The sequence below is a fragment of the Mustela erminea genome, chromosome 5, assembly GCF_009829155.1.
Source record: "Mustela erminea isolate mMusErm1 chromosome 5, mMusErm1.Pri, whole genome shotgun sequence".
Lineage (NCBI taxonomy): Eukaryota > Metazoa > Chordata > Mammalia > Carnivora > Mustelidae > Mustela > Mustela erminea.
Window position 1 is genome coordinate 107,293,487 of NC_045618.1, and position 261,673 is coordinate 107,555,159.

The 261,673-nt window shown below is 39.8% G+C and overlaps 1 protein-coding gene across 3 annotated transcripts; it reads right to left on the bottom strand.

Annotated features, from left to right (window-relative positions):
• Positions 1-6,788: 6,788 nt before the first annotated feature.
• On the bottom strand, positions 6,789-224,503 carry RTN1 (reticulon 1). Of its 3 annotated transcripts, none has more exons than XM_032344372.1 (9): positions 224,050-224,503; positions 102,575-103,348; positions 94,322-95,074; positions 16,075-16,282; positions 13,443-13,581; positions 11,997-12,066; positions 11,449-11,495; positions 11,305-11,363; positions 6,789-7,596 (listed from the first exon to the last, which is right to left on the bottom strand). In XM_032344372.1, the coding sequence occupies exons 1-9, from the start codon at positions 224,294-224,296 to the stop codon at positions 7,554-7,556; spliced, it is 2,340 nt and encodes a 779-aa protein (XP_032200263.1). In that variant the 5' UTR covers positions 224,297-224,503; the 3' UTR covers positions 6,789-7,553. The 3 variants fall into 3 exon arrangements, with proteins under 3 accessions (XP_032200263.1, XP_032200264.1, XP_032200265.1); XM_032344373.1 differs by lacking the exon at positions 224,050-224,503 and adding an exon at positions 223,884-224,041; XM_032344374.1 differs by lacking the exons at positions 94,322-95,074; positions 102,575-103,348; positions 224,050-224,503 and adding an exon at positions 32,392-32,626 and having other exon boundaries at positions 7,060-7,596.
• Between the last annotated feature and the right edge of the window lie 37,170 nt (positions 224,504-261,673).

Sequence of the window (261,673 nt, forward strand, 5' to 3'; positions counted from 1 at the left end):
GTTTTTATGCCAGTACTATCCTATTTGGATTACCATAGCTTTGTAATATGATTTGAAATCAGGAAGTATAATTCCTTCAACTCTGTTCTTTCTCAAGATTGCTTTTGCTAATCAGGGTCTTTCACAGTTCCATATGAATTTTAGAATTGCTTTTTCTATTTCTGTGAAAAATGCCATTGGAACTTTCAGGATTGCAATGAATTTGTATATAATTTTAGACACTTAAAAATATTAATTCTTCCAATCCATGAACATAGAATATCTTTCTATTTGTGTCTTCTTCAGTTTCTTTCATCAATATCTTATACTTTTCAGTGTATAGATCTATTACCTCCTTGCTTAAATTTATTCCTAAGTATTTTATTCCCATTATGCTATCTTAAGTGGGATTTTTTTCTTGATTTCTTTTTTGGATAGATGAATATTGGTGCAAAGAAATGTAACTGATTTTTGTACATTAGTTTTGTATTCTGCAACTTCACTGTTTTAACAGTTTTTTATATGTGTATATAATCTTTAGAATTTTCTACATGTAGGATCATGTCATCTGCAAATAGAGATTATTTTACTTCTTCCTTTGGATTTGGATGTCTTTCATATATTTTTCTTGTCTGATTGCTTTTGCTAGTACTTCCAGTACTGTGTGGAGTAGAAGTGATTAGAAAGAGCTTTCTTTCCTTGTATCATATCTTAGAGGAAAATCTTTCAGTTTTCCCCATTGATCATGTTAGCTGTAAGCTTTTCATAAGTGATCTTTATTAGTTAAGAAAATTCCTATTATACCTGTTTTTTTAACATATTTATCATGAATAGATGTTGATCTTTACCAAATGCTTTTTCTGACTCTGAGAGGATTATGATTTTTTTTTTTTTTTTACATTTCATTTTGTTAATGTGGTACATCACAGTGATTGATTTGTGTATGTTAAATCAAACTTGTTTCCTAGGAATAAATCCCACTTGGCCATGCAATATCTTTTTTTTTTTTTTAAAGATTTATTTATTTATTTATTTGAGATGGAGGAAGGGGCAGAGAGAGAGAGAGAGAGAGAGAATCTTTTTTTTTATTTTTAATTTATTTTTAAATTTTTTAATTTATTTGACAGAGAGATCACAAGTAGGCAGAGAGGCAGGCAGAGAGAGAGAGAGAGGAGGAAGCAGGCTCCCTGCTGAGCAGAGAGCCCGATGCGGGACTCGATCCCAGGACCCTGAGATCATGACTTGAGCCGAAGGCAGCGGCTTAACCCACTGAGCCACCCAGGCGCCCGAGAGAGAGAATCTTAAGCAGATTCTGTGCTCAGCGTGGAGCCCAATGCTGGACTTGATCTCACAACACTGAGACCATGATCTGAGTGAAACCAAGAGTCAGCTTAAAAATCTGAGAAACTCAGGCAGGCCAAAATACAATCTTTTTGATGCTATTTTCGAATTCAGTTTGGTAGTATTTAAAATTGAGAATTTTTGTATCTATGTTCATCAGAGACATTGCCCTATAGTTTCCTTGTAGTGTCTGTCTGGCTGTGGTATCAGCATAATGCTGGCCTCATAAAATGAATATGGAAGTAGTCTCCTTTCTTGGAATAATTTAAGAACTGGTATTTATTCTTTGAATGTTTGATAGAATTCACTGTGAGCCATATGGTCCTGGGCTTTTCTCTGTGTGGAGGTTTTGACTACTACTTCATTCTGGTCTGTCCAGGCCTTTTATTTCCCCTTGATTCAGCATTGGTAGGTTGTATATTTCTAGAAATTTATCCATTTCTTCCAGGTTATCCAATTTGTTTGCATATAATCTTTAATAACAGTCCTTCATGGTCCTGGGGCACCTGGGTGGCTCAGTCGGTTAAGCAACTCCTGATTTTGGCTCAGGTCATGATCTCAGGGACTGGGATTGAGCCCCAGGTTAGACTCCACGCTCAGTGGGGAATCTGCTTGAGGACTGTCTCTCCCTCTTCCTTTGCCCCTCCCCCTGCTCATGCTCTCTTTCTCTCAAATAAATAAATCTTAAAAAATAGTCCTTTATGATCCTTTTTATTTCTGGAGCATCTGTTATAATGTATGTTCTTTCATTTCTGGTTTTTCTTTTTCTTTTTTTCTTAGTCTAGATAAAAGTTTGTCAATTTTGTGTATTTTTTCAAATAAAAAACGCTTAGTTTTGTTGTTTTTTTCCTATTGCTTTTCTGCTTTCTATTTTATTTCTGCCTTGATCTTTATTGTTTCCTTTTCTCTGCTAAGTTTGGGTTTAGTTTAATTCTTCTTTTTTGTTCTTAAAGGTATAAAGTTAGGTTGTTTATTTGCGATCTTTCTTCTTTTTTAACATAGGCATCTATCTCTATAAACTTCCCTTAATACTGCTTTTATTGCATCTCATAAATTTTGATAATTTGTGTTTTTGCTTTCATTTGTCTCAAATATCTTTTAAATTTCCTTTTGGTTTCCTCTCTGACTTAGTGATTGTTCAATAGTTTATTATTTAGTTTCTACATATTTGTGAATTTTCCCATTTTCTTGTTTTTAGTGATTTCTAGTTTCATTCCACTGTGGTGGGAATTGATACATGGCATGACACTTATCTTTTTAAATTTGTTAAGACTCATTTTGTCAGTAACATGTAATCTCTCATGGAGAGTGTCTTGTGTGCACTTGAGAAGACTGTGTATTTTTCTGCTGTTGGGTGAAAAGTTCTGAGTATGTCTCTTAGGTCTATTTGGTCTATACTGTTGTCAAAATACCTTGTTTCAAAATTTTGATCTTTCTGTCTGGATGTTCTGTCCAGAACATTGCTGAACGTGGGATGTTGAAGTCTCCTACTATTATAGTTTGCTGTCTATTTCTACTTTCAGATCTGTCAATATTTGTCTTATATACTCGGGTATTTTGATGTTGGATGCATATATTTTATAATTGTTATATGTCCCTGATGAATTGACCCTTTCATCATTGTATCATGACCTTCTGTGTCTCTAAATACAAATTTTTTTTTCTAAATACAAATTTTGACTTAAAATCTACTTATCAACGAGTTTCATACTTTAGCTTATGTTGCTGTGTAGTGTCCTTTAACTTCTACTTGAAAAACCCTGGTTAACATCCTAGAAGGGCTCATTCCAGCAAAAAATTCCTTGAGAAGAAATCTTGTGGCCCAGGATACAAAAGAATTCATTTCAATGTATTCGTCAAAACAAAAGTGGTCAGCTAAACTAATACTGTAATATTCAATGTACTGAATTAAAGAAAAATCAAAAAGAAAAAAATCATTTTTAGGAGCTTGAAAATGGTACCAATATAAAACAGTAGAGAGGCAGGTTGGAGTCTGAAGCCTGGATCAGCTGAGTGCTAAACCAACTACTACACTGACTAACAACAAGATACCAATGGTGGCTCTTTTGTGTCCCCTGCCTGCTTCTCTATACTCTGACAAGAATGCTAAAGTTTGAGTGTCGGGAGCTGCTCTATTCAATGACAGGGCAGTGACTGCTGGAACCCTGTAGTAGTGAAGAAGGGCCCAGTCCTCAGCCAAACTCAAGTACCTTTGAGTAAGGGAGGAGCCATTCCACTTCTTCTCAGCAATAATTCCCTAGTGGGGAACAACTGGACAAACAGGCCCCGGCTCTGCATAGGAGGAAAAGTCTACACAATGGCATAAAGGCGGGTGGATGTGAGGGCTGGGGTGGTGTTATGGGTTGAATTGTGTCCTGCCAAAAAGATAAGCTGAAGTCCCAAACCCTGGTATATCAGAATATGGCCTTATTTGGAAATAGGGTCTTTTATAGAGACCATCAAATTAAAGTGAGGTCATGAGGGTGGGCCCTGATCCAATATGGCTGCTATCCTTATAAAAAGAGGAAATTTGGATACAGAGGGAAGGCCATGTGAAGACACACAGGGAGGAGCTGGCCATGGGCCTGGAGTGAGCCATCTACTAGCCAAGGAGCATCACGCATTGCTGGAAAACCCCAGAGGCTAGAAGAGGTAAGAAGGTGTTTTCCTCCTACAGCCATCAGAGAGAACATGGTCCTAACAAACCTTCATTTCGGACTTCTGGGCTCTAGAACTGGGAGAGAGTAAATTTCTGTTGTGTTAATCCATCCAGTTTCTGGCATTTTGCTAGGGCAACTCCAGGAAACTAACATACGTGGGCAAAGAGCTGAGGATGCATCAACAGTTCTACTTCTTTTATTCCTGAATGAACCATAAAGTGTACCACAGTTTCTGTGTCTACCTAGCCCTCTGGTGGGCTGGCTCATCCACAGGATATACAAATTTTGTACTGTTCACAGCTTTCAGGATAACCTTACTCACTCTGGGTCCCTAGGAGACTCTGTTCTTGGTCCTCTCCTTACCTGTTCATCGGGTCCTCACATTGTATCCATCACCTTGAATATCATCTTGACCAATATTCTGTGCCTCACATTCCATCAGGTAAAATTCTATGCCCACACCTGTCATTTTGTAAAGGCAGGAGTCTCCTCAGGAAATGTTCTCCACCGCTGCCAGTGAATGGAATCCCTCCGGAGATCCTCCTAAAGAGGAATTCTGGGTCAAAAGGAGGGGAAAAAATGGTGCAAATGCAGATATGGAGGAAGGTTAATTCTACACAATGAAGCCACCTACAGGAAGCATGATTGTGAAGGTTGGAGACTAGAGAGCACACATGGAAAAAGGGTCCTTTTCTGTATCTAGTAGCCATAAAAAATGACAGGGACCATGTCCAGCTAATTATCTTCCTTTCCCACACCAGGTCCTCTGGGCTTTCTCTCCTGAAAAATGGTTCTTCATTCTCCTGAACAGCTAGTCTTAGGCAGAACTGGGGCTAGGGCAAGGGGACCAAGCTGTCTGGGTGTGAAAATTGAGCCACCAACACAGGGTCAGCTTTGGTCTTGAAAGCCTATACCTGGTCAGTCACCAACTCCGAGCCCATCTCCCTCCACATTATCTCCTAGCAGTTCCTCTGGGCATAGTGGGTCTTGGCATTTTGGGCTAGGAGAAAGGATGAAGGACAGGAGAATATTTACCTTATATTCTCCCAACAGCTTCTCTGCCAGAGGCCTACTCCTATGTCACCTATTTGGTGTTAGTTATGCTACAATCTTCTTCTACTCTCCAGTATCCTGCATTTTCAATGTGTTTGTGTGACTCTGAGATCTAAAAAACAAGCTCAAACCCCTTAGCATTCAAGTTTCTTCTTAGTTGTCTCAACCCAGCTTTTCAGCCTCACCTGGCAGTACAGCCTCACCCCAAGCACTTCACACCCCAGTCCAGCTTGTCACGCACCGTTCCCTGTATACGCCATGCACTTCTGAGCCTCAGCATCTCAGGTCATGTTCTGTGTCCATACTGGGATGAATCACCTTCTACCTCTGGAAAAAGCCATACGAGGACCCAGCTGCAAATTTTACCTCCTCTGAGAATCCTTCTCTGCTGCTCTAATCTTGGAAGACAGTTCTTATTTTATGCTGCCTTTTCTTTAGTTCGCATTTCTACATAGCTGCCCTCACCTCCCCCCATCTTGGCTGTTGGCACAGTGTCCAGTTGCTCTTGTGGTCGTCACACCACTTTTCAAGGAAGGGGACCTCCATGGGGGTTTATTGAGCCCAAGGTGAAACTTGGGTCAAAGGGTCAAAGGCAGCCTTCTGTAAGTTACAGTTCCTTTTTTCTCCTGCTACTTTTATTTCTCCCACTGCTACTATTTTCACCCACTTCAATTTCATCCTCTTTGACTTTTGACCCTAGCAGTGAAATGAAATATGCAATTTTGTTTTTATGAAAAGCAGCAAGCAGTCCTTATAAGATTTGTCTTGGTGATGGCAGGAAGTGTCATCTCTTTTATTCCCAGCCCTGTTCTCAGTGCTTGGCACACAGAAGGTGTTCAAGAAATAATTACCAAAAGAATGATTTCATAGCAAATAAATTGTTGCATATTATTATAAGAAGTTTATAGCTGCAATGGCCACAATAGCCAAACTATGGAAAGAGCGCAGATATCCATCAACAGCTGAATGGATAAAGAAGATGTGATATATGTATATCACGTCACACACACACACACACACACACACACAGGAATATTATGCAGCCATCAAAAAAGCAAAATCTTGCCATTTGCAATGACATGGATAGAACTAGAGGGTATTATACTAAACGAAATAAGTCAATCAGAGAAAGACAATTATCATATGATCTCACTGACATGCGGAATTTAGAAACAAGGCAGAGGATCACAGAGGAAACAAGGCAGAGAAGATAAAATGAAAGAAGGTGAGACCAGAGAGGGTGACAAACCAAGAGACTCTTAATCTTAGGAAACAAATTGAGGGTTGCTAGAGGGGTGAGGGATGGGGAGATGGGGTGGCTGGGTGATGAACACGGGGAGGGTATGTCTTGTGGTGAGTGCTGGGTGTGGCATAAGACTGATGAATCACAGACCTGTGCTCCTGAAATAAGAGTACATTATGTTAATTAAAAACATAAAAAATAAATAAAATATTAAAAATCATAAAAGAAATTTATGAAGGATTTATATCACTTTCCAGTTTTTAAAATATGACTCAAAATATCTGCATCAATCCCGCAGAGTACAACATGAAGCATGCTCCAGTTTTATTACTTTTTGGTGGCTTCGTCAACTCCCCAAAGGAACATATGCCAGGTTGGGATTGGGCCCTATGGTTCTGGAGCAAGGAACAAAGTGAGCTCTTGCTCTCAGGTTTCCCAAGCTGTCCTTGGAAGACTCTGTTTCTTAGAAATTTTGCATTTTCTGGTCATACCACAAGAAGAGAGGGAGAAGGTTTTACATTTAGTAACATTTATTTATGCATTCAGTATCAAGTACATAAGTGCAAATATCCAGAGTCCATAATTAGGTCCATTAGGAACTACAGAGAAAGTAATACAAATTGTAATAAAGTTAACATGCTGGTACTTTTTACCATACATGTAAATCAGCCTGTCAGTCCCACACAACAAAAGTACTGCATGTTTTTTGGGGGAGGTGCTGTTATTCCTTTATTTAATTATTTTAAGTTATACAAAACTGATTACCAGAAGTACGGCCGACTGTTTTTATTTTTATGTTGTGTGTTGGAAAAACACTAAAACATCAGTCTACAATTCTATATATTGTTATTAAAGATGAATCCAACCAGCAACCCAAGGACATGTAAGCGGTTTCCACTACTGCATCGGTGCACTCGGCGGGAAAGGCCTAGCCACAGGGGACATTAGAAGCTACAGAAGCATTGCAGAGAGGAGGAGGAGAACACCGAAGAAGAAAAAATAAATTGGGCTCTCACCATCATGCACTTTTTTTTTTTTTTTTTAGCAACACAAAATTAAAACCACATCTAATACACTTTCTCTATATTTTAGTGCTTGACACAAGTGACTCAAATATCCTAAGAGTACAGGAACAGCCTGAAAACAGCTGTTGAGAGTTTGTCTCTAAGATGATGGTATTGGGGGGAGAAACAATCAATTTGCAGTAACATGTAAGAACAGAGCTGTTACCACTCCACACATTCTGGTTTGTGTCCAGTCCCCGGTGGGATATTGATTTACTCAGCATGCCTTTTAGCGCCTGGGATTTTAGCCTGAATCCTGAAAAAAGACAATATAAAAAAAAAATGGTAACTCACAAGTGTCATTAATGAAATCATTCTGTGACTTCATTGGTGCTGCTGTTTTAACTAGTTGACTAAATAGCTTAATATTCCAAAAGATATGATAGCAAAGTAGGAGTGTTTAAGAATGCATTTCTATGCAGCAATAGAGACACATTTCTGTGTGTTGAACTGAGACCCAGGCTCCATCCATCTACTCTTCATAGAGAAGGTGGTGGCACTAAGGTCTTCCTGACCCGGTCTAGGACTGTCCTCCACACTCCTCTTCAACCGATCTCTAGGCAGTAATAGGCTGATGATGAGAATGATGATGATGATGATGTCTACTGTTCATTGAGTGTGTCTTATGCCCAAGTCAGAATACTTTACAGACAGTATCTCATTTAATCACCAACAACCTTAACAGTTAAGTATTAACATTCCCAGTGTGCAGATAAGGAAGCAGATTCACAGAGTCAAATAACATCTATAACAAACTCAGAAAGCTGAAAATGCCAGAAATGGACTCAAGCTAGCCTGACTCCAAAGATCACATTCTTAAGTGTTTCACTAAAATGGTGTGAGTTCCTGTGCTGGGAATTAGTCTAACATGGAGTCAGAATCTCAAAGCCAAAGAAGCCTTAGAGGTAAGACACCAAGAAATTTCCTTCAAAATATAGTGTCAGACAAAACTGGTTCTCTCTCTCTTTCTCTCTCTCACTTTTTTTTTTTTTTTTAACAATTTTATTTATTTACTTGACACAGAGAGAGAGAGGTGACAAGTAGGCAGAGAGAGAGGGAGAAACAGGCTCCCTGTTGAGCAGAGAGCCCCACGCAGGGCTCAATTCCAGGACCCTGAGATCATGACCATAGCCAAAGGCAAAGGATTAACCCACTAAGCCACCCAGGCACCCTAAAACAGGTTCCCTTGAAGAACTTCTGTTCCTTCCTTTCCGATAACAAGACTTATCTACGTAACTCACTTAGATTCTCTTTTTGCTCTAGCTACCAAGCTCAGAGCCAAATCTGAATAAAACCAATTACAGAAACCATGGTAGTCCTCATGGGTAATGCTTTCTTTCTTTTCCTTTCCACAGCCCCGATTGCCAATTTTAATCTAGCAACTGATTGTACATGTATGTTCATACACTGTATGTTGTCTTCTCTCCTTTCACTCCATCTTAACAGGCCTAGACCCTTATCACTTTCTGTGAATTATGATCGCCTCCCAGCTAATCTGATTGCCCTGTCTCCACTCTCTGGTTCAACTCCCCTCCCATTAGATTGTCATTGTGATCTGTGCAAAACACAGCTCTGATTACATCACGCTGGCATTAAAAACAGCAGGGGCTGGCCATTTCCCATTGGGGCAGAGTCACTCCTTAGAGCATTCCACACTTGACCTCAGCCTCTTTTCTAGACTCTTTCCAGTTGATCTTTCTACTCACGTAAGCTTTAGACACAATGCTTGACTGACTGTTTCCTATGTGACCTACATTTTCATGCTTCTGCCTCTGCTTTTATGTTGTTTCTTCTTCCTGCAATGTCTTTCCCCTCATCACCCACCTGACGAATGTTTACTCATCCCTCAGAATTGTAACAGACAGAATGTTTGTGTCCTCCTGTCCCAAATTCATATGTTGAAACTTAACCTCTAACATGTTAATATGAGGAGGTGAGGCCTTTCAGAGGTGTCAGGTCATGAGGGTGGAGCCTTCATGAATAGGATTAATGTCCAGTAAAAGAGACCCGAGAGAGCTTCCTTCCACTTCTACCATGTGAGGACACAGCGAGAAGTCTGTAAGTTGGAAGAAGGTCCTGGCGAGAACCTGAGTGTGTGGGCACTCTGATCTTGGACCACCAGCCTCCAGAACTGTGAAAAATAAACTGGTGTTGTTTATAAGACACCCCGTCTATGGTACTGTGTTATAGCGGCCAGAGTTAAGACAAAGGCCTTCATTTTAGTGAGGATTTAGTGTCATTTCCATTATCCCTCCAGGTAGGAACAGTTATTTCCTTATCTCCCTGACCTTCACATTTTATACAACCCCAGTGCAGTTCTTACATTGTCTTACCCTTATTTTTTAATAGTTTTGTCTACATCGAGAGGCTGAGAGCTGTACTAGGGTAGGGATCATCTTATTCATCTTTATACCCTCTGTGCCTGTTAACATGCATTACCTGGGAGGGACATCACAGGTATGGCTCTTTTGGGGACCAACCAGCCAATCAATAAAATAAAAATTAATAGATGTGATTTTCTCAAGATCCCCAAACTAAGAATTGGACAACTTAGGACTAGAATTTCTGTCTTCTAGTTTCTAGGCTATTCTGGTGTTAGGCTGTGCTCCTGTAATGGTGTTGCTATAGTTCCCCTAAACACAGCTCTAATTGCCAAAAAGTCACCTGGGGAGTTCATTAAAGTATAGATTCCAGGCCCCCAATCCTAGAAATTCTAATTCAATAGGTCTGTTTTAAGATTCTGCGAACTGGGGTCTTAACCAGTTTCTCCAGGTTCCAGCCCCACCAACTTTCGTGCTATAACATGCTGCCATTTCTTAAAACAAAAATAATGAATACTTTAGCTTCAAATTGTTGATTTTCATCAGGTCTTAGTTGAATTTCGGTCCAAGATGATAATTTCAGGCACTTTGAAATGTGCTGTAGATCTGATCTAGATCCAAGTTCACCATGAATTTAAGAGGAGGAATATGAACTTTATGTACTTTAGGAGAGAACCATAACTGATGATATGCAAATCGAATAGCTGAAGAACTTTAAAGTGGTTTATTTTTGTTTTGTTTCATATATCTTTGGCTGTCTAAAATACTTCCCTCTAATTCTGATCACCTAGGTCCAGCGTGATTCTAAGATTGTGAGAGGAAGTATGTGTCAACAAAATCTAGCCCTTTTATGTCATCTATTTCCAGTGGGAGCCTAGGTCAACTTTTGATGAAAACGAAATTGCTAGTAAAATGACAACATAAAAACTATCAATTTAGAAGGACATATATATATATATACAAACACTAATTTAAAAGTTATGGAAAACTAAGATTAATGCCTACGTTAGCTGTGGCTACTTACAACTGGAATTTTTATCTCCTGATATATAAAGTGACCATAAAGTGGAGTCTACACAAGACTCAGGTTTAAAAAGTGATGGTGTTAATTAAGTAAGCCAATAAACATATGCATTTGTAGAGTCTAAACGATGTAATGGCAAATATAACAGCTGTTACAGATTTTTTAAATTTCTCACGTTTTCTAAACCATTGAAATGGTTTATAAAATCAATAGCATTTATTGTTGAAAATATTTGTTAACTTGATTGTTTTTATTTCAATTAAACTGTTAGAAATTAATTTTAGTTTTTGAATCAGGCTTCCTTTTTTCCTCCAAAGGAAAGTTGTTCTTAGACATGAGCCAGTCTCCAGATAGAGTTGAACCTCATTCACTCATTAAAACTCATTCATCATGATACCTGGACTAAATCACTGAAAGCTTTATTTAATTGAGAATTTTAAAACGTATATTTATTTTCTAAAGTAATGTGACTGGAAAAGATATGAATGCATGACTCAAATAAATGAATGATGATAAATCAACTTAGTATTTTATTATCCTTTTATGACCCCTCTCTAATCCCCACAAACTCCAGCCTAAGGCAGTCTCTCCTTTTTAGGAATTGTACTATGTAACTTACTTTGCCACAACAGCATTTATGTGAGTCCTCACAAGTCCCAGATATTGGTCAATCTGTGCCTGCAAAGAGGAAGAAATCATGAGCACACTCAAAGGTCACAAGGTCAAAATTTAAGGTGAATATTTGACATCACGTAGGACTTACCTGGTGCTTAACATACACTACAGGTAGAGTGAACATTGAAACCACAGCTGGGATGAAAAACAAATACAGTATTAAAATTCTGACAGCAGTGAGGATAAGCTTTCAGATACATTTTTATATAATTATGTCATCTTACAACATTATTTTATAGTAGCTAGCATTTTAGCTAAAAGATGACAGGGCAGTCCATAAGGAAAATAAGAGGATGCTGAGCATTTGATAGATATTAAGCCGTTACTCCTGGAATGAGGATGGACTGTACACTCTGACGATTCAGTCTATAACTGACTATTGCAAACAGATAGTGATTGGAAACCAAATAAAACTGCTGGGCTTGAAGAGAAAAAAAAACACTTCAGACTAAGGAATTCTTTATTAATGTGTAATATATATTATATTCTCTAAAGGAACTATGACAGGGAAAATGCCATGTACTATGTGGCGCTGGTTCCTGGGAATCTATGACAACAAGATCCCAGCTAAGAGCCTAGGAAGCTCTATGCTCATGGAGCGTGTGAAGGAGACGTAACAGGCTTGTCTGTCCTTACCCATGAGCAGCAGGGTCAGCCCGTTGAAGAGAGCGCCAACGTAAGTCAGGAGCCACATCAGGACTGCAAACTAAAGAACGGTATGATTATCAGAGCTTCTAAAACCATTTGTGACAGATGGAGTCTTATCTCATTGACTTCTTTGAGATTAAAATTGGGGGAAAATACACCATAATTTCAATGGGAAATGTAAGTGTTTAGAGCCTTTGGATCTCTTTGTTAGAAGATTTGTAGGACTCATGAAATAATAAGGCAGGGGTCAGCAAACTGCAGCCCTTGGCCTGTTTTGGATGTGCCCGAGAGTTAAGAATGAATTTTACATTTTTAAATGGTTGAATAAAATCGAAGCAAGAACAACATTGTATGATATGTAAAAATGAAATGAAATGCAATTTTCAGAGTTCATAAAGTTTTATTGGCATACAGCCACAGTCGTTCATTTATGCATTGTGTTTGGCTGCTTTCCTGCTCTGATGGCAAAGCTGAGTAGCTGGGAACAGAGATTTAGGCATGCAAAGCCTGAAGTATTTACCATACAGCCCTTTACAAATAAGGATTGCTGACCCCTGCCCTAGCCCATTATTTTTACATGACACATACAGAAAGATCACTTGAAAAGCCCTAGGGTAGATAATTACGGCATCTCTCTCTAGTCCTTACTTGGAAAGATGTTATTCCAGGAAAGCGTCTTGAGGGCCCAGGCCATGTTATTCATTTTTCCTTCTTCCCTTCCTCCAACAGTTGCTGGACAGTCCCCTGCCACAAGACCCTTTGCCCAGCATGTACAAAGCATTCTGGGAGCATGGGGAACCCATAACAACCTTGCTCAGGCCCAGCTATATCACGACTCACTGACTTCAGGTTTCACCATACACTGCAGGGTGGGAAAAGCACTGTGTTCAAAGAATCCTAGTAAGTTCATGAGAGTGCCAGGACTAACACCCGGGTGGCTGAGGTCCACTGATTCTGAGGCTCCGTCTCATAGCCCATGCTATGTAAGGACACTTGCCCCTCTCACCATTAGCAGAGTCCAGAGTTTCGTTCATGAAAAAAGAATACACATTTTTCACATTCCCCAAAGTAGATTTTTTTTTAAATTTAATTTTAGGACATTGGCCGAGGAATTAAAAATGATAAGGACAATCTAGTGTGTTGTAAAAAGTACAAAATTAGAAGCTGTGTGGCCCTCAGTTTGATCCCAGCTCTGCCAGTGACTCACTGGGCAACCTCGGGCAAGTGTTTTAGCCTCTCTGAGCCACAGTTTTGGTGTCTGTAAGATGAGGGGATTGGACTGGATGAGCTTCACGGGACATACAGCTGGAGGTTTTCTCACTCTAGAATGCCATTAGCACTTTCTTCTTATTCTCTAGTTTGTGGTGGTTTACAGTATACCTTTGGGGAAAATGAAACTCAAGAGTATCAAGTGAACGGCATAAGCAACCGTACTTTCAGGGAATCCACCAGGTCCTGGACAAGGAAGAGCCTTCTCAGTTCTTTAAGCGTGTTGTTCACATAGAACTGCAGGCAGTCTGTGTACTTCTGGATCTGCTCCTGAGAAAGGGTGATCTCGAGCTCCAGGTAGGTCCTGTCAAGAAACCACCCCAAAGACAGCTCCATCAGAGGTAATCTCAGAACAGCTGAGTTTTCCTTCTCCCGCTCTGAGGACAGCGGGTCACCTCTGGGGGCATAGGGCAGCTACTGGGCTATAGGGCACCCCATACACCTACTGTCAGTGCCTGGGGGAACCTGGGAATCTTGGCCGTGAGTGGTGGGCTGTCACTATTTCTGTGTCCCAGAGACTGCATGAAAGTGGGAGCTGATAATTCAGAACGATGGCTAGAGGCAGAGAAAAGCCAGCCCTAAATCAGCCTTTTTGCTGAATTCTCCAGAATCCCTGGCCCACTAGGTAGTTGGGAAAGTCCTCATTTCTCTTGGCTGCATGGAGAGGGATTATTTCTTTTAATAACTGAGATACCTGAAATCCTAGTCACCAATTATTGTTCATTATTAAAATTTTAATATTTCATTTTTAAATTTTGGAAAATACTTCCAAGTTTTATGTAGAGAGCTCTGAAAACTAAAGTGACCCGGGCCATATTCAAAAGCTCACTGTCTCTACTAAGAGCAATATTTTCAGTGACTACATTTTTCAGTTTTTTCAAATGATGACATATGATTATGGGTAGATAAACCAGGCTTCTCAAATAGCCCATCTTCCTGTTTGGCCATGCTCCCCACAGAGGGTCTATCTTCCCTTCCTCCTTCCCGGTCTCTATTCTAAGACAGTACCACATCATCTACCTAGAGGATATTTCTAGAGTTCTTACAGTGCTTACCTAACTCTGTGAATTGAGATGAAAAAAAAAAAAAAAAAGGAGCATTTGGCTTGAATTTTAGAGAGTTTACACTGAAAACTTATGGCTTTCCTACTCCTTGGAGAAAAAACAGAAAAATGCTTGTTTGTCTAGATAGTAAATTCTGATCCAAAATGTGCTGAGTCAGATGTTTCTTTTACTGATAAAAACAACTCAACCAAAGGAAAGTTTTTTATTTTAAATTTATCTCCTAAAGGAAGATAAAGTAGTTGAACTAATTGAATGTGTCAGTCTTGGGGGGCCAAGATTGTGAAAGAAACTAGCCTCCTTGGCTGGCTGAGGGTAGAGGCTGGGACAGAGCAGGACTCTGAAGACGGGAACCCTGGTCACAGGCTGGAGCCACTAAATGAGGCACGACGTAATCCTGGTATGAAGACACTTACCTTCACTTCTCGTACCTTTGGGCTGGGAACTGGAACTTGGATAGCCAAGTTACAGCCCAGAAGACCCATTCTTTCTGCATTAGAAGAAGGTCTAATACATCCCAAGGGCAAGGATGCTTGGACTGTAACTGTTTAACACCGAGGTCAGGAACCAGAGGCTGGGAAGGGAGGTTGGACAGGCAGCTTTTCCCCTTTTGTCAGTAAGTCCCCGCAACAAGTCATCTTTTCCCCTTTTAAGAGCCTGATGCCCTAAGGCCTTCATTCAGCTGATTGGTGAGGGTGAGTCAGGAGGACTCAGAGGCATCTGGTGAAGGACTGGCTCTGGCCAGAAGCCACTAGCAGCAGCTTCTACAGGGCTCATCTAGGACTCAGAGCTATCCCTCTGTTACAGGAGCCGAGGCCACCTGTAGGGCCAGCGCCGAGGGAGAGGGTGGCTCTGACAGTCAGTGCTGAAAAACCCTGCCCTCACAAGCCAGAGATGGGGTGGAGTTGGGTGCCACTGGCGGCTCTGTCCTGTTTCATTTGTCCTCTTAGTAGACTGCCTTTAAAAAAACTCTTCCTCACAACTGATGAATCACTAAACTCTACCTCTGAAACCAATAATACACTATATGTTAATTAACTGAATTTAAATAAAATTAAGAAAAGAGACCAAAACAAAACAAAAAATTCCTCCTCTTCAATGTTCATTCCAGTCAGATTTCCCCAGGCTAAAAATGCAGAGAAGGGTATACTATAAGACTATTCATGAACCTGCACCCCCCAGAAAGTTGGCCCTTTGGTATTTAGATTCCAGAGACCACAGAAATAAAAATCCAAACACCCTAGTCCTGACTGTATGTGAGTTACTGGCTGTGTAACTTTGGGCAAGTCACTTTTCTTCTTAGATTCTGTTTCCCCACCTGTAAATAGAGATTACACAGCCCTGCCTTCTTCATAGTGTTGGGAGGATTCATTGTTGACCACCACTTAAATTATAAAATGCTGTACACATATAATGGATTATGACTACTATTAATAATAATTAAATATAAAATATTAATATTATATGTAAATTTATGTTACATACATCTATTAATTCATTCGTGGTGATGAAAATTTAAAAAATCAATACAGCAATGTGTCACCATAGCAATAACTGAGTGTGTTTTAGAAATTGACTAGAAATATCAGGTATTAAAAGCCAGGGCATTCAAGAGACTCTGAGAGGTCTGTCAGTTCCCAGTGACGCATCCCCCAAATGCCCAGGAGCTGACACCAAGTCCGGGGGCAGGAGTCCCATGAGAGGCTGGCCAGGGCTGGTCCAGCTGGGACACTCACTTGAAAGGGTGGCCCTCGTCAGTTTTCTGCACAGCTTGTAAAACAGACTTGTAGATGCGGAAACTGATGGTGGCTGAGAGCGCGGCAAGGGCCAGGTAGGCCACGACGCTCACAACGCTGAACTGGGTCAGGGAGAAGAGCAGCAGCAGGAAGCTCCCAAACACGATCCCGGTCTGCTTGATGTCCCGCCAGTAGAGTAGGTCAATAGCTGTGGGGAGAGGAGACAAAAGCCACACACACACACACACACACACACACACACACACACACACACTTAATGTGGGCCGTGCAGCTGGGTGGCTGCCTCGGGACTCACTTGGCAAAGCCGAGGACGCTGCATCTGCCCACCTGACCTTCGGGTGCCTGAACACAAGTGAGCAGATACAGGGCTTTGGCTGGGGCGCTCACTGTCATCGTATTGTGTTTTGGAGGCCTCTCTTCCATCCCTGAGGATGGTTCATAAATTCACAGAAAAGAAAAAAGCTGCTGAATCTCCAGCGACCATACCTCTAGGGGTGTGTCTCGCTGGGCTACACCACCTGTGACTTTGAAACAAGACGGAAAGTACAGAGGTTTGGAATACCTGTTCTGTCCCTTTGGATGGCATCGATTACATGCATCCTACTGACAAATTTCATGCCTTGGTGGTGGCCTAGAGGTGTGTAGCTCAGTCATACCCACATCCCTGCTGCTAAGAAGGGGCAGTAATGATGAAAACAAAGGTTCTGGAGAAGTGGTCCCTCCATAAGCATGGCAGTGAGTCTGGAGAGGCAGCCACAGCCAAAGGTTTCTGAATAAAGATACGGCCTGCCTCAAATGCAAGCTGGTGTGGCCACTCTGGAAAACAGTATGGAGGTTCTTCAAAAAGTTGAAAATAGAGCTACCCTATGACCCAGAAATTGCACTATTGGGTATTTACCCCAAAGATACAAATGTAGTGATCTGAAGGGGCACCTGCACCCCAATGCTTATGGCAGCAATATCCACAATAGCCAAACTGTGGAAAAAGCCTAGATGTCCATCAACAGATGAATGGATAAAGGTGTGGTGTGTATGTGTATATTCACAGACACACAAACACAATGAAATATTACACAGCCAACAAAAATTGATATGCAATGATGTGGATGGAAATAGAGGGTATTATGCTAAATGAAAAAAGTCCATCAGAGAAATACAATATTCATATGATCTCACTGATGTGAGGAATTTGAGAAACAAGACAGAAGATCATAGGGGAAGAGAGGGAAAAATGAATCACAAGAGAGGGAGACAAATCACAAGAGACTTCTAATCTCAGGAAACAAACTGAGGGTTGCTGGAGGGGAGGGGGTGGGAGAGATGGGGTGTCTGGGTGATGGACATTGGGGAGGGTATGTGCTATGGTGAGTGCTGTGAATTATGTAGGACTGATGAATCACAGACCTGTACCCCCTGAAACAAATAATATATGTTAATAAAAAAATATATATATATGTAAAATAAAAACATATTAAAAAAAAAAGATACGGCCCCTCCAAAGCAAGCAACACTAAAAAGTTAGTAGCTGTCTCACGAATCCTTGGAGCTGACATTTGGACTAAACCATTTTATACAGCATACTCTATTTGCTCACTTATTGTGACTTAAAAATCTGAAACACGGCTTTAAATTCTGCAGCACATATCTCATTTAGTTATTTCCCTCTTTCATTTAGACACAGAAAAATTAAGTTCAAAAGAACAAAGCCATGATGCTTCAAATACGATACATAATTTAAGTATTTTCAATATCCTAGTCACCAAATTATGAAAAAGGCATAGAAGCCTTGCTGAAGAATGGTATACCAATTTATTTCCCAAGTAATCAAGTCACAATTTTTTTTTACATTAAGATATAATTGACAAATAACATGGTACAGGTTTAAAGTGTACGACACGTTGATTGGATATATTTATATATTGTAATATGATTGCCACCAGATCATTAAACTAATGCCTCCACCGTAGCACATAATAACCATTTCTTTTGTGGTAAGAACACTGAGGATCAAGTCTCTTAGCAACTTCAAAGTTTATAATACAGTATTGTTAGCCATAAGCACTGTGCTGCATATGAGGGCTCCAGAATTGATTTACCTTCTAGTTGGAAGTCCGTACCCTTTGAGCAACATCTCCCCAGTTCCCACACCCTCTAAGCCTGGTAACCACCATTCTCTTGTTTCTATGAGTTTGGCTATTTTAGATTCCACCTATAAACGAGATCATAAGCATATTTGTCTTTGTCTGTATTATTTCTATTAGTATAATGGCTTCAAGGTCCATCCATGTTGTTGTAACAAACAGTCTTTATAGAATGTTACATCAAAAAATTTTCAGAAAGAGAAGACACAAAATTCCCATCTTACAACCAAAAGAAAATGGCAGTTGCTTACACTGCCAGCTTCATGGGCAGGGCACTGGGACGCACCTGGTTTACAGAATTGGATACCAGGTGACCAGGTTGAGGAGAGCAGGGGACTTCTCCCATCATACACAGGTATGTAACTAACTGACTGAAGGAACAGTATCGAAAAGGTCACATAGCCTGTGACGACCCTTTGATACTATAGGGAAATATAAGGGGAAACAAGAAGTGTGGTAGAGCAAAATATTACTCTCCAGTCTGACTGGAGAGTAAATCAGGGACTGAAGGGGTGGGGTGGGGGCTCTTTTAAAACTGGCTAAGGATCCCTCAGCAATGTGAGGCTGGGGAGAGAATTTACTGTTGAGCTGATCTGCCATCCATCCTCACCTACTTCTCATCTACCTGGTCCACCAATGACATGAATGCACAAGATTGCCGTGGTCTGCCATTTTGTTGGGCAAAAATTTGTTCTTATTCTCTTACAACACTTTTGCGTAGGAAGTAGAGGAGAGAATCATAGGCATGTTTTGATGTGAAGCAAAGACTTTTTTCTCTTTTGAGTGGGGCTGGTTCTACTAGTAGTTTTCCAGGGGCAAAGGAAAAGCAAAGTTGCTCTAAAGCCTCTCTCTTCTCCCTGCCCCAATCACCAATTACACTGACCGACATTCTACTATTAGAAATTCAGTCCTTTAGGTTACCCTTTTTATCTTTATATTTATCCTTTTTATGTTTTTGTTTGTTTGTTTGTTTGTTTTTAGTTGCAAAGATCCCAGAAAGGGAAAATGCAATAAAGTTTAGCTTGTCATTAAGAACAAAATACAAATGAATTCTCCAAATGATTTTTGTTTTAGAAGAGTTTGAGAGCAGAGTACTAAGGTAATAATCCTTTTCAGGTGGAGAAGAGGGATTTTTTAAAAGACATAACACAAGAAACCCCTGGGCCTCTGAGAGTAGGTGATAGAAGGGTGAGGAGAAGGGGTCTCCACAGAAGACTAGCGCTCCCTGTGGTTGAGTGGATTTGGAGCAACAAATTGAAGTAAGCCTAGGCCTATGTCCAGACCAGCAGGGCTAAAGGCCCCTGGGGAACTGGAGCCTCCTAGCATTTATTCTGTTTCAAGTAGGGGAGGGTGGTGTGGAGAATAAAAAGACGAAAACACCACCGTTATCTGCAATGTTGCCTCTTCCCCATTTTGTTCAATTTATTCAGTATTTATTGGGCAAGAACTTTTTTTAAGGGCCAGGCTTTGTGCTAGGTGCCAGTAATATCAAACCAATGAATTGTTTAAAAAAAGAAACCCACTGCGCAAATAAGTTGTAATCTGTTTTATGACACCCACAGATTCACATCGCAGACATGTTTAGAAACAAACACATTACAAGACAGCATGATTTGTGCTAAAGGGGGCACTCCTTAGTGGTAGAGAAAGCAGGCTTACCCACCTCTGAGATGAGGTGAAGGGGCACGGGAGACCCTACAGAAGTTTTCAGGCAAAGAAAACATAAAATTTGCTACTATGAAGTGAACCTCCACTTAAGTTGCTTAACACTTGTTAAAAATGGTGTACCCTTCTAGAAAAGACTTCTGAATCTCTGGATACCTGGTCAAACAGCTTGAGAATGGCAGGCATCAAGTAGGGGCTTGCTTTATGAGAACAAACTACGGACAGAGAGTGGACTGTCAGCTAAACAGTATTAGCTCAGCATAGTCATTACACAACAGGTGTTTCGATCAACGTGTTAAGTTTGCTGGAGGCTTCTAATGAGGAGGTTAACAAAGCGTCATCTTATGACATAAATGGGATGTTTATTCTGGGTACCTTGTGGCACAGTAATCTACGTACATAGATTTTGAAATGTTCAAAGCACTTTTAGAGTTACTGCATTTAAACTTCACAATCAACTCTACTGGATAGGTATATAATAGGTATAACAGATGAAGAAGATAAAAGTTAAGAAATCTGTCTTATGGGAGTTAATGGGAGAAGATCAAACCCTAAGTTTGCTGCTTCCTCCAAAACACAAATTGCCTCTCTCACATTATGTGGTTATAGGCTGAATGTTCCCGAAGCATGCAAAATTAATTTGGCTAAACTGATTTATTTAAGTCTCCTTCCAGAGCTCTATATTTAAAGTGCAAGTTTGTAAGATACAATTATTGGTCATCTATTCATCTAGTAAAACCAATCATAAAATTTTGTGCCTGCCTTTTTTTTTTTTTTTAAAGATTTTATTTATTTATTTGACGGAGAGAGAGAGAAATCACAAGTAGGGGGGGGGGGAAGCAGGCTCCCTGCTAAGCAGAGAGCCCGACTTGGGGCTTGATCCCAGGACCCTGAGATCATGACCTGAGCTGAGGCAGAGGCTTAACCCACTGAGCCACCCAGGTGTCCCTCTGTGCCCGCTTTTAAGGAACTGAAGAACTAGCTGGGAGGACTGACATTCATTTTACAAGTGGTGAATGAGTGCCAATATTTTGTGTTGTTGGAGGTGGCAAAAGTTGAGTTCAAGGAAGGGATCGTGCTGGAATTGATGAAAGAGGATGTGGGATGGTTTGTGAATGTAGCGAACGATTTGCTAAGGAGACGGAGTGGATAAAGGGAAATATTATGAAGGATTAATCAACAAGAATGGTGACTAATTAGCCGTGGGAGAAAAGGCGAATAGCTAATTAAGAGTGAAGGCAACAATTCAAAGCTGGGTGACTGAGTGATTAGTGTCACTGACAAAAACAGGAAATCAGAGGGTGAGCTGGTTGGGGGTAAAGCGGACACTAGCTTTTAAACCTCCAGGTTCTAATGTGATGACATCAAAGCAGGGCATTCAGACAGTCTAGGGAGAGATGAGATAAAGATTACAGGTGAGATGAAGCTGACAATTACAATGCCTCCGAAACTTTTTAAAGGTTAGAAATGATTTATTTTTTTTTAGGGTTTGTCATAGTAGCCCTGAGTTAAATGGCCTGTAATATCATAGTCTAATGATATTGAGATGAATATGTACAGTAGGAAATTGGAAGTACAAGACTGTAATTTAGGAAAGAGGGTTGAATAATTTACATTTGGGTATATTCTGAGTAGAAAGGGTGATTGAGGCCATGAGAGTGAAGGAAACTTTCAAGACGGGAGAGATTAAGAAATGCAACTGAGGATGAAACCATAGTTTAAGACTCAAAGAAGTGCAGCTTATCAAAAGAGTCCTGTCTGAGTGTCAGAATGGGGACCCCAACAGTGTAGTTGACAGCAGTCAAGAACAAGGAAGCTCTTCAGGACAAAGAGGCAGACTACAGTGATGGATGCTGAAAACATAAAAAGGTAAATGATAACTGAGAAAGGACTCTGGATTTGGAGATGGAAGGTCATTCATAACTCAGCAGAGTGTACTACCAGTAGTGAGGATGGAAGCCATCTTGTAAAGGGTTGGGTAAATGGTGGGAAGTTCAAAGTAATAAGAAAGATGATGAATACAATGGTAGTTTGGGTGAGTACCAACAAAAGCAAAACTTTAGGTTAAGCAAAGCCTGGGAATATTAACAGAAAGGAAGGAGTGAGCATTCTGGAAAGAGAGATTTGATAGAGCAAAGTCTCAAAGAAGGGGAGAGAGGATGGGATTAATCACAGCTCTTTGTTTTCAAAGGGAGAAGGATGAAAAGAATGGGTAAAGAGGAAGAGACATTTTGGGAACATATGGGTGTGGCTATAGATATGCGTTGAGGTGGAAAAGTAACAACATAATGTGGCTGAAAGTGGCTTGAGGTAGATTTACTCAAATCCTGGAAAATGAGTTAGGAGTCTTTCCTGAAACTGAGGATGAGAAGGGTACGGCTTGAAGAGATTATTAAAGTGCAAACCTGCCTCATTCAGTACAGTAGTGATGAGCCGCATGTGGCTACTGAGTCTATAAGCTACCTATGGGATTTGTAGTAATTTATTTTGGTTGTTGAAAGGCTAATACTCTGGATATGTTGGAGTAATATATTATCACATTCATTTTACCTGTTTATTATTTATTTATTTTACTTTTTAATGAGAAAACTACTAGAAAACTTAACATTTCTAGTTAGTGGCTCACATTGTATTTCCATTGGATAGTGCTGACCTAGGAAAATACAGTATGTCAAAAAAAGGAATCAATAATAAAACTGCCTGAACATAAAGAGGTTTTGGTTAAAGTTAGGGATCTCTCATGGATCCAGGCAACAGGGTTGGAGGCTGGGTGTTCCAGCAGTAGATGGTTGAGCTGAGTGAGCCAGGGCTGTGAACTTGCACAAGCAGCATGGTTGGAGGAGTTGAAGATTCAAGAGGACAGAATCGAAATGAACAACTCAGGCTCAGGCTGAGAATGAAAGGCTGTCAAAACTGTTGGGAACTCTCGGGCTGGAAGAGTGGCAATGGCTGCGTGTGGTCAGAGTGACAGCAAATGGCCCGTGATGATTCAGTGGGAAGGGTAGGAAGTGGTGAAGTGTGATCAGAGAAGAGACTTTGTGTTCCAGTCTGCTGTGCAAATGATGACTTTTCACATTTTAATTTTGCTTAGAGTGATGTAAACTTGTGTAGGAAGCTTTATAGTAGCTGATCCAGAAGAAATGGATATTTGAATAAAATTTCCTTAAAACCTAAGCAAAAAAATAAAAGTCATTCTGTAACTGTGACAAATTACCCCCAGCAGTCTTTGGGTACAACAAAGTATAGACAGCTTTCTCTTCCTCTAATAATCCTCCTAACGCAGAAGGGCCATATAAGAGGTTAAACACTCGAGTCACATTCACTAAGCACACTCACAAAGGCAGGTAAATTACTGTATCGCTTTGCCAAGTATAAAAACTAAAGTTATGTTGCTGAAAACCAAGGAGCAATGCATTGGCTTTGAAATGAGAGATGGGTGCATCCTCTCTATTGAGAAATGGACTGGGCTTGGTGATCTCATCATAGTCCCCAAAACACAAGTGGGAGCCCTTGCTACAGCCTGCCTGGGGCTCACCTGGAACTCATTCCGTCAAGGCTGAACTGGCAGATCTGGCAGATTTGAAGAATCCTGATTTCAAATGCAGAAATCAGTGCTACCCTCATTTCCATAATCCAATCAAGGACAGTAAAAAGAAACAGAAGTGACCCAGGGTTTGAATAGAAATAAAATGCTCTGTCAAATTTCTAGAAAGAAAGCCCTTTGCTTTCTTTCATAATTTTTTGGTTTAGGAAACCATTCTAAATGTATCCAATTATATGATCCAGTAGTGGCACAGTATTCAGAAAGTTTGTACAAACTTAAACACAGTGGTGCAGCTACTCATATTTTATTTATAAGGCAAAATGTGGTATAAGTAGAGAACATGAATGGCAATAAACTATGCGGGATGATCTTCATTATTGCACCATATTCCTAAGTGTATTTATTTATATTCCATTTTGATCCAGTAAAATGCTATGTGACAAGTGAATGCTACTTCATAAAAGGCCAAGTGAGAAAATTCTGTTTATATATAATATCAACATTTCATCAAAGGATTGTTGAAAAATGATATGCTGTTGACTCTAATTGACTTTTCAGCAAGCTTCCAATAATTGACTACAATACTTGACTACCTTCTGAAAAGAATTAGAGGCTTGAAAAACCTCAGTTCTTTACCACCCTGTGTCCAAAGCCGTGGTAGTCAGTTTCTCTGATTTTCATGAGGCCAACAAAATATCAACACCAAAAGTTAACAAGAGGAAACAGTAGTAACTTTCCCTACTTTAACTTTCCCTCATTTTGCCATCGAACTGGAGAAACATAATGGGAATCAACTTAATAAAAAAACCTTAAACAGGCACAGAGACCTTCAAAGATGACATCTCCAAGTCATGGATTCTATGAGTTTCCTTTGCCATGAAACCATCTCACACATAAGTTTAAACTTTAAATGGTAACCCAGGGGCCCTGAGCCTGGGGGAAGCTGCTGGCAGCGACTTCTGCTGATAAAGGCATCTGCAGTGATTCCATTTTCCAGGCCCTTCCTTCTCACTGCTTAAACACAGCCAGTATGACTGTCAAGAGAAAAATGCCAACACTCTTATTTCTAGATGTTTAAATAATTCTGGGGATATTTTGAAAGAGGAGATACATTACACCCAGCATTCTGTGTGGACAGTAAAAGAGCACAGCATTTAATCCACATGGTAGTTCTAACCACCACCCTCTCCTTATGCTATGAAATTAACGCAATGATGCTTAGACCCATGGTCACCTTGATGGGATGTACCTGGCCAGGAAATGAAACAGCAGGGCCCAGTGTTTAAGACAGTGTGGCCAGCTCCTCCTGCTAAATCTTTTAGTGATTGGGCTCATTTGGAGGGGTCTCCACAGGGCAACTGGCATCAGAGGGAGAGATGGCCATATGGAGAGAGAGATAGGCTTTGGGCACATGGTAGCTGAGGGAAGCACATGGAAAGATCTGCAAAGTATTAAATAATGGATGTCCTTGTGTGATTTTTCTTTTTTAAGCTCTCTGACTTGATCAAAATACAAAACTGTTCATTTGGTTGGTGGTACTCAATCATAATTAGCCACAAAATCTTGTCTGGGCCACACCAAAAAATCCATCATGGTACTGAAATAGAAAAGAACCATGGAGATAGATAGCTATTGCTTCCTTTATAAAAACTGAATATATTTAACATTTCTTACTAAGACCATAAGGGCAAAATGCTTCTTGAACTAAAATGATAAGGAAAAGGAATGATCTCTCATTGTATCTCTGTTCCTGTCAATAAACTATGTCCTTCTTTTTTTTTTTTTAAGTTTTTTTCTTAAAGATTTTATTTATTTGACAGAGATCACAAGTTGGCAGAGAGGCAGGTAGAGAGAGAGGAAGGGAAGCAGGATCCCCACTGAGCAGAGAGCCTGATGTGGGGCTCGATCCCAGGACCCTGAGATCATGACCTGAGCGGAAGGCAGAGGCTTTAACCCACTGAGCCACCCAGGTGCCCTGATTATGTCCTTCTTGATCCCTATTACCAGTATATTGGACCTGCAGTTCGGTATAGTGTTACCAAAAGCAAGACATGATCATTGTTTAATGGGTAGAACTGTAATAAATTCTAAAAATTGAAACCTGTTACATTTGTACTTTTCATCTCTTCAAAATCAACATCAGTTTGGGCAAAGAGCTTGTAAGTAATGCTTGAATTACAAGACAACTTTACTCAGATTTAACTTAAAAATATAGTTTAAACATATTTGGAGGACACAGGACTCTATACTTTAAACTTCTAACAAATCTTTTTATTTTATAAAGGTTTTATTTATTTATTTTAGAGAGAGAAGGGGCCTGCCTGAGCAGGGGAGGGGCAAAGGGAGCGGGAGAGAGACAATCTCAAGCAGACTCTGCACCAAGTGTGGAGCCGTACATGAAATTTTATCTTATGGCCCTGAGGTCATGACCTGAGCTGAAATCAAGAGTCACATGCTCAACCCACTGAGCTATGCAGGTGTCCCACAAATTTCTTATCTTATTTGAAATATATGCTACAAATCTGGAATATATTTAAAATGACCCAGATTTTAATGCAATTATTATTGTTGTCATCTAGGCCAAAGATGGTTTTTAAAGAATTATTAATGTCAAATTCTTAGCTTTCAAACTGTGAGCTTAATTATAAGGCAGTCATGTTTCTTTGAATAGTTGTGTGTACTTTCATAAGAACTGGAAAGATGACCATATATAAATATTAATACTTAGTCAAATGTATACACAACTTGGGAGACCAGGTTGAGATGGATGGGAAATTTTGTGGTCACATACATTTAATAAATTCCAAAAAGACAAGTGCTATTCTGGAAGTCATCTACCCACATTAGCTTTTGTTTGCTGGATTCGGTGAATATTAACTTTTTTTTTTTCTCCCAAGATTTTATCCATTTATTTTACAGAGATCACAAGTAGTCAGAGAGGCAGGCAGAGAGAAAGAGGGAAGCATGCTCCCTGCTGAGCAGAGAGCCCGATGCGGGGTTTGATCCCAGGACGCTGAGATCATGACCTGAGCCGAAGGCAGAGGCTTAACCACTGAGCCACCAGGTGCCCCTTTTTAATTCTACTTTAAGTATAGTAACTTAGAATATATCAATTACTTCACAGATTCTGTTCCCAAATGTATTAACTAGTCTGAAGATGAAAGAGAATTGAATAAAGAATATAATTTCAAATATAAGAAGGAATGGGAAAGAAGGAGGCAGGGAGAGGGAGAGAAAGAAAGAGATAGAGGGGAGGGGGTAAGGGAGAGAGGGGGAGGGAGAAAGAGGGAGAGACAGAAACCGTTTCAAAATAATGAAGAAGGAGTGACCTGCTCATTAAGATGGAATAGAGGTCTGCAATCAACAATCCTCATGCTTCAGTCATATAGTATCAGGAATATTATTGGGTTTTTTAATGAAATAAATATTAATTCATGGAAATCTGAGAAAAATCATAGATTTGAGGATGTAGATTTAGATCAACATTTTTGTCAACCTTTCTCACCCATGACAGATCTTCCTTAAAAAAAAAAAAAAAGACCCTGCAGAGGGTCCACTTGTACAGTCTAAAACCAAACATGAAAGTAAAAAATTACTCTGATCTATTGATGTTTATCACAGACTTTTTCTTAATTTTAGAAGGTAATAGCTCATACAGTAAAGAAACATGTCAGAAGCTCAGCAATTCTCTCAGTTTCACATCAGTTTCTTCCATTAAATTACTTCAAATACTTTTTGAGAATATACAATCTTGTTTTATAAAGGCTGTTTTTATTGCCAAGTCCTCTAGCTTCTTGTTAAATGGTATGGAGATATTTGACAATATTCAGCAAATATTAACGCTGATTTAATGCTGGCGGTAGGACTTTGGGCGAGTTGTGACTTTCATTTGAACCCCTCTTTGAATAAATGGAAATTTTCATAATGTGTATGTATTGCTTTTAGAAAAAGATTAAAGCCATTATTCTCTCCCCAATCTTTGGAATATTCCCTTAGAAAAATTTCCTTGAAAATAATCATACAAAGTGAAAAAGTAGAGTTTTATTTTTCAATGGAGTAATAGCTACTCATATTTCATATATTATTTGTATAATGAGAGTTTTCTTTCATTAAAAAAAAAAGTCCCCAGGGGCACCTGGGCAGCTCAGTTGGTGAAGTGCCTGACTCTGGAGTGTGGCTCAGGTTGTGATCTCAGGGTCCTGGGATGGAGCCCCACATCGGGTTCCATGCTCAGCATAGAGTCTGCTTCAGATTTCCTCTCCCTCTCTCTCTGCCCCTCCTATCCCCCACCACAACCACACACACTCATACTCCTGCACTCATGCACTCTCTCGCTCTCTCTAAAAAAAGAAAAAAACATCTCCAGATTCCCAGCTAAGCCCGTTGCCCCATTGGATCTCATTAGAATCTGCAGGGAGGGAGCCTGCAAGTGTAATACTTCTGTTGTAACATTTACACGGTATTATAATGAGATTCTGTCCAAATAAAAGGTGTTTGATAAAAGGTTGTATTGGTCTGCCTTTATGTGAGTATTATCTTGACCAAATGTCATCTTCAAAACACAAGCATTTTTTTCAATTTTTGTCACTACAGCAGACATGTTTTTCCTGTGTATTCTGGGATGCTTGGCTCTTTTCAACTAGCACCTTTCAGAATAGACCACCATGAACAGTTTTTCCACAGAGCACTGTAGACCAGTGTAAAATATTTTATTTTGTAAAAAACCAGAAATACTTTTGAGTTATATTCTCTGGAAAGTGTTTCGCCCTTCATTAATATTTTATACACTGGGCAAGCTGTAACTACGGAATGCTGCAACACAGGGTCAAGTGAGAATTCAAAGCCCCAAACAGGTGACAAGAATCAACCCAGTGTATTCCCAAGCATACTGCCAGGTAAATTTGTCAAGCACAGTGATATCTGGAAAAAACTGTCTTTTTTTTTTTTTTTTTCAAATATTTTATTTATTTATTTGACAGCAATCACAAGTAGGAAGAGAGGCAGGCAGAGAGAGAGAGGGAAGCAGGCTCCCTGCCAAGCAGAGAGCCTGATGGGGGGCTAGATCCCAGGACTCTGGGATTGTGACCTGAGCAGAAGGCAGAGGCATAACCTACTGAGTCACCCAGGCACCCCTAGAAAAAACTATGAGCATAAAAAGAATGATAGGGATGAGTGATTATGCTCAAACTTTATTCCCCTGCCCCAGTACTATTTGGATTTAGGCAGTATGATAAAGTCATTAACAGCAAAGCTTTCAGAATCAGCCTGCCTTATGTTTGGGACCCAGTTAAGTGGGAGGGCAAATTCCTGGCCCTCTCTGCCTCAAACCCCTCAGTTTCCTTCCCTGTAAAATGGGAGTAAGATAATCATCTCATGAAGCCTTAATTAAAGACATGTAGCAAGAGTTTAGGATAGCTACAGGGACATAGCTAATATTTATAGAGAATCTGGGATGATTAATCGATGACTGTGGTGAGAATGACAACAATGGCATAAACTGATCAAGACCACTGACTTGCTGATAAATTCTGAGCTCTTAAGGGAAGAAACTATATGAGAAATACCGTGGCAGAAGTCAGTGGAAGTTCACTCCATAACTCAGCACGAGTAAAGGACATGGAGTGCTGTCATGGGAAGAGTTCTGGATTTGAAGCAGGCACCTTCTCACTACTCACTTCAACACTTAGCAAAAAACCGTGGGTAAGTCACTTAACCTCTTTGAGTCTCATGATGACCAAGAGTAAACTGAGAAGCTCCTAGGAGAAGACACTTGGCAAAATGAAAACGATGTAAATGTGAGGGATTACTAAGCCCACACAATCACCATTACCTGCATAATTCATATTCTTAGAAACATCATTGAGGAAAAAGTTATCTACCATAGAGGCCGATGGCAAAGCAGTGAGAAGTGAGGGGTTCTGTGGTCAGACAGCTGAGGCTTGAATCTAGCCTCTTCTGGCAATACTAGCCATGTGCCTTGGTGGAGGCCTCAGCTTTACTTACAAAATAATAATAAAATTTACACACTACAGGATTTGTGAGCATTAAATGCAATGATGCAAGTAAAGCATTTAGTAAACGTGCCCCCAACATATTAGTATTATTGTGATCTGTAATGTTACTATCTCTATAGGTGTCTTATTAGGTTATGGTTTTATTTTGCTTCCATTTCCCTGAGTTGGGTGGGCTTTGATTTATAACCAATATTGGTAGTGGTATCTTTTTTTTTTTTTTATATTGGAAGCAGGATCTTTGTAATGTATACATGAATGCATTAATATAATGTAATGTAATGTATTACAAAATCTTCGTACTAGTGCACTGTGGACTTTAGACTCTCTTTAAGTGCTCCTGTTTCTAGCTGAAATCTTACATGTTAATAAAGTAAATATAAGTTCCTTTTGCATAGGTACTACAGTTCTTATGACAATTGTATCAGTGCCAGTTGAGTCTTCATGAAATAGTCAACGGGCTGCAATTTCTCCATGGAATGTTTAATAATATGGAGAAAACCTGAAGCTCACTTTCTTTATTCCCTTTCACAAGCAAAACTCTCACCTGTAATACTTCTGGAGGACATTCTCAACAATGGTACCCTGCGTCCTGCAACCATATTCACAGTTGCTCCTACATCACACCCATTTCATTTCCACACCCAACTCTGCTCTGCTGGGCTATGGACTGGGCTCACTAAGAATCATTACACACCAACCGTGGCTTCAACCCCAATTGAGTATTAAACTCACTTGAGGATCCTCAAAAAAAATATTGATACTTGACCCAATTGAATCAGAACCTCTAGGGGTGGGGCCCAGGCATCCTTTGTGTTCCTAAAAGCTCCCCAGATGATACTAATGTGTAGCCAGGGTTAAGAACAGCTGTTTTTGATAATGAGGAACTAACATGAAGAAGATACATGGAAAACGTTAAACAAAAATCTTAATATAGATTTATTTTAAATGAAATTTCTCCTAGTGAAAGAAAAAGTAATAATTTATTTCTTACTATTTCTCTTTGGTGCCTATAAACCCACCCACCCAGTTATTAGTCAATTTTCAAGATAATGGCTTTGTTCTATCTAACAAAAGGAAATCAATGGTACTGAAGATGACCAAAGGTCACGGAGTGTAAAAGACCTACAATGATCTTGCATTAATCTTCACAAGTAGCTGTATATTGAAAATGAAAATGATTGTTTTCAATAGACAAATGATGACATTTGTGTTATTTTCTGATTATAAACAGCCATGCGCTTTTTTAACCCCTGCAGTGAGAAGGTTGACTGAGGCGAAACACATAGGAATATAATGAAAATAGTGTTTTATATCTTGTACCAACAAAAAAGAAGATCTGCTATGTTTTGGCATCTACTTTTTGTAAGAATAGAAGAAACCCATAATCATAGTCTAAAAACCAACTTTTTTTAATGTCTTTGCAACCAACCTAAACTTGATATTATATCACGCCATAGTTGTCTGTGAAGTGTTATCAGAATAAACTGGATGAGTCTAATACCTAAGAATGAAACGTCACCAAGCATTTTCACAACTGCCTTCTGTATAAAATATGCGACTTCATATCACTGCCATCATTCTCTAAAATTATGCCCCTGAATTGCCATCCATTTCTTATTTCCTAGCTTTTAAATATATTAGGACCATTTATTTACTTTTGACAGTTGTATTTCTAATAGACCCACATAATTTGAACTCGACTGTTCCATTTTATGTCACCACCACCCAAACCAACGAATAAGAGATAGCTAATGTGCTCTTAATTCTGACGTTCACGTTTACTTTATCTTTGCTTAAAAAATTTACTTAAGAAAAACCTTACAGGGGCGCTAAAGATGAAAAGCCATTCTATTCTTTCTGTGGTATAAAATGACAAGGGGAAGATGCCAGATTAAAAAAAAAAAAAAAATCAGCTTCTGCTCCAGAGTATTTTTGGTCCCCTGAGGAACACTGCAACCCTTCAGGTTAAGCCAAATGCGCCTTCTTCAGAACCTTATTTGTTAAAGATTAAAAGACACTTCATCTTATGAATGCCCGAGTTCAGCACGCATAATTCATTCTTCCAAATTCTCTTTCTCCTCATAATCTCAAACTGAGCAAGGTGAAGGAGGGAATCTTAATGTAACAAAGGAGAGATGGATGTGTGAAGTATGAAGCTGAATAAAAATGGCTGAAAAGCAATCCCAGCGAGGCTGGAGGGTGGCCACACCCAGTGCTAATATGGACTGTTTCAAAATAAATCTGTTCTATCAGAGGGCACTTTGCACTGCTTTGTATTTCCCCTCTATTTGTATCGCAGATACCCATTCTTAATAAATAGTAGTTACAGGTTACCCAAATGACAGACAAAAACCCTGAAATATTTCAAAGTGAACCATCCTAATATGTGGCTACGCCATCATATTTTCAGGATTTCCAGATCTAGTCTGCATTTCCAGTCTCCTTTGTGTGACCACAAATAACAACCCTGAAATGGGTGTGTCCCTCTCAAAAGGATGCACTAGAGCCCTCTCACTTAATGGTTGTATCAGGAGATTTCAACCTTTCAGGCAGAAATTAAATGGTCTGGGATGCATGGAACAATAAGAAAGCATTTTAACTCCGGGGCTGAGAAGAGATTAAACAAGTACTGAACAATCAACGGATGCCAAAAGAACTCCCGGAGGAGGCAACTGATGCATTATTTAAATTTCTAGCATTACAACAAGAAAACAAAGGGGTGGGGGTGGGGGGTTTAAAAAAAAAAAGGAGGAAAAGAATCCAAACACCATCCTTGTTGATTTTTGACATGACAAGTTTACTCCCCCCAACAGAAAGCTCTCGGGTATGAAGCATGCATAGGTCCCACAGGTGAAATGCTGCACAATGGCCGAGTCCGGGTCCCGGGGTTCCCGTGCACCGCAGGCATGCACTACTGAAATAAATAGAATACCCTGACTTTTCCAGTTGCTCCATACACAGTCCATCTTGGTGGAGTCGGCAGTGGCCTGCATCTTGCGGGCTTGGGGGGCTCGCCGTTGCTGTCCTCGGGGGCGCGGAACTGGCACTCAGGGTCGGCGCCCCGGCTGCAGCGGCAGGGCTCGCGGTGGCCGCGCGGCTGCAGACTGACTGAGGCTGCACCAGCCCGCGCGCGGCGAGGGGCGGGCGCGTCGCGGGCGCCGCAGTCTCCGCTGCAGCGAATCAGCGCGGCGCGGCCCCGGGGCTGCCTGCGCGCGCGGGGCTGGGGCCGCCGCTCGACGCGAGAGCGCGGGCTCCGCTGGCGGTCCTGGGGGGCGGCCCCGGATGTGGCTGAGCCAGTTCTAACGCGGAAGGCACAAAAGCGGACAAGGTGTGGGGACATGGGAGAAGAGGAGGGCAAAGGGCCAAGGGTTGTGATCAGAGTGCGGCACTTGGACCGTTCCAGGGAGTTCTTGACACAGGGCGCATATTCTAGAAATTTCTGAGACACCTAAGAAACCTGTTGGGTAAGACGCAGGTGATGGCAGTACGAATGTATGGCGTTCAGGAGAATGCCCCCTCCACCCAACCCTCCCCGTTGTCCCCATTGCTCACTCACCTCTCTTCTCCATTTCTTTACATTCTGGCCCTGATTTATTTTAAATGCCTGGCATCTTCCAAGCAATTGCCAGATCTCTTCCTCTTTCTGGAATGTTCTATGGCTATCCAAAACCTTTGTTGGCAAGCCACAATCACTGTAAAGAATCCTGCTGCTCAGGAGGTCTTGAGTGTTTTTCCTGCTGCCCCTCTTCTCCAGCTCAGTTTGTGGTTGGAATGAATAAATACCTATCAGAATATGGTGCCTGTAGGCTCCAGTGCAAAGCCCTGGACTCTGGCATGTGGAGTTATTGATCACTGCATGGACACTCCAGGAGGTCAGTTGTGGAGACATCCAAAAAGAACTCAGGAAAGCAAAGGGTATTTGCTCAAAGATGATGCCACAAAAGATGATGCCTCAACAGCATCATCTTTGGGATTAAGTGTTTGGGGGCAGATGGAGGTGGGCTGTGTGTATCATTTGGGAGATAGAAAGTAGGTTTCCAAACCCAGTGAGTCAAGAGACTCAAGTCCCCAGTTACAATGCAGATGTCAAGGGAGGAAGAGAACAGTGGGCGGTGACCTACTATTTAAATCTCACCATGATATACTTTATCAGATTATACACCAAGAACTTGAGAGAATGGACGGGGGGATAGGTACATTTTGATGAGCAACATGTAGAGACAGAGAGAAAGGACTCGAATTTGGGCATTGTCTGGGGAAGGCAGTCCTAGTGGCAGGACCCTTAGGGAGACAAAATATAACATGGGGCCAGAGGATACCTTCAGAACTACAGGGGCATAGAGAAGGAAGAGTCCCCATTTTACTCGTCGTGGCATGACATAATCTTTTATAAAGTATTTCTCTCTCTCCCTCGAGGATAAATGGAGTCTTCACGATTCTTCCACAGTTCCCAAAGAGGTTCCTTGCCAGACCCAAACCAACATTTGCACATCCTGCATCAGCAAGGACTTAAAGAGAGTAGTCTCAAGGTTATGCTTGTAGCTATGATTTATCTTTCATTTTATGAAGAGTATACACTTTAAAATGTGATCTTTGGGATATTATGTATATATGTGTATATATATATATGTGTGTGTGTGTATATATATAATTAAAAGGCAAACTTCCAGAGAAACCAAGCTTCTCTCTATTGGCCTGTAACATAACTGAAATTACTAAGGAAGCTTAATAAGAATGAGACCAGGAGAATGATTTGGCACTTCTGGGCAGCTGAAATCTCCTACAAGAAGAAGGGGTGTCAGAGCTCCCATGGGGCTGACAGGAAGGGAAAACAGTTATTACAAAGCACTTTTCAAACTGACCTGCTCCAGTGAGTGTAGTGATGTTTTTAGATTTATATTTCCAACCCTACCCCAAATTTTTTTCATCATCATGGTCATGTTTGGGAATTCAGTCAGAAAATACTGAAAAGACATGTTTGTGATGGTCTGACCAGCAGTGAATTCTCGCTGTATGAAGTAGGGCTGGACAAAATAAAAACAGGTGGGAACAAGACTCAGAAGGAAGCAGGCTGCCATGTGGGCTGCCTATCCTTGCCCCTTTTCAGTTGAAAACCTTTGGAACCTTGGCCACTAGGAGGCACTGCCAGTCAATGATAGTCCCAGTCATCAGTCCTAAGTCCAGCTGGTGCCCCCCTCTTCCCCCCCAGTTACCTTTACTGGCGAGTACTAAGTGTCCACCATATTAGCAGAGCCCTGTTCACGGCTAATCTGATGGGCGGTACTGTGCAGTGAGCTGAGGGCAGCACATCCCTGGCTGGGGAGGGCAGGAAGAGGCTAACTCTCCCTCAAGTGGAGGTAAGCTGTGTCAGCCTTCTTGGGCCATGTATTTTCCTGGGCCACCAAGTTGACCTTAGAATGTCAGCTGTGCTGAAAGACCACATTCTTTTCAGTCATGCTGAATCTGAAGACAGAAGCTTGATGATGCCCAGAAATTCAAGACAGCAGTCTGACAGTTGAAGGTTAAGGTAAGGCATCTGATGCCACAGAGACACACAGCAGTGAGATACGTATTGAGGGGCTTTAGGTTAAGGCGTAGGTGGTAGGAGAAAACATAAATGAATGTATTAAAGAAAAATCAGGCATAAAAGTGTGAAGAACTTGATTGAGAATTGGGGGATGTGGGTGTTGAGACCCACTTCCGTGGCAGAAATTAGTTATGTGGCCTTCAGCAAGTAGTTATCCCCTTTGGACCTTTCTCTCACAATGAAAAATGAATTATACAAATGAATTACAGCTTTAGATGCTTGTGTCTGTGAAATAATAAGAATTTCTTTTTTGCAGACATTGTAAGCAGGTACTTTCTATGCACAAGTACCCACACAGTATTAATTAAAAGCTCTTGCCAAGATCAAAATGATAAAATGGGTAGAAAAGATATGTAAATTGTCCCTGAGTGGTGAAAGAAAACAGAAAGCAAAATAAAGCTTGCTAAAAGCAGGCAGGAACTGCCACTGTCTTTAAACCAGGAGAGAACAGACGGGCTTTGTACACAGCCAGCTCAGAACTTGGTTTAGGTGCCTGCCAGGAGGGGAAGTGATGTCTTTAGTTTTCAGGATGAAATCATGCTGTAGGCATTCAGTTCAAGGAAAAACAAGATTGTCAAATTCTGAAATCTCATTCCAGATCAAGAGAAATGTTGAAGACCTCCATGCCCAGAGTGGCTGTATGGCATCTGGGTTTTGTTGCCCCAGGACTTTACTGATGAGAATCAGTACACCTATATCGACACATTTAGTCAATAAATAATTACTGAACACCTACTGTATTTTAGACACTGTTCTAGGCATAAAGCAAAATTTCTACTTTTTTAAAAAAAGGTTTTATTTATTTATTTGACAGAGACAGAGAGAGATCACAAGTTGGCAGAGAGGCAAGCAAAGAGAGAGCAGGAAGCAGTCTCTCTACTGAGCAGAGAGCCCGATGTGGGCCTCAGTCCCAGGACCCTGAGATCATGACCCAAGCCGAAGGCAGAGGCTTAACCCACTGAGCCCCCCAGGAGCCCCGCAAAATTGCTACTTTCAAGAAGTTTTATGTTAGTAGGATAGGCAGATAATAATAAAAGAGGTAAATGTATATTTTACTTGTGGACAGGTGTATAGGGTTCCAGAAATAAAGCAGGTAAAGGGGATAGAGAATGGGAGTGGGGCTGAAGTTTTCTATTTTATGAGGAGGATCAGGCAAAGGCCTATCTCGTAAGATAAAATTAAAGCAGACGCCAAACTAAAGAGGAGAAGGCTATTTAGCTATATGAGAGAAGAGCATTTACAGATGCACTGAGTTTCAGGACAGAATGTAATAGCTGGTAAACTATAGGCAGCTCATAGAACCCCATGTTTGGGGTGTGTGTGTGTGTGTGTGTAATGTTCTGAGAAATATAGCAATTGGAAGAAAAGGCACAAACCAAAAAAAGTACTTCATTATGATCAAAGAACACTCAGAACTCTGCTTTATGCCATATGGAATAAGGAAATTTAAAGTAACAACCAATTTGGCACATAACCCACTGCACCAAAATAATGCATAAATTGCCTTTAAATCGAACAAGAGCTTAGCACTTGTTATTTGCTGGGTGCTTTCTCATATGGTATATACTTAGTTGTTATAGACGCTTATGAGGTAGATAGTGTTTACCTTCATTTTCTTGATTCATTCATCCATTCAATCTGCAAACATTTATGGTGCCCAAACTGCCTGATTCTGTAAATACAAAAGGAACTGCCACTGGAAGCTGGAGTTTAGTGGGGGAGATTTACACATAAATACATAAATGCAATCAACAGATAGGTGTATGAGCAGGAAAGAGTAGATACACAGTGATTAAGGGGAAGAAAAGGTTTTAGGAGAGGCTTCAGGAAATAGATGATAATAAAGCTGAGTTATAAACAAAAAAATAGGATCACCAGTCTGAGTGATGGGGCTTTCCTGCCATATAGATATGGAAACTTAAAACACAGACAGTTGCAGGGGACAGTGAGACAGGGCCAAGTAATAATACTGTCAGTAAATGAAGGAAACACTGTAGAGTTTCAAGGGGAGGAATAACATCTTGAGAAGTTGAATAATTTATCCAGATTTGGCTTGGGACTTTCCAGAATTGTTAAAAGACATATATTTTGGCTCTGAGCAAGAAAAGAGGAAATCAATACCCTGACCCACATCAAAGTGAAACTGCAGGGCATCAAAGACAAGAGGAAATCTTAAAAGTAGGCAAAAGTGAACAACACATTGCCCTGAGAAACTGTTGGGCCAGCAGCAGTCTTTTTATTAACTGAAGCCAGAAGGCAATGGAATAACGTTTTCAAAGTAGTGAGGGAAAATAACTATCATCTAGATTTCTGTACCCAGCAAGACTAATAGAGGTATTTTCAAATGTAAGAAATGAGAGAATTTCTTAACTATGAACCCTGCAGAAAAAGCAACCAAGGTTGGTGCTTCCGGAAAAAGAAAACTAAACTTAGAAGGAACAAGGGAAATGCATGAAAGAACACTAATTGTAAAAATTGGCAATGGTTTATTTGGGGGGGGGGTTGTAAAAGAAAGGTGAAATTAAAGTAGTAGATGAAAATAGAATGTAAGGTAGGACAGAGTGATAAGAGTAAAAGCATCCTAACGTCTTAGTACTATTCAGGAGAACAGTAGAGATCTTAATTTAATATAAATTTTTTTTTAGATCTTAATTTTAGGCTATGAAAATTCAAATTTGTAAGTTAAACATTTAAGGGTCATCACCAGAAATAACTAGAACATATAACTTCTAAATGAATAAAATGTATAAACAAAGTAATTAATAAATTGAGGTCAGGAAAGGAAAAATATGAGAAGCAAAGTAGAGAACCAGTAAATAGAAAGAATAAAACAAAGTAGCAGAAAACATCTAAATATATCCAAATAATGCTAACCAAGAAGATGGAAACTCGGATTGGATGAAAAAAATCTAGGTAAAGGATGTTTATAAAAGAAAATCCTAAAACATACTACCACAGTAAAGTTAAAAGTAGATACAGAAAAACCTATACCAGGTTAATAGATTTTTGAATAGTGATCTTGCTAATAAACTCACTTACTAACTCTAATTATGGATTCATTTGCATTTTATATGTACATTATCATATCTTTTCTGAATAAATGTGGTATTATTTCTTCCTTTCTGATCTTTATGATTTTACTTCTTTACTTTGACTTAACTGCACTGGCTAGTACTTCCACATATAATGCTGAGTAGAAGTGGTAAAGGGTATATCATTTTTGTCTTACTCTTGGATTCAGGGAAAAAGTGTGCTCAAAATTTTACCATTAAATATGATGTTGGCCATGAATATTTTAGCTTTTATCAGATTAGGTCAAGTTCATTCTATCCCTATTTTTTTGAGAGTTTCTGTCATAAATAGGTACTGAATTCTATCAAGTGCTTCTACTTAGGCTATTGAAATGATCACAGGGATTTCATCCTTAATTCAGCTAATACATAAATTACCTGGATTGAGTTTTGAATGTTAAACCAACCTTGCATTCCTTGGATATATCTCATATGGTTATAATATGACATTTTGATTTTTAATCTGTTTATATCAATTTTAGCAAGTTTCATTTAAAATATGTTGTCAAATTTATTGCTGTAAATTTTCATAACATCAAAATTTTACATTTTTAATAATGTGAAGGAGCTATAGCCATGTCTACTTTTTCAGTTGTGATACTGGTCAGTTTTATTTTTTTCTTTTCATTTCTTAATCATCTTATTGGAGATTGATCAATATTATGAATTAATTTCAAATAATAAAATTTTTCTTTTGCTTTTTTTTCTCCTTTGTATATATATATATATATATATATTTAAGATTCTATTTATTATTTATTTGACAGACAGAGATCACAAGTAGGCAGAGAGGTAGGCAGAGAGAGAGGGGAAAGCAGGCTCCCCGCTGAGCAGAGAGCCTGATGTGGGGCTCGATCCCAGGACTCTGGGATCATGACCTGAGCCGAAGGCAGAGTCTTTAACCCACTGAGCCACCCAGGTGCCCCTCTCCTTTGTATATCTTTGTATATGCTATTTCATTCTATTATTATTATTTCCTTCTTTTACTTTCATTTTTCTTTCATTAGCTCCACAAAACAGAAGCTCAGATTATTTTCAGCCTTTCTTCTTTTCTAATATATTCATATTCATTTAAAAGTATAATATTCCCTCTCAGCACTGTTTTAGTGGCAACCTACAAGTTTTGATACATTATGTTCATGTTATTGTTCAGTTCAAAATATTTTCTAACAGTCATTGTGGTTTTTTTCCTTTGGTCCATTGATTATAAGGATTATAAACTTCTGAGGCTTGTTCTAACTATCCTATTGTTTATTTTCAGTTTAATTCACCTGTAGTTAGACAACAAACTCTATACAATTTTAATCCATTGAAACTTGTCAAGACTTGCTTTAGAATCTGGATATGATCTATTTCTTTTTAAAAGATTTATTTGTTTATTTGAGAGCGAGCGAGCAGGGGGAGGGCCAGAGATAGAGAGGGGGAAGAGAAGCAGACTCAGCACTGAGTGTGGAGCCCAACATGAGGCTTGATATTATGACCCTGAGAGATCCTGACCTGAGCTTAAGTCAAGAGCTGGAGGCTTACCTGATAGAGCCACCCAGGCATTCCCAAATATGATTGATTTTGATACATATGTTAATTGGACATGAATGCATATTCTTAAGTTTTAAGGGTGTTCTATAAATGTCAATTTAGTCACACTGGTTAACAGCATTCTTCAAATAATCTATCTCCCTACTAATTTTTTGGCTGTATGTCTGCCAGATATTGAAGTAAGTATATCACAACATCTAACTTTCACGTTGATTGACCTATTTTCCTTCCAATTCTGTCCATTTATATAGCTTTATAGATATTGAGCTCTTATAAACTTAGAATTACCATGTCTTACTTTTTTTTTTTTTAAAGATTTTTATTTATTTGACAGACAGATCACAAGTAGGCAGAGAGAGAGAGAGAGAGAGAGGAGGAGGCAGGCTCCCTGCTGAGCAGAGAGCCCGATGTGGGGCTTGATCCCAGGACCCTGGGATCATGACCTGAGCTGAAGGCAGAGGCTTTAACCACTGAGCCACCCAGGCGCCCCACCATGTCTTACTGTTGAGTTAACCCTTCTATCTTTATGAAATGTTCCTCCTTATCTCTAGTAACACTCCTTGACTCAGTTTTGTTTGGCTGATATGGATATATACACAACAGCTTTCTTTTGGTTGGTGTTTGCATGATATGTCTTTTCCTATCCTTTACTTTCAAACTATCTGTATCTTTTGATGTTCTTAAAAACAGTATATTCTTGGGTCTTGTTTTTAATTCCAGCTAATAATCTTTGTTTTTTGAAGGTGAGTATTAAGTCAACTTACATTTAATGTAATCATTAATATAATTGGATTTAAGTCCATCATTTTACTATTTCTTTCTTTTTTTTTTAAGATTTTATTTATTTATTTGACAGACAGAGATCACAAGTAGGCAGAGAGGCAGGCAGAGAGAGAGGAGGAAGCAGGCTCCCTGCCGAGCAGAGAGCCAGATGCGGGACTCGATCCCAGGACACTGAGATCAAGACCTGAGCCGAAGGCAGAGGCTTAAACCACTGAGCCACCCAGGCGCCCCTATTTCTTATTTATCATATCTCCTTGCTGATTTGTTCTGCCTTTCTTGCCTTCTTTCAAAATAACCAAGTATGTTCTTTATTAATCCGTTTATTTCCCACAATAATTTTCTAGTTACACCTTTTTAAATACATTGGTGATTCCCTTACAATGATAATGTTCAACCTTAACTTACTGGAGTCTATTGTATATAGTACTTTCACAATTTCCTATGCAATAAAAGAATCTTATGACTGTAAACTCCACTTACTCTGTACTGATGTGACATTCTTTTTATATATTGCTACTTAAATGTGAGTCAATTTGCTAATGATTTGTGTAGACATTTTCTATCTATATTCATGAGATCTGTCCTCTTCCTTTCTTTTCTTGTAATATCCTTCTTGAGTTTTATATCAGGGTTTTTAAGCTAGGTTTGTTATAGGATTTTTATCCTTTGCTTTGGTTTTATGCAGTATGATTATAATAAGGTTATATTTCCTTTGGTGTCTACTGAGCTTCTCAAATCTGTATATTGATTGATGCCTTTTACTAATTTTGAAAAAAAAAAAGAATTCTCAGCCATATTTCTTCAAATATTTCATCTGCCCCATTTTTTCTCTCCTTTCCCATAAATCCAATTATTCATAGGTCTGGCCTTCTGACAAGTTTTTTATACTTTGTTCTTTTCATATTTTTATTCAGTTTTTTCACTACTTTGGATATTTCCTATTGAGCTATTTTTGAATTCACTAATTTTTATCTTCTTCTGTGTCCAAAGAGCTAAGTAAGTTTTAATTTCAGAAATTTTAGTTCTAGAACATGCACTTGATTTTATTTTCATAAATACCCTTTCTCTGATGAAATTTTCCATTTTTTAATCCATTTTCTTTCACATATTTATAATAGTTATTTAAAAAACTTTATTTAACTTCAATATCCAGCTTATCTATCAGTCAGCTTCTATTGTCTCTGTCTTTCTAAATTCCAGCATAGGTATCATGCAGTGTTATACTAGTTTCAGCTATACAATTAGTGATTCAACAATTCTATATGTTACTCAGTGCTCATCATGATTAACTGTATTCTTAATCCTCTTTACCTACATCATCCATCTGCCTTCCCACCTCCACTCTGGTCACCATCAGTTTGTTCTCTCTAGGCAAGAGTCTGTTTTTTTGGTTTGTCTTTTCTTTTCTTTCTTTCTTTTTTTTTTTTTGTTTGTTTGTTTTGTTTTTTATATTCCACATATGAATGAAATCACATGGTATTTGTCTTTCCTCTGACAGACTTATTTCACATAGCATTATACCCTCTAGATCCATCCCTATTGTCTTTGTTGTTGTTTATCAGTCACATGTTCTTGCCTCTCTCACATGTCTAGTAATGTTTACAGTATGATAGATGTTGTGTATTCAAGAACCATACAGATAGGCAGTTGATGCTATTTTCCCCACAAAAAAGGGTTCACCTCTTCTTCTGTTAACAGATATGGTGAGGGGTTAATCATATTACTTCGATTATATGATAGACATTAAACAATACATTTTAATAGGATGGAAATTGTACAAAATGTATTCTCTAACCACTTGGAATAAAATTAGAAATTGATAACAAGGAAATTTATAAATTTGCAAATAAGTGAAACTTAATCAATATACTTCTAAATAAGCAATAGGTCAAAGAGGAAATCACAAGGGAAATTCAAAAATATTTCAAAATGTCCATAACCCCACCCCCCTTCTCTCAACCCCCCTCCCCCCAGCAACCCTCAGTTTGTTTTGTGAGATTAAGAGTCACTTATGGTTTGTCCCCCTCCCAATCCCATCTTGTTTCATTTATTCTTCTCCTACCCCCTTAACCCCCCATGGTGCATCTCCACCTCCTCGTATCAGGGAGATCATATGATAGTTGTCTTTCTCCGATTGACTTATTTCGCTAAGCATGATACCCTCTAGTTCCATCCACGTCGTCACAAATTGGAGAGGGTATGTGCTATGGTGAGTGCTGTGAAGTGTGTAAACCTGGCGATTCACAGACCTGTATGCCTGGGGATAAAAATATATGTTTATAAAAACTAAAAAATTAAAAAAAAAAAAGATTGGATATGACGTGACTCCAGAATTACCACATATGATAAGGGCATTGTGGTTATTAATTCCAATAAGGAAGATCATATAGTATTCAAAGGTACAGTAAAAAATTCTGGAATATCACTAAGTATGCTACCTACTGAGCAGGTTTATAAAGCCATTTTACAACTTTATAGGCATAAATATATATTACTAAAAATTTGTACAAGACCACACGGCTGCTTCCTGGGACAGAAGAGTGAACTGGGAGAGCCTATGAGAATCACTTACAGAGACTGGTGTCCTGTCCGAGGGGGACTCATGTCTCACTTCTGCTGAGCCCCTGAGATGTGGAGGATTTTGTTACTGCAGCATTGCCTATGTGATACCTCCTAATACATAGTGCAAATGGAGTTTTTAAAAAGTTAAAAAAAAAATTCAAAATGAACGAAAATGAAACAAATATCCAGAGGTACAGCCAAAGTAATACTTAGAGGGAAATGTATAGCTGTAAACACCTATGATAGAAAAAAAGAAATCAACAACCTAAACTTCTGCCTTAAGAGACTAGAAAAGGAGCACAACCTAAACCCAAAGCAAGCAGATGGATGGAGTGATAGATATTAGAATGGAAATTAATGAAATAGGAAAAACAATACAGAAAACTAATAAAACCAAAAGTTGGTTTTTTAAAAAATATCAACAAAGTTGACAAACCTTTAACTAGAATGACTGAAAAGAAACAGATAAAGACTCAAATTACTAAAATCAGTGATGGAACATTGCTACCAACCTTTCAGAATTAGAAGGATTATAGAGAAATACTATGAACAACTACAGACAAACAAATTCGATAACCTAGATGAAAATGAACAAAACTTTAGAAAGACATAAACTACCAAAACCAACTCAAGGGGAGAAAATAAGAATAGATTGAGATGAACAGACATTGAATTAGTAATTTTAAAACTTCCCAGTAAGAAAAGCCTAGGTCTCGGGGCGCCTGGGTGGCTCAGTGGGTTAAGCCGCTGCCTTCGGCTCGGGTCATGATCTCAGGGTCCTGGGATCGAGTCCCACATCGGGCTCTCTGCTCAGCAGGGGGCCTGCTTCCCTTCCTCTCTCTCTGCCTGCCTCTCTGCCTACTTGTGATCTCTCTCTGTCAAATAAATAAATAAATAAATAAAAAGAAAAGAAAAGCCCAGGTCTCCCTGGTTTCACTGGTGAATTCTACCAAACATTTAAAGAATACATAACACCAATCCTTCATGACTCTTCCAAAAAGAAGTGGAAGTGGGAAAACTTTCCATCACACTCTATGAGGTCACTATTACTCTGATAAAAAGCAGACAATGGCATTATGAAAAAGGAGAATTACATATCAATATTCCTTAAGAATATAGATGCAAAATTTCTCAACAAAATACTGCCAAGCTGAATCCAGCAACATATAAAAAGGATATACCATGACTAAATGGGATTTATGCCAGTGATAAAACAGCCAATGTAATATACCAACTTAACAGAATAAAGTACAAGACCCATGTAATCATCTCAATGCAGAAAAGGCCACTTGAGAAATCGATTACCCTTTCAGAATAAAAAATGTTCAACAAACTAGGAATAGAAGGAAACTTTCTTAACCTGATAAAAAGGAATCTCAAAAAACAAAAAACAAAAAAACCTCACAGCTAACAGGAAACTAAATGGCAAAAGATTGAAATCATTTCCCTATAAGATCTGGAGCAAGACAAGGATGTTTGCTCTGGCAATTTCTATTCAGTATCGCACTGGAGATTCTAGCCAGGGCAATGTAACAAGAAAAAGAAATAAAACCGATCCAGATTGGAAATGAAGAAGTAAAACTATCAGACAAAATGAGCTTGTAGATAGAAAATTATGAGGAATAAAAAAAATATTTACAGGCAATAAACAAGTCTAGCAGTTTGCAGGATGTAAGATCAGTGTACAAAAACCAACTGTATTTCTACACACTAGCAGTGAACAATCCAAAAATGAAGCTAATAAAAAAATTACATCTATAATAGCATAGAAAAGAATAAAATAAGTGTTCCTGGGTGATTCAGTCAGTTAAGCATCTGCCTTCAGCTCAGGTCATGATCCTGGAGTCCTGGGATTGAGTCCCATGTCAGGCTCCCTGCTCAGTGGGGAGCCTGTTTCTCCTTTTCCCTCTGCCCTGCTCTTGCTCTCACTCTTTCTCTTTCTCAAATAAATAAATAAATAAAATCTTTTTTATTTTTTAAAAAGATTTTATTTATTTATTTGACAGAGATCACAAGTAGGCAGAGAGGCAGGCAGAGAGAGAGGAGGGGAAGCAGGCTCCCTGCTGAGCAGAGATTCCCAAGGTGGGGCTTGATCCCAGCACCCTGGGATCATGACTTGAGCTGAAGGCAGAGCTTTAACCCACTGAGCCACCCAGGTGCCCCAATAAAATCTTTTTAAAAAAAGAATAAAATACTTAGGAATAAATATAACAGAGAAAGTGTAAAGCTTATATTTTGAAAACTATAAAAATTGTTGAATGAAATTAAAGAGGACGTAATTAAATGGAAGACATTTTTGTTCATAGATCAAAAAGCTTAATATTGCTAAGATGGCAGTATTCACCAAATTAATCTATAGGTTCAACACAATTCTGTCAAAATCCAAGCTAAGTTTTTTTTTTTCTTTCAGAAATCAACAGCTAATCCTAAATTTCATATGGAAATGCAAGGGACCCATAACAAAGACAATCTTGAAATCGAAACAAAGTTGTAGGTCTCACACTTACTGATTTCAAAACCTACTACAAAGCTACATTAACCAAGACAGTGTGGTACTGACATAAGACTAAACACATAGGTCAATGGAATAAAATTGAAAGTCCCAAAATAAGCCCTAATATATACAGTAAACTGATTAGCAACAAGGGGTGCCAAGACGATTCAATGGGCATAAGAGCAATATTTTCAACAATGGTTCTGGGACAACTTGCTATACAAAACTCATAATAGATCAAAGACTTAACGTGAGAGATAAAACTAAATCTCTCTTAGAAGGAAATAGGCATAAATCATCATGATCTTGGACAAGCCAGAGGTTTCTTAGATATGACATCAAAGCACACCGAACAAAAGAAAACAGGTAAGTTGATGTCAATTTTGATCCTTTTTTTGACTTCCAAAAGAAACCAAACCACTTTTGTACATCAAAGGATACTATGAAGAAAGTGAAAAAACTAAGACATCACTTCACACCTGTCAGAATGGTTAATATCAGAAACAAAAGAAACCAGGGCACCTGGCTAGCTTACTCAGAATAGCATGTAACTCTTGATCTCAGGGTTGTGAGTCTGAGCCCCACAGGGAGTGTAGAGTTTACTTAAAAATAAATAAATAAAACAAAACCACGCAAGAAACAAGTGTTGGCAAGGGTGTGGAGAAGAAGACATGCAGTGCTGGGGTGGGGGGGGGGATGCACACTGTTGCAGTCACTGTGGAAAATAGTATGGAGGTTCCTCAAAAAGTTAAAAATAGAATTTCCATATGATCTAGTAATTCCAGTACTGGGCATTTACCCAAAGAATATGAACAGTAATTAAAAAAAGATACATGCACTCCTACGTTTACTGCCACATTATTTATAATAGCCAAGATATGGGAGCAGCCCAAGTGTCCCCTGATAGATGAATGAATAGAGAAGATGTGGTGTATATATACACAGTGGAATATGACACAGCCATGAAAAAGAATGAAAGCTTGCCATTTGCAATGACATGGATGGATCGAGAGAGTATATAAAACTAAGTGAAATAAAAGTCAATCAGAGATGGACAAATACCATATGATTTCATGCATTTGTGGAATTTAAGAAACAAATGAACAAAGAAAAAAGAGACAAACCAAAAAATAGACTCTTAACTATAGAGAACAAACTGGTAGTGACCAGCGGGGAGGTAAGTGGGGGAATGGGTAAAATAGATGATGGGGATTAAGAGTACAGTTAACATGAGCACTGAGTAATGTATAGAACTGCTGAATCACTATATATGAATATATATATGAATCACTAATATAACACTGTATATTAACCATACTGGAATTAATAAAAAAGATTATATGCAGTTAAAAAAAAGATTCCTCCTCCAGATGGCTGCAACGCTGCATCTCGGCATGAGGCTTGGTGAACAGAGTGTGAGCGGGAATTAAGCCTCATTTGCCATGTTGGCTGGGCACTCTGACAAAGGGCACAACCTGGCAACTTTGCATGGCAGCTTGGATTACTACTCAGCCCACCCTCTGCCAGCCTTGTTCTCTGTCTCAGCCTCTACTGACAGCACAACTCTGGCCCCAGCCAAAATTGCTCTCCGGAGCTCCTTGACAACCTGAGTTTATTGTTGTCCTTTTCCTGGTTCTCCCTTCCCACCATATTTCTCAGAATTTCTATTGCTGGACATAACTTGAATTGGTTTTTGCAGTCTGCACACTTCCACTAGCCAGGGGCACGACTCTATTTGCAGACTTTTTTCCTTACTAAGGATTCAATTCTTCAGACTTGCCTTTCATACATCCCTGCCTTCTAACTGTGGGTGACTCCAGACTTTGTTTCTTTTGTTGCTACCTGTTGGTCAGTAGCTAACCATATATGTAACAATGTTTCCTCCGTCTCTCTCTCTCTCTCTCTCTCTCATTCTCTCTCTCTCTCACACACACACACACAAACACACACAGACTAGCTTTTCCAGAATATCTTGCATAAAGCAGTGACAATAAAGCCAGGTTTTAGCCAGTAAGACAGAAAGGAAAGTCTGCTGTTGGGCTTCTGGGGAAGATTGTTTTCCTGATTCAGAAGCAAGGAGAATCTGTTTCTCACCCTCACTGCCCCCAGCTTTCTTTGAGGACATGTCACTTGGAACTGCTGTAACCATCCTGTGATCATGAGGAGAAGACCATGATAACTGTAAAGAGTTTAATGCCCGAATATTGTGGCTGTATTGAACCATCAGTGTCTCTGGTATCTTCTACTTCTAAACTTCTTTTTCCTAAGATTTTATTTATTTGAGAGAGTGAGAGAGAGCGAGTGAGAGAGAGCATGAATGGGGGGAGGGGCAGAGAGAGAGGGAGAAGCAGGCTCCCTGCTGAGCAGGACCCTGGGATCATGATGGGAGCCGAAGGGAAACACTATAATGACTGACCACCCACGTGCCCCTCTCCTACTTCTAAACTTCTTATTAAGTGCACACTCAATGTCCTTTTGGTTCACACTGATATTAGTTTGGATTTTTCTGTCACTTGCAGCCAGAAGCATTCCTACTGACAGATCACTGACTGAACTTCTATATGTAGCAGGGTTAATGCTGGTGTGTTTTTTTTTTCCTGATCCCTCGATTATTATATAGACTCTTTGTTCCAGTGATGAGCAACAATGCCTTCTCTTTCCATTTCCTGCAATTGTATCCTTTGTGAATAAGTTAGACATTTTCTTTTCTTTCTATATTTTTTAAAAAGATTTTATTTATTTATCTGACACACAGAGAGAGAGAGCATAAACAGGGGGAGTGGCAGGGAGAGGGAGACAAGCAGACTTCCCACTGAGAAGGGAGCCCAATGCCGGGCTCAATCCCAGCACCCTGGGATCACAACGGGAGCCAAAGGCAGACGCTTAACTGACTGAGTTACCCAGGCACCCCGAGTTCAATATTTTCAACCACTTTCTTTTAAGGTCATCATTGACCACGTTGATAGAAAGCTACAGCAAATAGAATAACTAATGAAATGGGTTGCTGTGGCAAAAATGTGCCTTGTGTATCAGTGTAAAAGAAGCATTTTCAACAAATCATACATCATACATCATACAACGAAGATACTGATGATTTCACAATAGTGCTTATTAGTACAAAGTCACCCTCTCCCCTCTAAAAAAAAGTTTCCTCTGCTGAACATGCACTAATGAACAAGGACCAGGAACTGGATTAAAAATAATGATCTCATTAAACATTTACAGCACAACAGTAAATTTTGCAAACAGTTACAATTTTTCAAACCACCCCTAACAGATCTATAAGGAAATTTTTAGAAAAAATGTGAATCTGAGAGCCCATGAAACTGCTGAGGCAGCACTGAAATGTTTTCTCAGCAAGAGACAACCTGAATCCACAAGACCAGAGTCTCACTATATAAGGTTTGGAATTTCAGAGAGGGCTTTGTGTTAGGAAAAAAATAAACGGGCAAGGGACAAAAAGAGTCAATTATTGTGGGTAATAGGAAAGAACCCTGCAAATTTTGGTAGCACACAGCCATACTGGAATAAAGGAATAAAAGGAATACAAACATAAAGTAATAAAAACAAGGAATAAAACATGAAGATTGAATCAATATGCTTCCTAAACTATGAACATCTCTGAGTTGAAACCAAGAGTCAGATGCTTAACTGACTGAGCCACCCAGGCACTCCAACCGAGTCTTCTTAAGTAATTCCCATTAAAATAGAAGTCAACTGGGCAAGTTATGTTTGCACAATATTCTTTGAGGACTTTGCCACCTAAACTACCACACGGAGCTGACCGCAGTGCTGTCACACTGAGCCCCCACCCCTCCATCCTAGTACGCTCTGAGTTAGGGACTCGGCAGCAGTACAAATAGGCTCAGCCGGTGTTTGGTATGTATGGAAGTGTTCATGGGGAGGAGAAAAGGCTGTTATTTAAGTTTTCAAACAGATGTTTGTCCTGCAAAGATACATGTCAAAGAGTGGAATCTGTGAAAGGGGAAAACATCCAGTGTTGAAGTTGTTCCTCTTTGAACATCCTTCTTTATACAGTCTTACCAGATGTGTGGAGGAGTCTTACTTCCAATTTTTAACCTCTGTTAAAGGCAAACCATCAGCAGTTTGTGGGAAAAAAGCCCTTCTTATTCCTCCTTTTCCAGCTGTCAGATAACACAGAATGAATATTATATGTAATTCATACATAAATCAAAGAGCAGAGAAAAACACTCCACTCTCAAAAGAATAAGAGTGACACCAATAATAGCACACAGTCATTAATATATACCAAGTGACACACTGGACTAAGTATTTCACGTGGATTCTCTCCTTGACTACAACAAACTTATAAAGAAGGGCTGTTAATACTCCCATTTTACGGGGGTGGGGAGGCTGCAGAGGGGAGGGGAAGTTGGGGCTCCAATTACGTACCTTGACCTGACCCCCAAAGCCCTTCAGTGGTAGAGTCAGGTTCACACCCAAATTTCCCAAGCTTCAGAACACCGGCTGTGATCCAAAATACTTTTCTGCCTCCTGACATTTCCTAACAACCACCCTCTGTTTGTACCAGAGAAGCCAACGGCTGTGCAAACAAAGGGTCTAAAACTTCTGAACCTGAAAAGGCCCATCCCGAGGTAAGGGACTGTTCCATCCTCTATGGAGCTGGACTGGGGCTCAGAATTCAATGAAGGGAGAGGATATGGTGTGCTCAGTGTTTTGTTTTGTTTAGTCATTGGTTAATGCGCACAAAATGAAAACAAGACAGCTCAGATACTACAGTTCTGACTCCTAGTTCCTGCCTTTCTGTTTCTTGAAATGGACACCATAGGACTTGATGCCACAGCGATTAGGAAGTGATCCGTCGGACACACAAATGCTGGGAGTCTCTGAAGTTGGTCTTGCTTTCTCTCTGGACTTGGGGATGTGAATCTAGTCTACTTAAGATGCAGCAATGGCAGAAGAAAGAGTTCTGGCTCAGCCCTGTCCTGGTCTCACTCCTTCATACAGTTTGACTTCCCTGCGTTCAGGTTCATCAGCAGGAGAGAGAAGATAATGCTTACCACACACAGGTAAAGAGGCCAGGTGTTCAGTATACAGCAGCTGCCGCCAGTTCAGAAGAGGGCAAAATGAGACTGTCCACTTCAACATAAAAAACCATTCCACAGTAGGGAGTAAAGCACTTTTAAGTTACCTCAGGACCTTGAAGGATGTTACTTTAAAACACTGTTATGTTCCAAGGAGAATCACTATTTTTTCTACCACGGTGTTTTGACTTGTACATAATCCACACAAAGGATCCACCATGTGGCCAATTAATTATTTTCCAAATTAGTATCAAGGGAGGTATTACCTTATAAAATAAATTATGTTTTAGTAGATAATGACAGTTATTTAACAAATAACTTGGTGCTGAATGAATGAATGAATGAATACAAAGCATTCTTTTTTTTACCTTGACTTTTTTTGTTCAACCAGGGAGCTCAAAGTCAAATGTAATATAAAATCAGAGGAGCTATACTAAAATTTATCTTAGTACATTTACTTCATTTGTTTTTCTTTATGGGCTTGATTCCCAATTTCTTTTTTTAACTTTCATTTTAAAGCTTTTTAAATTTTTATTTATTTATTTATAACAAAATTTATTTATTTGACAGAGCTCACAAGTAGGCAGAGAGGCAAGCAGAGAAATGGGGAGAGGCAGGCTCCTGTTGAGAGAGAGCCCCATACGGGGCTCAATCCCAGGACCCTGGGATCATAACCTGAGCCGAAGGCAGAGGCTTTAACCCACTGAGCCACCAAGGTGCCCCTGTTTATTTATTTTTAAGTAAGCTCTACATCCAGTGTAGGACTTGAACTCACAACCCGAGATCAAGAATTATATGTTCGTTCTACTGATTGATCCCAGCCAGAAGCCCCAATTTTCTTTTTTTTAATTGAAATTTTTATTAGTACACTTGTAAATTCACTTGCAGTTTTAAGAAATAATACACATAAATACTTGTACACTTTGCATAGTTTCTGCCAATGGTAACATTTTGCAAAACTGTAACACTGTAGCATAATCTGTGTGTGGACATCCATTCAATTCCCCAACCTTCTTCACACTTCTCCTACTTGTTCTGGGGTGTGTGTGTGTGTGTGTGTGTGTGTGTGTGTGTGTGTGTGTTAAGCTTGCTACAGTGTTATCACTTGTTAAGTTTGTATATCAATCATCACAGTAAAGACACTGAACAGTTGCAACACCATAAAACTCTCTCCTGTTGCCCTTTAACCACACTCCCCTTGCACAATCTTCTTACATTTAATTCTATTTTTATCAGGCCTATTTCCTGTATGTCTTGGAAGTACATAGGAGATAAGTACAAATGAATAAATATTTTAGAAACAAGGTTAAGCCTCATCACAGCCTTGTTGGAGATGTCAGCTAACCTGGCCAGAAAGCAAGGTGATGGTGTCTCTATGTGTTACCAAGTATGGCATCTTTCCTGGAAGTGAGGAGACATACTTGTTGCAGGCACTTTGCCACATTTTAATTCAATAAGTAGTTGTTGAGTTGAGTTGAGTACCCCGTGTTTCAGGCATGTGCTAGGTGCTGGGGAAATACAGATGAATGAAGTACAAGTGTTCATCAGTAACTGGGAGGCAGAAAAGTAAAGCTGTAATTACAATGCAGGTGATATCACAATTTCTTTCAAATATTTGGTTCCCAATACAGAATAAGGAGCAAAGAGTTGGAGACAGAGAACTATTTTAATGATAGCTAAAAATCACCAATTACTAAAAATGTTATGAACAATGACTTACTTAAAGCTAGGGGGGTTGGGGATGCCTGGGTGGCTCAATCGGTTGAGCGTCTGCCTTCAGTGCAGGGCTTGATCCCAGGTCCCCGGGGTCATGACCTTCAGCTCAGGTCATGATCCTGGGGTCCTGGGATCAAGCCCTGCACTGGGCTCCCTGATCAGCAAAGAGTCTGCTTTTCCCTCTCTCTCTGCCTGCTGCTCCCCCTGCCTGTGCTCAATCTGTCTCTCCTCTATGACAAATAAATAAATAAAATCTTTAAAAAAATTACTACCAAAAAGGATTATTTCACAAATTCCATTCCAAAAAAACCCAGACATAAAGAGGTGTGTGTATGTGTGGGCATGTGTGTACATGTGTGTATACAGCATTCCACATACTGAAAGATCTTCATCTTTTCTACTGAAAGTTCTTTTCATACTGAGAGAAGTTCATAGCTTCATACATGAAAAGGAAGCAACTGAACAGGAACAGTTCTAAATTGAAGGATGCAAAGAACAGAGCACACTTGGGCAAGAATGGAGGAAGCAGCAGAAGAGGTAGATAAGTACTTCAAAAACTGCAAATGGCAAACAGTGAAAAGACAAGTGATTTGTAAAAAATTACAATGAGAAGCCTAATAAGGCTACCAAATATGAACCATATACCTCTTCAGCTGAAATTAGTGGGAAAATGATACATTTATTTATTCGTTCATTAAAAAATACTCAGTGTAAACCCATCAAAGGCCAGGCATCCTTCCAGGTGCTGGACATAAAAAGGAGAGCAAGTCACACACAATTAGGCCCCCCACAGGAGGCGGGGTATGCAGATGAGCACACGCAATTATCAGACAGCCTGAGAGGCCCTCTCAAGGGGAAGGACGGTGAGTTACAGTACTCATGAGAGGGGTGGCAAATCAAGATGTGGTGAAGAGGGTCAGGGAGGAGGTGGTGTCTACGCAGGGTCTTGAAGGAGAAGTAAACTAAGTCACACAGAAAATGTGTGCATATGGGGCCAGAGGTAGGGGAGAGAGGAAAGAGAAAATGCGAGGGAACGCACAAAGTCCTCAAGGCCAGGGAATCTGGAGGCAAAAGAGTGCTCAGCAAGAAGACAGCATGTTAATTTGGGGGTCAAGAGACTAATTAAAGTACAAAATGTAATTACTGGAGAATGACAGCCTTTGGGGAGAGAAGAATATTAAAATTTATTGAGTACTTACTATGTTCCAGACACTGCACTGGATGCTTTCTGTGTGTCACCTCATATTAATTCTCAAAATAACCCTGTGATTTAGGGGTGATTAACTTTGCTTCACAAATGAGGAACCCAAGATTTAGAGAGATTAAGTAACTTGTCCAAAGTCATGCCGTGTATAAGGGATAGAGCTTGGATTTAAACTCAGAGGGGTCCAATTCCAACACCTATGGTCCTCAGTTACCTGGGTTATTTTCTGTTATCTATCACAATTCCATAATTAATATAAAAATCATAAGAAAATAAATTCTAGAATTTTGTTTTAAATGAAACCAGGCATCTAAGACATGATCTAGGCTCAACATATTCAGCCCCCATTCAGACCTTTAGTCCTACTTAACTTTCACTCTTTGGAGATACCTCATCACAGTCCTGCCCCCTCTCCTACTGGGCTAGGTGCCACCATGTATGTGCTCATAATACCCCTTGGCTTTTTGTCTGCTCTCCAAAAGCTTCTCCTAGAAGCTTTTATGAGGGCAGGTTCATCACTGTGTCACTAGAACCTAGTACAGAGCCTCTCATATGGCAGTTAATTTTAAAATACCCAGTAGATGAATTTTCTAAATCAAGATTAATAAGAAAAGTTAACACTGGAATATACGCTTATGACCAACTGTCTTCAGTTGATAAGTGGATAAAGTGATGTGTGCTAGTTTTTGCCAAGACGGTACAGGTTAATGAGTCAATGTCTTCTGTACACAGATTCTTCTATCTGAAAGTTTGCTTTACGCCACTTTGCTTTTATGAAAGACCTACACTAGTATCTCTTTTTGTTAACCGAAAGAAATTCAAAGAGAGTTTTCACTTTTAGGAAATGCTAATTGCTTCTCCACTTTGTTCCACAACAGCTCACGAAAAATTTCATAAGAATGCTTTATTTTTGGGTAGTGGGGGACACCTGTATACCAGGTTCTCAAAGGGTTCTGTGTATATAACAAATGCTGTTTATTTTCTGTAGCATATAAATGACTTTGAGAATATCATCATCATTTGTAACTGCAGTGGCAGCAATTAGGAAACAGGGAGGTTTATGGCTTGAGAGAAGTCAGAGTTAGATGCAAAGAAAAATTAATGAGATTCTGTGAAAGGCCCAAGAGATAGGCTAAAGCTTAAGTGGGTGCCTAGCTGACTAATGACTGGAAAATACTTCTGAGGGCAAAGGGCGCATACACAAACACAGTGTGTGTTGGAAGAATGCCAAAAAGGAGGCAGGACAGTATTAAAGATGCAGGAAAAAGGAAGTAGAGTAGGGCAGTGTTTTGTTAACTATCAGCTTGGTATAATCATTAAAAATGAAAATTTCTGTATCCATACTTGATTAACCAAATCAGAACCACAGGGGATGAAGCCTAGGACTTGTATTTTAACTGGTCTTTGGGGGTTATTATTGAGAACTGAAAAAATAGTGACCCACTAGTTCTTAAATCTATGAAATGTGATAAATAACAAGAGCACAGACAGAGAAGAGGTTCAGATACGCTTATTCTCTAAGAGATAAGATGCAGAGCCCAGAGAGATTTTTTGGAAAGGCTTTATGAATTCAGATGATGAGGACAGATTCATCATATTCTCCATACCCTACCTAAGAAGCAGATGTCACCACAAATCTACTTGCGCACCTGCTCTATGGCCCTCTGTACATGTCTCCCCAAATGACGGGCACTGAATTCCTCCTCAGAGTTGTCTGCTCCTTCTTCCTTCTGATATGCCTTCCAAACCCCTTCCTCTAGAACCACATTCTTTGAGTCCTTCTATAAGAAGCATACCCGTAGGTGTTGGTTTTAAGTTGGTTGATTTGATACATTCATACATTCTGAATTTAAAAAGCAACACCAGTTTGTTTTTTTTCTCAGCTTTTGAGCTTCTAACAGGCAAAGGCTCTCTCCATTTGATTTTCATCGTAGGCTATTCAGGACATCTTTTTCCAGGGATGATGGGACCTCATGGCTCTGGTCAATGAGGAAACAGTGATTTATATATGAAGATAAAAGCAATACACAAAGACACAAGAAAAGTCCTTATTTTTTTTTTTTTTTTGGAGGCATGAGGAGAAATTTAGAATTTGATATGTAGTTCAAGAAGCCAAATACTGCATTAAATGGGTAGAATATGATATAGAAGAAATGAAACAAGAGATTGATATGAATACTGGAGATATTTATTTATTTATTACCTATTTGAGAGGTCAGAGGGGGAGGGTCAGTAGGAGAGGGAGAGAATCTCAAGTAGGCTCTGTGCCCATTGCAGAGCCAGATGTGGGGCTTGATCTCACAACCCTGAGATCATGATGTGAGCTGAAATCAAGAGTCAGAGACTTAGCCAAAGGAACCACCCAAATGCCCTAATACTGGAGAATTTTAATCACCAAAACAAAAGTATAGAACAAAACTAAATCTGGCCCTGGGGAGGGAGATGATACAGGTGGTCATAATTGCTCTGCCAAAGGAAGATAAGGGCGTGGCTTCCACAGGTAGATGGAAATCAATGAAGCCTATGCTGGCTTTCTCTTAAGTCAATTCACTTGACTAGACTTATATATTCTTCTAACTTTGAGAGGTGGCTGTAACTCAGGAATCATGACCTTGTTTAAGAGCAAGTGGGAAAGTAACTAGCCACCCCACTCATATAAGGAAGTAACATGGATTTTAGTTTTGCAAGTAAATTTCTTTCTTACTTTTTTTTTGCAAGTAAATTTCTTAACAAACCATTTGGCCCATTTCTGCCTTTCAATGTTAGAACAATCCCCTAAAATAGTATTTCTCACAAAAATAACCGTCTTTTCCCACTCCAAGTATCTTGGCATCTAAATGCTATTCTAAGCATTTCAGAAAGATAAATTAGTCAAAGCTATTTACAACAATGACTACCACTGCTGTGGCCAGAGAGAGAGAGAGAGAGCGCTGCATTCGGATTGCCAAGAAGGGAACAAGGGCGTCACATAAGCCCTGGAAAAACAAGCCAAGGGGACAAGTGCTGCTTGGGGCTCTGAGAGGGTTTGGAAGGCTGACAAAAGCTTAGGCGGTAAGGGCAGGGGGCCATGTGGGGAGTGAGAAAAGGGCCTTTCTCCAAAGTTTTATCTAAGGATTGCATGGTAACGCTAAAGTGACCCAGCTCAATTATTGTAGCTACACTGGCCAGCCCTTCCTACAGCAAGTCTGAAGCCACCAATGAGTCACAAAACCTTCCATTTCTCAAAAAGCCTGGGGCCTAGTCTTTGTTTCAAGTATGGTCTGCCTTCCACTATCTGGGAGGAAAAAATTGACTTAAACACTTCAGTAATTACAGATGACTCTCACTGACTTGGATTGTGGATTGCTGCATTCCTGTTTCCATTTTTACCTTGTGCCTCTTTCTCTGTAAATACTGAAGACTTGTTGCTTTTCACACCTGGTCCGGTCTGGATCACAGCACGTGCTGGGACCTCAGGCCAGAAGGCTCCTTGCCGGGCTCTCAGGCACAGAGACACAGGTCTCCCTTCTCTCTAGTGCCACCTCCCCAAATTCCCCACTTCCATCTGGGATTATTTATGGATTTCAATTATTTACATTCTGCCTATCACCTACTATAAGAGACACTACAAAATTCACAGTTCTTTGGAATACCATATGATTTCCTGCAGCTTCCACACAGATCTGCTTATTCTCTTAAACGATGGCTGAAAATTGCTTTAATTTCATTTTAGGTCTCATAGGTTAAATTTGCTTTTGTTATTTTTTTTAAAGGAATCTTTCTTTTTAATCTAGATCAGACCTATCAAGGGAATCTTTATAAGCTTTAGTATGTTGTATAACCTCTGCAATACAGCAATAATAAAATGTTTGCAGCAACTGCTGCCCTCACCCCGAAAAGCATTTACAATACATCTGACAAAGTGTGTCTATTTCCATGGTACCTATCACCATGGTAGCTGAGCAGAACTCCTGCAAACTATCAGTTAGGAATAGAGCCCTTAGCTGCTGCCTTCTAAAAGCTTTGCTCTTGAATAAATAAGTGGGCCACTGTCTGTTTTTAAAAAGACACAAAACCCTCCAAAATTGTTGCTAAATACTGTTTAATTTTACTAAGAACAAAAAAACAAGCCCTCTTCCCCTGGATACTAGTTAGAAAAACATTTCTTCATTTATTCATTCAGAGAAACATTTCCAAGCTTCTTGACCATACAAAATGTATAGAATGTACTGTGATTTGAACTACAGTTTTAAGACTGTTTTGGATGAAGGTTGGCAAAGTAAAGAGATAGTAGTGATTGTTTAAAATAAGACAACCTTTACATTAATTTGAACTTATCAGGGTGTTCGTTAAATCCAATAGAGCAAGGATAGTGCCAATTCCCAATTTCCCAATGATCCCAAATACAGGCTTTGTAGTATGCTTCGTGGCACTGTGGTATAAAACTGACAGAAGTGTACTGATACTATCTTTTTTAAAAAGCACTTTGGCACTAAGAACATAAAAGCATTCATATCTTGCAGCTTTGTCCTTTTGGGTTACTGTTACAAAATATCACAGGCTGGGTAGCCTATAAACAACAGACATTGGGACAGCTGGGTGACTCAGTGGGTTAAGCCTCTGCCTTCCGCTCAGGGTCCTGGGATCAAGCCCCTCATCGGGCTCTCTGCTTAGCAGGGAGCCTGCTTCCCCTCTTGCTCTCTGCCTGCCTCTCTGCCTACTTGTGAGTTCTCTCTCTCTGTCAAACACATAAAAAAAATCTTAAAACAAACAAACAAACAGACATTTATTTCTCATAGTCTGGAGGCTGGAAATCCAAGGTCAAGGCACCAGCACAGACATGTTCTGGTGAGGGCCCTCTTCCTCGTTCATAGCCTGTGCATTCTCGCTGTGTCTTCACATGGTGAAAGTGGTGAAGATCTCTATGGCCTCTCTTTTATGAGAACATTAATCCTGTTCACAAGGCCTCTACGCTCATGACTAAGCACCTCCCAAGGTCCCCCTTCATAATATCACATTCAGCAACATAATTTTAATATGTGATGGGGTGGGGGGCTCGCAGGACACAAAAATTTGGGCCATTAACACCTTTTAATATGGTAATGCCCTTTTAAGGAACCTATGCAAAGAAAATTATTTTAAATAGACACAATGCTTTATAACAAAGATGTTCACTAGAGAATTTAAAATAGAAAAAATAAAAACTTAAATGTAGAACAATAAAGAACAAATAATAGCAAACAAATAGTTAGAAAGTGATGGGCATTTAATGCTGTCACTAAAAATCCTGTTTAAGAAAAGTTCTTAATACTTTAGGAAAATGATTATCATATAAGTTAAAAAAAAAGCACACAAAATTATATATACAGCATGATATATAAAGTAGGTAAAATATGTAAAAAAAATTGGAAAATGTTGAAATTGGTGATAATTGCCCTATGTGGTTGTTGCATTGTGGATGAGAACTATTTCTGTCCTCTATATATTTCTGAGCTAATATATTGGTGTATCCTCATTCTTCTTTTCTTTGCCTCTTTCCTTTCATTCTAAGTGTCTATAAAATATAATGAAAATTAATTTATTATCTGCTTATTTACTGTATAAAATTTAGAATTCTACATGCACCCATCCATTAAATATGTACTAAGCATTAGAGAAACAATTATTAGTTTGGACATATGAACAGATATTTTCTCTAACAAAAATTCAGTCACTTTGCTTTTAAATAACTTGGTTCTCAATTGATTTTTCCCCCCTACAATTTACTCTTTCAATAGGAAAAAAAAAAAAAACCCCTCTAAATCTAAAAAAATGGTAATTTGATAATACCCAAATTTTCACCATCTTACTTGCTTCCAACCCTTTTTTCTAGCTCCAGTGATGACTATAGACAATGAAAGTCATATCAATTCCATCTCTAAATGATGAACCTACACAGCAGGAGGTACTGGGAAGTAAGGAATCTGGATTATACATTCTATATATTCCCCCTGGACTATCTCAGTCATGCTCATGGTTACACCAGACACAGATACCACCATGTCTGTATCTCTAGCCTGGATCCTGTTTGAGTTCCAGACTCAGGTCACTAACTGCTCACTAAACAGATCACCCTAAGTGTCTCATTGGCCTCTACAAACTCATCCCACCTGCACTGCCTTCTCCTTAGACTGTGTTCTGGTAACTAGCACTCCTGTTCACAGTCAATCAAATAGAACACAAGTCATCAAATATTTTGTGTATTAGACTTTTAAAATATTAATCAAGAACCAAAATGTCACAACCTACTGAATGTGAGAAGATTTTTGCAAGAGATATTATCTTATGAAGGGTTAGTATCCAAGATAAATAAAGAACTCATACAACTCAACACCAAAACCCCCAAATAATCCAATTTAAAATAGGAAGAAGGGGCACCTGGGTGGCTCAGTTGGTTAAGTGTCTGCCTTTGGCTCAGGTCATGATCCCAGGAGTCCCCAGATCAAATCTCACTTCGGGCTCCCTGCTCATTGGGGAGTTTGCTTCTCTCTCTGCCTCTCACACCACTCTTGTGCTTTCTCTCCCACTCGCTCTCAAATAAATAAATAAATAAATAAAATCTTTTTAAAAAATTAAGATAAGCAGAAGATGTGAACAGATATTTCTCCAAAGACATACAGGTGGCCAAGAGACACTTGAAAGGTGCTCAATATCACTCATGGTCAGGGAAATGCAAATCAAACCCACAGTGAGATAGATAGGTGAAATAGGTGATGGGGATTAAAGAGTATAGTAAAAACTGCACATTTACAAAATGGTTGAGATGGAAAATATATTTTGCATATTTAAAACAATATGCATTAATCTTTATCAACTTATTAAGCACTTGGAATTTTTTTTTTTTAATGTTCTTTTAGAAAATTAAAAGAATCTTGGTTAGAGTACATCTTTGATTGGTACCAGAACACTTTACGGTACTTTCCTAAGATCCATTCATTGTAGAATTGAATGTCACAAATGATGGGTTTTGCCACAACTTCTGAAAACTTTCTTTGTTCCTCAAACCAGGTGAGCCAAGTTACAAATCTGTTTATTCATTCTATTTCCTGAAAGATTAGATACTCTAGCTCAATAGCAGGTCCCTTGAAGGGCTTCTTTCTTTTGCTTTAGAATTACTCTTTATTTCCTCTTTGGTTTCAGGTAGTTGACCTTATTAGTTAGAAAAGTGTTTTTGGCTTTTGTCTGCCATGAAAGAAAACTGATGATCCATCTAATTTGCTCTTCTTCGGTTTTATATTCTTGTCAAAGCCAACTCCTTTCACTATGAATAGTACCCTGGTGTTTTGATAGTCTTTGTGTCATTCTTCTTATCAAGCATTGTGCTTTGAGTCAGTTTCTTAAAAGTAGTTTTAGTGATTGACTTTCATAGGCTCAGAAAGCTTCTGCATTCAGAGTTTTGTAATAAATCAAGCAAAATATATGGAGTGTATATTTAGTTTGCAATGGTGTAATAATATAACTATGAATTTTAATTAGTATAGGCTTTTCCTTTGAAGTTTTCCTCACTCCACCCATTCTTGCTTAGTTTCTATATTTTATGTATGATAGTTACTGTGATCTATTTAAATGAATCTATCTTGCAATCATTTCTTGATTTACTAATTTTAGGCAGTATTTGTTTTATTAAAATTTAAAAAAATTAATACACTTTCACTATCATTCATTTCCTTTCCTATTACTGATTTTTCACTTTATTTTTAGTGCCAAGATTTATAAAACTTACATTCTTGGGGCGCCTGGGTGGCTCAGTGGGTTAAAGCCTCTGCCTTCGGCTCGGGTCATGATCTCAGGGTCCTGGGATCGAGCCAGGGTCAGGCTCTCTGCTTGGCGGGGAGCCTGCTTCCTCCTCCCTCTTTCTCTGCCTACTTGTGATCTCTGTCTGTCAAATACATAAATAAAATCTTAAAAAAAATGTACATACTTTTTTTAAAAAAAAAGATTTATTTATTTGAAAGAGAGAGAGAGCATTAAGGGAGGGGAGGGGCAAAGGGAGAAGGAGGCGTCCCACTGAGCAGAGAGCCCAGCAAGGGACTCAAGCCCAGGACCCTGAGATCAGGACCTGAACCAAAGTCAGGTGCTTAACCAACAGCCACCCAGCTCCTCTAAAATTTACATTCTTTTAAGGAGCTGTAATTAGGATATCTTTGCTTTGTCCATGGAAGTGATTCTAAAATTTATGGTATTTATACTTATAGCACTACAACTACTTAAATATTATTTACTACAAGAATAAGTAGTGAGTTTAGACTCAAAAAAAGGGGAAATAATAATCTACCACTAAAGCTGCCTCTGCTCAACAGAAAAAAGCCTTAAATGTTAAGATCCAATACGGGGGGTACCTGGGTGGCTCAGTCCATTAAGCAACCGACACTTGGTTTGGGTTCAAGTCGTGATCTCAGGGTCATAAGGTGGGGCTCCATGATCAGTGGGGAGTCTGCTTGAGATTCTCCCCTTCCCAGTCCCGCGTGCACAAGCCCGAGCTCCCTCTCAAATAAATAAATAAAAGTTAAAAATAATAATAATAAAAATAAAAGTAATTTTAAAAATCCAATATGTTTTCTACTAATTTCAACTGTCTTTGCTCTTATAGGTTATATATTCAGCTATTATTCTTTCTTATATTTTACTCTAACCTTTCCTTGGATTTACTTCTGTTTTGTTAAGCTTATCTCCTTGAGAAATTTTTTTTTTTTCATATGGGGTACTTGAGTGGAGAACCTTTCAGGTTCTGCAAGTCAGAAAATGCCTTAATTTTGCTCTTTTATTTGCTCTTTTACAAGAGTTTGAGTGAATATAGAAGTCTAGGTTCAAAATCATTTCTCCACATAAATCTGAAATTATGTGTCTCTGCCTTCTCATGTGCCATTCAGAAATATGACACTGACTGATTTTATTCAAAGAGCACTGGGAAGACAATCATTTTTAACTAGTAGTTGACATCCTCTGATTCAAGCTTCTGGCGTTGCCATGTAGGGGGCCCAGGGTGGAAGCAGAGGACCAATAAGAAATAATGAGCTATCTTGAAGATCAATTTTTGCACAGTTCATCATTTGTAGCATTTACTAGAATATTAATGAACATCTATATGTTTGTGTCATTGAACATGGCTCCTGGTTTTGGCTGTTTTGTACAGTTTGGTTGACTCTAATAATAGTCCGAATCAATATGGATACTGCTGTTCAAAGTTGTTTTTCTCTTTGTGCCTTAATTTTGTCTATAATGCACTCAGACAATGGGCGTCCTATAAATGAGACCTGGAGAATCCACACTAAGGCTAGTCTATACCAAACGGGTTCGTGAGTGGAGCCAAAAAAGAAAGAGGGTTTGCTCCATGGCAACACATCTAAAGATGATTTCTGCCAGACTCAACATGCTCAGAACCAGACTGACTTTTTCAGTGCCTTCACTTCTGTCCACCCCTCAGTTTGGTTTAATGGAGACACATCTCAACGCACATGGCCTATCTGGGGTCTGAAACGCTACTTTAATTCTAAATGGCACCTTTCAGCATAGGGTCTTCATTGTGTTCACCTTCTTTGGTCAGGTGTTTTGTTACCCAGCTCCTATTTCTCAGATATGGTCACAATTTTGTTTTTTAAATCCAGATTTTTTAACTTCAGTAAACTACTGATCATAGTCAATACTCAATAAAAGTAATGCCAGCATGACAGCTAATTGTAGCAGATTATCTATCTAGAAACAAGGAGTGCCACAGTTCAGGACAGGGGGAAGGGAGGGAGGGAAAGTCACTCCCAATGGGCAGAAATGATTGACAAATGCTGCAAGAATGGAAGGAAGAAATAGCATATGTGAATGTGTGTGCACTCTTCTTTCGAGAGTCAGAATCTCATCAAAATATATTTCATATGACAAGGATAATTAAATATCTTTTTAAAGAAACATTAATTACAAATTTCTGAAAATAATTCTGAAAATTTGCACAGTGCAAAAACACTGAATTACATCAATTACAAAACTAAGAAAATGCCATATGGTATCTTAGAACCTCAAAGATTCAGGTTGAAAAGAGAATTTCTGTTGTATTCTTTTACTTAATCTGATATTCAAAATTGATTGCCAACCTCCCAACATTATGGATCAATTTATAGTTAGGATATGCAAATTACTAGTTACACAACACAAAGTAGCCTGATAAGATTGTGAAGGTACATTGGTTGCTTCTTCCTTCCTTCAGCCTAACACTGGAGATGCCACAGAAAGGAAAAGGAGGCTGACCGATCTTAGAAACTTATATAGAAACAGGGAATCTCTCAGGCAAGAGTAGTGGTTGGGTTTCAGTGTGGACAGCAGATAGCAGTCCAGAGTGGGGGAAGGCGGGTATTCACAGAGTTAAGATTGGAGCTTTTAGGTTTTTTCCCCTTTTATTACTCTGGCATAGGTCACTGGGGGCAGAAAAACAGCAATACCAGCTTGTCATAGTAACATTATTCCCTCCTCCTCTCGGGGGAAGATACAGAGAGATTCCAGAAAGACAAGGTCTCTTGTCTTTGTAGTTTTACAGTTGAGTGATGAGGTGGGAACAGTAGGTAGTGATAAGGTAGAGAAGGAGGGAAAGTCAAACCCAGACCATAAGAGGAGAGGCTTTCTACTCTGAAGAACATTCCCTTTGACACTCCCTAGGCTTATTGTGAGACGCTCAGCTAGAGTCTCAAAATACATGAGGCATAACTAATCAAACTATGGGATGAAATACATTCATCACAAGTTGATATTGGAAAGTTTAACAAACCCTGGATAGAAATTCCCAGTTTTGGAACACAGAAATTAGCAAAGATACATAAGATTGAAATATCATAATTAATAAATTCAAATTAATAAAGAACTTTACATCCAACAGAAAATACACGTTTCGCTTTCTTTGTGTATACAAGAAATATTCACAAAAATCAACTACTTGCTACAGAATGATCAAAACCTTAGTAAATCCTAGAAAATCAATACTATAGATATTCAAAACAAACCAAAATGTAATAAAATTAAAAATCAGGGGAGGGGTGCCTGGGTGGCTCAGTGGGTTAAAGCCTCTGCCTTCAGCTCCGGTCATGATCTCAGGGTCCTGGTATTAAGGCCTGCATCGGGCTCTCTGCTTGGCGGGGAGCCTGCTTCTCCCTCTCTCTCTCTCTCTGCCTACTTGTGATCTCTTTCTCTGTCAAATAAATAAATAAAATCTTAAAAAAATAAAAAAGAAAAGGAGAAAGAAGCAGCAAATAGAACACAATATGACCAAGAACTGAAATAGCTATAGACACACAAGAATCACAAAATAATACTGTGGGTGACCATACAACAATAATTTGAAAAATAGATATATTTTTCAATATATTAAATATATTCAATAATTTGAATAAAATAGATATATTTTGGGAAAATTTTGTACAAATTGGTACAAAGAAGCATAGAAATCTTACATTAAACAACAATACTCAAAGAAACTGGAATGGTAATCAAAGACTTCCTCCCTAAGAGAAACCCTTGGATTCCAGGTGATTCTACAGTTTCAATTCTACCACACTTTCAAAGACTCGATGATGCCTATGTTATACAAGTTGCTCTAGAAGAGACAAAGAGGGAAAACCATCCACATAATTTTATGTTGCAAATATAATCTTGATTCCAAAATGGGATGAGGGCAATAGAAACAACAACGATTACAGGCTCCATTCATTGAAAAGAGGCAGTAAAGCACAGCCCGTAGGAACACAGATGCCAGAGCCAGACTCTTTGAGTTGAAATAGCAGCTCCATCACTGACTAGCTGTGTGACCTTGGGAATATTACTTCTTTGTGCCTCATCTTCCTCATTAGTAAAATAAGAATGGCAAATATTAGTACATATGTCACAGATTGTTGGGAGGATTGAGTTAATATACATAGAGTCCTGGGCCAGTGTCTGGGATGTAGTAAATATTATGTTAGTGTTAGTAATAATTAATATTGATATGACTATCAAAGTTCTAAATAAATATTAGCTAACCAACAGATGCAAAAATGCTACATAAAATAGCAGCTAATCAAACCAGAGTTTATTTTACAAATGTAAGATGATTTAGCTTCAGAAAATCTATCAGTTTAATTCGCTACATTAATTGACCAAAAGAGAACAATCACATGATTATCATAATAGATACAGATAAAGTGTTTAAAGTTAAATTCCTATTCTGTGACTGAAAATATTAGAGAATTAGGAATATAAGGAAACTTCATTCATAAAGGTTAAATGTCAAATCAAATTACAAACATCATACTTAGTGCATTCCTTCATGATCAAGCATAAGAAATTATGATCAGTTATATAGAAAGCCTAAAGGGGTCAGCAGATATGATATGGAACTAATACACAAGTTTGTCAAACTTGTCAGATATAGAATATATATGTATATATGCATACACCCACACAGAGTATTCCTCTATACCAGTAATAACCAACAAAAGTATGTTGCCTTTACAATAGCAACAGAAAATACTGGAATTAACCTAAAAAGGTAGAAGAACATTATGTAGAAAAAGTTCAAATTCTACTGAATCATCACACAAATAAGCAACTAACTGACTACAGCAAGTGGAGATACATACTGCCTGCATGAATGAAAAGGTTAACATTATAAAAATGCTGATTTTCTCCCAGCTAAATATACAAAGGCAGTGCAATTCTAACAAAAATTTCGTATGATAAGTCAATTTTGGAAAAGAGAGAGAGAGTAGACTTGTTGTAGCAAATACAAAGCAAACTTAAGTATATAGCAATAAAAAGAAACGTGGCTCTGACCCAAGAACACAGATTGCCCCAATGTAAACTGAACAACAAGGTTTTTGTTTTCAGTTAGGTCCTTCTCAAACAGAACAGCACTTTTTATAGCCAAGTAGCCAGAAGCTAGAAAGTCCAAAAAGTCGGACTACAGTTCTGATGCTGATACACGATGCTGTGTAATTGTTTGTTTACATGACTGTCTCCTTCCTTTCTTTTACCTTGCTTATCCATCCATTGATGTTGGGCTTGGCTTTGTGGCATGTTCTGGCTAATGGGGTGTGAGGGAACACAACACTCCCTACTTCTGAGCAGAAACTTATGTGACGATGTGGCTAGGTTGTTGCCATCTTGCCTCATTGTTGCACCAGAAGAACACATCCTAGATAGGGGCTGCTCCTTCAGCCTGGCTTCCAAAATGGGGTGGGGGGGGGGGGACCCAAAACAACAAACAAACAAAAAACACCTATGGAGCAGAGACCAAAAAAGTTTAGCAGAGTCAAACTCTGATGCAAGGTATGGAAGAAAAACTATTTCTTGTAAACCACGGAGGTCTGGGGCTTCTTTGTTTTAAACTAGAAAAATCTGAAGACCTCACTGACTTAGAGGGTGGCAGAAGGATTTACCATCTGTTTTATCCATACAAGTTAAAGATAGTTTTCATTTTTTCCTCAGAGGAATATTATCTGACTTTAACTATTGATCCCTAAAAATACCTTTGATTATTTCAGCACTATTTTGCTATATTTTGATGTTATCTATCTCAGAAAAATGCTAGCATCTTACTGAGCTTATAGAAAAATATTCACATGTTATGTTTATTTGTCCCCAAATCTTACAGTATATATATTGACCATGCATTATAATGATGGGGGAGGGAAATGGTAATCTTAAGCAGCCTTTTTGCAGAAGAGCCAAAGGTGGCAGACTAATGGGAGACCACATCTGACAAGTACCCATAGGTATATGTTATCACATATACTTTTTTCAAGAAAATCCTTCTTGTCACCCTGGTCAACATTCTACTTTGACCTTTCACAGATACATTATCCTCCCAGCCTTGTAGGGAACTACCAGAGAGACATGCTGGTATGATTTTCATATTTTTATTTATTCTTAATTTCCAAGTGGTGTCTAATATAGGGCTTGTAAATAATAGGCAATTAGGAATATTAATTGAGTGACGGAATAAATGTATACACAATGGACTTCCCCACCGATGGTTTAAATGACAGGCAAAAAGGAGGCTGAGAGAAGATACACATGAGTTACTTTCATTACTTCTCATATCCCAGACATATGTCTCTAAGTGCTGCTTCTGCTTTTGTCTCCCAGAAGCAATAAGATGGCCAAGGAAGATTCTTCTCTGTTTGCCTTAAGAACACTTACCAGTGGAACCATCCTCTAGAAACGTTCAGCTCAAGGCCGATATGTACAAAGCCATGAAGGAAGTCAGGCTGTGGGCTTGAGAGACAGAGGTAGGTGCAACTAGTAATTGTCATTTTTCTTCCACTGAACCTTGAGTGGCTTCACATCAAAAAAGGTAGTCAGTAGTAGGCCAGGTAGTCAGCATTTAAACAATGACAAATAAAACTATCCATGCCCTCCTAGAGCTTACACTCTACTGGGAACACAATCATTAATGAAGGAATACAGGGATAGATCTGCAACTAAAACTCACAATAAAAGCTATAAAGAAAAGCAAACTATCAGAAGCTTAATACAGTTTAAAGATTTTTACTTTTTAGGGCCCTCATATTATTCTTGGCTTCCCTGAAGATTTAAACAGATTTAGCAGGTGACTTTGTTGAAGTCAGAGCAACTATTCAGCTAAGTTTCCAACAATCCAGCTAAATTTTAAACTTCTCCACTTACCTGCTATCAACAGCAATTTAATACCTGCATTTACCTGCCTGGCAGTAGACAAGGTCATGAGCCTTTATGCTGAGGCAGCAGCTAGAATGACTTTGCTTTTAAAAGCTGCAGGATTGTTGCTGAATGGCGTGGCAACTTCTGACTAAATGAATGACTTGGCCTGCAGGAGAATTACTTTGGTCTTGAGATGGCTTTCTGCCCAAGTCACTCATCATTCCCAGGGCCAAAACATCACTTAAAAGATCAGCAGCATAACTTAATAAAATGACAAGTACTTTTATATTACAGGTCTTGTTGTGAAAGAAGAGAGGCAGCTTTAATTTTGTTTTGGTTTTTAAAGGAGAAAATCTCTTGTTAAATTGATTGTCCTTGTAGAGATACTAAATGGAAAATGCTATTCACTACAGCTACACAAACTGGTCCTGGCTTTAGGGCTGGTGGGGCTGGTGACAAACCCATTTATTGTCGGCAACAAATTTCTGAATTTCTGTGAAGGTGTGGAGTCCATTGTGAGTCTCAGGTGTCCAAGTACTGATCGAAGAGGCTGGAAGATCCTGTAACCTAGTTGCTGGAGGATCTAATCTGGGTAAGAGTTGTTCCTCCAAGACAGAGAAGTCTCACAAAAGAGAGATCTGGGTCAATAAAGATAAGCCATCAAGAAATAATTTTTCAGGATTTCCTATTCTTGGCTCCTAGAACCTAAATCTAAGGAACATTTTAGTAAGAGTTTTCTAATCACCCGCAAGAGGCAACAAACAAACAAACAAACAAACAAAAAACCCCACAAAACAACAACAAACAAACAAACCAAAAAAAAAAAAAACAAACAAACAAACCCAGGAAAACGCGTGATCTAGAAAATTTTTAAATGGAAATTTCCATTAAGTGTGATTGCTATTATCATTGTGAAGTAACCACTGGATTGATACTCCAGAGTTTAGGTTAGGTTGGTTAATATTATCTATAGTGGTAGAGTCTCAACTTTTGATCTACTTGCTCCTCATCAGAAGAACTCTCAGGAAAATAATATTTTGTTTTCCTATGAATAAATGCTGATTAATGAATGACAATCAGACTTTCCTTTCCTCTCACAAATACCTCCTCCTCTTTCAAGAGTTGGCTCAACTGTCATCTTGTCTTGGCACACATCATTAACCTCGCAGGGTAACTACTGACCTCTCCTCTGTGATTTTTGTTATCGTACTCCTCATTGTATACTCTATTTGTTTGGATGTCTTCCACTCTAGTGATTTCACTTCAAACTACCATCTTATCTTGCTTGTCACTGAACTCTGACTCTGACTATAATTCATTACCAAATACATGTTGAATACATATTTATGGAATTAAATACAATTGTGGAGAGAAGTTTCTAATAGCCAATCACAGGATCTAGGCTCTCAAACCTTTCATCAATGATAGGTAAAAATCAAGTGATCGTGTCTGTAAATAATACAAAAGTTGGCAAGGATAGCAAATATATTGAGTGACAGTCTCCTCTTAAACCTTGGCAAACTAAGAAAATAGGGTTAACCTAACAAGATTAATTTTAGCAGAGATAAAATGCAAGGTCTAGTTTTTCCTTCCAAAATGTCAACCATAATAATGTAAGATATAAGAAATAGAGCTTATTGCTAAGCACACATAAATAAAATCTTAAGGATATTAGATGATGTAAACTCAGCACAAGTCAACGAAGTGATGCAGCTGACAAACAGGTAATGTACCTTGTTGAACGGGTGAAAACTGGTTGAATGGGTAAAAATTGGGTGTCCACAGCGGGGGAAGCCAAGGTCTTGCTGTGGAATGCACTAACCGGCTCACACACTACTCAGAAAGATGTTCTTCTTGGGGAATAACACTCAGAGAAGGGATTTAGAGGGACTAGAGGGCATATAGAAGAGAACAAATGGCACATGGTATTGAAACCAATCTGTGTTGGTGGATAGCAATGAAAATTTAGACTTTGGAAAACCAAAAATGCAAAGTTAGTATGACACTTATGTTTTTATTTTATGGCCCTACATGATACATTAGGATTACTGGATAAGTAACATCAATTTATGAGACAAATTTTAGAAGTGGCCAAGAATGGAAAGTTAGTTTGGAAGGCAGTGAGTTACCTGTCACTCAGAATGTTCCTAAGGTCTTTTGTAATGGTTCCTTCAAACCCAGAAATTCTCTGATTCTCAGCTCTTTGATCAGTCAGGTTAAAAAAAAAAAAATTATCTCAACACATGATCATTTCTAATATTATGTCCTGTTGGAAAGAATGAGTAGTCATAATCACCTGCAGTTTTATGAATAGATTAAACAGCCAATTTTTCATAAGGCATTGAGAATCAAGCTAAAAAATACATTGCGACTGAGAAAGGCCTCTGTATGTCTCTGGGAAGGTTTGCTCCCCAGAGAACCACAAGGTTACATTTTTAAAGTCTTTTTAAACTTTTAGTTGTGACTAGAAGTCTGCATTTTATGTATACAACTGGAGTTGTTGAGTAATATTTTAATCCATTTTGGTACAGTCAACATTCTTCTGGAGCAGATTCAAAAAAAGGAATAAATGGAAACCCATTTGAACCTGTTCCAGCTGGAAGTCTGCTGTCATCTATACCAACAAAACAGATACTGCAAAAGACGTGCTTTTGGTGGCTGAAACCACTACATTTTCCATTTCATTACATCTAACGTAAATGTGTTCTACTGTTGATGAGCCAAACGAGAATACCATTACTAAAAAATGGAGGTAACATCTTTTCCTTAAGGGAACAACAACACAAAACAAAATTTGCTCCCATTCCACCTAATACTGAGTGACCGACATATTTTCCTGCACTAAAATTTTTATGAAAAAGAAGCAAATGATTTAAATAATTAATAAAGGCACAAATAGAGAGCCAATACTAAGAATTTAGCGTAGAAAGGAGCAACTTTTAAATTACATCTCCCATGCAGAGATTTAACTTCTAAGTCATCGAAATGAAAATGGATAAAAAGGTAGATCCGGGCCCAGTTCTTGACATTGGCTCTTACATATGACATTAACAAGTTACTTTCTTCCCTCATAAGAAAAGGATACTAAAATTTCAAGGAAGAAAAACAGAGTATCAGAGAGATCAAATAGAAGACGTGAGGCCCAGGATCTGAATCCAGATCTCACTAACTCCAAAACTCATCCTGTGCAATATTATTTGTATTTCTCACTATCAAATAAAATGATTCTGATTCCTCTTCCATCTTACCATACAGAATCTCTGAGGGAGGAAAAGAAAAGAACCAACTTTTTTTTTTTTTTTTAAGATTTTATTTATTTATTTGACAGAGAGAGACACAGCAAGAGAGGGAACATACGCAGGCGGAGTGGGAGAGGGAGAAGCAGGCTTCCCGCTAAGAAGGGAGCCAATGCAGACTTCGATCCCAGGACCCTGAGATCACAACCCTAGCCAAAGGCAGATGCCTAATGACTGCGCCATCCCGGTGCCCCCAAGAATAAGCACTTCTGAGAACAAATTATGGTAATAACAAACGTTTTCTGTAAAGGGCAACATAGTCAATATTTTAGGCATTGTGGGCCATAGAGTCTCAGCCATACCTACTCAACTTTGTCCTTACAGCACAAAAGCGAAAGACAATGTATAAGCAAATGAGTGTGGCTGTGTTCCAATAAAATTGTATTTTTAAAAACAGGTGGTGAGGGACGCCTGGGTGGCTCAGTTGGTTGGACGACTGCCTTCGGCTCAGGTCATGATCCTGGAGTCCCGGGATCGAGTCCCGCATCGGACTCCCAGCTCCATGGGGAGTCTGCTTCTCCCTCCGACCTTCTCCTCGTTCATGCTCTCTCTCACTGTCTCTCTCTCAAGTAAATAAATAAAATCTTTAAAAAATAAATAAATAAATAAATAAATAAAAACAGGTGGTGATATGATAGCATCAAAAAGAAAGAAGTAATTCAAAAAAAGTTCAATCAAGGAAGTGCAAGACTTGTACAATGATAAATATGACCTAAATAAATGGAAAGATATGCCATATTCATGGATTGGAAAACAATATTGTTAAGATGGCAATACTCCACAAATTATAGATTTACTGAAATCCCTAACAATGGATCTCTACTGAAGTCTAAGCAATCCCTACCAATTTCTGTTTTTCAGAAATTGACAAGTTGATTCTAAAATTCATATGAAAGTGCAAGGGACCCAGAAGACCTAAAACAAAAGAACAACTTTGGAGGACTTACACTTCCAGATTTCACTTACTCCAGAGCTGCATTAATCAAAACAATGTGGTATTAGCATAAGGCTAGACATACAGATTAGTGGAATAGAACTGAGAATCTAGAAATAAATCCTTACATTTAGTCAATTATTTTCTGAGCAGGATGATAAGATGATTTGATGGGAAATAAACAATCTTTTTAAAAAACTGTTCCAGGGAGCGCTTGTCTCAGTCAGTTAAGTGTCCCACTCTTGGTTTTGGTTCAGGTCATGATCTCAGGGTCATGAGATCAAGCCCCATTGGGTTCCACACTGTTAGTGGAGACTGCTTAAGATTTTCTCTCTCTCCTTCTACCCACCCCCAGTCTGCACTCTCTTTCTCAAAAACAGAAAGAAAAAAAAAAGATTCCAAGACATCTAGATACCCACATACATATTATAGAATGAAGCTGAACTCCTTTATATTTCAAACTAAATATAACTATAAACACATATAAATATAACTATAAACGAAATATAACTAAAAACTATAAACTAAATATAAATTTATATATAATTTATATGTACAAATATATAAATTATATATAAATATAACTGTATCTCAAACTAAATATAAATTAACTCAAAATGGACCAAAAACCTAGTATAAGAGCTAAAACTATAAAACTCTTAGGGAAAAAAACATAGAAGCAAATCACTGTGACCTTGGATTAGGCAATGTTTTCTTAAGCACATTCCAAAGGCCCCACCTTTTAATACCAGTGTCTTTGGGGAATAAGATTTCAACATCTGAATTTGGGGGACACAAATATTCAGACCATAGCAGGGGTCCAGCAAAAGAATCCCTGAATTCTAATTCCTCAAGGAAGGCTCTCAAAATAGTCAAATCCCTGTCAGCTTCAAAGATCTACTTCGAAGATTATTTAGCATTGCCCAGAAAGCCCATCCAATATTTAACAACGTTCCCTCTCAGCAAACCATTCCTTCTGTCTCTGTGACAGAATGAAAGAGCAGTGAGTACAATATGGTCTGCCACCGGGAAACGGAGAGGCAGAAAGAGTCAGAGCTTTGAAAATCTGGGGCACTTAAAGAGTCAGCTTTCAGAGTTCCAAAGGCAGGGAGGGAGTCACTGGAGTTTACACACTTGACCTCTTTTGTATGGACGGGGTGTCCTTACCATAGAATGAAGTGACTGCTAGGTTTGTCTTTTTTCAGTTCAGCATTGTCCTGTGCAGAGAATACAGAAGTGAAGAAATTTGGAGAAATAAACAAACTGCCTGCTACTGAGAGGGAGGAGAAAAGATAGAGAAATGTCACTAAAGGCGGGAGGGAGCCTTTGCTGATCCTGGAGTTTGACTCGCTGCCGCCACCACTTATCTTCCCCACACAGGAGGGAAATCCATTTCTCACAAAGCCTGTGCCAGAGAGCAGGGAAATAGCATCTCGATGCCAACCAAGCATATTGGATTGGGGGAAAAGAGGAGAAGTGGGTAATCAGAGGGCTGGATCATCGATATAAACACTCAGCACAAAGCCGTATTTACGGCTTCAGTTAGACCAACAGATATTTTCCTGGCTTTGAGAAGTGGTACTCAACTGGATAGGAATTTCATATACAGTAACGGTAATATGGTGGACTTAAGTCTCTCTTTTACGCCCAGAAAAGCAACATTAAAAGCTCTCCAGAGTATAGGAAATAAATAAGACACTTAACAGTCTCATCATGTTCCCAAACTCAATTTTGTCCTTGCTTTGGCGCAGCTCTCCCAGGCTCCTAGGCACAGGGCAGGGGAAGACTGCATGCTCAGGAGGGAGGACAGAACCCCCCTCCACCTCATTCTGCAGTTACCTTGCAATCAGCCTCTACTGGGGTGAGGATTGACATTGAATGGTACAGAGGACTAATGAGTCTCTAAAGTTATCCAGTAACTCCATGTATATTGTATAAACAGGAAAACGGGGAGATAATACCTTCTTACCGTTTGCTTCTCCCAGTGGTGTGCTATCACTACAGCATCTGGTAATGCTGGTAATGTTACTCCAGCTACTAAAACAGTGATTCTCTTTATGTGGCTTATTTCCCAGTAAGCTAAAACTAATATCTTCACCACTTTGAGACAATTCAACTCCAAGAAAGGGCCAGGAATCATTATTCGGCTAATATTTCTCGCTGCCCCAGATATTTTAAGAAATGGGAAAAGAGGCACAGAAAGGTTAGAACACTCATGCAGTATCTCAGTCACTGCAGCATAAATCAATAACACAGACAAGGCTAGGACAAATATAGCTTCATTGCTCCTGTAACACTTTATTGCACTAGTTTGTCTATATTCTTCTCCCTACAGAAACCTGTGGCCATTATTTATCCTAGTTTCCTTGGCCACAGCCCAGTCACTCATACATGATAAGGTGCCTGAGACTTGATTCTTAAATGAATGAATGAATGAATGAACGAGCATGTTGCATCAGCGAGTGCAAGCATATACAGAGAAATTAAAATGTGTTACTCATGGTTCTATTTCCTCCAAATCTCCTTTGTTTCTAATTACAGAGATATTAGTAGTTTCTATGGGGCTTAATGTTCAGCTCAAACTGACATTTAAAGAGGGGAGGTAGGGAGAAATGCAATGGACATTTTAACACTTCTCCCTTCTCTGAAATCCAACATGATTGCACTTAAGTTTGGTAGCATTCTTATGAGAGTTAATTGCAACAGTACCTGGCATTTTTATTTAAATGTCCCATATATATTTATTCTATCCTCTGGATGGGTTGAGGGTTGGTGAAGTAGTCAGTGAAAAACAACTTGTGGAGAGCACATTCTGACTTGAAATCCCCTGTGCTCCCCAATGGAACCCAACAAAGAACTGGACACACAGAGAAGCTATAACCATGTGCTGAATTAAAGAATTGTCAAAATGAGTCAAGTCCAAGGTCCATCCAGTTCCACAGCAATACCAGAGACTGACAGCTTTAAAGGACAGACTTGTTTTTCATTTGTGTAATGCTCCTGGTTAATGTTGAAAGATAACTAACAAGGAGTCTCTGCCTTGAACAAGAGCCTCAGGGTTGGAGGACACATCTGTTGTCCTTGATGGCACTCTTAATACATGAGAGGTGTCCATTGCAATATTTTAATCCCATGAACCATCTTTAACCATCCTATTTAAAATAGCATTGCCTGCTTTAGTTTTAATGCACAACGCTTACCGCCCCATGTGTGTTTACTTGTGTACTGTTAGTCTCCCCCATAATGGAACTCCATGGAAGGAGGGTGTCTGCTTTCTTCTCCAACTTTCCCCACCACTCACCATGCCTGGGAAAGAACCTGGCATGTAATAGGTTTTCCGCAGTTATTTATTTAGTAATGCTGCTGAATTTACAATTGTTCACTCACGAAGAGTCAGGCTTTCATTCCAGATGAAGCAGAGAGGTCTAGGAACGTGTTAACTGCTTGACAAGTATCACATGCACGCATGCGCACACCCACTAAGCTGAAGCACGAGTCTTTGGGAAATGGACACCTAGAGCCAAGGGAATATGTTTTTCTGACAAAAGCCTCATCCAGTGACCAGTAGGAAGAAAGGGTCAATTGGTATAGAAGATTTGGAAAGAGACTTGCTGCGTTCTAAAAAAAGAAAGTGGCAGTGGGGGTGGGGGTGGGGGATTGCTGCAAATAAGCCAGATGGGGTAGAATGCCATGAAACTTACAGCAGATGGCACTAAAATATTAAACTAACATTTCCTTATGCTCCAAGCTGAGCTCTATGTTCATGCTGATTAGGAGAGTCAGTCTATTTTAAAACATTCAAATGAAAAACGAATCCTGTACTGTTAAATCGCTCTGCTAAAAACAACTCCAAGCATTAGCATCAAATGTGCTTTCACACAAGCGATATGTTAATATTATTCAGGCAAGGTTACGTCTAACAAAACCACCCAGAATAGGAGGAGAGAAAGAGAGAGAGAAAAGCCCACGGTCTCATGAATCTGTTCAAAAACAAGCTCAGTGTGGTAAAGCCATGAAAATCTGCTTCTCTGATCTCCATAGCAACAGCAGCAACCCTCAGACATACACGTTAGAAGCCAGATTTGTTTTTCTCTTTTCCAAGTACCTTTGCATGATATTTTTGGATAATGTTGAAATACAACTGACATTGCATAAGGTGTAAACACACTGCTGGTTCCAATTGCTTCAGTATTAGGGTGGCTTGTCACTTTCTCATTAACCCACAATGTGATGCCAGTGTCACAGTGCACAGCACCTGGCTCTCCAGGGATACCCCAGAAAAATACTGTCAGCTGAAAGTCAGGCTCAATAATATTTACAGGCTGGCATGAGCTATCCAGTTGGAGAAGATGATACTCTCAAGATTTATAAACTATGCAAAGTAATAAGAACACTAGCTATCTGCTTTGCAAATATTATTTAAGGTTTCCACCTAAAAAGAAGCCATAGAACATTTGTTTTCTCACTGGATCTCTGAGGTATGAAGACCATCCAATACCAGTCAGCTCCGCAAACCAGAGAAAGAATTAAAAATAGAACTATGTAAACAAGGGTTCCCTGAAGAACTCTTTCAACTATTCTGTATGGTTGAAAATTTTTATAACAAAATATTGGGAAAAAAGGAAATACATCTGATCATCATATAATATATAAATCAAAGGGACTGTCCATTGTTGCTTGTTCTTATTACAGTCAATGTAGCAGAAAAACAAAAGCTGAGAGATATATGCTCATTGGCTGATTAAAAGTGAACCACTGGGGCGCCTGGGTGGCTCAGTGGGTTAACCCTCAGTCTTTGGCTCAGGTCATGATCTCAGGGTCCTGGGATCAAGCCCCGCATCAGGCTCTCTCCTCAGCAGGGGGCCTGCTTCCCCCCCCTCTCTCTGGGGCCTCTCTACCTACTTGTGATCTTTCTCTCTGTCAAATAAATAAATAAGAAATCTTTAAAAAAATAATAAATAAATAAATAAATAAAAGTGAACCACTGAAGGGGTGCCTGGCTGACTTAGTTGGTAGAGCGTGGGACTCTTGATCTCGGGGTTGTGGGTGTGAGCCCCACACTGGGTGTAGAAATTACTTTAAAAATATAAAATCTTTTAAAAAAGTCACCAGCTGAAAAAAACTGGAGGATTGAGAGAATTTGAATATGAACAAGGCATTAGATGATAGGAGGTATTTGTTTTATTAGATGTAATAATGGCCCCATAGTCATATAAGTAAATATACCTATTTTTAGAGATATACACTAAAGCATTTAGGGATAACATTTCTTGATGGCTGTGACTTAATTTTAAAATGCTTCAATGAAATGAATCTGAAAAAAAATGGTACTGACTGATAAATTTTGTTGATCTATATGTGGGAGTTCATAATAGTGTTTTCTTCAATCTGTATACAATTTTCTATAATTACATATTCTAAATATCTTTTTTTAAAAAAGGATTTTATTTATTTATTTGACAGACACAGTGAGAGAGAGGGAATACAAGTAGGGGGAGTGGGAGAGGGAGAAGGAGGCTCCTTGCTGAGCAGGGAGTCCCATGTGAGGTTTGATCCCAGGACCCTGGGATTATGACCTGAGCCAAAGCCCCCCGGCGCCGTAAACTTGTCTTCTTTAAAGGATAATTAAAATACATACTAGTTGGGGTTCCTGGGTGGCTCAGTGGGTTAAGCATCTGCCTTCAGCTCAGGTCATGATCCCAGGGTCCTAGATCCCTGCGTCAGGCTCTCTGCTCAGTGGGGAGCCTGATCCCCACCCCCCGCCTACCTCTCTGTCTACTTGGTTGTTTGTCAAATAAATAAATAAAATCTTTAAAAAACATACATACTAGTTTATGGATGACAAGTTTTTGTCAGTGCTTATGAAATATCTTGTATGGATTTTTGGAGTTAAATGATGCATAATTATTTTTGAAAGTTGAAAATGGTGGAGGGGCACGTGGGCGTCTCAGTCTGTTGACCGCTGGACTCTTGGTTTTAGCTCATGATTTCAGGATTGTGGGATCAAGCCCTGTATCAGGCTCTGTGCTCAGTGCAGAGCCTGCCCCCCTCTCCACCCTCCACTCACATAAGCATACCCCCTCTCTCTGTAAAATAAATAAATCTTTTAAAAAATGATGGAAAAGGAAGATGAAGCAAAATGCAATATATAAGCAAGATATTACAATAAACCTCCATAGATGGAGATATAATTCTGTGTAAATTCTTCTCCCAGGCCAGTGCCAGTCCGCCTGCCTGTATGGGACTGCACGATGAGACTGCCCTGAATTGCAAGCACATCAAAACTGACTTCCCACTTGGGATTATTGAAAGCATATAATAAAAATGGAAGAGCTTTTTGAGAGAAATGGCAGTCATCTGCAGCATTTGATGTAAGAAACAAATCCTCAAGGATATGTTCACCCATTTTAAAGAGGCTATTCCACATTTATCATTGTGAGAACATAGCTAAACTTTTCCTCCAAACATCATTTCAAATATTCCTAAAGGATCTGATTGTTCTTTCCATAAAAATAAATCATAGGGCAGAACTTTCTTTGTGGGTAGAGTTATGCTTTGGGAAATGGGAAAGAAGAATGTGCAATTCTCAGCTTGCGGTGAATTCAGTCCCTTTTAGAGGAAAGTAGCCTTAATAGTTCTGCTAAAGCTGTTGGTCATTCTTCTGTATTGGGAGAAAGCCATCCTGCTTGCCTGAGACTACCAGCATTGGGGGCTGAACTAAATGCTGATGAGGGACAATAACATCCCTGAGATGGGCTGTGACAGGTGAGTGTCGAAGGTAATGAAGCAGCCCACTGGGATCCTCCCCATCCCAGGGAGTGATAGTGCTCAGTCCACAGAAGGAGGATGGGCTGCTGGGGGAGCTCAGGTGCGTGGCCAGCTGCCGCTGCGGTGCCATTGAAACCTGCTGTATTGCCAGCCTCTAAGACCAGGGGGCTGATCCACTGAGGAGAGCCCACCCCTGCTGCCTCACATTCTCTCATAGCCTTGGCAACCGCCATGATGACTGAATATAACCTGTGTGTACAGCCTTTTCGAGTACAGAAAACACGATCCAACCATACGTGATAATAATTGCTGCCATCTACACTGTGCCAGGTCTTCTACTAACCTAAGCCCTTAAAACATTATTTAATGAATTCAATTTAAATCTCATTACTCTTCTAAGGAGTAGGAATTATTATTTTACAGATGAGGCGTGGGAAATTTTAGGCCAGCAACGGTACACTGGGGTTCAAACCCGTGTCTGTCTATTCTAGAGCTCATGCCTTAGTCACTACGTAATACTGCCTGTCCCCATATCAACCTTAATAACAAGCTTTGTTTTAAATTGGGTTTGCTGTGTTCAAAATAATAAGAAGTGTTCACTGCAGGAAGTTTTTCCATTTTATAGGGGTTATAAAGTTTCAATAGACTGGACTTGTACAAATTCCATAGGCTCAGCAAAGAAAGGCTGAACACAGGCCTACAGTGATGTCACCTTCTGCTTTGTCAACTCAAATCTATTATTGGCTATGTCAGCTGAACCTCAGAAAAGCATCTTTCTCTGCTGACTCCATTGGCTTTTTCCTGGGATGATCACTCCAGGAGTGCCCAGCAGAGAGGTAAATGTTCTTCATGAGAAACGGTAGGGGATCCACACACAATATTCTCTTCTTAATTGGCCCATTATTCTTTAAACTTTCACTGGACTCAGTCACATTTAAATGAGCTCTTGGGAAAGAGCACAGTTATAAAGCACCCTGACATATAACAAAATCCCCTAATACACTTCAGACTCTTCATCTACATGTCTGGAGTCAATATTCATTTATTCATCAAATGTTTATTTGTGTCCCTCCTACTTACCAGGCACCACTGTAGGCCCTGGAGACAAAGCAGCAAATCAAGGTATGTGATGTTAAAGAATTTCAAATCTACATGGTATAGACAAGCAATAAACAAATAAACAAATGCACATATAATATAGTGGGTAATGATAAGTGCTATGAAGTTCTGAAACAAGAAATAATTGTGCAAGAGTTCTGTGATAAGGACTTAGTGCTCACCAAATTTCTAGTGTGACCCATTCTTCAGGAGAGTATGTTACTGATTCTGGTCAATGGGCCATAAGCAAAAGTGGCATGTGTCATTTCTAGGAAGAGGCTTTGTAGAACTAATGTGCCCCTCCAAATTTCTCTTCTCCTGGCATGACAACCTGAGAAAACATATGTTGATATTCAGTGGCATAGGCAAGGAAGAGCTTGGATGCCTTTGTAACTGGACAAAAAATAGCCCCTGCCAATTAGCATCAGATTTTATATAAGCCAGAAATAAATACTTGTTGTGCTAAGCCATTGAGATTTGGGGGTTTGTTACTCCAGCATGGGCTAACAGAGTCAAAAAACTACAAAATGCCAGAGCCTGGGGAGAAACAACAAATGGGACTAAAGATTCAGGGAACTGTATGCTACAGCTGGGGTTAATTCAATAGCGGCAAACCTTGCACAGACATTTTAAGTCACCCTAGGGGATTCTAAAAAATTCTGATGTAGGGACATTACACACAAAGATTATACCTGGGATATTTAGGGTGGGGCCTAAGCATATATTTTGGGTAAAAAACCGATACTCAACAGAAGAAGATAAATTGGGCCAGTAGGCCTTAGGAAGCCTTCCGAGAAACAACCTGTCCCACAATATGTTTGGGAAGGAGCTTACTAGTGAGATCAAGTCAACTTCCTATAAATCACTGGAAAGCAGTCAATCAATTTCTTCTTATGACATAAGAAGAAAACCTATAAACTTATCAATTGAAATTTTATGAAATAAGGTGTTGCGGAAAGAATTCCTGCATTAGGGGCGCCTGGGTGGTTCAGTGGGTTAAGCCGCTACCTTCGGCTCAGGTCATGATCTCAGGGTCCTGGGATCGAGTCCCGCATCGGGCTCTCTGCTCAGCAGGGAGCCTGTTTCCCTCTCTCTCTCTGCCTGCCTCTCCGTCTACTTGTGATTTCTCTCTGTCAAATAAATAAATAAAATCTTTAAAAAAAAAAAAAAAGAATTCCTGCATTAAATCAGTAACTGGGCTAGACTATTCCAAAGTCCTTCTCATTGTATAATTATTATTAACATAAATATTTAAATAGTAATAAAATGAGAACATAATTACATAACCTAAATGATCTCAATTAATCCTCACAAGAATCTTATATGTAGGTACTATTCTCCCCTTTGAACAGGTGAAGAAATTGAAGTGCAGACAGGTTAACTTGTCCAAAATTACACAGCTAGTACTAAGTAGTGGAACTAGGATCCAAACCCAGCTAGCCCGTGCGTCCTTGCCCCAGTGAAGAGAAGGATATACAATCAACATCATACAGAATCCAGAGAAGGGGAATCTAGAGAAGGGGCCACTGGAGAGGAAAGGACCTTGGGCATGGCTCAGGGATTCTTCCCTGATTCTAGTTGAGGAACTCAGTCCTTAAAGAACAGTTCACAGGTCGTGAAAGTGAGATGGAAATTTCCAATGAAGACTTCCACTTTCTTGCTCTAATTTACAGTGAACTGATGATCCCCACTCTAGGATGGTGTTCCCCTGGTACATGTCCAGTGTAAGTTTAGAAAGGGCATTCTGACTTAAACCAGATTCTAATATGTTTGTGTCTCAGAACACATACCGTTGAGAATGGAGCTTTAGATTGAGGAAATTACTCCCTAAAACCATGGATTAGTCTTACCCTAAGGTGGCTTATTCTGGAGATCTGTTGCATAGGAGGGATCACACACTAACTTACTAACACATGAAAAAGAATTGGTTTATCAAATTATAGCTGTATGGTATACCCTAAGAAATGGGGAGCATGAAGGACTCCAAGGATCCAGAATACAGGGGATGCACGTTCTTTCATTTTTTTTTTTAAGATTTTATTTATTTGTTTGAGAGAGAGACACAGTGAGAGACAACATGAGCGAGGAGAAGGTCAGAGGGAGACGCAGACTTACCATGGAGCATGGAGCCTGATACGGGACTCGATCCTAGGACTCCAGGATCATGACCTGAGCTGAAGGCAGTCGCTTAACCAACTGAGCCACCCAGGCACCCGGGAATGCGTGTTCTTAAAGGGAAGCCAGGAGAGCTCAGGAACACTGGGAGCCTCAAGTAACTGAGGGACAGTGCTGAGGTGAGAGATACAAGGGTGGTGGGAGGCAGGGGACCCCAAGATACTGTGCCTAGTTCCCAATTTTTTTTTCCTAGTCACCAATTTTGCCTAGGGCTAACCCTAGACAGAGGAAATTCTCTAGTTTTCTTAGAAGTTTACCTCACAAAAACTTCATATGCTTCTGCTCCAGTGAACCTAATGGTCACAAGGGCTACTTCTTAATTTGCACAACTACAGATTAAAGATCTGTTTGGCTTTTATGACAACATTTTGCTAGGTAGCAATACAATGTCTTGAGGACAGGATTATCTTTTTCTGATAGGTTCAGAATTATGCAGCAGTAATTTCAGCAGGGGGACTGATTAGCATCAGGAAAGGAAAGTACAAAGTAAAAAGATATAGAAGAGAAACAAGACAAATGTTCTAACATACATTCTAACTATAGGTCTTTCCCAACTTCATGGTACATCATGGGTGACCATATTAGTCAGGATGAGGCTAGCTACAGGAATAACCCCAAAATTTCAGAGGCTTCACACAGGAGAAATTTCTTTTGAATTTAATAGATCAATGTGGTGTTGGTTAGGAACGAGCTTTTGCTAAGAATTGGGATCCTGTGTGGAGAAAGGGGAACCCTCCTACACTGTTGGTGGGAATGCAAGCTGTTGCAACCACTCTGGAAAACAGCATGGAGGTTCCTCAAAAAGTTGAAAATAGAGCTATCCTACGACCCAGCAATTGCACTACTGGGTATTTACCCTAAAGATATAAATGTAGTGATCCGAAGGGGCACGTGCACCTCAATGTTTATAGCAGCAATGTCCACAATAGCCAAACTATCAACAGATGAATGAATAAAGAAGATGTGGTGTGTGTGTGTGTGTGTGTATATATACACATATATATATATATATATGTGTGTGTGTGTATATATATATACACAGTGGAATACTATACAGCCATCAAAAGAAATGTAATCTTGCCATTTGTGACAATGTGGATGGAACTAGAGGGTATTACGCTTAGCAAAATAAGTCAATCAGAGAAAGACAATTATCATATGATCTCCCTGATATGAGGAAGTTGAGAAGCAACGTGGGGGGCTTGGGGGGTAGGAAAGGAATAAATGAAACAAGATGGGATCAAGAGGGAGACAAACCATAAGAGACTCTTAATCTCAAAAAACAAACTGAGGGTTGCTGGGGTGAGGGGGCTAGGGACAGGGTGGTTGGGTTATGGATATTGGGGAAGGTATGTGCTATGGTGAGTGCTGTGAAGTGTGTAAACCTGGCGATTCACAGACCTCTACCCCTGGGGCTAATAATACATTATATGTTAATTTAAAAAATAAAAAATTAAGATTAAAAAAAAAAAAGAATTGGCATCCTAGCTTCATCTAGAGGGAAGGTCTGTGAAATGTGGTGCTGAACTGAGCAGCCACTTCAGAAATGACTCTATACTATGGAAGAGAAAGTTTCAACTTGGTGTAAAGTTACCTAGCTTTATCTGTTACAAAATGGGACTCATATACATTATAAGGGCAAACATTATATATAGTTGGAGAGATGAAACTTACAATTCAAGTAAATGGTCTGCCTCTCATCTTAGAGGAGTACCAATCCAGATGTGTCAGAAAGAACAGTAAGGCTGAATTCTGAAAAGTATCTCTTCACTACAACTTAGCCCTCAGCCTCTAGGGTTTGGCTCAGGGACTTCTCAAGCAAGTCCTCTTCTGTTTTTAGCCACACTCATAGGATCTGAGGGAAAAGTGTGGTGTCCACAGGAACAAGAATGGAAACCATGAGAGGCTTAGAAATCAAAGCCAAAGCCAAGATTTTCTGCTTTGGAATTAGAGCACATCTTTGCAGAATATATAAAATCTACCCCAAATTTCAAGATTCTGTTCAGAGAAATAAAAGAGGGCCTAAAAATGTGGACCCCAACAAAGAGAAGAGAAAGAAAATAAAAGGGACAAATTGACAATGAGGCCATTTTACCTGTATCAAAATTATCTAGAATCAAATTACCTGTGACTTTTTATTTTTTTTTATTTTTTATTTTTTTTTAAAGATTTTATTTATTTATTTGACAGAGAGAGAGCACAAGTAGGCAGAGAGGCAGGCAGAGAGAGAGAGAGGAGGAAGCAGGCTCCCCGCTGAGCAGAGAGCCCGATGCGGGACTCGATCCCAGGACCCTGAGATCATGACCTGAGCCGAAGGCAGCGGCTCAACCCACTGAGCCACCCAGGCGCCCCACATGTGACTTTTTAAAAAAATTTCCAACATTGAAGAAAACTATGACTTAATGTGAAATTGATTCACCATCAGTTGACTAAACTAAAATTGAAGAAAAATTAAATCCTTTCCAGGTAACTGGAAAATTTCCAGTTGACTGACAGTGCTAACACTTGACCAAGCTGTACACAGTGTATACTATTGTGAGAGTCCTTTATGTCAATATACACAAATGATAGTATATCTTCAAATACTAAATTAAGTTGACATAGAAAGCTTTTAGATTTTCTTATGAACAATTCAACTACTTGGAAATCAATTTAGTTGGAAAAGGGCTCTGGGTGAGAGTCAGATCTTATTTCAGATCCTGTTTCTTCTGACCCTGAAACACCTGGAACAACTGTCTATATATATATATATATAAATCTTGGACTTCCATTTAAAACAAGGGCATTGATCCAAAAACTCCAATTAGTAGGAAACTATGGTTCACAAATTCTACATGGTATTATATTTTATGGTTTGGTACAGGCCAAATGGTATAGCTTAAAATTAATTCTGGTAAAAACTAAGCTACCCATTGGGGAATTTTTTTTTGGAAACTCTGTCCTCATTCTTGTTCCAAGGAAAATATGGCTAACGATTTAACCGAACAATCACCACATAAATGGTCTAGTCATTTAGCCAGCCATTCAGTGGACACTGTAAAATCATTCAAAGACATGTTTTCTTACAGCATAACCCAAGAGAGCTGTCAATGTCAAATCTGGTGGTTTGAGATGAGGTTAAAAAGTAAAGGTTGGATATTTTCATCACAACCACTGGATGGCAACAGACATTAACAATGAGTTGAGATAATCAATACAAAAACCACTCTTCTGCTTTACTTGATTTCCTCTGCACTTTTAGATGTAGAATCAAATCTCCTTGAGGTATTAGGGGGAGATTAAAAAAAAAAGTGAGTTTGGAAGTAAAAGAATTAGTTTGGGGACACACCATCTGCTTTTGCAAATGATTTGTGTGTAGAAAAGTCCCCTATGATTTCAATGCTCAGCCAAGGGTTGTAAGAAAATGAGCCAGAAGGGAAGACGTAAGCCAGCATGCTGTACTTACCATAATCTGCAGCTTTCAACTGGATTATTTATTAGTGACAGCGAGATATTTTATCGTGTGTAAAATCAAGCCTGTAATCCTCACTTATGCCTGGTACAACCTGTGCCTGGGGCTTAACTCCACCCTCAGGCCATTTCTCTCTCCTGTGATTTTTCCAAGCTATAAACAGAGGCCACCTGGAGGACCCTTCTGACTCAGGAGGCCCTAAACTACTGGGAATGTGAATGCTTAGCTATCTGTGTCCCCAACAATATCCTTCTGGGGTCTTTGTTCTGGAGGCTTTGTGAGGTGGGGAGATGTTAGGAGCATCCTTCTGAGTGGGCTGGCTGCCAAGACTCACATTATCTCCCCTCTACTTCTCCCATGAGGAGGTGGAAGTCTCAGAGCTAACAATATAAATTTCATTCTAAACCCATCACATGAGCCATTTTAACTAATATCTGAGCCTAAACAGAAAAGCCAACTTTCAGGATTCTGTTTCAGGCCCTGGAAGAAGATGGGGAACTACAGGAAAAAACTGCCAAAGATTACTGAGTATTCTGGAAATTCAGCCTCAACACAGTCCCTCAAACAGTAATTCTCAAATTCTGGTGTGCCTAGGATTCAATGGGACCTACTTAATAAAGCAGATTCCTCAGTCCCTCCCTAAGAGACTGTGGGGTGAGCCTAGGAATTCGTATTCTAAAAAAGAGCTTCTGATATATTTAAATCGTCCAGCAACAACACTTTGAGGAACACTGTTGAGAAAAACCAAACAGTTCCACTGAGCATCTCATCCTTTCTCTCTACCAATTGACCCAAATCTCCACAAGGAGGGAGAAAATTCCTGGATCAATACCTCTCTGGACAGAACAGCACTACTGCCTCAGGCCTAGGTCATTTCAAACCCAAAAGGAGCATTACAGAAATAGTGTTGACTCAGAAAGCCCTGAGCAATCACAGATAAAGACCATGGTCAGCTATAACCTTGAGACGAAGTAACCAGACCCAGTGGTGTGCTTGTCTCTACTTCAGACCCCAGTTTGAGTGTTTGTCTTAAAGCCACCTTTTTCTCTGACTTTAACCTCTGCTCTCTGGCAGGCTGCTATCTTTTCTTTGCCTGCTAGTATAATTTTTATCCATATTTGGGACTTGTACTTTAGGCTTTCTGAAGTTTTTATAAATTCCTGGCCCTAGCCAAAGTGGTGCCTAATTCTATCTAGATAACCAACTTGCTTGTCTACAATCCCTGTCCACCTTACTACAGGCCTTATTTAACCTCCACAGGTACCATATCTGACCCTCATTCCAGCTCCAGTCTCAGCCACCCAAACATCACGGTCATCTAAACATACTGATGACCGTTAGATCCGCAGTGGCTTGGCCCTGGAGATACACTAGGTACAGAAGCCAGACTGTGAGAGAGTTATTTCAGTGCCATCATCACACAAATGGATGGTTTTCTAACAGCAGACACAAAAAATGGGTTCAATCACTCATGAAATAGAACTAAGCTTAGGGTTATTTTTTTCCCATTGTAGTGTTTTTTTTTTTTTCATCTACTTCTAATCATTATGGTGACTAAAAACTGTGAGGTGTTGGGAATCAAGTCACCCCAACCACCCATCTAATGCCTCCATAAGTCCTGTGAAGTCAGTCTGCAGAATCTACCTCAAATCCATCCATTCCTCTCCATGTGCATGGCTACCACCCTGTCCCGGTCACCATTATCCCATGCTTCCTCGTCAGTCCTCCTGCTTCCACACTCATCTTCCTCCCACCCCATCCCTCAATGGCAGACAATGTGACCATTAAAAAAGGGAGAGCAGGTCATGTTACTTCCTAGTTTAAAACTCTTGGTATCTTCTTGCAATGGTTGGTATAAAGGCCAAACTCTGCACCCTGGGCTGGGTAGGAAAGGACACTGCCACCCTTCCAATCCCATTTCTTGCCACTGGCACCTTTGCCTACCACATACCAGCTATGCAGACCCCCCCACCCCAGTTTCTAGAATGACCCAGGACTTTCCTTCTTCTGGCCTTTGTATTTTCTATAGTTTGGAATTTTCTTTATCTCTTGCCACAGTTGGTCACAGAGTTTCCCCCTCCTCTGACCTTCCTACTTAAGTATGACTACCACCATGTACTCTCTCACTCTCTCACACATCATTCTATGGATTTCCTTTTTAATGGAAACCTCCACATCTCCACCAATGCAAACCCCATGAGGGGTGGATTCACGTCTGCCTTGGTCACCATTATACTGATAACATCAGGAATGTAGTATAACTTATTGGTTGAATCAAAAGAAGGATGAATGAATTGGTAAGGTCTTGCATTTGCAAGGCTGGCATAACATTAGATAAAATTTATTTCATTCTGTATTAGAGTGTTTTGTGGGATTGCAAAGATAGAATCCAGAAGTACAGAGACTAATATCTGTGAGTATCCCACCCAGACTTTAGTGGAAGGTGAGGTTAGCATTTAAATGGGATGGAGAATCCTCTGGAGTTAGTCCTGGCTCTGAGAATGAGAAGTATGTGAATTATATCCTCCAAGCTGCATGATTACATCAGCAAGAAAGGATGATTTATGTGAGGGGTAAAGGGGCTAGATCGTGAATCAGGATCACCATCTATTAGGGTCATTATTTCTTAGAGGCACTGTAATATTTGCCATCTGTGAATTCTATCTCTATAGGCAAGTTCAAGGTTGACTTGAATCCATCTTAGGAGCTTGTCTATGCCTTCTGTGCCCAGGCAAAATTTATTAGGGAGCTGTGGTTTACCACGTCCCAAAAAATTACTGAAATACTAGAGGTATAATAACCATTTCAGATCAATACACACATCCTGTTGAAATATCAAGAACATTTGTCCCTAGAAATAATAAGCTCTGGGGCCACCAAGATTTGGAGCAGTTTCTATCCAAGTCTGAGAAGAAAATTTCCCCAGTTTTAAAGCCACCATTTTAAAAACATAGATCAGTATGCAGTCTGGGACAATGCTAACCTTGCGACTACTTCATTTGGAAAAGCCAATGAGGTGAGCTGCTTACCAGCAGCCTTATTTGGGATGTCTCACAAAAGCAGTTTAATTGGTTTGAATAGTCGAAGATGGAAAGCTCAACGTCTCCCTCTAAGTAGTATATTGCATATGTCCTCACAGAAGCCAAGCTTTATCTAGCAGTTACTCGTCCATCTTACTGAAAGCTGGTTTAGGGGCAACAGCTACAATGGCTTAGGGGCAATCAGCCTAAGTCTTCAGGCTGATTCTGAAATCTACACTGTGAAAGAAAGAGACTTTCCAAGAATCTTTACAGCCTGATTTATGAATTCCATCTCATGAAAGCAAAAAAACATGGGACTAGAAGTTGATGACTTGTTTTTCAAATTACATGAAAAGTAAATGGGTCACACTTATTTTGGTTCCTTTGAATATTTTAGGGCAGAAGCAATATTTGGCATAATGATGAGAAGCAATAATAAACTTCATAAATGTTAGGTCTATTTAGAAGACCTCCATCTGGTAGCCTTCCAGCAAATCACGCCCCCACAGGGGAGACCAGCTTCTCCATGCCACAAGGGGCTGAGTCCTGCAAGCTCAGGCCGCTGCAGCTGGTATCCACAAACGGAAGGTACAGGGGTTTGCCTCCCAGGGCACAGGAAGGGATGGAAACAGCTGAGCGCCCCCTTGGTCTCTGTAATTAAAAAACAGCATATGCCTCGGGCATGCTCACCAAGGTGGTTTTTTACTACAGATCTGGGCGGCTCAGCTCATCTGCTTACCCTTCACCACGCTTATTGAAAGCACAGGTTGCTTTCAACGCATTCGGATTCCGCAGTCCTGGTGCAGGAGCAGAGTGAGACCTCCATTTTTTTCATCAGTACTCCAGGAGTTCTGAGGAAGCTGGTGCTTGGGCAATACTTTGGGTAATGGTGGCTTGAACCAACATTTCTCAAACTGGTGTCACTGGATGCGTTCTTGGGAGTGTCGCAAAGAGAATTTTCACATTTTGTATTTTTATTTTAATAATCTTTCATGTTTTAAGAACATTTTGGGGAATCCTGGGTGGTTCAGTTAGTTAAGCACCTGCCTGCAGCTCAGGTCATGATTCTGGGGTTTTGGAATAGAGCCCTGCCTGGGGCTCCTTGCTCAATGGGGTGTCTGCTTCTCCTTCTCCCTCTCCCCCTGACCCTGCCTGCATTCTCTTTCTCAAATAAATAAAATCTTAAAAAAAAAAAGAAATAAATTCTGGGTCATTTGGATGATAATTTTATAACCAAACACTGCCATGAGACTTCCTCTAAGTGTTTATATTCATGTTGTACTTTTACAACATGAAATAGTGAGTTTTATTTAGATCCAGACCTGATTTGAATGTTCAAGCCCAAGTGAAGCCCAAATGATATCCTGTCATTAGCTCAGGAAGGGCAAAGAGGAAGGAAAGGAGAGGATTCTGATAAATAACATCAATGAATTGTATGTGGAGGGTCTATAGGATGTCTGAACAACAGTGGGGAAATGGGCTTGAAGCTCAGGAGAATTCTCCAGAGCCAGAGATCTGGGATGTGCTACCCATAAGGCAGTGGCTGAAAACCCGTGTGGATGACAGGAAAGAAATGAGGGACAAAGAAAAACAGGGACAGAAATCAGAGGCAAGACAGAGGAACTGGAAGGAAGGTAACAAAAAGATGGGAAAAGAGGTCAGAGAGTAAGGGGTGGAGTAGGAAGGGGAGACACCAGAGTGATAAGGGAGGAAATAGTTCTAAGAAGGAGAGAACAGTATTCATGTGAGTGGGTACTGTTCTTGATTTTTACTGTCACAGGAAGCAAGTGAGAAAGCAGTCTGTCCAATGTGATATCACTTGTGCAGTCACAACTTGTATATGCTTGAATACTTACAGAAAATTTCTGAAAGGTACCAGAACAACAAAACCTGTGCGTATCTCCAAGAATTAGATCAGGAGGGCGGAGCAGGGGAACTATAACTTTTATTTGGAACGATTTTGTTCCACTTATATTTATTACTATGAATATATACTACTTTCTCACTAACATTTTAAGGACTGGCCAGCACTATGATCTCAAATTAGCAGAGAGGATAAGAAAGATGAACTCAAAAGAGGCCATTTTGGGGGCAAGAAGGGGTCACTGGTGACCTTTATCAGGATGGTTACAGGTAGGAATGTGAAAGCTGGCTGCCCTGGTCTAAAACACTGCTTCTCAGGCTTTGACAGATATAGGAATCACTTTGGGATCTTGTAAAAATGCAGACTCTGATTCCATAGGTCTAGGATGGAGGGAAGTTTCTTTCTTTCTTCTTCTTCTTCTTCTTCTTCTTCTTTAAAGATTTATTATTTATTTACTTGACAGACAGAGGTCACAAGTAGGCAGAGAGAGAGGGGGATGGGGAAGAGAAGCAGGCTCCCCACTGAGCAGAGAACCTGATGCAGGGCTTGATCCCAGGACCCTGGGGTCATGACCTGAGCTGAAGGCAGAGGCTTTAACCCACTGAGCCACCCAGGCGCCCCATGGAGTGAGGTTTCTAACAGGTTCCCACATATGACTCAGGGGGATGGTCCAAGCACTGTACATTTGAGTTGCCATGTAAAGAAATCAGAATGTCGGGAGTGGATGTGAGTATGAAGAGACCACTATTTCCCAAAAGTGCTCCCTGGAGGAGGAACCCCGAGGAGCATGCCAATAAGAAAAATTCTGTAGTTAAACAGGATTGGTGAATCCCAATCCTGATGAGTCACACTGGGTGTCAGTGTTCTCTTGAGAATCTCCTGCTTGGCTTCTCACTCAGATGTCCCTGACAGTCAGGGCTAACCTTGCAGCAGTGAGAACTTCCCTAGGCTCTCAAAGGCCTTCCTGGAAGGTGTGGGGGAGCAGAATGACAGGGGAGCAAGAGCTCAGGAACGCACAGAGGAGGGAAGCTGGAACATGACAAACTGCCTTTTGTCTCTGCGCAACAGTACCAGAGGCCTTTGAGAGGCGCAAAAGATCCAAAAATAGACTTTATGAAGCCATAGGCACCAGGATACCCTGGCACTCCTTGGCAGTCCATATTACAATGCCATCAGATATTTGCCAGACCTTATTCTAAATATTTCTGGACCTTTCTGCCACTTAGCTCAGCACCAGCCCCACAGCTCCAAAGCCATGGGCTTCGGTGAGCAAGAGCAGGCAACCATAAGGGCTGACCTGACTTCACTGTTGACGGAGTCCTGCTAGACCTGAGCACAGTCCTATGGTCCACAGACAGTGACTAAGAACTGCCTGGGGGAGGCTGGGCAGCACTGATCCTCTCACCTGCTGAGAGGGAGAAGGTGAGAACGGGAGAAACCTCAGAGCTCAAATAACTGTGCTGGCAGCACTGAGTCATCCTCCCAAGACCTCTGGTGCTTGGCTGCCCCAGAACAGCCTTTTAGACTTTACAGAGAATGCAGCTAAGCAGTCGTCCTGGCAGGAGACTGGAATTCAAAGAACCCCTCAGTGCAGAGAGCAGAGGTTATTCACGTTGGCATGCCTGACTTGTTTAAAAAGACTGCCACTCTCTCCTCTCTCATGTCTAAACTTGGCAGCAGAGGGTCCAAGCCATATGGGACAACTTGCACAGAGATGAGAATGGCACCAGAATTGGCCAGAAAAGATGCTTGAAGCCTTTGCGTTCACAGCTGTGGTTTTCCTCCGCCTTAACCCTTCATCAGACATCGGGTCACTCTGTCAGTCCCAGCTGTCGCACTGGTCTCTCAGATTTATTAGAGAGAGAAACGGGCCTGCACAATTTTCTCATTAGCCTTCTGATGTATTTGCTTCTGAGAATAAACATATTTGAATAGCACGGCACACATGGTGTCTCTTTCAGAGACATTATTTGGAGGATAAAATGGAAACACAGGTCCGTTCAAGTACAGTGATATGAACCTGTACTCCGCAAAACACAAGCTCCACTGCTTCAGGATGAAAGGGATGGAAGATTGCTCATGCTTACGCCATTTCCCGGGGCTCCCTGCAACTTGCAGGGTCCTTCCCCATCACAGTTAGAGTGGAAGCAAAAGAATCCAAAACTGGTTTTGATCTTCACCTAACGAACATGCATTCCCACTGTTAAGTCTGTCATCAAATATCCTCACTACTGCATGCACTAAAGATACTTCAAACTCTCAGGGAAGAGTTATTTGGGAAATCAAAGGCCAATTCTATGGGACCCTACATGATGCCATGTGTCTAAGCCACCAAGCAACCACACAGCAAGTGTTATCTCTTTATCACATCCCTCTCAGTTCCCCTGTTCCAATGTGCTGAAGAATTTAGAAGCCGCTTCTAATCTACAAAGGGAAAGATTTGCACTCTGTATTTATATGAAACACTTTAATTGCTACCAGTATCACTGAAGTTATTAGCATATACACAGGAAGGAGGGTATACCCTTGAAATCATTTATCCCCCAAGGGCAAAATACTTTGAAAGAAGCAGAAAGCAGAGGAGATAGGCAGGAGGGGACTTTGAATAAAGCTGTGATTTGGGGGTTGGTTTTAAAGTTCTACCTGGGTGTTCTCCACCCAGGAGCTAGAGAGATGTTCCCTCCTTCACACAATGTAGCCCACATGCTAGACTGCACAGGACCTAATTTATTCACTCACTCTTCGCTTCCTTTCCTGAATTCTGTAAAACAGTTGCAGTCAGGTGGGGTAGATTTGGAAAGAAGAATGTTACACATTCTTCACATACAATGTCTGAAAGATAAAATAACACCTTCCATTTCTCCTGCATTTGAAGACTTCAAGACTTCTTGCAGGAAAAGTAGAATGGCCAAATTAAAATCATTCTTCAGTTATAAGTGACTTTAAAATTTAACTTAGGCCTTGCTGAAGAAGAAAAAAATTCTGGAATTAACTTTGGTCCCTGTCTTTCCTGACTAGCCAGGACACACACAGACACACAAATCTGGACCTTATCAAGGTCCAAATCCCTTGTTCCTTGTGTAAGAGAAAGGAAGGTGCTGAGATCCAGGTGGCCCAGGTATGAACCAGTTTGGCCAGTGAAATGGAGGTGCTCACTACAGTAGGTTCCAGGGCCTACAGGGCTGGAGCCACTCCCCATCACAGAGGGGTAGGAGGATAGAAATGAGCAACCATCCCTTCCCAGGCGAGGAAATCCAACTAGGGATGAAAGACAGGAGGCATTCACTTCATCCAGGAGATCTCGGCATAGACACAGAAGCGCTCATGACTGGGGATGCAAGGATTCAGCCAGCCCAGTGGGGCTGCTTGCAGCATGAGGCTCTGATACCCAAGTCCCAACTGTGATGCTGACTCTCCCCATTATCTCCTTCCCATCCTCTCCTGGGTGCTCTCTGGTCAGCTATTGGACCAGCCAGGACAGGGCAGTAGGGCTGGGCCTGAATCCCCACTCTGCGGATGTCAGAGCACCCAGGGAGCGAACAGCTAGCAACCAAGTTGCTGTAGTGAGAAGAGCTGTCACTTTACCTTGTTGCTTACTGAGGAAGAGCAGAGGGGCGTCGACGCCAGGACCTCGCAGCTCAGGGCTCCCCGCAGCCACTGGGCTTGGACTGGGACAAACGGCTTCCTCAGGTTTCCCCTGGGCGGTGGGCTCCTCCGGTGGCGCCGGGGCTCCGTCCTCAGAGGGCAGCTCGGGGCCGGCATGGGGGGCGGCCGCGGGGAACTTGAGGAAGGGGCCCGGGTCGGCCAGGCCCCGGCGGCTGGCTGCGCCCTCCTCGGCGTGGGCGCCCGGCTCCTCCCTGATGGCGTCCAGGGCGCCTGGCTTCATGGGGGGCGAGTCCTGCTCCCGCTTGGGGCTCTCCTCTGAGGCAGAGGACGCGTCGCATGACTCGATGATGAGCTCGCTGTCCAGCTCGGCCTCGCGTTCCTCCCTCAGGATGCTGTACTGGATGGACGGCGAGGCCGGCGATGGTGGCGGGCCGCCCACGTGGCCAAAGGTCACGTAGCCGGAGGGCAGCGCGTCCTCGGCGGCCAGCGGGTCCTCGGACACAAGCTCGATCTCAGAGTCCCCCGACTCCGCGCTGCTGGCCTCATGGTCCAGGGGGCTGGGGATGGTTGGCAGCCCGGACCTGGCTTTGGCCTCAGGCCTGTTGGTCCCCTGGCCCACGGGCCGTGGGCTCTCCGTTGTTTCATAGGATAACCCCTTTGCTTCTTTAATGGCAGTGATCAGCTCATCCTCGGAGATGCTGCATTTCCCCTGGGATTCTGCAGCAGATGGTTCTGTCGTCCCACAAAGCGAGAAAGAGCCAGAGAGGCACACACACAGACAGACAGATGGACACAGACAGAAGAAATAAAACAAAATTCCATTAGGGGAGATGTTTTCTTGTTGCTTGAGAAACACGTATCTCATTAGGACAGAAATAGTCTGTTTCCAGGGCTCTGCTGAAAAGGCAGGCCACCTGAAGGAAAAGGCTAATTACTATTATGGCCCAATTAATCAGAATTTTACGTACCTATCTATCTTCATCTAGCTACTTTAAAAAAAGGACAAAGCAATTTCTTAGCAACAGTCCCTCAGTTGGTTTTTCTAATTCAATATGGTGAAGATTCTAGAAGTCATGGTTTTAATTTCTGATTCATTCTCTCTGGGAAGTTTTCCAGGTTCACAGATTTCATCAGGTAATGGGATGTACCAAACTGCCTATTTTGGCCCACCAATATCAACAAATCTGAAAAGACACCCATTACTCCTTATTCATTGTTTTCTTTTCATGTTTCCCCTTTCAGTATGACAAAGAAAGCTTAGTCTGGATCCTTATATGCAATTTGACTTCTGAGCTTTACATTTCCTGTAAGAACCAATACCTTTACTTTTTTTTTTTTTTTTAGTGAAAAGTATAACAAAGTAGAGCAATATAAGAGAAAATTTTTGCCAGTTCTACTGAGCAGGCTATGAAGATGACCATAAGGCCCAATACCCCGGGCTTCTAATGACGGAGCCCATGGAGCCCACGATCATTCATTTTCTTTTCTTCCCCTCCTCTTGAAAAGAACAAAACCCAAGAGTCACCCGCAGTCCCCTGGGTGAATGCCTGCCTTCTGCCTGATGTTTATCCAGATGGCCAGAAAACTTCACCAGCAATCTTGCTGATATTTCTTTCCCTTGGATGAGACTACCTGGGATTACCATGACAACTGTTTTGGGGAGCTTGGTTTTTCCCTTGTCACACAGCAGGACCTTATTTCAGAATATCCCAGACAGTGGTCTCTGGCCCTTTTATAAGCAAGAAATATTCATCATTTCTCCAAAGCTTTGAGGTCACATATTTGGGGGTTGAGGAGAGCAGACTATGGCTAGGTAATCTGTTGCTTTAGGATTGTGGGGGAACCCTCATGGACAAACCATTTCAGATTTGTCTAATTCTTTATAAAGCAGAGTTGATTTTATCCTTTATCCATACAGCATTCATTCATCTTATTAGAGAACCTACTATGTGTTAGACTCTCCTCTAGGCATTTGGGACGTATTAGTGAATGAAATAGGTAACAAAATCTCTGCTTATATTCTAGTGGAAGGAGAATACAATACATAATTATATATAGTAAATGACTAAAGTATATAGTAGGTAAGATATTAAGTGCTGTGAAAAAATTAGAGCAGGGTGAAAGGATCAGGAGGGCTGGGAGAAGGTAGGGATTTAACTACAATTTTATTTTTTTTTAAATATTTTATTTATTTATTTATTTGACAGAGAGAGAGCACAAGTAGAGGGGAGCAGTAGACAGAGGAAGAGGGAGAAGCAGGTTCCTAGCTGAGCAAGAAGGACACAGGCCTTGATCCCAGGACTCTGGGATCCAGACCCAAACAGAAGACAGATGCTTAACCAACTGAGCCACGCAGGCACCCGTGAATCTGCAATTTTAAATACAGTAGCCAAGATAGACCTCACTGAGAAGGTAATCTACATTCAACACTTGAGGAGTCAAGAGCGTGACTCATGACAATAAGCAGAGGAAGAAGCATGCCAAACAGCGGGAACCCATAGTAGAAAGGCCTGAAGGTAGGAGCGGTGATGATTTCTAGGTATCACAGATGCCCAAAGGGTCTCACCAAGTCCTGCTTGTACAACATTCCTAGGAGACCAGGAAGTGTGCGGGCAGGGGCTGGGGCTCAGAGACCTACAAGCAGCCCTGCAAGGCAGCCTGCCTTGTGAGCAAGCTGGCCTAGAGCTCGGTGGACCAGGAGACTGGCTAGTGTCCACTCATGTTCTACAACCAGGAGCCCTGAGAGGCTTTATATTTGTTTATGTGATGATATGATTAACATCTGTCTCTTCAGCCTTCCCCACTTTCTCTGACCCCAGACCAAAGCCCCAGGAGGGCAAAGGGCAGCCATCTTTTATGACCATGAACATCTTTTTGTTCATGGTCATATCTCCAGCACCTAGTGTAGGGTCTGGCTAATGTGAGGACTAGCTCAAATCTTCAAAACAGTGGTTCTTACTCATGTGACTCATGTGTATGACTCAAAATTCCCCTCAGAAATTTTGCCTTAGTTGAAGTAAGTCTGAAGGGGCCTAGCCATCTCAATTTTGTAACTCCAAGGGTAGTTCTTCTTCTTCTTCTTCTTTTTTTAAAAAATTTATTTGAGAGAGAGAAAGACTGAGTACAAGCAGGAAGAACAAAAGGCAGAGGGAGAGGGGAGAAGCAAGCTCTCCATGGAGCAGGGAGCTAGTCGAGAGGCTCAATTCCAGGACCCTGAGATCATGACCTGAACCAAAGGCAGATGCTTAACCCACTGATCCACCCAGGTGCCTCTCCAAGGGAAATTCTAATAGTCACCTCTAGTTAGGGTTGGCAGACTTGACAAATAAAAATAGAGGACATCCAGTTACATTTAAATCTCTGCTAAACTCCTTATTTTTTTAAGTGTATGTCCCATGAACTATTAGTATTTTATTAGCAACCCTACCTCCAGTTGAAAACCACTGAGGTAGAGCACTCAGAAAAAGCTCAGGGATCCTGCTTCATTTACTCAAGACTAATGATAGTATAAGACAGCTGTTGGATATGGGACAGAAGGGCCTGATGTATTTCATCTTGGGCAGGTGAAGGTACTACCCTGAAGAGAATCCAACCTTATTATGAGTTAAAAGCTTCTCAGTAGAAATTAATAGATATTTGCCCTTTGTTCTTCATGGGAACCAAAAGTTCAACCAAGTGCTAAGAGGAATCAGGGGAAAAAATGAGAATAAAATAGAAGTTTTTGTACACTCAGTATTAAAATTCATGGGCCTCTGGTTAAGATATTGGTTATTATGTGTCACAACTGATACAACAAAGCTAGCAACAGTCAGCAAAAATACAAGAACAGATTATAAAAACTGAGGTTAGAACTGCGCTGCCTGGGGAGATGTGTTTGCTGCTGCTGCTAATAATTATGATGATAGAATTTAGAATGATAAAAAGCAAGGGGAACATGGGTCAGGTTGCCAAGTCGCAGATGCCATCATCCAGCTGTAAATGATGCTGACATTCGGGTCTAGCCTTTGCTCTGGGCTCATTCTTCACTCAACATACAGAGGAATCATTTGAAAACATACATCCGATCCTGCCACTCTTCTCTTCCTCCTCCCCACTCAGGCCGTACTGACCTTGCAGCTGCTCCTTAAACACAAGAGACAGTCCCTGGCTCGGGGCCTCTGCACTGGCTGTCCCCTCAGCCTGGGCCCTCTTCCTCAGGTATCTACATGGCTTTCTGCTTTCCCCTTTCCCCAGTTCAGGTCTCTGTTCAGAGCCCTCAGCAGGGAGAAAACTTTCCTCACCACTCTTTTACACTGCATGTCGCTTTATTTGTCTTCATTACCATTATAAATATCTGATATTATATATTTATTTATTTGTGTGTAAGCCCTCCCAATAAGAATGCAGACAGAAATCTTGTTAGGTTTCAGCACTGCATTCCCAGTGGTGATGGGACAATGCTTGGCATGGATAAAATGGCCAACACATACTTGTTAAGTGAAGGGATGAATGAATGAAGGAAGGAATGTCAATTCCCAGAGTAAACCCTCCAATGGTTTCCTGTTGCGTATGGTACAAAATCCTAACTCTCCGTCCTAGCATATGAATCCCTGAAAGATCTGGGTCCTGTCCACCTCTGCAACTCTGTTCTATGTCATACTTATCCTTCACTCTTATAAAAATTAATAAAGGGAAACCTCATTAATGTAGAGCTGGGAAGCTAGAAGGGGCCACTATACCACTCAAAGGCAATTACAGACCTGTCAATTATAGACCTCAACAGAAGAATCTTCAACAGGAAGGGATGATCACTTACATGCCCCAACAAAAAAAAAGAGGTACATGAATCTTCTAGGAGAAGCTGATTATCTCTGCAACTCAGTCAAGAAGGAACCATCATTGAACCTGAACTCTTGCTTTTCTCCAATGGACTCTCATTCAAAACAACCACTCCCAATTTCATCTGTCTTATCAATAAAACAGTGTTCCTCTCCTCTGTTGGACTTGCTTATGGTTTTACCATAGATAGCATGTCCTGAATTGTAATGATCTGCTATTCCTGAATAAACCAATGTTTGCTGGCAAAATAACTATTTTTAAAGTCAACATTTCTTTATACCATCTTTCAATTCCTAAATAACACAGACTTGGGGCCTGTGTGCTTGCTTTCCTCTGTACCCGGAGTCTCCTTTTTACCTCTTCCTTTGAATTGTGGGCTCCTTCTCCTCATTCAGATCTCAGATCACATGTCACGTCCTCAGAGAGGCCATCCTTGACCGCTTCACAACCAACATTCTATCAATCCTTATAGGAGTCAGACTGTGAAATTTCAGAGACTATGAAACTGATTTACTTCTTACTGCTTATTTCTTACTAAGGGGAGATGGAGTGGTTTAATAATGACCTCTCAATTACTGTCCTTTCTGAGGCTAACACCTCAAAGAACATCCATGACCGCCATAATGTAGTGCTAGGCATTGTGTCAGAAACAATATGGTGCCTGTGGGTCAATGGTCTGGCATGTGTCAGGACACTGAGCATGTTTTCTTAAAGTGCTTCACTTGTATTTCATGACTGATTTGGGCTGAGAAGAAACTTTCAATATGTAAGCTGTAAGAATTTTCACCTCTGAACCTCAGAGTGTATTATTTAACATGATGAAAATAGTTCAACACTTTGGAGAAAATTACAAAATGGAATAATTTATTGGAATTGAACGAAATACTTTAGACTCTTTGTTTAAGCTTCAGGGTCTGTGGCTAAAATTGTTATAAATGAGAACTTCTTCTGATTCATAATTCACATAATTAGAATTACTAGAATTAGATAGATAATTAGAATTATTATTATTATTATCAGAGTGTCACATGGCCAGAGTGCCTGGGGATCACAAGATGGGGAGGGAGCTGGGTAACCTCTTAGGATAGAAAGAACAAGGAGAAAGGCCTTAGTGACAAGGTAATTTCTCCTAACTTTCCTGTTAATTATATTCTTATATGTTGTCATTTGACTCAGGTATTATGATGTGAAGCATGTGTGCAGAGAGGAGCTGAACATGGGAGAGAACTATGTACTGGATCTGGGGACTTTTTCTTTCTTGAACAAACTTTGCTTAGAATGTTTATTTGGAGCAACTGCAGAAAAAAGCCATTGCCCTAACCCAATGCTGTCAAGTGTACAACCCAAGGTCATAAAACTCCAAGATCATGTCAGCCAGATCTGTCTTTGTCTTATCTTGAAGCTGCTCCAAAACCTCAATGGGCTATGGCTACTGAGAAAAAAAAAAAAGGAAATTTCTTAATAATCCCTAAACTCTGAATCACAGCAAGTCTTTTTCATCAGGTCTGCAAACTTAATGTTTACATGAGGCATGTGCCATGTAAACTGACCTGTATGTGCTAGGACATTTTCCCTCTTCCTGAAGTTCTAAAAACAACCACCAGACAACCCCATAGCTTGAGAAAACACAGCTGATAATACAGCTTACCTCTTCAGAGTATCAATATCTTTATATCATTGAATAACAGAACGTATGATGTATTATCACAAAGACCATAAGGAGGCTTCAGGACTCAGATATGTTGCTACTTCATGTCATAATCTGAGATAAGTCACATCTAATCCATTTGGGGCCTCAGTTTCCTTATTTGTTGTCACTACTGACAACACTGCTTGTTGTCACTACTGACAACAATTTACATTGCATGGAAATTCATTGTGGACTCATCCCTCCATCTCCTTGAACCTCCTTGGACTGGAAGGCCCTCCTGCCCCTCCTCTTCACCTGTATATTTCCTCCTGCTTCATTCACCTGGGAGCTGCTGGACTCCCAATGCTCCTCAGCACTCTATGTTTCCCTTTCTCGGAATACAAATCACACTGGGGTGTGATGGTCATCTGTTCCACTGGAAGGCAGAAACTGTTTTTGTTTGTTTGTTTTTTCAGTCCTGGCCTCACCAGTACCTAGGAGAGTGTCTGACCAAAAGAATGTATGTAGAACATGTTTGTTGAGAGAATGAATGAATTTGAAAATCAGGGTCATGGTACAGTGGATCTTTAAGACCCTTGGAGCTTTTATAGTTGAATGAGTCTGAGGTCAGGCTGGGGAAAAGGGGATTGATGCTAAAATCTTTAGCGAAACAAGACTGGAGGCACTTCCTCTAAGTCGTCTCTGACACCTGGACCTACTGCATTATGAGGATTTAGAGCCCTCACTCCTAATAGGCTTTGGCTCTGTTTTAAGACTTCAGTAAAAGCTCTTGCACCTGACTACTGAAAATTATTTTTTGTAAATCAGAAAGGTTTGCAAATCACTTTTGAGTAGGGTAAGAATGCCAGCCACTAGAGGCAGGGGAAGATCCAAGGACCTCTCATCCTCTCCATTCTGACACCTCGTGAACACTGAAAGGCTTCCCTTTTACCACCACGGATGGGGTGGTACACGGTGGGCTGGGGACACTCCTGCTACCACTCTGGCCCATCACCTGGCTACAGGAGACCCCTTTAAGTTTGAGAGGATATACTGAGTATGGTTTAACACCCTGCCTTGGGTCACAGTAGGACAATTTTCAAGTTGACAAAGATCAGAGCTTAGTGAATTCTGAAATTTTCTATTCTAATCAAATAAATCCTTTAAGTTTAAAAAAATAAAACTATATGGAGAACTTAAACAAAGTTAAAAGACAAAAATGACCCCGCTGAGGTTGAAGGAAAATATTCTTTTTTTTTGGTTTCCTCTCACTGCCCATGTCCACCTAAAGTCCCTGAAGTGTATTCCCACCCCCATTCACTGTACAAACTTGGAGCTGGGACAAGGAATGTGCCATGCCCTGTCCCTGGTGACCCAGCTGGTCTGGGGAGGACAGGCATGGTGCTCTCTGTGTGATGCCTCCGGGGTCCCGGAAATCCAGTGGGAAGCTAACTAGAAGCAGAGTAGCACCTGCCTCTCTGCTCTGAATGATGGAGCCCCATGAGGCTTTTCCTGTTCCAGTGTGTCATCCTTATCTCTCCCCTCAAATGAAGAAAGAAACACTTTATGAGACAAATCTGATAGGACTTCCAGCGAAATCCCAGTTCTCAACCTTTGTACCATGGGCACAGGACTGAAAAAAAAAGTATGTTAATTCAATCCAGTTAAACTGAGCCTTAAAGGGACCCTAGAGTAAAATATTTTGAATACAGATTCACATTCCTTTAATATTCATATCTCCATATCCTGCATTTTCCCAAAGCAGGGAACACTAGTTCCCTTACCTGTCCCAGAAGATGGGGGCGTGACGGATCCCGGGCTGTCATCTTCAGGCTCTGAGACGGTGACTGTGGGGACTGTGTCAGGACTTGGTTTCAGACAGACATCTTGCTTCTCAGGGGTCTTCTCTTGGGCCGCGGTTTCAACAGAAGGCTCGATTTCAGTCAGTGTGATTTTGACAGGGGCAGTGATCAGAGGAGCACTGTGCTGTTCTTCAGAGAGATCATCTATATATGGTGCAAATGTTGACTCTTCAAATAAATGGTCCTTGAGAATTTTTCCCTCCACAGGAACTGGTTTCTCAGGTTCACGGGCCTCTTCAGATTTTGTTGAGATACCAAAGTCCTTATTCTTAAAGTCCGAGCCTTTCTCTTCCAACGCGGGATGACATTGCTCCCGATGTTTCACCTCCTCTGGCCTGGTTATGTCAATGTATTTATAGGCTTCTGCTTTCATCTGGTCCAGGGGGTCTGCTAAGATCTTGTTCACTTCGGTGCACTCTGCAGGAGTCATCTCAATTCCAGAATCAGAACTAAATAAGCCACGAGGCTCTGTCCCAGGCACGTCTGGTAAGGAGGGCCCGGGGGTACTCAACTCCTCAGAGCTCTCAGAAGTGTTGACTTGGTCATTTTCCTTCTGAAGAATTCCTGTGAAATATGTAGAATCCTCCTGAGGTGGGTAACAGATGTTGGAAATCAGAGATGTGTAACATGATCCTTCCCCATCTTTTGATGCTGCTGTAAAGGTGTGCTCCATGGCACTGGAGACATCTGCCGCACCTAGGAATCAAGACAGCAGCAGACAGTGAGTGGGCGTCTGTCTTCGGTTCGCTCTCCTGTCTAACCACCCCCTCCCCCCACCCCACCCCGTGTCCTGTGGAGACATTGTGTCCTTCCCCCCGAAGCCCTTGGAGTTCCCTTGGCGCACACTCAAGTTCATTTTCCTTGTCTCCCTCCCAGCCCATGGAACTGGTGTTTTCCTGGGGGCAGAGCACACAGGTCCACATGAGCTGCCACACCCAGAATAGTTGGGGACATGTCTCAGCGGAGGGGAAAGCTGATGTTTCAAAATCTACTATCTCAGTATACAGTGACATGGTCCTTCTTGGTATTACTCAGTAGAAGCCTTCTTTGTATCTCAAGTATTAATGACTCTTTAAATACAGCTGGAAATGTAGGCTAATTCAGGTTTGTAGATGCAACAATGGGATGGCTGAGTAGGGAGAGGGGTTCGTCTTGGAGACTCAGAGAGCAGGGAAAGGCCTCAAGAGACCCTCTGGCCTGGCCCTTTCAGTCAGGGATACCTGGTTCACCCAGACAGGTGCTGTCTCTTCTCTCTCTCTCTCTTTTTTTTTTTTCATAAAGATAGGGTTTTTTTGTTTTTAAAGATTTTATTTATTTATCAGAGAGAGAGAGTGAGCACAGGCAGACAGAGGCAGAGGGAGAAGCAGGCTCCCCGCCGAGCAAGGAGCCCGATGCGGGACTCAATCCCAGGATGCTGGGATCATGACCCGAGCCGAAGGCAGCTGCTCAACCAACTGAGCCACCCAGGCGTCCCATGTCTCTTCTCTTTTTAAAGGTTCTCAGAAAAAGGGACTCCTAGTTTTCCCATGGCCTCATCCCTAAGTGGTATCACCTTAATAAGCACTTCCTTATTTCTTCAGTTTTCTCCTCATTTTGTTTCCCTCCTCATTCACCCACCTACTACCCATTTTCTACCATCCAGTAATATCCAAAATGACCCACTGGGAATTTCTTGTTCCACTGGTAGTGCTAAGGGCAAAACAAGTTTCTGAAGTTTGAGTCTATGCAATGTTTTCACCTGGCCTTTATTCTACTCATGAAACAGCCAAAAAATTCACTAATAACAAGCAGAAGAGGGAAGCCCTCTATAATTTTTTTTTTAACAAAATGCTGCCAAAGAAGAAGAAATCTAACTTTTATTGAGGCCTAATCTTGTGTTAAGCAGTGGAATTTTACCTAATTCTCACAACTCTTTTATAAAGTAAGCCCCGCACTCTCAAAACATTGCACACACACACAAACACACACAAAGCCCTTAGGACACACGCAAAGAGTATTCCAAGGCATCAATCCAGAAATGTAAAAAAAAGTAGTAGCAGTAATATAATAATATTAATAGCTAATATCGCATGTTTGCCATGCATTAGAGAGCATTCCAAGCTTTTAATTAATATTTATCCATTTTATCATCAAAGCAATCCGAGAAGATGGGTATTATTATTAGCCACATTTTACAGACAAGGAAATCCCAGCCAGGATTCAAACCCAAGAAGTCTCAAAGTCAGGAAACATTCTCTAACACCCTCTGCACCTCCTTAAATCAGTTTGGGAAGGTTTTTTTTAAGTAATTTAAAATCAGTTTTATTACAAATAAACTCAAATTTTGTGTTCTCTCTTCTTGGTGGCTCAAGTCACTGGTCTTCTATGGGGAATGGAAAAGCATATCACGTCTAGTCCCTCCCACCCTGGCATCTGCTGTTTTCCTTCCCTGGAGTTCACTTCTCCCAGACACCCACCTACCTCCCCCCTTCACCACCAAGTCTGCTCAACTGTCACCTTCTTAAGGAAGGTGACCCCAACCATTCTCTCTCCAATTGCAACCAGCCCTCCCCTTCCTACTCCCTGGCAATCCTGTGTGCTCCTATTCTTCTCTCTACCTTTTCTTTTTCCCACAACACTTGTCTCCTTCTAAAATACCACTTAATTAACCTATTTATTATCTATTTCTTGATTGTTGAGGTTTGTTCTATGAGGGCAGGAATATAAACATTTTGTTCACTGAGGCAGTCCAAAACCTAGAACGGGGCCTGGCACACAGTAAGTGTTCAAATACTTGCCAAATAAAAGGTATTTTGAAGTTTAGAACAAAACACAGATAACAGGATTGTGACAAGATATGTTGGAATTACTTTAAAGCTTCTTTCCCACAGGGGCTCTGTCCACATGTAGATCTCACTGGAGGCAGGGGAATCAATCCTGAGGTATTTCTCTACACACATCTGGACGTGGGGATTCTCTAGCACAATTCTCTGGACACACTTCCATGTGTTAGTAAGCAAGTATTCACCAGAAAGTAAGGAGGGTCTTGCCCAAGGATATAAAGAGCCTGCAGGGGAAGGGGATGGGGAAGAGGCTCTCTCTGGGAGAATACAGAGTAGGTGGTTTCCAGGCCTGTGGCACAGTTATTATCACTCAGCCCCCACTTGGTGCTTCCACTGCAGGGACCACCTCAGGGCTCTGGGCCCATACGGCCTCTTCCTGGCTCATCATCCAGTCTCCTGCCTTCAGTTCTCAGACTGCATACACTGTCCACTACTCAGCCACTGGCCCCAGGGCTCTGCCCTGCCTCCCCAGAAAATCCTTCAGTTCTGCAGCCAGGCATCTGAGATAATGAGAGGGCCACATGGCCTCACTCACAGCCCTGTCTCTGCTACTCCTCTCACTGACCTTCCACTCCGGGCACACCAAGCCCTTCCCAATCTCACACGCACTCCGCAGGCTTTTCTAGACCTGCCTTCCCCTCGCCAATTTAAACTCTAAGCTCTGGGTAGGTTTAAAAAATCCATCACATCACCATCGCTTTATCCTTCCAATCTTCACAACCAAATCTCTGCCTTTTAACTTCAAACCTTTACAGATAAGTAGCTTTTTTTTTTTTTAATAAAGATTTTATTTATTTATTTAACATACAGAGAGAGATCACAAGTAGGTAGAGAGGCAGGCAGGCTCCCTGCTGAGCAGAAAGCCCAACTCGGGGCTCGATCCCAGGACCCTGGGATCATGACCTGAGCCGAAGGCAGAGGCTTTAATCCACTGAGCCACCCAGGCGCCCCAACAGATAAGTAGCTTTAAATGCTTCCTCCTCCATGATGAATTTGCTGACCATACCTGTCTGGACCTGACTCCTTCCTTTTTGTCCTCCCTGCTCTTTCCTGTCGCAGCTAATTTATTCTGTTCAGGTGATGTGGCCATGTTATCTCCTACTAACCTATCACATTTTGGAGTTTGGGCTCATGTCTAACACACTATTGCTCACAGTAGGCACCTGATACAAAATGAATAGACGAATGAATGGACCCATCCATCAAGGAGCAGACTTACTCTATGCAGCTACTGAAAACAAATGAGCACTAACTGATGCGAGTTACAAAGCGGGTGTTTCTAATCTATGATTATGAAAGGACATAATCTATGATTATGAAAGGACAGTCTAGATTTAGAGTTATTCAACAAGGGGGTGGGACCGCATCTCAGGAAGGAGAGTGTTTTGATCCCTTGGGCGCTCAGAGAGGGGCCCAGCATCTGTCTAGGCAGGAATAAGCATTTGCTGGGAGATTGGCTGAGATAACTGCAGAAGTCCCTTTCAAATTGCTGGGATTTTGACATTGATTGGCTGCTCCCACAGTCAGACAAAACCCCCTTTACTTCTCCCTTACCAGTAAAAGAGAATCAATATAATTTTCCCTGAGGTGATGCCGCAAAGAATAGAGGCTTCTATTGTGTAGAGATAACTAAAGGAATAAAATCGAGAGCCCATTTACATTATTTGTGAGTCAACAGTTAGGAAGAACTCTCACTTCTGAAATTTTTATCCTATCAGTGCTGATCTTGTTCAAAGAGCCCAGCACAAAATTGGAAGGGCCATTTTGCCATACTCTGCAAATATCACCAATTTACAGGAAGAAGAACAAAGTCATGGGATGCCTGGGTGGCTCAGATGGTTATGTGTCTGACTTCTGATTTTGGCTCAGGTCATGTCTCAGGGTCATGAGATCAAGCCCCATGACCAGATCCGTGCACCCAGTGTGGAGTCTGTTTCAGTTTCTCTCACCCCTCATGCCTGCTCTCTAAATAAATAAATAAAATCTGAAAATGAAGAAGGAGAAAAAGAAAGAGAAGAAGAAGGAAAAGAAGAAGAAAGTCATTGCATAAACCACACATTTTGGATGGGACCATGTCAGGGCTCTTGTAAAAGCAACAAATAATGTCCCATTTTCTTAAACTGAGCTAAATACCCTCAAAGTTTCTCTAGGTTATAACTGACTGAAATGTGTATACATTATTTAGTGCCTATCAGATAGAATTCATAAAAACAGAAAGTCCTACTATACAGTAAATTATGTGAGAGCAGAGTCCTGTGGGACTGTTAGAACAGAGAAGCTGAGCTGAGCCTCAGGGCTCAGGAAAGCCAATTAATTCTTGTCAGGGCTTCCTGCAGAGTTGGCAGATGTAAGAACTGAGGCAGGGAGCAAAAGCCATTTGCCCCAGGTTGGAACCAATATTGTTATATTGTTAAATACAAATCCACCAAATAAAAGTGCTTTCCTTGCCTGGGCTAGAAATGACTACTTTCTTTATATAACCAAAGATTCCTTTGAAACGTCTGACTTCCTCATTCTCTCTAGCTGTTTCCTTGGTCATCTAGAAGTCTGATTTGATTTACAACGAGAGTCAGTGTGTGGACCCATGGATGCTGCCTAGGGAGGCAGAGGGACTGCAGGGGACAGCAAATTCAGTTACCTGGATGCATTTAAAATGGGATTGAACTTTAAATTTTCAACTTGCAAGTAACTTTTCAGGAATGTACTTACAATAAAAAACTGAAGGATTCCTGCACCTGTAATTCTAGCCGAAAGCTAAGTGGTAGAATGGAAACAAGCTAAAACTGCTGTTCTTTGGAGCACATGTGTGGATAAAATCAGGCTCTTGCATCCACCCATGTTCAAGGTCAGAAGTACTAATCATGAGCTAGGCAAATACAATAATTCCACAAAGGGTGGGTGTTTTATTTTATATCTTTAATTCTCTGGCCATATTGAGGAATGAGATGGTAAAGATGACTTGCAGAAGATGCTCTTACATTTCCCAAGGAAAGTTTCAAGCCTCAAATCCTTTAGTTCTTAAATTCTGACCCACCCTCACAGAATTGAGCTCCTTGGATTGGTGACCTAGAGCCTGGTTTTATATTCTGCTCTACCATTGTCAGTTGGGAGACTGTGGAAGCCTGTCTGTGCATAAGTTTACTCATTCTGAAAATGGGGGCAGGAGTGGTTCTTCTATTGGTCGGCTACAAGGATTAAATGATGTAATGCTTATTCAGCTCTTCACCTGGCACATAGTATGCCCTCAATAAGGAGAGCTATAGATTTTATTATTACTTCCATTTTTCAAAGAGGATACCAACCATTTGTAACACATTCTTACCTATCTATTAGTTTAGGACTTTATCCATAAGGAGGTGTGATTGGGGCATTTTGGGCCACAAGTTACACCTAGCCAGACCACACACCAGTTACTCTCTTGGGTCTGCCTTGGATGCTAGAATCCCCAGAGAGCAAGGCCATGGCTGTCTGTGCAGCCTCATGAGCAGGTGGTTGTTCCTGGAGTATTATCTAGTGATGCAACAAACATAGATTCCCAGATGGACATGGTGATGACTGACCTGAACCTGAAAAGTTGAAATTTACCAAGACAACAGATAGAAAAGGAACAGACACATTCAGCATCCATGGATGAGCTTTTCCTTGCAGATAGAGCCCATTCTGACTCCTAAGGGAGATGAGAAGGGGTCTAGGGTATAAGATGATACTTTATATCTCAATAAAGCCCTTCATACTGCTTTGAAATGGAAACAGAAAATGCCAGAAAGAAAGACTAATTATACCAAAAGGTTACTCTGCACAGAGGTACATATGCTCCATTAGAGAAATCTGGCTTACCCTTCCCCCAGGATTAAAAACAAAACAAAACAGAAAACATCAATTATTGTTTGAATAGAGTCAATAATTACAGATATAGGGAACATTAGTCCAATTAAATTGAGAAATATATTTTTAAAAGGGGGGGTGACAAAAAAAAAAAAAGCTGGAACATCAGTGGCGGTGGGGAGAGAAATACGCATTAAAATTCAAGAATTAGAGGCCAGAAGCAGTGACCCAGAATGAATCTGCATTCATTTTCCCCACAATCGTTTACCCGTAGGCTGCCCATGTGATGGATGGCTGTAGCCTACACAGAGTTTAGGCTGTGAGGCTTTTTCCCTGAAACTCCTACTCATCTTTCTGAGTGCTGAGATATCAGCAGGTGCACAGTATGGCGGCTGTGACACACTTGACAACAGAGCCATTTATGAGGGATGAATATACCAGGGCCTCTCTGTCACCCAGAAAACATTCTCCTTCTGAAATTAAGTGGTCTGTGATTTAACATGAAAAATTGGTGTTGAAAAATCCAGGTATACCCATTCTTTAAAATGTTATCTATGTGATTAGTTAATAACATTGAAAGGCAGAAAAAAAAGAAAGAGAAAGAAAGAAAAATGAGCCTGCGTTCTCTAGCAAAAGACTAGAAGCCAAAGCTGATGGCAAGTTTGGGGGATTAAGAAGATAAGTAACTACTCTTTCTTTCCCCAATTTCCTGCCTTATTTAAAGCTTGCCTGTCAGGATAATAGATTTAGCTGTTGAGATTGCAAAATTAATGTTTAATAAAAAATGATTCAGCAAGCTTTTGGGTCTTTTGTGGGTGAAAAGCCAGGACTTGCACTGCCTTTACTTTAGCAGAAAATTCTGTTAGAGGAAAGAATTCTTACTTTAACAGAAAATTCTATTAGAGGAAAAAACCTGGCCTGGCAGACAAACCACTGTCTAAGTTTCTCTGACAGTTCTCAGCATTGCCTTGGAAAGCACAAAGCTGCAGAGCACTGAGATGGAATGCGAGTGGGAATTCTGATGAGCTTGGAAGTATGGGATATAGTTTGCCTGCTGTCCAAAGGTGAAAATGTGATTCTATGACCTTCTTTGGGGGATAATCATTTATGGGAGGAAAGGGGAGGTAAATATTTGGAATTTACTTAGATCTTAAGAAAAAGTCCTTCGAATCCTATATAGACTTCCCATTGCCTTTTTAAACAGCTTTACTGATTATGTGAATTATATTCACAAACAATAAAATTCCCTCGTAAAGTGTAGAGTCCAGTAGTTTTTGTATATTCAGAGTTATACAACCATCATCGCTATCTAATGTACCCCCCTAATTCAGATACATTCTACTCTGAGGCTTTCAATACAGAGAAACCTCTCAGTTACCCCAGTTACCCCGGCCATCCAAAGAATTACCTTTGGGACATAAACAAGAGCCATCCCATCCTATTTATCATTTGTTGATAGAACACGGCTCTCTGATTTCCAAAGAGGAAAATAACTGGTTTTGGTCACATGACTTCAATGCTACATATACATGAATAGTAGGGAAAAAAAGATATACTATAAATTTGTTTGTATGTTATTGGTCCGTTTGCTCCCTCCCCACATAGAATTATCTAGTTAATCCCCATAGCTCCCTTTACATGATCTTTCTCCCTTACTTCCCATTCCATGGCTACCTTCTCAGCTGGACTCTAACCACCTTCCCCTTGAATGACTGATAGGTTCCAAGCATCTGGCTTCCAGCTTCACTGCTTCTGTGTACCACTCTGCACACGGCTACCTTATTCCTCTCCCTAAAACACTACTTTCACATGTCACTTCTCTACTCGAAAGTCTCTGATGGCTGTCTCTACCCATGCTTTTGCTTAGAACTCAGGATCCTCTTCAATGAGGTCCCAGTCTGCCTTTATGGTTTTATATCTGAGCCTGTTCAGGAAACACATTTAATCAAGCCCACAAACATGAGGTTTTCAACTTCTATAACCCTTACACAAGCCCTTCCCTTCAACTTAAGGGGTTGTTTACTCCTCTCCAAATCCAAATAAAGTGACAGAAGATGTCTCATCTACTCTAGGAAGTCTCCCCTTACCTCTCCACTTCTCAGTGCTTTCTCCCTCATCCCCGCTCCAAGGGCCATGACCATTTCTTTAGGGCTCATTGGCTTTTCTGCCTTGTTGTCAGCTCTTTTTCTGTATACTTGTGGAAACCTGTGTCTTACACTTCTTCATATCCCTGAGTTGCTAGCACTGTGCTTTACACATAGTACATACTCAGTACTTACTGACTGGATGACTACCTCCATATTACCATCTGACTGAGTCACATACAAGAGCATTTAGAATGAGCTTTTAATGTATTTAATCCAATTTAAAAAATTTACTGAACACTTAACCATTGCAAAGCACTGGAATGAAGAACATTCCTATGCTCAGGTAGGCTTAGTAACCTGCTGTATCACAAACATTCACCATGAAGCCATTGTTTGTAAATAGGAATTCAGGTCCCCCTGGCTGCTTATGGCAATGAGACTTGAGGGGATCATAACTAGAGCAGGGAGGTCTCATATGGAGCCCGGTCATTTAATATATTCTGATTCATCTTTCTGGTCAGTCACGGTGTTATCAGAAAAAAAATAAAGAAGGAACAAAATAGTTTTTTGAGGGGCGACTGGGTGGCTCAGTCAGTTAAGTGACTCTTGATTTCAGCTCAGATCATGATCTCAGGGTCATGAGATCAAGCAACTCCCCACCCCCAATCTTTGGGTTCCATGCTTAGCAGGGAGTCTGCTTAAGATTCTCTCTCTCCCTCTCCCTCTGACCCCCCCAACCTTGCGAGTACTCTCTCTCTAAAAAATAAAAAGCGGCGGGGGGACGAGGGTCGGCGGTGGTGGTAGTTCCTTTGAGGTCATCTAATCCCAGAATCTCATTCACGAGATTAAGATCGACTATTTCCCAACTTTAGTTTGAATATTTGCATTGATGGTATCTCACTGCTTGCTTTGCAAACCTAGTTATTAGTAAGTGTTATAGTCAAGATCCTATGCCCTGGGGTGAAATTCAGGACTTTGAATACTAACTCCAACATTTGCTGGCTGTGTGAACGGGGGCAGGTTTCCTAATGCCTTTTGAATGCGGGCAGATTTCCTAATGCCTTTGTGCTTCAGTTTCATCTATTAACAATAATTACCACCTCCTAGGATTTTTACAAAGACTAAATGAGATATTGGAATCAAAGCACTAAGCATCATGCTGATATGTAAGAAGGACTCATTATTGTTTTTAAAATTTAACTTAAATATACCTCCTTATTGCTTTCAGCCTTTAGTCCCAGGTTTGTCTTCATATTCTATTAGTGGAAACAGATACCTCAAATAATTAGTAAACAATATGGCATATAAAGAGCTAATCCCCCTAAAATATAGTGAGTTCCTAGAAACCAAGAAGAAAAAGCCACCAATCCATTTACTTAATAATAGACAAAGGACAAGAATAAATACTTTGCATGGAAAAGTCAATATAAATAGCCTCAGAATATAAAAATACAAGTTAAAACAACCCTTAAAATAACATTTCTCTGTTTTCAGACTGGGTAAAACTCAAAAAATGTTTGGCTATACACTCTTTGGTGAGACGGGGGGAAAAAGGCATTCTCGTACCAAAACACAGGCTTGTAGGATGGTATATTATGTACCCCTAGGGAGGGTAATTTGGCAGTGTCTCTCCACATTATAAACTCATTTTCTTTTTGAACAAGCACTCTTACAGAAATTATTCTATAGACATACTTGCACATGTTTTAAAAGTGAATGTGAACAAAGCCATTCATCACAGCATAGTTTGAAATAACAAAAACTGGAGTCAACTCAAATATCCAGGATCAGGGCCTGGTCAAACAAATTATGTACTTCTTCACACAGAATACTGTGTGGCGGTACAAAGGCATGAAGATAACATACATGTACTGATATAGAAAGATGTCCAGGTAAATATTGTTAAGTGAAAAGATGCACAAAATAGGTTATAGATATAAACACAGATATACAGAATGCCAACTTTCTTGTAAGCAAAGGGGAAAATAAGAATATATGTTTGTCATTTGTTTGTATCTGCATAAAGAAACTGGAAAAAAACTTGAGAAATTATTTATTAACCATGGGGTTGCAACAGGATAGAGAGTAATACAAATAGAAGGGAGACTTTTCATTGTGTCCTTCTCTTTAAAAACAATTTTCCTTTTCCCAAAAGAATGTATACTATTTAAGATATTAATTTCATTTTTTAAAATTTTTGTTTATATTTTTATTGTGGATATATATTATATATCTAATATATATATTATTGTGGATATACATACGTGTCCACAATAATATATATGACAAAATTTACCATCTTATGCATTTTTTTTTAATTTTTTATTTTTTATAAACATATATTTTTATCCCCAGGGGTACAGGTCTGTGAATCACCAGGTTTACACACTTCACAGCACTCACCAAAGCACATACCCTCCCCAATGTCCATAATCCCACCCCTTTCTCCCAACCCCCCTCCCCCCAGCAACCCTCAGTTTGCTGAGGGGTTTTTTTTTGAAAAAAAGAAAAAGAAAACAATGCAGGATAAGACACTAATGTAATTATGTGGCTGATGGGAAGCCCCAACCCAGCTTCCTTGTTGCACATGACAGACAAAGATGTGAAGACAGGGAGGTCCTCTCTTCTGTTCTGATGGCTCAGGCTAAAACCTCATTTTCTTCTTTACATGTTGTGTTCTCTTCCCACTGAGTTCTGAGGAGACACAGACTACAACTTGTGCTCACTGCTTCCCTGGTGCTAGGCACACTTGCCAGCAGATAGATTTTATTTTGTAAATACTTATGGAATGAACAAATGTGTTTCTAAGCTCATCATACTGGTTTCCACTGGGGGATGGATACACTGTAGTTTGTCCTCTTCCCTCTAAAATCTGAGCTGGACCTGACTACAAGTTGATGAGAAGAGTGAGACAGTGAGAGAATTTCCCCTACCAATTTTGATCCCTTTGACTTAAATTTCTTATTTTTGTTCACTTTTTAATTTCACTTAATTTAATTTCAATTCCAGTATAGTTAACATACAGTGTTATATTAGTTGCCGGCTTATAACATAGTGATTCAACACTTCTATACATCAGCCGGTGCTCATCAGGACAAGTGTGCTCCGTAATCCCCATCCCTGTACCCACCGCCCCTCTGGTCACCATCAGTTTGCTCTCGAGAGTTAAGACTTTGTTTCTTGGTTCACAAATTTTTACACCTGCCACCCTGCACTCTTAGGTCACGTTGCTTTTGCAGCTAACCAAAACATGTGGACAATATAAGGGTTATTTTTCCCCTCTAAATGACTGCATCATTTCAAAGTGTAGTTTTAACCATAGTACTGGGTGTACTTCATAACCTTGAAAGACATAGAAGACAGAGGCAATGAATATTCATGATAATGAATGGCCTATGATAATGATGCCTATGACCTGCATCTATCACTTCGAACACACTGAAGAAGACCCTGGGAAGGGGATTTACCTCAGTCTGGAATAATCTCCCAAATCAAGCTAATGCTGATGTTGGACTTAGGATCTTCTCATTAGAATGTGTCTTATAAAGGGAAATGTATGGCCACAAAGCCTGGGCCCATCCTTGTAGGGCTATCCGCAGTCCACACTGTCTTGACAAAAAAAAAAAAGATATTCTTCTTCAGGTGGACACAGATCTACACCACAGGCTTGCAACCTCTGCAAAAGGTCTTGGGTTTTGTGCCAATGTTGGGCATTGAACATAGGTCACAAAGATCCCTGGGATCTAAAACAATGTCATGGAAAGCTGTGAGGGGTACATAAGGAAGGAGAAACGAGGATGTCAACTGAGGGAAACCAGTGTTAGAAAGATGACATGGTGTGTCACGTGTCTTGGCGTGGTATGAAGTATGCTACAGCATGCCGTGGCATGGTGTGGTGTGTGATGTGGGGCCACGTGCCGTGCCATGGTGGCATGATACAACATGGCATATGCTGTGCTGGGCTTCTGGGTATGGCATTTGGGGACAGAAAAATCACAGGCATCAAGAGGACTTGGAGTTCCATCTCTATCAACTTACTGACCTTTACCGGCATTAAACTCTCAGGAAAAGAGGAAGTTAACCACAATAATTAACATTTAAGTTACATGCTTACTATGCTCCAAACAAGTTAATTGAGCAGATTGTCTCATTTTAAGCTTTAACAGTTTATGAGACTTTTTCTTTTTTTTAAACCACACTCAGGCTATTGATAGAGATACTGAAGCTTTGAGAGGTCAAGGAATTTGCTCTGAGGAACACAGCCAGAAACGACAGGACCAGAACCTGGATTTAGGGCTAATCGGACTGCAAAGCAGATGCCATTAGCACTATTCTCAGAATTGCCTGGAGGATTAAAGGAGACTAAACAGTTTGTGGCTGCCTTCTTAAGCAAAGCTAGATGGATCTAATTTGGAGTCACGTCACAGCTAATAATGCAGCCAAGTAGAAAGAAATGGTCTCTGCACAGTCTTAGCACAAGGCAGACTCAATGGCCGATCAATGTTCATTCCTTACATAAATCGTTAAGTGACTGTGGCAAGAAAGTGTGTATTCTAGTACTTAGGATTTAACTGAGAGAATATCAAAGTGGATATTAAAAATTCTTAGGCTGACTGACTTTTTGAGGTATGTGGGTAGAAGAGAAGGCTTTTATTTTGAAATGTGATTATCATTAGCTACCATTTTGCCTTTATACAGCATTTCTTCTTCCTCAGGTATTCAAAATCTAACTCCTATGTTTTGCGACTCATGCAGTATTTGAAATTTAATTTGGGGTTTTGAGCATTCCTAATTTCAAACATTATCTCATATTGGAACATATCTTATAAAACAGAAATATGTGAATGATATGTTGGGACAAATTAGCTTAAAATTGGAATTTGGGGGGTGCCTGGGTGGCTCAGTGGGTTAAAGCCTCTGCCTTCAGCTCAGGTCATGATCCCAGGGTCCTGGGATCAAGCCCTGCATCGGGCTCTCTGCTCAGCGGAGAGCCTGCTTCCTCCTCTCTCTCTGCCTGACTCTCTACCTACTTGCGATTTCTGTCTGTCAAATAAATAAAATCTTTAAAAAAAAAAAATTAAATAAATAAAAAAATATAAAATTGGAATTTGGGACACATCAGTTGGTAGATCCTTTGACTTTCACACACACACACATACATGGAGTCAAGATCAAAATATATGTAGAGAATTTATTCTACTAGGTGTATAGAAAATAGCCCCAGACGTAGCCATACTAACCAACGAAAGTGACAAAAAGATTAATGTCCTTTATCAACAGAATATCCATTTTGCTCCTCTGAGCTCTCTGATCTGTGGACTGAGGTAAACTGTGTCCTTCAAACAAGACCATAATGCAGCCATTGATGTGCCTCAGTTTGGGAGCATTGATCCAAGTGGCTCTCAGTGCTAAGTCAGGAAACTACAGCAAGATTTCTTTTCTTCCCACTTTCTTTCCCCAGGAAGAAAAAGGACAGTAAACAACAAGCAATAAATTCAAACATACATAATTTCTGAAATTCATATAAAATTTCAATCATCTGTACATTCCAAGGGGGTAACTAAAATATTGGGTTTTTCTAGTGTGATCTACCTAAGTGATAAATATAAATACACTGTGGGGTGTTTCTTTAATTTTTTTTTTTTTAAGTATGCTCCATGCTGGGCTTGAACCCATGACCCTGAGACCAAGACCTGAGCTGAGATTAAGAGTCAGTGCTTAACTGACTGAGCCACCCCAGGTACCATTATGTTGTGTTTTCAGGAATTTGGTTTTGGTTTTTTTTTGTTTTTTTAAATACTTTATTTATTTATTTGACAGACAGAAATCACAAGTGGGCAGAGAAGCAGGCAGAGAGAAGCAGGGAGCTGAGCAGAGAGCCCGATGCAGGGCTCAGTCCCAGGACCCTGGGGTCATGACCTGAGCCAAAGGCAGAGGCTTTAACCCAATGAGCCACCCAGACATCTCGTTTTTAGGAATTTGGAGAAAGGTTGCTATTGAGAGAATAGAGACTTGCTTCAGGGATTTGAAAATAGGTATCATTTTAGAAAGGCAAAGAGAAGCAACTGGAAGTTATTTTAGGGGAAGAAATAATAGCAAAGTTAAGGGCAAAATAATGAGTAGGAAAGAATCTCAATTCCAGGAGAGTCTGGCAACCAGAGCAAACTCCAGGCAGAAGGAGTGGCTGGGATTATGGAGCCAGCATGAGGGCTTTATAAAAGTGGGGGGATCCAGTGATTGTTTTAGAGCAATTAGTCCAAAAATAGTTTCCACAATGATAACATACAGGCTTGGGGGGCATGTCAAATAAATTTGTGATTTTTTTAAGTTATAAAAGTAATAATACATGACCAGTATACATTTTTTTAAAAATATAGATATATACAAGTTAAAAAGTTACAGTTCTTATCCCTTCTTCTGGGTCTCTCTGAGAGAGAGGAAGAGACCTACTTTATATTTGAAAAATCAGTATTCCATAGAATGAATGTTCTAAAATTCATTTAAGCATTCCCCTTCTGTTGGACATTTATGATGTCACCATTCTTTTGCTGTTCTAATTATGGCAATGAACATCTTTTGAATATATGACCTTTTGATTAGGACCACTGAGGCTCAAGAATGTATAGTTTTAACTGTCTTTCTACTTTACTACACACCTATTTGAAAATGGCCTAGTAAAACATTCTTCTATATATCAAAATGGAAGAATTAGAAGAAAACAAAGCAAAGAAAAAGCAGGAGTCAACAGTCCAGAGGCTAAGAAAAAGAGTGGTTCCACCAGATGCTATGAAAAACAGGAACCATACACCAGGACTTGCATAGAAGTACAGCCTGGAATTCCAGACCTCAAACCCAATAGCTCTGAGAGACTAGAGTAGGTGGGTTCAAAAGAAAGATTTTAACACAGAAGTTCCTGATAGAGAAGCATCACAGAGTTGAAGAGATTGAAGCTCTGTCTTGAAGGATGTGGAGAATTCATACAGGCTAAAAAATAGGAAAAGTATTTCTTTTTTTTTTTTTTAAGATTTTATTTATGTATTTGAGAGAGAGAGAAAGCACGAGAAAGGGAGGGTCAGAAGGGGAAGCAGACACCCCGTTGAGCAAAGAGCTTGATGTGGGATGATCCCAGGACTGCAGGATCATGACCTGAGCCAAAGGCAGTCACCCAACCAACTGAGCCACCCAGGCACCCCTGGTAAAGTTTTTCTAAGAATGGAAGTGTTGGCTCTTTGATGTTCAGTCAAACACATTCACAGAGTTATGTGAATTTCTAGATATTCCATCTGAAGTTTGGATACCATCTCACAGTCATCTTTTTTGAATAGTCTGAAACAAATCTGTTGTGTTTGAGGTGAAAAAGATGATTCCTTAAACAAGCTAGTATGTGAACAGTTAAAACTGTCTGAGTAAAACCACAAATAAATAAGAGCTTACAGGAGCTACTGCATTTCTTTGTTCTGTAAGATCCATAAAACGAGAGCAGAAGCCTCCTTCAAATGTGTCCTGGAAGAGGAACCAGCAACCAATTACTCTGTCAATAATTCAATATAAGCATTAAATTTTCATAGTTTTTAAAAACTCTTTAAGACAATCTACAGGACATCATCTCTGGCATCTGGTGTTTGGAACCCTCTAAGCATGACTCCCACGAACTGTACTTTGTTCCAGTTAAGGACTGAATTAACAGATTGGGCCACAAACAAAAGTCAATTCTATTTAAGTGTGTGTTTTTAAAAAATTGGTTAACAATTAGCTGGAACTTAAATCTGTCCCTCAACACAAAGTAGTTTTTCAAAATAAATGCTTCTTGAAGAGAGCAGTTGGAAAGAAAAGAGAGAATCAAGTTTCCTCTTTCTTAAAGTGTGTAGAAACAGGCCAGAGTTGTTGTATTGTCTCTGTTTTGTTATCTTTGTTCCAAACTCATGTATATTATTCAAACCTATTACAGTTGATGCTTGAACAAAGTGGGGATTGGGGCACCAACTCCCTGCACAAAAATCCACATATAACTTTTGAGTCCTCCAAAACTTAATTACTAGTAGCCCACTGTTGACTAGAAGCCTCACCAGTAACATAAACAATTAACACATATTTTGTATGTTCTATGGGCTATATTCTGCAATCTTATGACTAAGTAAGTAAAGAAAAGAAAATAGTAAGTTATTTTAAAAAATTATAACAGAAAATACATCTATAGTACTGTACTATATTTATCCAAAAATTCTCATATCAGTGGAACCTTCCGGTTCAAAGCTAGGTTGTTCAAGGGTCAACTGTATTTTTTATTTACCTGGATGTCTGTAAGGCAGGTGCTCTTATATTTTTGAAAAGAAACCACAGGTTAAAACAGCTATACAATTGCCTGTTAGCTGTTGCTAATTTGTCAGAAGATCTCAGAGAGACCCTTGAAAATGATCCTCATTAAGGGAATTCTGGTTTTCCAAAAATTCTCATATCAGTGGAACCTTCCGGTTCAAAGCTAGATTGTTCAAGGGTCGGCTGTATTTTTCATTTACCTGGATGTCTGTAAGGCAGGTGCTCTTATATTTTGAAAAGAAACCACAGGTTAAAACAGCTATACAATTGCCTGTTAGCTGTTGCTAATTTGTCAGAAGATCTCAGAGAGACCCTTGAAAATGATCCTCATTAAGGGAATTCTGGTTTTTTCCTAAGTTTTTTTGTTGTTGTTGTTGTTTTGTTTTTGTTTTAATTTATTTGAGAGAGGGAGTGGGTGTGCTCAAGCACAACCTGGGGGGCGGGGCAGGGAGAGGAACAAGCAGACTCTGTGTTGAGCTCAGAGCCCAGGGAAGCTGATTCTATGGACCCTGAGATTATGACCTGAACTGAAATCAAGAGTCTGTCCCTTAACTGAGCCCCCCAGGCATCCCTAAAAGAAGGTTTTAATACTTCAGATTTCTTCCGTGAATAGCAAAATTAACAGTTTCAGTATTATTTCTTAAAATATGTTTATATCCTATACATGAATCTTTTCTTCTTGACTGAAAAAAAATGAAGGAAAATTTACCATTTGTTGACTACTTGCTATGTGCCTGCCAGTCACTCCGCTAATGCTTAGTTTCCAACATGTCAACCAATAAGTATTCTAAAGCCAAACATAATAATGATATAACAAACCTAATTTTTCCTTAAAAACCATAAACAAAAACACAACTATGTAGGCATGGCAGGGACTGCTAATTGTCCCCCCCTCATGTCTATTCTGTCCCTCTCTCCTTTAGCAATAGAAAACCTCCACCCCCCATGAATTTACCATATGGTCACCCACTTAAATACTACACTCCCCAACCTCCCTCTAGGTATGGATATGTGACAAGGATGTAAATGAAAGCCATGTGTGTTGCTTCTGGGTCCCATCTTTAAAGAAGAAGCTGGTTATCCTCCATCCTCTCTTTGCCCTTTCCATGGGCTAGCCCACCAACAGTGTCCCACTGAGCCAGCTTTAGCAATGCAGATGGAAGCGACAGATGAGGGGGTAATGGACAACAAAAGAGCAGGAAACAAGTCCTGGATCACCTCCTGGGACAGACCCTCACCCACTTCTGGACTGTTACATAAGAGAGAAATAAAATTCTATCTAGCTCGTCTGAGCCACTCTATTTTTGTATCTCTTTGTTATAGCAGCTTAGGTTGTTCTCTAATTAATACAGCAAATAAATCAAGCAGCTTATAGTTATAAGTGCTTTGAAGGAAACAAACAAAAAAATAAAAGGCTGAGCAGTCATCTTAGTTTGGTTAGGACCAAGGAGTTTTTCCAGGACATAGGACTTTCAGTGCTAAAAGTGGGAGTGTCTTGGACAAATGGAAACAAGTGGATGATACTGTAAATAGGTGAAGAATCTGACCCTGGGTAGTTGCATTCTAAAGCAATTTTTTTAAAGATTTTATTTATTTATTTGAGAGGGAGAGAGAGCAAGCATGCATATATTCAAGCATGAGCAGGGGAAGGGGAGAGGGCAAGGGAGAAGCAGTCTCCCCCACTGGGAAGGGAGCCCCATGCAGGTCCATCCCAGGACCCTGGGATCCTGACCTGAGCCAAAGACAGATGCTTAACCAACTGAGCCACCCAGGTGCCCTAAAGCAAATGCTTTTTTTTTTTTTTTTTCTTAAAGCAATCACTTTTAATCACAATGTCATACTGCTTAATTTTTTTAATGTGTTCATTATTGTTACAGACTGAATGTAACTCTCCCAAATTTGCATGTTGAAACCCTCCCCTCCAAGGTGATGGGAACTTTGGGGTGGTAGTTAGACTTAGACGAGATCTTGAGGACAGAGCTCTCATGACTGAGATTAGTGCCCATCAGTTGTGAGAGTGCTTGCTGCTGTCTGCTCTCCACCCTGGGAGGACAGAGCAAGAGGTATGCAAACCAGGAGAGGACCCTCACCACAACTGGACCACGTTGCACCCTACCTCAGACTTCCAGCCTCCATAAACTGTGAGAAATAAATTTTTGTTGCTTATAAGCTTCCCATTGCAGGGTATTTTGTTATAGCAGCCTGAGCTGATGAAGGCAATTACTAAAGAGAATGAAAATTCTCTCTAGGGTATTTGGTAAATGGTAAGTGAAAACAGTGATAGCCAGAAAGTCCTTTACATGAAGTCATCACATTATGCACTGCAATCTCGCCATTAAGGGTTTTTCAAAACACTATTAACATATGTACTTTAAGAGAGATGTTTGCTTTGTTTTGAGAGAGAGAGAAAGCTGGGGGTGGGGGGATAGGGACAAAGGGAGAGGGAGAGAGAGACTCCACGGCCAGTGTGTAGCCCAAGTGAGGCTCAATCTCACTACCCTGAGATCATTCATTACCTGAGCTGAAATCAAGAGTCAGATGCTTAATAGACTGAACCACCGGTGCCTCTAAGTAAGACATTTTTTTTTAATTTGGCACCTGAATAAAGTCAGTATTAATACATAACAAGCATTTATTAGGCTCTATATTATAAACACGAATATGAAGATTCACTATTAAACTTCATTAGAAATGAAATACATTTTTTGTGAACACTTTGCCCAGCAATGAGTTGTTTTGCCTCTAGAATCCTAGAACAGCTGACAAAAACTGTATTCGGAAGACTGAAGGAGCAGGCCTGCTCCTTGCAGAACCCGTCCCATGGGGCAAGAACCTGAGAAAGCAGAACACACAAATGCAGATCTTGCTTTGTAAACTTAAGGCAGAAGTAAGAGAAAAAGAGTTATTTCTCTTTGCTTTTATCACGTAATAGCCTTACATCATCTCTGTAAACACCATACACCTAGACACCTCTTGGCTTGTTCAGGGGAAAAAACATCCACTTTGATTTATCATGTGGTTACTGGAAGCCCATCTGCAAAAGACATTGCATCCACAAGCACTTCTTTTTTAAAGAGTTTATTTATTTATTTGACAGAGAGAGAGAGATCACAAGCAGGCAGAGAGCAGGCAGAGAGAGAGGGGGAAGCACGCTCCCCGCTGAGCAGAGAGCCTGATGCAGGGCTAGATCCCAGGACCCTGAGATCATGACCTGAGCTGAAGGCAGAGGCTTTAACCCACTGAGCCACCCAGGTGCCCCCACAAGCACTTCTCACAATACCAAGGGCTGAAGTGGTCTGCTGCTGCCCTCCAGGAGTTTACGGTACATCAGCTGCCGCAGGGATGAACGGTGATGGATAGAAGATACAGAAAGGGGGCGTCTGGGTAGCTCAGCTGTTAAGCATTTCCCTTTGGCTTAGGTTATGATCCCAGGGTCCTGGGAGGAACCCAGGATGGGCTTCCCCGCTGGGCAGGAAGCCTGCTTCTCCCTCTCCCACTCCTCCTGTCCCTGTTCCCTCTCTTGCTGTGTCTCTGTCAAATAAATAAATAAAATCTTAAAAAAAAAAATTGTGCAATGACATAAGCTCTTCTTCTATCAAAGTCACTGATCATCAGCAGGCTCTGTATTTTGAGTTATTTCTCTAAAAGCTGTGATGGACTTATGATGACCCTTTTACATTTTCATTCCCCAACTGACATTTTGGTCAAATATTTGCAGAATGGCAGAGTAGGAGCAGAGAGCCATCTGTATGGAACCCATCAAAGTCAGAGGTCTCTGTAAGGATCTTCAGTGGGCTTCTCACTAAACGGGCTAAGAATAACCAAGAGTTGCTGGTAGATCCATTGGTATGAACTATGTACACACAAGGGGTGCATGCTTTGCTTTCTAAGGTGCCAAGTTGGCTCCTTAACTTTAACAAATAAAATCCAAATGCATCTGTGAGTACCAGGGAGGTGTGTGAATCATAAGCATGAATAAAATGTCATGCCTAAATTAAGTCTTATCATTAAATAGTATTTATTAAACACCCACATACTGCATAGGCACGGCAGTGTTCGAGGTGCATTAGCAAAAGAATGCTGTATCTTCAGCCATGAAAATACTTCATAATACAATGCCCAACTGCTGCTGGAGGCCATAAAGATTTTTTCACTGTCACTATTCTCACCATAAATTTCAAATAAACAGAGAAATGGGGTAACTTCTCCCATATGGTAGAATCGTCACTGGAGTGCTTCATGTTCAATTATCCTTATCAGTAAACAAAAGGCTTATATGCAAGTTCAATTATGCTTCCTGTGGATATGACAAGACACTCTCAGAAGAATTACTCATGTATGGATTCACGTCATTTTGCACTGTGCTTTTTTAAAATTATGAGACCACAAAAAAGCGCAGTGAGGAGGAACAACTACATTAAAATTGCCGAAGAACCATTTTATTTTAGACTCGAGTATACTATTCATTATTTATTATTATTGCCTTTTATAATCACATCTGAGAATACATAGACTAAAATATTTCATAAAAGCTCAACAAATAGAACAACTGAAGACAAGAGTACTGAAATGACTTTTTCTATCTGGAGGCCTAGGACACACAAAATTACTGGGAAAATAAAATTTTTAGTCAGTCAACTGACAGTCATCTACAGAACATAAAAAAAATCTGCTTTTATATCTTGTAATTGGTTTTTAAAAAACTAAACTGTATTAATCAACCTGTTGTTTCCACATTTTGAGAATGATCCTGAGATAGTCTTACTTTTGAATGAGTTATGCTATCCCTCAGGGATTTTTTTTTTTTTATAACTCCTTAGTTACTTTCATTTACAAAGGTACTCACTATAATTCAATTCCACTGTTCAACTTATCAACAATTACGTTTAACTGTCTTCAAGATGCTCAGCACTCTACTTGGAAATTAAGATGCCAAAGAAGCAAAAGAAGGTCAAAATAACAGCTTTTCCAAATTAAGTTCCATGACAGCCTAATTCCTTCCTCTCTTTCCATGCGATCAAAGAAAAAAAAAAAAGGGTGCAATAAGAGGAAATCTTCGCTTCTAGCTGATTCTTCTGCTAACATGATGCTAAATCGGGCAACTATGACTAGGCATCTTTTAGGTTCTTGCTAAGCTCAAGGAAGCTCCTAGGCTGTGAAAAACACTCACCCCCTAAGATGAATGAGACTAAGACACAGCTCTTGTCCTTCATTATTTAATATCTCAGGTTCTCAAAAATGTAGGCAACCCAGTAATAAAAATCCTTATTGGTCAATAAGGAGCTCTTTTTGTCATTTTAGTTATGACAAAATTTAAAGCTTAGAAAAAAAATTAAAAGATTTGTTATTTAATGAAATCCTATGGTCATGTCTGTGGGTCCCTGTGATTGAACTTCAGGTAAATGGTCCAGCTCTTTGGTACAGCAGTCACTGTGCTCCTTTGGATGAGGATCAAGTCATGCCCAATTCATACTGCATTCTGTCTCTAATGAATACTGACTGTTACAGAAAAATTCCAGAGCAATGAATTTCACATGGCTTGCTATAAATTAGCATAATAGTAAAATTGTTAGTTAAAAGATCTAATTCCTTACCTTAAGGTAGATCATAAATTAGGCCTTAACCACATTATCCTTCCTGAAGTACCTGAAGTGGTTCCTCAGGTAAGAAGAGACCGAAAGACAGTTAAGTTCAAATCTGTAAGCTATATTTCAAAGGTTATTCTATCTCATTAGCTATAGAACTATTAGAACTATTATCATGACTAGTCATATTAGAAAAAATATCCTCACCATTTATTTCTTGTTGCAGTAAAAAGAATACCATATTAAGCCCGATTAAAAAAAACTAAAGAGGGGGGTGCCTGGGTGGCTCAGTGGGTTAAAGTCTCTGCCTTCAGCTCAGGTCATGATCTCAGGATCCTGGGATCGAGCCCCGAATCGGGCTCTCTGCTCGGTAGGGAGCCTGCTTCCCTTCCTCTCTCTCTGCCTGCCTCTCTGCCTACTTGTGATCTCTGTCTATCAAATAAATAAATAAAATCTTTAAAAAAAAAAAGAATTAGTAAGATTAAAAATAAATAAATAAATAAAGGTAGATTAAATCATGTAATTTACTGCTGTGGTTCCAAGAAAAAAATGAGGTAGTATTCTATCTCTGTTATGCACATTCTGATGCCAAAAGCTGATTTCTGAAAAATAAACCAGCATGGCAAAGGCAACTCACTTTAAACAAATAACAATATTTATTTACAGGGGATAAATATTCTCATTTTGGATTAAACCTTTAAATACCTCACAAAAGCTAAAATTTCCATAATCAAGTAACAAAAATAGTTGTTCTATCACATGAAGAGTCTCCTGAAAACACAGCTGTGTCCTCACCTGAGCTACCAATTCATCCCTCTCTGTCTAAGATTCAGTGGGGACCAGGGTACGACACAGGCTCCCAGAAGTAGGTGGGAGTGTTGTCATTCCTCAGGTGTGCAGGGGATGATATAGTTTGGCTTTTAATTTACTGTCTTTCTTCTCCTTTCTACCCCGCTTTCTGACAATCTCATTAATTATCATACACAAGAGAAGATGAAAGAAAAGGACAAGACAGGAAAAGAAAGGAATATTCAGTTCATTCTCTGGCACTTCAGTTTTGGCATATTCAGGAAGGGATAGCATAATAGGCTGATGGGATATAGTGACTGAAAGAAGGATTTTAGATTATCTGAAGCATTTTTTTTTAAGTTTTTAAAAAGATTTTACTTATTTGGGCACCTGGGTGGCTCAGTTGGTTAAGCAACTGCCTTCAGCTCAGGTCATGATCCTGGAGTCCTGGGATCGAGTCCCACATCAGGCTCCCAGGTCCAAGAGGAGTCTGCTTCTCACTCTGACCTTCTCCCCTCTCATGCTCTCTCTCACTGTCTCTCTCTCAAGTAAATAAATAAAATCTTAAAAAAAAAAAAAAAAGATTTTACTTATTTGTCAGAGAGAAAGACAGCACAAGCAGGGGGAATGGCAGGCCAAGGGAGACAACACTGAGCCACCCAGGCACCCCAGACTATCTGAAGATTTTATCCACCTACACCTTTCTTTCTTTTGTATTAGTAACAGGATTACTGTTATTTTTACATTATTGAAAGATTGGGATAAACATGCATACATGTTTGCTGACTAGAATGTTAGGTTTACAAACCTTGGGCTAGTATCACCACTACAGTAAAAGAATATCTATACTGAACTGCTAGTACCACTTAAAGGAAAACTTTCAATGTCTTAAGTGGCAGAATTAAAACATAATGCAACTGCTGAGTTAATGATAGCATATATTCTTACTAGTCTATGGCCAAAAAAAAAAATGCGAATTGCTTCCTAAATGGACTTTAAAATTTGCTCAATTTCCCCCCAAAGCATTCTGTCTCCCACCAGGAAGAACATGGAATCAACTCAGTGTACAAAAATGACGTATAACCTATACAGCACTATAGAGAATATTGTAATTTGGCTCCGAGGGGCTTGTTTCATTCTACCTCTGCAATTTGAGCTGTGTCACCTGCTGGGTTAGCTGTGTCGACATGGGCAAAATTGAGAGCTGAAGTAATTAGGCAAATAATTCATGCCAAAATATGACAGAAATAAACTATTCAGTGCTCTCTCTATATACCGATAAATTCAGTTCATAGTAGTCCAATTCTTTATTTTTCCCCCCAAAAAGCCTCAAATAAAAATATGTGAAGTCAATGAAATTCAAGTAATTTCCACTCAGAATCTAATATTTATACATGTATTCTTTTTTTAAAAAGATATATATATATATTTTCAAGATTTTATTTATTTATTTGACAGAGAGAACACACAAGCAGGGGGAGAGAGGTAGGCAGCGGGAGAGGGAGAAACAGAGTCCACACTAAACAGGGAGTCCAATGTGGGGCTCAATCCCAGGACACTGGGATCATGACTAGAGCCAAAGGCAGACACTTAACCGACTGAGCAATCCAGGCATCCTATTTGTTTATTTTGAGAGAGAGTGCATCAGTGGCGATGGGAGGGGGACAGAAGAGGAGGAAGAGAGAATCTCAAGCAGACTCCGTCCTGAGCATGGAGTTGGACTAGAGACTCCATCTCATGACCCTGAGATCACGACCTCTGTGGAAACTAAGAGTCAGACATCTAACTGACTGCACCACCCAGGTACCCTTACATATGTGTTCTTAATGTTCCCTTCTGAACAAACCATGAGCTATGTGGATAAATCTGGTCACAATATTTTTCTACCACCAAAGTTGAGCTCTGAGGAGTGGTATGGTAAAAATCAGTCAACAGCCAACTCACAAAATTTCCAAAAATGTCTCCAAAGGGAGATGGCATGAGTGGAATTCACTCTTCTAAAATTTTTTCCTAATAATTAAAATATCATCTTTTTCTCATTAATCAAAGAGGCAACGATGGCCAAGTAACCACTTCAATATTGCTTTACTGAATTAACATTTCGGGGGGAAATTGTTGCAATAATAAATAGAGGCTATAAACTTTTGACAGGTCTTAGCAACACTTTTCTAATCTGTCTCCTCAGGCAATGGAAGCAAAAGTGAAAATACACTATAAGAACTGAAATAAAAAGCTTTTGCACAGCAAAGGAAACCATCAACAAATCAAAAAGGCAATGAACTGAATGGGAGAAGATACCTGCAAATGATATATCCAATAAGGGGTTAGATATCCGAAATACGTCAAGAACTTACACAACCCAACAACAAAAATCCAAATAATTCTATTTAAAAAAGGCAGAGGACTTGAATAGACATTTTTCCAAAGAAGACATACTGATGGCCAGCAGAAACATGAAAAGATGTTGAACGTCAATAATCATCAGGGAAATGCAAATCAAAACCACTGTGAGTTAATCACAGTACATCTGTCAGAAATGGCTAAAACCAAAAACACAAGAAATAACAAATTTTGGCAAGGATGTGGAGAAACAGGGACCCTGGTGCACTGCTAGTGGGAATGTAAATTGGTGCAGCCACTGTAGAAAACAGTATGGAGATTCCTCAAAAAATTAAAAATAGAAATAACATATAATTTAGTATTTCCACTACTGGGTATTTACCCCCGCACACAATGAAAACACAAATTTGGAAAGATACATGCACCCCTATGTTTATTTATAAAATTACTTTTTTACAAAAATACAACATTATTTACAATAGTCAAGACATGGAAGCAACCTAAGTGTCCATCAGTAGATACATAGATAGATAAAGAAGATGTGGAATATTATTCAGCCATAAAAAAGAATGAGATCTTGTTATTTGTGACAACATGGAGGGACCCAGAGGGTATTATGCTACTTGAAATAAGACAAAGAGAGAAACATAAATACTGTATGATTTCACTTATATGTGGAATCTAACAAACAATAAAAAGGAATAAACAAAAAATGCAGAGAACAAACTGATGGTTGCCAGAGGGGAGAGGTACGGATAAAATGAGTGAAGTGGAGTGGGAGGTTATTCCAATTATGGAATGAATAAGTCACAGGGATGAAAAGTATAGCATGGGGAATATAGTCAATGGTATCATAGTGACATATGGTAGCTACATTTGTGGTGAGAAAAGCATAAACTAAAGAGCTGCCAATTCACTACACTATACACCTGAAACTAATGTAACATTATATGTCAATGTTATTTTGATAAAAAATAATAATAATAAACAGAAACCTCCTTCAACAGTATGGCAAAGATGGCTAATGAGGTGGAACCATGGACTACTTCCTGTCAATAGGACATAAGCAGAAGTTATGAGTGTCACCCCTGGACTGAGGTGGTTAAAAAGGGAGTATCTCAGCTCCTCTCTTCTATCTACTGGCTGAATGTCTCTGTCCCACATAACACTGAAAACCTTATTTTAAAGATAGTGGAAGTAAAATATGGAAGAAGCCCGGGTCCTTGAATCACCATTTGAGGGCCATGGGCCAGCTGCTTAGAAACACACATTTTAGACTTTATGTGAATGACAAATAAACTTCTACTGTGTTTGAGAAATTAAACATCTTTTTTTTAATAGCAACTACCATCACCGTAACTTCGAGAAAGCCTATCAGAACATTTTGAACATGATGCCTCTTGATAATGATGATGATATCTAACACTTATGAATCGTTAACTGTGAGTCACACATGTTCTAAATCCTCTACAGGTATCAACTTGATCCTTATAACAGCTTCACAGGGTAGGTACTATTCATTATTCCTATTTTACAGATGAAAAAATTGAGGCACAGTGAGGTTAAGAATACACAGTAACAGAAATTGAACTAAAATACCAGATGATGCATCTCTAGAACAAAAGTAAGGCATTTTGTACTCTATATTTTATATGAAGAATACCAAAGTCCTCTGTTTTATTATAAATTTTAATACACTTTTTAAATAGGCAATACAAATTGTGGACTGGTGGCCTGGTTTAGTAAAAAGACCACTCAGAGGTGCCCAGGTAGCTCAGTTGGTTAAGTTTCAGACTCTTGGTTTCAGCTCAGGTCATGAGGTCAGGGTTGTGAGACAGAGACTGGTGTCAGGCTCCATGCTCAGCCCGGAGTCTGCTTGAGATTCTCTCTCTAAATAAATTAATTAATTAAATCTTTAAAAATTAAAAAAAAAATAAAAGACCATTCATTCATTCATGGAACAATAAATTGCCTCTAATAATTAAAATAAAGAGGAAAAGCCATTTGCTTTCGCAATCAGGAATAAACATTTTTAAATTAAGGGTAGCAGAGATCAATTCATATACATAATATCCAATATTAAAAATGACATAAAATGTGATTCATTTTATGAATGAATGCCAAATTGTAATTTAGCTGCCTTTGTCACTTTCCTTTTTATTCTGTAGTCAAAAGCCTATGGTGGCTTGGAGAATAAATACTTTGTGCAAACACTTGTGAGAAAAACATCAGTTGCCCAGCCATTGTTCTTCTTTCTCCTGGTTTCTGACAAGGTCCATAAAGTAGGAACGTCCTTTGTCTTGGAAGTGTTTGGGGGAAAAAAACTATTTAGTCTTGCTCTTTGCCTCATTTGCTCCTGCCCAAAAGAAGAGGCTGAGATTTCTTCTGTTGGATGAAGCTAAGGAGCTTGAGCCTGCCTCCCAGAGCCTGCCTCTCATCCTCTCTGACTCTCCTTCAGAGCCGCACACCCCTCCTTTCTGTCATCAGGAGGAATCTCTGCTGGGGACTGGATGGGAAATTCATTTCGGGGGAGTAAGAAGTCCATTTTACCACTACAGCTCCAGGCTGTGCCCTCCAGCCCAGGTTTACTGGAAAGAAAGCAATTGTATAAGGCTTGAATCTGACTAGAATGGTTCAGAACTCAGAAGGGAAGTCATGAGATTAATCAACACCACAACTCCCACTGATATCTAAATTATTTATTGAGTTACAGCTCCCAAACTAAAAATAATTCACCTGCCATCACTGACAGGCAAAAACGAGCGAGTGTTCATCATGGGGCCCAAGCCCCTCACCTAAGACTAAATGTGTCAGCATGAGCAAATGTGGTCCCTGGGCATGGGAACCTTAATACAAGGATTCTGCCCACATTGCAGAAGACCACACAGGACCTCCACCTTGCGTTCTCCTTCTCTGATGCCACATTATTGGAAGAGAGCAAATGCTACCCATCATTGTCATGGGCAAGATGGACCATCTGTCATCTCTTGGTTTAGAAGCATACCCTAAAATCCTGGGGAATCTGCTTTTCCTACTTGTCTTTCTTCATGGCCTGCAGACTTTTCACCTCTCAACACCTTCTTTTTCCCCAGTAATAGTTTTGGTCAGTTGGAATTAGAGAACATTATACTTGCTGAAGCTGCAGGAATGAGACCACATTCCATCTTAGCAATATCTCCTTTTAAACTTATGTCAACCCAGTGACTCTGTTGTCTAAATGCCCTTCTGTTATGACTGGTCCCTACTGCTGGCTCTTTCTTCGTTTTGGTCATTAACTTGGGGAGTATTTCTTCCAAAAAATCTCTTTGTGGAGTAAAATGGAAGTCAGTGATGGCTTCTTTGGCTCAGCTAAGGATGTTTTAATGCTCAACTCTGAATCCCAACAGTTTTGCCCCTTTTCAGGACCACTATTAAGAACAAAGGAATGTCCTACCTTTCTTGGGAAACAAATGGGTGTCTGTTAAGATTGATGCTACAATTTCAGCAAAACAGAATATTCTTTTTTCCTCCTTTTTTTTTTTTCTTCTAAGTCTTTAGAAGTTAAGGATGAGGAAAAATCAAGGCAGGGAAAACTACATGTCTTTCCTGTGCCAAGTCAAGGGCTGCACAGTGTAACCTCCACCTGCTTCTGTTTCTCATTGCATGTTCACCCTTTGCCCTCTGCAACTCAGGGACATAAATTTTCTCTCAGTTCCTTGGATGTCCTGTGCTCTGATTGTCTCCTGCCTGGAAAATGCTCCTCCCTCTTTATTTAACAGCTCTTCCTCATCACTCAGATCACTTGATTTCTCCAGAAAGGTTTCCCTGACTTCTCTGATTAGGTCAGTACTTCTGACCTAGACTCTCCAGGCCCCATGGGGTTCTGTTTTGGAATACTGGTTACACTTGTAATTTTGCATTTATTTTTGTGATTATTTTATTTCTCTCACTAGATTGTGTGCTCCATGTCAGCAGGCCCAGGTATGCTTTTGTTCATCATAGCATTTTAAGCCATGTTTTGAATTAATGAATAAGTGGCTTTAATTTATTCCCAGAAATAAATTCCTAGCCTGGGTGACTCAGTCAGTTAAGCGACTGCCTTCAGCTCAGGTAGTGATCCCATGGTCCTGGGATCCCAAGGCCCCTCATTGGGCTCCTTGCTCAGCAGGGAGCCTGCTTCTCCCTCTGCTTCTGCCTGCCACTCTGCCTGCTTGTGCGCGCTCTCTCTCTCTCTCTCTCTGACAAGTAAATAAATAAATCTTGAAAAAAAAAAAAAAGTCCTAGAAAATCTTGTGCTATAGATATTTTAAATTCAATTTTTTAAGATAAAGGAATATTGTTTTCTGGACTAAATGATTTGTCCAAGTCACTGTAAGTGATGGAACCCAAGACCATACTTCTTCATGCATTCATCCAATATTTATTGAGTGCTCACTGCTTGCTTTGCTCTGTGCCAGAGAGTGGAATAAAATAATAAATAAGCTGCAATTCTTAAGGAGCACCCAAGTCTTTTTAGTGAAAGGGGTTTGCAAAAAAATAAGTCAAAAAATATTATACAGGTTAAGATGCTTGTCGAACTAGCATATAGCAGGCATACATAGGAGAGGGTGGACTGGTCTACCAGAAGAGTAGTGAATCCTGAAATATAAGCAAGTCACTTACCAAACAGACTAGTAATAAGGGCTTTAGGATGGGGGGAGCCCTGAAAGCAAAGGCATGGAAGACTATGACACCAAGTCAGAACACAGGTTTTAAGGCTAGAATGAATGGGTATGAGCAGGTCAGAGAGGGCTTCATATGCCATATAAAAACCTTGGGCATTACACTAGAGCTATGGGAAGTCACTGAAGGGCCTTAAGCAAGGAGATCCAACTAGATTTCAGAAAAGTCACTCTGAAAGTGGGGAGGGTGGACAGATTAGGGATAGGCAAGTCTGGAAACTATAAGATCAGAATAGAAGATCAAGCCGTGGTCCAGGACAGCAGTAATGACAATCAGAACTAGGACAGTAACAGTAAAGATGGATACAAGAGATACTAAAGGAAGAGAAATCAACAGGATATCATACCCCATTGAGTATGAAAGCAAAGAGTGAGGGACAGGTCTGGGGTGATCCTTGAGTTTGAGGCATGGCTAGTTAGGTGGAAGTTAATTTAACTTTCCCATACATTAAGGGCAGAGAGGTTTGGGAAGACAGAAAACAAATTCTATTTGGGGGTCCATGGAATTTAAAAAGCCTAGGAAACTTGTGAGCTGCCTCTGGGCTAGAGACATGAAGATAGGAAACCTCAGCTCAGCATTAGTAGATAAAGCCACAGATGTGAATGATGTCATGCAGAAGACTGGAGGGAGGGAAGCCAAATGCCAAGGAATGAAACCTACATTGCTGGTGTGGACTGATGAGCTAGAGTCAGTAAAGAAGGCAGTGATCCCCTACATTTTTATTTTAAACAATAAAGAATGCAAAATCTCCTATTGATACATTATATTTCCTTTGGGACATTTTTATGCTGTTTTGACACATTCTTACCAGGTTACTTAGAGATTCTGAGAATCTGCCTGATTTCTTTTGGAGAACCTAGTCCAGCTCTGTGCTTACACATTTTAAATGTCCATGTATTGCTAGGTCCTTTCATTATTGCTTATAACCTCATTGCTTTTCTATTTTTCCCTACCTCCATGCTGCAGTCTCAGAGGAGAACATTAACACAAAGATGTTAAATGATTTAGCAAGGACTCCATCGCTAGTCAATAGTATGGCAAGAATTTAAACCCAAAATCATCCATTTCTCTTCCTACAAATAAGTTCTACCAGGACTAAAAAGAAAAAAAATCCGTAAATAACCCCCTACTTGGCATTTTCTGCACCTTCTGGCCTCAGTCTTTCATTCACCACCCTTATGTCAGGCATCGTGATCTTTGTCCTCAAGGAGCTCTGAGGCGGCTGGGAGGCTGGACAGGTTGACAGAAAACACTGTGATTCATGCTGTGAAAGAGGTCTTTGCAGATGTCACTGAAGGTGGAGAGAGGGTGCTGAATTCTACCTAAAGGTACTTAGACCTGACTTTCTTAGCATGTCAACATCACCACAAAAGCAAAGAAATTAAAATAAATTAAAGAGAATCTATGTCCAATATTAACAACACTTAACATTACCTTGGATTTAGATCCAAATGTCATGAAATCGAGAGGAAGTTTGGAAGAAGAAAAGCCAAACAAGCAAGTGTTAGTCCACAGTTCTAACCCATCCAAGAGGTAATCAAAGCTGATGGTTATCAAACTGGAGAGAGAATATGGAACAGACTCATTTTAGTTGAATGAAGAAGCTATTGAAAGTAGAGAGCCAATGTCTAGTGCAGATCTCAGATCTCATACAATTCACTAGTTTTTCTTTTCTCTTTCTCTGTCTTCCTTTCTCTTTCTCTCAACTATTTAAGGGAAATTCCATTTCCATTTTGTTTCTTCTCATTGTTTTCTTACAAATAAATGAGTGAAAAGACTGTGAATTACCATAACATACGCTCATTTTGGCAGCAATGAACCCAATATATAATTGAGAGAGCAAGGTAAATACATAAAGGTGCTGCAATGCCATTAGTTCCACAAATATTTATGAAAGCCTCTACTTCCAGGCACCTGCATGGGAGGCAAATCTATTAGTATACAATAATATATACCAATTACATCATCATAATGAGCAGACCATGAAAAGCACCTTTTACTTCTATCACTTCATTTAGTCTCCCAACAATTCTGTGGAACTGGTGTCTTGTCACCATGATGCAGATAAGGAAGTGGAAGTGTTTGGACCAAGGTCATGGACAGGATGGGGCTGGGATCTGAATCCAGGCCCAGGCTCTCCATCACTCATCTCCTTTCTACTTGTTCAGAGCAGACCAGAACAAAGATCATAACAGACCTCATGGATGATTTTCTTTCTTTTTTAATGACTTCACTTTAAACTTTACCATCTTTATAAGAACAAAAATCTCCAGAATTTCAGTTATCAATTGTTTATGTACTTGGTCCTATTCTATTCCAGTTGTTGTTGTTATAATGCTAATGTTTTACTCAATGGTAATCAGAATATAATTTTGAGTCTCTGCTTTTTCTTCTCTGTATTATTTTAAAATCTAGCCCCAACTTCTGACATGGTTCATACCACTAGTCATTTTTAAGGCTATAAAATATTTTATTCCAGCCATTATTTGGTTTCCTTCTGAATAACCATAGACAGATTTCATGTACCCTTTCCTCCATTCCTATTTATTATTGACATTGAGGTGTTTATAAATTATAAGAATTTCTAAAGTGCCTGGCATTTAAACCTCACTTTTCTTATACACTGAGTTCCAGGGACACATGACTTGATTAAAACTATAGAAGTGTTGGAGTAGGTTGGATAAGAAATAGATTTCAAAAATAACAGATAGCTTTTAAAATACCTCTGAGATGAAAGACAGACATTTCTTGAAGATATGATGAAAGAGTATATAGACTCTACACAGGAAGGTGGGTCATGTGGGTACTGTTACTGGAAGACAGCTACCCAGCATATCTATCCCTCAAAATTTATTCACAGGAAGGAGAACATATATTCTCATTTTAATCTCCTGGCTTTGGGCTCTTCTTTTACAATGAAAGTAGCTGGGAATAAGAATGTAAGTTGAAAGGGCTAAAAACTCTATCAATTTAGCTACTGCAGTTTTCCCCTGGATTGATAGAACTAGAACCATCTTAAAGAACCAATAAAACTTCACTGCACACAATTGCAGAAATGCAAAGAAGTCAAGTCAGCCTTTTATCCCAAGTCTTTTACCTAAATTATTAAGAGCCTAGAAAGAGACAAAATGTTACCAAATGGTTAAGATAGGATAATATGTGATCATTACCTTCTATAATTTTTTTTTTTTTAGGTCAGGGCCCTAATTTATAGCTGCCCTGATAACTACAAGAAAAGGCATGCACTTCACCAACACCTTTTTCAAGCAACTGCTATATAATATTGCTGACTTGTAGCACTTAATTCTTTGGTGCAATCTTTTTCTTGTCTCAGTCACAAGTTTCCCTTTAATCTTAAGAAAATGATTGTTTGATCATCACCCACAGAAGGGTAGTAGAAATAGTGGAATCCAGGTTTACCCAGTGGCTATACTGAGTGACGGTTTGGTGATGGCTGCAATGGCCCTGTTTACCATGACCCTTTGTTCTGTGCTAAACACTTGGTACATTTTGCATACATCATCTCATTTACACCCTAAAACTGCATAAGGAAAACTCTGTTGCTCTGACTGTACAGATGAAGAAAACAAGACAAAAATGTTAAGGAAGTTGTCCAAGGACGCATAGTCCAGAACTATTCCTTGAACCCTATGCTGTGTAACCTCCCTACATGCCCACGTTTATGTTTTTGGTCAATCATAAAGATCTCCAAATATCTATTGTATGTGCCATAAGATGGAGGAAAACAGAACCACCAAAATTCTGCATGAGGTGGGGTGCAAAGAAGCAGCTAGGTATGAAAATTACCCTGGTAGGGTCACAACGCATAGGAGAAACAGTTGGAATGCACCCTGGATTATATTCCCAGGGTGCAGTAAGGAATACTTTCACTTGAATTTTGTAAGGGGTGGAGGGTGAGAGGAACAGGAGGTGGGGTAGTCACAGCTGTGTGATCTGGGATAGGATTCCTCCCTCACAGTCTTCTGATTTTTAGCAGAGACTAAACTTACAAAAGCTCTACGTGTTGGGATTCCTTCCTGAGAGCAGTGAAAAACAGCCTCCAGACTCAAAATCACACATGTAAGGAAAACAGTGAAAGCAAATCTTCCACTTTCCTTATACCAAATAGGGGAAAGGGAGTGGGGCCAGTGACATATGAATAACATGGGGATATCACTGAAGGTCATCAGCAAGACATCAAGGATAATGTCCCTTCCTTTGGGGAATACACAAAGAAAAAAAAAATGAAGGGGCATTTTCCTCACCAGCGAGCAAAATGCACTATATACCTTGAGTAATTAAAACAGTGTGCAGATGTCTAGCCTGAAGGAGAGGGCAGTCAAAACACAACAGCAGAACACACAACACACACCAGAAATACTCCCTGAAGCACCAGGCCCCAGACACTACCTGACCTCTACTGCATGAAGCCATTACTTTCAGGAGCAGGAGATATAACTGGCTTTTCTAACATAAAAAAAAAAAGAAGGCAGAGACTTAGACAAAATGCCAAGATGGAGGAATTTATCCCAAAGGAAATGACAAGATAAGGCCACAGTCAGAGATTTAAGTGAAATAGATATAAATAACATGCCTGGTGGAGAATTTAAAGCAATAATTGTAAGCATACTCACTGGACTTGAGAAAATAATGGAAGACTTTTTCTTTTTCTTTTTTCTTTTTAAGATTTTATTTATTTGACAGAGAGAGACAGGGAGAGAGGGAACACAAGCAGGGGGATTGGGAAAGGGAGAAGCAGGCTTCCCACAGAGCAGGGAAGCTGATGCAGGGCTCAATCTCAGGACTGTGGGATTATGACTTGAGCTGAAGGAAGAAAGTTAATGGCTGAGTCACCCAGAGGCCCCAAGAATAGAAGACCTTAGTGAGAGACCCTTACCACAGACATAAAAGAGTTAAAAAAGAATCAATTAGAAATGAAGAATGCAATATATAAGATTTGGAAACAGGCTGGATGCCATGAACAGCAGGTTGGAAGAAGCAGAGGAACAATTAATGACCTAGAAGACAAAATAATGGACTATACTGAAGCTGAACAAAAGAGAGCAAAAAGAATTATGCAACATGAGGATAGATTTTGGGAACTCAATGACTCCATCAAATATACTAACATTTGTATTAGAGGAGTTGCAGAAAAGAGAAGAGGGAACAGAAGAAAATTTATTTGATGGAATCATAGCAAAAATCTTCCCTAATCTGGGGAAGGAAATAGACATCCAGATCTGGAGTCACAGAGAACTCCCACAAAAATCAACAAAAGCAGGCCAAAACCAAGACATACTATAATTAAATTGCCAAAATATAGTGATAAAAGAAAACTCTTAAAAGCAGTAAGACAAAAGAAGTCCTTAACTTACAAGGGAAAACTCACAAGGCTAGCTGGAGATTTCTCAACAGAAACCTGACAAGTTAGAAAGGAATGGCATGGTATATTCAAAATGCTGAATGGGAAAAATCTGCAGCCAAGAATACCCTATCCAGCAAGGGCTTCATTCAGATTAGAAGGAGGGGTAAAGAGTTTCCCAGACAAACAAAAACTAAAGGAATTCATGATCACGAAACCAGCCCTGCAAGAAATATTAAAGGGGATTCTGTGAGTGCAAAGGAAAGACCAAAAGTGATCAAGACAAGAAAGGACAGAGAAAATCTCCAAAAACAACAAAACAAATAATAAAATGACAATAAATACATACCTATCAGTAATTATTTTGAAGGTAAATGGACTAAGTGCTCCAATCAAAAGATACAGGGTGTCAGAATGGAATGAAAACAACATCCATATGCTGCCTATGAGAGACTTACTTTAGACTGAAAGTGAGGCGATGGAGAAACACTGATCACTCAAATGGATGTCACAAGGAAGTCCAAATAGCAATATCTAAATCAAACAAACTAGACTTTTTTGTTTTTGTGTTGTTTTTATCCTGCTTTGGTGACAAGGTAGTACTGGCTTCATAGAATGATTTTGAGTATGTTCCCTCTATTCCATTATTTGTAATATTTTGATTAAGATTAACCATTATATAATTATATAATCATTAATTATATTAATGATTAATTATATTTTTAAATGTTTGGTAGAATTCATGGTGAAACCAGTTGTGGGCTTTTGTGTGCTGGGAGAAAATTCAACTTTCATTCTTGTTATTGGTCTAGGAAGATTTCCTAGTTCTTGGATTTGAGATTCATGATTTCATCAAGGTAACTTGTGCATTTTTAGGAATCATCTGTTTTGTTTTGTTTTTTCCTAAGTTATCTGATTTGTTAGCATTTAATTGTTTATAGTAACTTGTTATCACCCTATGTGTGCCTATGGTTTTCTCTTCCATTTCTCATTTTGGTTTTTGAGTCTTCTTTTTTTCCCCCTTAGTTAATGTAGTTAAAGCATTGCCAATTTTGTTGTGTGTGTGTGTGTGTGTGTTTAAACTGATCATTACTTTCAATGTTATGTTATTGTTTATTCTGGTCTCTATTTTATTTATTTCCTTTTTTTTTTAAAAAAAGATTTATTTATTTGACAGATCACAAGTAGGCAGAGAGGCAGGCAGAGAGAGGAGGAAGCAGGCTCCCTGCTGAGCAGAGAGCCCGATGCGGGGCTCGATCCCAGCATCCTGAGCCGAAGGCAGAGGCTTTAACCCACTGAGCCACCCAGGCTCCCCTATTTCTTTTTTTTAAATGTAAATTAATTTATTTATTTTCAGAAAAACAGTATTCATTATTTTTTCACCACACCCAGTGCTCCATGCAATCCGTGGCCTCTATAATACCCACCACCTGGTACCCCAACCTCCCACCCCCCCCCCCGCCACCTCAAACCCCTCAGATTGTTTTTCAGAGTCCATAGTCTCTCATGATTCACCTCCCCTTCCAATTTACCCCAACTCCCTTCTCCTCTCTAACACCCCTTGTCCTCCATGATATTTGTTATGCTCCACAAATAAGTGAAACCATATGATAATTGACTCTCTCTGCTTGACTTATTTCACTCAGCATAATCTCTTCCAGTCCCGTCCATGTTGCTACAAAAGTTGGGTATTCATCCTATTTCTGATTTTTCTTTGTTATTTCCTTCCTCTACTAAAGGTTGGCTAAGTTTCTTTTTCTTGTTCCTTGTGGTATAATATTGTTTATTTGAACTTTTTTTCTTTTATACAAGTATTTATGGCATAAATTTCACTCTATCATCTGCTTTTACTGCATCCCATAGGTTTTAGAATATTATACTTTCTTTTGTTTTGAGATATATTTTGGTTTGCCATTTGACTTATTTGGCCCATTGCTTGTGTAGTAGGGTATTGTTTAATTTTTACATATTAAATATTGAATATTTACATTGTAGATTTTCTGGCTTTATTTTATTGTTGATCTTTAGTTTTGTGCCACTGTGGTTAGAAAATAAATTTGATATGAATTCAGTCTTAAAAAAAAAAACCACACATACACATACACACAAAACAGTGTAGTATAAACAAATAGATGATAAAAAGTAGGTAATATAGTCTTATCTTATAATTTTCTAATCTGGTCATCAAAAAATATTGTGTTTCATGATTTAAATTTCTATTTTCCTGGTTTCCAGAAACGGTATGAATCTTTACAAATGCTTATTGGTTATTTATCATTTATTTCTCTGTGCACTAACTCTTCATACCCTTTGCATATTTTCTATTAGGTCATTTGTCTTTGTTATGTTACATTGTTGGAACTCTTTATATTTTATGATTATTGATCTTGTCTTTATATATTTAAAAATCTCTATCACATTATTTTCAACTTTGTGGTATCTTTGGTTGTACAGAAGTTTTGGTTTCCTTATGGTCAAATTTGTGTATCTTTGTTGAAATGCCTTTTGGGTATTACGTATCATGCAGAAAATATTACTGGAGCACACTTGGGAGTATGCTTTGGTATAGCCTTTTGGTAAGGTGATTCAGAAGTTTCTTTTTCATCATGACAATTCACCTTTGTGAAACATGTTATTCTGTTTTTCTTAATTTAAATATTTTGGTAGAAAGAAACTGTATGCCATATGCAAATTCATATTGCTGGGATAGCTAAGTGACTCCTGGTGGCTGCGAAGTAAGTAATGATCACTATTGGGGCATAGATTTCAGGGAATACAAGATTGAAAATGAGAGTATGAACTGGTAAACTTTTGGGGCATATAATTCTATCTTTTAATTGATACATTTTAGTAATAGAAAACCTTCCTGAATCTCCTAATAGATTTAAATATATTTCCAACTGTCACTTTTTTTTTAAAGATTTTATTTATTCGTCAGAGAGAAAGAGAGAGCAGAAGCAGGGGAAGCAGGAGGCAGAAGGAGAAGCAGGCTCCCCACTGAGCAAGAAGCCCAATGTGGGACTCAATCCCAGGATCCTGGGATCATGACCTGAGCTGAAAGTGGACACTTAACCAACTGAACCACCCAGGCATCCCACAGCTGTCACTTTTGTTTCCAACTCGACCTGTTTGCAAAGATCTTACAACGTTGCAAAACTTAATCCAGAGTTTACCTTACTGAATAAATCCTGCAGTAACTGCTTCAAACACAGCTGCGTCTGTATCGTACAACACTGAATATATCAGCTCATGCTCTAAATGACTGTGTTTTACAAACCCTGATGTAGCAGGCTGTGCCTTGATACTTTTCCACTTACAAAATAATGTGTTTTCCAATCATTATGTTAACTGAATTAATAAAACTCACCAAGGCTCAAACTGTTTCATCTTTATTCTTCCTGCAACACTGATTTTATTTTTCTTCTTCTTAAAACAGTCTCATTTTGCATGACATGAGTTAATTTTAGTGCCTAATGACACAAGTACATTGCTAAAATCCATATGAAAAATTGTAACAAAAGTAAAACACAGAAGATCTGAGAGCCAAGACAAATTCTGTCATCTGGTGCTTTGTCTCTACCTAAGTACATTTGTTTCTCTCCCATCTGTTTGGAAACTTATTTAAGCAAATTAACATTTGTCCCAGAATTAATATGACTTCCGTATCAAATGGCAAATATCTTTATTTGAAGAAACTTTATATACTTTATTATTTAGGCCCCATTACACTTCATGTTATAACTATTATTATCTCCGTTATACATATAAAGAAACTCAGTATGAAAAAGGTAAAGTGACTTGCCTAAAGTCATATAGTTCTTAAGTGGCATAATGGGAATATGAACCCATATTATCTAGTTTGTCCCTGATTTTTCCAATACATAACACATCCATGTTCACACTCATCCATGAATGTCGGGATGGCATTGTTTGGGACTCCAGGGTTGGGGCTCTTGATGGTACCTCCTAGGAAAAAGTAGATTTGAGGGAGGTTTTAAGGGTTGATACCCCACAGAGACAGACCTTTCCACTTTTTACCAAAAGTCTTCCCTGTGCTTCCTCTTACTGGCCACAAAGGCTCAGAAAATTTCCCCTCCAATCAGTATGAACAGAAGGATACAGAAAATTCTTTGCCTCACCACTTAGAAAGTGAAAGATACCACCAGTAACCCATAGAATTTAATGGCCCAATGAAGACCACAGGCAACCTAGACGAGAAAAAGGGACAAGCACCTTGTTAGATACCACCAAATTTATCCATGTGTCCAAGACGGCCTACTGGAAACCCTATTTTGAACAGGAAGCCAAAGAAAAAAAACAAAGGATTTGAAGTCAGGTAAGCCTAGGTTTGAATTCTAGTGACACTATTTACTACTCTGTGACTTTGGGTACAACTTTTTAGAGCCTATATTAACCAGTAAAATGGAGTGAATAAAACCACCTCATAGCACTCCTTAAATAGCAAGTACAATTAGAATTATTAGTAGCAGAAGTGTAAGTTTGACCATCTTTTTCTCTGATGCAGAGAAATAAATGATACTGAATATAAAGTACCTACAACAATACATGCCTTGGGGGCCTGGGTATCTCAGTCCTTTATGTCCAGGTCATGATCTCAGGGTCCTGGGATCGAACCTGGTGTCAGGGCTACCTGCTCAGCGGGGAGCCTGTTTCTCCCTTTCCTCCCCACTCATGCTCTCTGTCACTATCTCTGACCTTCTCTCTCAAATAAATAAAATAAAATAAACAATACATGGCTCATTATGGGCACCCAATAAGTAATAGTTTTATTACTACTATTACATTAGTGAGGAAGATAACTGGCCGTGTCAAGGTGCCTTCCAGCTTCTGGATTTTAAGGAAGGGCAGTAAGAGTCATGGAGAAAGGGTGGGAATATAGGATCAAGAGGGAGGATCAGATTAAGAAGAAAAAACAGGAAAAGGCAAAATTGTACAGCCTAAGGAAAATTTCCCTTTAATATCTGTTCAAAATGTCTTATTACTATGTAGGCTAAAACTATCATGCTGGGCCAGTTTTTCACATTTGTTATAGAAGCAACATAGCCATTGAGAGAGAAAAATAGTGACTGGCCTGAAATGATGTTTAGCTATAAGAGGTATCGTGTTAGAACTTAGTAAATGAACTAAAGCAAAATGAGTAATTCCAAAAATACCCATGAGAGACTATGGACTCTGAAAAACAATCTGAGGGTTTTGAAGGGACGGGGGGTGGGAGGTTGGGGTACCAGGTGGTGGGTATTATAGAGGGCACGGATTGCATGGAGCACGGGGTGTGGTGCAAAAATAATGAATACTGTTATGCTGGAAATAAAAAAAAAAAAATACAATTTTGAAGTTCCAAAAATAGTCCTGACGGCTATAAAATTGAGCAATCAGAAATTATCTGGGGAAAGCAAACAAGGGACAGTAAAGCACTTACAGAACTCTGGCCATATATATGTTTTATTGAAGGGAAAAGAATATTAAGCTGAAAATGTTTTTCAGCTTATAAAGGCCTTACATTTCCCAAAGTCCATTTAAGTCAATTTGGAACCTGAAACACATATCCCCATCAAGAAAAAGAGGTCATAAGGGTGGTTTGCCTGGGCCTAGGGAATGCTATTCGACTCCTCCTGGGGCTGAGCGTCCTCTGAAGAGGGAAATGGTGGTACAGTGATACTATTGAAAGGTCTAGCTGGGGTTAGGCACACCAGGTTTTGAAGACTTGACCTGCCTCTTTTTAGATAGGTAAGGGCCTAGACAAGTACTCATATCTGTATACTCCTCAGTCTACAGTCTCTCCACCCCATCCTTAGCTTTACTAACATATAACGAATATAGAGAAAAGCTGCACATAGTTAATGTGTACAACTTGATGAGCTTGGAAATATGTATACACTTCTGTGACCATCACCACAATCCAGGTCATAAAGCTATCCATTACCTCCAAAAGTTTCCTTGTGTCCCTTTTTTGTTTTGTTTTGTCTTTCATGGTAAGAACAGATAATATGAGATCTACCCTCCTAACAAATTTTTAAGTCCAGAATACCTTATTGTTAACTCTAGGCACTGTGTTATACACCAGACCCCTGAAACATACTCATCTTGTATAACCCTAGCTTTATAGCCATTGAAAAATTCCCTTATCTTATCCCCATCCCCAGGCAGCCATCATTCTATTGTGTACTTCTATACCTTTGACTATTTTAGATATCTCATGATCATGAGGCATTTGTCCTTCTGTGACTGACTCATTTCACGTAGCATCAGGTCTTCTAAGTCCATCCATGTTGTTCTAAATGATAAGATTAATTGTCAAGTGGATATGAAAATAGTATCAGTCTCATGAGCCCCTTTGAGCAGGAACTGAGACCAGGCCTGGGAAGTGCTCAACACAATCAGCACTCAGTAAACATCAGTGACAACTAGTACTGGTGTAGAAATGCGGGCCTGATATCCTCCATCTTCCTTAGGCAGGTTTTACCTGCCAGGGTAAAGTCAGCACTAAAGTAAAACCCAGAACATGCTGGAGGTGTTCTCCCCTAACAGAGAAAGACAAGAGGCTGGCAGCAGGACAGCTGTGGCTGGGGTCCTATGGAGGCTGGGTGTAATGGATAACCTATAACCTTTACAAACACACACATACACACACACACACACACATACGCACACGGTTAAAAATGCAAACTGGACAGCTTGCTCTTCCTCGACATGGATGAACTAGAGGACATTAGGCTAAGTGAAAAAAGTCAATCAGAGAAAGACAATTATTATACGATCTCTCTGATATGAGGAATTTGAGAAACAAGACAGAGGATCATAGGGGAAGGGAGGGAAAAAATGAAACAAGATGGGACTAGGGAGGGAGACCAAACCATAAGAGACTCTAAATCTAAGGAAACAAGCAGGGTTGCTGGAGGGGAGGGAGGTGGGAGGGATGTGGTGGCTGGATGATGGACATTGGGGAGGGTATGTGCTATGGGGAGTGCTGTGAATTGTGTAAGACAGATGATTCACAGACCTGTACACCTGAAAGAAATAATACATTATATGTTAAGTTTTTAAAAAACCACAAACTGGACAAAAGGCACAAGATTGAAAGAAACGTGCTTCTTCATCTTCTGATACCTAGTGTCACATATCTTTATGTGTCCCTCAGGAAATTTTATATGCTTTTATTAGCCTACATTGATCTCCATACACTTTCTAGCCCTACACCAGAGTCAGAATCACCTCCTCTTTATTTACAGAAAGGAACCATGGACATGTGAGCCTCCCCACGTGTTTCCCTTTTCCATTAAATAACACATCTCAGAGTTCATTCCACATGTGCAATTATACAACTGTCTTGTTTTCAGTAATAATTCAGAGGTATTCTATTTTATGAATGTGCTTTAATATTTTTAATTTGACCCCAATCAGTGAACATGTCATTTTTTCTCAGCATTTTATAGTAACACTTCAATAAACATCCTTGTACACATAAATTTATGTGTTTCTACAAAATTCATCCAGAGGGTAAATTTCTAGCAACAGAACTGCTAAATTAAAGGGTATATGCTTTTTTTTTTTCTGTTGAGAAATGCTGCCAAATATTTTCCCATTAAATAATGCATTAATTTGCACTCCTAACCACAGCATGAGAGTTCCTGCTTCCGCTCACCCTGGCCAACACTGAGTGTTAGCAAATGCTCCAAACACTGCCATCAGATACACAAAAAGTAACGTACTATTTTCTTTGGCTTTTCTTTGGTTATAAATGGTTATAAATAATATAATTATCATATTTGTTTTTCATGTTTGTTTGCCACAAAAACTCTTCTTTTTGTTTTTCTATGAAACTCCTGTTTATAGGAATTGTCCACTCTTTTATTTTGAAAGGTTTTGTCCTTCCTTTTTGTCAGCTAAATTAATTTGCCCATGTATCATATCTTTTCTTATATTTGAAATGCTTCATTTTCTAATACCAAGTGTTTATATGAATTTTTGTTTGCTTCTAGAATCTTTTTCTTTTCCACTGATCAATTTCTTTTTCAGTTCTAAGTAGCTTTGGCTATTCTTCATTTATTTCTTGTCTTGACTGGCTATTGTTCTCTCCCTGTAATCTTCAGGCTATTCTGACAGGCTTATTTTTCTGGATGGTCTTGATTGCCATTCTGTCAAATTCCATAAAGGATACCTTGACTTCTGGTTGATATTTATTTAGAGATTAATTTGGGGGAGAAACAACATCTTTCAGAATTTTCCTATTCAAGAGTAAGATACAAATTTACATAAGTCGTCTTCATATGTCCTTTGGTGGACTTCTAATGTTCATTTTTACATCGGCCTTTTGCATATTGTGTAATAATGTTAAATTTCTCCCATACATTTTTACCATTTGGTTATTATGATTATAGGATCTCTTCTTCCTTCGTATTTCCTATTTATTCCTTACTGATTATGTAATGAGCCACCTTACCATACTCTCTTAACATTTTGAGCACAATTTCCAGTTTGATTCTTTCAGCTTTTCTTGATACACTGTATTTGGCCTCCTTTCAAGCAGTATTTCTTTCTTTAGTCTAAGTTCATTTGCCAAAACAGAAAAATGCTAAATAACAAAGATGGATGGCATTTGTTCATCACTATTTTAATGGGAAAAAAATTTAATGTTGTATGATTGATTTTTTTTACTTTTTTAAAGATTTATTAATTTGAGAGAGCGAGCTTGAGTGGGGGAAGGGGTGGAGGGAGAGGGAGAAGTAGACTTCCTGCTGAGTAGGGAGCCCCAGTGCAGGGCTCCATGCGGGGCTTGATCCCAGGACACTGAGATCATGACCTGAACCCAAGGCAGACACTTAACTGAGACACCCAGGCGCTCCTTCACTAACGTTTAAGAAAACTTTCATCCATTCCTATTTTGCCAGAAGGTAATTCATGTAACTTTTTAAATGGTAACAATGTAGTCATTCACTATCTCTGATACATTCACACACTTAGGAAAATGTGGCAGGAATATGACAAACCATTAATAGTAATTACTTCTGAGTGGTAGCCATCATTATTTTGTTTAGTAAGCAATAGGGCTTTGTATTCTTTTTTGTGTGTTTATATTTAAATTTTAAACTACTACTTATATGAAATCCTTGAGTGACTCTTTTTCTTTAGAATTCTGTACACTTTGCTCCATTACCTTTTGCTGTGAGCATTGTTTTAGAGAATTCTAAGGTAAGCCAGATTTTTCCTACTCACAAAGTGATTGTTTTTATGTGTGAAGAAGCAGCCTGAAGAATTAATTCTCTAGCTTCTGTTTTACCAAAAAATATATATCTTGGCATTGAGCCCTCTGTATCATTTCTTTCTAGGGCATAGTATGTTCTTTTGAGCTGGAGAATCAGCAATTTCAGAATTGGGACCGTCATTTCTTTTAATATTTTTCTAAGCCATTTGTTCTATTTTCTAACTCAGACATACCAATTTTCCCTTTGCTGTGACCATCTTTGAACTCCATAACTATTATCTTCTGTTTAAATCTCTTTCCCTTTTACACCCACTGATTCTTTCAAACCTTTCTTTTATGTCATTATTTCAGGTTTTATCCATGTCTATCCTCTTCCTCCTATTTCCAATTTATCACTAGGGTAACAATATTGTTTGGGCCCTCCATTATTTCCTTGACTCTGACATTTCCTTTTCTATCTCATTCTATAGCTCCGTCATCTTGTGTCTGGTGCCCTTTTCCTGGAATTCATGGTCTTTTGAATTCTTTATAGCAGAAATCAATATTTAGATCATACATTTCTATTTCATAGCTAGTATTCTTCCAGAACAAATTCTTTCTCTCTCATTGACATTCAGTCTTCCTCTCTCTTGTTTTTCCTCTTTGCTCTTTTACCCTTCCCCAGTTGCCATGTGTTTTCTTTCTCCCTTACACATATTTAACCCGAACAGCTCTGTCAAGATCATGTAATTGCCTCTTGGCTGTCCTCCATATTATCTGACCCCTTCATCATTTCCTTTATTTATTCTCCAGGAGTTGGGAATTTCAGGTTCTAGCAGGGGTGAGTTCAGCTGGAACTAGACGCAGCTCTGGTTAGCAGACCTCGCCTCTGTTCTTGTACCGCTGCTCCAAATAAATAAAGGTCCTGCATCTCAGGGCACACTTTCTGATTCGCTCCATGCCGAGGGATGTTATCCTCATTTTCCCAATTTCCCAAAGGAAAATTCATGTAGATAGACCCAGTGTCTTTTTCTGCATCACCTTCCTCTACCGGCAGTGGTCTCACTCTCTTCCCAGCCAACAGAGACCAAAGTAAAGCATTTTGGCTGCAGTCACATCCTGCTATGGTCTAATAACTGGCCCCTCCAAGAACCTCTTCCTACTTCTATCCTTCACTTCCTCCTTCATCCTCCATTCAGCTAAATCCCCAGTTAGTGCTGGAGATCATTTACCCAGGGTAATTATAGTCACTACCAATTCTCTCTCAGCTTTCCACCTGATCAGTTTCATAAAGTTTAGTCATGGTGCTTTTCTTCCTTTGGTGAGACACTGAGGGCATAGGAAGGGCTTTTCAAATTCTTCCCCCGGGCTGCCTACACATTCCACGGATTGCCTCTACCTAAATTGAGGAATAGTGGAGAGAGACTTAGGGCATTTTCCACGCACATCCTATTCCCTCAATGGTCTGGGAGCAGGAAGAAATGTAATGTAATTCAGAGGCATGAATGTTCCTGGAGTCATGTTTCTTTCTGAGGACTTTTTGGGAGAGGGGATTCAGTGGTTAAGCTTCATTCTGCCACATTATCTGGGAAGAAGAGTTAAGGTTATATATATTGGGGCTCTCCTCCCAAAAGTATCTCTAAGTATTTTACTCTTCAATGGTAAAAACTTTAGAAATATCAATTCAGCCTAAGGAAAAAAGTGTTCTGAGGTAAGAGGTCTATTGAAATACCTTCACGTATGTGCATGCCTCTGTAAGTAAATAAGAAAGTCAAACAGAGAACTGGACATCCCTAACTTGATAAGCTGTAGGTATTTATAAAAAATGATAAGGTAACAACTACCTTTGAATCACCAGGGAATTTAAACGAGGATCAACAGTACTCTTTATGGCTCAGTTCTGAAAAGGGGGTCTAAATCCCTCATTTCATGCTTTCTTTGTATTTACTATCATTCCAATTTCACCAGAAGTGTCAAGGTGTAGTCAACATATTTTCCACCCAATCACACTTAATGACTATTGTAAAAACTTTAAAAACAGAATGTAAAAGCAGAATCCTTCAAATACTACCCATAGGAAGAAAGAAATTATCAATAATACTTTCCAGATTTCCTGGGAGTTCTAGCAAATATTTTTTCTATCAATAAAGAGAATTGTTAAATGGCATTTTCTTTTGTGGCCCCAAGAAAGAACACAAAGGCTTCTCTGATATTCTGCCGTGCTGAGTTGAGATGATCTATATTATTTCATGAGCCAACAGCAATAGAATAAGATAATGAAAACATATCTGAAATCATATGACAATCTTAGCCTGATTTCTTTTTTTAAACTCTAAAACTGCTGTTTAAAGCAATTGATCCACTCTGGCCCCAAGGTCAAGCCATGACAACCCTAAGTAGAAATTACTGAAACTGGCAAAATCTGAACATACATTATAGTCGCTCTTCTGAGAAACCAAAACTTCCCTGTGATGGAACTAATTTTAACAATTAACATAGAGTGTACATTTTTAAACCAATATAGAGTATTTTATTTTGATCTGGATAAAACTGATTATTTTTCCATAGAAACTTGATTTCCCAGTTTTATTCATTCCACCAGGTAGCAGAAGCAGAGCTCTGCGCTGGACACTGCCACGAGACATGGGATGTGTAAACTACAGTTGCCGCCTTTATTTTCAGCCACGCAGAAGATGAAGAGTCATAAGATGAAAAGCTAAATTGTAAGTGCAACAGAAGCAGCACCAGTCTCCATTCTAAGTCTGTTTAACCGAGGTGAAGTAGATGATTGTGTCCACTATCTGGATAAGTTTTTTTTAAGATTTTATTTATTTATTTGACACAGAGAGAGAGAGAGAGAGAGGAGAGAGAGATTACAAGTAAGCAGAGAGGCAGGCAGAGAGAGAGGGAGAAGCAGGCTCCCCACTGAGCAGAGAGCCCAATGTGAGGCTCGATCCCAGGACCCTGAGATCAGAGGCTTAACCCACTGAGTCACCCAGGTGCCCCCATTATCTGGATAATTTATGTCAAATCCTAACAAGAGCAACAACAACAAATACCCAGCTCATAACCTTACAAATGTAATAAGAGACTGATTATCATATATAAGTGTGTGGGTATACTTTTAATCATATATAATTCATCCCCTGTGCCCACGGCCTTTTAACGAAGAATTCACAAAAATTCCATTACATTTTCAGGATTACATACACACACAAATTCACACACAGAGTCACAAGATCAAAAAGCTATCCAGACATATACCCTCTTAGGGGTCATGATACTCATTTCCACTTGCTGTTGTGCTACTATCAAAAATCACCTACAGGGGCACCTAGTTGGCTCAGTCAGTTAGGGCTCCGACCCTTGATTTCAGCTCAGGTACAGATCTCGGGGTTGTGAGGTCAAGCTCCGGGTTGCACTCACACACAGCATGGAATCTGCTTGTCCCTCTCCCTCTGCTCCTCACACCTCCCCATTAAAAAAATAAATAAATAAAATCTTTTTTTTTTTTTTAATTCATATTCAAGGACACATGAATGGCTCAGTCAGTTAAGAGGCTACCTTCTGCTGAGGTCATGATCCCAGGGTCCTAGGATCGAGTCCCGCTTCAGGCTCCCTGCTCAGTGGGGAGCCTGCTTCTCTCCCTCCCTCTGCCTCTTGCTCCCGTGCTTGTGCTCTCTCTCTCTCTGTCAAATAAATAAATAAAAATCTTTTTAAAAAAATTAAAAAATCACCTTCATTGAGGTGTCTTAGTCCAAATGTCCAAGTTACATACAAAATCCTGATTATGACTTTCAAACACTTTCTATAGGAGCCCCACACAATTTTATACATATTGCCTCTATACCCTAACATATATACCCTACTCCTGAACCCCATAAACCCCATGCTTTCTCCTTCAGTCTGCTCACCTTTGGTAGTGGATACTGTCTAGATGCCTCCTTGGCATCATTATACTCCTCTCCCACTAACTGCAGCCATGAAACTTGAGTTACACTGATCTTTCCTCCAGGCCCAGGGATGTCCACTGGCTTAAACTATTCAGGATGGTACATACCCTTTACTACAATTATTGATAACCTAGAGACAAGCAAGTAAGTATATAGCACTGTCTTGGCCATCGTGACTAATTCAGTTGTAGACGTGAGACCTAAATTTGTTGTATTCAAAATGAAACTCAGTTTCTTTGTTCATGGGTAGAGGAATAAGAACCTTCACCCTTATGATCTGCCCTCAAAATGTTAACAAAAATGCATGTAGCCCTAGGAGTTTCCAGCAGTATCTTTTGACTTGCAGAGGAAGACAAATGGAAAAAATTACAGAAAAAAAGCACCACAGCCCTGAACGTATTGTAAACCACCGAAGTAAATCACCCCTGAAGCCTGTCTGCCTCTAGAGTTTCCATTCATTCCCTTATTGTTTTGATCAGTCTGGATTGAGTTTCTGTTATTTGCAACACAACAGCTTTCTCCTCCTTTCTACCTGTATTACAATAGATTTTTGGCTGTCCAAAATAGTTGCTATCCAAAATAACAACAACTGAGTCCAAGGTCAGTATGGCCGCTTTATGGTATTGGGGCCAGGTTATTAATATATTATTGCCCTGACACACTCTGGATATGCTGTAATCTGAATGGTTGAAGGTGGCTCATCACCAAGTCTGTGTTCCTGGGTCAAGGATGAGGAAGAGAAAAAAAAAAAAAAGGAAAGGGCTTATCCTTTTCTTTTAAGGGTACAATTCAGAAGTAGCATATAACACTTGTCATCATAGTCTACTGACCAGAAGATGGTTGTATGGTCACATTTAACTATAAGGGAGGCTGAGATATGTGATCATTATCTGGGCAGCCAAATGTTCAGCTAAAATGTCTTCTATTGTGGGAGAAAAAAAGAATAGATGTTAGAAGAGAACTACTAATTCTGCACCTTGACTTTTACCCAGATTGTCACATATAGTGCAATAATCTATCTCCTATGATCTACCAATTCATTTCTATTTGTTCTTTTAAAACCTATTTAATATTCACTCCAGTTTAGCAGAATTTCAATTCCATCTGCTGAGTTCTACATGAAAATAATTCCATATTGTGTGTATGTTTGTGTGCATACCAATTAAAGTTCAAACTCTGGCTAATTTCAATATTCTATGACTAATTTTAATCTTTGATAGTACAAACTGGAATTAGCCCAAATTGTTTTCACTTGATGACATTAAAGGTTTTTAAAGAATGGTAGTATAATAAATGTGAACATTTACTCTCTAAGGTCAGTTAAGAAGAGAATGATTTAGGGACACCTGGGTGGCTCAGTTGGTGGGGAATCTGACTCTTGATCTCAGCTCAGGTATCCATCTCATGGTTGTGAGTTTGAGCCTAACCTGGGGCCTACTTACAAAAGAAGAAAAGAAAAGAAGAAAAGAATGGTTTTTTTTTTTTAGCCATTTCAAAATAACTAAATTAATGTTAACAGTTGTGGATAATGGCAACCTTAGCCAGAATTCTGAACTTATTTAATACATAAAATATATCTGTTTGTATTATGTTAGTGTTCATAGTTCATTATAAATAACTTTTCAGCATCTAGGAAGCTATACTCACGTATGGAGTTTTAAAACAAACATCTTTTTAAGGTCTTCACCAAAAGACAAAGGCCCTTGACACTAATATTTGGTACCTAAGGAGCACATAGGTACACCTGGACTGACAGATTTAGATGTATATACATGTAACTATTGCTGATTAATGTCACAGAACATGAGTTTGCTCTCATCCCAGGAAACTAATAGGGACTTGGGATGTAATAGGAACATGGGATAAGGAAAAGACCAAAATTGGGCTTTATAATAAATATGATCATTAAAATAATCTATATTAATCCAAAAATCATGTATTAATCCAAAGTACTGTGTGATGTACTGGGTCAGATAAAGAGGAATGAGACAAAGTCCCTGCCCCTGTGATGTATTCAGTCTGGTCACAAAGCCAATGTCATGCATCAATAAAGCACTGCTCATATCATTTTTGTTGGTGGTGTTTAAAACCTTCAAAATTACCCCTACTTCTCAGCAAGATACACAGGACTTTAATAATGTATTGGCTGTTGTTTACTTAGCACTTCCCTATACCACTCTACATCTTATCCTTATATCAACACTTGTAGCTGCAGGAACATTCTATCTTGTCTCTCATCTCCATGCCTTTGCATAAACTCCAATCTCAGCCTGTTTAAACTCCACCACTCCTTGTTTGCTATTTATTTTTTAACATTCAGCTCAGGTTTCATCCTCTTTGGAAAGAAAGTTTTCCCCCCATTGTAAACAGTATTAGGTACTCTTTCTAATCTATGCAAACAAATCATTCTTTCTGATTGCATAAACTGCATTATTGCTAACTTTTAATTTACTGAGCTCTTTCACTCACTAGACTGTGGGCTCTGGGATTGGGGGAGAGGCAGTGGTTTTATCCTATCCCTCTTTATATCTTCTATGCCTAGAATAGTGCCTTGTACAATGTAAGAGTTCAACAAAAATTTGTTGAGTTAATGGATAAAAGATATATGTTAAGTTTGTAAATGAACTCAATGTAAATTACTATAACTCAATAACTTCTTCAAATTCTAAGGAAATTACCTGAATTCTCTGAATGTCTCCCTTCATCATTGTTTGGAATAACACAAGCTTTTGGCTTTCAAGGAGGGTTCTTTTGGAAGATTCATTATTTATTAGGCATGAAGCAGTTTGAACTTCTTTTTCTTTGTAACAACCTATGGCTAAACACTAAATAAATCTTCATCATCACCATTCTGCACCACTTCCTGAGCAACTTCTGCAAGCACAGAGAGTATGAGACAGTGATACACTGTCCCCTTGTCCAACAACCATGTTGGATTCTCTAGTTCGAATAGGCTAATTGTATTGAAAATGCAACCTACTATGTCATTTAAAAATAAAAATCGGAGCAAGCCAAACTAGGAAACAGTAGGTTCTGATTCTGAAAGGCACTGCAATATCCAGCAGTTTTCTTTCCTGTAAAGCTATAGAGAGATCTTTATTTTTAGTTATTCAAAAGTCCATTGTGCAAGGAGAGTCTTTGCAGATGACTGTCCTGCAGGATATGGCAGCCAAAACATAACAGCAGAGCCCATGAAACATGCCTAGAGACACGCCTGAAGCACCAAGCCCTAAACACCGCCTAACCTCTTCGGCATGAAGCCATTACTTTCAGGAGCAGGAGACATAACTGGCTTTTCTAACACACAAAAAGAAGGCAGAGACTTAGACAAAATGCCAAGATGGAGGAATTTATTCCAAACAAAACAATAAGAGCTTGTGCCCTCTCTCTCTCTCTCAAATAAATATATAAAATCTTTTTAAAAAATAAACTTTTTTGAAAAAAGAGATGAAGAATGAAATAAACAAGATTGGAAACAGGCTTTATGCAATGAACAGCAGGCTGGAAGAAGCAGAGGAACAAATCAGTGACCTTAGAATACAAAATAATTGACTACACTGAAACTGAACAAAAGAGAGGAAAAAGAATTATGCGACTCAAGTATAGACTTAGGGAACTCAGTGACTCCATCAAATGTACTAACATTCAGATTAGAGGAGTCCCAGAACAAGAGAGAGAAAAGGGTACAGAAAGTTTATTTGAGGAAATCATAGTAGAAAACCTCCCTGATTGGGGAAAGGCAATAGACATCCAGATCTATAAGGCATAAAGAACTCCCATCAAAATCAAGAAAAACAGGTCAAGACAAAGTCATATTGTAATTAGCAGACACCTGGGTGGCTCAGTTGGTTAAGTGTCAGCCTTTGGCTCAGGTCATGATCCCAGGGTCCTGAGATCAAGTCCCACATCCAACTCCTTGCTCAGTGGGGAGCTTGTTTTTCTCTCTCTTCCTGCTGCTCCTCCTGTTTATGTGTATGCGCACACTCTCTCTATGACAAATAAATAAATAAAATCTCCCAAAGAAATATGTAATATACTTAAATTTGGAAAATATAGTGATAAAGAAAAAATCTTAAAAACAGTAAAACAAAAGAAGTCCTTAACTTACAATGGAAAACCCATAAGGCTAGCTGGAGATTTCTCAACAGAAACTTGGCAAGTCAGAAAGGAATGGCATGATATATTCAAAGCACTAAATGGAGAAATCTGCAGCCAAGAATACCCTATCCAGCAAGGATATCAATCAGAATAGAAAAAGAGGTAAAGGTTTTCCAGACAAACAAAAACTAAGGGAGTTTGTGACCACTAAACCAGACCTGCAAAAAATATTAAAGGGGATTCTTTGAGTTCAAAGGAGAGATCAAAGGTGACAAAGACAAGAAAGGATCAGAAGAGCACCTGATCGGCTCATTTGGAAGAGCATATGACTATTGATCTCGAGGTTGTAAGTTTGAGCACCATGTTGAGTATAGAAATTACTTAAATAAATAAATAAATACTTTTTTTTTTTTTAAACAGAGAAGTTATCTTAGAAAATCTCCAGAAAAAATGGCAGTAAGTACATATCTATCAATAATTACTTTGAATACAAATGGACTAAATATGCCAATCAAAAGATATACAGTGTCAGAATGGATTAAAAAAAAAAAGACCAATCTATATGCTTCCTACAAGAAATTCATTTTAGATCTAAACATACTTGCAGATTGAAAGTGAGGGGAAGGAGAAACATTGATCACACAAATGGATGTCAAAAGAAAACTGGAGTAGCAATAGTTATATTCAACAAAGTAGATGTTAAAACAGATGTAACAAAAGACAAAGAAGGGCACTATATTATAAATAAAGGGGACAATCCAACAAGAAGATATAACAGTTGTAAATATTTATGCACCCAACATGGGAGCACCAAAATATATAAAACATTTAATAACAAACATAAAGGGGGCGCCTGGGTGGCTCAGTGGGTTAAGCCTCTGCCTTCGGCTTAGGTCATGATCTCAGGGTCCTGGGATCGAGCCCCGCATCGGGCTCTCTGCTCAGTGGGGAGCCTGCTTTCTCCTCTCTCTCCCTGCCTGCCTCTCTGCCTACTTGTGATCTCTCTCTGTCAAATAAATAGGTAAAATCTTTAAAAAATAAATAAATAAATAACGAACATAAAGGAACTAATCGATAATAACATAAAATCACTAGCAGACTTAGTACCCCACACACATCAATGGACAGATCATCTAAACAGAAAATAAACAAGGAAACAACGGCTTTAAATGACACACTGGACCAGGTGAACCTAACAGATATATTGAGAACATTCCATCCTAAAACAGCAGAATACACATTTTTCAAGTGCATGGAACATTCTCCAGAATAGATCATATATTAGATCACAAATCAGGCCTTAACAGATACAAAAATACGGAAATCATACTATGCACCTTTTCTGACCACAACACTATGAAACTAGTCAACCAAAAGGAAAAATTTGGAAAGACCACAAATACATAGAGGTTAAATAACATGATACTAAACAATGAATGGGTTATCAAGGAAATCAAAAAAGAAATTTAAAAAAAAATACATGGGAACAAATGAAAATGAAAACACAATGGTGTAAAACCTTTGGATGCAGCAAAAGCAGTCCTAAGAGGGAAGTACATAGCCATATAGGCCTAGATCAAGAAGCAAGAAAAACCTCAAACAACCTAACCTTACACCTAAAAGAGCAAGAGAAAGAAAAATGAATGAAGCCTAAAGCCAGGAGAAAGAAGGAAATAATAAAGATTAGAGCTGAAATAGATGATACAGAAATTTCAAAAAACAATAGAACACATCAATGAAACACGGAGACAGCTCTCTGAGAAAATTAATAAAATCGATAAACCTCCGGCCCGACTAATCAGAAAGAAAAGAGAAAGGACACAAATAAATAAAAATCACAAATGAGAGAGGAGAAATAATGATCGACACCACAAGAATATAATTTTAAGAGACTATTATGAGCAATTATATGTCAACAAATTGGACAACCTGGAAGAAATTGATAAATTCCTACAAACATATAAACTACCAAAATTGAAACAGGAGGAAATGGAAAATTTGAGTAGACTGATAACCAGCAAAGAAATTAATCAGCAATCAAAAGACTCCCAAGTCCAAGGCCAGATGGCTTCACAGCCAAATTCTACCAAACACTTAAAGAAGAGTCAATACCTCTTCTTCTTAAACTATTCCAAAAAATAAAAAAGGAGGGAAAACTTCCAAACTCATTCTAGAGGCCAACATTACCCTGTTACCAAAACCAGATAAAGACTCACTAAAAAAGAAATACAGGGGCACCTGGCTGGCTCAGCTGATAGAACATTCGACTCTTGATCTCAGGAGTGTGAGTTTGAGCCCCACTATGGGTGTAGAGATCACTTAAATAAATAAAACTTAAAAAAAAGAATGACAGGCCAATATCCCTGATGAACACGAATGCAAAAATTCTCAATAAAATACTAGCACGTTGAATCCAACAATACATTTTAAAAAAATCATTCACCACAATCAAGTGGGATTTATTCCTGGGCCATAAGGGTAGTACAATATTAGCAAATCAATCAGCATGATACACTAAATTCAGAAAAGAAAGGATCAGAAAGAACCACATGATCATTTCAATAGATGCAGAAAAAGCATCCAACACAGTACAACAGCCATTCATAATAAAACCCTCAATAAAGTAGGTGTAGGTGTTCATAGTCATCTATGAAAACCCCATAGCTAATATAATCTTCAAAGGGGAAAAACTGCTTTACCGCTATGGTCAAGAACAAGATAGGGAAGTCTACTCTCATCATTGCTATTTCACACAGTACTGGTAGTCCTTGCCACAGCCAACAGACAACAAAAAGAAGTAAAAGGGATCCAAATCAGCAAGGAAAAAGTAAACTTTCACAATTTGCGGATGACATGATTCTCTATATAGAAAACTTAAAAAATTCCACCAAAAAGTGCTAGAGCTAGTAACATGAATTCAGTAAAGTCACAAGATACAAAATCAACTGAAATTTGTGGTATTTTTATACATCAATAATGAAGCAGCAGAAAGAAAAATCAAGGAATTGATTCCATTTACACCGTGCCAGAAATAATAAGATACCTAGGAACAAACCTCATCATGGAAGTGAAAGACCTGTCCTCTGAAAACTATAAAAGCTCTGGTGAAAGAAATAGAAGAGGACACAAAGAAATGGAAACTCGTGCATTGGAAGAACAAGTAACTGTTAAAATGTCTATACTACTCAAAGGAATTTACACATTTAGTGCAATCCTTACCAAAATCCAACAGCATTTTTCACAGAGCTAGAACAAACCACCCTAAAATGTATATGGAACCACAAAAGATCCTGAATAGCCAAAGCAACCTTGAAAATGAAAAGCAAAGTTGGAGGCATCACAATTCCAGACTTCAAGCTATATTACAAAGCTGTAGTAATCAGGACAGTATGGTACTATGGCACATAAATACACACATAGATTAATGGAACAGAAGAGAAAACCCAGAAATGAACCCACAACTATATGGTCAATTAATCTTCAACAAAACAGAAAAGAATGGGGGAAAGACTGCCTCTTCAACAAATGGTATTGGGAAAACCAGATAGCAACATGCAAAAGAATGAAACTAGACCACTTTCTTATACCAAAGGCAATAATAAATTCAAAATGGATAAAAGACCTAAAGGTGAGACATGAAACCATAAAAATCCTAGAAAGGAACACAGGCAGTAACCTCTCTGACATCAGTTGTAGCAACTTCTTTCTAGATCTGTCTCCTGAGGCAAAGGAAACAGAAGCAAAAACAAACTGTTGGGACTTCTTCAAAATAAAAGACTTCTGCACAGCAAAGGAAGCAATCAACAAAACTAAAAGGCAGGCTACAGAATGGGAGAAGATATTTCCAAATGACATATCTTATAAAGGGTTAGTATCCAAAATATATATAAAGAACTTATAAAACTCAACATCCAAAAGATGAATAATCCAAGTAGAAAATGGGCAGATGTTGTAAATAGACATTTTCCAAAGGCATACAGATGGCTAACAGATACATAAAAAGATGCTTAACATCACTAATCATCAGGGAAATACAAATCAAAACTACAAAATATCACCTCACACCTGTCAGAATGGCTAAAATAAACAGCACAAGAAACAACAGATGTTGGCAAGGATGTGGAGAAAGGGGAACTCTCTTACACTGTTGGTGGGAATAAAAGCTGCTGCAACTACTGTGGAAAGTATGGAGGTTCCTCAGAAAGTTAAGAAGGGAACTACTCTATGATCCATCAACTGTCCTACTAAGTATTTACCCAAAGAATACTAAAATACTAATTCAAAGGGATACATGCACCCTCATGTTTATAGCAGCATTATACAGAATAGTCAAATTATGGTAACAGCCCAAATGTCCACTGACTGATGAATGATAAGGATAATGTGGTGCACGTACACACACACACAGAATATTACTCAACCATAAAAAAGAATGAAATCTTGCTATTTGCAACAGCAAGGATGCAACTAGAAGGTATTATGCTAAGCAAAATAAGTTAATCAGAGAAAGACAAATACCATGATTTCACTCATATGTGGAATTTAAGAAACAAAACAAATGAGCAAAAGGAAAAAATAAAGGCAAACCAAGAAAACAGACTCTTAACTATAGAGAACAAACTAATGGTGACCAGAGGGGAGGTGGGTGGGGGATGGATGAAATAGTTTGTGGTGAGAACCAGGTGTGTTTGGAAGTATTGATTCACTACATTGTACACCTGAAAGTTGTATTACACTGTCTGCTAACTAATTGAAATTTAAATGAAAACTTTTAGAGGCACCTGGGTGGCTCAGTTGTTAAGCATCTGCCTCTGGCTCAGGTTATGATCCCGGGGTCCTGGCATCAAGCCCTGCATCGGGCTCCCTGCTTAGCAGGAAGCCTGCTTCTCTCTCTCCCTCTCCCCCTGCTTGTGTTCCCTCTCTTGCTGTGTCTCTGTCAAATAAATAAATAAAATCTTTAAAACAGAGAAAGAAAAAGAAAGAAAGAAAGATAGATAGATAGATAGATGATAGATAGATTGATTCCCTCGTGCAACCAGTAACCAGAATCTATCACTTAGTAAGCAGAACCCAGGGATTAGCAGCATGGCATAACATTAAAGATATAAAAGATCTGAATGCTGCCAACTATCTGCCCATTATGAGTCATTCCTTTGGTTTAAGGCATTAGATCTACTCCTTCCTTACATGGAAGTAGAAGGACTCAAGTCATATTAAAGATAAAAATCTACCTTTTGATTACTTTTGCTGAGTGCCATCTATGTTAGCACTACTGAGCAGTATTTTATTATAGCAATGAGGATCATAAGATTTGGAGACCTAGCTCTCTTAGTACAAATTTAGCTCTTCCAGGGACTAGCTGTATGACCTTGGGCAAGTTACATCAACTTTCTGAGCTTTAATTACTATAAAATAGTGAAAAGAATACTTATTTCTGTAACTATGAGAATTATATGAGATAAATGTTTAGTACCCAGCATATTATATGACTCACAGTAAATGGAAATTTATTTTTGCTATTGTTGTTACTGCTACAAATAATAATGGCTCAGCTTTAATTCAGCATGGCCACAAATTCTATAGTGAAAAGGCAACAACATATATATATATCAAGACAAGAAGAAGGAAAAAAAAAAAAACAAGCAGGAAATACACTCCCCATTATAAGGATATTTTGTTGTCCACTATTATCCATGTTACAACAGGACATCACAGTAAATCTCTGGAATAAAGGGTATAATATTGCCCCGGATAAGAGGCCACTAAAAATCATGACTTTCCTCCTTTGTTAAAATGAATCATTTATCATGAATTTATATCTGTTAAAATCATAGAACAAAATCCATTAAGCAGCTCAAGTGACAGTGTAAAGGACCTATTTTAGGATTACCAACTAAATACTCACTTGACTGAATATTATTTAAAACGGTCTCATCCACTGGATAATTCCTTTTCTTATGTTATGAATGTAGAAGAAAGGGGATTTTAGCCTTTCAAAGTTTATGTTAATTTCCTATTGCTGCTATAACAATTTGCCACAAACCTAGTGGCTTAAACAACACAAATTTATTACCCTACAGTTACAAATGTCAAAAGTCCTAAGATCGAGGTGTTGGTAGGCATGGATTCTTTCTAAAGGTTTTAGAAGAAAATCAGTTTCTCTCCCTTTTCTACCCTCTAGAGGTGGCTGCCTACATTCTCAGCTCATGGCCCATTCCCTTCTTCACAGACAGCACTGTGGCATCTCCTGATCTAAGACCCTTGCTTTGACTATCTCTTCATTCTTGACTCTGACCCTCCTGTCTCTCTCTTATCAGGACTTATGATAACATTAGGCCCACGTAGATAATCTCTCCATTTTATTGTCCATAATGTAACTTATTCACATCTGCAAAGTCTCTTTTGTCAAACAAGGAACATATTCAGGGGTTAGAACATGAACATCTTTGGTGGGGGGGAGAGCATTATCCTGTCTACAATGTATTGCGATTAATAAATTTGTAGATAAAATATTTCAAATACTGATGACTTAAATAGTGACTCAAACTATTAATATGAGAATAAGCAAAGGATTCTCAGATCCCCAGTACAGCCAGTGATTTGCCAAGGTCACTCAAAGAATAATTCCCAGACTTTTAAAAAATGTAATGAGGATGGGGCGCCTGGGTGGCTCAGTGGGTTAAGCCGCTGCCTTCGGCTCAGGTCATGATCTCAGGGTCCTGGGATCGAGTCCCGCATCGGGCTCTCTGCTCAGCAGGGAGCCTGCTTCCTCCTCTCTCTCTCTCTCTGCCTGCCTCTCTGCCTACTTGTGATCTCTCTCTGTCAAATAAATAAATAAAATCTTTAAAAAAAAATGTAATGAGGACAGGTGAATTATGACTTGACTCACAAAAAAATGTTGTATTACTCTAAATGTATGGTTTACTTTATACAACTTGGGGTATTACCTCACAATTTGAGATTTTAAAAAGTATTTAAAATTCTTTCAAAATGGCACTCAGAGAACAGGCCAACAACAAAACTGTGAATGAAAAAATATCTATGGAATGAGAATAAACTACACTCATGAAGATCCACACTCATCATGTTTCACTCACCATAATAATCGTGAAGTAAGGAACTCTGCTTCTTCTTCGGAAGAAGAAAACTTCAAGAGAACATCACTCCCATTCTAACATCAAGGAATACTTGAATGATCTAAAAAATTACCAATTGTCTCAAGCCTATCAGAGAGCTGAGGTTATAAGGCAACCAATGAACCAATGAATTTTCAAAGAGGAACATCTTACCTAAGAAGATATGGGACACAAAAACTCTCAAACCATTGCCAGAGCATGGAGGCAGAGAAAGCTACCATAAGAGATCAGCTAGAGTTTTAAAGAATTGGTAGAGGCTGAATGTGGACTAGTACGTAAGTTTAAAACAACCAGGATTCCCAAATACAGAGAGTTCACATTCTTCTTCATTGGCCTTCTGGGGTGCTCACAAGAAATATTTGTAAAAGGGTAAGAGACCAGGAAAGTCCCACCTGAGTGGCACTGGTTTTCAGGTGGTAATCAGCTGCTGGTTAGGGACAGATATGAAATAATACCCACTTCAACAGACTCTTCTCTTCTACAAAGCAAATAACTTGAGCCACTGGGGGAAGGGATAAGAAACCTTCCCACTGTCAAAACTAAAACACAAATCATCTACTTCTAGAAGGGTAGTTATAAGAGCCCTCTACTTCTGGAGGAAGAGCAAAAAAACCTTTTGGGGCCAGGGTCCTGAGCATAAGTCTGCACTCATTGTGCAGGACAGGGAGCGGCGGGGGGTGAAGAATCTATACTTTCCAAGAGCTGCCAGAGATACAAGACAAGAGTTTGAGGGCCAAAGCAGGAGAGGGACAAGAACACTGAGAAAAAGATTTACCTTCAAGCTCTAAGCACAGAAGAGGTGCCTCAAACTAAAGCTGGACCAGCAGAACTCCCACCTCCACAAGCCTTGCACCAAGTAATAAGCAAAAGTCGACAGGTTGGGGAGAAACAAAAGCAAAGAGAGACTCCCTCTGTGGAATAAATATGTAGGGCCTGCTGCAAGCTGAGAGTGAGGCAGGAAAACTAAAAAACCCCTTTGGCACTACATGACTACAGTAAGCACAAAGCAACAGTAACCCACTGTGAAAAGAATTTGAAGATGAAGGTGTAAGACAATGAGAATAACTACAGAAATGACAAAACCCAAAGACTAATTAATTAAACCACTGATTTAATTCCCGACTCTAACACCCTTCCAGAAGAAGGGTAGGCCCACTTCTAGGCATCAATGTGGTTTACTTCATTCTCTGTTGTTCTTCTACATGTGATATTTGACACTGATTCAAAATTTGTAGGAAACACAAAAATACATATATATAGAGAGAGAGAGATTGAGAGACTTATTTATTTATTTTGAGAGAGAGAGATAATGAGAACATGAGTGGGTGGGGCAGAGGGAAAGAGAATCCCAAGGGAACTCTGCACTGAGTGTGGAGCCCTGACATAAGGCTCGACCCCATGGCCCTGAGATCATGACGCTCCAACAAGAGCAGGACGCTCAACCGACTATGCCATTCAGGCTCCCTTAAAATATATTTTTGTTAATTGTTAAGAGATAAAGCAATCAACAGAATCAGACCAAGATCTGAAACAGATGTCAAAAATACCATTTAGTGACTTTGAAATAACTGACTCGCATGATAACAGATCCAGTAGGGAAAAAAATGAACAGAGAAATAGAAAAAATAAAAGAGATATTTAAAAAAATTAAAAGATTTTAATGTAAATGCTAGAAATAAAATAAAGGATGTAAAAAAATTCCTTTAGCAAGCATATCAGGTTACAGAACACAGCTGAGAAAAGAAAGAAAACTACAGATAAGTAAATAGTAATTCAATTTTTAATTATAAAAATAGACATTATAAAAAATAGAAATTACAAGAATAAACAAAGAAAAAGAGTGGAGGGAAAAAAAGAACAGAGCATTGAAGATCTATGGGACAACATCAAATAATTAACATATATGTAATTAGAATCTCAGAAGGGGAAGAGAGAATACGGCAGAAAAATATTTGAAGAGGTAATGGCTAAGAATTTACACCTGAAAAACCGCTGAATTTCTAGAAGAAAATTCACCTTCCACCCAGTTTTGCCTGGGGATGGTTTTCTAGTTCTTGCATGCTTTTCATATAATTCTGATGACCTCTGCTCATACAAAACATTTATCCAAATACTTTTGGAACCTGGGGTTTGAATAATCTTTTATGCCCACAGTTACTTCAGATTCTAGAATTCACTAGAGAGATGAGTGTTCTATAATTCTTTTTAAATACAGTATTTTTAAAATACACTATTATTTGATATAAATGAATATAGGTTTGTAGTAAGTGTGACATTAAGAGTTTGTATCAGTATGTTTACAATAGAGAAGCCTGGCAAACACCACCTCTGGTAATCAAGACTAATGTGGCCCATGATAAGTATTATCAGTATCTTACACTCCTGATTGATGTTCTGAGAATGGCATTGTATTCTATGACATTCATCCCAGAAATCCACAACCCCAGCAAAATCATGAGAAGAACATCAGACAAACTCCAACTGAGGGAATTTTACAAAATATCTGACCAGTATTCTTCAAATTTGTCAAGGTCATCAGAAACGAGTAAAGTGTGACAGCCAAGAGGAGCCTGAGGAGATGTGACAAGTAAATGTAATGTGACATCCTAGATGGGATCCTGAAACAAACAAAGGACACTAGGGAAAAATTAAGGAGATATGAATTATGGACTTTATCGATGTTAATTCATTAATTGTAACTGTACCCTACTAAGGTAAGATGTTAATAATAGAGGACACTGGGTGTGGGGCATATGGAAACTCTATGCTATCTTCACAACTTTTCTGCAAACCCAAAACTATTCTAGATAATGTTTAAATAAATTATTTTTAAGATAAATAACAAATAAAATCCTCAGCATAAAAGACAGTCTGTATCACATACAGACAATAGAGCATAGAATACTGGGGCCTCAGATTTCGAAATTTCGAAGAGTCCTAAACCACCCACCTGCTTACTGCCTCATTTGCTACTTACTACTGTTTCTCCCTCCGGTCACAGGTAGTACAGCTTGGGAAAGGAAAGTGCTATTTAGAACAGAAAGTAAAGTATCCAGGCGAAAAGAGCCAGAGGACGGAGGTAAGTGGATTACATGAATACTCTAACCTCTCTTGGCTAAGGCAGAAAATGATGCCCATTTCCCAAGTAAGAAAATGCTGGATTTCAACTCCCCTCAATTATATGGGGGACCAGCTCCTGCGAAGAAGGTTGCTTTTTCACTTGAATAATTCAGGCCAACGTAGATTTGGGTGGCCTGAATTATCTGGATAGTTGCCCTCATTCTTTGCATTAACTGTGGAGGCTTGGCCTTCGAGGGAAATAGGCCATCCATTCCCTGAGATACTCGTTCCCTTCCTGGAGGATGAAAACTTACTGACAGGTCTGGAAACTTTGCACATCTGGATTGAATTATTAGCTTACGAAGGCCTTTACTCAATTGTACACTCCTTGAGTGTAGAGGCAAGTCACAGACAGCTCAGTGTCTGGTATGGAATCGACTCTGCTCTCCCCTCCCTCCGGCAGTCTGGTGAGCCAGCCAGAATCACAGCTCCAGGGGGTTCTGATTACAGGTGTCCTCACTCCAGCTGTTTCTGGGCAAATGAGAAAGGAGGCAGCCGTTCCTTGTGATTTCATGTAGACAGACAGCTATTTTCTGCCTGGCCTGTGTGCTTATCCCAGAGTAAATGACAGGTCCTTGTCTCTATCAATTTCAGCAGAGGGGTGGTGGATTGTTGGGTAGGTTCCTTTTTTTTAAGTGGTGAAAGCTGAGAGGACTAAATGTCAGCTGTCAATTCCCCATTCCCTTTCTCCTCCTTGTAAAAGCCGTCTTTTATAAAGGACTATTTCCATTTTATTTTTACTTTGAGACAAGCAAAAAAGATAGCACCAGGCCTGCCTCTTTTAGCAAGATGGTGACAGTCTTCTGGAGAAAGACAAATGATTTGATAATGCAATTAAAAACAGTTGCCATTTCAGCAAGTGAGATATTGGTTTAAATTATGATCAGAGGGGCGCCTGGGTGGCTCAGTGGGTTAAGCCGCTGCCTTCGGCTCAGGTCATGATCTCGGGGTCCTGGGATCGAGTCCCGCATCGGGCTCTCTGCTCAGCGGGGAGCCTGCTTCCTCCTCCCTCTCTCTCTCTGCCTGCCTCTCCATCTACTTGTGATTTCTCTCTGTCAAATAAATAAATAAAATCTTTAAAAAAAAAAATAAATTATGATCAGAGAGTGGGAGGGCAAAACCTGTGAGGCTTCCCCAAGGGTGAAGTTCGTGGGCAATCCAGAAGCCTCCTTCTTTGCTATGGCTGCTTAAATACTGAAAATGGTAACTGAAGAAAACCTCAAATGTTAAATACATATATTTGAAGTGCATTACTGAATTTCAGATTACTAAATCTCAAATGCTAATTTCATCTGAAATTACATATATACATTAAGTGTAAAGAGCGTGTATTAACAACCAGAATTTGAATTACGGGTTTTTTCTACTAGTCATTGAAGCAAAGGCAAATTCTGATGTTTCTACCACTCAGATTCAGGTAGATTTAAAGTATACGCCCAGAAGTCATATTCCAGTCCACTGCAGCCCAGTGCCATGTATTTTTCTAGCCCAATCCGGCCTGGGATTCAGGAAGTCTCTGGCTTAGTATGAAATTTTGCATTTCAAACAAGCTCCCAGGTAATGCTAGGCTATGGACCACACTTGGCCTAGCAATGTTCTAGCCCCTTCCTCTGAAAAGACCATAGTTCTGTTTATCTGGGTTTTAATTAATAAATCCTTAAATTTTCCATGACTTTATTTTTGCCAGTCAGTAAATGGAGCCAAAGAGAAAAAATAGCGCTCCCCCCTTTATTTTGCAGATTTCACTCAACCTTAGTCATTATACCAGATGCTTCAAAAACTTCAACTGCCCAGGGGACTTGCTATATCCAGACCATTGCCAAACTGCATCTCTTGGGACACAAGTGAGTTCTGAAATGTTTCCGTACTCACAGACACTTAGGAAATGCTGCACAAGATGGAATAGCATGTTAGCAGGTCAAAATATTGTGATTTTCTCTAACTATAGAAGACTTTAGCTTATCACAATCTATCTTCATGGAGAGTATTATTTGTTCAAAGGTCCCTTCCACAGGGAGGTTTTTCCTAATCACTTCATCTAAAAATGGAGAGCCCTAGGCTCTATCTCCTTATTCTGGTCATTTTTCTTGGTGATACTTACACACTCTGACATTGTTTTTTGTACTCCCCTACCTTCACTAGAATGTAAATTCCACAATAGCAGGGGCTTTTCTTGGTTCACTGCTTTGCCCCCAAATTCCAAAATGGTTCCTGGCACACAGACTTACAGGCTTAAGCAAGGTAGAGGAAGAGAGGGAGGTCACAGGCCCGGAGCACCCAAGAACCTAGCTATGTCTGGTCAAGTCCTGTTCTGAACATCCTGACTGGAACCTAACCACTGACATGGCCACCCACCTCCCTCCCAATAAGGCCTTATTTATATCAAAGGATGAAACATTAGGACCATATAACAACTTAGAACCAAAACCACTGATGCTCAAATGAATTACACTTACAAATGAACCTTTCCTAGAAGGCCTACAGTGTGTCATAAAGCCTGGATTATAACAAAACGAAAAAGTCTGACCTAAAAATACTGTCAAAAAGTTTTTTCCATCACTCATCATCAGGGAAATGTGAATCAAAACCACAATGAAATATTACCTCTCACCTGTCAGAATGACTATCATCAAAAAGATGGTAAGACAAGAGTTAACAATTGTTGGCAAGGATGTGAAGAAAGGAGAACAGTTGTGCACTGTCAGAGGGAATGGAAATTGGTGCAGCCATTATGGAAAACAGTATGGAGGTCCCTCAAAAAATTAAAAATAGAACTATCATATGATATGGAATTCCATTTCTGGGTATTTATCAAGAGAAAACTAACTCAGAAAGATATATGTACCCCCACATTCACTGCAACTTTATTTACAATAACCAAGATATGGAAATAATCTAAGGGTCCATAGACAGATGAAGAGATAAAGAAATATATATATGTATATATATATACATATACATATATATGCAATGACTATTATTCAGCTATAAAAAAGAATGAAATCATTGCCATTTGCAACAATATGGATAAATATTGAAGGCATTATGCTAGGTGAAATAAGTCAGACAGAGAAAGATCAGTACTACATGTGGAACACTTACGTGTAGAATACAAACACTTAGATGTGGAATCTAAAAAATGAAAAACCAAGCTCATAGATACAGAGAACAGACTGGTAGTTCCCAAAATTTTGGAGGAAGAGGGTAGGCCAAATAATAAAAGGAGTCAAAAGGTACAAACTTCCAGTTATAAAACAAATAAATCATAGGGATGTAATGTACATTATGGTGACTATTGTTAATAATACCGTATTGCATCTTTGGAAGTAGCTAAGAGAGTAAATCTTTAAAGTGCTCATCATGAGAAAAAATTCTGTAAATATGTGTAGGGATGAACTTTAACTAGATTTGTTATGGTGATCACTTAACAATATATACAAATAACGAATCATTATGTTGTACACCTGAAACTAATAGGATGTATTATGTCAATTATACCTCAATTAACAAAAAAGTTTCTTTTTTTTTTTAAAGATTTTTATTTATTTATTTGACAGAGAGAAATTACAAGTACACTGAGAGGCAGGCAGAGAGAGAGAGAGAAGGAAGCAGGCTCCCTGCTGAGCAGAGAGCCCGATGCGGGACTCGATCCCAGAACCCTGAGATCATGACCCGAGCCGAAGGCAGCGGCTCAACCCACTGAGCCACCCAGGCGCCCCCAAAAAAGTTTCTTCTATAAAAGACTTTATTTTTCATCAGTTAGGTTTCCTAAATGATACCTCCTGATTTTACAATTAAAGGAAATATCATGGATTCTACATTATTTGGTACTTTCCCAAAATTTTATCAAGAAGACCCAGAAAAGAAAGAGCACAAAGCAAAAATAAACAATACATAATGCCTTTCATTTTGTTCATTGAATTCAATCCTACTTGAGAGGCATCCATGAAATTGGGACCAGGTGTCTGCTTTGGTTTATATTACTTATATACATAATTAATTATATAGTTTGACTTAATCAAATTATAAATCACAGCCCATAAAATTATATTTCTTTCCCATTATACACCATTCTTCTCAATGTTGATCTATGAAGATATTTTTTTCTAAGTCTGACAAAAATCCAACAGACAACCATAAATTGCAATGTATTTTTATATTTTACCTTTCAAAGCTCAATTTTTTAAATAAGATTCTTTATCTCAGATTTGGCTGGGGCCCCAAAAGGCTGAGAATAAGAGTAGGTGGCTAGTACTCCCGTAATTCAAAGGAAATGGGAAAATTAAATCTGTAACTCTTTGCCCCTAACTCATTCACTGTGATTAAAGTGTTAAAGTTGGGCTGGCTGAGAGTTACCAACTGAAAGGAGTGTTTCAGTGAAGGAAGGTGTCATTGTGCCTTCAAGTCATGACAGTGCCTTCCAGGAGAAACCTACCCAACCTTGGTATATACTCTAACGCCTGGAAGCACTGTGGTCTGGTGGCCCAGAAGGGCGGATGTGGTTGCAGAGTGGAGAGCTGAGCTAGAGAAGGAAATACATCCTATTTATTACAGCCAAAGCAAGCTAACCTGTACTGTTTTAGAAGCATTCCCAGAGGTCAACCTGGACCTGGTAGACACTCCTGCCAAATGAGGCCAAAGTTGGTTCTCAGGATGTGAAAGTCCACTAGACATGCAAAGTAATTGCAGATGAGAGATCTTTAGGGAGGGGAAAATCTATAAAGAGATCTTTAGGGAGGGGACAATCTACAAAGAATCCCTCACACCCCATAATGGCTTTTAACACCTGCCCCACTCAGAAGTCAACAGCCCTTTACATCAATGACTTTCAAGTGAAACCTTTCCTGATGCTTTCTCTCCCCACCACCACCTTAACCTTGGAAAGTCACAGGCTGCACTAGGACATGACAGAGTCATGGAAAAGCTTACTAGGGGGCACCTGGGTGGCTCAGTCCCTTAAGCATCTGCTTTTGGCTCAGGTCATGATCCCACAGTCCTGGGATCAAGCCCCACATCGGGCTCCCTGCTCCTCCTCCCACACCCCCAGCTTGTGTTCTCTCTCTCACTGTGTCTCTCCCTGTCAAATAAATAAATAAAATCTAAAAAAAAAGGAAGAAAGGAAAAAAAGATCTTACTGGCCACCTCTTTTCCACTGCAACTTCCCACATGGAATAGCCCTGCAGGTTGTGGGAGGGGAAAACTTTGACTTTCAAGGAACTGGTATGAAGTTTACAAGGACATGATGGTTTGTCACATTTACAAGGACATGCAAAATGTGACAGTGTTTTGCTATTCAGTGCAGCTGAGGATGTTTTATTTTCCAACAATGACCAGAAAAACGATGGAACTACTTTAGCATTCATCAAAAAAGCAAGGAAGAACTCACCCCACAAAACACACAGGAAAGGGGACCGGGATAGGAGTAAAATTTTTGTTTGAACTACATGAGCCTTGTTACTTCAGTACACCCTGAAGTACATTATTAATTGGTTCTTACTTGTAATAAATAAAAGTGGGTTTTCATCTCTACAAGCATGTTGGAATTTCCACATATTTTACACCAAGAGTCAGATTTAGCAAATACTTTCTTATGCTAGTATCACTGAGCCAAAGGAAAGGGCCATAATTATACAAATTAATGATTTACTGTGATATAAGGGTAAACAGAAGCCTAACTAACGAGTCCATTATTGTTCTTCCTTGTAATAGGCATCAGCATTCAGTATTTAGCTTTAACATATCCACTGGACAGAAAATAAGAGTCGTGTCCCCCCCAAACCCCATCCTCCTATCTCCCCCCATCCTATCCTCCTATCTCCCCCCACCCCATCCTCCTATCTCCCCTGCCACCCACTGTCCCCCTACCCAGAGCTACCTAGATGTGTGGTCAGTGGTTTTTCTGTGAAGGTCTCCCTCCTTGGGCCCACTGCCACAGAGCAGCTGAATGAAGGCTGGGTACTTCCCAAGTGCAAGAGGGCACAACAGAGCACCTCAGATGTGCCTAGTGAGGTAGAGAGAATTTCAGGATGATTTTGATGATTTTGATGTCTATTAAAAGAAATTAATCTCTGTTCAAAGATTTTTGAAGGGAAATCTTTTGAAATAGGCCCTTTTTAATTTCCTCCTTCCCCTAATTTTTTTTTCCCAATTTCCAGCTGCTCTCAATCATCCTTCAACAAATATTTACTGAGTACCCATTATGTTCCCAACTCTGTGGGAGCTTCCAGAAAGGAGCATCAAGTGTGCACCCAGGACTGAACCAGACTATGGCTGGAATCGTTATCTACCATTCCATATCTCATGGAGCCCTCGTACCTCCTCCCACGAGCCGAAATCTTAGTTGTTGTCCTATGGTCTCCAAAGAAAGGCATATGAGGCAATCCACTGCAGCACTTCAAAAAATAGACTGGAATATTTATTCCATATATTTCCTTTATTTTTGCATATATTCCATGTATTTCCTTTCCTTTCCATATGTCTTTTATTGAAAAATAATTTTCAAGCACCTGAGCACCTGGGTGGCTCAGTGGGTTAAGTCTCTGCCTTCAGCTCAGGTCATGATCCCAGCCTCCTGGGATCGAACCCCACATCGGGCTCTCTGCTCAGCAGGGAGCCTGCTTCCCCCTCTCTCTCTGCCTGCCTCTCTGCCTACTTGTGATCTCTCTCTGTCAAATAAATAAAATAAAATCTTTTAAAAAAAGAAAAATAATTAATTTTATTAGTATTGAATTTGTAGACATTGACTCCCTCACTTGATGATCTGTATTTTTGATCTTGCAGGTTACACAGATCTTTTATATAGATCTATATAAAGATCTCTATATAGGGGATCCTTGAGAGTATGAAGCTCCTTTTAGCATGTTGGGACACTGCTTTGAACACTGAGTGAAGAATAGGTGAAGATTAGACTACACAGTTTGAAGCTAACCCTTACAACATGGACAAATGGCCTAAAAAGATTCCAGTAAAGAAGCCACAGATGGACCAGAGCAGTAATAATGTAAACACAAACGACCTGAAAATGGGTTGTCACTTCTAGTCTGATTTCTTCACCAGCTACATTACAAATGATAATCAATGACAATTTAATCAGATCTGACCACAGGAATTCGTTTTCTTGTTAACTGAAATATGGATCTATATCCATGATGGAGAAACTTGAACTGCACTGTGTCTGTTGAATCTTGATACATTAGCTAATGTTGGTGTCAAGTCCTCACAATTAGCAAGACATTTAAAAACCAAGCATCCTAAACACAGAGTCAACAATTTTAATTTTTTCAATGTTGCTTAATATTATTATGTGCTTCAACCCAGAAAGTATTGTTGGAAGATACATTAAGATGTTGCTGCATATTTGAAGAGACTTGTATTAGTATAAATTATATAATGTGGGAGGTTTGCTACACAGATGAAAGTACTGGGGTTTCAACATGTCTTAGCTTAAAGTATTTGGACTCTGTTTCAGGAATTAAATACACAAAGAGTTTCTTCTGATGAAGGACTGAGGCACAGATTCTCAACCCTAACCTCACATTAGAATTAACTAAATACATTTTTAAAATGCTTATGGTCAGGTCCCTTCCCAGACCAATTAAAACAGAATCACTGTAAATACTTCTTGCATTAGGAAGGAGAATAGGGAGGAAGGTTGCAGTGATAACATCTCACCATGAAACCCATTTCTGAATCATTCACAAGCAAACTATTGTGCAAAGCAGTTAGAGACAGGATTGTACAAACTGCTACCAGAGGTCATCAACATATGGTCAGTTCTGTTACAACATGACCTATCTATTCCTAAAAATCACAGCACCATATGATGCAAAACTGTAGGAAAAATCACAAGGCTTATTCAGAAAATACCCAAAACATCCAAAAACTCATCAGTGTTGGATTTATTTATAAAGGGTAGAAATATAATAAAAACAGAAGCACAGAGCTTTTACATGTGTTTGATGGCTAAGAAATACATAAATATATACTAAATCTGGTGCACTGTCATCTGAAAAAGGCCTGAAGGTTTGTGGAAATAAGTTTGCAGTTTGTGGATTATCGCGATGTGGTAAAGAAGGGTTATTTGAAATTGGATGGAAAGTTATGACACCAGATGAAAAGAGTATGGCTCATAACACACATAACATGGAACACAACATGGTAAATGAGGTGGCTGGTAGACAGCTGAGGGTGTGTGTGTGCGTGTGTGTGTGTCTTGATTCAGGTATTTTCTGCATTCAACTAGGTTCATATACTGTTGGTTTCTCATGGAGGAAACTGCATAACAAACACATAATTTGTATTATGTTTAAAGTATTCCTTAATATATGAACTGCATTGGAACAAACTCACATTTCTACATAAGCTTTATAGCATAACTGACTGTGCTTTAGATTACAGAAACAATACACTGAAATATAGCATAGTCTTTGAACAATCTGCAATGAGATGGAGAGTTACCAAGAAAATATTTTCCATGACATCATGGTTTGCTGGTTATCTCACCGTAAAGAAAATAAAAGAGTTCTAACTTTAAATTGAGTTACCCACAGACACAAAAGTAATCTAAATTTGCCGACTTCTCTTGGTATGACAAATGCCTTTTGTGTTATGGTACCAAGCAGAAATTTTAATAAAAATAAACACACACACACACACACACACACAAAGGAAGTCTCCTTTCACCATGAAGGTGGTATTTGAATCTTAAGAAGAAACTGCAATTTTTTAAAAGAGATCAGGGCTCTGGAGGGAGCATTTTGAAAGTGAATAATTGGAAATGATTCCATTGTTAGGTTTTTTGTTTTTTGTTTTTATTTTTTTGTGGAAAATGATGTGAGTCATATATAAAAATATTCATATCTACACATATTAAATGGGAAACTGAATTTCCCAAACCGTCTAAAAATCTTCCACTTGAGGAATTTCTGTCTCTGGGTTTTTTGTTTGTTTTTTTTTTTAAAGATTTTATTTATTCCTTTGACAGAGACAGATCAGAAGTAGGCAGAGAGGAAGGCAGAGAGAGGAGGAAGCAGGCTCCCTGCCGAGCAGAGAGCCCGATGCGGGACTCGATCCCAGGACCCTGAGATCATGACCTGAGCTGATGGCAGAGGCTTTAACCCACTGAGCCACCCAGGCGCCCCTGTCTCTGGGTTTTGAAGCCAATTGTTGAAAACATAAAAAAATCACTCCCAATTAGTCTTCATGGAAAGTCATCAAGAAAGAGTGAGGTTTACCAGCCAAATTTAATAATTTAAAATACAACTTTGCATTATTGACAGATGGGTTGAACAATGAGTATCCATATTTAATAAGTTCAGCCAATGCCCTACTTATGCCTTATGAAAATATCTACCTTTGTGAGACATCTTTCTCAGATTTGACAGCCAGTAAAACCAAGCATAGAGCTAAGCTAACCTTAAAGACAGACCTTCAGATCATTCCAACAGTGCTAGGTTAAGACTCTCAAGAAATTTGAAAAAAAAAATTAAAAGCATATTAATCATGTCACACTGTTCCCTATTTTGCTCACCACTGAGAGTAAAAAAGATTTTGTATCATTAATAAACAGAATAGAATATGAAATTATTTTTAATTTTTTTGTCTTTATCTCTTTATGTCTAATATACTAGTACATGTGGGTGATTAATAAGAATACACATAAATTTGTAGAAATCCATTTTCAATTTTTTTTTTTTAACTGCTAGACATTATGATAAAAAAGTGAGGGACCACAGAGAGGTGAAGCAGTTAAGACTGCATTCAGGGTGGGAGGGGGGGCGCCCTAGGTGGCTCAGTCATTAAACCTCTGCCTTTGGCTCATGTTCTGAGATCAAGACCCGCATCGGGTTCCCCTCTGCAGGAAGCCTGCTTCTCCCTCCCCAACTCCCCCTACTTGTGTTCCCTCTCTTGCTGTCTCTGTCAAATAAATAAATAAAATCTTTAAAAAATAAATAAATAAATAAGACTGTGTTCAAGGTGCTTCTGGGTGGCTTAGTCAGTTAAGGGCCCAACTTGATTTTGGCTCTGGTCATGAGACCTGATGAGATAGAGCCCCATATCAGGTTCCACACCCAGTGTGGAGCCTGCTTAACAGTCTCCTCTCTCTCCATCTGTCCCTTCCCTGCTCACCTGGGTAATCTTGATCTCTCTTTAAAACAAACAAACAAAAAAAAGGCACCTGGGTGGCTCAGTGGGTTAAAGCCTCTCCCTTTAGCTCAAGTCATGATCCTGGAGTCCTGGGATGGAGTCCCACATTGGGCTCTCTGCTTCACGGAGAGCCTGCTTCCTCCTTTTTCTCTGCCTGCCTTCCTCTCTGCCTACTTGTGAACTCTGTCTGTCAAATAAATAAATAAAACCTTAAAAAAAAAAAAAAAAAGACTGCATTCAGCGACAAGTTATCAGAAATCCTACTTTAGAGGTTTAATCTTCCCACAAAAAGAAATACAAATGCAGGCGGTCCTAGGCTGAGACACATGAAAGTTCCAAACCTCTATCTTTTCAGAAAGCCTTATTTAATGTAGGGATATACCTTCATGCACACAAGATGTCTGCTGCACTCTTAAACACCGTGTCCAACCTACAGGCAGGATGAAGAGGAAAAGGTGAAGAAAAAAAAAGACAGAATACACACATTCGCTGAAGGGTTGAACAGATAACCCAGGGCTAGGCAGTCTGGGGAAAAATAATCCCAGGAGGTCAACTAAAACTCCTTCTGCATTGTATCTATATCAAGGCAGACAACAGAGTCGGAGGCTGACGCATAGGCTCAACAAAGGTTACTGGAGAGAACTGAGCAGGAATCATGACCACTGGCTGGTGCATGTGGGTTGGTGAGGGTGAGGGGCCAAGGAAAGCTGTGTTCTAGGTCTTGGGGACCAGGGCGTGGGGTCCCCAGTGGCAACAGCCTGGAGCTGGCTCTCCATCGGAAAGTGCAGGCTCTGAAGACATCAAGTCATCACTTCTCTGGAAAGAATCATCAGCTCAATGTTGATGAAGATTATCGGGAAGAAAAGCCAAACGAACCTCTCTCCATCCCTCTCACACTTTTTAACCCATTCGCTTATTTTTGCAAACAACAGTGCATCAGAGCATCTATGGCTTTAACGAGCCAGACTGGTACCAACTTCAAAATACTCTTTGGGAAAAACCCTGACTGGAAATGCTGACAATTCACTTATGAATGGTCTCATTCATCCACCCATCTAAAACAACCTCAATGATTTTCGACTATGACAGGCAGCCCAAACAAAGAAATAAATACAAGAATGTCCATAGCTTAGAATGGCAGCCAAGCTCTCTCTGGGATGATTTTACTCTGATAAGGAAAAGCTGTCCTGATTTGTGTTCTGCCTGATTTTCTCATATGCAGTATTTTTGAGATTTTTGCTCTGTAATAGAATCAGCGACTTTGCTCAACTAGCAGAAATAGTAATATTTAAGGCCAAGATTACACATCACTTGCTCAGTATGTCCAGACTATTTTATGTTGCTCGAGACTCAAAAAGTCTTGTGCATTATTCATTTACTCCAAACAAGACATATAATACATTACTTCTGAGAAGCTACCACTTAAAGCAAGACAGCTCATATTTACTCTGAAAAATGATTTCTTCTCAAAGAGTTTTCTCTCTAAGGTCACCATCACGGGCACTGACAACCCTCCTAATAATGTTTCTTCTTGACCCTCCTGCACACTACACTGTATAAAGTTCCATTCTGTAACTTGAAACAAACAGAATTTTGGATTTTACACTCTGAGGGTGTAATAGTTCTGGAAGAACTAGAGTTTGGCACCCCCTGATCCACAGTCCAAGTCTCCCTCCAGCCCATAGGAGCCCTTCCTGCAGCTTGCTTGGAGATGTCACCCCAATGCTCATTCTTGGTCTCTCTTGCCCCAAAACTTCCTCCTTACTTTAACAATCCACTCCCGAACACAATGTGCCCCTGCAGGTGCCAGGGTCTTCCTATCTCATCTCTTCATGTCAGTTCTAGACAGTAGGTAATCTACACTCTCTTTACCTCTCAACTCCCACTCTCTCAACTCATCACAAGCACCTGGTCCATCAACCAATGCCAACCGAGCCAGGCAGGCACTTCTGCAGAAGGTATCTACAGACCCCCCCTTCCCTGTGCCCTTGGAGGGACACAAAGATGCTCCCCGATGGACTCTCCTTCTTCATCCCAGCTCTTTCCATCCTTCAGTGCCTCTTCCATCCCAAAGAAATTTCACACTTCTCCCTTCCTACACCCAGTCCTGGGGTCAGCCTGTTCAATACCGTTCCTCCCTTCTTAGAGCCCTCCTTTCTTCCTCATTCCCATAATTCCGATTCCCAGGCCCTGAAACTCCCCTAGCCCTGACTTGGGCCGCTTTGGTATCTGCATCCTTTTGCAGTAGCCCAGTTAATCTGCTATTTCCTGTGTTGTTTACCAACTCCTCGAGACTTTGCTCAGGGTTCCACTTCTATTATCAGGGCTTCTCCCTACCACTGTCAAGTTGTTTTTGCCACCTGTTCTTAGATATTAACTACCACCCATGTGGCCTCCCCTGATGAATCCTCATACCACTTATTTTACTCAACATCCCCTGATACAAAGAATCACAATTTCTCCCTGATGCTTGAGTGCAGGATCCTTATCTCCTACTCTTTGTATGATTATCTTTAACACTACATGCATAATTTCTGAGACTAAGATATGTAAATAAACACCCATAAACATAAATGCAAACATAATAGCAACTCAGGTGATTCATTCATGCTGAGTCAGATCTTTTGAAAAGAATAAAATAGCCATCCCCTGCGAAGCCACTGTCCACCCTCACACATCTCCACTAGCACCTTGTCCATTTCTCTCTCACTGTAGAGCTGACCACATGGCCATGTGGTATGCAGTCGGCCTTCTCTGATCCCCAAGCAGCTCCTAGGAAACGAGAACTGAATCAGATTTAGCTCCATATCTCCAACCCTCACACAATGAGGCAGAATAGGGGCTTAAGGAATATCTACTGCATGTGTAAGTGAGTTTTGTGATAGAGGAAACAAACCAGGTCGTGGCCTGAAGCCAGCATGAAATTAAGACCTGGCTGGGGGAGAGGGGTTTGGTGAAGAGCTGTGAAACAATATTGTGAAGGATCAAGTTATAAAATGCCCAGTACTAATAAAGATTGTTTCATATATGTTCTAAAGGCAAATCTCAGTGTGATGAACAGTACATGGTGAACTCACAAAAAACCAGGAGAGAACAATGGCTTAAGAGGTATTTTTGTTCTGAAGGCAACAGTCAAACATAGAGCTCAGGTTCTAATAGGCGTGCACCCACTTATGCAGGAAGTTGTTACTAAGTGCCTTTGTGTGACAGGCAGCAAGCCGAACCCTAGGGTTACAAGAGTGGTGGTCCCTGTCCTTAGGGGACCTCTTATAGTCCAGTGGGGGAAATCGATACAGCAAAGAAAATAAAAATATAATGAGAAATGGTGACAAGTAATATGAAGAAAAAAATAAAGAATGCTATGAGCCTATATACAGAAGGATGTTTTGTAGGGAGGAAAGAGCATTTTTCAAACAAGGCAGGGGGGAGAAAAGCATATCTGAATCAGTTTCTTAAAAAACCAACAAGTTACCTTAGAATCTCCTCCAACTGTCTGTGAAAATAAGCCCATGTTCCAAAATCCTGACGAAGAGCGGGTATCCTGAAGAAGAGCATCTTCATGTTTCTCGTTTGTGGAGACGGACACGCCGCCCTCTGAACAACATACGCCACCCTTCTCTTCACCGCTTCCTTATTAAAGGGCCGTGGCGAACACACTAAAACATTTGTGGACATGTTTCTTCTCCCTCTGATTTTCTTCGCCTCAAGAACAATTCTGGAGAATGGGAGCGCTGGTGAGCACCGTAAGCACTTCCGCGCCTCCCACAATGCACTGCCAGCCCAGGACGCCGGCAGCGGCGCATGATGGCGGACGGCCGCGGACTGCCCCTCGCCGCCCACAGCTCTGTCAGCAACCCGTTTCAATGGCTTCTCTGTGTTTGCTAGTTGAAAAGATACAACCCAAAGCCTAATTCTTGCCTTTTCTTTTTTTAAGTTTTATTTATTTATTTACATACTTAGTTTTTTTTTTTTTTTAATTAACATATAATGTATTAGTTGTTTCAGGGGTACGGGTCTAACTCTTGCTTCTTTGCTATGAGGTCAAACAGTTTTCAAAAGCTGATTGTTTTTTTTTTTTCCTTTTATGTCATTTGAACAATTTTTTTTACCTTCTCCAAGCTTAACCTTCTTCATATGTCAAATAGGGGTAAGAGTAGCTATCCCTACAGTGTTGCGTAGGATCAAATGAAATAATGTTCCTGAGGTGCTAAACCCAGGATCTAGGGTGTAGCAAACATTCAGTAGATCACTACTGTGCCTAGCTATCTGTCATCAATTTAATGGTGTTCTTTTAACTTTGTAAGTTCTCATATTTCATGGGATAAACATTAACCTGGCAAAATGATTAAAAATATTTTCTCTGATTCTGCCATTTTCTTTATTATTTTAGTGTTCCTGTTCTTATTGTAAAGAGAAGTCTTTGTAAAATAAATACACTTTGAAGCAGAGCCCATGAACCTCTGCTAGTATTTCAGCTTTATTTTCTGGATCCTTTGACACCTGTATTGACGGTTTAAATTTATGGTGGGAAGGGTGGGGGTAGAGAGCTCAGGCTTTGGTTCATAATCATTTCCTAAAATTGCCGAAAATGTGATCTCTAGAAAAGTAAGATGTCGTATAGTATTTACATTCAAATGTTTCTATTTGTGGTGCCTTTTAAAATCTGCTGTTAAGGAAATACCCACCTTGGGATCCAGAAGGAAAATGTGCTATCAGCTCCCATGCTGAAGTCCATCTCTTTATCTAAGGGGTAGCTAATTTTTTCAAAATACAGTTCAAGGAACTGTAGCAACAAAAAGTTTTAGCCAACAACTAGCTCAAAAAGACACTGTGCTCCATTTTACTTTATGAATTTTTATTTACCAAATGAGAAATCTAGACCCTCGACTTCAAGGCATCATTAAAATTGTTGTCAGAATATATGAAATTCCTGTTTTCATTGATGAGATCTGTTCAACGAAAGATGACAAAATTCTCCCAAATCACTATATGCTAAAATCAGAGCACAAATCCCACACTCCTTCATTGACCACTTCATTCCCATCTTTCAGCTTTTTTCTTAAGATTTTATTTATTTATTTGAGAGAGAAAGATGCAAGAGAGGGACACAAGCAGGAGGGGGAGTAGGAGAGGGAGAAGACGACTCCCCACTGAGCAGGAAGCCCAGTGTAGGCTCCATTCCAGGACCCTGAGATCATGACTTGACCTGAAAGCAGGCACTTAATGACCAAGCCACCAGGCGCCCTCATCTTTCAGCTTTGATGGAGTACGCTCTGAAGAGCTACCCTCATCCTAACCCCTACCTCACCTGCTCTGGTCACATGATCTGACTTTGCCCTCTACCCTTTTCAATCAAAGAATTGCAAGACTTGGGCTCTGAATACTCTGTTACTTAGTTACTGTGTCATATGTGGCAACCACATAGCCCCCCACAGCCTCAGAAGTCCCAGCACTAAAATGGAAATAATAATGGCCATCTTCATCTTTTGGGCCATACCTAAGCAGCTGTAGGGAGGATCAGACACAAGAACTGTATGCCTATTTCTTGATGCCAGGCTTGACTTGAAGCAAGAAACTAGTATCAGCAAGGTCCTGAAAAAAAACAAAAAGAGGATCCTACTTCAGAAAACAGATGGCACATTAGAAGTTTCATGCTGCTGGTGGTCTGTGCCTACTTCCAGATGTGTGGCCTAAATCCTAATCCTTAGCTGGGTTTCTGCAAATTTATGGGCCAAACCCCCTACCTTGCACTGACTGCCCTCCTGTTATTCAGTTTGCTTATTACCTTGTTCCTGATCTCTGATCTCAGATTTTTCTAGCTGTGACTCTTTGTGTGATTCCCCCTCACCATAGTTTAAGGTTTCTTAACCTTGGCACAATTGACATTTTGGGCCAGATAACTCTCTGTTGTGGACAGCTGTCGTGTGCACTGTAAAATGTTTAGCAACATCCCTGGCTTCTACCCACTATATGTCAATGGCACTCTTGAGTCATGTCAATCAAAATTCTCAGCAAATGTCCCTCAGGGGGAAAATCACTCCCTCTATTGAGAAAGTTAGGTAACCTTCTTGAACTCAACCTCTGGGCTCTCTGACCTCTGACCCTCACTTGCCAGCTCTAAAATGTTTTAGGCAAACATTTCGCTTTCTCTCCTTCTAGTTTCCCCTACTGTCCAAACCCTGGGGTATCCAGGAAAATGCTTTAACTCCGAGTAAGTTGCTGTAAAATTATAATAAAGTTGTTAAATGTGTTTTCTGATTTTTTAAAGTCTGATCAGCCCAAAGGGGAGCTGTCTGCTCCGTAGCCTGCAGTGTGAGAAGAATACCGCAGGGTCACATCTGGGCCTTCGGGGCTCCAGCCACACAAATACAGTGCTCCACAGACCCTGGAGTCCACACAAAGCACAAGAGGCTGTAGGACAAAGTTATCATGCACTCCTAAAGTCACATAGACGTTCAAGTTTATCTGCCTCAAGGCCCCACCTGAACCTCAGTTCTAGATAAAACAAAATAGAGGCTGTACAGGCTACATGGCATACGCTATGTTACAAAGCTATGTAGCAGCTGAGTTCAGAGCAGACCTCATGGCCTTTATTCCAGGCATGGTGAGAGGAAGCACCCAACAGTTTGTGGCACCCATTCCCGGGATCCTATTTCACACTTCATTCTTCAGCACTGGCTTTTCTCTGTGCACCTGCACATTCTGAGCTACTAAATCTATAGTATATATCTACTTCCCCACCAGACAGATAAAAGAGAGAAGTTGGTAGAAGAGCATGAAACCACAATATTAAAGGAATCAGAAAAGCAGCAACAAGAAGACAAAAAGAGAGAGGCGGGAGGAAGAAAAAACATTTAGGAACACAAACCACATTTTTAAGTAAATCCTCTCAGTTCTGAACATGAGCCTATGATGTACCTTTGACTACTGGTTCCACCACTGAAAACTTGGTGAGCTGTAGTAAGTTACTTAAACTCTCTGTGCCTCAGCTTCTTCATCTATAAAATGGGTACAACACTAGAACTTACTCTTTTATACAGTTGTGAAGAGTAAGTGACACAGTGTTTATAAAGTGCTCAGCAGAGTAGCTGGCACATAGTAAGCAGTTCGTAACTATTACTGATTATTGTCCTGTATTCCAGCAAGCTGTGTCTGTTTCTCCTCCATGTCCAAACCCAGTTTGACCATATAACCATAATGTTGAGCAGCTCACTGGAAGCTCTGAGTTCCTTCACTACTTTGCGTGGGCAAATGGCTCCTGGGTGCAAGGGACAAGGAAAACAAAGGCCACAGGAATCATCTCCCTGCTTCATAGGAGCCTACATTTGCTCAGTAAATGTTTCAGAGCAAGAAATTTAAAACCCAAAGATGAATAACACAAGGTTTCCCCCACAAGCAGTACACAGCTTGTCATCTAGCAAATGTTTACTGAGCTCCTACTCTGTGTTAGGATCTATGCAAGGTCTGACAATAGATCTCATGGAGGAAGGACAAGCGCCTGATTTCACGGTTATTACATTCTAGTGACAACAAGCACATAAGCGAAAGCACAACATCAGCTGACAAAGAATACAAAGAAGAAAATTAACAGACTTGACTGGCAGCAAGCGATGGGACATGGAACATGGTATTTAGTCAAGGAGGGGCCCTCTGAGGAAGTAGCATCCCAGCTGGTGTCTGGATGGCAAGAAGCATCCAACCAGATGAAGATCTGGGGGCACTAAATACATCTACAGCCAACAAGGACCTGTGATTCTTAGTGCACTCTTCTTCTTTGCATCATTTGGGTTCATTTTCTCACTGGACTTGCCCTCCCGTTGGCTGCCATGGCAACCTGGGCAGACCATTTTATTTTGCCCACCCAGTCACTCACCAGCCCACACTCACTACATCCCCAACCCTAGCAACTAGTCATGGAAACATTATTGAGAAAACAATAGATTCCATACTCTTTACATCAGCTCCAAGGACTATTTGGCTGTAACTGAAAATAAATCAGGCACGCTTACCCCAGGAGAAAGCCTCAGTCATTGCCTCTCCTTCACAAATAATAAGCTCAGCCTTCTCAAACCAGATTCTACCTGGCTTTCAACAAAAGGCAAAAGGATAGCGTCAGCCAACCCGTGTGAGTCGTGATAGCCTTGCCTGATACCTACAATGTTCCTCTCTCCCTCGCCCTGTAGTCAAACTTCCTTATGTCCTTTCCTCTGGATGTACTTTCATTTGAGGCAAGTGTTTTGATTTCAGATACTTTGTAAAAACGTACTCCCAGGAGTTGTAGCCTATGTATGATTTGTTCCTACTCATCTCTGGTATGTACTTTAAGTTCTCCCATGCAAGCAAATGGACAGGGCACTTCCATGTTTAATGGGCCATGTAGGACCAAAATAAGTTATCACCCTATTTACCTCCCAGGAAATGAGTTCAGGGGAGGCTAGCTTACTTTTGTTCCCCTCATGTTGGAATGTAGCTTGGCAAATGCAACCTTACTTCTTCACCGACCATTCAGAATCATCTCTCCTGCCACGGACATTTTTTTTCTGTGTGTCTTTGCTATTATTTCCCTAAGAAAGACCTTCAAATATTTGTCCTTAGTTTTTATTCTAAAAGGAAACTAAAGAATTAAACACAGGAGATCAAGTCTACACCACGAGGGTATCATTTTCTCAGTACTGAAGTATTGGGTTAAGTTTACCATTAGTGGAGGAGGGGAGGTGCAGGGGTGGGGGGAGGACCAGGGGGCGAGGGAGGGAGAGAGGGTGGGGGAGAGAGAGGCTAGCTGTAATACCTCAGCAGAAGCCAGGGATTATGTTCCGACTGGCCTGACTCTCCCTGGAGAGCTGTGCTCATTTCTGGGCTGGACAAAGCCCACCTTAAGAGGATTGCTGAAGACACTAGATAGGAGCACAGACAGAAGACGACAGAAGCCTGAAAGAAGAGATTGGTGAGGATGAGCGGGTATTATGTGGCCCGCAGGGAGGGCTGCTGAGCCTCCATTTGCATACCAGCAGCACAGGAATTGCAAACTGCCTTAAAATCAGACACCAGTGGTCCAGATATGTCCCAGTTTTTGTCTCAGGCGATGGCTTGCTACCGATGCTGCTACAGAAGGGTCCTCTGTCGTGTGACACCTGGCCAGCTCCTCCCTGCTATGCCCTCTGCTAGGGGGAAATGCACAGCTGGCTGCAAATGACAGTGTAATTTTTTGCTCCCCATGGCACAGAGGTAGATGGTTAAAAAAAAAAAAAATTGAGTAGTGGGGGAGGGGGAGGTATCATGATTTCAGTATGAAAATCTGACTATAAAAAGACATACATTCACAGATGAAGTTTCTAAAGCACTTAAAAAGCTATAGGCAATAAGGAACCAAGGTGGCCTATAAATGGTGCAGGGCAGAATACCATGCCTAATGAAGTAAAGCTGTATGGTAAGTGCCTTCCCTGCCAGCCCCACTTCTGCCAAATAATGTATTATGCAACGTCCTAGGCTTTTACCCTATCTCCAGTTGATCTCATAGCACAATATTGAAGAAGCTGGATAATGATGAATTTCAGGATATTTAGCACCTTTTAGATCCACAGATGAGCTTCTTATTTCCCATCCTTTCTACCTAAGAAGCTGGCACCCACACAGCAATCCAGTACTCACTGACTAATAAACATTTTAGAGTGCACAACACACACTACCGTATTGGGAGAGATTCAAAGGCTAATCAGATGTGCTCTTTTAGGGAGACTGTGATCTGAAAAAGAATAAATATATAGATGAGTGACTACAATACAGGAGGAAAAAAGCATTCTGTTTGATTAAAGAGAGGAAATCAAAATATGATGAGTCTGAAAGAATTTCATGTCTCTGCAATTAAGGTACGCACATTTAAAAAGGAAAACTTCTCTGTTAGAATAGCTAATGCTGAGGTAACCTCCAAATCTCAGTGACTTAAAGCAGCATTTTATGATTATGTAAGATAGAAACCTTAGGGAAAACTGGGTGAAGGGTACAAGGGACCTTTCTGTACTATTTTTGCAATTTCTTATAAATCTGTAATTACTACAAGATGAAAAGTCCAAATAAACAGGCAAGTGAGGGAGCAAAGAGCAGCGTTTCAGGTCTCACTCCTGCAGCTTGTGCAGACAGGCTGGCTGGGCACGGTGCTTTGGGGTCCTCACACCCTGACCTGTGGGAGGGCACCCCCTAACACATACTCGGCACCCAGCAGGGCAAAGCCAGCATCTTGGAGCACACGTGGCTCTGGAAGCTTTCACCATGAAGAGGCACATGACATTGCCACTCACGTTCCAGGAGCCAAAGCCAATCACACAGCCATTCCTCACTTTCAGGGAATGGGGATGGGCCCAGAGGAGAACCAAAAACATCTGGCAAATAGCACTAAGGACTACGGTACACAAAGGACACAAACTGTATATAATTGGGCACTGGTTCTTTAAGAGTCTTCAATGAAAGACAGTAAGTGTTTTGGGCACATGTTTGCTCTTAAGGATGATTTTCTTGTGACAGTGGAGTAAACTCTGAAATGAGTTCCACGGGAACAGTCACACAGACAAGCCAACCCCAGAGGGAGCAGCGGGGAAGGCGTCTCTGCCGGCTCGACTCTCTTGGCCACCAACAGCACGCAGCTGTTCCAGTGCTTTCCAGAAGGCATTGTAGAGAATCTGGATCGATGCAGGAGATGCCTGCCCCGGCTCCATCCGACAGGAGGCTGACTGTGATAGGAGCCAAACTTGTTCAGTGCCAGCATTAAAGATGCTCTATGCTGACTCTTCAAGTGCACGTTGTAAGGAAATGACCCAACAGCAAGCCACAAGAGAGATGTCTGGACACCCTCATCCACATACCTGCAGCACTGTTCCCGAAAGCCAGGCTGGAAGCTCAGGGAGCTCTCCAGCCCAGGCAGGGTGAAGGGGAAGTGCTCAATGTGGGGAAGGGGTCTGGGCAGGCATCTGAGGGTAGTAGGGACAGCACTGTGGAAAAGCACCCTAGAGGGGGTGACAGGTACCCAAGGACAACTCCCAGCTCTGCCTCCTAGAGGTCAAGTGCCTCTCAGCACATCAGTTACCCTCTTCCCATCCCCTCTTCCTTTAGAATCAGAGAATAGAGCCTGTTCCCAATTAAGAAACATAAAGAGAGGAGAAGGGAGTTGGGGGAAATCAGAAGGGGAGATGAAGCTTGAGAGACTGTGGACTCTGAGAAACAAAGTGAGGGTTCTGGAGAGGAAGGCGGGTGGCGGGTTGGATGAGCCTGGTGGTGGGTATTAAGGAGGGCAGGTAGTACATGGAGCACTGGGTGTGATGCATAAATAATGAATCTTGGAACACTGAAAAAATAAAATAAAGTTAAAAAAAAAAAAAAGAAACAGATCACTCGTGTTTAAATAACAGCTCTGCCCCCTAACTAGCAGTATGACATCAGCAAGTGCTTAACCTCTCAAGTGCCTCAATTTTCTGTAAAATAAGGATAGAAATAGATGTCACCCACAGGGTGGTTATAATGAATAAATGAATTAACATATGTAACAGTGCCTGGTATGTAGTAAGAGCTAAATAATTACTACCTACTATTATCACTGTTATTGCTATTAGTAATTTAAAGTCAGAGACACAGGAACAACACTTAGAACTCTCAGCTCTGTGTCCCAGACAAGTTCGCAAGAAGATACAAGTGTATTTTAGATCAGTTTTCCAGTGAGTATGGGTTTAAAGATAAAAGATAAAATTACAGGTTATAAATCAAAAGAAAAAATGTTAAATTATTACTTTGCTAGCCTCTTGAGATTAGAAAAAAAAAAAATTGCCTTCCACTGTACTTGAAAGGAGGGCCACACTGCCAACACTCTGCCTGTTCCCCTCTCAGCCTCTGGGGCACAGGAGATGGACGGCCCCTCTAGTCGAAAGCCTTTGGAGGCAGCATTTCCCTAGCATCACACTGACAATCTCTCTGCACCCTGGCAAATCTGATTTAGACTCAAGATCTTGGGCTTCAGAGAGTCACAGTTCATACCAAGAACCTGATGAGCGGAGACAGGAAAAATTATAATCTGAAATTAGGGCTGTAAGGATCAGAAAAGGGTCAATATATTTACCTATGAATATAAGTAATGATATATATATGATATCATTATTTATCATATAGATATATCTATATGATTTCTGTATTTTTATAAAGATGAAAAAGTTAAAAAAAGATGAAAAGGTTGAATATTTTATAAAGATAAAAATAATTATATTTGCTCTTCACTTCATAATTATTTATAATTATCCATAATAAGTTATAGAAAATATATGTATCTTTTCTCTTTTACCTAGGAAAAGTCATTGAATCCACTTTGTCACTTTCCCCCTCATTCTCCTTAGAGCACAGGTAGTCAAGGAAAAAAAAAAAAAACTATGCAAAGAAAGTCAAGACTGCACTCTAAAAAGATTACCCATCAGGAAGCATCTTTATAAGTGAGGTATCCAGACCATGTCTGGAAGAAAATATGATAAAGGGCCTCAGGAGAAAAATAAATGACAAGACACATCTGGGTAACTGCCAAACTGAAGCTTGAACAAATATTTTCCAAGACCCAGAGCTTACAAACCTAGAGAAATGGCTCATAACGCAGAGATTTATCTGAAAATGAGACATTTATATCCACATGGGTTCCTATGGGTGATATAAATCTAAGGGGTACAGAAAGAATGAAAAAGAATAGAGTAAATATTGACTGTCTCATGGTTGGCAAATATTCAAAGTAGTAATGCAGAGTTTTTAACTGTAGGAAAACATTAAACAATAGTTAAAATTTAATGACATAATTTATACATTAGCTTTAGAGACTATGCAGGCTCTAGTAAATAATATGGTAACTTCCATTTTTCTCAGAGCACAAACATTAAGAAAGGTCATAGAGATATATTTGCTCCCCAAAGCAAATGCAAGCCTAAAACATTCCAAAATTCTTCTAAATAGTATTTGAGAATTTTCCTTTCACTTAAAAATCATTTCTCTTAAAAATCATGAACACCAAGTTGGAGGACAAACACTACATAATTCAAAACATATTGTAAAGCTATAATAACCAAGAGAGTGTAGTATTAGCTTAAATATAAATAGATCAATAGAATAGAGTCCAGAAATAGACCCCGCACTTACATTAACTACTTTAAAAAAAAAAATTTAATTTTAATTCCAGTAGAGTCAACATACAGTGTGATATTAGTTTCAGGTGTACAATACAGTGATTCAACACTTCCATACAACACCCGGTGCCCCTCACAACCCTCACAACACATGTGCTCCTTAATCCCCACCATGTATTTCATCCATCCCCCGGCCCAATTCCCCTCTGGTCAGCATCAGTTGGTTCTCTATAGTTAAGAGTCTGTTTCTTGGTTTGTCTCTCTCTCTTTTTCCCTTTGCTTGTTTATTTTGTTTTATAAATTCCACATATGAGTGGTATTTGTGTATTAACTTGTATATATTAACTATATATGGTATTTGTATATTAACTGTATATGTATATTTGTATATTAACTTTTTATTATTATTAAATACAATTATTAACTAATTTGTATATTAACTATATGGCATTTGTATATTAACTTGTATATATTAACTATATATAAACTTGTATATTAACTTTCTCTGACTGGCTTATTTCACTTAGCATTATACTCTCTAGCTCCATCCATGTCATTGCAAATGGCAAGCTTTCATTCTTTTTTATGGTTAAATATTGTTCCAGTGTGTCTATCTACCACATCTTCTTTATCCACTCATCAATGAATGGTCACTTAGGCTATATCCATAATTTGGCTAATGTACATAATACTGCTAAAACATTGGGATGCATGTAGCCTTTTGAATTAGTATTTTTGTATTCTTTGGGTAAATACCCAGTGGTATGATTGCTGTATCACGGGATAGTCCTATTTTTAACTTTCTGAGGAACTTCTATACTGTTTTCCATAGTGGCTGCACCCGTTTGCATTCCCAGCAACAACGCAAGAGGGTTCATGGACAACTTATTTTCAACAAAGACAATTCAGAGAAAGAAGTGTCTTTCCACGAATAGTGCCCCCCAAACCTGGATATCTACTGTTAGAAAGAAGGAAGGAAGGAAGGAAGGAAGGGAGAGAGGGACAGTGGGAGAAAGAGAGGAAGGAAGGAAAGTAAACACTTCTATTCATATTTCCCCAAATTAACTCAAAATGGACCTTAAACCAAAATGCAAATACGAAACTATAAAAGTTCCAGAAAAAAAATAGAAAAAAACCTTTGCAACCTTGAGTTAGGCAAAGATTTCTTACATGCAAGATGAAAATCCATAAAAGACAGCCATCTGTAACAGAGTAAACCAATTAATTGGACTTATAACAAAGTAAGTCTTCTGCTCTTCAAAGAGACTGTTAAGAGAATGAAAAGACAAGTCACAGACTGAGAGAAACATTTGTAAATAATACCTGATAAAGGATTTGTGTGCAGAATATGTAAAGTACGTTCAAAACTCAGTGAGATAAAAATCAAATAATAATATGGGCAAAAGATTTAAACAGATACTCCACCAAAAAAGGTGTATGGATGGCAAATATGAAAAAAGGAGTTCCTCAACATCATGAGTCATTAGGGAAATTTAACTTAAAATTGCAATGAAATATCACTATACATCTATCAGAATGGCCAAAATTGAAAAGACTGAGAGTACCAAATGTCAGTGAGGATATAAAGGGACTGGAACTTTCATACAATGGTGGTGGGAAGGGACACAGTCAAGTACTTTTTTCTTTTTTTTTTTTAACCTTTAAAAAAAAAAGATTTATTTATTAGAGAGAGAGGAAGAAAGAGCAGAAGCAGGGGTAGCAGCAGGCAGAATCAGAGAGAAAAGCAGACTCCTTGCTGAGCAGGGAGCCCAATGCAGTTCTCAATCCAAGGACTCTGGGATCATGACCTGAGCCAAAGGCAGACGCTTAACTGACTGAGCCACCCAAGCCTCGTATAAGCACTTTCCAAAAAAGTTTGGCAGTTTCAGGGCACCTAGATGGCTCAGTGGGTTAAAGCCTCTGCCTTCCATTCAGGTCATGATCCCAGGGTCCTGGGATTGAGCCCCGTATTGGGCTCTCTGCTCAGCGGCAAGCTTGCTTCCCTTCCTCTCTCTCTGCCTGCCTCTCTACCTACCTGTGATCTCTGTATGTTAAATAAATTTTTAAAAAAGAAAAAAAGTTTGGCTGTTTCTTACAAACTTAAACCTATATCTTTCTTACAATCCAGCCATTCTACTCCCAGGTGTTTACCAAAGAGAAATGAAAGTATATGTGCCCAGGAAGATTTGTACGTAACCTTCATAGCAGCTTTATTTGTAGCAGCCAAAAACCGGACACAATTCAAATAGTTCTCAATTGATAAAATGGAAAGACAAATTCTGGTGTATGAATTTGACCACAAATGCTGGTGGTCCATGTAATGGACTCAGCAATAAAAAGGATAAAATATTGATACACATAATACGGATGAATTTTTTAAAAAATCTTATTTATTTATTTGACACAGAGAGAGATCACAAGTAGGCAGAGAGGCAGGCAGAGAGAGAGAGCAGGAAGCAGGCTCCCACTGAACAGAGAGCCAGATGCAGGGCTCAATCCCAGGACCCTGAGATCATGACCTGAGCCAAAGGCAGAGGCTCAACCCACTGAGTCACCCAGGAGCCCCAATACAGAAGAATTTTTAATAATTATACTGAATAAAAGAAGCTAGATACATAAAGAGTACATATTGTGCTCTTGAATTTATATTAGGTCCTAGAAAAATGCAAACTTGTATTTTTACAAGAAAGTTGACTGGGGGTAGGAGTAGGAGGTTGGATACCAACGGGCACCAAAAACTTTTTGGGGCATGGGAATATTCATTATTTTGATTGGTGTGATGGTTATACAGAATTATATATATGTTATATTCAATATACCCTTTAAATATGTGTAGCATATTATATGCCAATTGTACCTCAATAAAACTATTTCTCTAAAAAGAAAATAACAATTTCATAGCTTTAGTCACCAAAAATGTGTTGAGCACTCACTGTGTGCCAGGCACCACTGTAGACATAGGATGTAACAGTGTTCCTCTCTCAGCAAAGGCATGATCTTCATTTTTATTTATTTATTTATTTTTAATTACTTAAACTTTAAGTCCAGGAAAAAAGTTAGAAACTGACAGAGTCAGGAACGGGTCCTCCCCTAACATAACGCTGGGCCTGAGGCAAGAGTGCAAATAGAGGCTCACAGAACAAATTTAATATATCAGAGCAATAAATCAAACTGTGCCTCTTCCCAGCCCACATTCTCTCCTGGGCCCCAAGAGCTAGAGGCTAAGGATCTGCTCCTAGTGAGCCAGCCCTGCTCCCTGCAAGCTGAATGAGGGCATGAACATGTTGGGGTGGGGTAGGAACTGGCCCTCCCTGAATCCTGAATCCAGAGAGGACTCCCAGAACCACGCTTCTCCCGCAAGCCTCAATTCCCAGACTCGGAGTGCCTCCCAAAAGGACACTGAATGAGCGGAGCAAACAGCAGGAGTGCAGGTACCTGGGGCACTCCGTCTGCCCAAGCACCCTCTGCTATCTAGGACAGGAGCTCTCATTTTCTCCTCCTTCCTTATGGACTTCCCACAATCTTTTGTAATCCCCCAAGGACTTCTGAGTCCTTGCCTGGGCAAAAGGCTCAAATACTCCCTTCATTTGCTCAGCTGGTTTCTGAACTTGGAAGAATGATAAATTTTACAAGATGGAAGAGAGGGTTTTTTTGTTTGTTTGTTTTTGTTTTTTAAAGTCTTAGTGCCTTGGTGTTCGTGATACACAGAGCCCTCTTAAGAGCAAGATTCAGGTCGGGGCTCCCACTGGTCTGGGTTTAAAGTTGGTACAGATCAGGAATAGAATTCAAGGTTCCAGGAGACCGCATGGATTTCAAAAACCCTATAGGCAAATCATATAAAAGACAAGGGGAAAGCATTCAATAACAGGAAGCCCCAAAACAATGCTAATTATCTTACAGTTTTGAAGACAGAAAAATAGGTATTCCTGTCAACGGGTATGACCCACATATCCTGGGTTTCATAACTTCATTAAAACAAAAATTTGAATCAACCTTAAAATAATTGCGGAAATAGTCCCTAATTTCATGAACCAACTCAAAAGAAGATGAACAGAAGTTTGGATATTTTACACTCTTGAACTGTGATGAAATCCATCTTTCCTTCAACATATTTTTGGTGAGTTCAAGGAAACCATGCCAAACCATGTGTAAATTACCAAGTTGTGCAAGATGCTGCCCAGGTCTTCGAGAGCCTTGAATCTAACTATTTAACATAAGGTCTTATGTGATAAATACTGTGGAAGCGACACATCCAAGAGTAATGGGAATAAAGCAGAGAGAGAGAATGTGCATAAGCATTTCCTTTTGCTGGCATGACAATGAAAACACACTAAAGGGAAAGGCATGCAAGCTAGGCTCAAAGACTGAAATTTTGTCTGACTCTACAGGGTGCACATACAGCTTATTCTGTAAGAGGTTATCCCCTGGTTGCCTCGACTAATAGAGCAGTAATTTACCTTTACTGTACTTTCAGGAAGTTATTTTTTTAATCACCTCAATATGTCTTTCCAACCATTGACCTTGGTTCTGCCCCCTGGACAACGCAGAATCACTCTTCCATATGAAAATCTGTTAACTGTATTAAAACTATGATCATATCCTAAGGCTTCTTTTTTCCAGGTTTAATAATTATGATGAGGACGATGATGAAATTAATTATAGCATTGTGTTCATTTCCTACGAATGCAATAACAAATTACCACAAGCTTAAGGGGCTTAAAACAACACATGCGTTTTAGCCTATATTTATGCCGATCCAAAGTCTGGGCTGAAATCAAGTTGTCATCAGTTGCATTCTTTCTGGAGGTTCTGGCGGAGAATCGTTCCCCTGCCTTGATCCCTTCCTGCCATCACTCTGCCCTCTGCTGCTGTAATCACATCTCCTTCTCTGACTCTGACCCTCATGTCCCTCTCTTATGAGGCCCCTTGGGGGCCCACCTGGATAATCCAGGATAACCTCCCCCACCTCAAGGTCCTTATTAATCCTAAGAGGTGGGTCCTATTCTTGTCCCCATTCTACAGAATGATTACTTAAGGCTCAGGGACAGTAAGGCCCTTCCCAGGTCATATACCTAATTCTGTCCGTTCTCACAACTCTTCTTCATAACTCATGATGTCCAGAGGTCGTAGTCTCTTCTTTTTTTTTTTTTTTTAAGATTTTATTTATTTATTTGACAGAGATCACAAGTAAGCAGATGGGTGCCTGGGATCATGACCTGAGCCGAAGGCAGAGGCTTTATTTAACCCACTGAGCCACCCAGGCGCCCCCGTAGTCTCTTCTTCTCATCTGTGGACCTGTTACAACTTGCGACTAGTAGGAAAAAAACAGGAGGGATGATAACCCCGACAGAGAGAAGTATGTGAACCAAGGGGTAGAGGCAGGAAGGCTGAAAAGCTTCACTGAGGGGAGGCAAGGCCAGATTGTCCAGGGCAGAAGGCCTGTGTTGGGGCAGAAGAGGAGATAAAAGTGGAAGCTGGACTGTAAAGGGAAAAGGATCTGGACGTAGTAGGTAAAGGGGAATCCAAATGTTTATTACTAAAGCTTTGATAAAGAGACAGCATCAGACAAAAATAGAGAAGCATTCTCCAGACTATTTTACTAGCAAAATCTCCCAGATTTCTCATTGAGATTCCTCATTATGAATCAAAGAGAAAGACTGAAAATGATCAATAAATTTGGATTATCAAGTGAATTCATTTGAATGGATAATATTCAGATTTTTTTTTTTGCTTGCTATTTTTTTTCATGTTCCTAACAAATATATGCAGATGTAACTCAGTTTATACTAGAAATCAAAGTTCAATATATCCACTATTACAAAAATATTTTCTGGGGTACCTGGGTGGCTTAGTCAGTTAAGCCTTTGTCTTCGGCTCAGGTCATGATCTCAGTGTCCTAGACTTGAGCCCCTCCTAGTGCTCTCTGCTCGGCAGGGAGTCTGCTTCTCTTCTCCCTGTGCCCCTCCCTCTGCTTGTGCTCTCTTTCTCTCTCTCAAAAAATAAATAAAATCTTTTAAAAAATACTTTCTGAAAAAAAACCATTTTTCCTCTCAGATGTTCAAAATGCACATGAGCTTGTCTTTAGCTTTAGCTCATAAAATACATTATGATTCCCTTCTATTATTATAATTATTGCCATTTCAAAGTAATGCCTGTTTATTGTAACCTGTCAAACAGCTCGGAAAAATAGAAAGAGTTGGTAATCTTCCTCCCTCCATTAAATCCATTCTACTGAGGAACCAAGGTTAATTGTTGGGCTGCTGTCCTTTGGCACTCTCTAAAACACTTATTTTACTTTGATTTTATAGGTTTAAAAAGAAAAAGTTTGAGCCATTAGTAAAATGTGTTGTGGTTTTGCAAAGTATGAATCTATGTACTTATAAGAAAATCAATAGAAATATATCAAAAGTGATTCAGAACCCTTACTAACTTCAGTTGTGAAGCAGGAAATTTTTTCTGTAAATTAAAGCCAAAAATTCAATAAATTCAGCCTCACCTACAGGGAAAACTCAGCTTTTTCTCTAATACATATAATTAATTTTAGACAGTGAATTTCCTTTGCAGAATTCCCATTCATATAGAGAATAATTGAAAATCTCTTTTTTAGTGTTAAACATGCAGGAAAAAAATTTTAATTAGATCTCTTCTGCAGTGTAAACATAGCCTTTCCTAGGTTCTAAGATTACCTGATTTCTTTGTGCTCTATAATTAAACTTTCTTTCCACCTTTTGTCCTTTTGTTGCTGTTGTTCTCCCAAACTTTTCAAAATAGGTATCCAGAATCATTGTCAACCACTTCCATTTTTAACCTTTGGAACCCACTGCATTCTCTGCTCTTCATTTGACATGGTCCTGCCTCTTCTGCTTCTATTCCACCCCAGTACAGACCCATCCTGATGACCGAGAGGAGTTCTGGACTCAGGGAAGGCAATACTGGATGTTGCTGAGCTCACCTAACCACGGTCTCCATCTTCCCATCATTAAAATAACTGCATTTATCGGCTTCCGAAAGTTGTTGTAAGGCCTCTGTGAAATAGAGTTCAGAAGAGCTGTAGACTGAAAACCACCCTCTGTTCTCTACCTTCAGTTTACATAGTGGTTAAGAACACAGATTTTTCAAGTTGACCTGACTAATTCTCTCTTTTTCCAGGTGTGTGATCTTGGACACATCATATTCTTTCTGTGCCTTAATTTCCTCATCTTCAAACAAGAGATAAAAACATGCCCATCACATATAGTTCTTAATATCTGGACCCAGCAGTCCCACTTCCAGGTATATATCCAAAGAAAATATATCACAGACATATCTGCACTTCCAGGCTCAGCATTACTCACAGAAGTATTAATAATTACAGCATTATTCACAGAAGCCAAGATGTGTAAATGAGCTTTGCTTGTCAATAGATAAATGAATACATATATGTATAATAGAATATATAACAGAATATACATAGATAATGAAATATTACTTGGCCTTCAAAAAGGAAGAAAATCGTGCCATTCATGACAACATGATTGAACCTGGAGGACATTATGTTAAGCCAGATATAGAAAGATAAGTACTTTATGATCTCACTCCTACGTGAAAACTAAAAATTTTGAACTCACAGAAGCAAAGAGTAGAAGCGTAGTTACCAGAGGTTAGGTGGTGGAGGAAATAGGAAGACCTTGGTCAACATACATAAAGAAATAAAAAGAAAAAAATGTGATGATCTCTGAAAAGCACTACATGGTATATGATCACTTTATATCACTTCAGTCTTTCATTCTCATAAAATATCCAAAATCAAATATTCTTCCAACTCCAAACTTCAAAATATTCACTGTTTTCCCTCTGTTATTTCCCTTCCATGGACTGGCTTTCTTGGAGTAACATATCAATAATATCTCCATGTGATTAAAGAAATCTTTCAAAGAGAAAGCATCCAGTCTTATAGCCTTGAGATGTCCCTTTCTCTCATGAGCAGCATTTGATGACCAATCAAGCAGAACTTTCACTAAGTCCTTAGCACAAATATTTGTTGGATGCCATTCATAAAGGTAAAGAGCAGAAGCAATGACTATATAGAGAGAACTCCTAAACTAAATATCATCAGGACCATTTAAGCACCTCACACTCTTTGGATGCTGTCTTTCTTCTACCTCTTCCCATATTTCAACAACCTACATACCCTCTTTGGACATGATTCCTCATCTGTCTAGAAAGTCTGGATAATATACATACTTCATAGAGCAGATGAGAAGATTAAGTGGTTAAAAATGCTAATTTCCATCCCAAGTAGAATTTGTTAAGGATATTAACTGTATAGCAACCATTAAAAATAATAGCTAAAAAAGACAATCGAAGAAATAAAATTGATAGTAATGTTTTTTTTAAGATTGTATTTGTTTGACAAAGAGAGAGAGAGCACAAGCAGGGGGAGTAGCAGAGGCAGAGGGAAAAGCAGACTTCCCACTAAGCAGGAAGCCCAGGGCAGAGCTCCATCCCACGACCTTGAGATCATGACCTGAGCTGAAGGCAACACTTACCCAACTGAGCCACCAGGCGCCCTGGTGGTAATAAATTTTTGATCAACTGAAAAGAAGAAAGAAACAAAGTAACAGGAACAAAAACCAGATGAACAATAAAACAATAAAAATGTAGACGTAAACCCAGTCATATCACTAAATATCATGATCAATAAATTACATAAATGGAAGCATCTAAACATTCCATCTATTAAAAATTGTTAGCAATAGCATTGTATGGGAGCAGATGGTAGCTGTACTTGCAGTAAGCACAGCATAACATAGAAACTTTTCAATTCACTATGTTGTAGATGAAACCAAGGTAACATTGTATGTTAACTATATTTCAATTAAAATTTTAATTAATTTAAAAATAAAAATAAAATTGAAGGGGAAAAGGTAGGGATTTTTAGACTGAATAAAACAGCAAAACTCAAAAGTATGCTCTATAAGAGACATGCTTTATAAAGATTTAGATAGACAAAGTTAAGGAGTAGACAAAGACATACATGCAGACAATAAACATGAGAAAGCAAGATGAGGTACACTTTAAGGAGTTTTAGCATAGTTTTATAATTATTTGAAGGACAATTATCAGAAAGACATAACATTCATAAACATGTATCCAACTAATAACAGAGCTTCAATTATATGAAGCAAAGATTGAAAAAACTAAAGGGATAAATAGAAAAATCAATTATTATTGGAAACTTAAAATTCCCTCTTTCATAAGTGGTTAAAATAAGACAAAAAACGATAAGGCATAGAGCAAACAACCTTCCTGAGCTAGAGTTGTGCAAAAAAAATTTAAGCACTTAACAAGTGTTTTGAATAACTTTTTTTCAAGTTTTCCAAAGATGGTATATAACTAACACCATTCCAGAGCCATATAACAGATACATTAAGATTGTGACTTCTGGGGGTGCCTGGATGGCTCAGTGGGTTAAAGCCTCTGCCTTCGGCTCAGATCATGATCCCAGAGTCCTGGGATCCAGACCCTGCATCAGGCTCTCTGCTCAACAGGGAGTCTGCTTCCCTTCCTCTCTCTCTGCCTGCCTTTGCCTACTTGTGATCGCTGTCTGTCAAATAAAATAAATAAAATCTTAAAAAAAAAAAAAAGATTATGACTTCTGCAGTTGATACAGAAGATATGAAAAACATTATTTATTAACCTGACCTAATTGGCAATTACAGACAGAACATTTATACCTAAAAATGGATTGGTGTGGTACTTACACAGTTTTATACATTTTTGGAAACTCATCAACCTATTTGCTTAACATGGGTGCATTTTATTATAGGTAAATTACATCTTGGTACACTTCAGTGGGGAAAAAAAACACAAGGAGATTCCATGACCCATCCACCGGGATGTCTGAAATAAAGGAATCTGACAATAACAAGTAATGAGGAGGATGTGGAAAACTTCACTTTTATATATTGTCGACAGGAGTAAAAAGATACCGCTACTTTGAAAAACTGTTCAGGTGTTCCTAGTGAAACTAAAAAAGGCCTACCCTATGCTTTTTCACTATACTTCTAGCCACAAAATTAAGAGAAATATTTCTACAGGTCCACAAAATAATATGTTCAAGAATGGGCATAGCAGCTTTATTCGTGATAGCCAAAAAATAAGGCAGAATCCAAATGTTCATCAACAAGTAAACAGATAAACAAATTGTGGTATATTCATATTATAGAGTATCTCACAACAATACAAAAAATAACAAACTCTCAATATACATAACAACATTGAATGAATCTCAAAAACATCTTGTTAGGGAAAAAAAAAAAAAAAGCCAAACACATGAAAAGATGCTCCACATCACTCATCATCAGGGAAATGCAAATCAAAACTGCAACGAGATGTCTATCCCCTCACCCCTGACAGAATGGTTAAAATAAAAAAGCACCAAAAGACAAGTGCTGACCAGGATGGGGAGAAAAAGGAATCCTCCTGTATTGTTGGTGGGAATGCCAATCAGAGCAGTCACTGTGGAAAACAATATGAAGGTTCTTCAGAAAGTTATAAAATAGAGTTACCTTGTGATCCAGCAATTGCACTACTGGGGATTTACCCCCAAAATGCAAAAACACTAATTCAAAGGGATATGTGTACCCTTATGTTTATAGCAAGATAATAGCCAAGATAAGGAAGCAGCCCAAGCATCCATCGATTAATGAATGGATAAAGAAGCTGTGATACACATGTACACACACACACTGGAATATTATTCAGCCATAAAAACAAACGAAATCCTGCCATTTGCAACAACATGGGTGGAGCTAGAGAGTATAACGCTAAGCAAAATAAGTCAGAAACAGACAAATACCGTATGATCTCACTCCTATATGGAATTTAAGAAACACAACAAATGAGCAAAGAAAAAAAAAAAGAGAGAGAGAGAAAGAGAAAGAAACAGACAAACCAAGAAACTGGACTCTTAACTATAGAGAACAAACTGATGGTTACTAGAGGCCAGGGGGTGGGCGGCATGAGTGAAACAGGATTAAGGAACGCACTGGCGATGAGCACAGTCTGATGTATGGAACTGTTGAATCACTCTGTTGTACACCTGAAAGTCACATAACACTATGTTAACTGGAATTAAAGAAAAGAAGGGGGAAAAGCTAAATACAAAAGTTTCCCCTTTGTGTATGTTCAAAGACAGATAGAACTATCATGTGGTGATAGAAGCCAGAATAATGGCTGCCTCTGGGAATGGAGGATTGGCTGGAAGAAGTGGTATGAATGAGCCTTCCTAGATCATGGAAATGTTCTTTCTTGATCTGGGTGATAGTTACATGATTCTGCAGCCCCTACCAGAACAAATGAGATTTGCTTACTTTTCTATAAGTAAAGTACACCTCTGTATTTTTAAAAGATTAAATGGTATCATTAAGTTAAATCATGAAATCAGCCTGATGATGTTTAACAGATTTTACCTATTAATGTTATTCTAACTTAAATATCTGCTACTAACATCTGCTTAGCAAGTGTAACTGGACACGCTTGGAAAGATAAGCTAAAACTAATTGAACAAGGAAGGCACCCGTGATTTAAGAAAGGAATTTGTGCATGCAATTTCACAAAAGTGAGACGCTGGAAAAAATGCAAAACTGTAGAGCGCATGCCCTATAATTTGTTAGATAAACTTCATAAAATGTTCATAAATTACTTAGCCACTGGAGTTTTACAAAATCTTCTATGTAGAAAGCAACAATTAGAGTGTAGTGCTTTTTTACAAACATTTTCGCGGCGTTAGAAAAAAAAAGATTTATTTTAAGAAAATAAATGGGTTAAGATTTAGGTCAAAATCCCACAATGATTTGTGTTTGTCCTTAATTTGCTCCATGAAAAAAGCTGCTTTGAGAATCTCGTCATCCTCTTGGGATGCTCTTACTCCCAGCCCCTCCGCAGGAATACAGGCTGGTTTAGCAATGGAGGACTGAGTCTGGTCTGGGCAAAAGAACAAGGAAAGCTTGTGGGTGTTCTCACGGGCACAAGCTCGCGGGTCTTCTAACACAACTTTAGGATGGAAGGGGGATAAAAAAGAGTTTGTGAGAGTAGCCTTGTTACTTGCATTAGAAGAAAAAGAAGAGTTTGTGATCATTATGTTAAAAAAAAAAACGTGTTTTAAGATGGAAAAATACAAAAGTAAAGTAGGCAAGGTACAATGAAGAAGTATGCGACACCTTCTCAATAGGGAAGAATTAAATGGAGTGCCTGGAAATTTTAGGGCTTAGACTTAGACTTCAGGGAACATAAAGTTTTCAAACAAGAAAAATGAACCAGGGATTCACAAGTGAGTTGCTCTCACGGGGTTTCTGACTACGCAGTTGCTGATAGAATCCTTCTTTGCCTCACCATGTCAATCAGCAAATATTTTGAGTAAGTGACGGTCAAAACCTCTATCCTTGGAGAAAGAACAACCCTGTTTTAGTCTGTGAATGTGGAAGGGGATAAAAAGGATAGGGTGGGATGGGGGAAAACTCCAGAGTTCTCAACTAGAGCAATCCATTTCTTCCATGATGCCCTGGGGGAGAGGGAGGAGGGCTCCAGCTAATCAAAGGGAGGAAAATCCCTACCTGGGGCCACAGCCTACCTCAAGGCAAGATTCTGTTGTGATACAGAGGAATCTGGGCAATCCCTCTAGAATGTGATGCTTTGATTCACAATCTTTTTGAATAGTGTACAGTGTATTCAGGGGTGTGAGTTGACCCATTAAGGCCTTCTTAATTTTCATGCTTCATATTTTCATTATTAAAACTGTAGAAGTGGGGACGCCTGGGTGGCTCAGTTGGTTGGACGACCGCCTTCGGCTCAGGTCATGATCCTGGAGTCCCGGGATCGAGTCCCACATCAGGCTCCCAGTTCCGCGGGGAGTCTGCTTCTCTCTCTGACCTTCTCCTCGCTCATGATCTCTCTCACTGTCTCTCTCTCAAATAAATAAATTTTTAAAAAAAATCTTAAAAAACAAAAAAAACTGCAGAGGTGCATCAGGCCCAGAGTAGAACCCCATAAACTTTACTAACCATGACCATAGTTCACAATTCCAGTTCTAGCTAATTTCAAATACACAGCAGCAATGTCTTAAAATATTCTATAACCACAGTTCAGTCGTGCTCCCTGGTCAGCTCAGACTGACAACACAAGGCACTGGGAGTAACAGCTCAACTGAGAAATAATAGTATTTAACATTGATGAAACACTTATGGTAAGCCAGCCTCTGTTCTAAGTGCTTTTGTAGAGAATAGCAAATTGAAGCCTCGACCACACTCTAAGGAAGGTTCTACTGATTTACAGATGAAGAAACTAGGACTCTCGAAGTTCAATCAACTTGCCCAACATTGCACAATTAGGAAATGACAGCCCATGATTTGAACCAAAAGCAACTCCAGATACTATGCCCTCAGGAGACTGCTGGTTAGCTCCTGATCTGAACTAGGCAGCATCTGAAGGGCCTGTCCAAGGAAGGATCACCAAGGTGTGACTTTTCTACCCAGCCCACCACACTGTGCTGCTTTAAGACCTTTTAAAAGTTATTACGACAATGAGTCAGTTACAGGGGAGCCAACATAGAGAACCAGCCAGAGGTTAGAGGAAAACTCTATTATTTTCTCTTGCTAAAAAAGTAGTGAATCCTCCTAGTGTACTCAGATTTACAGACAGAGAATAGAATGATGGTTGCCAGGGACTGGGGGTGGAGAGAATGGCGGGCCATTGTTTCATGGATTGAGTGAGTTCTCCAGATGGATGGCAGTGATGATTGTGCAATAATGTGAGAATGTACTTCATATCAGTAAACTGTACATTTTAAAATAGTTAAGATGATAATTACATTATGTGCATTTTACCACAGTTTAAAACAATATTTAAAAAGATAATCATGGGGAAAACTTAAATAAGTAATGAATCCTCCTGTTGCTTTAACAAATTAACAAATTGGGGCAGGGGGCGCTTAGGTGGCTCAGTCAGCTAAGCGTCTGCCTTCATCTCAGGTCATGATTCAGGGTCCTGGGATGGAGTCTGCATCTGGCTCCCTGCATCTGGCTCCCTGCTCCTCTCATCCTGCTCATGCTCTCTCTCTCTCTCTCTCTCTCTCTCTCTCTCTCTCAAATACATAACTAAAATCCTTAAAAAATATTAATAAATTACCAAAGGGTTAATATATAATCAAATATCTTTCTGATACATCTTCTTAGAATTTGTCAAGCTTTATTTGTTCTCTAAGACTTAGCAATTTCAGCTAATATTTATGGATGCTAAAATAATGATATTATAAGGATGTAGTTGTACAATCAACCTGTATTCTGTCAGGACTGGTTACTATACTCTATATCATAAATTGCTACTAAAGTAAGACCTATAACCAAAGTAAAATCTAATCATCTTATACATGAAGTTGACCTTATAGATTCTCTGCATCAATTAAAAATTAAAAAGTTTTATTGTTTGCATTTTTTTGTTATGGTGTTTATAAAAGCACTGGCTTTGTGATTCCTAATGGTTTCTCTACATCTGTATAATCAATACTGTGGATGACCATTACCTTAAAGATAAGTTCAGTGAAATGTGATTTTAATATTAATATATTACATTTGCAATGGAGTGCTATTATCTCTGAAAGTGTTTTACATTGATTCTTTCGGTATCCGCATTTCACTTAACAGTATCACTGTGTATCCATGTGTTCAAGCCAGGAACAGAAATAATTTTTAAGACTTTCTCATCTCCCAGTTCTATCCACTGTACTTCCTAAAATCTCTCCATCCCAAGCCCTCTTGCTATTCACTACCACAGTTCTGGTCTTACCACGTCTCATGGGACTGCCATGGAAGTCCCCTAACTTACCTCTCACCACCTGCCGTGCCCCCCACTCCCATCCTCCACATTTGCCAGAGTGCTTACTTAACGCCAAATGAGGGAGTTCCTATCTCGATGAGAAAACCTCAAATGATTCTCCATTATCAACAGAAAATAAAACCTAAAGTTCTTAGTGTAGGATCCAACAGCTCCAAGTGTTTCACTGCCCCAATCCCTCTCCACCCTTCCCTCGTCCTTCCTGCTTCCCCAGGAGAGTCTCCGCACACACAGAACCACTTGGAACCACTTGTCTGTATCCCCTCACACCAACTTTGCAAGTTGATTCATTTGTACTCCCTGAACCCTCTCCCTAAAAAGTCCTCCCCCACCATTTTCCAGCACGGGACATTCTTCTAGACCCAGAGAAAGAAGCTAGTTCAGGCATGACTATTCTGGACAATTCTGTACAGCACATGCTAGAGGAGAAAAAAAGCCCCTTGAACTCCAGTGTCATACATGCGGGCTTTATTATAGATTAGGAACAGCGGTCGCTGGAATGATAAACATAGAGTTGATGAAGGCTCTTTATATAAAAATAAACTTGGAACAACTGCAAAAACCTGAAAACTCTCTATAACAGCAACCTTGCCACCCATAAGCCATCAGTCGGGGGTGGACCATTAAGGGCCAAGAACCAGCTTAGGATATAAGAGCTGGTCAGTGACATGGGAGCACAAGGAATGGATCCTGGAAGAAAGACTCAGGACCAGAACGATGACATCTTTCCTACCCCTTCCTGGCTATAGGGTCACTGATGCGTTTGAGGAAGGAGAAATAAAGTGACCCAAGGGATAAATTCTGGCCCAGCTTTGTTTCTCTCCCTTCTCACTTTCACACGTGGCAGACATCACTCATCAAGGCCAGCGTTCTTTTCCACGGCATTCTCCTCTCAGCACCCAGACCTACGAGCTGGTACATACACATGTCCACACACACACACACACCCATCTGCCACCTTGTTCTGGAGGTTCTCAGTCCTCACCCCAGAGCGCCTACACAGACACCTTTCTGCCTGGTGTTCCTCAAATATTTCCAACAAAGTAAGCATGGAAGTATGTATCCTAAGGGCTCCTGAACGAAACCTAAATGCATGATGAAGTTTAAAGTCTCACATTTGTCAATTGCCTGTGAATTTCCTCCCTAATACATCCATTTATTTTATAATAAAAACCAATATTTTAAAAGGCTTACTACTGGAGAAAACTGACTTTGTTTAGTCCGCCTCTGAGTGCCCCTGGTCCTTAGCCGGGTGTGTGCACACCTGTTTGTGACATAAAGTCTGTCCAGTTCTGTAAACTATACACTCTCTCATGGAAGCAGCTACTTCAAGGCAGCTGATTTTGCTTGTGAACCAGGAGTAATTCGGAGGCTTAAAGACAAATGGACAAAAAGAGCTCTGTAGCCCTTCGTCACTATTCTAGAACCTAGAGTCTGAGAGACTTTTAAAAGAAAAAAAGGATTCCTTCCTGAAAAAGCAAGAAAGGAGAAATATGGTTCTAAGCAGGGCTGTTCTTTCTGAATGGTCTTCCCCATGCCTTGTTAATTCCTCATCCTTTAAAAGTCAGTTTCAGAAGCAGTGGCAGTAAAAACTTTTTCCAACCTTCCCTTCTGTTAAGATGCTTGAGAAGACATTACGTAGATACTTCTATCATATTCCTTCACAATAAAATAAAATTGTTGCCTTACTTATCTCCTTCATTAGACTATCAGTTTCTTGAGAAAATAGTTTTTTAAAAAAATTCTTAAATTTTTAAAAAGAGCACTTAGCATAATACCTGACATGTAAGTGTATAATAATGAATATTTAGTGCCCGTCTTTCATCATTGCCCCTCATGAGCACTACTTTATAAAATATTTTTGTCTGCCAACAGCATTTTAGAGAACATAATGATTAATCAACGCTTCCACTTTACTAATCAAAGACACTTAATCTAACCATGCCATAAAACTAACAAGTAGAACATGTTTTTCAGTATTAAAATGACCTGTTCATTTTAATGACTTGTGCTTTGGCTTACTTATACGGGCTCCTGCAAGTTTTAGCTCAAGATATAATGCCCCGATATTAAAAATATATGTGGCAATTTAAAGTCATTCACATGCGCATACAAAAATCCCAGTTTTTATGGTAAAATCATGGACTCCTGAGACAAAAGGAATATAAAGAAAATTGGAAGTAATCTAGTTCAACTTCCCACTCGAAAATAAGCTTCCTCTTAAATATCCCTGAGAAGAGATCATGTGGTCTCTCCTCAAACCTTCCACATGAACAATGTCCTACTTCCTGCTCTGTTTGCTTCTGAACAGGTCTAACTGAACCCACAGACGGTTCCTGTCACATGAAGAGACAGCAGCATACACAGACAGGGCCGAGGAGAGATGGAGGAAGCTGGTAAGGACTGGCCAACCTGGTGGGCAAGAAGTGGGCCCAGGACCCAAAGTCATTCTCAAATCCCACATGAGGACTTGTAGCCAGGCCATCTTCGCCAAGCTACCTGAAATAATTTTTCCACCAGGCTCAAGCCTCTTTTCAAGGCCCATTTCTGTGGCGCCTCTTTCATCCCAAGTAAATGCCCAGATTTCAAAGGGCGAGAATTGAATGGAAAAGAATGTGATGTCTTGCTGCCTATCAACTAATGAGAGATTAATTCACCACTGCTATTCCTAATGGTCTGCACCCCAATGCCACATCCCCTGTTTGAAGGCTGAGCTGCCAGGTGAGGCCTCAGGTGCTAAGGAGAGGCTGTTAATGACAATTGTGTCAAACTAATCTCGGTGCAAACTACTGCATTTTATTATGTGAATTCCCAGGATAATTGAACACCTTATCAAGGGCATCCACTCAATTAATTTAAAAAAATGTTAACAGAATTCATTTATCATCATTTTTAATCATAACTGCCAAGGACTCTTTTTTTTTTTTTTTAAGCTAGAACCCGACAGTTTTTAAAGAAATTCAAAGTGGTAGGACATATGACAATTTTTTTGCCATTTATTCTTATAAATCATATAAACAGGAATAATAGTTTACATTGTAATTGTGGTCACATGAGTTATACATAAAAGATCCAATCTCTTACTTCTAAATTCAAATTGTCATCGATTCTGTGACTGCTGAAAGCTTATGAAAATGTGCTCTGGCCCCAGTATGATATTGAGATCTTTTTATGTAAGCAAGAAATGAAATAAATCATCAAATGATGAAATTTTGACGCCGCTGTGTTTGATCCTTTGCTAGGGATTATAGATTATTGGAGACAACACCTGCCTCGGGGGGCTTCCATCTGGACGAGGAGAAAAAACATTCCTGTACTCAACGTTCACTCAATGTGAACAAGTACACATACATAAATGCTCACTGATGAAAGGATGGGGAGGGCCCCAGATCCTTCGCTGGCTATTTCAGCACCCCCCCCCAAAGAGAACGGGGTTTAAATAAACATTCCTGAAAATGCCTATGTATCACCAGCTAGGACTCAAAACCCAACATCCGTCCCCTCTCCTAAACACTCCAGTGCGATCTGAATGGAAGACTCCTGTTCTATGTCTAATTTCTGAAACAGATAAAGGGACTTATAAAAATCAGTGGTCTGGGCACCTGGGTGGCTCAGTGGGTTAAGCCTCTGCCTTCAGCTCAGGTCATGATCCCGGGGTCCTTGGATCGAGTCCCGCATCGGGCTCTCTGCTCAGCAGGGAGCCTGCTTCCCTCTCTCTCTGTCTGCCTCTCTGCCTACTTGTGATCTCTCTCTCTGTCAAATAAATAAATAAAATCTTTAAAAAAAAATCAGTGGTCACTGCTGCTCAGTTTAAACCAAAAGACAGTGTAGTTTTCTGCTACCTATTTAATAGGCCACTGATACTAAAGCTAAGAAGGTATATTAAATGTGGATCACGTGCAGCCTGCGTTGCCCTATGTGCTAAATAAATTTTAATTCTTCACTTTGTTCTGTTTCCTCTCTTTCCCTTAACTACCCCCACTTCTCAGTCAAGGTATAGAGTACATTTTTATACATGAGCATGGTAAAGGAAAACCAGTTAATTCTCTGATATTGTTATCCAAACCACAGCATTTGTGAACCTCAGGGCTGGTTGTGCAGAGAAAAGTTTACAAATAATCCCTAGTTTCTGAGGGAAAACTCTGAGCTCATTTTTTCTCCATTTAGATAAAGCTAATGTACATCCTTTGGAAGTTCCCCAGATGGAAGAAGAAACATTTCAGCCCCCAGGCCCGATTCAGCCCACTACCTGGTTTCATTCAGCCTGCGGGTCAGAAATCTCTGGGCAGCCCTACACAGAACACCTCAAGTGTCTACCCCTGAGCCCCAGGGGCCTGCTGAAGTCACTCTATTTAGAAAAGTCTCTAAAAAATTAAAAAGATGCAAATTAGAATTTCAGAGCAAAGTAAGAACAAGAACTTCAATTCTAGAATTTAGAAAACTCTCTTTTGGGGCGCCTGGGTGGCTCAGTGGGTTAAGCCTCTGCCTTCGGCTCAGGTCATGATCTCAGGGTCCTGGGATCAAGCCCTGCATCAGGCTCTCTGCTCAGTGGGAAGCCTGCCTCCCCCTCTCTCTCTGCCTGCCTCTCTGCCTACTCGTGATTTCTGTCTGTCAAATAAATAAATAAAATCTTTAAAAAAAAAAAAAAGGAAAACTCTCTTTTCCTCTTTTTTTCCCCCCAGCAAATCCGCATATCTATTTCCCCACCTTCCCTCCCTCCCCTCATTAGTCTATTCAGGGTCAAGCTTTCTTCCTCCATCACCATCCGCCTCCTTCTTCCCATCACCTCAGCCAGAGATGCGGCTTTCCTCTTTCTCAGAGTTGATGTTTGTAAAATGAGGATCACTAGATAAATGATATCAGCACTTCATCCATTCTAAAGCACTTAAGGCCGGTTAGTGATTATTATGCAAATGAAGTAAATTAATAGGGAATTAAAACAACAATAAGAATGGCAAACACTTACAAGGTCCTAAGTGTCAAGCATTACAAATATTTCATTGACCTTTCAAATCACTATACAAGGTTGGCTCTAGGGAAGTGTACGAAAAGGAGATGGTAAGTTTTTTCTCTTGCAAACATTGTTTTCATATATTCTCTAAAGATTTATTATTTGAGAGAGAGAGAAATCATGCCTTCACATACATGCAGGGTTGGGGAGGCGTACAGGGAGAGGGAGAGAGAGAATCCCAAGCAGATTCCCTGCTGAGCACCGAGCCCAGCTTGATCCCACGACCCTGAGATCACGACCTGAGCCTAAAATCAAGAGTCGGATGCTTAAGTGACTGAGCCACCCAGATGCCCCCGTTTCTATAATTTTAAAACAAGGCTGTGGAATTAAATATTTCCGTATGACTAAGAAAATCAACTGAATTAAGTTCCATTAAGCTCATACACAGTCTTCTGCTGATTGCTTTTTTCCCCTGCAACACAGGGCCCTTCAAAAAAGAAAAGAAGTTCTAGGCTCTTGTTTTCAACCTATGTGCCAATTTTCCCTTTTATGAACTGAAAATTATACTTCACAAGACTCATTGTATAATGGAGCACTTCAATATCAAATCAATACCCAAAAGACATTTTCACACAAACAATCACAGGGGAAACCCAATCATTATTTGTTAAGTGATACAGTTAGAGGTTGACCTTGAGTCCCCTATCTGGCAGATCTTTTTGATTAACAAATTGGTGGAGATTTCATTTAGGAACCAATGTTCCTGGAAGTTATTATAATGGTTAAATAAGTATTGAGCACAGAGACAAGTACTATACCTAAAAAGACAATTAAAAAAAGTAACACAAACGGCCTGACAGCCCACCAAAAACTGTTCCCGACTCCTAATACACGTCTACCTTCGAGACAGGTATATTTCGGATATTTCTGGGGCTCATTTCTCTAGAAAGTATATTGCCTCCCTTTTCAAACAAATTTTTAAAAATTGTTCCACATTATTTACAGAAAATGAAACTGATTCTTCTGAGACTTCTGATATGCAAACATCCAAATTATAAACTGCTTGGCCTTTAAAAGGTTATACAATTTCTAGGAAACGGTACTACAAGAACAAACAGTGTTTGCTCTTTTTCACATTCCTGCTGAAATAAAATAGAAAGACTTCTCTCACACCATGGGTTGATTAAAAAATAAACTCACTCAAGTTCAAGTCCAGTGATGCAAACATGCTGAGTCACAATTTACCCTTGTATTATCTATAATAAAAGGTTTGATAAACAAATTAATAGTAGGGACCACTCCAAAATTTCCTAGATTGTAGTACTTAGGGGCCACAGCTAGTTGGAAAAAGAGCCAGGTGACTTATTTTGAAGCTACCTTTGTGCAGCAATCACCCTGTTTCTACCTTGATGACTGATGTATTCAGACACAAATAAAAGCAGTACAGAATTTTTTAAAAATCGTATGCACACTTTACATCAAACTGAGAAAACATCACTTGTCCACATCAGAGATTACTTGTTTGCTTGTTTATTTACTTACTCTACATTTGATGGTTGGTGGGGATACTAGAGGAAGAAGGAACGTCTTCTATTACCCCTTCCCCAGGCATCTCCTGGTACTAACAGTAAAAGGATATTGCCTTAAGTAACTGGTTCCGAAAACTGAAGTGTGCACAGAAGTTACAGCATACACAAAAGCAGCGTATGAACAAGTGATACCTCATTTATCTGGAGACTTAAGGTTCACCTAGAGCCACCATTTAGCCGTCCCCACAGAGGTGACGACTAGCTACTGGCCATTGGAAGAGTTGAGACTAGAATCCGGGATGGCATCTCTAAGTCCACACTCTCTTCCACTTTGCCACAGCTGGTTTAGAAAGAGCATGGCTTGGTAACCCTTTGAGAGATTCGGTTCAAACTCAGTCACGGCATATTCTTGAAACTAATGACACAACATTTATGGGATGTAGACTTTTTCCTTAATATAGACTATTCTTCCTCGTAGTCTGGCTATATTGTTATTCTACTGCATTTGTTTTTATATTCTAGTGGCGCATTTAAGTGTCAACTACTCGTACCTAGTACATACCTTGCATGCACACGCACACACACACACACACACACACACACACATCAATATAGTGCTTAATAAATATTTGTTGAATAAATAGATGGATGATTCACTGAGACTTTACTGAGTTGTAAAACTAGTGCCCTTGTATAAACAGTGATCTATATGAGGTTATCTGGAATGATCCATTGCTAAGAGTTAGAAAGTTATTTAATTCCTCCATCCATAAAAGGCCTCTGAAAAACCCAGAATTGGTGTGCAAAATGGTGTTTATACGTGCATTTTCCTGGGCAGAGATCACAAAGCTCTCATCATATTCTCTAAAGGGGGGGAGGTGGTCTATGAACCTGAAAAGATAAAGAATTACTAACTCAATGTATCCTCTTATATCCCTTCTATCATATATATGAGCGGTCCAGGTATGCTTACATACCTCCTGGGACAAGAAACTCATCACCATATGGGGTGGTCCTGGCTGCTTTCATATTTCACGGCATAACTTCTGACTGACCAAAGCTCCATCCTCCAGAGTCACACCGAACATATTCAGTGCCTATGCCCCTTGACAGTTCTTCATGTATTTTTAGATAGCTGTCATAACCCCTCCTATCTTCTCCTTGTGCAGGCTGCAAACCCTCAGTTCTTTCAACCAGAGTCAAGGTTCTGCTACCATCGGCACCATCTCCATTCTGGCACTCTCACTGCACTCGGGACCCCACCTGGCCACACGGGTGGTCAGCACCTACCGAGCAGCCCCTCACCCCTGCCCCAGCCCAAGCCACATACCCCTCCTAAACGGAGACCAACCATCACCATGGGGGCAGCTGGTTCACCCCACTGACTTAAAGTTAACTTCTAGTTAAGTAAGACCATTCTTTTTTTTTTCCTTTATATGTGTGGCAGTTTCCCCATGACCCTCCCATTTTGTTTTTTAATAGTTAGTTTGAGGACCCCATTGTAACATTTGACAATTGTTCTTGTCAAACTTCCACTTGAAATGTAACCAGTTTCTTTCAGCTGAGGTTCCTATAGACTCTCAAGTTCTATCAATCCACATTTTAGCTATGTCCCCGTCACCTAGCGTCTCTCTCTGTCTTTCATTCTAGTTCAGATAGGCTTTCCTTAGCATGCAACTTCTACTGCATGGACCATAAAAAAGATGTTGCATAAGAAAAGCCCAAAATAGGCAAGGGTGGGCTAATTAAGAGTACAGACTCTAGAGCCAAATCTCAGGGCTGCCACTTACCAATGCATGCCCTGAGGCGAGTCACTTAACCTCTATTTCCACTTATTCATCTGTAAAATGGGATAGACAACCTCACCTGCTTCACTGGGTAGTTACAACAATAACAATAAAATGTAAGGAGCCCAGAACTCGTGCTATGTAAGTGCTTGTTAAATAAATACTTTAGGTAATACGTTCATCTATGTAGTTACCTAAGTACGAGAGAGTCAAAAACCAAGTGAGTATTGTAAATGAAGAAAATAGCTCAAAGACTTAAAATAGTGCTATTGGGTTCTTCTTCCTACCGTCCACATCCAGACCAACACAGCTCAGACTTGATGTACTCAGCAAAGCCGAGGTACACACCTCTCAGTCTGTTTTCACCAGGGCAGGGAACAGTGGAGAAAGGACATAAGGCCCAGTAAACATGCCTGAGCTACAGAGTTGAAAGGGTTTTACTATTCATTCACTTTTATTTTCAGTCTCTTTTCTCTCTGTTGTTCGGATTGGTCATTTCTGTTGTTTATCTGCGAGTTCACTGATTCTCGCCTCTATCCCTTACGTTCTACTACTGAGCTCACCCGCTGAACTGTTGTGTTCTTTTTTTTTTCTCTTCAAGTCTTTCAGTGATTATATTTGTCAGTTCTAAAATGTCCCTTTGGTTCTTCACTATACCTTCTACATTTTTCACTGAAACATTCTGTTTCCTTACCGGGACTTCCCATTTTATTACTTGCTTCAAGTGTGTTCGTAATTGCCTATGGAAGCATTCTTGTGATGACTGCTTTAAAATTCTTGTCAGATAATTCCAACATCTGTGTCATCTTGGTGTTGATTAGCCCTTGTCATTTACATTCAGATCTTCCTGGGGTTTGGTATGACAAGTGATTTTCAATTAAAACCTGGACATTTGGGGTGTTTTGTTATGAGACTACGGATCTTATGTAAATGCCACAACTAAGAGGGAAGAAGGGTGCTGCCTTATTACCACTAATTGGGGTGGGGCCAGGGAGGGGGGTGGAGTTCAGGTTCTCCTCTCCGTCTGGTTACCAGTGAGCAGTTTTACAGGACATGGGGAGTTAGAGAGGAGAAGGGAGTTGGGGGAAATTGGAAGGGGAGGTGAACCATGAGAGACTATGGACTCTGAAAAACAATCTGAGGGGTTTGAAGCGGCGGGAGGTGGGAGGTTGGTGGAACCAGGTGGTGGGTATTAGAGAGGGCCCGGAATGCATGGAGCACTGGGTGTGGTGCAAAAATAATGAATACTGTTATGCTGGAAATTAAAAACAACAACAACAACAAAAAAAAAAAAACGCCTGCCTCTCCACTCAGCTTCCTCTAACACCACACTAGCTGAGAGGCCTTTTAGGTCCAGAGACTGGCTATGCTGAGTGGAAGTCTAGGCTTCCCACGTGGTGTCCACTGGCACTGGCGGGGGGCGGGGGGTGTTGGGTGCCTCTTACAGCTTCAGAGGGGTGAAGCCTAGGCTCCCTGCTTGGCTTTTGCTGGTGGGATAGAGATGGGGGCAAGCAGTTTACTTCATGGTGTTTAGCTGGAGCAGAGAATTTATTGTCACAAAGTTCTCAGTCTTGCTAGGCTGCTCCTTTCCTAGTCATCTGGCTGAAGAGAACAGGCTTTCTTGTATGTGCTTTTTGTCTGTGCCCATTCGCCTTTTTCCCCATGGCTGGCTTCTACCATATCAAGTCTGAACTAGATGAGGGAAAAGGAAAACCCAGAGAACTCACCGTGTGTCCCTTCTCAGGTCCTGAGGTCCCTAGTAAGTCTGCCTCTTCTCTCCACCTTTCAAAGTCTTTTTATGTTTATTTTATATACAGTGTTTAGGCGTTTGGCTATACTTAGCAGGAGGATAAAGAAAAGTGTATTTGCCCCATCTTTCCAAAGGCATTAGTCTATTTATAAAAGACTTTAACCTACAGAGCTCTAAGACTAGCAGGCATCTACCCAGGAGCCCACAGGATCAACTGATTTAGTCTTGCCCTGGGGTCAAGAGGTGGGGGGTGAGGGGGCTAGGTAGTGGCAGGAGCTGGCTTTCACTGTCATACCCTCTTTGGTGAGAGAAGCAGCCTCCTCCAGACCAACTCGCACGCATACCTAGGACAGCTTCCTGCATTTATCGCCCTTCCTCCTGCTGTTTGCATCCACTCCAGCTGGCCCCCACTGGCACGCCTCAACCCTGCTCCAGTCACAGACTCCTCCTTAGGACCTGAGGAATGAGGCGGGTCACAAGCTCCAGCTGCACTCCCCGAAGTCAAAATGTCTTCCTCTCTGCTTCACCAGAACGGACTTCTCCCCGCCCCCATCCTTCAGGCTCTCCTGCCACTCCCTGCTGAGATCTGGCTGAGGTCCAGGTCAGCACAACAAGCATTTTCTATTAAAAAGCCTAAGACTAAGGTAGCACGACTTTTTCTCAGTCTTTGTTCTCCTAGACCTCTCTTCTGCGTCTGACAGTGTGCTGACCAAGTTTCCTATTAATAGCATCTTCCAGATTATTAGTTATTTGCAATTTGCTTTTATCTCCCCATGTTACTTAATTTTATCTTCACCGACACCTCTGTAACATAGCCAGGACAACAGTATCATGCCCATTATATACATGAAGAAACTGAGACATAAAGCAGATATGCCCACATTGCCATGATATTAGGTGCCAAAATCAAGAGGGGATAAAGCTCTCAGAGGCGCCTGGTCAGCTCAGTTGGAGAAGCTTCCGACCCTGGATTTCGGCTCAGGTCATGATCTCAGGGTTCTGAGACTGAACCAGTCAGTGATGCGCTCCCTGCTCAGCAGTGAGTCTGTCTCCCTCTCTCACTGCCCCTCCCCCTGCTCATGTGCTTTGTCTCTCCGAAATAAATAAATAAATCTTCTTTAAAAATCTGTTTTCTCAGTCAGAGCTCATTCTACACCATGCCATTTTGGCTTCCATGATACTCTAATAAGAGTAATTACCATTTGAGTCGCCCCCCTGCTTATGCACACTCTCTCTCTCTCTCTCTCTCTCAAATAAAAAAAAACTTCTTTTTTTTTTTTTAAAGAGTAATTACCGTTTGATTGCCCGACCCTCTGCAAGACCCAGTACCATATATCTACTATGGAATCTGAAGCTCAGGGAGGTTCAAAAACTTGCCTAATGCCACTCAGCATTATCACTAGTAAGAGGCGAGGAGCTCGTGCTCCATTCTTGGCCCTTTTTTCATCCCATACAACATACTCTTTCAAAAATCTAATTTTACTATGACTTCTCTTATAACTTTCTAAGTCTATATCAACAATCCTGTTTTCATCTCTAAATTCCATTCCTTTATCTTCAGTGCCAAGTGGAGATTTCCACTCCTGGGGCATATCATCATACCGAGCCCCACATCATATCAAGACTAAAAATGACTCCATGAGATCCCCCTCCTGACCTCCCCAGAACGTCGACATTCTCCCAGCCACCGGACATGGAACTTTATAGAGTTGACTTATTCCTTTCCTCACACCCCACATCCAGGCAGTCACAAGTCTTATGGAACATTCCTGGGAAGCGACTCCTCTTTCTCCCTCTTTCTTCCCATGGCTATTTATTCAAAGCCCTGACACTGATACTGGGTCAGCCTTTCCCACAAAGTTCATCTTCTATGCCACTGAATATCCTCCCTGACACAGCTTTATAATATTACTTTCCCCACCCATAAACCTTCAAAGGTCCCAGAATCCATATACAACGAGTCTACCGTCCCTTCCGTAGCTTTCAAGCCCCCCAGAATCTGTCTCCCCTCACCCAGATGGACAGGTTAAACCAGCCTCGCCACTGGTCATCCCCATTTCATATCACCCATGTTTCTCCCTTCACCCAAACTGTCTTTCTGCTCACTTCTGCTTATTCCTATTCCATTATATCCTTATATCTTCATATCCTTGTCTATCCTAGATGTATGTCACACTCCACCCTTTGAAAAGACCAGGTACTCTGGGACCCATAAAATCATGAACTGTGCCCAGCTCAGTTCTAACCCAGCTTAGACGTTATACCATCCGTCCAACCAACAGACTGTACTCTGACTTGTTTACCTTCATTTTGTGGGAGTCAGTCTTATCTCCCATCTAGACAGTAAGCTCAGAAGAATGGGGAAAAGGGGACATAGCTCAAGTTCTCTATTCCCCCACAGCTCTTAGCAAAATGCCAAGCATAAGGAGGAGATTCAATACACTGGTGCTTCTTGAAGTTTTAATATGCATCTGGCAGGCTTGTTTCCCTAGTCTGAAGTCTGTGGATTACCTCATGTGATCTTGAAGCAGACAGTCTACAGACCACATTTTTGTTAAGTCCTGATTTTTCAGGATCGGTTGCAAAATTCATGCCAAAGATAGACATGACATTGGTTTTTATTCTTACGCTCATCAACTAGATCAGCAATAACTTGAACACATGCAATTTTTTGTTATCCAAGAGTTGTTCTTTGAAAACACATGAAGATTTCCTATGCCTGAAACAAAACTCTAGGTCTGGGTATTTTGAAAGACAGGATATATTCAACAAATTCCCTACATTCAAGAAGCAAGAATTTCACCTATAACTGGTTTTCTAATAATCTCATGCAGTAGATGAATTAAAAAATCCATTTGGGGATTCAAGACGGAAGTTAAAACATAGAACTATTCTAGCGAGTAAGGTAATTCATTAGGAATCCCAGCAAACATAGTTTTACAATGAATAATCTCACATAAATGTACAGGTAGGGAGGCAGAGGACTAAGTAGAGATTCAGATGATTCTTTTAGCACTACAGAATTATTTAATGAATTCTCCAAACATTTTAGAATATGCTGAGTATCTATGGAATTAGATATATTAACAAAAAGTGGAAAAGATAATTCAAGAAAAAAATAAAAGAGATACTTGCAAATATCATGCTTCTCATTTAGGTTAATAACCCCAAATTGGATAATATTGTGTAGTTCTTTTTTTTTCTTTAATTTGTGTAGTTCTTAAGCAAGTATGTTACATTAAGGAATATTTCTCGACAATGGAGAACTACAGAATTTCAAGGAGGCCACAATTTTGTGGAGAGTGCACTTTAGATAGTCAGTTTGAAGTTAACGGTGGGTTTTGTGGTGGACTCTGTTTCTGGTTTCATTAGGAAGCTGTTCGCTTTTGAGAAATACGCCCATGTTAACAACCACAATGTAAGTTAGGCGCATTTTAGGAAGGTATAGATGTCTTGGTATAACTAATACCTTCCTTTCAAAGCTTCCTCCAATAAAAAAACCACCTCACTTTTGCTTGAATACCATTAACTGACAGGCAACCTATCTCTTTTCCAGGTAGTACTACTCAGTAGAACTTTCTCCTTCACTAAGAAGGAATCTGCGTCTCTGATTTGACCACTCTCCCAACTGTGTCCCGTGAAAACGTCTGGGTCATGTCTAGGCTTCAGAAGAGTGCTTCTGGGATTTGAATTTAACATTCAAATCTCCCTTAATTCTTCCTTTCTTGTGGCAAAAAAAAATTATTAATTTCTTCAGCCACTTTTCAAATGGCATTTTTTCTAGAAGCCACACCAGTCTGGTCACCCTTCTCTCAGCATTCTGCAGTTCATTAATGTCTCTCACAGCATGGTACCCATCGTTAAGTCCAAGACTCCAAATCTGGCTAGAACAAAATCTAGAGGAATTATTACCTTATATAATGTGTACCCAAGACTGTCTATTAATACTATCTAAAATTACATAAGAGATTTTTAGTAATTTCACCATACCACTAGGTATGTGTTGTAATATCTAGGTTGTAATTAACCCTCAGAGTTCCCATCCCCCACAATGAACTATTTTAAGTTGCATTTCCTACATTCTGTATATATTAAACAGAGTCTGTGGAACCTGCAGTCAGGACTTAAATTTATCACTTTCCAGGCCACTGTTCTTCCCTCCCCCTCCAGAAACCACTAGCTTTGAAGCCCAGGCCACTTTCCTAAAGATACCAGCATCCAGTTCACTGTCTCTCTCCAATCTCTGCCACGGTTCTTTGTGATTTCAGCAATCATACAGGTGATTATTTTACTCCTGCCCTTGCCATTCTTCTGGACTCTTCCTCAAATGACCTTGGCTTCCACTCCACCTCGGTCTCCTACTCAGTAACTACACTTCCTCTTTAATCTCTGTCTCAAACACCCACTCTGAAAGCACCACCTCTTATCCTCGCAATTCCCTTATTCAGGAATCCCTGCCCCATCTGTTCTGCCACCCTACCAGCACATGCAAACCATTTATATCATCTTCTCACTGAGCATCAGCCCCCTCTTGTCCTCCTTCCCTCCTCCCCAGATTCTATAACCCATCAGTATCCTCACTGCCTTACACACTGTTCAGCTCCATGGCACCTCTCTTCCTATCCAGCTCACTGGAAAAAAAATAAATAAAACCAGTTCAACCATCCACTTACTCCAAACCATACTCAGGCAGCTGAATATGGCTGAAAAAAATAGATAACATATATGGTAACTGGTCTCACGTCAAGCTCATGACCACAAACTCCAAGTGAGCCCTATGACAGCTCAGAATCCCATTTCCATTAATCCTTTCACTCTCCCATTCTAGCGACAATTTTATACTTTCTCCCCTCCTCTCAAACTTCCAACTCCACTCCTGCCCTCACTCTTCTCTTGACCTTGCTTCCTAGTTCATGGCAAATAGAAGCAGCTGGAAGGGATCTCTCACTGTTCTGGGTCCCACCCCTGTGTCCCGCTTGTCTGTCTTTGCTTAGTTATATCCACAAGCTGTCCTTAAGTCCATCTAACAGCAGTCCTCTGCCATACCCTGGATCCATTCCCCTCACCTACTCAGTTATAGGAAACACACTCTCCCTCCTACACTATCCATCTTGCCATCACTTTATAAATATGCTTTAAAATCCCCCAGAGTAGAAAAATAAATAAAACATTCCCTTCTCTTGATCCCAATCCCATAGATTGAAAGATACATAGATACATTTTGTTTTCCCACAGCTGTGTGGTCTGAGAAGGTTGTGCTCATGTTTATTTCTCCTGTGTTGGCCTCCGAAAACTAATGCATGCCCTTGTGCCCATGGGGTTAGATTATTATAATGCCCTTCTAGTAACGTTTCCAGCGATGATTTGGGAATAAAGAAAATGAAAAATGACACCAAAGGAACTGTTTCACTAAACGAAATACAAATGTGAAACAGACAGATGTACTCTTCCAGGCAACCATGGTCTGGGTGTAGCACAGAAACTTCCAAAAAGGAGGCATCCAATGAATGTTTACTAGACTGAATTGAACTGCAATGGTTTCTCACTTTACAGGTAACAAAAACTTCCTGGAACCCATGCTATTCAGGATACAGTATAATGAGCAAGAAAAGCCACAACTTGTCTCCAAACCTGCAGGAACAGAAGTAGATGAATGCCCTAGAAAAGAGACAGGAGGCAAGAAGGCCTATGGTAGATTTGAGGGGCAACCAGGATGGGTTTCCAGGAAGGGTGAGTTCATGAAGAGGAAATGATGCTGGAAGCCTTGATAAAATGTATTATTAATGTATTTTTAGGGCATGTGAGTGTTTCTAAATTTTAAATCACCTGATTTGAATTCCCTAAGTGAAAGGACATATGCCATACTTTTTTTTTTTAAGATTTTATTTCTTTATTGGACAGAGGGAGAGAGATCACAAGTAGGCAGAACGGCAGGCCGAGAGAGAGGAGGAAACAGGCTCCCCACTGAGCAGAGAGCCCGATGCGGGGCTCGATCCCAGGACCCTGAGATCATGACCTGAGCCGAAGGCAGAGGCTTAACCCATTGAGCCCCCATATACCATACTTCCTGCTGAAATTTGTTACTGATTGTAAACAGAGGCTATGTCCAGAGAAATAAATTAGAAACTCTTTTATTCTTCTTAAATGTTCTGTAAAATATTATAAAATTTAAGTGTAGTATTCCTTCTCATTTTAACATAACTGCAGCTTTCTAAAAAGATGAAAGAAAACAGAAAATTGAAATTTACACCTTCTGAAGGGGATTACTGGGAATGACTCCAAATTAAAAAATGTAGAAACATCTATCCAACACACCCACAAGAGATTCAATCCAGCCTCCATGTGAATTTTAGAAGATGATCTCAGTGATGTATACAGTACAAATTTATTATACTAAACAATAAACACAGGGTATATAAATATTCCGAAGTTACTTAAGTTATGAGAGAGAGAGTTTTTCCAATAGAGTATCACATTCAGCCTTTGAAAAACATAAATTTATGAGCATTGTGGTCCAAATAAAGTAAAAATCTCTCTCTCCTATCATCTAGAAATTTAAGTCAAATTATCTGTAAGTCAATATTACAGAAGCCAAATATATTGATTTCTCTGGACCATTCTCCATTCTGTTCCTTTTGCCTGCATGCATGCAGCAATCAATGCGTTAATTTCCAAAGCAATCATGAGTTAACGTCTCACCACTGCATTTTGTTCAAATGTTCTATTTTAAATTATTCCTTTAAACAAAGGGCCATTCTTCTATCCTTGTGTTATTGTATGCTACCTTTGAATAGTTTCCAGGAATAAAATAACTGATCATGAGAAATCAAAACAGTTGCTCTTACCATCCTTTGTACGAAGTTATTAGATGACAGTGCTGATTCATGATTTAACAACTTTAACATGTTGTAGCCTACACATGGTGTTTTAAATGTTCCCTTGGCAACAGACATCATTTCACATGCCCATTATCAATTTTCTTTTTTTTGTTATTGCATTTATTTATTTGACAGAGAGAGCGAGAGAGCACAAGCAAGCAGAGCAGCAGAAGGAGAGGGAGAAGCAGGCTCCCCACCAAGCAGGGAGCTCCATACTAGTGCTCGATCCCAAAACCCTGGTATCATGACCCAACCCAAAGGCAGGTGCTTAACCAACTGAGCCACCCAGGTGTTCAGCCATTAACAGTTTTCAACATGAAAAATTGTAGCTTTAAAAGAAAGCATTACCAAAAAAAAAAAAAAAAAAAAAGCATTACTTTTGATTAAGAACATTTCCAATCCACAAAAGGGACAAGAGAAATTAGAATACCTGAAAATACAGTGCAGTTTTAACAATGTCTAAACATATACTCACTGCAGGACATTACTAAGAAATATTTTCAGAAATGTTTCTTTAGGAACTTTAATTACCATCAATGTATAAAAATAAATAACAGAATTTCTGTCCAGATGGCATGATTAGTGCTGTTTTTCAGAAAAAAGAAAGCTTTTAAAATATCAATATCTGTCTTATACTTTATAATTCCACCTAAAAAAGAAATAAAATCTGTTTACAGTGCATCATGCTCAAAGCCTAAGTTACTTCTTAGTTTGAGTCCCAAAGAACACCATTCTTTTTCAAAAAGTAGATCAGTGTACTTAATAGGCTCTCTCTGGTCTTTGTCTCTGATAAAGTTAAATATGTAGTTACTGACTTAGCTTATAGCAATAAAATTATCCTGGTAACAGACAAGGAAGCGGGCCCAGAATTTGTTTGGATTTTTCAAGACCTAGCTGTTTATTTAGGTATTATTTCCAGTATTTAGGTTTCTTAGAGCAGTCTCTCCACCATAAGAAATATAAAACATGGATTTAAAACATTTAACAATCAACAACTATATGAGACATTCCTTCAAGCAGCAATAATAAACCAAAAATATTCTATATAAATATGCAAAATATATGCTCCTTTCCCATCCCTTCATCCCCCCCCAATCAAACTCAGCATCATCATGTTCCACGTCATTCGTGTATTTGTTATCTAGAACAGGAAACCCCCCAATACATTCAGCAAAGTAAAATGTTTCTATAATTTTCTATAATAATAATGTTAAAATTGCAAATGGCTACTTTGTGACAGGAGTTGCTCCAATCATTTTATATATAGCAACTCATTTTAGTGTATAGTGTGTTACTGAACACAGGGCACTAGCTTTCTTTCCCAGCTTCCCCTAACCTTGGTGACACTAGTGGGAGGTGAGAAATATTTATAAAAAAAAATAATTTACTTTGATAATGGTGGATAAAGGTTCTAAACTATACCTTACAAAGAACAGTAACGTTAAACCAACAAAAAGCTACCTCCCTTTGTCTTTTATCTTTTTCCATCTTCCTTTGCAATTATAAGGAGTTTTGTTTTCATTTAGATGAATAAGTTGAAAGAGCGGCTAGGCAGCCTTTCTTAGTCTCAAATCCTTCCCACCCCCGCACTCTCATAAAATAATATATGACAAATGGGGTTGTCTGCCTTGGAGTTTCTTTTCTTTTCCTTCTCTTTCTTTCTTTCTTTTTCTTTTTTTTTTTTCCCTAATCATGGTCCGAATTTTTTCTCTTCCCGTCAGAATGTCATGTTTTAATGACTGCATTCCCCAAACCTCCTTTCCTCAGCACAAATCTTTTGTACTAGACCATAGTTAAAGACTACCTAACGCACTCCACACGACCCTTAAGAGAGGCGGTGGCTTAAGAAAGGGGTTTCCCTAAATCAGCTGCCAAGAACACGCAAGCAGTCCCACCCCCTTTCCGTCTTCCGGAAGCACCCCCCACTCCAGATCCTCGAGGGCTGCTTGTCCAAATCTGCACAACTCCCATGCCACTACAGCAAAGCTTTTTCAGAAAACAACAGAACACGGCCCCCTCTAACACCCTCTTCCTGGAAACACAGGACTACCCAGGCCGGCAGCCTCTCCCCAAAGCTGGCCTCCCGAATCCTTTGGTCGGGATGTTCCAACGTCCTGGTCCCAGATGGGCACCCGCGCGCTCCGGCTTGAAGGCTAAGGGTGACCGAACCCAAGGCAATTTCCAAATGCCCAGGCGGGTCCAGACTGCAGAGAAACTGTGCCTCGTTCACTCACCACCACCACTCAAGCCCTCTCACACCGCAGCCAGGCCGGCCGCTTTTATGGGTTCCAAGTTTCAATGCTCCCAGCAAGATGGGGACATCTGGGCAGTTCTGGGCGAGGACAGTCACAACTCCCAACCCTCCTGCAACGCCGCCCCTCCAGAATGAGACACGCACACCTTGGGATTTCTGTTTTCCGCGGCCGGGAGGGGGAGGTGGAGAATGGGAGGGGGAACTGGAAGGGAGTAGGGTGTGGCGAATTGTGGAGGGAAGGGGTAAGGAACACTTCCAGCCACATCTCTGCCCCGGACCGAGCCGGATCTAGTGGCAGCCCGCCTGCCCGTCGCTTTGTTGTCAGCGTGCTTCGCAGCCGGCGCGCACGCCGAGCGCAAACACGCCCCAAGAAATCATCGCAACTGGCCAAGCGGGCCCTACAGCCCCCAACCCCTTGGCGGAAGGAAGAAACTTGTACGCGGGCGCGCCAGCAGCCAGGATGCTGCTGTTTGCCTCCGAAAACAATTTTTAAAGCCGAGATAACAATGAAAATGAAATAAAATGAATCGATAGTATTTCGTTTTCTTCCGAGCCTTTAGGGAAAAAAAAGAAAATTTCCTGTTTTTTACCAGTGCGCCAATATTTACAGTCGCCCGTGGCGAAGCGAGCTGAGGTTGGTGCTCCAGGTAGAGAGCGCCAGCGAGGTGCAGAGCCGAGATGCGGAGAAGGGGACCGGCTGGGGGACCCGGTCCCCGACGCCATTTGCGGGGCAGCGGCGCCCGACGCCCGCCTTACCTGTGGATGCAGTTTCCATAGCAACGGGCGGCGGCCGGGCGGGGCCCGAGTCCGGTTCCCGCGGCGCCGCTTCCCCGGCCCCGGCCCCGGCGCCCAACCCCCGGCCGGGCTCCCCCGCCTGCGGCGCCGGCTTAGCCCCCGTCGGCGTCACCGCTTCGTTCTCCCCCTCCCCCCGGTCCCCGAACCACTGGGACCCGGAGCCTGCCAGCGGCAGCTGCTCGTCTTGGGGATCCGGCGGCGTGGCCATGGCTGGCGGTCCCGCCCGGCGCAGCGAGGGCGGTTTGGCGGGGCCGAGGTGCGGTGCCTGGGCGACCGGGCTCTCCCTGCTGCTGTCCCCGCCTGGACTCGGGGCTCGGGGAAGCTGCGGTGTCAGCGCCGCCGCCGCTGCTGCAACTCCGGCCGAGCTGCTGGCTGCCGCTCTCCCCGCTTCAGCTCCTCCTCCTCCCCCTCCTCTTCCTCCCGGCCGCGCCGCGGCCCGCTGCTTGCGCTCCTCCTCCTCCTACTCCAGCCGCCGCCGCCGCTTCGCTACTTCCAAGCCTGTTATTACGCAGGTGGAAATGGCCTGCTTCGTCCTAGTCTCCCTCGGCCCACTCCAGCCCCCGGCCTGCTAGTGGCAGGCCCGGATTAGGGGATGGGCCAAATCCACCTGAATCTTCCTCTCTTTTGGGGTGATAACCTAAGAAGATGAGCAGGTGGAAGCAGTCCCCAGCTGAAGCGTGACGGATGAAGCAAGACACCCTCCCAACTCCTAAAGTTGAGCCGGGACTCAGGGCAAAGGAAGGGAGCTTAGAGACCTCCAGGCCACGGTTCTGAGGGTGACCAGCATCAGCTGTGGAGGGGACGTGGATTTGCGCGGGGAAGGCTGAGGATGAATGTTGGCAGGAGACGGGGAGCTGCAACCCCGAGGTTAAATCCTGAGTCCTTAAAAACTGTTGTTTCTAGAACAGGGCTGAAAACAGTGGAGTACGGAAAAGAACTACCAGGAGAGCCTCCGAAGAGAAAAGCTTATCAGACCTCATCCGTACCAGCACTGAAAGCAAGTAGGATATCACTAGGCAGGACAAAAAGCGGTTATGCTTCCTTTCAGAAACACTGAGCCAAAAGCCATACAAATGATAAACTGCCTGGGCAGTCTATTTTATTTGAGAATGTGGACATCTGGGGAATCTTCTTGCTGCTGCTGCTGCTGCTGCTGCTGCTTGCTTTTTTTTTTTTCTTTTTCTTTTTTCTTTACAGCTGTCTCTGACACAGTGGAGGATACTTGAAAGATAAACCAAACTCAGAGAAGTTGGCATATGATGTATTATTCCCATATTTGGACCCATCTTTTCAAACAAAACTTGTGCGCTATTCCTAAATAGCAGTTCTTCCTAAATTGTCTACAAAATGAGGTGGTTTGGGAAAAAATAAATTTCAAGCCAACACACAGGGTAGAAGAATAGGCTTATCCATTGATCTTTCTCCAGAAAAGGTGGGGCATGGAATAGAAGTACTTGGGATATGGTGAGACAGCTAAGCCACCATAGGCTTATCAAGGGTTTCATACCTGTTGATTTTTTAAAAAAATATTTTATTTATTTTTGCAAGAGCGAGAGAGAAATATCACGGGCATGAGAGGTGAGGGAGAGGCAGAGGGAGAAGCAGACTCCCTGCTGAGCATGGAGTCAGCCGCAGGACTCCAGCCCAGGTCCCTGGGATCATGACCACAGCTGAAGGCAGATGCTTAACCCCCTGAGCCACCTAGGCACCCATATCTTTTCATTTTTATATTCAAAGGCCAACTTCAGCACTGTTCAAATGCTCCTCTAAAATGCTTATACTTAAAAGCCTGATTCTGTCCAACCCTTTATTCTTCTAGTACACTAATGTCCAAGATGTCCCGTGATAATAAATTAGAGAAAATGCATTCACTCAGTAGACAATAAATATGGCCTACTAGTGCCGGATGTCCCTGGAGATATGATGATCACCAAAATTTTATATTACTGGTATTTTTAAAAATGATCATGGACACATTCATTTTTTGTGATAATGGTGATAGCTTCACAGGTATATACATATATCAGAACTAATCAAATTGTTCACTATAAATAGATGCAATTTAACATATATCTATTTTATATCAGTAAAGCTATAAAAAATTACCCTTCCAAAAAAAACACCAAAAAACTTCTTGGTTATCATGAATCATCATAGTTTTTGAAATCTTTCCATGGGGGAAAAAAACTTTGTTTAAGAAATCTTTAAGATGAAAAGCTATTCTACTGCTGTCTTTCCATGGAGCTTAATCCTGTTGTATAATCAGGGGGGTACTTGTGAGACTTTCTCAGATCTATTGTTTAGAATTCCTTGATGCATCATAAATACCAGATGGGAATTTCTCAGTTTCATTATTGAGAACATGCCAAGAACACAGTGAACTCCACTGATGTAACATTAAGCAGTTATGGATGGGTACTGGACGTTTGAAAATTGTTAGGGTAAGGCAATTACATACAGAATTACACAGTGTGTTATTTTGTTTCCCCGGGAAGCACTAATGAAAGTCATCATTAAAAAAACTGGAGTATCAGGTGCCTTGATGGCACAGTTGGTTAATTGACTGCCTTTGCCTCAGGTCATGATCCTGGAGTCCTGGGATCCAGTCCCACATCAGGCTCCCTGCTCAGCAGGGAGTCTGCTTCTCCCACTGACCTCTCTCATATTCTCTTTCTCTCTCTCACACACACACACTCAAGTAAATAAAAAAATTTTTAAAAAACTGGAGTATCTGTGCAAGCCTCTTAACTTCCTTATGCCTAAATAGATAAGGAATTTGGGAATAGGATTCTAATTATCCTCCATATTTCATCAGATGCTGATCAATACTCTAATTGAGAATGTGAGGAGGAAATAGCCAGTGTATTTGAATTTTACTTGTTAGAGGAAATTGAAATGGTCCATTTTCATTTCCAATTTAATTGAAATTCCATATTGATTAATGATTCTGTTTTGCTCTGCTGAAAAGAAATGTCTTCACTTTTCAGTCTTAGCAACCATCTTTACTTTTTTTAGATTCCACCTCTGGATAGATACAAATAATTGCCTATTTGGTTGAAGAAGTTTTCAGGTTTGTGCTTTGGTTTGAAATTACCAATGTTTATCCATGTTATTTTATATTTGAGCACCTGTGTACTGACAAAACTTAACTATTTTGGAGATTTATGGGCATAACACAGAGTCAGATGTGGAATTCCAGGGCTTGCATAGTTGCTCTAAAAGTTATGAATTGCTCTAACATGCTTTGGAGATTAAAAAAGAAAAATAAGGTTCTCACTTAAGAAAAATTCTTAGCAAGAAGAGTTGAGACAAAAGAACTGTCAGGTTTTGTCTTCAAAGACAAAGCTATTGTTCTTTAGAAAAGTTTTGTTCATTATTTCAAAAGAAGGAATGTGGTGAGGAGCATTTGTTTATCCCTAGTTTCTTAACTTAGACCAAACCTTATGGGAAAAGGAGTATAGGGACTGGCAAAAAGAGCACCACAAGTAACAAATTTTAACCAAGATGAAATCCTTTCCAGCTTCAACATTAAAGTTACATAAGAGCTCTGTGCCTCAGTTTCCTCAACCGTAACCTGGAGATTTTAATAGTATCTTCTGTACAGGGTTTGAGGGAGCACCAAATGGGCTGACATAAGGGGGTATGTTATTAATGTAGAAGAGCACATGCCAGATTATTTCCAGAAAATGGCTTATATTGGCAAAAGCTCTGCCTTCAGTTTTTATGTTTGCAAAGATCAAAGAGTCAATGCCAAGGAATCAAAGAATTCATTTAAGACAATTTGAAGGCATTTAAAACAAATTAGATGAGAAATGTTCCCCTATATTGAGTGACTATTGGTCTGCTTCCACTTGAAAATCCTATAATTCAGAAAGGCAAAATTTACATAAAGATAAATATACTTCAAATGTTCTCTGAAGTAGCTGTCTCACTCTCACACACACACACACGCACACACACACACAACACACACACACCTCAACTTGGAATAGCTGGTATGGGAATGGCAAATAGAAATCATTGAATAGTACTGAATGCCTGGGGCCCTGTACTGAGAGTCTTGGGCTATGTTCAGATTCAGTAGGAAACAGTGCCTAGAAGGATAAGCAATAGCTACATGCAGGCAAGTGAAGGAGAAGTGGCAACATATGCCAACACATTTGCCTTCTCTGGGTTATATGTTTATCAACACCTAAACCTAGTTTCTACTTTTGAAACTTTTGGGGGAAAGAATGCAACTGTGAAATCACTCCCAGTGACTTAGTAAGATAAAGTGTTTGACTCAAGATGAGACTCATTCTGCAGCCTCAAATTTTTATGAAATTATTGTGTGGGGAGTTGGTCAAGCTTATTGTGTCTGTAGCACCAAGCTCATTTTGCAACATGGTTTTTACTCTACTACAAGGATGGGAGCTCCTGAATTTTATATGAAAAAGAGTCCTCCATGTCCTATGGCAGTGAAAGATTGAAACTAATTTATAGAGACCACAGGCTGGTGCACAAGACGGCTGTGTTTTCTCCAGGAGACCACTACAACACTCACAAACGTCTGACAACACATTTGGAACACACCAAGTTCCTGTCTTCCACAGGGAATGGCTGCTGTTTCTGACTCTGCCATCCAAGGGAATAAAACATAGATGCTTCTAATGTCCTCCAGTAGGGAAGGAAAGAAGAGAATTGATTGCTTTTCAGTAATCCTGTTTTGGCTTTCTTAAAGAATTTGTGAATTTGAGCAAAACTGCAAAGATGTACTATCTCTTTGGGCAAAAACATGAATTAGGAGATCTGTAACATGAATCCTCCATGCTTTGGAATCACAAAACACCTTTTAAGATACTCTGAGATTGAGAAGCAAACCAAAATCTACATGATGGAGGTAAATTGCTTTTGAACAGTTCTTTGCATTTTGCAAATAGATCTCATTGACTACACATACATGCCAACTTTCAATTTCCAAAATCTGATGAGAGATATGGTATCCTCCCAGTAAGTTTTTTTATTTATTTGATGACCAATGAATTAGAAGATCTCAAATGTGATTCTTGGTAAATTTGTATTTATTTGTTTAAATAACAGCTTTATGAAGATTTAATTTGCATACAATATAATTTAAAGTGTCTTATGCAATGGTTTTAAATATAGTCACATAGTTGTGTAACCATCACCACAATCAACTGTACAACATTTTTAAGTCTCCAAAAAGAAACTTCAGGGGGTATAGCTCAGTGGTAGAGCATTTGACTGCAAAAAGAAACTTCATGCCCCTTAATAGTCACTCTCCACCCCCACAACCCAAATGCAGTCCTAGGCAATCACTGATTTACTTTCTGACTCCATAGCTTTACCTATTCTGGATATTCCATATGGATGGAATTATACATTATGACCTCTTTTGTGACTGGCTTCTTTTCTTAACATGATGTTTTCAAAGTCCACCTATGTTATAACATGTATCAGTACTTCATTCCCTTTTCTCACATGGATTCTTCACTGTACGAATATGCTATAACTTGTTTAACCATTCATCAGATGATAGACATTTAGGTTGTTTCTCCTTTTAGGCTGTTATAAAAAAAGCTGTTATAATTGTTTGCATACAAGATTTTTGGGAGCATGTTTCTTTTATCTTGCATTTATACCTAGGATTAGAATTGCTGGGTCATATAGGGTCTGTGTTTCATTGTTTGAGAAACTGTCAAGTTTTTGGAGAATTTGTTTTCCACATTAACTGCATCATTTTAAAAATTCTGTCGGCAGTGTCTGAGAGTTTCAATTTGTCCACATTCTTGTCAGCACTTGTCATTATCTGCCTCTTTCTATACAGCCATCCTAGTGGGTGTGAAGTAATATCACATTTTAGTTTGATTTGCATTTCCCTGATATTTAATGATGTTCAGCATCTTTTCGTGTGCTTGTTGGCCATTTGGATACCTCCTGTGGAGAAATATCTGTTCAATCCCATGCTTACTTTTAAATTGGGTTGTTTGTCTCTTATTATTTAGTTGGAGAAGTTCTTTATAATTCTGGATAGAAGTCTTTTATCAGATATGTGACTTGCAAATTTTTTCTCCCATTCTATGGATTGCCTTTTTACTTTCTTGAGAGTGTCCTTTGCAGCACAAATGTGTTTAATTTTCATGAAGTCCAATTCTACTTTACCTTTCACTGCTTATGGTTTTGGTGTCATATGTAAGAAACCATTGCCTAATTCCAGGTCCAAAGACATAAAGCTAAATTTTCTTCTAAGAGTTTCATAGTTTTACCACTTATGTTTAGGTCTTTGGCCCATTTTGAGTTAATTTTTATATATCATGTGGATAATTTATCTTTCTTATTTTGTGAATTGCCTTTTGTGTCCAGTCCAATTGCCTTTTCCAATCAGGTATTTTTTCCTTAAATATTTTTAAATGTTCTTTGTATTTATTTTTGTCATTTATGTTGCAGATATTTGTCACCTTCAATTGTTCAGGCACGATGAGAAAACCGAAAGTTCAGAAAAAACCTTCAGAGATTTCTTAAAAGTCACATGGCTATATCAGCTGTCACTAAAGTCTGCGCCTTCTGACTCTAGGACTTAAGTTCTCCAAATTAAAATCCTGACATAGCATAATCAATTTCTCAGTTTGCATATACTATGCCATTGACAAGAGCCTGGTCCAGCAGAGCTCATCGAGACCACAAAGATATTCAAGATTAGGAATCACAAAGTAGATCCAAAGTATTCCAAGTTTAAAGCAAAATTACCAGCATCAACACAAAGGATAAGGAAGGTACTGATGGCCTGTGCGGAAGTCAGAACCCTGGACAGCTCAGTAGGCGCCTTAGCCAAACGCTAGACTTTTCTTCTAACTTCAGACTATAATTAGTAAAACTCCAGCGTCATGGTTGGTCCAAAATTTTGCAGTTAGTCCCAACTTAAAGGACACCGGCCTTATTCATACGGCCTCAGTCTCTCCTGAGGAAAATGTCATACCATCTTCCAAGAGTCTGTCATTTTTGTGAGGTGACATGGCCTCATCCTTGGGCCTGACCAATATGTTAAGAAATCCAAGTTACCTGGGGCTCCTTAGGGGTTAGTCCAGTCTGAGGAGAAATTCTTTTCTTTCTATCCTTGCTTAGACATTTATTTAGAAAGCTGTTTTTTCATCAAATTTAGGGACTGGCAGGAACTCCACTGTAAGTGGTGTCCTGAGACATTACTTGGCAAAAGCTTAAGTTCACATGAGAGTTCCAGGAAGAGTTGAGGGGAATACTGATGTAAAAGTGCTCAGAGCCAGGATATCTTTATGATTCCATATATACCATTAACACAGGTTTGACCTCTGGTGTCATAGAGCAGATGGGACCACATAAAACTCTATGGCTTAGAATCACTAAATTCTATACCTGAAATTAATATTATACTGTATGTTAACTAACTGGAATTTAAATAAAACTTGAAAAAGAAAAAACTTAAAAAACCTCTGTGGCTATATGCACTTATGAGCTGTCCTGAGACATCAGTCATCTATCTCACTGCAGCCCTATTGGGGTAGGCTGTAAAATAGTAATTAATCAGGATAAACCTATAATGACTGGGAAATCAATCTACGTGAAAATCCTGATGATGGTAGAAGCTTCCAAATAAAACTCCTGAGCATGGGGGCACCTGGGTGGCTCAGTGGGTTATAGCCTCTGCCTTCGGCTCAGGTCATGATCCCAGGGTCCTGGGATTGAGCCCTGCATCAGGCTCTCTGCTCAGTGGGGAGGCTGCTTCCTCCTCTATCTCTCTGCCAGCCTCTCTGCCTACTTGTGATCTGTCAAATAAATAAATAAAAATCTTAAAAAAAAAAAAACTCCTGAGCATGAAGATAGTCCAGGATATCTATCACATAACCAAGAGACAGAAACATTTTGGATCTGTTTCATTTCACTTGAAGAAATAAGAGAAAAAGAGAATCTTGAACTATGTCTTTTGGAAATGGGTATAGCATATTACAGCATCAGTCACAGGGTTAGCTTCCTGTTTTATAAGCAATAGGTCAGCTATCTTAGACAATTGCTCTGCAGAAGCATCAAGTTGTTACTCTGAAATAATGTCATTCTTCAACAGAATTATGGCTTCCTGGGCAGCTTAACTGTGGAGACTTTAGAAAGATCTTTCTGCCAAACATTGCTCCTACTCTAGCCTATAATTGGTATTGGAAATACAACAATTTGACTTTATAAATGTGTCAGGTCAGTACTGTTATAAATGGTAGCATCCCCAGAAATGGTAACTTGGCATTCATAGTATTGATATCTCATAGAGAATTACCAAATAATTTTACTAAGCTGTGCTTAGATTTTGATAAGGAGAGAAGGCTAGAGTCAAAGTGTTCCACATCACCCAGGGAAGACAGTCCACAGTATTGCAACTGCAGTCCCTTGAGAATCAGAGGAAGATGCTTAACTTCCCCAGGACTGAATTCATTTGTACAAACTATAAACCTATTTACCAATCCTTGCAGGTTGTAATATTGTAACAGAAATTATCTCTAGGATTGTGAAAACATTTATTTTCTTCTTTAAATGTTTTTTATCTTTTCTGAACTCCCTAAGAAGAAAAGGCAGTTGTATTAAAAGTCCCAAAGGTAAACGGCCAGCATTTTTTGGATACTAGGAAGTTTTGCTTATAAATTTTCCAGGTAAAGTCATTTTAAACATCAAGAATTGACTCATGGAGCACCTGGGTGGCTCAGTGGATTAAAGCCTCTGCCTTTGGCTTGGGTCATGATCCCAGGGTCCTGGAATCAAGCCCCCCCAATCGGGATCTCTTCTCAGCAGGGAGCCTGATCCCTTTCCCTCTCTCTGCCTGCCTCTCTGCCTACTCGTGATCTCTGTCTGCCAAATAAATAAATAAAATCTTTTTAAAAAGAAAAAAGAATCAATTCATGAAAAGAGCACTACAGGCCATCAGTAAGCCAGAGGAAGATAAGGATTATGCATTCAACTGCATCAAGAAAACCTCATGTATACTATTCAATGAGCAATGCATCTCTAATACCTAACTTCAAATTTTGCTACCCCCTCCAAAAACCCATGAAACTACATACACAGTAAACTACCAGATGAATTTTTTTAAAAGATTTTACCTATTTATTTGACAGACAGAGATCACAAGTAGGCAGAGAGGCAGGCAGAGAGAGAGAGAGAGAGGGGAGGAAGCAGACTCCCTGCCGAGCAGAGAGCCCAATGCGGGGCTTGATCCCAGGACCCTGGGATCATGACCTGAGCCGAAGGCAGAGGCTTTAACCCACTGAGCCACCCAGGCGCCCCCCAGATGAATTTTTTAAAGCAAAAGGTTTATAAGATATTTGTAAGGAGAATGATAGCAAATGGTAGACCACTTACAATGTGATATTGTCATTTTGTGCAGACACCTATGAAGCTGGAATCTCCTACAAACTAAACTGTGGATCAAGCTTCTTGAATAATTCCACCAACACAATTTATTTGATAGACACCCTCTTTATGTGCTCATTCGTAAATGTATTGAATACTTCCTCTATTTGTCAGGTTAGGATAGACTATGCTTCAGTAAAATATTAATTCTAAAATTTCAGTGGCTTAGCACTACAGAATTCCTAGACTCACATCTAGTACAGTTCATGGGGGATCCTAATCCACATGATCAACCAGGACTCAGACATAGAAACTCTACCAAGTTGCAGCTGGAACACATGGCCTTGTGGACTGCCACAGAAGAAGAAGGACAAAGAGTGGAGAATTCTCATCTGTTCCAAAATACTTCAAACTGAAAGTGTCGCATGTAACTGCTTACAGAGATTTGCCAGAACTAGTCATATGCCCCAAGTCTAATGGCAAAGGATACTGGAAAATATTTAAAAAGTACATGAATGTTTGGCAAGTCCAATCACATTTGTTCAAATATTTATACCAGGTACTTTGGGACTACAAAGATGAATCAGTTTTTCAACATTTATTTAATCAAATCACAGAGATAATAAAATGTGCATGTGAATAATAAGAAGAAGAAGGTAGAGGGTGATAAGCACTAGGAAAAAGGTACAGATAAAGTGATTTGGTAAATCAGAAGATATAAAGATTCCTGCTATCTAAAGAGATCAAGAAAAGCTTCATGGGATGAGAAGTATTTGAGCTAGGCTTTGAAAGTTGTAGGATTTATACATGAAGAGCTGATGAATAGAGACCATTCTGGTCTCAGAAACAGTAAGAGCGTGGGAGAGAGAAATTACAGGGCACTTAGAGAGAAGAATAAGCCTGTTTTTTTTTTTTTTTCTAGAGCAAAGGTCCAGCAAAGTCAGAAATAAAAACAGAAAAATTGGCTGCATTCAGCTTGTGAAGGAACTAGAATGCTAGGTTAAGATGTTGGGATTTTTTTTTTTTTAATATAGATAAGAGTCTCAATGAGAGGTATGACAGATGCTATTCAGGAAAAGGTAGTAATTAAAATGGTTTGGAGTGGAAGAAAATTAATGGGAGGGAGGCCAGCTATCAGGCTATTAAAGTTGTTTTGATGAAGGGCAACTGGAAAAAATGAAATAATAATAGAAATGGGGTGACATATATTAAAAATATTTCAGCCAACAGAATTTGATACCTGATTAAATGTGATAAGAGTAAAGTTTGACCCAAAGGAATCTGAGGGATGGAGAGTTCATAGATGTCATTAACAGGAAATTTAAAAAAACATGGGGAGAGAAGCTTGTTGTGGAAGAATAAATAGTTAATGTTTGGCCATGTAGAATTTAATGTGCAGATGAGACACAGATGAAGGTACCTAGCAGGTTACTAGAAATGTGAAAAGGAGGCCAAGGTCAAAGATGGTGATTCAGATGGAGGCATCACCTGGATAGAGAGGGTAATCCAAGTCATAAGGTTTGATAGTATCTGGAGGAGACAGATAGTAAAGGGCTAAGAAGTAGGCCAAGAACATATTCTTAAGAAATACATATTTAAGAGTCCAAAGGAGAAGAACATCCAGAGAGGTAGGGGGAAAGAACAGCCAAGGGAGGAGATTCAAGTGCGGGCACTTTCAATAATATTTAATGCTACAGAGAGCCTCTTGGTGATGATAACTCAATTGGCCACTGAATTTGGCCACTGGAAGGAAAAAGGGGAAAAGGTGACACTTGCTTAAAGAAATAAAGATATTAAGGGACAGTGTAGCCTTTTGGAAAGGGAGAGAAAAAGTGTATGGGCTAAGGGAAAATATAAAATGGGGAGGAAAAACAGTACATTCAGGAAAAAGAAGAGATATTGATGAAGCCGGTGGATAAGGATGGAATCAGCACCTGGTCCTCCTCACTTGCTATACTCATCACCCAAAAGAAGCAACTTATCATTCGTTCTCTTTGTTTTTGCCTATGTCCTAAACTATTTCATCTGGACCCTCCAGAACTCCACTTCCTGGTCAGTTCCCGCCTCTCTTTGATCCTGCCTGCTTTGCTATAGCCTTGAAAGGCTCTCCTTGAAGTGGGTGCTTGATATTTACCTCTAATACTAATGTTCGCCTTTTTGGTCCACAGTTCACACCCACCCGCTAGAATTTAGCCAGCTAAAACATCCTACTTAATCCAGTCTCCATAGGACCCCACGCCTGGTGCAGGCCCTTAAGGGCAAGGATTAAATTTAGAGTGTAGGGGCGCCTGGGTGGCTCAGTGGGTTAAGCTGCTGCCTTCGGCTCAGGTCATGATCTCAGGGTCCTGGGATCGAGTCCCGCATCGGGCTCTCTGCTCAGCAGGGAGCCTGCTTCCTCCTCTCTCTGCCTGCCTCTCTGCCTACTTGTGTTCTCTGTCAAATAAATAAATAAAATCTTTAAAAAAAAAAATTTAGAGTGTAGGAAATTTACCGGTGCCTGGGTGGCTCAGTGGGCTAAAGCCTCTGCCTTCAGCTCAGGTCATAATCCCAGAGTCCTGGGATCGAGCACCAAATGGAGCTCTCTGCTCAGTGGAGAGCCTGCTTCCTCCTCTCTCTGCCTGCCTCTCTACCTACTTGTGATCTCTCTCTGTCAAATAAATAAATAAATGAAATCTTTAAAAAAAAAAAAAAGAATGTAGGAAAATTACGTCTTTCTCAGAAATAGAAAAGAGAACACAAAGGAGATGAATACTGAAAAAAGTCTGAGCTGCAGATGAGGGAGGTTCATGTCAAATGGCCTATAACTTTTCAGTGAAGTAAAAGGCCGAGTCATGGTCAACGCATGAAGGCAGCAATCGAAGGGTTTCAGAATAGGAAAGGTTGCGTGTAAGCCCAATATTTGTAATTTGTATTGCTTTTTCCAATTGATGACCATTATAATTTTACCATACATTCTTCCTCCGATCTGCTAGACTGTAATTCTTCAAATGGAGAATTCTAACAATACCAAAGAGCTTTCTGGGTTTTTTTTTTTTAAGATTTTATTTATTTATTTGACAGAGATCACGAGTAGACAAGGAGGCAGGCAGGGGAGGGGGAGCAGGCTCCCTGCTGAGCAGAGGGCCCAATGCAGGGCTCGATTCCAGGACCCTGGAATCATGACCTGAGCCGAAGGCAGAGGCTTTAAGCCACTGAGCCACCCAGGCACCCCTATCAAAGAGCTTTCTGACTTTTTTTTTTTTTAATCAAAGGCATTCTAATATGCTCTCCCTGGAAGGCAATATAGTCGAATGACTAATCAACTTGAACTTTCATACATAAAGCATTTTAAGATATTCTATTTCTAAAAGTTCTTCAATAATTCCAGTGGAGTAAAATAGCTGCATTAGTTAACCCACTGCTTCTAAGACTTAGTGCAAATCATTAACCAAAACAAACAAACAAACACAAAGAGAACTGTGTGCAACAGACTGATATTGAATTGGTTAGGAACTCTGAGGTCAGGCAGGATTTGATTTCCAACTGTGCCACGTCCTGACAGTATAATAAAGCAAGAAAGGGCAGAAGGACGTTGTGGCATCAGACTTCCTGGGTCCAAATTGTGAATTAATGAGCTCAAATGAGTCCCTGAAAATCTGTTTCTAACATCCTTAATAATGGTATTGTAACCTGTAAAGCAGCTGTCCTAATGTAGACCTCATAGGATTATTGTGAACATTCCATGAGGTGGATCATAAATTTAGGGTTAAGAGCATAAGCTCTGCAATCAGGCTGCTTGAGTTAGAATACCAGCTCTGCCACTGTTTAGCTGTGAGATATTTAGGTGAGCTACCCTCTATGTCTCAGTTTTCTCAACTCAAAATTGTTATAAGGGTACCATCTTCAGAGAACTGTTGTGAAGATTGAGTGATAATATAAAGCCCTTAATGTCTAAGATTTTATTTATTTATCTGACAGAGAGAGACACAGCAAGAGAGGGAACACAAGCAGGAGGAGTAGGAGAGGAAGAAGCAGGCTTCCTGCTGAGCAGGGAGCCCATGTGGGGCTCAATCCCAGGACCCTGGGATCATGACCTGAGCTGATGCTTAACAACTGAGCCACCCAGGTGCCCCTATAGTGAGTTCTAAATAAACACTACTATTATGATATGTTCAGCACAATGCCTGACGTATAGTCAAGACTCAATAAGTGGTATCAAATTATTCTAAAGGGAATGTTTTAAATGTTTCTTCGAGATGATTCTAATCCAGTAATAAACATTGGTTTACCTAAAGCCTAATTGGCAATGCCAGCATTCCAACTACGGTTCGTGGAATATGTTTTTACACAGTGGTAGAAAGTTGGAACACTAAAATATGCTAGAGATAAGGGTGCATTTAACACTGCATCTGAGCAGATACATATAAAGCATGAATGCTCTCAAGATTTTAAGTAGCTGCTCTGACATGAACCAAAAAGTGATATAACTTCAAGCTGAAGAAACACCATAAAAATCAATGAACACAGAGCTACAGGCAATGATGTTCCTTCTTGGTTAAGAAATGCTAGGAAACAGCAGTGTTGGGCCGACCAGCTGGGCTGGCTGCCAGGAGAGGGATTGTGAAAGAGCATTGTGAAGATGGATTCATGTTGACGAAGAGTTATTTTTGTCCCGTAAAATAAACTGCTTCCTATATATTGTGTTGAACAGAGTAGCACTGAGTTCTTGGATGTCTTTTTTCTCACTGATTTATAGACTAGCATATAGTAGATACTTAATAAATGATAGCCAAATAAATGAGTGAAGTGTGGTGTCCTGATTGGAAGACACACTGGAGATCTATTAGTTTAAGCAGGATCACCTCCTTAAGGGGAGTGCTCCTCCATTCCAACCCTGAGATATCTCCACCTGGCACCTCCAGATACTGTGATATTCTGGGTCCAGACTTTGACTATTATTTTCCTTCTGGAGACGAACTGATTTAGATTTCAGGTTTTAATCCCTGCTTGTCCTGGTTTCTCCCCAGACATGGCTTCACTTCTGGTGATCTGCCCTCCCCTAGTTTCATTTCAGCTTCCTTTACCTTGCAAGTCTCCACCCATTTCCCAGTGAAACCCAAGTCACTGGCTCTCTACTCCTTGGCTTTCTGCTCTCTACATCTGATACCTACGAGATAGAGGTTTCTGTGATGCTCTGGTACCTGCAGTCTCTGAAGTTAACCTCTTGGGTTCTGTCAGTTGTGCCTATGCTACCCATTGACCTCAAATATGCATAGAGAAATACTACCTCTAGCTCAAGGTCATGTAGAAGTTCATACCATTCCTAAATATTTTTAAAACTGAAGTCCCTCACTTAATTCTCTGGTTTCTCCTGTAATCTTTCTCCTTAGCCTCCCAAATACATTTGAAAGAAACATTAAGACCCTGTCCAGCCTCTTGGCATGGCTTTAGTTCTAGCTAAAATCTTAGACCTATAGACCAGCACAGGTGCCTTAAAGTTTGGACTTCCTCATAAACTACCACTCCAGGAGGATGAGAGATAAAAAACAAAACAAAAAACAACAACAACAAAACCCTAAAACCCCAAACCTCTGACAATAATAAATACAGTTCTCCACTTTGCTGTTTTGGGTAATCTAGAGCTTAATTGTGTGGATTTTGAAGGATGTCAAAAGGTGATGAATGGGTCTGGAAGTGTCACTGCTAATAACAGAGGAGCTATAGCTTAGTCTTGGCCTATATTGCTAATTTCATTTAGCTTATTCAGTTTGGACTGGAATAAAGCCACTCTATGAGTTTTGGGAAGTTCTCAATAATCCATGTGGGTCACCCAAGTGGAAATTGTAATGATTCCGTCCAGATTACTGTGCCTACTGACTGAAGCTGATTCAAAGCCCCTTAAATATCAGCTCAGGTGTCTTCATTATGCTCCAATTTGGTGGCCTCCATTGAGGTCACCTTAAACTGATGCATTTAAGTTAACTTGGCTGCAACCTTTCTCTTCTTTGAGCTTGGGCAGGTGAGGCACTATGCCATTTACAAGCCCCAGTGGAGAAAGAGTAGAAGAAAAAAAAAATCAGCTCTGGTGTAAATGTGGCCCCTATCAAAGGATGAATCTCATCATAGAACAACCCCAGGACCTCCATCTATCAAGTTACATCCTCCAAAAGTTCTACCAACCTAATTAGTTTCAGGAACTATACACTTTGCCCAATAACTAGAGACCACATTTCTTTTTATACAACCTTGTCCCCAATGTTATTATTTTACAAATACGAATATTACATGGAACTCCATGGCCATTGCATTCTATGTGGATGAGGTTCCAAAAGCCAAATGCTGCAGCCATTTTGTTGCCCCACTGAAACTGAGACAATTGCTGGCCAACTTGACAAACCAGCTACTCATGATAATTATTCAGTTTTATAAAAGACTCCAACTCTTAGTGTAATATGTATCTCACTTTTCTATATAGGTGCCAGAATTTGTGGTCTAGGGTAGACCTGGCACTTTGCTCCCCTAGAGAGGTCTGTGGTTTTCCTGAACTCTGTCCAGAAACCATCAGCTAAACAAAGCCTTCCTGAGATATGCTGGAAGTGTCAAGAATTCCAGAACACTTGTAGTATCATGGAAGCTACCTTCTTGGTGCTAGCAGCCCCAGTTCTAATGAGCCATGTTCATTGTTCCCAGAATACAGATGCAGTTACTCCAAAACTTCCTTCCAACCAGTCTGTGAAGGTGCCCCAAACAGAGAACATCCTCTTTCAGTACATGTTGGATTGAGGTACAATTGTATTCTGGATGATTGTCTCACAACTCCAGGGACCTGGCCCACCCTGTCTTATAACCTTGAATTGCTGCTAGTAATTTTGGTTCTTTGCTGAGCTGAATCAATCAAAATATAATACTGTAAAGGACAGTTCTCTAGAATCATTTCCCCCCAAGACAGTCAATTATATACATGGATTAGGCAGGCCATCGAGTTCCAAGTCTCTGGTAAATTTGGGTTTTGTGGAATATTATGGCATAGTTGTGGCAGATTATATATATATATATATTCATATATATCCATATTTCTCCATCCTGACTTCCAAGCTTACCAAACTGCTTATGGAAAGCAAGCCAAGCATCATAAAAGATCCAAAAGGATTTGAAAATCACAAAGATGATCCATCCCTGTAGCTATTCTAGCACACCCAAACTATCAGGGTCTTTCCTCCCCCAAGCACATGTTCTGAACGCAACATGGAGGAATATTTCCCAAAGTATGCTCTAGAGACTACCTACACCAGAATCACTTGATATTCTTGCTTAACATGCTTAATCCTAGGCCCTATCCCAGACCTACTGAGTCAGATTCACTGGAAACACCCTCAGAAATATGCAATTTAAATAAGCCCCTCAAGTTATTCTTATAGTCACTAAAATCTGAAAACTATAGCTGTAGCAGCATCCTTCTTTACTCAGCCCTGACTCATCATTTTCACAAATCTATTCTGCAAACTTACCATTCCCCATCCCCTGCCCTACCCAACCACCTAGTCGAGAACACTTCGAGTTCTGGTCAAGAACTAGAGGAAGTTCTTGACCACAAAAGCAGCATAAAGCCTGAAAGAATTATTTGGAAAAGGACCGTGTTTCCAATAATGACAAAAACAAGCTGTTGCAACCAAGAACAGCAGTCAAGTGTCTAAAGATTATGCCAAAGTTCTATTCATTGGTTGTCAGTCCCTACTGGCACTGACAGGAACCCAGAAGGACTGGTGGAGCTGGGAGCATTAAATACTAGCAAGTAGCTGGGAGAAATGGGGCTTAAACAAAGGTATAGTGCTAGAAGAGTTAAGACAGAGGGGTGAGGAGACAGTGAGGACAGCTACAGCAGGAAGACATCATCGACAATACCCAGCAGAATTTGAGAAACACGCTAAGCTAGTAAAGGCTATATTACCAGACACATCAAGTCAATATAAGACAGTCAGTCATAGGACATTGGTAAAGGCAGAGCTATTTATAGTCTAGGAGTCCCTTATTATAGCTTTTAACCCAGTCAGCTCTAATATCTCACAGAGTGAGAAAGGGTCCTAGTAGCTAAGTATATGCCATGATTTATAAGCTGCCTTCTGTTTAAGGTACCCACTATATTAAGCCGGGCTAGAAACCAAATCCAAAATTATGCAGAAGAAAGAATTTGTAAGTTTATGTCACTGAAAGGTCCTTGGGTACTGTTGCTTCAGGCTCAGCTGGATCAAGATGATCATCAGGGATCAGGATTTATCTGTATCTCTCAGACAGAAGTTCTTGCTATAGTGGTGGAAATTACCTTTGGCAGATCCTGACATCCATCCCACTAACTCAGTTCAGCCAGGAGCCATAGAAATGCCTTTACTGAAAGCTCTGAAAAGAACACCCTGAGGGGTTGACTTCCACCAGCCTCACTTGTGATATGTGCATTGCTTTAGAGTAGGGGTTGGTTGTCCTATGGGCCAAGGTGACCAACATGTCCCAGTCTGCCTAGAATTCTCCCAGATTGATTGTTTTTTAGAGAGGGAGATATAGGGGGAGAGGAAGAGAGAGAATCTCTCTTAAGCAGGCTCCACATCCAGGCCAGAGCCACCAGAGCCACGTAGGGCTTGATCTCACAACCCTGAGATCATGACTTGAGCCCAGATCTAGAGTGGGTCGCTTCACCCACTGAGCCACCCAGGCGCCCCAGGAATTTTTCCAGTTTTAAAGCTGAAAGTCTATGTCCTGGGAAATCCCCTTAGTTCCAGTCAAACTGGGAAAACTGGCCACCTTACTTTTTCTGTGGCACGAGTTCCCCACAAGAATAAACACTTCCGTTACAAGATGAAGAAGGAGAGAGGCTGGAGTACGGGGAGTATTTACTTCACCCAGGCCGGAGTCATCCGGCACCTGCGCAGAAGCATGGTCAAAGCTTCTTCCCCTTCTCTATGGCCACCCTGGGAAGAGCTGTCTTTTAGATCAGGCGGGGCCTGTACGACTGCCCACGCCTCCACCTCAAAAGAGATCCTGAAATGTCTCTCCTGAGATTCTTTGCATCCACTCCTGGTCCTTAACTGGCCTTGATCCGACTCTCCTCTCTGATGATGTGGCGGCCTGCTCTTTAACTTTCATTCTTCCTTTAAAAAAAAAAAAGATTTTATTTATGTATTTGATAGAGATCGCAAGTTGACAGAGAGGGGGAAGCAGGCTCCCCGCAGAGCAGAGAGCCAGAGGCAGAGGGGACTCAATCCCAGGACCCTGAGATATGACCTGAGTTGAAAGCAGAGGCTTAACCCACTGAGCCACCCAGGCGCCCCTTTGGCTTTCATTCTTGGTTCACACTGGCTTCCCTGTCTCTGTACCTCAGGGTAACTGATCCGCGCACTCCTCTGATGCCACCGCCACTTCTTGCTTGGATCAGTAGGGTCTCTGCAGTCGATCTGCCGCTGAGGTTTGCCAAAGCCTTCCTACTCATGCAGTTCACCACTGCCCCCACCTGTTTCCAGGTGGAATTCAGCCTGGCTGTCGGTCAAAATCCATGCTCCGCTGTGAGCCGGAAGCTTCATCCCCCTAGTCCCAGCAGGTAGCTCGCTAACTCTCCCCTGCGCACGCGCATCCGCACACACACGCTCCAGTCCTGACAGTTTTGCAACGCAGGCGCGTTTATTCCCATTTTACAAAGGGGGACACTGAGGCTTAGAGGAGTGAAGTAACTTGCCCATTCACGAAGCCAGTGTTGAAGTTACAACTCAAAACCTTGAGCTGTTTATTCAGCACCATGCTGACACTATTAGGCAATATGTTGGTGGTAACTACTTAAAATAGTACGATCACAACAATGACAACTTCTGATGACATTTTTGTATAAAGTTCTGCTCAATGTGAGACGCTTCGGCGTCTGCCTTTGGCTCGGGTGTGATCCCAGGGTGCTGGGATCGGGTCCCCAATCGGGCTCCCTGCTTGGCAGGGAGCCTGCTTCTCCCTCTGCTTGCCATCCCCCCACCCCCACCCCGCTTGTGTTCTCTCTACCTCTCTCTGGCAAATAAATTTTTTTTTTAATCTTAAAAAAAAAAAAAAAGTTCTGCTCAATGTGTGTATATATCCTTATATCATGTCAATAATGTCAATATACTCAATAATGCCAAGCACATATGTGGAATTTTTTGAATTTTGAAACTGATCTTGACCTCTACAAGCAAAATAGTGAGGACATTATTTTAAATGGATTTAAAACAATTGTTCCAATAACTAATGGAGTAGCTTCTAGGCCTAGAATTCTAAACTCCTTTACTCTCATTTATGAATATTAAAATGTTTTTCTTCGTGGACCAAATGTTGTTCAAGACCAGTAGTTCTCAAAGTGTGGTGGATGACCTTCATGGTCTGTGAGGCCAAAACTATTTCATAACAATATTAGGGTGTAATTTGCCTTTCATTCTCATTCTCTTATGAGTGTTTGAAGCTACATGAGCTGAGATTTTGCGACAGACCAACTTCAAAAGCACATGTAAGAATCTTAAGTCAGACACTTGAGTCAGACATATTCTCTGAAGTCAGATACTAAAGAACTTGTAAAACAAAGCTGGGTTTCTTACTAAAGTTTTTCTTTCAAAAAGTACAATTATTTGTACAAACATGTTATTTATGCTAACTGTAATCATTTATTCTTTTTAAAGTAAACATGTTTTGAAGTTCTGAGTTTTAATTTCTAATATGGTAAGTATCAGTTGGGTATAACTCACAGCAACAGAAAATACTTGTTCTAATCAAGAAAATTTTGTAATGAAGTTCTAAACTTAAAGCTCTCTCCAGTAAATATGCTTTGATAGTCTAGAAAACTGGGAAAGACGGGGATATTCTTGAAAATTAGGACAATGTGTTATTATTATTTTAAAAACCCACAACACAATAAACCTGTAATGAGTCAGTCACTCATTACATCTGTTCATGAATGTCTAGTATTGCTCTCTCCTGAGTCCCTGTGTTTATGGCTCAAATAGTACCCCCAATGCTTAGGAACACATTTAAATTGAACTTAGAAATTAATAAATAAAACTAAAGGGAAGAAAATTAATGATAAAAATCGAAGAATGTTTTGAAAAGCCATGAAGAAATGAACATTTTCTTTTCTTCCAATGGGATTTCCAGTTGGAAAATTCTTAATGGCAATTTAAAGAATTGGGGCATTCAAAACAATGATTGCAGATGAATTAAATAATAAACTGAATAAGAAGAAGTAAAGATGATTAAGTGAAGAATTCAAGACAGAAAATGCATCCGAGGGAAGGAGAAACATCTACAACCAAAGAACACAAAGATTCACCTGCAAGCATCTCATTTATTCTCTCGTCTCCAGTCTCTGATCTACATCTTTAGAAGGGACTTCAATCTTTTCTAGTTTCTTTTCCCTTTTTGAACCCAATTGAGAGGCTGCAGAAATAGTTCTAAATGTGAATCACCACCATGATTAAACACATTAAAAAGAATTTGGTGTGGGATGGGCAAGTGCTTTCTTTAAAATCATCATTTTTTTTAAAAGATTCTAATTCAACAGAGACAGAGATAAAGTACAAGCAGGGGGAGTGGCAGGCAGAGGGAAAGGGAGAAGCAGACTCCCTGCTGAGCAGGGAGCCCACCGTGGGGCTCAGTCCCAGGACCCTGGGATCATGACCTGAGCTGAAGGCAGATGCTTAACCAACTGAGCCACCCCAGGTGTTCTACTCAACTATCCTTTTAACTCAACCACCTTTGGTTAGTAAAAAGATATTGGCAGTATTTTAGCCTGTATTTCCTGGGGCCACTGCAATGAGGAAGAGTATCCATCATTTCACAATTAACACTTGCCCACTAACCACTATGTGGAAAGAGCATTTCTGAGTCCTGAAGACAGAGATTGAGAGGGGGACCCCATTCCCTGAGGGCTGCCCAGTCTGGTAGAGAAAATAGCAGTGAGGTTCAAAAGCACGTAGTGAATCTCTCCCATTTATTTGACTGGATGACATTTTACTTCCCTTCATTTGTTCCTCTCTCCTGCTCTTTCTCAAACAAACCCAAGCTGTCTATTCATGCACTCACTTACTAAATTAAGTAAAAATGAGTTCATTTTAAGAATTTTGCTGTATCTGTTTAGATTACTCAAGTCACTGTATAAAACTTGTGATGGGAACTCAATTACTTATCACCAGGCTTCAAGTCTCCACACAATTTAAATAATTTTCTGGAACAGTGATGTTTTCTGTGGGATCAGAAGTCAAGAATATTGACTGAGGGAGGAAGAATGAGAGAATTTTGATTTCAGCTTTCAAGATATATCTTGAGAAAGTAGGTAAACTGTCTTTGAACAAAAGCAGGAAGAGTATGGCTTTGAGTGTTTGTAGTATCTGTAACCCTGATCCGTGGGTATTTACCCTAGAACTCATAGCTTTAAAGGAGCAGTGGTTTAATTAGAAATATCAAATATCTGTTTATTTAAATACTGAAGTTGTGTGTGGGAAACACAAAAGCAATAATGTATAGGCCCTTGCCTTCTGGTTATTTATAGGTACTTAGGCAGAAAAAAAGATACCTAACAAAATGGTTAAATGGTAGCAAAGCCACCTGCCAAAAGGGGAAATGTGGCACTATCCTCCATTTAGCCCATTTTCTCCCTAGAAAACAGTTCCACATTCAGAGAAATTCTTGATTTAATACAACCCAAGTTTGATAACTGGGCAATTAAACATCTGCATGTGGAATACAAGACTGGGTCATGTCACATGATCTGGCTAAAAGCCAAGACTGGGGGCACCTTTCTACTATGGCAGAAACTTCTCTGAATGTTCATCACCCAAGCATAGTTCTGTGCTGCTCAAGTGGTAAGGTCACACAACCTGTTGAAATGTTGAATATCAATAGGTTTGCCAGTAAACTAAGAAATCTGTGGGTTAATTCTACTAAAGAAGGTATAACCCTAAAGAGGTCTGTTTTACTTCTGATGGTGGGTATATTTAAGATAATCTTTTTGAAATCCTACTGAGTTTTTTCAAAGACCCTCTTGAAATAAAGATTACTGGTTTTCGCTTCTTATCTAGTTCTTTTTCTTCTGCAGTAGCAAAAGCTCCGATTTTGAGCTGGACATAGGTCTACCTTAAATTAACATTAAATATTCTGCCTCTCTTGCAGCAATCTGTGGACCCGTCACTAAGTTCTGGCTGATAGTATACAGTTATTACATAAAACTTTCTCCTTCTCCCCCTCACCCATCTGCTGGCTGGCAGGCACATGTGATGACTGGAGAAGAAGCAAGGATCTTAGACCATGAGGTGACCCTGCTAATAAAGGACATACACAGAAGAGAAACAAGGTAGGAGGCTGGGTCCTGACACCTTACAAGCCCCACACCACTATCTCCTAATTTTGTATAAGAGAGAAATAAATTTCTATCTTTATAAAGCTATGATTATTTTGTGATTTTTTTTCAGTGCAGACATACCTAAGTCCAATATTCATCTAAATTCTAAATGGGAAAAAATTAAAAGCAATCATTTGGAACTATACAATTGAATATGGTAGCCATGATTCACAGGTATCTAATAACACTTAAGTTGTGGCTGGTCTGAATTCAGGTGTGCTGTATGGATAAAATATACCACAATTTTGAAAACTTCATATGAAAGAAAGAATGGCAAATAGCTCATTAATAACTTTTTATATTGAGTGCATGTTGAAATGAAAATATTTTGATATGTTGGGTTGAAAATACAAAAACTGATTTCACCTGCACTGGAAGGGCAGCCATCAACAACGTAAGTCAAACTACTGAATGGGAGAAAATATTTGCAAACCATACATCTGATAAGGGGCTGATATACAAAATATATAAAGGACTCATACAACCAAATAGAGAAAAAAAAACCCAAACAATGATATATAAAATATATAAAGGACTCATACAACCAAATAGAGAAAAAAAAACCCAAACAATCCTATTAAAAAACTGACAGAGGATTCGAATGGACATTTTTCCAAAGACCACATACTGATGGCCAACAAGCACATGAAAAGATGCTCAACATCTTCTCTAATCATCTTTCCTAATCACAAAAATCCAAATCAAAAACCACAAGATGTATCACCTTTGATAAGAAAGACTTATCAAAAAGATGAGAAATAACAAGTGTTGGCGAAGATACGGAGAAAAAGGAACCTTCATGTACTGTTGGTATAAAGGTAAATGGGCACAGCTACCGTGGAAAAGAGCATGGAGGTTCACAAAAAAAATTAAAAATAAAACTACCATATGATCCAATTCCACTTCTGGGTATTTATTCAGAGAAAATGAAAACTAACATGAAGCATTATTTACGGTAGCCAAGACACAGAAACACTCTAAGTGCCCATTGACAGATGAATGGATAAAGACTCTGTGGTATATATACCACAGAGTCTTATATATATATAAAAATAAGAATATATATATATATATATATATCCATAAATAAGAATGAAATTTTGCAGGGCGCCTGGGTGGCTCAGTGGGTTAAGCCTTGGCCTTTGGCTCAGGTCACGATCTCAGGCTCCTAGGATCTAGAGCATCGGGCTCTCTGCTCGGCAGGAAGACTTCTCCCCCACCCCCACTCCCCCACCCAGCCTGCTTACTTGTGGTCTCTCTCTCACTCTGTCAAATAAGTAAATAAAATCTTTAAGAAAAAAGAGAATGAGATCTTTCCATTTGCAACCATATGGATGGATTTTGAGGGCATTATGCTGAGTGAAATAAGTCAGACAGAGGAAGATAAATGCTGTATGATCTCACTTATACCCAGAGCACACAACCAAACCAAACCAAACCAAAACAACCAAATCATGAATAGAAAACAGGGTGGAGGTTGGGAGAGATGGGGTTTGGGGGTTGGGGGTTGGGCAAAGTATGTAAAGGGGGTCAAAGGTGGAAATATTCAGTTATAAAATAAAAAAGTCATGAGGATGCAATATACAAAATCATAACGGTAGTTAATAATACTGTAGTGCATATTTGAAAATAGCTAAGAGAGTAAATCTTAGAAGTTCTTCTCACAAGAAAGAAAGTTCTAATTCTAATGATAATGGGTATTAACTAGATTTATTATAGTGATCATTTTGCAATATACACAAATATCAAATTTGTACACCTGAAACTAATATATATCAATTAAATCTCAATTTAAAGAAAGACTTTTCTGATGATAATGTGATTTTTAAAATATTATAAAAATTAATTTCATTCTTTTTACTTTTTTAATATGGCTAATAGAACATTTAAAATGACATATATGGTCCACATTTTATTTCTATTGAACAGAACTGATTAGAATATGGACTTTTAAATATGGGGATAAAGAGGTATGTTTACTGAAGATCAAAAAAGACAAAGATGGGGCGCCTGGGTGGCTTGGTGGGTTGAAGCCTCTGCCTTTGGCTTGGGTTGTGATCTCAGGGTCCTGGGATCAGGCCCTGCGTCGGGCTCTCTGCTTAGCGGGGAGCCTGCTTCCTCCTCTCTCTCTCTGTCAAATAAATAAATAAAATCTTTTTTTTTTTTTTTTTAAAGACAAAGATGACAGAATCCATAGCATTTCAGATTTTGGTTAGTCATACATGGGGTACATGTCCTGCCAATATGGGGTTTTAAAATAAAATGGAAGACTGCTAATACATCTTTCAAAGAAAGAATATCTGGGATGATTTTAAAAGTGATTCCATGTTAAAAGGTGAATTAAATGCTTAAAATCTCCTAAGCACAATAATTTAAAAACTCTGATGCAAAAGCTGCTGTCATAGGTAAAATTCTTCTGTGTATTTATTAATACATATACATAAATGAAAATACATATAGGACATTCACCTTATATATGTATCAGCTTTTTACTTATGTTTTCAAGGGCATGAATATCTTTCTTATTTTTGATGTCCTTTCTTATTTTTTATTTGAGGGTCATTTGAAATCACTAATTACAGTCTAACGTTCTGCTTGGTGGCATTCATCTTGTGTCTGCACAATTAAAATTCTGCTTCCACTCAGGTGTTGGATTTGCAGGTTGGTTCATGAAGTGATCCTTCTGGCAGAGCTAGCAAGATGTTGCTAGCCACAAACAGCAATTGTGTTAGAGTTCCTTGTATTTGATAACAGTGCTGGATCTCTTTCCCAGGACCTCTTTTCAAGTACACAGATGTGCATATTAGCCGTGGTTTATAACGCAAATCAAGTGTTTCTGTGTAGGCTGGCTCTAAATTCTATAGATACTATCATCTTTGTGCGCTTGCTGCTAAGAGGTAGATCTCTAATAACAGTATAGCACTCTATCACTTTCCTAAAATGGAAAAAGAGCTCTCTATTTTGACTTACAGAATATACTTTTTCAGTGTCAATGTGCATTTTCAATTTCAAACATTTGGATTATGCAAAAATACATCTAACCCAAACTATAGAACCAGGCTTTAGAAGGCAAACAAACAATACCCCGTTTTTCCTGTCCAAGCTTTGAATCAACTGGGAAATAGTTATGAGACATATAAAGGGAGCTTAAAATATCAACTTTAATACTAGAAATGTCATTGGGAAAATGGGTGTGTATCTGTAGAGAAAAGGGCTAACATTCCCCCTTCCAAAAAGATCTTGCAACAGTCTGCCTGAGGAAAAGTTTGGTATGGTGAAGGTTCACTTAGGCAAAACTGCTGTTTCCCACTAGTCTGGGGCACAAACAGATGAAAACAGGAGAAAATCTCCAGTATTTTAAATCCTGTAGTAGATTAGCTTCACCAAATCAAGAAAGGTAAGCCAATGATGTGGGGTGGGGGAGGGGCGTCTCATGTTTGATCTGTTAACTTCTCAAGTATTTTATTATAAAATATTAGAAATGAAAAGAATGTGGATAAATATATATGGAGTCAAAGCAGCACTGGTTTGGGATATGTAAGCTAATACTCAACTATATGTTGTGATGTATAAATTTTAAGGACATATTCTTAATCCATTCATCTATCAATAGACACTTGGGTGCTCCCATAGCTTGGCTGTTGTAAATAATGCTGCAATAAACTTAGGGATGCATGTATCTTTTTGAATTAGTTTTTGTTTCCTTTGGGTAAATACCCACTAGTGGAATTACTGGGTAATATTTCTATTTTTAATTTTTTGAGGAACCTCCATACTGTTTTTCACAGTAGCTGCACCGATTTACATTCCCACCAACTGTGAATAAAAGTTCCCTTTTCTCCGTACCCTTATTCACACTTGTTCCTTGTCTTTTTTTCTAATGGCTGTGAGGTGATATCTCATTGTGGTTTTGATTTGCATTTCCCCAGTAATTCTACTTCTGGGTATTTACTTGAAGATTCAAAAAGACATATGCACCTCCCTATATACTGCAAAAGCTCAAGGATGTGGCCAGTCAGCAATTGAGTCAGAGTTCTGTTGTAGCTGTAGGCTAATAACCATTGGTGATTTGCCAAACTAAAGACTTTGTCCTGAGTAATTCTCAAAAGAAGAATTTCCTGTTAACATATTCCAGATGGTATTTGGAACAAAAGGTGATTACAATTAAAAGCCATAGATAGCACACAAAACCTAGAAATAAAATCACTTGTTTATGTAACATAAAGAAAACTGTATTACTGGTTAGGACAGTGATAACCGATTTCTAACAATATACTATAATAATCTCTATACTTTATCCAAGAGCTGCATTCCCCCCAAATGAGAAGCTTGGTGTATAAAATTCTCCTCATTAAATCAATTACCCAATTTCTTGATCTAAAAGTTGAGGTGTTTTATTTTTCTTAAAGATTTATTTATTTGACAGACATCACAAGTAGGCAGAGAGCAGGCAGAGAGAGGAGGAAGCAGGCTCCCTGCTGAGCAGAGAGATGGATGTGGGGCTCAATCCCAGGACCCTGAGATCATGACCTGAGCCAAAGGCAGAGGCTTTAACCCACTGAGCCACCCAGGTGCCCTAAAAGCTGAGATTGCTAAATTATCTTTATCTAGTATTATACCCCAAGATGAGTATCTGCTTAGACAGGTCTTGTTTAACTAGGTTTTCAAATAATATTAAAAATATTAAAAATACAAATACAAATCAGATTTCTCTGGTATTTGTTTTAAACCTCTAAGCCACAAATATTTTAATTAATTTATTCTTAACTAATTAGTGACGGATAGGAACAAATTCTTGTGACATAAAATATATAGAGGGAACGTTAATTTACTTTTTTAAATGTTTATGCATTTACAGTCAACATTATAGAAAAAATAAGTGAATCATGACAAATGTTGAATTGTTAATAGTTATTAGAAAAATGGAAAAAAAATTTTAAAGTAGGTTCCCCGCCAAATGTGGGGCTTGAACATATACCCTGAGATCAAGAGTAGGATGCGCTACCCACTGAGCCACCCAGGCGCCCCTGGCAAGAAATATTTCAAAAATCTACATTTCTGTTTCTCTTGAGAAAGTAGCTTGAAACTCAGGTCTATTGAATGAGGCGGCCATCTGGTGACGGAAAAGGGCACTGCCGGCCTTATTTTGCATTAACTGAACGTCATAGATGTTCTGCACAAACCAACTGAACCACAAAAATTTCAGTAGCGCTGTCCAGCAAAAACATAATAGAATTCACATATGCAATTTAACAATTTCTAATCACTGCTTTTAAAAAGTAAAATTCTAATATCGCATTATTTAACCCGATATATCAAAAATATTGTTATTTCAGCATAGAATCAATACACAAAGTTTCTTTCTTTCTTTCTTTTTTATATTAAGCCTTCAAAAGACAATGCGTATTTTATGTACATCTCAGGTAGGACTAGCCACAGTTCAAGTATTCAAGAGCCACGCTTGGCTGTGGCTAGTGGCTCCCCTATTGGACGGGCAGATCTAGGAAATGGAGAGCTACATTTATTTTGAGTTGCCGTTTACTAAGTTCATTCATTTCTCATCAGTTCTGCCCACTCTTTTAGAAGTTCCTCCCTTTCCCTTTCCCTTTCCCTCTTTGAGACGACCCTAGGAGGGCCCATCTCTTCTCCAGAGGGCAGCGGGGCGTTCGTTTGCCAGTGCCGTCCTTCGAATCGGCTCGTCGGTGCTCCGCAGCTCAGGCGGAGGTCAGCTACATTCCTAGGGGGATCGGAGGCCACGCCAGGGGATCGGGGGCTGTCCTGGCTCTCCAGTCGCCTTATGACATCACAGCGCCATGACTGAGGTTCAAGTCCAGCGAGGCTCCGGGCTTCCAAGCCTTTGGCTTTCGGTGGGAGAGAGCCGGGACTGGAGGAGGTCACACGACTAGGTCCCTGCCACTATGCCTAGAACTCGGTGTTTCCCGTCCGGTCCCCTGATCCAGCGAAGGCAGGTGAAAAGATGCGCGCTGGCACCAGCAGACCCGCGAGCGACAAAGTCCCCACCATTTCCCAGCAGCACCAGCGGGGTCTTCCGGGTGGACCCCTACCTTTGCTGATTGGTTGGAGGTTGCCGCCACGTGACCTAGAAACTTGACTCGGCGGCTGCTTTCCCCGCCTCTGTTGTCCCCCTCCCCACTCCAAGGTCGGGGGAGGCGTAGGGCAGGTTTCCTAGGCAACCGGAGCTGGTAGTGTACACACAGCAGGCCCCGGATTAGAGAGGGTGTCGTGCCCGCTGTTGCAAGACAGGGATTGAGGGGTCGGAGTGGACTCCGGTCTGTCTCGGATTGCCCTGGAAGCCACCATCTTTCTGGGATAAGGTGAGTGTGTCACCTTGTGGCCTTCGGGCCTATGTCACCTGTCTGCAGGTCCCAGGAGTCTTTGTTCTCCTGTCCTCCCTCTCTGCCCGCCCCCGAGAGGAAGATGGGAGACTAGCAACGTTGAGGTCAAAGGACCCCGGTAATGGCGCAATGGAGATAACAATAATGAGATGCGGACGTGTATTTATTGGAGGCTGACAGGGTGACCAGAGCAAAAGTTAAGAGGAGGAGGAAAGGGACGGTCGCCCAAAGTCACCTGTGCAGACTTTACTGCCCACGTTAAGGTCCAGGACTGAGAAAAACAAGTGCTCCTTGGCCAAACTGGTTATTGCTCACCTAAGGCCAGAAGTGTGTTTGTTGTTGGGTCCATCGGTGCTAACAGATGGAATCTGATCTTTTTATACCCAAGGGAGGAGACAGTTTGATCATACAGAGCTTCTAGTTTGTAGAAAAGAAATTTGATTTTCTCAGAATACTACCCTACCAGGCTCTCCTGGCAGACAGAAACATGGTGCTTTACACCCTAAATATTATTACACTCTGGTCATGTACACCAAGTATTTACATATTATTATATATATATATATATATTCCAAGTTATACCATATAGAACTCTGTAGCATGACAATTAATTCAAAGTGTTGAACAAATTTTATGGAACACCAAGCAAGTGCCAGGCACCGTGATAGGTTCATTGTCCCTGCCTTCAGTGAACATGTAACCTCGTGGGAAAGAAAGACCTGCTAGCATCACAATACAGTGGGACAGGTGCTATATATAGAACCTATGCAGGCCCTAACTAGAATCACAAGGAAGAGAATGATTTAATATTACCAGAGAGAATTAAAATCTTCACCAAGAAGACCCTTGCTTTAAATCTTTAAGGATGTACGGGGTATGCCATAGAGTCAAGGGAAAAAGACATTTTAGGGAAGGAAGACAGCATATGACAAAATACAGAAATACCTCAGCCCATTCAGAGAACGATAGTTCTCTGAACTATAGTTCCCCAGATTCTGAGGGTGTTGGGAGTTTGTGGTTGATGAGCTTGACAGGTAGGCAGGAGTCAGAGCATGGATACCATGAATGCTTTCCAAGGGAAGAAGCTTAAACAGGTATTTACCTTTCAGGATGCTGGCCGTCACAGTTGTGTAGAGGTTGGAATGGAGGCTTCAGGGCTATAAAGAGAGCATCCAGTTAAGGCGAAGTGATGAAGGCCTGAACCAAAACAGAGGCAAACAGAATGGAGAGGAGGGGGGAAATGATAGGCATTTAAAAAGTATATGCAGGAGGATTTAATGACTGAGTGAACATGGAAGAAAGAGTAGAAGAGTGGTTCAGAATAAATCCTGGGTTTCTGATATGGATGATTACAAAGATATGCCATTTACCAAGAGAAGGCATACACTAGGAGAAGCAGGCTGGCTGGGATATATGACTTCAGTGTTGAACACACTGAATTTGAGATGCCTATGATACATCCAGATAGAGCTTTCCATGTGGGAAGTTGGATTTGTTATACAGAAAAAAAGAAGATAACGATTAGTAAATTTTTCACCAAGAAGGAAACAACTGATCAGAAAAGTAGATTTGAGGGACGCCTGGGTGGCTTAGTCGTTAAGCGTCTGCCTTCAGCTCAGGTCACGATCCTGGGGTCCTGGGATCCAGCCCCATGTTGGGCTCCCTGCTTGGTGCGAATCCTGCTGCTCCCTCTCCCACTCACCCTGCTTGTGTTTCCTCTCTTGCTGTTTTGCAAACAAATAAATAAAATCTTTAGAAAGAAAAGAAAAGAAAAGTAGACTTGAAATAACAAGTAGAGAGAAGCCAAGGAGAAAAAGGCAAACCAAAAAAAAAGAAAACTAAAAGAAGAGAGTTATCAACATTGTCAAATGCCATGCCAAGGTCCAGTTAAGTTGAGAGCTGAAACATGTCCAGTGTCTTCAGCAACCAGAAGATTATTGTTGACTTTGGCAAAAGAAGCAGTAGTGGCCTGACGTATCCCTAGTCAGGTTTCAGTGAGTTAAGAACTGAGTGGAAGTAGTGAAGTGTTGCTATAATGACTCCTCTATCTTTAAGTTTTTCTGTGAAAGTATCTAAAACATTCATCCATAGAATATAGGATAGGAGGACTTTTTTTTTCTTTAAAGACAGGAATGATCTAACATTCATATATGGAGAGAAGGGAGACCCTAAAGAAGAAAATGAGACTGAAAGGAGGAGGAAAATCGGACTTAACAGTGTTCTGAAAGAGAATGAAGACAATGGGACCAGTACACACAATTTAGACAGGAGAAAGAATACTTTTACTAAGACAGGAGTCAGGAAGGAAAAGAAATACATTTTTAGGAGAAAAGGGAATTTAAGGAATGAATGTCTGATGGTATATCACTGTTCTCTGTTAAGATGGGGACAAGATCAGGATGCCTGGGTGGCTCAGTCATTAAGCGTCTGCCTTTGGCTCAGGTCATGATCCCAGGGTCCTGGGATCCTTAGGTCATGATCCCAGGGTCCTGGGATTGAGCCCCGCATTGGGTTCCCTGCTCAGCGGGAAGCCTCCTTTCCCTCTCCTAGTACACCTCCTTGTGTTCCCTCTCGCGCTGTGTGTCTCTCTGTCAAATAAATAAATAAAACCTTAAAAAAAAAAAAAAAAAAAGATGGGAACAAGATCATCTGCCGAGGAGGGGTGGGAGGGAGACTTGGAGGAGAGCGGTAGAAGTTTAGAATATTCCCGATGTCATGAATCCCAGACCTGTATCTCTAGCCCTACTCTCCTTAGAAGAGGAAGTTGAAGAGGAATATATAAAATGTCTTTTGTTGAAGATCCAACTGAAGTTAGACGCCATGCATTTGCAGTGATTTCAGCTCTGTGCTGGTAATGTGAAATCATCCAGCAGCACTCCAGAGTGGAGAGGGGAAGGAGGGGATTAGAGCAATCCAAGATTTGAGATTTGAAGGGTGAAAGCTGTAGAAGCTCCGAGTGGCTCCTAGTGCCCTGAAGGGACTAGAAAAAAAGATCTGTGTTCTCTTAGATGGTCAGGCCCTGAAAAGAACTTCCCCAAAGTGGAGGAGAATGGGTGCAAGCTGGCCAACGGGTCACACCTCTTGATGGAATCAGAAACTTCAGCTGGAAGACCTGGGTCCACTTGTGACTGGAGGAAACATGGGAGGCTTATAAGTTCCAGGGACGTTCAGGCTCTTCTAATTCAGATGTAGTTACGCAGATTATAGAACTGAAGATTTTTAAATTGTATATTGTTTTGCTAATTAACTGTTGAATTAGAACAGATTTTTCTCCTAAATAAGATGAAGTGGGAATTAAGGTTGGTATCCAAAACAGGCATATTTCTCTGTCAAGACGAAGTAGTCCCAAATAAATGGGGAGCTATACCTTGTTCTCAAGAAGACTGAATACTGTGAAGATGGAAGTTTTCTCCGAATGAAGCTTTACAATGGAATCTCAAAAACCCCAGTGAATTTTTAAACACTAAATATGAAATTATCATAGATTTTATTTGGAAAAATAAATCTGTTTTAAAGACTAGCCAAGAAATTTTTACAAAAGAATATAAGGTGGGACTTAATATAAACCACAGTAATTAAAACAGGATAATGCTATAGGAAAAGATAGAGCTAAGGGAGAACACAGATTGGGAAGTCCAAAATTAGGCTCAAATATATGTGATAATTTAGTGAATAACAAAGGGCAGTTAATTTTTTTTGGAATAGACCTCTTGGATATAAACTAGATAACTTGGATCCCCATTTGGTGACTTTGGATGTACTGAGGACAGTTGGAAGGCAGGCTTTCCTTTTAATGTTCACAGACATTAAACCAGAATGTAGGGGAGGCTTTTCTGATGAGAAGTAGTGGTACAAAGCCCTCCTTTTCCTAGTATGGCATCCAAATAAGCCTAGGGAGGCAAGACTGTAGCCTGCATCTATTTATGGACCTCTGATGGAGTATCTAAATCCCTTCAAATTGTTCCTTGCTTAGTCCTCCCTTGCCTGGCTCCTGCATCCTGCAGTGTAATATCTTGGGGTCAAGAGACAGTTGCTGATGGCAAGCAAAGAAGGAAAGATGAGTATTACCTTCAACATAGGTCCATCCTCTAACTACTTCTCACCATCACCACTATCACCACCCTACTACAAACACCATCCTCTCTCACTTACATTATTACAACTATCCCTTAACTGGTCTCCTTGCTTCTACCTTAGACCCCTATAGTCTATTTTCAAAAGATCCTTTGAGGGTGATCTGTTTCAAAACTTAAGACAGCACATACTACTCTCCCCCTCAAAATCCTCATAGCTTTGCATCTTACTCATAAAATCTAGAATCCTCCAAAGGGCCTACAAATCACAAGCTAGCACATGATCTGGTCCTGCACTACGTCTCTGATGTCACATCTTACCAGTCTCCCATTTCCTAGCTGTGCTCTAGCCATATCATTTTCCTTGCTATTCTCAAACATGCCAAGTATCCTTTCACCCTTTAAAAAAAACAAAACAAAACAAAAAAACATGTGCTTTTCCCTCTACCTGGGTACATTTTCCCCAGATTGCTTCATAGCTCACACTCCCTCATTTCCTTCAGCTCCTTGCCCAGATGCTACCTTACTGGAAAAGTCTTTTCTTCTACCCCTGTCATTTTCTGACTGGTAGCTGTATCAGTATATCAACACATATATTTATGAATGAGCGAATGAATTAGTAGAGATTCCAGGATAATTTTCTGGCTGCATTTTTCTTTGTGGTGTTAGCTGAAGCCCCTCCTCGCTTCAACTTAGCAGGGTCATACTGCAACTCCAGTTTACAAAGCCTGAGATCTGACACAGATCTCAAAGTCTTTTGATTTGGTTCCCTTGGATCTATCACAGCCACCTTCTTCACATTCACTGAGGCTCTGAGTTTGGGGAGTTTGTAGCATAGTTGTAAAACTTCTTTCCCTAGTATTGTAAATTTATGGCTGGTTTGTACTCAGTCTCATGCTGCCTACTTCATTTCCATTCAAAAGACCTTTGTCTAATAAAATACCTAGGAATAAATTTAACAAAAGAGGTGAAAAACCTGTACTCTGAAACTATGAAACACTGATGACAGAAATTAAAGATAACACAAAGAAATGGAAAGCTATTCCATGCTTATGGGTTGGAAGAACAAATATTGTTTAAATGTCTGTGCTAATCAAAGCAATTTACACTTAGCTTAATGTAATCCCTGTCAACATGCCAACAGAACACGCAATCCTAAAATTTGTATGGAACCATAAAAGACCCCAACTAGCCAAAGCAATCTTGAAAAAGAAAAAAAAAAAAACTGGAGGTATCACAACTCAGACTTCAAGTTATGTTACAAAGCTGTAGTAATCAAAACAGTATGGTACAGGCACAAAAATAGACACAACGATCAATGGATCAGAATAAAAAACCCAGGAATGGACCCACAATTATATGGTTAATTAAGCTTCGACAAAGGGGGAAAGAATATGTGATGGGAAAAAGTCTCTTCAACAAATGGTGTTGAGAAAACTGGACAGCTACATGCAAAAGAATGAAATTGGACCACCTTCTTACACCATACACAAAAATAAATTCAAAATGGATTAAAGACCTAAATGTGAGAGCTGAGATCATAAAAATGCTAGAAGAGAGCACAGGCAGTAATTTCTCTGACCTCGGTTGTGGCAACATCTTTCTAAATATGTCTCCTGAGGCAAGAGAAACAAAAGCAAAAATAAACTATTGGGACTATATCAAAATAAAAAAGCTTCTGCACAGCAAAGGCAACAATCAGCAAAGCTAAAAGAGAACCTATTGAATGGAAGAAGATATTTGCTAACAACATATCTGATAAAGGGTTAGTATCCAAAATATTAACACACCAATAAACCAAATATTCCAATTTAAAAATGGGCAGAAGACATGAACAGACATTTCTCCAAAGAAGACATACAGATGGCCAAAAGACACATTAAAAGATGCTCAACATCACTCATCATCGGGGAAATGCAAATTGAAAGTACAATGACATATCACCTCACACCTGTCAGAATGGCTAAAATTAACAACAGATGTTGGCAAGGATGTGGAAAAAAAGGACCTCTCATGCAGTGATGGTAGGAATGCAAAGTGGTGCAGCCACTGTGGAACACTGTGGAACATATAGAGGTTCCTCAAAAAGTTAAAAATAGCTATGATATTTTTAGCAAGTACCCTATGATACAGTAAATGCACTACTGGATATTTACCCGAATAGGAAAACACTAATTTGAAGGGATATATGTACCCCTATGTTTACTGCAGCATTATTTATAATAGCCAAACTGTAGAAGCATCTCAAGTATCCATCAATAGATGCATGGATAAAGAAGAGTTGGTACACACACACACACACACACACACACACACACACACACCTCGGAATATTCAGCAAACAAAACAAATCAACCCCAAATCTTGGAATTTGCAACAACATGGATAGATCTAGAGTGTTAATGCTAAGTTAAATAAACCAGTCAGAAAAAGACAAATACCATATGATTTCACTCATATGCAGAATTTAAGAAACAAATGGATGAAGTAAAAAAAAGAGAGAGAGAGAGACAAACCAAAAAAACAGACTTTTAACTAGAGAGAACAAATAACCAGAGGAGAGGTGGGTGAACGGGTGAAATAGGTGAAGGGGATTAAGAGTACGCTTATCAATAAGAACACTGCATAATATATAGAATTGTTGAATCACTATATTGTACACTTGAAACTAATTTATTACTGTGTGTTAACTATACTGGAATTTAAGTAAAGAACAACAAAATACCTTTCTCAACATCTCTGGCAATCAGTGCTCTTTTCCTAGCACTGCTACACATTGTTTTCTTATTTTCATATTTCCCTACTCATTGTTTTCTTATTTTCATATTTCCCTACTCATTCTAGTAAGATTTGGAGAGAGAGAGGGTAGGTAGATACAAGGACACAAGTCACCATCTTTTTATTTCTTAAAATTTTAATTTATGTCTACACCTGTACATGTATATAATTTTGCATGAATGAATGAAAGTGAGCATAGGCTTTTTAAATAAATACTTAATTTAAATTTCATTTTAAGTAGAATATATATATAGAAATCACACAAATCTTAGATATCTAGTGTTATTTTCTCAAAGTCAATGCATTCCTTTAACCAGCACACAATTCATGAAATACATCTTCATCAGCACTCTGGAGCCCCTCTTACCTCCTGCTGGTCACTCACCCTGAGAGGTAACCATTATCTTGACTTCTTCTAATACCATAAATTGGTTTGTTTTCAAATTTTATGTGAACAGAGCCACATGGTATAAACCTCACTGTGTGCATATCTTCCTTTGCTCAGCTTGTGTTTGTGGGAACATCCATGTTGTATACAACAATAGTTTCTTTCTCATTCCACTTCTAGGTGTAAACTCAGACTTAAGTGGACCTAATGTCTTGCATGATAAAACTGTTCAGGGAAGCACTATTGATCTCCAAACTGGAGACATTCCAAACATCTCCTAATAGTAGAATTAATATAAATGGTTTATATATTCATACTATACAGTACTAAACACACTTTTAAGAAGTTTTTTTCTTTTCCATTTTTACCTAGTTCTATCCCTATCCCACCTCTTGTGTCTATTATAACCACACTAGTTTTCACCTGCATCCAAGGCAAATCATGTTAACAATTTAGTATGTATCTTTACATATTTTCTCCTTACGTAATCATATACACATGCATATACATATATATACATATACACACAGATGTACACCCACCCATAACTACAGAGGAATTGTAAAAAGTGTGTTCACAATATACATCATACCTACATTTCGCTTTGTCATGTCATCATATTAAAGCCTAGATCCCTATATTTTATTTTATTTTTTTAAAATATTTTATTTATTTGATAGAAAGAGAGGATAGCCACAGAGGGAATAGAGCAGAGGGAGTTGTGGAAGGAGAAGTAGGCTTCCCACAGAGCAGGGAGTCGAATGAGGGGCTCAATTCCAGGACCCTGGGGTCATGACCTGAGCTGAAGGCAGACACTTAACTGAACCACCCAGGCGCCCCTAGATTCCTATATTTTAAAAATACATATCTGGAATAACATAATGAATATTAGAAATTATCAAAAATTGAGTTTTTATTATAGCTTCTTAGGTATTAAGCAGTTCATATAATCTAAAATGAAAATATTGGCTAATTCATTTTATTAAATATTTATTCCCATGCCAGGTATGTCACAAAACCCCGAGGTTTCTTTTCTTTGCTAGTACACTTAGCTATGTTCAGTTTTAGACACAGCAGTGTAATAGGAAAAGATACACTAGATCCTGTTCAAAGGACAGAAATAGTTATCTCTTGTGAGAGAACTAAAGAGAAGAACTGGGGAGTGAGGTAAGGTTGTAGACGAGAGATGACCATGTTCTTCAAGTATGAAAGGCTTATGACATGGAAAAAAACAACACTGGTCTTATTTGAA

Excerpts from the sequence above, each read along its gene's own strand:
- RTN1 (XM_032344372.1), bottom strand. The coding sequence starts at position 224,296 with ATGGCCACGCCGCCGGATCCCCAAGACGAGCAGCTGCCGCTGGCAGGC. Across the intron at positions 12,067-13,442 it reads ACCTGGTGGATTCCCTGAAA|TTTGCAGTCCTGATGTGGCT; the intron begins GTACGGTTGCTT and ends ACCGTTCTTTAG. Across the intron at positions 7,597-11,304 it reads ATAAATGCTGTTGTGGCAAA|GATTCAGGCTAAAATCCCAG; the intron begins GTAAGTTACATA and ends GTCTTTTTTCAG.